The 281,700-nt window shown below is 42.5% G+C and overlaps 2 protein-coding genes and 2 long non-coding RNA genes across 14 annotated transcripts; 2 read left to right on the top strand and 2 right to left on the bottom strand.

The window, feature by feature from the left end:
* The first annotated feature begins 35,184 nt into the window (after positions 1 to 35,184).
* Positions 35,185 to 73,034, top strand: CHRNA9 (cholinergic receptor nicotinic alpha 9 subunit). Of its 5 annotated transcripts, none has more exons than XM_038399771.2 (6): positions 35,185 to 35,619; positions 42,355 to 42,438; positions 62,874 to 63,019; positions 63,842 to 63,996; positions 65,635 to 66,167; positions 68,121 to 73,034. In XM_038399771.2, the coding sequence occupies exons 3-6, from the start codon at positions 62,906 to 62,908 to the stop codon at positions 68,687 to 68,689; spliced, it is 1,371 nt and encodes a 456-aa protein (XP_038255699.1). In that variant the 5' UTR covers positions 35,185 to 35,619; positions 42,355 to 42,438; positions 62,874 to 62,905; the 3' UTR covers positions 68,690 to 73,034. The 5 variants fall into 5 exon arrangements, 4 of the variants coding, with proteins under 4 accessions (XP_038255699.1, XP_043369869.1, XP_038255697.1 ...); XR_006281121.1 differs by lacking the exons at positions 35,185 to 35,619; positions 42,355 to 42,438 and adding an exon at positions 58,646 to 60,493 and having other exon boundaries at positions 65,635 to 65,815; positions 66,060 to 66,167; positions 68,121 to 68,258; XM_043513934.1 differs by lacking the exons at positions 35,185 to 35,619; positions 42,355 to 42,438 and adding an exon at positions 58,646 to 60,493 and having other exon boundaries at positions 65,635 to 65,807; positions 66,060 to 66,167; positions 68,121 to 71,280.
* A 32,568-nt stretch (positions 73,035 to 105,602) lies between these two features.
* LOC122460062 lies at positions 105,603 to 120,265 on the bottom strand. The gene is made up of 4 exons (XR_006281120.1): positions 120,255 to 120,265; positions 119,783 to 120,169; positions 113,433 to 113,441; positions 105,603 to 105,613 (listed from the first exon to the last, which is right to left on the bottom strand). It is a non-coding gene; the product is annotated as an uncharacterized LOC122460062 (long non-coding RNA).
* A 7,978-nt stretch (positions 120,266 to 128,243) lies between these two features.
* On the bottom strand, positions 128,244 to 240,293 carry RBM47 (RNA binding motif protein 47). 7 transcript variants are annotated; one of them, XM_038401021.2, is made up of 6 exons: positions 240,242 to 240,293; positions 239,937 to 240,089; positions 137,476 to 138,641; positions 134,932 to 135,138; positions 131,585 to 131,787; positions 128,244 to 128,811 (listed from the first exon to the last, which is right to left on the bottom strand). In XM_038401021.2, exons 2-6 carry the CDS (start codon positions 239,948 to 239,950, stop codon positions 128,560 to 128,562), a joined length of 1,842 nt encoding a protein of 613 aa, XP_038256949.1. In that variant the 5' UTR covers positions 239,951 to 240,089; positions 240,242 to 240,293; the 3' UTR covers positions 128,244 to 128,559. The 7 variants fall into 7 exon arrangements, with proteins under 7 accessions (XP_038256949.1, XP_038256951.1, XP_038256950.1 ...); XM_038401023.2 differs by lacking the exon at positions 240,242 to 240,293 and adding an exon at positions 238,900 to 239,084 and having other exon boundaries at positions 239,937 to 240,073; XM_038401022.2 differs by lacking the exon at positions 240,242 to 240,293 and having other exon boundaries at positions 134,932 to 135,135; positions 239,937 to 240,085.
* Positions 240,294 to 271,866: 31,573 nt separating this feature from the next.
* Positions 271,867 to 281,007, top strand: LOC119854239. Its single transcript, XR_005292385.2, has 3 exons — positions 271,867 to 271,940; positions 277,047 to 277,148; positions 279,948 to 281,007. It is a non-coding gene; the product is annotated as an uncharacterized LOC119854239 (long non-coding RNA).
* The last annotated feature ends 693 nt before the right edge of the window (positions 281,008 to 281,700 follow it).

The raw sequence follows: 281,700 nt of genomic DNA, 5'->3' as shown, positions 1-281,700 counted from the left end.
TACCTTATGGGGATCCAGGGTAGTGTTCTTGAGATGGAATCATAGAGCCCCCCTTAAAAAAATCACAACATCAAAATTGTATGCTGCTTCTCCCTCCTCTCCTCTTCCCCCCTCCTCCCCCATACACTTGGAGCTCCAACTATGGCTCAGGTCCTCCTCTAAATTGCTTTTGCCCACTTGGGCTTGATTTCAGCTAGTGTCCTGCACCCACTGCTCCTTTGGGGAACAAATATTTTAAAAGTTATTCAGGGTAAAAGTTGGCTCTACAGTGTGGCTCAAGTCAAGATGATGAGACAGAGAAAGTAATTGGTGCATGAGCAGCAGGACTGGTGCTCAGTAGCAAACTCGTATTTACTGGCAGCCTGACACCAGAGTAACTGGACAGCTCAACATAGAATCATAGGACTGGAAGGGACCTTGAGAGGTCATCTAGTCCAGTCCCCTGCACTTTTGGCAGGACTAAGGATTATCTAGACCATCCCTGACGTGTTTGTCTAACCTGCTCTTAAAAATCTCCAGTGATGGAGATTCCACAACCTCCCTAGGCGTTTGACCTGCTGATGCTGTTGAACTGAACTGTACTATGAGTTTGAGTCTTGCACTTGGCAGCTTTCTGGTTGTTTTCCACCGGGAGTCCTTTTGAAAATTTTCCCTGAGAACAAAAATTCTGGTTTAAGAATTGATATTTCCAATTGATTTAAAAAGTCCACATGCAGGCTCAGATTTTACTTCAGAAGTCTTGTCAGAAAAACAGCATTAAATAAATAGAGGGAAGATGAAATAGTCTAGTACAGCATTTCTCAAATGTAGCCACCATGGCTGCATGTGGCCACCAGGGGTTTTTCCTGTGGCCATGACAGCCTCCTCGGCAGAGATGGGGGAGGGGGCAAAGCAGTAGCTCTGTGCTTCAGCCTCCCCTCCTCAGCTTCATCTGTGGGGCTCTGGGGATGGCTTTATTCCCCCTCCAGCTCAGCCAGAGGCTCCGGCTCTGTGCTTTAACCCAGGTTGGCACAGTTTAAGCAGTGCCAGTCTTGCCAGGTGCCATGGTCAAGAGGCAAGGAGTGGAGTGATCCTGGGGTGCGAGGCTGTGGAAGGGAGCTCAAGGCAATTGGGTGGAAGCCAGGGGGATGATGATGCTCCAGGTGCAATGGGGGGCCCAGGGGATTTATTGGGGGCTCAGGGGGAGGCAACAGGTGCCAGAGGCGATTGGTGAGAGGTTGTGGGAGGCAGTGGGGGTTAGGAGCACCAAAATACAACTGTACATTATTTGTATTATTGAGGCTTCAAAAAGTCCCTACATAAATTACAATTTGGACATATAAGTAACTGCAGCTCTCACCAATGTTAGCCTTTGCCAGCCAGCCCAACTTTGTCATACTGCTTTCCAGTAACCTGTGAGTTCATGTCTCTCTCCTGCGATTAACACACATGGTGGTCCCCCTGCTCTCCCACATCTGGTTCCATAGGAGAGAAAGCAGTGGATGGGAACTTTCTGTCTAATCATAAATTGAGTCTCAACCCAATGGATGGGATCCTGCTCATATGCTCCCTAATGTTGCTCTGATGAGTTCTGTCCCAGATACCAGCAGCACAGTGCTCATAGACCATGCTTCAAATCAGAAAGTATGGACAGAGACTGTTTTTCCTGATTTACAATCTAAAAATAAACAGGTAATGCTATTTAAAAAATCCTGGGGGAGGTGGTGACAGTTATGTAGATATAAATGAAATGATTAAAAATGATCAAAAGAGTTATTCATCCTTTATGGTCTCATCTACAGATCCTCAGACAGTAAAATGAACTAATTAATCCATCACATGCCTTGTCTACACTGGGATTTCAGCTACTAGTGTAGCTGCACCAGTGCAAACCTCTTGTGTAGACATAACTTACACGGATGCTTTGAGATGTGTACCAGCGTAAACTGTATCTGTGCTAGGGGTTTGCACTGGTGCAGCTTACATTGCATGCTGAGATCCCAGTATAGATAAGGTCTTAAAAATGAATGATCATTTACTCAGCCTAGAAGGGAGTTAACCCTCTGCTTGCAGAGTGTCTAGGAATTTCAGATTTGCAACTTCAGGTTTTGTACAGCATCAGACAGACTGTCAGTGCTCAATAATAAATATTAAGCCAGAAAACTATTCCATATTTACGTGTTCAGCCTTAATCCAAATGAAAGGCACATTCTACTAGACAAGTACAATAGCTGGATGCTACTGCTGCAACAACAAACAGGTAAATTACAGTCAATTATAACTGTTACTCAAAGTGCTGGGGGGTTTTTGTGACAAAGGGGTTCCAAAGAAATTTCAGAAACTAGAAAAAATTTAGTCACATGGCCCTTTCTAAAACAGTCATTGCAAACCTCAAAGATTTGTCCCTTGTACTGCTATATAGTAAAAAAAAAAAAAAAAAAAAAAGTGGTGCACAAACCACAATGAACATTTTAAAATGATAAGCTAACCTAAAAGACAATGTTTGTAATCCTTTTTCACCCTTGTTAAAATGTAAAATTAAATTGTGTTGTAATGCTACTGCCCATTAATATCAGGGGCAGAGTTATTGGTGCAAGCTGAGGTCATTTGGAAGAGGGTTCTCAGATACAGCCCCCACAATAAGGAGCTGATTTTAATAATTCATTCAATAATTAATAAATGCTCTAAAATTCACATAAATAGGGAGATTGTATTTAAAAGTGGTGTACCACTAAAGGAGCTGGAGTAGTGTAAATTTGTAGTGCAAATTGGGAGTCATTTGGTTAGGAGTTCCAGAGATACGGCCCTCTCCAAAATATGCTGCTTATAATTTTCAAAATGCACTAAAATCCATATGCTCGTGACAATTACTTTAAAATCTTGTATGTTGCAACAGAGTCTACAGTAGGCATTATGGTGCACATGTGGAATCATTTGGTCAAGTGTTCATGAGATGTAGCCCCTCCCACCTGCAAACTGTGCTATGCATCCGATGAAGTGGGCTGTAGCCCACGAAAGCTTATGCTCAAATAAATTTGTTAGTCTCTAAGGTGCCACAAGTACTCCTGTTCTTTTTGTGGATACAGACTAACACAGCTGCTACTCAGAAACCTAAGGACAAGGAGTTCTAGTCCTCCACTCAGGTGTTTTGTGTACTGTGCACCTTAGTACTCTCAACCTGCCTTTCTGCCCAGTGTCTGGGACCACAATGGAGCTGCTTTTGTTCACTTTTGCGGTAGTTCAGAACACCAAATACAGCCCACCCCTCCCACCCCCTATTATATCCAACAATCTGCACGAGTCCTACCCAGGGACAGTGTGGTGGATAGTACTGTGTTGGGGGTATGAAGCCTGGATGGTGGAATGGGACTGGGATGATATGGGAGGGACTAGTTGCCACATTGAAAATTGCACAAGATAGATAAGTGCAAGGGTCCCAGAATCAATGCTGGGATAGGCTCAGTGAACTCAGGCTGTGCAGCACAAGGCACAATGGCTGGGTTTAGGCATGTTTGGTGCCTGGTGCAGGCACACAGTGCTGAGATCAGGGTGTGGAACTGAGAACAGGTATGGTGAGTTCTGCTTTAGAACACCCATTGAAATGACTGGAGCAGGTCACAGATCATCAAAGATTTGAAAACCCAGTTTGTTGACCAAATCTTTGAGAAGAATTGGGTTTCCAGAAATACAGATTTCCTACAATTCTTTGAGGAATAAGGGATTGTCATCAAAGGGGCAGCTGAGAGCTCCACCTGGGAGATCTGAAGTGGGAGAGCAGAACCATAAAGGGTGAAAGTTGTGCAACTTCCCCTGCAGTGACATATTGGGCATGGGGTAGGGAGTGGAGCCATTTTTTCTCTCCCTCCCTTCAAATTCTTCTCCGAACAATTCCTCCCTATGGCTGATCCTCTAGCTCTGCTTCTTTCAATCCCCACGCTCTATTTCTTCCTACCCTTCAAAAAATGCTTCCTGACCCAGATCCACAGAGCGGCCTCTACCACAAAGGGGTTTCTAACTTCTGGAGACCTATAGTGGTGCATTTTTTTAAGGTGGTGGAGAAGCAAGTTCCCTGACCTCTAAGCTATATTTGCTGCTGCACACAACAAAGCTGATCAACACTTATGGCCTGATTCTGCTCCTATGTGGTTTTAGACTATGTAACTCCATTGACTTCAATTATACCATGCAACATATAGAGAAAGAACATAACATAAGAATGGTCATACAAGGTCGGACCAGTGATCCATCTAGGCCAGTATCCCGTTTTCTGACAGTAGCTGGTGACAGATTCATCAGAGGGAATAAACAGAACAGGGCAATTATAGAGTGTTCCATCTCCTGTCATTATCACCTCACCGTTTACCCCTTTTTCCAGTTCATTTATGAACATATTGAACAGCACTGGTCCCAGTACAGATACCTGCGGGGCCCCTGCTATTTATCTCTCTCCATTGTGAAAACTGAATATTTATTCCTATCCTTTGTTTCCTGTCTTTTAACCAGTTACTGATCCATGAGAGGACCTTCTCTCTTATCCCATGACTGTTTACTTTACTTAAAAGCTTTTGATGATGGACCTTGTCAAAGGTTTTCTGAAAGTCCAAGTACACTATATCCACTGGATCTCCCTTATCCATATGTTTGTTGATATCCTCAAAGAATTCTAATCGATTGGTGAGGCATGATTTCCCTTTACAAAAGCTGTGTTGACTATTCCCCAACATATTGTGTTCATCTATATGTCTGATAATTCTGTGATTTACTCTAATTTCAACCACTTTGCCTGAGCCTGAAGTTAGGTTTACCAGCCTGTAATTGCCCAGATTGCCTCTGGAGCCTTTTTTAAAAATCGGCATTACATTAGCAATCCTCCAGTCATCTGGTACAGAGGCTGATTTAAGCGATACTTTACCACAGTTAGTATTTCTGCAATTTCATATCTGAGTTCCTTCAGAACTCTTGGGTGAATACCATTTTGTCCTGGTGACTTATTACTGTTTAACTTATCAATTTGTTCCAAAACCTCTTCTACTGATACCTCAGTCTGGGACACTTCCTCAAACTTGTCACCTAAAAAGAATGGCTCAGTTGTGTGAATCTCTCTGACATCCTCTGTAGTGAAGACAGATGCAAAGGATTTTGACTTCAGTGGAATGACTTTAGTGTGAGTAGAAGGAGATTCAAATGGATGTTTCTGTTAGCATAATTTTAACAGCTAATATTGATAGTTATGGCTAGGATTTTCAAAGGGGCCAAATGGAGCTAGAAACACAAATCCCATTGTAAGGCAAAGGCCTCTGGGGACTTAACTTCCTTAGGCCTCTTTGAAAATATCAGCCTAAATTGTCATAAATAGGTTTTACAGTTCACACCCATTGAGATGAATGGGGCAGTTTACAGCTCACTTAGAGCCTGATCAAATATCCTTTAAAGTCAATGAAAAAAGAAAAGGAGGACTTGTGGCACCTTAGAGACTAACAAATTCATGCATCTGATGAAGTGAGCTATAGCTTACGAAAGCTTATGCTTAAATAAATTGTTAGTCTCTAAGGTGCCACAAGTACTCCTTTTCTTTTTGTAAAGTCAATGAGACTCTTTCTTTTCACCTCAGTGGGTATTGGCTCAGAGTGGTTTTCTCTTTGTAGAGGCAAGGTTCCAATCCTGCTTGAAGCAAAATTGTCATTGAATCCTACTTCAGCACGGTGTCTAGTCACTTTGGAGAACATTCCTTCCTTCCTTCCTATAAAAGCTAGGAACTGACTTTAAAATTCAGAACCTTGATCTGGTTTTGCGGCTGGATTAGTATGCCAAATTTATCATATCTCACCCACAGGCAAGGGGTTTGACACTTATGGTCATTTAGGCAGGCCAGCTCATAATATCAATGCAATAATTGGTTAATTACACCAGGCAAAGTATAGAGATATCTGAGTGGATCACTTCCCTTCCAAAAAAGATGGATTTTTAAAGTAAGGTAACTAGCGTGGGTAGACAAGTCTATTTTAGAAAACATTCTGATTTAGATACAGCTGTGTACATTTTTCTAATGAAGACTCAACCAGGGTAGAAATAGCAATGAGTTGTTTTGCTACCCAATGAAATATATAAAGAAATAAGGTAAATATGTATATATGTTACTGGGTGAAGCAAGGGGGAGTCATCAGAACCCTGAGAAATCCCTCTGTCTCTCCTCATTCCTCTTTTCCTTCAAGGAAGCACTATAGCACACAGGAAAGATGGCTGTGATTCCGTCTAATGAATACTTGTAGAGGAAACTTGTAGAGGTATTCAACTGTAGTTAAAATTATCTCCTCAAATAGTCTGCAAAAAGAAAAAAAACAGTTGACATTCTAAAAACTGCTCATTTCCTTCAAAATGCCTGATATTGGACTAAATGGTTCATTTTTGGGGATTTCAAAAATAATCTGAGAAAGGCAACAGGGAATGTGTATTTAAATGTGACTCTTTGTGTGTTTGCAAGTGTGATTGTCTAGCACATCAATGACAAACCTTTGACTGTACAGGCCTACAAAGTGTAGGTGGAACTGATTGTAAAACAAATGCAAATTATAATGTCATTTATTTTCAGTGTAGCTAATCATTGAGGCTGCACTTCAATACATTATATTGATACAGTATGTATGCAAAACAATAACTGTGCAGAAAAATTCAGCAAATGTTCAGTAGTGATACAAATTCTCAGCTTCTAACCAGACACTTCCTAAAGTAGCATGCTGTGAATCATATTTTTGGACAAGCTTCCCTGCTACTGAAAGATTATCAATAAGGTTTAGTTTTTCTGTATGTGCATTAAAAACAGCCAAACGATTCAGATGCTTAGTTCAGAGTCCTGCAGAATTTGGAGAGATTGTACTCCATTGCTCAAGCACAGCACACTTCAGAGCTTCCATTCCCACTCTCAAGGACTACTATTAGGCTTTGTCCACTAAAAGTAGATGCACTGGTGCAGCCCTCTAACACACATACACACTGCATTGGTGTAAACCATTATCTTTATCAGTGCAGCTCACCCTCGGTTCAAACCCCATCCATTCCTACTAACATGCCCATCATGCCCTATCAATGGTTCCCCTTCATTCATATTTCACCTCACAACACCCTTTGCTGGAGACACAAACCCCCTGCAGACAAGGACCACAGGAGTTCAGTTGAACTCTGAGCTTGAAGTTGTCTACACTATAGATCTTTGAGCCCTAAGGAAAACCACAAATTTGTTTATTCTGAACCCTTGGGGACTATCCAGACTAGACTCTGAAAATGTGGCATCACCTCATGTTAACTGGCAATTGATTGAATCAAGAGTAATCAAACTCTAGTATAAACATTTGTATCTTCTGAGCAGTGAGTCATCTTTTGGCAATCCTCTGAGATTGTGAAGATGCACACGATGCAAACAGTGATTTTTTTTGTTGGGCGGGGGGGAGGGGGAGAAAGGAGCTATAGCTCATCTGTTCAGAACCTCTGTTCAGTTTGTGTGTAGCTTGGTAGAAAATGTTAGCTTGACCTCAGTGGCACCTTACCAACATCCAGTCCCAGCTGAACAATTTTGGTTATTATGTAAATTGGATAGCAAGCATAACTAACTTAATACCAACTGTACAATATCAAGAGTCTCAGAGGGACCACCTAAAATTAATAATAATAATAATTAATCATTAATAAAATAATTGGACTAGTCCCTGAAGTCTTCATTCAAGGAAAACTCCTGATGAAGTAAATGAGAGTTTTGCCTCTGTAAGGACTAAGGCCATGTCTACGCTACAAACTTATTTTGATGCAAATTATGTCATAAAGCCGCCATAGTTAGTACATTGCTTGTGCACGTGGTTGCTTGGCTCCTTGTGTTGGCGTTGCACATACTCACCAGGAGTGCTTGTAGCGATGCACAGTGTGGTGCACCATAGGTAGGTATCCCAGTGTCCAACCTGCCACTGTCCAATGCCCTGTCTTTTGGGAAGTTTTGGCAATCCATGATGGGGCTGAAACAAGTTGCACAGGGTTTACTGGAAGCATGGGATCAACTTCCCAGTGTGAAACTGTCTCCATCCCTTAACGTTATCTGTATACCATAACTTTCATGCCTTTTTTCAAAATCCCACAAAACAGCATGGCCCTCCTCCCTGTCGCCATCTGTGACAGAAGCATGGAGCCTACACAGCTCTGCACGATTGTCATGAACTTTGCAAGCACAGGGGACAAGATCCTGTAATATTTGCAGAGCCGCAAGAAGAACTGAATTGGTGGAGAACATGATGATTTCTTGGAGGACAGATTGCTGTGGGACACACACAGAACCAATTCAAGGTTGTTGGTAGCATATACAGAATAGCTGCAGATGGTGGAGTGCCCTTTCTGAGCCCTAGGAATGAGCACTGATTGATGGGATTGCATCATAATGCAGACTTGGGATGAAGAGCAGTGGCTGCAGAACTTCTGGATGCACAAGGCAACATTCCTCAGCTCTGTGTGCTGAGCTCACAACAGCCCTCTAGAGCAGGGACACCAGAATGAAAGCTGTACTGACAGTGGAGAAGCAAATGGCAATTGCACTGTGGAAACTTGCAATGCCAGGTTGCTATCAGTCAGTTGGAAATCAATTTGGATTCAGGAAATCCACCATGGGAGCTATTATCATTCAAGTATGCAGAGCCATTAATTGTCTCCTGCTATGCAGGACTGTGACTCTCAGCAATGTGCAGGACATACTGGATGGATTTGAAGCAATGGGGTTCCTGAACTGTGGTGGAGTGAGAGATGGCACGCACATCCCTGTTTTGGCACCAAATCACCATGCCACAGAGTACATCAATAGAAAGGGCTGCTTTTCTATTGTTATACAAGCATTGGTGGATCACTGGTATCAGTGTGGGCTGGTCAGAGAAGGTGCATGATGCTCGCATCTTTAAGAGCACAGGACTGTTCAGAAAGCTGCAAGAAGGGACTTTATTTCCCAATCAGTGGATCATGTTGGGAATGTTGAAATGACAATGGTGATCCTGAGTGATCCAGCCTACCTGTTGCTCCCCTGGCTTATGAAGTCTTACACTGGCCATCTCAACAGCATCAAGGAACAATTCAACTACTGGCTCAGCTGGTGCAAAATGACAGTTGAATATGCTTTTAGTAGATTGAAGGGATGCTGACATTGTTTACTCACAAGATTGGACCTTAGTGTGAAAAATATCCCAATGTCTATAGCTGCCTGCTGTGTCCTGCATAATGTCTGGGAAGCAAAGGGGCTGTCTGCTGAATTTGAACATCCAAACACATAGGCTATTAGAAGAGCTCAACATGGAGCTATACAGCTAGGTGAGGCTTTGAAAGACTATTTTAACAATGAGCCATAATAATGTTTTGTTCTACTGTGCTCTGCTGGCCCTGCTCTTTTGTGGCCTGTTAGGAATTGTGTGGTGATTGTTGTACATGTAGGAAAATAACACTGCCAATACAGCTATTAATTTTATTTGTGGCTTATCCTGTGAGTTGTATCACACTGTCAATAACAAGTAATTGGTTGCTTTCAGACCTGAATATTCAGTAACAGATGTTGCAAGCTAATAAAAATGAGTTATGTTTTAAATAATAGAAATTTATTTTGTAACAGAATTCAGCAAAAAACCAAAACAAAAAACCCATGAAATTTAAAAATATATATATTTAAAACTTAATAAATTCCGAGAACATAACATGAAGGGGAAAGAACATTCATGTCCAGTTCAGCTATATCTACAACAAACCCATGGCTTTCTCAGCTCAGTGTATGTGAAGCTATGATTGTCTTCAGTGTCCCCTAGATTGCTGTGGGGGTAGTGCAGTAAGCTCCTAATGGTAGGGGGAATGTTGATTGGGGGTATAGGGAGATCCCAATATTGAGTTCTCAATGGGCTGCAGAGAGAGGTGAGCCTGAGATTGTTGAACCTGCAGGTCCCCAGAGTCAGCAGCATCTGTGTTTTACGCCTGGGGGGAATCTGTGCTAAAAAATTCAAAATTCTGCAAAATTTTGCATACTTTAGTTGTCAAAATAATGCAATATAATCACATCAATTTCAATTGTTTTGGTAATTTATTTAAAATACAATACAGAAAAAAGTCACAATTCAGCATTTCCTAATCACAAGAAAGTTAAGTTACAAACACCTGATAACTAATACCCTGCATTCCAGTTTAATCCTGTATTTTCATTTAAATTACATTACAGAGCACCAAACTGGGGTGGGGGGGGGAGTAGAATGTCATTTTAAATTGCTCAGACATTCATGAAAATCATACAGTTTTGTTAATCGTTGTCCTGGATCTGGCTGGGTTCTTTGGGAAGTACTTGGTTCTGATTGTCCTGACATTTTATTGACTGCTTGGTAAATGTTTTATTTGCCCTCTATCTTTTTTTTTTTTAAATGGATAAATAAAATAAATCCTGAGCTGTAATCTAATGCCATTGTGCCACTTTGGCACAGGAAAAGAGGGGAAAAGCACATAGATCTTCCTAGCTGAGGATTCCCTTACTGTCATTTATAATAAGGCTCCTTTACATCACTCTGGCAATGTAGGGGCCTTACAACTTTCACAGGTTTTGTGTTCCTGGCCTGGGGGAATTGACTGAGAATGGGAACAGTTATCTAACAATAGCAACATTAACAATGTTACTACATAGGCAGACTGCTATATTTCCGTGTCAGAGAATGAGATCAATTAACCATTAACAGCAACTTCAACAACCTTACTACACAGTCAGGCTGCTACATTTGTGCCTCAGAGAATGAGATCAGTTAACTCAGGCAGGCTGCTATATTTCTGCCTCCAACCTGCCTTGTGCATAATAAAAAGCCCTACCTTTCCACGTCAGCAATCTGCAGTCACAAGAGAGAGAGACAGTCTCTTTCTCTCTCTCGCTTGTTGGAATGCACATACACCCAGCCCTGCCCCCTGATGGGGGGCCATCGCTGTGTAGCTAAGGTTGAGCAGGGTTGAGCAGGATGACCTCCTGAGGTCTCTTCCAACCCTGATATTCTATGATTCTATGATGGTGATCAACCATGCAGACATGCACGCCCAGCCCCCCTCCCCCATCTCTGAAGCTACTCCAGGCACGCTGGAACACCCGCTGCTTTTCCTGCTGGGACCCCTGGGCCTTTCTTCTCTCCACTCTTTCCTTCTCCAGACTGTCCCAAGTGTTCATCCTCTGGGCCCTGTGATCATGGTCTGATGCAGCACTGCCTTGCAGGATCTCATTGAACATGCCATCCTGGGTCACCTTCTTTCTCCTCCTTATCTGGCTCAGGCGCTCCGTGGGTGTGGAGGGGGAGATCCTCAAAGCCGTAATGGCAGCAGCTATAGATAAAACACCGAGGTACCACTGTCAGTACATTCACTATCTAAATAGAAACTTAAGATGCAGAACTCACTCCCCTTGTTCCCCTAACATTTTAATGCTCATTCTCACTTCTACTTGGGATTGCTTGTGCATGGTGCCAATCACAGCACCAGCCATGCTAAGTATGCCAGGGGCTAGGGAAATGAAAAGGGAATAGTTGGGTTGCACAAAACTATTAGCATAGGGCAGTGGTGCTGAATACTTGCCCCATTTTCCATAGGCGGTGGTGAATTTAATTGATCTCTCCCTCCTGAGGGTGACAAAGGTAGAGAGATCACAGATGCTGCTGGCATCCTGAAGCTGCCCAGGCCAATATTTTGCTAGCCTGTGTACCACAATGGTGCCTGTGGAAGTGATCTTTGAGTGGCATGGGAAAGTGTCCCATTGTGATGGAAGAATGAAGGCATCTCTCCCCAGATACCTTCGTCAGAGAATTGCAGAGCAACTCCATGGAAGTTTCATAGAGATCTCTCAGGAAGATTCAAGGGACATCCCTGTGTATATAAACAAACTGCTAAGCATGCCCACCCCCTCCCTCACAGCTCTAGAGGGAACTGAAAAGCAGATTGCAACTCTACCTCTCTTGGTTGTATTGTACCACTATTCTTCTAGCATGAGTAAATTAATGAAAAGTCAAAACTTGTGTCCTGCTATTTTGGAAGGTGCCATTCTGTAATGGCAAATTTATGAATATACTTACCCGAGGTTTATATTTACCCTGCACTGGCCTCACCTCTGCTTGACTGGCGGGACTGGCTGGACTGCGGTGAAGTCAAAAACAGGTCCTGGCTCACTGAGTAGCTGGATCCCCTGGTCTCCTGTCCACCATCCTCCTCCTTTTCTTTGTCCACCTCCTCACTGTTAACAGCAGGGGCATGGGTGGTGGGTAGAGTATCCCTTTGGGGAGGCTAGCTTCTGGCTCTGCCCCTTCCACCCATGCCCTCCCCACAGCCAGAGCCCCAAGACCCCCTTCCCCCCTGTGGCCGGAGCCACTAGCCTTCCCAACCCAGAGAAGCCCTGATCACACCCCCCTCGAGCCGCAGGAGCCCTGGGCCAGCCAAAGCCCTGAGCGCCCCCCTCACCGCGACTGGGGGAGTCCCAGGCTGGCTGAAGCCCTGAGCCTCCCCCCCGAACCCAGAGGAGCCAGGCTGGCCAAAGCCCCCAACCTGGAGGAGCCCCAGGTTGGCCAAAGCCGTGCCGTGCCTCCCCTCCCCGGACTCAACCTGCGCAGGGGAAAAGCATCTGTTAGAATATGCTTTTGATGTGCCCCATGCAGGTTCCTGGATGACTGAGGAGGCAGTATGTGTTTCCTCAGACACCTTGGAACCTACATGAGGCATAATAAAGCAAAAACTTCCCTGCTAAACCCTGCAACTGGGAGTCCAGCGGCCGCAGCAGCACCAGGGAAGGCAGGCCTATTATACCGGCTGCCCATGAGTAGGGGCCTGTGACTTGTGCTTCTTGGTGGTATAGATGGTGGTTTGTGGGGTGATGGTGCGTGTCTCAGCTAAGTATGGTATGCAGTTTATTGTAAAAGCAGCAGGCCTGCAGCTTGGCACCAGATTGATTGTTGGCCTCCCTGGCCTTCTGGTATGCCTGCTGCAGTTCCTGGGCTTTCCTATGGCATGTCTGCTGGTCCTTGATAAAGCCCTTCTCCTGCATCCCCCAAATAATCTGCTTGTAGATGTCAACATTTCTATGGCTGGTTTGGAGCTGTGCCTGCACAGCCTCTGCTCTCCACAGAGCCAGGAGATCCAATATCTCTTGTCTACTTCAGGCCAGAGCATGTCTGAAGCATGCAACCAGCATGGTCAGCTGGGCCTTGCACTCAACAATGGAGTGCTGCTAGGTATGCTCATCAAGCCAGGCAATCAGAAAAAGAAACTTCAAAAATTCGTGGGTCATTAAAGGGGGATGTACCTCATTCCTGGGCAGGGGCATTGTGGAGTTCATAATGGTGACCAGAGCGGTCAGTGTGGGGCATTGTGGGACAACTACTGGAGGACTGTTAGGGTACACCTAGCTCAGTGTCTACATGTGCACTTCATTAACCTCCATACATTGACCGTGACTCAATGCCACTCGGGGAGGTGGTGCTATTGTGTTGGCGTAACAGGCCACTTACGTCAGTGGAAGACAAATTTAAGTGTGGACACATGAACAACTAGGTTGATGCAAGGCAGCTTACATTGACCAAACTTTGTAGTGTAGACCAAGCCTAAATAATTCCCTAGTAAAGTCTGAGTCCTGCAAAAAAGGAAGAAATAGTTTTCTTATGTTTGTGTGAGGTTATGCTGTCTGCTACATTGATAGCCCTGGCCACTATGGTACCATATTTACCCAAAGAACGGGTAGAGCATGGGTAGTGCATACTTTTCCATGCTGCCCTTTGGAGAAGTTCAGTAGCCATGACTATTCAATCTTTGACGCCTCCGATGAGAATGCTACACAGGGATGCCAATTAACGTCATTTGTAATGTGATGTGGGTTTTGGTTTTTTGTTGTTGTTTTTTTCCCATTTGGACATCAGTTTACTGGAAACTGACTGAGACCACTACTTCTATTTATTATTACAAGCATTTTTATAGTAACCATCACTTTCTTATCAATGGCATTTGTCATACTACAGGCCACCAAATAGCAATGGACTGGAGTTAAACCTAGAGGCAAAATGTTCCCATATCCTTTGGTCTGACCCAGTCTGGCCATTCTTATGTTCTTATCCCACTGCAATTTTATTCAGCTATCTAATCCAGTGATACTCAGATCTCATTGGTTCAAGAGACAAATTAGTGATCAGTATTACCCCAAAGAGCCACAGTAGTGTGAATTCATTGTTTCATTTATTATAGTACTATATATTCATATTTAAATAGTATGACAGGAAATATTGTATGAAATATATATATTCTCTGATCAAATAAGATAAACACTTAGTGCAAGTTGATAACTTAATTGGTTAATAACATCGTAAAAGCATTCTGATGGGTTAATAACTTAGATTGGTTAATAATTAAATCACACAGTGTTTTAATATCACACGCTGCAAAGAGCTGTAGTAGATGCATTAGAGAGCCACTTGCAGCTTCCGTGCCTCAGTCTGAGCATCACTGATGTAATCCCTCTTGTATATGAATCTCAAAGGCCAAGATAAAGTTATTTCCTTCTCTCTTAGGTGATAAGCAGATATTTCAGTGTTCTTCATTGCAATGCCTGCGAGCCAGTGGTGGTTCCCATCGACCCTAAGTGTGGCTTGCTAAGTTCCCTCTAAGCTGCGCGGCTGCACAGCAGGCTATAAATAGCCGTGCAGCAGCTCTAAAGGGCCACACAGTGGGGATCTGGAGAGGAGAGAGGTGGTGGGTGGGAACTAGGGAAGAGAGTAAGTTGGGGTTTGCAAGGCTGCTGTGGTCCTCTCCCCCAGCCCCAGAGCTCCCTGCTGCTGGAGGGGAAAGAGGGGCCCCTCCCCCGGAGCTCCGTGCTGCCTGCTGGCAGGGAAGAGAGAGGCCCCTTCCTCAGAGCTAGCTGCTGCAGGCAGGGAGAGGGCTGGGGGGAGTCCTGTGGCCCCAGCCCCAGTGCAGCCTGTCTGCACCCCAAACTCCTCATCTCCAGCCCCATCCAGAGCCCACACCCCCAGCCAGAGCCCTCACCCATTCCCCACATCCCAACCCTCTGCCCCAGCCCTGAGCCCCCTCCTGCATCCTGAACACCTCATCCCTGGCCCCACCCTGCAGGCCTCACCCCCACAGCCCAACCCTCTGCCCAGCCCTAAGCTCCCTCCCACATCCCAAACCACTCATCCCCAGCCAGAGGGGTGAAAAGAAAACAGAGGAACAAATTGACCAATGACCATATGGACTGCCTTACTAGTATTGTGATGACAGATTACAAATACTGCATGAAGAAAGTCAAAGCAGAACAGGCACACTTTCACTCATCCAGTTTTTAAAGTAAGTTTTGCATTATTCTGCTCTTAAAAAGTTTACTCACATAGGTGCCTTTTTAATTCCATATATTTTCCTGGTTATTATTTTATTAAAGAAGTATCATTTTATTGTACAAGTAGACTTTGTTTTAGTTACATGAGTGGCTCTGTAACATTACATCATTAAGGAGTAGTAAGTAATGTGTTAATTTAGTAGGTGATGTGACTCTCACATTGAAGGTTTTTTGCCAAAGTGTCTCCCCTTTCAAAAATAGTGAAGAGCACTGAGATATTTGTTTCCATCCTGTTCATGCTAAGGACTGAGTTCTTTCTTAAAGTGTGGATGCAAAAAACAATTTAGCAGTTTGGTCCTTCTACCCCTCCATAAACTGTAGTAAAATTAGAAAGCATTTAGCCAAGTGGAAGGAATATTATTTCATCATAGTAAGACAATCGCCTTCAACCTTTATAATGAAGCCACATGAAAAAGTGAAACTGCAGTCTCATGAAGTTGTTTGCAGAGTATATGAGTCAGAATGGTTCTGAATTTCCATGCAACAACTCATTAGGATTGTGTATAGATTAATAATTTCCATTCTCTGACAGAGACATTTCCATATTTACTGTATATGAAGTATACTCTGTGACCTAATAAGTAATCTCCAGCAAATTTGCTGTACATTTTAAGTTCTTAAATCATTACAATGTATTGAAATGTTTAGTTTGAATTGTTTTAATACTTAGGCTTCTTAGACCATGTCTAAACTAGGAAAAAGGTGAGTTTTTAACATTTGTTAACTAACGGATTAAAATCCCAGTCTAGATAAGGTCAAGTGTAGTTTTAACACTTCTTTGCTGGTCAAGGTGAACTCCAAACTCTGATGAGAGAGGCTTTAATTCAGCCACACAACTTGCCTTGTCTACACTAAGCCTTGGTCTACACTAGGCGTTGAGGTCGAATTTAGCAGCATTAAATTGATTTAACCCTGCACCCGTCAACATGACGAAGCAAGGTTTACCGTGAAAGAGTGTACCCATTGTTCTATAAAATGTGTCTTTTTAAATACCACTGTCCCTTTTTTTTTTCTCCACCAGCTGCATGTGTTTCAAGGATCACAGGATCTTCTCCTTCCCAGACGCTAGGGAAGATTAGAAGGTGAAAAAAACGTCCCCGCGATTAAATGTTCTCTGAGCTCATGCTGTCCTCCCACACTGACAGAGCACAGACGAATGCATGGAGGCAGACAATGTCAGAGTGCAGGAAAGCACAAAATGACTGGGAGGAGTGGTGGTGGGCTGAAGAGAGGGTTGAAGCTGAAAGGTGGAGGCAGCATGATGAGAGAAGGCAGGATTCAATGCTGAGGCTGCTGGAGGATCAAACTAATATGCTCCAGCGTATGGTTGAGCTGCAGAAAAGGCAGCAGGAGGACAGACCACCTCTATAGCCCCTGTGTAACCAACCGCCCTCCTCCTCAAGTTCCATAGCCTCCTCCCCAGATGCCCAAGAACGCGGTGGGGGGGCCTCCGGCCACCCAGCCACTCCACCCCAGAGGATTGCCCAAGTAACAGAAGGCTGGCATTCAATAAGTTTTAAACTTTTAAACTTTTAAAGTGCTGTGTGGCCTTGTCCTTCCCTCCTCCAGCACCCCTCCTGGGCTACCCTGGTAATTATCCCCCTATTTGTGTGATGAATTAATAAAGAATGCATGAATGTGAAGCAACAATGACTTTATTGCCTCTGCAAGCGGTGATCGAAGGGAAGTGGGAAGAGTGGTTAGCTTACAGGGAAGTAGAGTGAACCAAGGGGCGGGGGGTTTCATTAAGGAGAAACAAACAGAACTTTCACACCGTAGTCTGGCCAGTCATGAAACTGGTTTTCAAAGCTTCTCTAATGCGCACCGCACCCTCCTTGTGCTCTTCTAACCACCCTGGTGTCTGGCTGTGTGTAACCAGCAGCCAGGCGATTTGCCTCAACCTCCCACCCCGCCATAAACGTCTCCCCCTTACTCTCACAGATATTGTGGAGCGCACAGCAAGCAGTAATAACAGTGGGAATATTGCTTTCGCTGAGGTCTAACCGAGTCAGTAAACTGCGCCAGTGCGCTTTTAAACATCCAAATGCACATTCTACCACCATTCTGCACTTGCTCAGCCTGTAGTTGAACAGCTCCTGACTACTCTCCAGGCTGCCTATGTATGGCTTCATGAGCCATGGCATTAAGGGGTAGGCTGGGTCCCCAAGGATAATTATAGGCATTTCAACATCCCCAATGGTTATTTTCTGGTCTGGGAAGAAAGTCCCTTCCTGCAGCTTTTGAAACAGACCAGAGTTCCTGAAGATGTGAGCGTCATGTACCTTTCCCGGCCATCCCACGTTGATGTTGGTGAAATGTCCCTTGTGATCCACCAGTGCTTGCAGCACTATTGAAAAGTACCCCTTGCGGTTTATGTACTCGCTGGCTTGGTGCTCCGGTGCCAAGATAGGGATATGGGTTCCGTCTATGGCCCCACCACAGTTAGGGAATCCCATTGCAGCAAAGCCATCCACTATGACCTGCACATTTCCCAGGGTCACTACCCTTGATATCAGCAGATCTTTGATTGCGTTGGCTACTTGCATCACAGCAGCCCCCACAGTAGATTTACCCACTCCAAATTGATTCCCGACTGACTGGTAGCTGTCTGGCATTGCAAGCTTCCACAGGGCTATTGCCACTCGCTTCTCAACTGTGACGGCTGCTCTCATCTTGGTATTCTTGTGCCTCAGGACAGGGGAAAGCAAGTCACAAAGTTCCATGAAAGTACCCTTACGCATGCGAAAGTTTCGCAGCCACTGGGAATCGTTCCAGACCTGCAACACTATGCGGTCCCACCAGTCTGTGCTTGTTTCCCTGGCCCAGAATCGGCGTTCCACTGCATGAACCTGCCCCATTAGCACCATGATGCCCACAATGCGAGGGCCCATGCTTTGAAAGCAGTCTGTGTCCATGTCCTCATCATTCTTGTAACCGCGCTGACGTTGCCTACTTGCCCGGTTTCGCTTTGCCAGGTTCTGGTGCTGCATATACTGCTGGATAATGCGTATGGTGTTTAATGTGCTCCTAATTGCAAAAGTGATCTGAGTGGGCTCCATGCTTGCCGTGGTATGGTGTCTGCACAGAAAAAAGGCACGGAATGATTGTCTGCTGTTGCCCTGACGGAGAGAGGGGCGACTGACGACATGGCTTACAGGGTTGGCTCACGGGGAATTAAAATCAACAAAGGGGGTGGCTTTGCGAGAAACTGAATGGCTGCCTCAAGGATAGAACTCAAAAGTGGGTTTAGCAGGCCGTTGATTTCACAGAGGGAGGGAGATAGGAGAAAATGAATACAAAACAAATCTGGTCTATTTCTTGTTTTGAGCCACTTCATCTATCTTTATACATCTTGCTGGCAGCAGTCTGTGCAGTACGACTGCTAGCCATCGTCACCTCCTGGGTGCTTGGCAGAAGATGGTGCAGTATGACTGCTGGCCATCATCTTCTGCTGGCTGCAGATTAAAAGACAGTGCACTGCCGGTAGGACTCAATCGCCATAAGACGAAACAAGAGAAATGACCTGGCTGAATCACTCCCATGTTTGCCCAGTCGCCCGGTTAAAAGAGCACCCAGGACTACGTCGACAACGGCTATCAGTCATACTGTACTGTCTGCTGCCAAAAGGCAATAAACTGTTGCTGTGTAGCAATGCAGTACCACGTCTGCCAGCACCCAGGAGACATACGGTGATGGTTAGCTGAGCGGGCTCAATGCTTGCCGTGGTATGACATCTGCACAGGTAACTCACGAAAAAAGGCGCAAAACAATTGTCTGCCCTTGCTTTTATGGAGGGAGGGAGAGAACGGGGGCCTGACGATATGTACCCAGAACCACCCGCAACAATGTTTTAGCCCCATCAGGCACTGGGATTTCTACCCCGAATTCAAATGGGTGGCGGAGACTGTGGGATAGCTACCCACAGTGCAAAGCTCCGGAAATCGACGGTTGCCTCGGTACTGTGGACACACTCCACCGACTACATGCACTTAGAGCATTTGTGTGGGGACACACACACTCGACTGTATAAAAATGCTTTCTACAAAACTGACTTCTATAAATTCAACCTAATTTCATAGTGTAGACATACCCTAAGATTTTACCATATGTTATTTAACATGTACCACAGGTTAAAAACATACCTTGTTCCTTTTGAAGACAGGCAAAGCAACTATGAACTGTGACTTGCACTGGTTACCATAGACTTGGAGTTGCAGTTTATTCTGATTTTGAGCTGAGTTAAGCTACATAGATGCAGTAATGGTTTATAGCAATTGGGCCTATATTCCATGCTAGAGACAGCCTTTGTTGCAACTAAATTGGTTGAAATCTCCAGTCTAGAGAGTGGATTTAGGCCTTGTCTAGTAATAGACATTGCACCAGTTTAACTAAAATCAATTATTGACTTTAAACCAAAATAAGATACATTTAAATGAAATCAGCATCCATACAGGCTTTGCAGCAGTTAAGAGCTTGTCCACACATGAAAGTTAAATCAGAATAAGGTCGGGTGTGAATTTATAGAGGAATATCTATATCAGAATAACTACTTGTGTAGATAATCCCTTTCTAAATCAGTTTAAAATAACACCTTAAATTAAACTGGTACAACTTTCTAGTGTAGTCAAGCCCTTATTTTCAGGTGTCTCATGTCATTCCTTTCTTCCTCCTCTTGTTCTCCTGTGGAACAGTTTTACACTTCAGGTTACTTGATCTGTACTCCTGTAATCTCATCCACAAAAACGTTTATACAGATATACACTCTGAGAATGCTATGACAGTCTGTTATGAAATATCCATTTTTTGTGTCCCAAATCCATGCATAATTTTATTCACTGCTTTGGACAAACTGTTTGTGATTCCTGTTATTTCTTTTTATGTATGTCAACTAAAGAGTCTCTCTTTAAAAGTGCCTCACATAATAGTTGTCTCTTAGCCCATCTGATCTTATCATTATCTTATTTCTTAAATAAGCACCCTCCATTTCAAATGCCCTCTGTTTTCTTTCCCTTGCCTCATGACCATCTTTTTCATGTTAATTCACCAGAGGTATCAATCTGAATCCAGACACTGTTTGCAGAAAATGACAGGATATATAATAATATTATTTGATACTTATTTCTTTTATTGCTATATATTTGTCTTATAATTCCCTCAAGTTCATTTTACTCTATACTAAAAAAACACCTAATACATTAATTCTGATCAGTCACAGAGTTATTCATAAGAGTTAGGTTTCAAGTGTTGCATGTTGCAAAAAATACCTTTGAAGTGTAATTAGGGGTAGATTCTGACCAATTAAAACAAAAAGTCTAAGAAGTGGGAACTGCCTTGATTCATCTCAACAGGGTTGTAAGTTGAACGGCTTATAATGAAAATTTAAATTTAATTTAGTTCCCTGCTTGTAATTTCAACAGTCACAACCAGTTATTGTGCTTATCTAGTAGAATGTGCAATTCATTTGAAAAGTTGTTCCATAGGAATGTAACTAACATGTAAAACATTGAATGGGGTCCTACAGGGATCAGTTCTAGGTCCGGTTCTCTTCAATGTCTTTATAAATGATATAGATAATGGCATAGAGAGTACACTTATAAAGTCTGCGGATGATACCAAGCTGGGAGAGGTTGCACGTACTTTGGAGGATAGGATTAAAATTCCAAATGATCTGGAGAAATGGTCTGAAGTAAATAGGACGAAATTCAATAAGGACAAATGCAAAGTACTCCACTTAGGAAGGAACAATAATCTGCACACATACAAAACGGGAAATGACTACCTAGAATGGAGTTTGCAGAAAAAGATCTGCGTGTCATAGCGAATCACAAGCTAACTATGGGTCAACAGTGTAACACTAAAAAGAAAGGAGTACTTGTGGCACCTTGTTGAGGTTTTCACGCGAGCCGGACAAAGCACATCAGCCAATATGGTTGGTAGCAAAGCCGTTTATCTGTTATTTCCTCATTGCTTTTATACACTCCTCCTACATAACATTTTCAACCCCCTCCCAAGTCCATCATCCGGTCACGGAGACATCTTGTTGGTCGAGCAGCCTTAGCACGGGCTGTACACGTGCATTCTTCCTCTTGATTGGAGCACAGCTGCCTGCTATCTGTTGTCAACAAGGTCTGGTGTTGCCAGTTTGTCTGGGTCACGTTCCAGCCTGTAACTCTTTCTCAAGGTTCATTAAAGGGTCATCAAAGGTTCACCGCAACTTTAACTAGCTCATAAACATTCTTAACTAGCTCATAGACACACCACGTTCCACATCTCCCCCCTTTTTATCACATGACACACGAACCATCAGCTATTTGCGTAGTTCCATCCAATTTTCGTTCATCAGCAGGGGTGACCTATCAGGGGCAGAGCAATGCATTTTACGGAATGTATCAAACAAGGAGGGAAGACATTGTAAACAGCAACAAAAGCGAATAAGACCAATACATACAAAAACTATAATTCCAAACAACTGCCGAAGCCACCCCAAGGAAGGCAACCACCCTGTGAGCCAATCCCAAAATCCCGCAAACCCGGTATCCTGACGAATGTGCTCAGTGAGGGAAGTTAGCTCATCCAAACGCTCTTCAATGGATCGGCTATTATCCGTAAGATTAAAACAACACATATGTTTAAATGATTGACATCCCATATGATGCTTAAGCAATAAAAAATCAATCGCAGCTCGATTATCTAAAATGGCATCTCTCAATTCCTGCTGTTCCATACTTAAAAGAGCAATTGCCTGTGATGTAGCATTAAGCGCTTTAACAGCAAAACAAGCTAATGCATTCAAGGTTTGTACCGTGTAATAAGTTGAAAAGCCAGGAATGCCTGCAACGGCATTCATCAAAGCTAAATATTCCGAGTGACTATATAAGGTAACATCGGCGGAACACGTATTTTGCAAAGGGCACTGACTGCCCCGGATCCCACTGAAGTGTATCCGAAACGACAGGGTGGGGGTCATATGTAGGCATGTCTCTAACCCAAGAACGGTCGACATGCTCGGTGGCATCCATACGCACTTCATCTGGTGGGAGCGGAACAGTACTTGGGTCCAGCGCCAGATTGGGCGCGGAAAGAGCCACGGGAATTACAGTCTTGGAGGCGCCGAAGAAATCTCGGGCTCCCACAGGAAGAACCTGTGGGGGATTATCCTTAGGTTTGGGGCGGAACGTCTCAGTAATCGTCGCTTGCACCTCCGCCTCAGCAGCAAGGGCCGCTATAGCTTTCTTAACCTTGCGCCAGGTCTGGCTAAGGGACACAGCCTCCTTATTCCCATGGGCAACGGAGTCCCAAAGATCCTGTCCCAATCGCTCCCACAGTTGTCCATCAAAAGCATGGTTTGGCCTCTTCAGAAACCCTCTCCTCTGTCCCCATTTCAGCAGATGAGACAAGGATTCTGCAGTTACTTTCTCGCCGTCTCTCTATGATACGAAGTAAAAATTCATGCACGGTTTTCTCTTCAGCTGATACAGCGGTACCCATTGCTACTTAAAGCCGCTCACCTGTGTGCACTTGCGTCACTCTCGGACGCCCAGGAGCCAAAAAGCCGGTACCTCCTGCCGCGGCTAGAACCCTCGCCTTTTCAGAAGGGACCATGTCAGGGTCACCATTTGTTGGGGTTTTCACGCGAGCCGGACAAAGCACATCAGCCAATATGGTTGGTAGCAAAGCCGTTTATCTGTTATTTCCTCATTGCTTTTATACACTCCTCTTACATAACATTTTCAACCCCCTCCCAAGTCCATCATCCGGTCACGGAGACATCTTGTTGGACGAGCAGCCTTAGCACGGGCTGTACACGTGCATTCTTCCTCTTGATTGGAGCACAGCTGCCCGCTATCTGTTGTCAACAAGGTCTGGTGTTGCCAGTTTGTCTGGGTCACGTTCCAGCCTGTAACTCTTTCTCAAGGTTCATTAAAGGGTCATCAAAGGTTCACCGCGACCTTAACTAGCTCATAAACATTCTTAACTAGCTCATAGACACACCACGTTCCCACAGCACCTTAGAGACTAACAAATTTATTTGAGCATAAGCTTTCGTGAGCTACAGCTCACTTCACTGGATGCCAAAGCAAACATCATTCTGAGATGTATTAGCAGGAGTGCTGAAAGCAAGATGCAAGAAGTAATTCTTCCACTCTACTCTGCGCTGTTCAGGCCTCAACGGGAGTATTGTGTCCAGTTCTGGGTGCAACATTTCAGGAAAGATGTGAACAAACTGGAGAAAGTCCAGAGAAGAGCAACAAAAATTATTAAAGTTCTAGAAAATATGACCTATGAGGGAAGACTGAAAAAATTGGGTTTGTTTAGTCTGGAGAAGAGAGGACATGATAACCATTTTCAAGTACATAAAAGGTTGTTACAAGGTGGAGAGAGAAAAATTGTTCTCCTTAACCTCTGAGGATAGGACAAGAAGCAATGGGCTTAAATTGCAGCAAAGATGGTTTAGATGGACATTTGGAAACACTTTCAAACTGTCAGGGTAGTTAAGAACTGGGATAAATTGTCCAGGGAGGTTGTGGAAACTCCATCACTGGAGATTTTTAAGAGGAGGTTAGACAAACACCTGTCAGGAATGGTCTAGACTAGACAATACTTAGTCCTGCCATGAGTACAGGGGACTGGACTAAATTACCTCTCAAGGTCCCTTCCAGTCCTACGATTCTATGGTTCTACATAAATAAAGCTTCATTTTATTATTGATCACTCAGAGTGTGTTTGATGCTGTACAAAACCTGAAGTTGCAGATCTGAAATATCTAGGTACTCTGGAAGCAGACGTTCAAATCCTTTCTAGGCTGAGCAAGCCCTTCATTCATTTAAGGCCATGATGGTACTGGGATCTCAGCCACTAATGTAAGCTGCCCCCAGTGCAAACCCCTAGTATAGATACAGTTTACACTGGTACACATCTTGAGGCATCTGTGTAATGTGTAACTAATGTGTTAAAATCCCAGTATAGATAAGGCCAGTTGTAGTTTTAATACTTGTTTTCTGGTTATGGTGAACTCCAAACAACCACACAACTTGCCTTGTTTACACTAAGGTTTTAACATACGTTATTTAACATGTACCAACCACAGGTTAAAACATACCTTGTGAAGATGGGCAAAGCCACTATGAACTGCGACTTGCACTGGTTACTGTATACTAGGATTTGCATTTCAGTCTTATCTACATAGCTGTCACCACCTTCCCCAAATTATTTTTATAACATTATCTGTTTATATTTAGATTGTTTTTCCTGATTTGCAGTCTCTGTCCATACGTTCTGATTTGAGGCAGGGGCTATAAGCATTATGCTGATAATGTCTTGGGCAGGAATCATCAGAGCAACATTAAGTAACACTCAGCCAAGGTCAAACTGCTGGGCTGGGACTCTGTTTATGGATAGACAAAAAGTTCCTGTATTCTGCTTGCTCCCTTATGGAGCTAGACCTGGGAGAAGAGGAGGACATCCCTACATTTTCACTGCAGGAGATGAACAACGATTCACAGGGTCCTGGGAAATAGTCTCACATTCCACAACTGGCAAACACCAGTCAGGCTCCACTCACCACCACTTTGGATAGTGGTAGGAGGCTCACACTTGCTGTGCCAACCATCTAGGAAGCAAGTAGACATATATCAATTGTTAATTTTAAAATTTCCCTCATATTAAAAATAGTTTTAGAACTACTATCTATGTAGGCTAGAGAGAGGTAAGATGGGATAAGAAATCAGGAAATCTAGAGGCTTACTTTAATATCCCTACTTTGGGGTACATCAGCATATTTCCTCTAAGATCTAGAGTTACACCTAAGTAAAACTGGGTATAACTGAGATCAAAACTAGGCTCATGGGTTTTATTCCTGGCTCTGCCACAGTCTGTCTGGTAACATTTAGCAAATCATTTATTCTCAATGTGCCTCAGTTTCCCCAGCTATAAAATGGGGATAGCAATACTTCCCTATCTAACAGATGACATGAAGCTAAGTCAATGTTTCTAGTATGCATTGCATACTTAGGGCTTGTCTACACTGGCACTTTACAGCGCTGCAACTTTCTCACTCGGGTGTGAAAAAACACCCCTCTGAGCACAGCAAGTTTCAGCTCTGTAAAGCGCCGAGCCGCACTCCAAGTGCTGGGAGCTACTCCCCTTGTGGAGGTGGCTTTTTTAGACCGCTGGGAGAACTCTCTCCCAGCGTTCTGTTGCGACTACATAAGCCACATTAAAGCCCTGCCGTGGCAGGGCTTTAACGTTGCCAGTGTAGACTAGCTCTTAGATGGAAGTTATTAAAGAAGTCCAAAGTATTATTTATAGTTGGTATGGTGTTTGTTTCAAAGATTCACTGGAGCAGTGCCAATATAGTTTCTCTAGTTTAGAGTTTGTGGGTATTGCAACAGAAAAGCTGACAGTGATTTTAATCCAATAATACAAGTATCTTCTTTCAGTTACCCTGAAGTTTCAACATTTGTGTAAAATAGTTATGTTTCAGTGTTACTGTGTCCTACAAACTCTGGAGTTTTTCACAACAGGCCCCAAATAAAGTGGTTGAGCCTCTTGTGCTCTGAGCTGATTGGTGAGTCTGATGAAGTACAGTAAACTTAGCAGCCTAACCACAGAGAGATGTTTTCTTTCTGCACCGGAAACACCTGCCAAAAACTCTGGGTTCACTCAAACTGTATGTAGAACAGCTCAGAATTAAACTTCCATCTGTACAAAAGTGAGAGAGTGATATATTACATTTTGTAAATCAATTTATATTCAGTATATATATATTGTATTATATCGCCAGGTATATGACAAACATAATTGCAAGTTGAAGCAAGCTTTGTAAATTGCACTTTTCACAAGTGACCATGAACTGCCAGTTTTAGACTAGTAACTAGAGACGCGTGCATATTTTTCTCCCAAATGAAATGAAAAAACCTTGGAAAACACACCATAGCACAGCAATTAAACGTGATTTGTGTCCATGTTGATTTCATACCCATATTTTATTAGCTTAAATCCAGCTTTCAACCAAGGCTGATGCATGATTGTTGCTAAGTCCAGTTACAGAAACAGTCCCTCTGTTCAGATGGGAACACAGCCATGACTGTAGCCTGGCTAGTAGGTCTTCCCAAAGCATTGCATCACACAATAACCAGGTTTCGCCACCACATTCCCATTAGAACAGATATTCCACAAAGAAGTAATACTTGAATAAACAAGAAGTTCAATACTTTTTGCCCACTCCTTGCTGTAAATAGTCACAATGGACAGCTCAATGTCAGCGTACTTTTTTTCTTTTCTTTTAAATAACTATGCCGTTTGCTAGCTATTCCCATCTCATTTCATCAAATGGAGACCTCCAAATCTGTGCATGGTCAGATATCAAGATTAAGACTTTCCTTGCAGTCTGGGGTGAGACCATCCAACCTGATCTAGCTTTTTGACAGTGGGACCAGCAGGGGGTATACACAGATTATAGGCACAAGTGCCAAATCTGGTATCATTCTGTTAGGCACACAATGATGAGAGACAATAAAAACACCAAGGATCGGGTATCACTGAAGGGCACTAATTGTAACTCAGCAGTTTCATGGCAGTCTATAAGGTGCCACAGGACTCTTTGCTGTTTTTATTTAAAATGAGATGATCCAGCCTGACATACAACCCTCACTGTGATGTTGTACTTGCCACCTCTTGAGACCAACAGTTGCACCAGTGCTAATATTGTCACCACAGATGAGGGCGTGGTGGCAGCCAGGGGACAATGATGACTTGTCTCCGGAGTATTTTCAGGGGAATCAATCCTAGGACATATTGCGTTTAATATTGTAATCAGATCGTGCAATGGCATTAGCACTTGTGAGAACTAGAACTCAGGAAGGTATGGTGGGGCCCTTGCCCTGCACGACTGTCATCTGGGTAACTTTGGGTAGATGTAGATCTCACACTCCTTAAGGAATTACTAAAACCTAGCTGAGGAAAATCTACCTCCCCACAGCGAACCAGCCCTGCCCTGCGTTAGCACCTCGCCTTGCATGGCTCAGTCACTCCGCAATCCACGCTGGAGGGCGCTGCAGACGGCCCAGGGAAACGGCTTATGGGCGGCTGAGCAACAATCACTTGGGTGCGAGGGGCGCCTGCCCAGTCATTGGTCAAGACACCAACGAATCGCAGCGTCCTCCGGAGTGGGCGGTGCAACTTCGGCTTGTCAATCGCCAATTTCACCAATCAGGAGAGTCGGAAAAGGCGCCCTGATTGGCTCAAGAGGACTGGGTCGATACAAAAAAGGGCGGGGGGGGCCCCCCGCCGGCTGTTGTAAGTAGGACGCTCGTGGGGGGGCGGTTTCTTTGCCGCTTCACGTCGGGAGAGGCCGCTGCCATCGTGCCACCCATGCCCGGCTGGAGGAGCCGCTGCCCGCAGAGCCCGGCGCCTGCCCGTTCTGGGCGATGCTGGGGCTCCTGGCCCGGGAGCCCGGCATGGGGTGGCTGGCGGAGAGTCTCTCCGAGCGGGCGGCCGCCGCCCGCCTCGAGCCGCAGCAGACGCGGTGGCCGTTGGGCAGCCGCGGGCAGCGTTAGCACCAGCCCAGGGGCCCGTGCGGCGTCGGGCCAGGCGAGGATGCGGAGGCCCAGGGAGCAGTGGGGCTGCCTCGTAGCCGCGGGACAAGCCGGAGGGGCAGCTGCTGCCGCCGGCGTTAGGAGACGCGCCAAGCGGTGAGTGCTGGGCTGCGGCCGGTGGGGACTCCAATCCCCAGCGTGCATTGCGGCGCGGGCCGCAGCGGCCGGGCGGCTGGGCCCCGGTGCACGCCGGGGGCTGGAGTCCCGGAGGGGGGTGGGCTTGCGTTCCCCGCTCTGCGCGGCAGGGGCCCGAGGGGAAGTGGGGCACTGGGGTCGGGGGACGCGCGGGGACAACGGCCAGTGCGGCTTGCCGGGGAGGGGGGGAGGGGGAGTGCCGCGGCGGGGCCGCTGACGAGGGGGTGGGACTGTGTCACGCAGCAGCGACTCCGCGCGGAATGAGCGCGGGTGCCTCGCGCCACGTGCCGCCAGCAGGCTCGGGGGCGGGTGGAGTCGGGGTGCTGGGGAACGCCTGGGCGGCGGCGAGCTCCCGCCGAGCGGTGCGGTGGGCCCCGCGCTCCCCGGCAGTAGGGCGTGTCCCCCCGGCTCCCGCTTTCCCCGGCCGCTTCTAATGTACGTGCTCGAACCACCTGGAGGGTTAGTAAACAGCCTCTGACGATGCATCTGGAGACGCGGCTCCGCTTCCTTCTCTGGGGTTGACATCTGTGAGGCCTGGCGTTTGATGCTGCGGGCGGCGGGGAGAGGCTGCACAGGAAGGTAGAATATCTTTAAGTAAAAATCTACAAAGGATTAAAAAGCCTCAGAACAATCCTTTGATCTCTGACAAAGGTCTAAGCGTTTGAGGCTTTCTAATAGGGTTTATGGCTTATTTTCCTTAGACACGGTAAAAGCACACATCCTGGTTCTCTCGTTCCGAGCTCAAACCTCCAGTTGAAGAGGTGGGTGAATCTCTATTAAATGCTTTCTTACCCGGTACAAGAGGGCTTGGTGAAAGAGTCAGGCTTTAAACAGTGAAACTAATGAGTGATTGATTTTTGAGAGGGCTGGTAGTAACTTCCTTCCTTCCGGCATGAACCAAGGGTTGCACCCCACCCATGTATGTATTCGCTACCCCAATACTGACTTTGGCGCTAAATACATTTTACAGGTGATGTACCCGAGACCACTTACCACTGATGGTTTTTAAAAACTCGTGCACCCCAATCTAGGTCTAAAGTGGTTACGTACTATGTATGTATCCTGTGAACCTTGTAACCAATACTTGTAATCCCTCATAACTCAAGCCTGATTCCAGATATACAGTACCTTCCCTCTTAACTTGTGTAAATTTTAAACATTAGCTTTAATAAAATTTCAAATCTCATTTTAGTATAATGTAAAAGTAAATCTCTCAATTTACCCATTTGGTCTGCTTTCACATGGGAAACAAAACTTGCATCAAATGGGCTTTTGCGAATGTAGAGTGTTGCTGCAGCACCTACAATTATTTGATTTCTTGTCGCTTCGAGATGGTTGTCTCAGTGTGGTACCTGTTGTAGTTCACCTCTGTAGTATTTAAACTCATCACCACTTTACATATATTTTCTGGTGTATCCTTTTGGAAGGGCTAACTGGTAAACTATCTGTGGACTTGCAAATGTACTTTGCCCATGAGGGTGGCAGCTTGGTTTCAAGAGTCTGCTAAACTCCAGACTTTTGGGGGAGGGTAATCTGGCCCACTGACTTCAGAATTATTTCCAGGGACATCAGTTGCTGAATTTTCTCCCATTTTGGTGGCAGGTCTTGGATTGGGAGGGTGTTGAGATTCCTAGAATGTATGGTATCAGATGAACAAGTGCTGAGACTAGAATGGGGATGGCCATCTGTCCAACTTTTAACCCTTATTTTATGACTTGTGTCAGATGTAACTGATCCTGATTTTGTTTGTTGCAGGTGAATGTATTTCTGGACCTCATATAGGAGATGGACCTAGCCTTGTCTCTGAGCAGCATATGTTGGGCCCTTAGCCTTTGAAGGCCTTGGATTTGTTGGAGCATGCAGGAGATGCCGGTATTTGGGAAGCCTACCATGCAGGCCTGGTGCACTTTTTTCTCTTTAGAGAAGAGATGGGAATGCCTGCAGTTTGGCCAATTCCCGAGGATCAAATTAGAGGGTTTGTGGTGGCTATGAAATCACAAGGCTTGTCTTATCCAAAAATACTGATGTACTTGGCATCACTCTCCTATATCTCCAAAATCACAGGTCACCCTGATCCTCTTCAAGATTTTGTAACCTGTCATACAGTGGCAGGGTTGCAGTGGAGGGAAGGTAATCAAAGATATTGCAGATCTCATGTAACCATTGAGGTTTTGCGATCTCTCTTGGGCACAGTATAGTCTGTGTGTGGCTCTCCATGAATGTTTGGTGTTCCGTGCCTTGTTTACTGTGGCTTTTTTTGGGGCTCTTCATGTGGAAGAGGTGGTAGCAGAGCACCGCAACTGGGCACAGCCAGAGCTCCTGTACATGAGTGATGTCCAACTGACTGAGGAAAGAGTGAACATTTATCTGCATACATCCTACCTGGGCCAAGAAAGGTTTTTTGATCTCTCTTGGATTATCTAGAGAGATGGGTATGCCCTGTTGAGGCACTGTGCAATTACGTGGCAGCTAGGCCACAAGGAGATGGGCCTCTCTGTACACTGGGATGGCACACCATTGACAAGGAGACAGTTCTTGGTTGTCTTCCGTTCTGCTTTAGGTTACTTGACCTTTGTCCAGAGCAATATGGTGTACATCCTTTCTGGTTAGGAGCTGTTGTGACCGCTGTAAGCTATAATGTTCTGAAGAAGCTATTCTGTGCCTGGGAAGGGGGCAAGGTATCCACCCAAAGAGGAGACCAGAAGTAGTCAACCACAGAAGCCAAAAGAACAGTTAATGTTCTCTGGTCTGTTCCCCTTGCTGATGCAGTATTGTTTCCTACAGTGTATGATCTAGTGCTCTGATGCATGAACTTAAAAGTAATGGAGCAACTTCTTCAGAGAACATTCTAGATAATTGACTTTTCTGGAGTTTGCAGTGTGCTGTCATCTGCATTTGTTTGTAAGCTGTATCTGTCTAAGGATTGGACTTCCATGTCTCTTTGCAAAATTAACTTGCAAGAATTGCTTGCCTAGTAAAGTCTTCATGATCAATAAACTTGCAGTGCATTCTCCTTTTCAAACTTGTCTGGCCTTCATTGTGGCAAGTCAACAAGCTGTTTCTATGCCACAACTCAGCAGCAAATAAACTAAGTCTTGCATCCTTATTGCTGTTAGATGGTATTTTTATGTGGCACATGAGGACAAACAATCTTGTAGGTGGGGATTGCAAGCAGTATATTGCTAAACTGAAACTTTCTAAATAACTTTAGGCAAAGTGTGCAACTGTTAGGTCAATTTTATAAATCCTAGATAATGCAAGAACAAGATATGTTCAATGAAACTAAAAGGTGAGAAATTCAAAACAATAGTTTGAGTAAAAGGATGGCAGAAGAATGGAACTTGCTGTCACTGGAACTCATTGAGGGCAAGAACTTAGCTAATACCTTTCGGAATCATGTTATCTACATGGATATCCAAAGTGAGCATAATTGACTAAAACTGTTTTAGCATTCCTTCCACTAGCTAATGTCAGTCTGAGACCTAGATGGGGTAGATATAACAACTCCCCAAATTCTACCAGAAGTTTAGTTGCTAATAGTCATACTTAAGGCTGAGAGTTTAGAGAATTTAAACTTTCAGCATCAACTTCAGGTCTCTCCACTGACCCATTGCCTGTTGGCCAAAGAAGTTACTGTTAGAAGGATTGAGCTGTCTTCAGTATTGTTAAAGATTAGTTAACATGTACTGAACAGCAAACTGGGAGCATTAACTAGTCCTTCAGTAACTGTGAAGGGCCTTTTTCTGGGGCACACAGCAAACTCTTCCACCTAGATTCTAATTCCATCCCTATGAAGACTGGAATCCCTGCTCATTTAGCCAGGTGAAGAGGCAGAAGTAGCAGAGGTATTTAAAAGCCCTGGATGTGGCACTGAGGAACTTGACTATAAGGCTGCCTACTGAGGGGCAGCCCCTGTGTAGAGGAGGCTGTGACCTGCAGGGATTCCAGACACTGCTTGGCACACAGGTAGCTCGGTGTAGACTGCAATAACTTGGGCAGCTTCCCAGGGCTGTCTAAGGTCATGCTAGAGCAGCCAAGGAGTAGGACAGCACAAGAGCTCCCATCCCCATAGTTACAATTTCTGCACATCTCCTAATGATGTAGCACTGAATCTTATCCCAAACTAGGATCACACTGTAGTATGAGAGAGGCTTTAGGAAGCTTATTCTCCACTCCCAGTCAAACCCATTTTCAACCAATACAGATATCTAGATCCCAAGATGCTCTCTACTGGTTGCTTCCACTTCTACTATACTGCCATCTTAAACATTAAATATAAGATGTTACTTAACCCAGTTTCTATTTTTTGCTATTTTCACTTACCCTAAGATTGTTTTAGTAAACATACTTCCAATGACGATGCTAAAGTCTAGCTCAGTATGAGATACTGAAGTTGACTGATGGCTTATCAAGAGGGCTTGAGTTCCATGGGAGAAAATTCAGGCAATGATGTTCTTGGAAATAATTCTGAAATCAATGGGCCAGATTATCCTCTTCACGAAGTCTGGAGTTCAGCAGACTATCTCTGAAACTTAGCTGCTACTTCCATGTGCAAAGTACAATTGCAAGTCTATAGATAGTTACCAGTTAGCCCTTCTAAAAGAGACCAGAAAATACATTTAAAGTGGTGGTGAGGTTAAATGCTACACAGAGGGTGAAACTTTTTTAAATTGTCACTGCTTTATCTGTGTGACAATATTGGATTCTTGTCTTGCTTGTTTCAGCCTTTCTCCATTCCTTTTTGGTCTCACCTTAAGATCTAGAGTTTCACTCATTTCTGTATTCTAACTACCCTGATATTTTTCTTTCCATGATTTCAAATCTAATTACAATATCATTTTTCTCTTCTGTTTCCATATATCACATGACTCATTCCACTGTTTTTATCTAACCTGGTTTGATCAGGCTTTGGTAAAGACCAGGTTGAGAGAGACCTAAACAGCAAATGGGGGAGTTAGTCCAAACAGCTTTTCTAATTTCTCGCTGAATTGCTGTCCAAAGCTGCTTACTCTTCCCTAACTACCTTATACTTTTCAGTCTCTATTTAACCTGTCTGCCTCAGCTGCTGCTTTCAATCTTTTTTTTTTTTTTTGCTACCTTCCATTAATGCTATAGATTACTTCCAACTCTGCGATTGAGTGATTGGCTTCCCTCTAACTGTTTATAATGAGCTTGTTGCTGTAACCCTGATGCAGTTTTGAGCACTTGTATAGATTGTCAAATTCAGGTGGCCCATCTACTGTAGTGCTCTCACCATTGCTAATACTGAAGTTCCATTGGAAGAAACAATGGGAGATTTCAGAAAAAGTTGAGTAGAGAGGCTGTGTCCTAATCTCTGCTGCAGTGCTGAGGCTTTGCCTATGAGAATCCATAGCATTGCCTATGTAACCTCTAAACAGCTTTGCTTTCTGAAGTGAACTCTTGCACTGCTAATTCTTTGTCTTCTACCTTAGATCTGGAGATCAGATGCAAGACTGACATGGTCTGCTTTACATTAGAGTCCTCTTCATTCTAAGCAGCCTTTAGATGAGGACCTGGTTTTTAAGGAGTGGTATGACAGTTGTTCTCTGGAATTAGTTAAATCATTAACTCCTGCTGTAGGAAAAGTGGCAAGCCTTCTGGGATTCTTGTTTGGGGAATTATGCCTAAAGTATAAATTGAGGTTGGATGCAAAAGGCCCCAGCTACCAAGGAAGAAGCAGTTTTTGTCCTTACCTACTTTGAGCAAACTGTATGGTTTCAGGCTGGAGTACAATGGGACCTCTGCCTTCTGGTGGTGGGAGATGAAGAAATAAAATCCCAAAGATAAACTTTTGCATCTGGGAGTATTTCCCAAAAAGCTCCCCAGGAACAATTTTAATGGGTCTGTGACAGTTGGTCTTCTGGTACTCTGAGTTCTAGCCAGGTTGACATCTCATAGCTTCCTTGCTATATCCTGAGTAACCATTAGTTTGGTTTAGGCAGAGTTCTTTTTCCTGTGCTCTCTGGAACCAGCAATTGTGATTCCTTGTTATGTTGTCTTCTCCCTTACATGCTAAATGCTGGGTATCCTGTTCAAGTGGCTTTAACACATTGGTGTTCCCAGAGATGGAGATAAATTGTTCATGTAAGAATATGTAAGAAATTAATGTGTAATATAGATGACACATCTTGTTTGGGCATCTGGAAATTGTCAAAATTGATCCGTGATGCCATGTTTTTCTGGGAACCTGGTATCTTGCAAACATGGAAACAAACTTAGTGACTCACTATATAGTACTAACAATGGATGTTTTACTTTGCATAAACCAGTATTAGATCATGAACAAATGTTTTAGGGCTTTCTAGGCATGAGAGCTTGGACAAGAGAAAACTAAAGTGTTTTTCTGTTTACATCCTGTAGGCATGGCTGGAATCACTGATCTTGTACACACGGAGCAGGAAGTGAGTCTTGCAACCAGCTAGAGGAACATTTCAGAGTGGTAGCCCTGTTAGTCAAAAAACAAGGAGTACTTGTGACACTTCAGAGACTAAACCTCTCCAGCGCATCATCAAGGATCTACAACCTATCCTGAAGGACAATCCCTTACTCTCTCAGATCTGGGGAGACAGGCCAGTCCTTGCTTATAGACAGCCCCCCAACCTGAAGCAAATACTCACCAGCAACCACACAACAAAAATACTAACTCAGGAACCTATCCTTGCAACAAAGCCCGTTGCCAGCTTTGTCTACATCTCTTCAAGGGACACCATCATAGGATCTAATCACATGAGCCACGCTATCAGAGACTCATTCATCTGCACATCTAGCAATGTGATATGCCATCATGTGCCAGCAATGCCCCTCTGCCATGTACATTGGCCAAACTGGACAGTTTCTGTGCAAAAGAATATTGGACACAAATCAGACATCAAGAATTACAGTATTCCAAAATCAGTCAGAGAACGTTTCAACCTCCCTGGACACTCAATTATAGACCTAAAAGTTGCAATTATGCAACCAAAAAACTTCAAAAACCAACTCCAACAAGAAACTGCAGAACTGGGATTAATTTGCAAACTGGACACCATTAAATTAGGCTTGAATAAAGACTGGGAGTGGATGAGTCATTATACAAAGTAAAAACTATTTCCCCATCCTAATTTTTCCTCCTACTGTTACTCACACCCTTGCCAACTGTTTGAAATGGGCCATCCTGATTATCACTACAAAAGTTTTTTCTCCTGCTGATGATAGTCCATCTTAATCGATGAGTCTCGTTAGAGTTGATATGGCAACACCCATTTTTTTCATGTTTGTGTGTAGCTAGATAATCTTCCTGCTGTATTTTCCACTGCATGCATCTGATGAAGTTGGCTTTAGCCCATGAAAGCTTATGCTCAAATACATTTGTTAGTGTCTAAGGTGACACAAGTACTTCTCGTTCTTTCAGCTAGAGGAAGTGACTTGGGCTGAGGAATTTGTTATTGACTCCAATGACTTGTGATCCCAATAGAGCTGAGAACAAAAATATATTTTAAAGGAACACCCATGACTGAGAAGGTTAGTTCTTTCCTACTAGCAAAACTTTTTTGATGGTTTGACATTGGATAACAATATATGCATACTTTTAACACTTGAGCTATATACCTTGGTAAAACTGCAAATCAACCTTAAATATGACAAATTAAGAATCTCATTTGAGCACAAGTGAAACTGAAGTTATGATGTTGCACTCTATATTTTATAAAAATATGCTAATGAGTGAATATAATGTAACTGGGATATGCTTCATGCAAAAGTTCTTGTGTAAGGTATCATTACAAAGTTTATAATCTACTGAATGTATTCATCCTATTTATCTGAATGTATCATTCTTGTATCTGAAACTAGAAATATAAAATATAACTGAAGGCCTATTGTAATTATGCAAAGTGTGGGCCATTAATGGTGGCTTGGAATCTTGATGGCTCCCATTAACCAGGACAATTGACTGTAGATGGCTCTGTTTTACTTCTAAGTCTTCCTGTATACATGTGTGCTGGCAAGTGGGTGATGAAGTCTTACAGTGACGTCTGATCATGTCACCTGAACTGGAATCCATCTTTAACCTGGTGCTTTTCCATTGAGGAGGAGGGATGGGAACCCAGAGAGGGACAAAGGACTCCTGCCTTATGCAAAAGAGGTGTGTGTGTGTGTGTGTGTGTGTGTGTGTGTGTATGTATGTATGTGGGTGGAATAGAACAAAAGGGGCTGCAGTCATGAGAAATCTCCTAGCTACCACCTGAGCTGGAACAAGGGCTGTATTGGGGGAAAGGATTGTGCCCAGACTAGGAAGGGGTCCAGTCTGTGAAAGAAATTTATTGAAACGTCTCAAGGGTGAGAGTTTCTCTGTATTCAGTTTTATTACTGTATTAGGCATAGGCTTGTGTGTTTTATTTTATTTTGCTTGGTAATTCACTTGGTTCTGTCTTACTACTTGGAACCACTTAAATCCTACTTTCTGTATTTAATAAAATCACTTTTTACTTATTAATTAACCCAGAGTATGTATTAATACAGGGGGGAGGGGCAGAGGCAGGCACACAGCTGTGTGCATATGTCTATCAGTGTTGTAGAGGGCGAACAATTTTGAGTTTACCCTGTATAAGCTTTATGGATTTAGTTGGGGTTTAGACCCAATTGGGAGTTGGGCATCTGACTGTTAAAGACAGGAACACTTCTTAAACTGCTTTCAGTTAAGCCTACAGCTGTTAGGGGACATGGTTCAGACCTGGGTCTTGGTTTGCAGCAGGCTAGCGAGTCTGGCTCAAACCAGGCAGGGCACTGACTAAAACTTTTTTCTACTTAGCCTTCAAGAGTTTCATGTCTCATCAACCAGAATCCCAAAGTGACAGTTATAATTTAAGCTCCAGTACCAAAGTGTGTGTGTGTGTGTGACAGTCATCTTTTTTCAAGGATGATGCATCCCCTTTTATTCCAATTTAACAGCATTCATTGATTTAAGAAACAATGGGATTATCTCACTTTATGCAAGAAATTTTCAGAAATGATAAATGATTACAAATTCATTCAGTTCTCACCCTTAAAAATGTAACATGCAGAGTCTGGAAATGTAATAGCTAATGACTAAAGGAATTGTGATCACTGAGAGGAAACTTCCACATAGGTACATCCTGCTAGTATGATTATGGTAGTGGTGCCTTCTTCAATTACACACTACTTAAAGTGCCCAGTGTTTACTCTGCTTGTCAGAACCATACCAGTAATGCTACTGCATAAGCAGTTATCAAATGTCTAGGAAGTAGGCTGGTGCCCAGTCAATCAGGCAATAAAATTTCTCATAATTGAGGTTCTGTGTGCCAGAGTTGACTCAGGCTCTGGACTGCAGGAAAGTTGGAGATAGGGAGGTCTCAAGAGAGGCTGACAGTGCTCCTGGCTCTGTTCTATACCCCCTGAAGTTGAGTAGCTAGTTCAGGGGTGGGCAAACTTTTTGGCCTGAGGGCCACATCTGTGTATGGAAATTGTATGACGGGCCATGAATGCTCACTAAATTGGGGGTTGGGGTGCAGGAAGGAATGAGGGTTCTGGCTGTGGGGGGCAGGCTCTGGGGTTGGGCTTGGGATGAGGAGTTGGGGGTGCAGGAGGGTGCTCCAGGCTGGGACTGAGGGGTTTGGAGGCCAGGAGGGGGATCATGCCTGGGGCAGGGACACAGGAGGGGGTTGGGGGCAGGCTCCGGGTGGCACTTACCTCAACCAGCTCCCAGAAAAAGCAGCATGTCCCTTCTCTGGCTCCTATACAGAGGTGCAGCCAGGTGGTTCTGCATTCTGCCCTTTGTGCAGGCGCCACCCCTGCAGCTCCTATTGGCTGCAGTTCCTGGCCAATTGGAGCTATGGGGGTGGTGCTTGGGGTGGGGGGCAGCATGTGGAACCCCCTGGCTGCTCCTATGTGCAGGAGCCAGACTGGGGACATGCTGCTGCTTCCAGGAGTCATGCGGAGTGGGGCAAGACCCAGACCCTGCTTCTTGTTGACAGCTTGAGGGCCAGATTAAAACATTTGGAGGGCTGGATGTGGCCCCCGGGCCATAATTTGCTAGAACCAGTCCAGGACATTAGACAGATACACCACTTGTTGCTCTGGTGGGTGATTTTCTCCTTTATAGGCAAAGAGAACATCCATGCTGATTGCACCTGGCCCTTTCTACAATGCTTTGTATTGTCTGATCATCAAATTCCATGTCCAGGGAGTTACAGCCAAATGGAAATACCCTGATAAGGTTCAGGTCATTCCCCTGGGTGGGATTTTTAGGGGCAACTGTCCTTCCTATAGGAAGCTGTTGAGGGAGATCATACAGACAACATCCATTTCTATATCTTTACATTAAATGTAAGCAGTACCATCTCCAAGCATTTTCAGGGCCTGGCCAAAATCAATGACTAGATGAAAAGCAACTGGCTAAAGGTGCATGGAAGCAAGATTGAGGTTCTAGTTTATTAACTGTCTAGTATTATTCTGTACTCCATAATGCTTTCAGATGTATGAAAAACCTTTGTGCAGCTTGCCAGAAAGTTATCTGTCATGGACCTAGCCATGATGTTTCATGCATTTGTGACAGGCTTGTACTGCATTCCTATTATAGGAATCTGGCTATACTCTGCAAGAGCTTTAACTTGTGCACAATGCAGCAGCCTGTGTTCTTAACAGCAGGTTGCCCCAGCACTCTGCTCTGCCCTGTCTCTTTGTTAAATACAATCCATTTCAAGCTCTTTAGTCTGATACGAAGAGTACTCCTAGGGGAGATTCAGTATGACTATGTGTGTGCAGAAAAGGGCTCCCCCATGGAATTTGTGCAGAAAATGGTACAGAAGTTGGGAGGGGGAGAGGTGGGCAAGCTATGGCCCGCAGGACCCTGGCCTCAGAGGCTAGCCCCTGGCCCCTGCAACGTGGGCAGTGTGGCTGGCTCTGTCCAGGTGGTGGGGCTGAGAGCTTCTGCTGCTCTGAGGGGCATGGTAAGGATGGAGCGGTAGTGGGGAGTCCTGGTAGGCAGTCAGGGGGCAATTGGATGGGGTGAAGGTTCTTGCGGGGGGGGGGTTGGATAGGGGTCCTGGGGGTGCTTAGGTGTGGAGTTGTGGATAGGGGTTGTGGCAGTTGGGGGATAGGGAGCAGGGGGGGTTGGATAGGGCATGGGAGTCCCGGGCAGGGGGTCCTGGGAGGGGGCAGTCAGGGGACAAGGAGCAGGAGGCGTTGGATGGGTTGGGGGTTCTGAGGAGGGCAGTTAGGGGGCAGGGAGTAGGTGAATGGGAGCGGGGTCCAGCCTGTTTCGGGAGGCACAGCCTTCCCTGCCCAACCCTCCATACAGTTTTGCACCCTGATGCGGCCCTCGGGCCAAAAAGTTTGCCCACCCCGCTGTAGGGGATGACCCTGAATGCAGTTTTGGGCAGGATTGCCCCCCTCCAAACAGAGGTGAGGCATGGGGGGGGCATATGGGCATACTTGCCTGTGTCCCCTCTCTCATTTCTGCGGGCGCAGAGCTGCACAGCTGAAGGAGGCTGAGTCTGGGCTCTGCTGAATGCCGCTTCCTGGGTCCTAATGCCAGGCTTGCTTCCCTGGTGTGTGCTGGAAGCCTTCCTGTTTTCTGTGCAACAGTGAGTGTCTGTGATGGGGCTGGGTAAAATGAGGGAAGTGGAGGTAGGGGAAAGAGGCAGTGGGGAAGAAAGAGGGGGTGGAATAGGGCAGGGGGAGGGGAATGTGGGAGTGAGGGGAGGGGGATGGAGAAGAAAAGGGGATAGGGGATTCAGGAAGGGGAAGTGGGAGTCTGACAGGCGGTGTACCTTCAGTAGCAGCTGGGGCTCCCTGGTTAAGCAGGCCCCTTGAACCGTCACCCGGACAAGCCCTGCCCCCTTACACCTCAACCCCTCCGATGAGCCCCCCAGACCCCTCACCCCACTGAGCCTCAGCCAGCTGCAGCTGGACCCCCACCCCATCAAGCCCCATTCCCCCATCACTCGGATCCTCCACTGAGCCCTCCTACACCCAGACCCCCCCCTGCCAGGTTCTATTTCTCCACATCCTGAGTCCCAACCATCTTCACTGGATCCATGGCAGAATCCCATTGCCCCTGCACCTGGAACCCCCCAATGAGCCCCTGTGCATCCAGCTCTCCCACTGAGCTGCCCACACCCAGATTGCCCCACATAGAAACTCTCACCCCACACCTGGATCCTCCCACACTAAGCTTCTCCACACTTGGATCCTGCTGGGCTATGCCTGCCTGCCCACACCTGGTATGCCAGGCACCGAGGGACAGGGCTTTGGAGTGTGTCAGGGTCAGGTGCAGCCTCGCTGCTGAGTCCCTGTACCGGAGGAGGTGGGGGCTTCAGGGTGATCTCCCACCTCTATGCAGCCGGTGGTCTGTGCTCCCCACTGCCATGCCACATTTATTTATTGACAAATTTTGCAGAATTTTAAAATATTATGCACATAATTTTTAGGTGCATTATTTTAAATTTTTTGGTGCGGAATTCCCTCAGCAATAGAAGAGAGTGCTCACTGTTAAGGCTGTATGTATGGAATCTTCAAATGAGCAGTACAAGGACTTTTCAATCATGTTAAGCTAACATGACTGAAATACATTGTTTTGGGGTCTCTATAGTTTACAGGCAACTCTGACATCCAGGGGTCAACCTATCCAGAAACCACCTACCAATACAAGTGGCAGTATAGGCTGCATGAGGGTCAATTGCAAGCTATTTTCATAGCAGCTTCCAGGTACAGAGCTTTCTCTTTTAAGCAGGGCTTATTGAAATGCTGTGATGCACTGCTGCCTGGTCCCTTGAGGATGTCTGTACCTTCACCTCATTGTGGGGTGAGGAGCATGTCTGGAAACCTCCTAGAGAAATGCTAAGGTGCATCAGTATTGGCTGGTCAGCTGCTCACACTTGTCATTGACCACCCTGAAACAAAAAGCTGGGAAAGTACCAGAGACAAATTGATTAAAGAAACCAACCAAGGGCCACAGAGTAAATACCATGTTATCTGCATTATGTGTATGTTCCACCAGGAATTAAACTGTATCCTCAGCCAAACTCCATCACCCAACCTAAACTGGTAGTTGATAGCACAGGAGCTCCTGGAGGAGAGATATTTTGTGTTAAGGAGAGGAGCCATGAGGAGCTGGAAGTTCAGTTGGACTCTGCCAGCCAGGAGCAGTTAATGGAGATGGTAATGGAGTCCCCAGTGGACACCTTGGCTTTACCACAGGCAGAGGGCTAAGGGAAGGAGGGATCTTTTGCTGCTAGAAAGCAGGTTTAAGTTCTAAAATGTACTTGTTATGCCCCCTTTCTGCCTGTGTGGGGAACACCACTCCATACACCAAAAAATGGGCTGCTCTACCAGTGCGTAGGAGAAATTGTCAATGCCTCTTGTTAAGCATCTGGAAGAACCACACGAGGAAACATAGCTGGACCTAAAATGGCAGATAAGCAGGAAAAAAAGCACATAAAACTATAGCAGTTTATTGCCAGAGCACAAACCATGGGCACTGTGGCCAAATCATTTACATCACAGGGTATCTGCTGGCCCATGTGCCATTCAGCTATAGCTTTAAAAAGTATGCAGTGGCCATCAGTGTTGTACAATATTGTTTTACCTATATTATAGCGGAGCCGTCTTTGTTTGATGGTACTAAGTACACATTTAGTGTGTTACAGGTTGACCCTCATGTTGGCATCAAGCAACCCTTTGAAATGCATTGAATTTGACACAAATATTATATACCTTATTTATTTTAACCCTCGCTTTCTTCTGGTCAGAAGGAACTATATCTAAGTGATGCTTAAGACAAAAGTTACTGTTTTCTGACTACCAAGTTAAATGCAATGCATACTTCCCTTTGCCTCCTGATAGCTAGCAGTTCCATGTCTGTTACTTGGCTGGGGGGAATCATGCAAGAAATGAAACTTCAGTATGTCTTGCCAGCTAGTTGCTAGCTCTCTTGGACAATTCTTCTTTTTTGCAATCTCTATTAAGGTGATGTCATCTAAAGTTAAGGCTCTGCGCAGTGGATTATAGAGTATTACTAGATTTGCCCTTCAAAAAGTTTGGGCCAGAGCCCTACTGCACAGTCAGTCACCAGGCAGCCATTGGCAACTGCTTTGTGTCAGGGCCAGACTGTGCAAATGCTAGCAGTTTCGAATATGAAACTAAGGGATAATTGACACTTTTATTACATTTTTAGCATCCCTAGGCCTCTGCGGAGATTTCCTCTGGCTACTGACTTATGTTTTCTCTCTTTGACAGCATTTGTAGCTGCTGTGCCCAAAACGCTGGCAGTTTGCTGACGTGGGCCCAGGTTTTCAGGCGAGCACCTGAACAGCCAAAAGCGTGAGTTTGAACCAACTTATACCTAAATTGATTGTGCTTTCTTGATTTAGGCATTTTGGTTGTAAATTGAAAGGCCGGTGGAGACACCTTGTGAGGCCTGGTCTACTGCTGAGGGCTCCCAACATGTCACAATATCTAAAGATAAGCAAGAAATGACATTTGTGACTCCTCTCTGTAGTCCTCGTTTTCAAGGGACTACTCCAAGATGGTAAGGAACCTTGGGAGTAAGAATCAGGCTAGACCTTCCCTCCACACTCCCTTCAAGGATGAGACTACAGCTCCTGTGGCTGTATGTGGCTAAGGGTATGTCCACACTACGAAATTAGGTCAAATTTATAGAAGTCGGTTTTGTAGAAGGTGTTTTTATACAGTCGAGTGTGTGTCCCCCCCACACAAATGCTCTAAGTGCATGTAGTCGGCAGACTGTGTCCACAGTACCAAGGCAACAGTCGACTTCCGGAGCTTTGCACTGTGGGTAGCTATCCCACAGTTCCCGCAGTCTCCACTGCCCATTTGAATTCGGGGTAGAAATCGCAGTGCCTGATGGGGCTAAAACATTGTCGCGGGTGGTTCTGGGTATATATCGTCAGGCCCCCTCCGTAAAAGCAAGGGCAGACAATCATTTTGCATCTTTTTTCTTGAGTTACCTCTGCAGACGCCATACCACGGCAAGCATGGAGCCTGCTCATCTAACCGTCACCGTATGTCTCCTGGGTGCTGGCGGACATGGTACTGTATTGCTACACAGCAGCAGTTTATTGCCTTTTGGCAGCAGACAGTGCAGTATGACTGGTAGCCGTCGTTGACATAGTCCTGGTGCTCTTTTAACTGGGGGCCTGGGCAAACGTGGGAGTGATTCAGCCAGGTCATTTCTCTTGTTTCGTCTCATGGCGATTGAGTCCTACCGGTAGTGCATTGTCTTTTAATTTGCAGCCAGCGGAAGACGATGGCCAGTAGTCATACTGCACCATCTTCTGCCAAGCACCCAGGAGGTGAGGAAGGCTAGCGGTCGTACTGCACAGTCTGCTGCCAGCATGATGTATAAAGATAGATGAAGTGGCTCAAAACAAGAAATAGACCAGATTTGTTTTGTATTCATTTTCTCCTCCCTCCCTCCCTCTGCGAAATTGACGGCCTGCTAGACCCAGTTTTGAGTTCTGTCCTTGAGGTTTTGAGTTCTATCCTTGAGGCAGACATTCAGTTTCTTCGCAAAGCCGCCCCCTTTGTTGATTTTAATTCGCTGTAAGCCAACCCTGTAAGCCAGGTCGTCAGTCGCCCCTCCCTCCATCAGGGCAACAGCAGACAATCATTCAACGTCTTTTTTCTGTGCAGACGCCATACCATGGCAAGCATGGAGCCCGCTCAGATCACTTTGGCAATTAGGAGCACATTAAACACCACACGCATTATCCAGCAGTATATGCAGCACCAGAACCTGGCAAAGTGAAACCGGGCGAGTAGACGACATCAGCGCGATGACGAGAGTGATGAGGACATGGACACAGACTTCTCTCAAAGCACGGGCCCTGCCAGTGTGGGCACCATGGTGCTAATGGGGCAGGTTCATGCAGTGGAACGCTGATTCTGGGCCAGGGAAACAAGCACAGACTGGTGGGAAGCATAGTGTTGCAGGTCTGGGACAATTCTCAGTGGCTGCGAAACTTTCGCATGCGTAAGGGCACTTTCATGGAACTTTGTGACTTGCTTTCCCCTGTCCTGCGGTGCAAGAATACCAAGATGAGAGCAGCCCTCACAGTTGAGAAGCGAGTGGCAATAGCCCTGTGGAAGCTTGCAACGCCAGACAGCTACCGGTCAGTTGGGAATCAATTTGGAGTGGGCAAATCTACTGTGGGGGCTGCTGTGATGCAAGTAGCCAACGCAATCAAAGATCTGCTGATATCAAGGGTAGTGACCCTGGGAAATGTGCAGGTCATAGTAGATGGCTTTGCTGCAATGGGATTCCCTAACTGTGGTGGGGCCATAGACGGAACCCATATCCCTATCTTGGCACCGGAGCACCAAGCCAGCGAGTACATAAACCGCAAGGGGTACTTTTCAATAGTGCTGCAAGCACTGGTGGATCACAAGGAACGTTTCACCAACATCAACGTGGGATGGCCGGGAAAGGTACATGACGCTCGCATCTTCAGGAACTCTGGTCTGTTTCAAAAGCTGCAGGAAGGGACTTTCTTCCCAGACCAGAAAATAACCATTGGGGATGTTGAAATGCCTATAATTATCCTTGGGGACCCAGCCTGTCCCTTAATGCCATAGCTCATGAAGCCATACATAGGCAGCCTGGAGAGTAGTCAGGAGCTGTTCAACTACAGGCTGAGCAAGTGCAGAATGGTGGTAGAATGTGCATTTGGACGTTTAAAAGCACGCTGGCACAGTTTACTGACTCGGTTAGACCTCAGCAAAAGCAATATTCCCACTGTTATTACTGCTTGCTGTGAGCTCCACAATATCTGTGAGAGTAAGGGGGAGACGTTTATGGCGGGGTGGGAGGTTGAGGCAAATTGCCTGGCTACTGGTTACGCACAGCCAGACACCAGGGCGGTTAGAAGAGCACAAGGAGGGTGCGGTGCGCATCAGAGGAGCTTTGAAAACCAGTTTCATGACTGGCCAGGCTACGGTGTGAAAGTTCTGTTTGTTTCTCCTTGATGAAATCCCCCGTCCCTTGGTTCACTCTACTTCCCTGTAAGCTAACCACCCTCCTCCCGTCCCTTCGATCACCGCTTGCAGAGGCAATAAAGTCATTGTTACTTCACATTCATGCATTCTTTATTAATTCATCACACAAATAGGGGGATAATTACCAAGGTAGCCCAGGAGGGGTGCTGGAGGAAGGAAGGACAAGGCCACACAGCACTTTAAAAGTTTAAAACTTACTGAATGCCAGCCTTCTGTTACTTGGGCAATCCTCTGGGGTGGAGTGGCTGGGTGGCCGGTGGCCCCCTCGCACCGCGTTCTTGGGCATCTGGGTGAGGAGGCTATGGAACTTGGGGAGGAGGGCGGTTGGTTACACAGGGGCTGTAGCGGCAGTCTGTGCTCCTGCTGCCTTTCCTGCAGCTCAACCATACGCTGGAGCATATTAGTTTGATCCTCCAGCAGCCTCAGCATTGAATCCTGCCTTCTCTCATCACGCTGCCCCCACCTTTCAGCTTCAGCCCTCTCTTCAGCCCGCCACTTACTCTCTTCAGCCCACCACCTCTCCTCCCGGTCATTTTGTGCTTTCCTACACTCTGACATTGTCTGCCTCCATGCATTTGTCTGTGCTCTGTCAGTGTGGGAGGACAGCATGAGCTCAGAGAACATTTCATCGCAAGTGCGGTTTTTTTGCCTTCTAATCTTCACTAGCCTCTAGGAAGGAGAAGATCCTGTGATCCTTGAAACACATTCAGCTGATGGAGGAAAAAAAAAAGGGACAGTGGTATTTGAAAGGACACATTTTATAGAACAATACACTCTTTCACAGTAAACCGTGCTGTTAACATTACATACGTAGCACATGTGCTTTCGTTACAAGGTCACATTTTGCCTCGCCTCCCCCCGCCCGCGTGGCTAACAGCGGGGAACATTTCTGTTCAGCCATAGGCAAACAGCCCAGCAGGAACGGGCACCTCTGATTGTCCCCTTAAGAAAAGCACCCTATTTCAACCAGGTGACCGTGACTGATATCACTTTCCTGAGGATAACACAGAGAGATAAAGAACGGATGTTGTTTGAACACCAGCAAACATACACTGCAATGCTTTGTTCTACAATGATTCCCGAGTACGTGCTACTGGCCTGGAGTGGTAAAGTGTCCTACCATGGTGGATGGAATAAGGCTGCCCTCCCCAGAAACCTTTTGCAAAGGCTTTGGGGGTATATCCAGGAGAGCCACAAATGCCAGGGCAAATTAATCATTAAACATGCTGGCTTTTAAACCTTGTATAGTATTTTAAAAGGTACACTCACCAGAGGTCCCTTCTCCGCCTGGTGGGTCTGGGAGGCAGCCTTGGGTGGGTTCGGGGGGTACTGGCTCCAGGTCCAGGTTGAGAAACAGCTCCTGGCTGTCGGGAAAACTGGTTTCTCCACTTGTTTCCTGTGAGCTATCTACAGCCTCCTCATCATCGTCTTCCTCGTCCCCAAAACCTGCTTCCGTGTTGCCTCCATCTCCATTGAAGGAGTCAAACAACACGGCTGGGGTAGTGGTGGCTGACCCCCCTAAAATTGCATGCAGCTCATCATAGAAGCGGCATGTTTGGGGCTCTGACCCGGAGCAGCCGTTCGCCTCTCTGGTTTTCTGGTAGGCTTGCCTCAGCTCCTTAACTTTCACGCGGCACTGGTTCGGGTCCCTGTTATGGCCTCTGTCCTTCATGCCCTGGAAGATTTTCACAAATGTTTTGGCATTTCGAAAACTGGAACGGAGTTCTGATAGCACGGATTCCTCTCCCCATACAGCGATCAGATCCGGTACCTCCCGTTCGGTCCATGCTGGAACTCTTTTGCGATTCTGGGACTTCATCATGGTCACCTCTGCTGATGAGCTCAGCATGGTCACCTCTGCTGATAAGCTCTGCATGGTCACTTGCAGCTTGCCCCACTGGCCAAACAGGAAATTGAAATTCAAAAATTCGCGGGCCTTTTCCTGTCTACCTGGTCAGTGCATCTGAGTTGAGAGTGCTGTCCAGAGTGGTCACAATGGAGCACTCTGGGATAGCTCCCGGAGGCCAATACCATCTAATTGCGTCCACAGTATCCCAAATTCGACCCAGCAAAACCGATTTCAGCGCTAATCCCCTTGTCGGGGGTGGAGTAAGGAAATTGATTTTAAGAACCCTTTAAGTCGAAAAAAAGGGCTTCGTCATATGGACGGGTGCAGGGTTACATCAATTTAACGCTGCTAAATTCGACCTCAATGCCTAGTGTAGACCAGGGCCCAGAAATACAGACCCCTGTTGACAATCTCTGGAATCCTCTTCAGCAGGAGTCTCCACCTCTGCCATTTCTCTCCTACCACAAATCTTTTTAAAGGAGGCTTTCTCTATCAAAGCCTAGAGAGATCTTCAGAGACCACTTAGGGCCAGATAGTGAGTTTGGTGACATTGGTGTAAATCCAGAATAATTTCATTGACAGCAGCAGAGTTGTTCTGGACTTACACTGGTGTTACTGAGATCAAAATCTGCGGTTACCATCCACAGCCTCTCCTCCTCAAAAGTGCCGCGTACAGGGCTGATTTTTTTCCTCCCCACACTTAAGCTCAAGCTGAGGGAGAGTCTGAAGTATATCATCAGCTACTTAATAACCTAAAACTGTCCATCAGAAAAGGAATGTTTTAATAAACTCTCTGACAGGAATAAATGCTGCTTGGTATATCCTATAGTGACAGTTGTCAGACCTAAATAAGAAGGTTTTGCTCTGGGATAATTTATTTTGTACAGTCATTACTTTGTCACTCTTTTTTTAAAAAAAAATCACAGATATTTAATTGTTAACATGACGTTTATTATTTGTCAACTCTGGAAGACTCTGATTCCAGGAGTTGTTTACTAACATGGTGGTTCAAAGCCTTGGATGCAGCAGAGTAAGTTTGGTCTCCACCTCCAACTATTAGAGAGAAGGAAAAATCCACTTTGAGTAGCACTGGACATTAGTCAAATAAAATAAATGCTTGGGTAAGCACAAATTTTCCATTGGAAATATGTCTGTAAATATTTTTTAAAGGTATGTATATTAAAAGGGAAGCTTTACTCGCAAAACTCTACAGCAATTGTTAAATACAGTCAGTGAATGAGATAGACGGCTTGACTACACATGCGAGTTACAGCGCGGTAAAGCAGCCCAGTGTGCTCTAACTCATGACCCGTCCACATTGGCAAGGCACGTAGAGCGCACTGACTCTGCGGCTACAGCTCTGCTGGTACTCCACCTTGACAAGTGGAATAACGTTTGGTGCGCCCCCGCTGGAGCGCCGCGGCGCCAGTGTGGATGCCCTGGTCTATTAGTGCTCTCTGATCAGCCTCCAGAGGTGTCCTACAATGGGTATGCTAGCCACTCTGGTCATCACTTTGAACTCTACTGCCCTGCCCTCAGGTGACCAACCGTCAGACCCGCCCTTTAAATTTTCTGGGAATTTTGAAAATCCCCTTCCTGTTTGCTCAGCCAGGCATGGAGTGCTCTCAGCAAATCTTTCCAGGTGACCATGCCTCCACACGCCAGGCGATCCACAGTATGGAGCAATGGCGAGGTGCTGGACCTCATCAGTGTTTGGGGGGAGGAAGCAGTCCAGTCCCAGCTGCGCTCCAGCCATAGGAATTACGATATCTTTGGGCAGATATCAAGGGACCTGATGAAAAGGGGCCATGACCGGGACGCACTGCAGTGCAGGTTTAAAGTGAAGGAGCTGCGGAATGCCTACCACAAAGCCTGCGAGGCAAACCGCCGCTCCAGTGCTGCCCCCACGACCTGCTGTTTCTACAAAGAGCTGGACACAATACTTGGGGCTGATCCCACCTCCATTCCAAATACCACCATGGACACTTCAGAGCACAGTTTAACAAGGCGGGAGGAGGAGGAGGAGCAAACACCAGAGGAGGTTCCCGGTAAGCGTCTTTTATTTTGGGAAGGAAGTTATTCGGTGTGGGCTCTTGGAGTGAGGAGGGTGAGGGCTGCATGCATGCCTAGATGTGGAATGGGGCATTGATATGCTCCCTCACATCACGGTAATTGGCCTCAGTGATCTCTTCAAAGGTCTCATCCAGAACTTGGGCAATGCGCTTGCACAGGTTTCTCAGGAGAGCCACTGTGGTCCTTGTCCCAATCAGGCTAACTTGTCCACACCCCTGTGCTGTGAGGTGCATGCATGACATGCACACAGGCAAGCTGCATATGGGCCAGAGCGGAAGCCGCATTGCAGTAGAAGACCCTCCCTTGCTTCCCAGGTCACCCTCAGCAGCGAGATATCTTCCAGGATGAACTCCTGTTGAAAATGTGGGGACAGTGTTCAGTATAGGGGCTTCCTGCTTCTGTTGGCTCTCCCAAGGCACAGAAACGCAGAGTACAGTACAGCAATGAAACGATAAGTCATGCTTGACCCTGTCCTTACCATTTTGGAGCTTCTGTGGGTTATGTGCGCTCGCTTTGGGACTGGCAAATTATGCTATTGTGTAGACTGTGCTTGCCCTTAAGTGTGGGGGAATCATTGCTCTGTCTGGTGTGAACAATGCTGCCTCTGTTAAGTGTTGCATTTTGCCTTTACAGGTGCAACCTTGAGATCTCAGCCGTCTGTGTTATCGTCAGCCAAAAGACTCCAAGGAATCAAAAAGAGACCACTTAGAAGCAAGGAAGAGATTGCATGAAGTAATGCAGCATTCAAGTAATGAAAATTGAAAAGTGCCGGAGTGGCGGGACAGTGAAAGGAGGATCTGCCAGCAGAATGAGGAGTGCCGGCATAAAAGCCGGCAGCAAAGCACACATTGGCTGATAAGCATTATGGAGAGCCAAGCGGACTCGATCCAGGTGCTCGTAGCCATGCAGGTGGAGCACTACCGTGCCTGCAGTCCTTGTCCCAAAACTCTTTCCCTTGTGCCCCCATGTCACCTCCAACCCACTTTTCCGAACATCCAGGTTATTACCGCCACCAGCTTCTCCAACACCTGTAGCTTCACCACCCAGCCCTGAAAACTATGCCCCTTACCCACTGCACTCAACCCCCATCACCATGCAGGATAGCCATCCTGAAGTGCAGCACTCATTGCACAGCACTCCAGACAGGAAGGCTGAGTATGATAACAGGACATACGCAAATCTGTGATTGTACTGTTCCCCACCCCACCCCCTTGCCCTTTCTGTTTCCCAAGCAGTTGTGTTTCTTTTCAATAAATGGATTTTTTGGCTTTGAAAACTTTCTTTATTATTGCATAAAGTAAAAGATACCTTAGCCCAGGAAAGAAATGTGGCACTGCAAGTCAGCATAGCAAACATAGATTCCTACTAACATTGGAACCACTTCACTCCCATGCAGGGCACCAGGCATTACTGCTGGCTTTCAGCCTCAAATTGCTCCCTCAAGATATCCCTAATCCTTGCAGCCTGGCGCTGGGCCCCTCTAATAGCCCTGCTCTCTGGCTGTTCAAATTCAGCCTCCAGGTGTTGAACCTCCGAGTTCCATGCCTGAGTGATTTGTTCACCCTTCCCTTCACAAATGTTATGGAGGGTACAGCACGCGGATATAACCTTGGGGATGCTGTCATCGGCCAGGTCCAGCTTCCCATACAGAGAGCGACAGCGGCCCTTTAAATGGCCAAAAGCACACTCCACAGTCATTCTGCACCGGCTCAGCCTGTTGTTGAACCACTCCTTGCTGCTGTCAAGGCTCCCTGTGTAGGGTTTCATGAGCCACAGCATTAAAGAGTAAGCGGGGTCTACAAGGATCACAATGGACATTTCGACTTCCCCTACAGTGATCTTCTGGTCTGGGAAAAAAGTCCTGGCTTGCAGCTTCTTGAACAGGCCAGTGTTCCAAAAGATGTGAGCATCATGCACCTTTCCGGGCCAGCCTGCGTTAATGTCAATGAAATGCCTATGGTGATCCACAAGCGCCTGGAGAACCATAGAGAAATACCCCTTCCGATTAATGTACTCAGAGGCTAGGTGGGCTAGTGCCAGAATTGGAATATATGTGCCATCTATTGCCCCTCCGCAGTTCGGGAAACCCATTTGTGCAAAGCCAGCCACAATGTCATGAACGTTACCCAGAGTCACGGTTCTTCTGAGCAGGATGCGATTAATGGGTCTGCAAACTTGCATCAACACGATTCCAACGGTCGACTTTCCCACTCCAAACTGGTTAGCGACCGATCGGTAGCTGTCTGGAGTTGCCAGCTTCCAGATTGCAATAGCCACCCGCTTCTCCACCATCAGGGCAGCTCTCAATCTCGTGTCCTTTCACTGCAGGGTGGGGCGAGCTCCTCACACAGTCCCATGAAAGTGGCTTTTCTCATCTGAAAGTTCTGCAGTCACTGCTCATCATCGCAGACTTGCATGACAATGTAATCCCACCACTCAATGCTTGTTTGCCAAGCCCAAAAGCGGCGTTCCACAGTGGTGAGCATGTCCGTGAATGCCACAAGCAAACTCGTGTCATATGCTTTACTCAAGTCGATATTGTCGGAGCTCTCACTGTCACTTTGGATCATAAGGAATAACTCGACTGCCAAACACGACATGCTGGCGAGATTTGTCAGCATACTCCTCAGCAGTTCGGGCTCCATTCCCACAGACCGAAAGGGAAGACAGAGCGCGCAGTACAAAAAAACATTGAAAGATGGCGCCAAATGTGGACGGAAGCAGAGGGATTGCTGGGATGCGAACCAATGCATCACGGGGCATTGGAACAGGAACCAGAATGCCCCCCTTGCCCCTTCCCACAAGCTACAGTGCCAGAATGGGAAGAGGTGCTCTGTGGGATAGCTGCCCATAATGCACCGCTCCCAATGCCGCTGCAAGTGCTGCAAATGTGGCCACGCCAGTGCGCTTGTTCCTGTCAGTGTGGACAGACGGCAGCGCTTTCCCTACTGCGCTCTCTGAAGGCGGGTTTAACTCACAGCACTCTACATCTGCAAGTGTAGCCAGGCCCTCAAGTAATCATCTGTTTACCTACCTAATCTGGAGTTACAAGACTGTATCTGTTAAAGCCACAGTTACACTTTGGTTGATACATTGTGTCTTTTACTTTCCCAGTTATCTGCATCTTTTGGTACCTTGCCTGCATTGCTAACTGTGCTGCTTCAGCTCTGTTGTAGCTCACTTTGAATTTGCAGGGAACTCTTGCAGTCTCAGGAACTAAGACAGGAGCTCCAATTCTTAGGCAATTCTCATAAAAATTTACTTTATTCCCTGATGGTGGGTAGAAGTAAGTTTATCCATAAGGTAGATGTCAAAGTGCATTAGACCTTCAACAGATCCTCATTGGTGTGATGTTTTTAGTAACAGTGAAGACAGAGTTACTGTTTTTAAAGGGATGCTGTTTTTCCTTCCTGAGTCTTACAGAGGTAAAACTAAAATGTTGCCTTTTACTCTTACTTTATATAATATCAAGTATACTATCACTTTAATATCTGATATGCCCTCAGTTTGGGGGAACTGTATTTGAAGCAACTACTATAATCTACAGTTCCAAACTGCAGGAGGGCTGTCTCACTTGTCCCCTGCTCCCAGGTTAGATTAATTTTTATTTAGAGGTACTCTCCTTTGTCCTCCATGTCAGTATGCTAGTCAGACAGAGAAAGGCATTGAAGTTGTCCTCTTTACACCTGTGTAATAGGGAAAACATTTCTGTAGCCCAGTTCATTTTAAAACACTGGGATGTCTATCAAAGCCAGACCTATGATCTGTTATAGTGTCTAGGGCCTAGAGGTTTTTTTGTGTGTGTGTGTGTGAAGACAGAACGTTTATGATCAACAATTCAAGGACACAGTGCAAAGCTGAGCATGATATTAATTATAAAGAGCTGTATACGAAACATTTTCTGATCTCAGCAGATAGACTGTACTGCCAGGGACAAAATGTTTCTAAAAAGCAGACAAAAAACATTTGTTAGTTTGTATTCATCCTAGGGGAAGAAGCAGTAGTAAATGTGACACCTTATTTTAGATCACATAAATAATACCAAATCTTTCAGGGGAAAAGGCCACCCTCCTTCAGGTTTTGAATGAAAAGCAGACAGCAAACGTGTGTGTCTATGTATCTTTATCTAAAAAAAAAAATACACCGGGGGGGCCAATATTTCAAACAAACTCTAGCTGGACTACTTATATGTTTTCCTTGTCTGGAAAGTGTGGCCAAGATTCCATATTATCTGATATAGGCTGACATTTTTCTTAGTGTTTCCTATTGTGTGTGTATGTGAGAGAGAGAGAGAAAGAAAACAAAAGAGAGTGTGAATGAGTGTGCTGGTTTCAGGGGTAGGGGATTTTGAGAGAGAGAAGGAAGTAGGGAGGGAGGGAGGTGGGTGACCATAAATCACCTCCCCCCCACTGTATCTAAATATGAGAAGTGGGCCTAGTAGGGCCATATTACTGGTACTGATAGCTGACTTCCCAGTCCTATTAAGATTGCAATTAATTTGATGAAAAAAGATTGTGATTGTGAAAAGAACTAGCATGCTGCTTGATTCATCATAGGACAATATTCTATAGCAAAAAACTGCCCATGTGACTGCTTTTAGGGAGAAAAACTGGCATGAACTTAAATAGGACCAGACTGTGAGACAGTTCTCACAAACTGTCCTTGGAAACCAATCTGTTCTTCTCAGCTGTTCTCTGATGGAAGGTATTTGATTGTACAGACAGTCTTAAGGCCTGTGACAGTACAATACCCGGAGGGTTTCCAGTTAGGGTTTTAAACTCTCTTTAAAATCCTGATTGAAGCAAAAAGATAAGAATGGGTTTTTACAAAATTCTGTGTGGAGGAGGCTGATGAAACATATTTGCTGAGACCTCAGTCCAAGGAGCACAGAACTTTTTTGGGGAGGAAAAGAAGTATTGACTTTTAATAGAAAACACCAATTTTAAAACAGCTTTTTTAATATAAAAAAACCTCAATTTGTGGAGGATCAAACACCTAAAACTGGAAGCTCTTTAATTACATGTTCATGTAAAAAATAATTTTTCTGTTGATATTAAAATCTCTTTGAAAGTGCATGATCAGCCAGATGTCACTTAGATGGCAGCTATGTGCCAATCCAGAGATTTTTGCATGTCTTGCTGATGAACAGCATGCAGAACCGTCTGCTTGTCTGGATTCTCAAAGAAGTTATAAAATGTCACGTAAATGACATGGAAAATATGAACAGGCTTAGTGCATTGATGAATTAATGTTACATGAATCATCCCCAAAGGATACAAAAGAGGCACAATGTTCTGTCCATAAACAGAATCATCTGTATATTATTTTATTCAGATATTTGTCTTTGTGAGATGGCAGAACCAGCAATCGGAGCTTGTGCCATGCAACCTTAACAATTGTCTACAGCAGCAAAAGCTGATTGTACTTTAAGCGGTGTCTCAAGTTGTCCAATTGTCAATGCTGATTTATATTTGTGTGTACTGAAACCATTTTGCAACTACAGTGTCATATATTGAATAAACTAAAGAGCCAAGTGCAGTTATTTTTCTTCCTTTTATATCATTTCCTGTTTCAAATAACTTCTTGTTTCTGCTTTGGCATAGATGAGTGTGAGGCAAATAATCACTTGCTGGGATTAATCAAAATAGATTAAAAATAATACCATGTGATTTCAATAAGATAAACAGAAAGTCATCTTGAATGCCTTGAGAAGTAAATGGGATGGATAATAGAGACATCTAGTGGTTGATACACTGAAATGAAATAACTTAAGTTTGCCTGAAACCTTTTTGAAAAGCTTAATGGTTTGATTCCATTTTTAAAGGCCCATTTCTCTTTAGATTGTTTTTGTAAATGTCTTGATATTAATGCCTTTCTTTATAGCACCACTTGCTGTTGTGAAAATGGAGAACTGCTTTATTGCATATTTAACCTTTATTCAAACTTAAGATGTTTTTTTCTGTAATAGTACTTCCATAGATGAAGCTATACTTAAACAATCTCTCCCTCAAAAACCCTGTTTTATTGCTTGATCACTAATATAAGGCCATTATATAAGAATAAGAAAACTTATAATGTTTGTGAGAGGAGTACAAGTTTGTGTGAGGTTTTTTGGTTGGTTGGTTTGTTTTTAAACCATCTGGCTGATTTTCAGTGCTTAAATCCATCTGTGAATAAAACTTGATGCAATGGGGAATAATGCTTCCCCTTAGGTTCCTCTATATCAGACCTAAGTTCTTGCCTGTTACTTGATTCTCATTTTTCTGAAATGTATTTGAAACGTGGTTGGGGGGGACATAACTCTTCCAGACTTCTTCAGTAGTAAGTCCCAGGCTCTTTGTGGCAAAGTCTTTGTAGTTTTTGTAAGAGAATACAAGAATGATTTTATTTTCTCTCTAGGTAGGTGAGAATGCATAGGATTATCCATCCAATTTTTCTATTTCTCTATTCCACAATTAGTGAAGCAAGGACACACATGGCAATTTTCTATGCTACAGGGACATAGAATTGTCTGTAACTATTATTCTGATATTGGTGAGTATTATAAAACTGAAGTGCATATGAAAAGAATTGAAGAAACATAAGTACTATGTGTGGCTGAGTTAAATTTGTTTGTTGGAATAGTAGTGTTAATTCTTTATTATCACTTGATCACCCATTTAGGATTCCATAGTGAACATTAAATGGAATATATATACATGTATGGAATAAATTGATGTTATATCTTTATCAGGACACTTTGTTGCAAATCGGGGTGTTGGTACAAATAATGTTTGGAGCAGTACACTTTGAGGGACAGTCCTGTTCATACTCCTGTAATTACAATAAGCAACAGTTGTATACAGTGGTGTTATAGCTATGTTGATCCCAAGATATACGAGACACAAAGTAGGTTAGATAGTATTTTTTATTGGACCAGCTGCTGTTGGTGAGAGAGACAAGTTTTTGAACTTACATAGAGCTCTTCTTCATGTCTGGGAAACGTGTTCAGTGTCACAGCTAAATACAAGGTGGAACAGATGGTTTAGCATAAGTAAAGGAGTATGAACAGTGCTGTCCCTCCAGTGTACTGCTCCAAACATTATTTATACCAACTCTCAGATTTGCAACAGAGTGTCCTGATAACGATGTACTCAATTATGTCAACATTACGTATTTGAGATATACTGTAGACTGATGTGCTGTAAAATTTGCATTATAATGCATAAGATTGTCTGATAAAAATTTATACTTCTTTTGCAATGCAAGTTTTACATTGGAACAGTATAAATCATGCAGCACCTCAAATATAAGAGGAAGCAAGTGTGTTCCCATATGTATTTGTATATATAACATATATATTCAATTTATTCCATATATAACACACATTTCAAGAGACCATTCAAGGTGAAGTGGCCTGTTAATACCCCTCCATTCATAGGGAAGGAAGAAAGGTGGGTGTGGGAGGTCAGCAAAGTAGGTGAGGGTGGGGTTGTTAGTGGGTTACAGATTGTTGTGATAAGCCACAAATCCAGTGGTCCCTATTTTATTTACTCATGATTTTTAGTGTCTAGCAAAGTTATGAATTTAACCTCTCAGGTTTGTCTTTTGAAATTGTTGTGCAGGTTTCCTTTGAGGATGAGGACTGATAGGTGAGATATAGAGTGATCACTTTGTGAAAAGTGTTCACCCACAGGTGATATGGTATTTTTGTCTTTTATCATTTTTCTGTATGAGTTCATTTGAGAACATAGTGACAGGGCCGGTGCAAGGAGGTTTCATGCCCTAGAAGAAATTTCCACCTTGCACCTCCCCAGCCTCCGCGGCAGCTCTCCGCCCCTTCCCCTCCGCCCTGAGGCGCCCACCCCACGGCAGCTCCCCACCCCCATCCCCCCCGGCCAGGGCAGCCCCCCCATGGCAGCTTCCCACCGCCCTCTCCCTCCCCCTCGGCCCGGGGAGCCACGTGCAGCAGCTCCCCACCCCAGCTCACCTCTGCTCCGCCTCCTCCCTGAGCACACTGCCTCTTCTCCCACCTTCCAGGCTTGCGGTGCCAATCAGCTGTTTGGCGCGCAAGCCTGGGAGGGAGAGAAGCAGAGCAGGGTGATGCTCAGGGGAGGAGGCGGAGCAGAGGGGAGCTGGAATGGGAAGTGGTTCCCCTGTGCGCCGCCCTCCCCATTACTTGCTGCAGGTGGCCCTCCCCGTGCCACCCTGCCCCAGCTTACCTCCACTCCACCGCCACCCCCAACCACTTGGCGCCCTAGGCAACCGCCTAGTTCGCCTAGTGGTTGCACCGGCCCTGAATAGTGATTGTTTGTTTTCGCCCTATGTTTACTATTGGGGCATTTAATGCACTAGATGAGGTAAACCACATGTTGTGGTAGCCATGGGTAGGACCCATGGATCTTTAAAGGTGTGTTGTCGTGGGGTGTTGATCACTGTAGCAGTGGAGATAAGTCTGCAGGTTTTGCATCTGTTTCTGGCTGGATCTGGTGCCACTTTGAGTTGATGTGTCTTGGTATTGTCAACAGCTCTCCAACACCACCTACTATAAACAACTCAAAGACAACCTCACAACACAATTTATCAAGGAATTTAAGAATATCATCAATCCTTCCCCAAACAACTCCTAGAGAAACTCTACAAACTCCTCCTCCACGAACTCACCCCAGGGACCTTATACATGCTTCCCAAGATACACAAACAAATGAACCCAGACCCATCATATCTGGCCACAGCACTCTTACTGAAGGAATATCGGGACTCATAGAAACCATCCTCAAACCACTCACAACACGGTGCCAGCTTCCTCCAGGACATAACCAACTTCCTCCACAAACTATAACATTAACAATCTCCTTCAGAACACCATCCTCACCGCCATTGATGTCACTTCCCTCTACATCAACATCATTCACAATGAGGGCATAGCTGCCTACCTCAAATATTTACAAGACAAAGGACAACCCACAGATATCTACTACAAGCACATCTCATCCATTTCATCCTCACCCATTACAACTTTACAGTCAACAACAAACACTTTGGTCAAACCAGCCACATGGGAACAGCCATAGGTACTGGGATGGCTCCTCAATATGCCAACCTCTTCCTGGGCCACCTTGAAGAAGAATTTCTGGATATAAGTCCCACATAGATTTCCACCACAACTTCATAGCAGTCTTCAACTACCTGAAGGCGGGTTCCAAAGAGGATGGAGCTAGGTTGTTCAAAGTGGTGGCAGATGACAGAACAAGAAGAAATGGTCTCAAGTTGCAGTGTGGGAGGTCTAGGTTGGATATGAGGAAAAATGATTTCACTAAGAGGGTGGTGAAGCACTGGAATGGGTTACCTAGGGAGGTGGTGGAATCTCCATCCTTAAAGGTTTTTAAGGCCTGGCTTGACAAAGTCCTGCCTGGGATGATTTAGTTGGGGTTGGTCCTGCTTTGAGCAGGTGGGTTGGACTAAATGACCTCCTGAGGTCTCTTCCAACCCTAATCTTCTATGATTCTATGACCAAACTCTCTCTGGAACACTCCCACACCAGCACCAATTTCCTGGACACCACAATCAGCTTCAGCCACAGAACCCTACAGAAAACTATATACAAGAAACCCATGGATCATCCCATCACCCACATCTACCTTCATAGATCCAGTAACCACCCCAAACACCAATAAATCTGTAATCTACAGCCAGGCACTCAGATACCACAGAATATACTCTGAGGAAAAAGTGCAGGATATACACCTTACGCACTCAAAGCCACCTTCACCAAACAAGGACACTCCACTAGAGAAGTAAATCGCCTCCTGGAACAGGCCAAATACTCCGAGAGAACCTGCTTCAATACAGAAATCCAAACCTCCTCTGACCACACACCTCTAGTTGTCCATCATACTGGAACCTATATGATCATCAAACTGCTATAATTCATTCTCAATGGGGACCCCATCCTGAAATAAATCTTTCCTGAACCTCCTCTTCTGGCCTTCAAACAACCCCCTAATCTCTCCAATCTCATCAGAAGCAAGCTCCCCACAGACTAGGACACACCAATAGTATCTACTCCCAGACTAATGACAAATACACTACAAACTGATGTTATTCCCTGAGATCACATTGACCTGACAATATCACAGCTATCCCCTTTAACGCTGTGTGCCCCTGCTTCCTAAAGAGAAAAGCAACATGTTACATACAATCTATGGGCCACCTTGACCTCTCTTATTTCTAAACTACTTAAAACCTTTTTCCTTTTGGGAATTCAGCAGATGATGTGACACAGAGAGATTTCATTACAAGTACTCTTATTGAAATTACTGGTTTTAGCTGTTAAACTTGGCCACAAATCTCAGTGGTGTATGTAGCCAGCTAAGCACATACACTGGTCACATGGTACCAAGAATGCTACTAAAAGGAAAGCATTTTTTGTTTGGAAATATCCATTCACTTTCACCAGAAAGAACTGGTGAGTGTAAACTGGTGAGTGCAGTGTATAATCTTATTACACAAGCCAGCTGTGTCCTGACTAAATTCTGTTATTGGTAATTTCATTCTATTATCTACACTTCCTCTTGCAGTTTCAGCTAGATATATAGTCTTCACTGCCTATTCTAAAATGATGGCAAAGATGATGATCTAGGACCCCTCACTGAACCCTGGTGCTTTTCTTCAAACTGGATTATTCTATATGGAAAGGAGAGAGAGCAAGGTGGAAGTGGACAATGACCCTATCAGTTGAAAGGCACCTACAATGCCAGCAAACTACAGTTTGACCACAAAGAGAGTAGCGAATTTCTTTGGCTAACAATATGAGGAATATAAACAAATGAGTAACACTGGGCTTCCATCAAATTGGCATTGAACTGTCCTGGAAGAATTCTATACTTATGGGGCCAGATTCTGCCACTGTTCCTCATGTTGAGTAGTGACCTACTCTGCAAGAATTTTCATTGATTTCAGTGGACCTACACAGACTGAGTACTACTAACATAAGGGTGACAGAATCTGACCCAGATTGAGGGAGTGTGAATGGACTATTCTTCATATACTAACTTTCTACTGATGCATTAGCAGTAAGAAGAAAGAACCAATAACACCGTGAAAAGAATGAGCTTTACATGAAGTGTTTCCTCTTGATATCCCATCTGTCTGGCTTCTCACTGAGCATCAGAGCGGGCAGCTCTCAGGTTACCAGGGCAGAGTGGGGTGCGCACCGGGGACCCGCTCAGGACACAGGAGACTTGCTGCCGCTGAGAACAGAGCTCTTACCAGCAGCACATCCATGTCTCCACTGCTTTTGTGCTGCTGCACAACTAATTTGTCTCAGCTTTGGAAGGTGAAAACAATTTTTGTGTTCCTGGAGGAGCAGAGTTACTTCAGGATTCAAAATGAAGAGAAACAGCCTGCCCTTCTGCTGCTTCTCCCTTTGGTTGGTTTTCACAGCAGTGATACTTCAAGGTGAGAGCACTTCCCCATACCAGTGTGCAGCTTATGGCTTGCTTTATACACTTATGACTTCGTCCATCATTCCTTGTGCATCCACTGACTTCACAATGCTGAGTGCACAAAAAATGTAGTTTGGGCATCTGTGTATCCTCTTAACTGTTTCAAGCTATTTTATCTCATTGCTGAGTAAGCACTGCAGAAATATAACTATTTTCTGATTACAGACTGTTGAACCTAAATGCTGTTTAAATAGTTTCATTAGCTTTGATTGCTTTTTTTCCAGTGAAGGTGGCGTTTGAACTGTAGTTAGTCCTGAATTGCAGTACTAATAATTGAACAGCTAAATGGCTGAAGAGTGAAGTACTCTGAAATACTTACTGCATACTTGTGTGAATTTGAATTTGCGTAGGTCAGACAAATGTTAACATCCTTGTCCTTTGCTTTGTGAAGTCTATGACTCCATGTAAAGATAATGCAGTACAACACAGAGAAACTTCAGAGGACAAAGCAATCTGTAAATCTATGATTTTAAAGAAAGTATTTCAGTGGATTATCTGTAGAGCCGGATGAATAACAGAAAAAAAATCTTTTTCACATATATGCTATTCTTTGGAAAAGATTGCAAAAATTAATTGAAGGAATTATTCAATGAATGTATTCACTAATTATTCAACCAGCTTTATCCATTGTCCAAATAATGAACAAAATTCATCTAATTTTTTATTCAAACATGAATGCCATAAAAGAGGAGCAAATTTTAGAAGTAGTATTCAACTTTCTCTTGTAGAGAACAATATTTATGTGTAGGGAGACAGCACAAGTCATTGGCTAGGGTAGAGGACTGGAAGTCAGACCTGGTTTCTATTCTTAGCTCAGCAACTGAGTGACTGTTTAAGCAAATCACTTTGGGCCAGATTTTGAAAAGTATTTTGGCATTGTGCGCTCAGTGTTGCAATATCTAACTGATTTAGGAGCCTAAATCTCATTTTCAAAAAAGGATTTAGGCACTTGGGAGTCTAAGACCATTGACAGTTTCTGTGATTTAGGCACCTAAAGCCTAAATCCCTCTTGAAAATGAGATTTAGGCTCCTAAATCGGGGTGGGCAAACTACAGCCCACGGGCTGGATCTGGCCGACAAGCTGTTTTAAGCTGGCCCCCAGCTGGGGCGCAGGGTCAGGGGCCGCACCACATGGCTCCTGGAAGCCATGGCATGGCCCTGCTCTGGCTCCTACCCACTCCAATGGGAGCTGCAGGGGAGGTGCATGCGGACAGGGCAGCGTGCCGAGCTGCCTGGCCATACCTCCACATAGGAGCCACAGAATGGACATGCCACTGCTTCCAGGAGCTGCTTGAGGTAAGCGCCGCTTGGAGCCTGCACCCCCTGAGCCTCTCCCCATGCCCCTACCCCAGCCCTGATCACCCTCCTGCTCTCCATACCCATCAATCCCAGCCCAGAGCCCACTCCTGTACCCCTCATCCCCAACTTCTCATCCCCAGCCCCACCCCAGAGCCTGCAACTCCTGCTGGAACCTGCACCCCTTCCCGCACCCCTACCCCAGCCCTGATCCCCCTCCTGCCCTCTGAACCCCTCAGTTCCAGCCCAGAGCACCCTCCTTCACCCCAGACTCCTCATCACCAGCCCCAATTTTGTGAGCATTCATGGCCCGTCATACAATTTCTATTCCCCGATGTGGCCCTTGGGCCAAAAAGTTTGCCCACCCCTGTCCTAAATCAATTAGCTGTGCTCGCACTGCAATGCCTGTGCCTGAATTCCTTTAAATATCTGGGCCTTATTCTCTCTGGGCCTTATTTTCCACCATCAATAAAATAAGGATAATGGTATTTGTCCGCCTATGAAAAGGACTGTCTTATCTATGGATGAAAAGGGCTATATTATTGCAGAGTGTTATATAAAATGGGTGTAAAACATTAATTTTATAATATCCATTTAGTTACTACAACATAATGACCTGTTCTGCATGGGTCTCATCAGATTTGCTACATATGTTCTATATTAAATATAGTATAGTACAAAAAGAAAAGGAGTACTTGTGGCACCTTAGAGACTAACAAATTTATTAGAGCATAAGCTTTCGTGAGCTACAGCTCACTTCATCGGATGCATTTGGTGGAAAAAAAACAAAACAAAAAAAGTTCTAATAAATGCTCTAATAAATTTGTTAGTCTCTAAGGTGCCACAAGTACTCCTTTTCTTTTTGCGAATACAGACTAACACGGCTGCTACTCTGAAACCTGATAGTATAGCACAGTATGTGTATAATACCAGCTGGATGGCAGTATGTATTCTAACAGTAACAAATGCTATTTGGAGCCTTGGGGATAGCACGCACACTACTTCATGTGATATATTTGATATACTATTTGATGTAGGTGTGGAGTCTGCACAAGGAAAATATGCTCAAATGCTATTCAGTGAACTGTTTGGAGACTATTCAAATGCTCTGAGACCAGTGGAAGACACAGATAAAGCACTGAATGTCACCCTTCAGATCACGCTGTCCCAAATTAAAGATATGGTGAGTAACAAGACAGTTTCATGTTCTAGAAATGTGCAAACTTCCACACCTACAAATTGGAAACTCTTAGAACAGCATGGGTTTCAGAATTTAAAACTTCATGTTTCACTTAGAGATGTGCGGACAATTTGCATTTTCCTGCATAAAGTGATAAATTTAATAATGTTTCTTCATAAGTTTCTGTTCCTAATATGTACTCATCCGTTTACACCATTATGACCTAACTGGTTAAGATGTTAGAATTCTTTTGTAATAACAATTAGATACTGATTTTTTCAGCATCAAAGCGTTTGTTTTGTCCCATTGCACTGAAGCAAAAAAAAAATGATTGGATATCTTATTTTTCTCTATACCTGTTGTTTTGCAGAAGTAGTAGTTCTTCACAGTTAGTGCAGTATCCAGTTTCCAATAAAAAGTCCTAGTTTAATCCCCCCCCCCATAGCTTTTGCTTGGAAAACTGGTTTGGTTCGAAAATTGTCAGATTCACTTTGAAGGCAAAGGAGAATGTGTCTGCAAAGGCGAATGTGTCTGCAAAAAGTGAAGAAAATTCCTCACATGATTTTTTAATTACAGGTAATTTAAAATAATGTAAACATTAACATGTGTACGTACCAAACTAAGATCTGAGCCTGCACAGCTTTCAGAGAAATCAATGGGAATTGTCATAATTGGTTCCTCTGAACTGACGTTATAGACTTCTTACTGTACAGTAAGTCTTAGAAGAAACACGTTATGTCTATAAAATGAACTCCCCCTGAAACAAAGTGTGTCTTTGTTGAATCATAGATTAGAAATGTTTATGTATATAGTAACTCCTTACAGGATGAAAGAAACCAAATTTTGACTGCGTATTTATGGATTCGACAAAGTTGGTATGATGCATATCTCAAGTGGGACAAAGATGAATATGATGGTTTGGATTCTATCAGGATTCCTAGCAACTTGGTATGGAGACCAGACATTGTCCTGTATAACAAGTAAGTACAATTGAGGGGCAGTTTCTTAGCACAACCACATAATTAGATTTAATATTTTTCTTTTATAAATGAATATATATGAAGAAATTTCCCTATGGGTGAGTTAACCCATAACCATCCACTTCCAGTTTATTGCACCTTCCTTTGGAGTGACTGGATCTGGCCATAAAATATTGGACTAGACAGACCACTGGTCTCATCTGGTATGGCAATTTCTGTGTTAATATGATGCTGTGAATAGGGGTCTTGAGTCCTACTACTACAGTCTGGTCTCTGCACAAAGTATGTATGGTTTCACTTAATTTTATTTTTACTGCTTCTTAAGACACTATACTGAGCAAATGTGACTTATGTGAAATTTTGGAGCAGTGGTTTGGAGGTTACTTCAAAACCTTTCTCTGGCCATAAGAGATTGATTTTGAGCATATGTCTGTAGTCCTGTCTACACTTCAGTTACAGCTGAATTAGGAATCAAGATACAATAGGTAACAACATAGTTTGTGCCCTTTCCCCCTCTCTATGGGGCTGCGCCAATGGAGCTTCAGTGTTTAATTTGTACCAGGGCTTGCCAGGACTTAGGTTTGGCAGTTCTTAGCCCCAGTACCTCTGGGTTTGCCGCCTCACTTATGAAAGTAAAAAAATTGCTTGAGCCCCAGCACCTCTTTCATTACAAATTAAGTACTGGGGAGCTTCCAGATGATTGACTCATTACGTGGAAAAAGTACCTTTGCTGCTTCTTTAGAAAAGAAGTTGAAATGTTTTATAAGGAGAAACTATCTTTCAAAATCTGTTTAAAATTGTTTGATCAAGCATTTACATTAAAGAGCATGGGTTCACAATATCACCTACTAGAAAGGGACACCACAAGAGAAAATAAAAACTTTGGAAAAAATATCTTTACCTGTGTTGTGAATTAATCTAATTTTCAAACATTGAAGTACCATTATCTGAGCTAGTTTATTTGTTGTTATGACCAATAGTAAACTAGAACAATCAGTTTTACTAGCACAGTGGTACTGTATTTAGGCTTTTGGCTTGGCAGGGAATGTTTTAATAAGGTAAAATGTAGCCCCAAATGTTTACACTCCACGAAACCAAAAGACACATCTTTGTGTTGCACATGATGTAAAGGGCTCAGGGGTTCCTCACATGGGATAGTTCTAAGGCAGCTTTACTGGGGTAGCAGCAGAATCAGACCTAGGTCTGGGAGACCTATGGACTCTGATCTGACTCTGCCTTAACAACAAGGCCATCTTTCTTCTTAATGTTCATTTGTGACAGCCTAAATACTGTAACAAATCCATGGTCATCTAGGATTTCAAGTTTGTCGTTAGTGCTGCACACTGAACTTTATACTTGCATCAGGAATAGCACTCAAATCCCCTGCTGCAAAAAGCAGAGACCCTTACTGCTTGAGCTAAGGAGAATTTCAGTTATATGTTAGCAGTATTGGGTCTTTGACACACAGCCGAGTCTGTCCAATTATAGCCATTATAGTGGCCATTCGTAACAGCCAGTACAATATTCAGTAAACGATGTGATGATGTGATGATGTAAATGATGTCAGAGGTGGGTTTAATAACCTTATTTTCTGATTTATTTTGTGTTCTAATTTTTTTTATCATTTTGTCTTTTTAGGGCTGATGATGACTTTTCAGAACCAGTGAACACAAATGTAGTATTGAGATATGATGGAAAAATTACATGGGATGCACCAGCTATAACAAAGAGCTCATGTGTGGTGGATGTTTCTTATTTTCCCTTTGATGACCAGCAGTGTAACCTTACCTTTGGTTCCTGGACCTACAATGGTAATCAGGTGGACATAATAAATGCTTTGGACAGTGGAGATCTATCTGACTTTATAGAAGATGTGGAGTGGAAGATTCATGGGATGCCAGCTGTTAAGAATGTAATCACATATGGCTGCTGCTCTGAGCCGTATCCAGATATTACATTCACACTGATCTTGAAAAGGAGGTCTTCCTTCTATATATTTAACCTGCTGCTCCCTTGTGTTTTGATCTCTTTCCTGGCCCCACTGGGATTCTACCTTCCTGCAGATTCTGGGGAAAAAGTGTCGCTTGGTGTTACAGTTCTGCTTGCTCTAACTGTATTTCAGCTAATGGTTGCAGAAAGCATGCCTCCTTCTGAAAATGTGCCCTTGATAGGTGGGTATTTCAGATTTTTATCATGGCTTATAAATAGTGGTTGTATAATGTCAGGGAGACTATACATACAAAGATAAACATTGTGATGCAAAGTTTCTAAAACCTTGTGTAATACTTCAAATGTGTATGGAACTTGTACAAATATAGTGAAGTTCTATGACAAGATTATTTTGTTCTGCATGGGGATAAACTAATAATAAAACATGGATGTGCTAAAACCTGGGCTGCAGTGTTAATGAAGGAAAATTGAGGGTGAAGTCAGACACTTCAGGATGTCATCTTTGCAGGTTCACAAGCTGTAATGGGTCAGTAATTGGCTGAGAGATCACAGGGTGCTCCAGGTACTGGTGTAGTGATTCATTTGGTTGAAGTGTGCTGTCTTGAGACATTGGATGAGAGCATTGTGGGTTGTGTGTTGGAAGCAAAAGGGAGTTTGTGGGGGTGAGGATCACGTGACTTGTTGGATGGGAAGAGGGAGAGCTGCAGGGAATGCAGAGGTGTGATGGAGAAGGGGTGAGCACTAAGTCTTCCCTGCCTTCTGCACCTGTTAGACCTGCTGTGGCTCACCAGAGATGACCACAAGACATGGTGCGGCAAACCATAGCAGCTTCGTCAAGCAGAAAAGCTAGATAAGCATTAGTGCTCCCTATGAGTGTTTCTGCACAGCTGAGTTGTGGAACAGCACCTTTGCTATGACTAGGGGATTGGCGAGGTCAGGGCATGTTGGGTGGGTTGGCACTTTCTCTCCCCTCAGGGCCATAAAAGGAAATCTACTGGTTCAGTTCCATTCTAGACTCTGATCCTGGCTTAAATCCCACAGGCAGCCCCAACTCCAAGGAGTAGGGTCTGGCTGTCAGGGATTTGAGCTAAGGACAGAGGTTACGTGAGGATTTGGGGACAATTCACTGGAGAAGAAGTCAGATGTGGGAGCTGAGGAGCAGCTCAATTATACAGGAGGAGAAGGTGGGGGAAGCGCTAGTGTCTTCTCTGGCCCACCTGATGGATATTCTGTGGCTTGTCTAGGAGTGGGAGAACCCTTTTAATACAATCCAGAGCAGGTATGCTGCAGAAGACTTTCCTTATGGTGCAGGTTCCTAGCTTCCCATGAACCATGCAGCCCACTATCCCAGGGTATAGCTCCCATATACCGACTGGTTCCTAGGTGGCCTGGTTTGAGAACCTGTTAGGCTCTATAGAATCTGAGCACACCTACAGCACAGCTTGTTCTGCCATGCAGAACTAGGACTCCTCCTAACCCCTTCCTTTGGTGAGCCTTAGCTGATCTATTGGAGAAAAAGTAAACAAGCGTGTATATGCCTTCTTCTCCTGCATGGCTCAGCTTCCAGGCTCCCCTTTTCCCCCATTAGTTTTGCCAAGCTTCAGACATTCCCAGCCCCTCATACATCTGGAAACCCAGAGATGAAAACTGTGATCTTCACTACTTCTTTGGTGAAAATCAACAGTTATGACAATTTCATATAATCACCTACATGATAGGTGGGCTTTTTTCCAAATTAATTTATGAATTTGGAAAAAAAAAGTGGTGTAACAAATGTGAAGTGTGTAAATGTTGATACAAATTTTGTAGGGATCCTAAAAATGTGAAATTCACTTTGAACATTTTTTAAAAAGACTTTAACATGGTTGCTTTTGAAATTGGGGCATTTGAGAGTGTGAATATTTACCTTGATAATTAGGTGGTGATTCTTTTGAAATGGTATAATATGGGTCATGATCAGTGGGAGATTTTATTTATCTGAATGGACTTAAATGTTATTTTAAGTGGCAAATCCCAATGCAACTATAACTACAGAGCATAAGGATGATTCCAGAATTCTGACCATAGCTTCTCACATTTCGCTTTATGTTGAGGGATTTTTTTTTCTTTCTGCAGAGGTGATTTTAACTTGAATAATACTTTTAATATACATTTCCATATTTTTTACATTACAGGCAAATATTACATAGCAACTATGACAATGATTACAGCATCCACTGCACTGACCATCATTATAATGAATATCCATCACTGTGGAGCAGAAACCCAACCTGTTCCACAATGGGCCAGGGTAGTTATTTTGGACTACATGTCAAAGATCTTTTTTGTTTATGATGTGGGTGAAAATTGTACAAGTCCACAAAGAGTGAAAGCACAAGAACATAAATTAAGAAAGGATTTTAAGTATCAGAAAAAGCAGGAGAGACACAAGAAGGTGACCAGTCAACTTTCCAGGAACAGAAACAATGACAGTGATCTAAAGAAGAAGCTAAATGGACATTTAAATAACAGTAATGGAATTCAATGTGAAAATGCTCAGGATGCTGTTAACTGCTGCTCCTGTTATAAAGTACTGATAAAGAATATTGAGTATATTGCTAATTGTGTTAGAGACCACAAAGCAAGCCGCGCGAAAGGAATTGAGTGGAAAAAGGTAGCAAAAGTGATGGACAGATTCTTCATGTGGATTTTTTTTATTATGGTCTTTTTCTTGAGCTTCCTGATTATTGGCAAAGCAATTTAACTGAAGATATTAGAGTGTATTTATTTTTATGTATGAAGGAATGTTTAGCTAGTTTGCCTTGATGGTACTTTGTTACTGAGGGATGTACCTGAGGTTTCTGTATCTTTACTTCTGTAAAAACAAACAAAATAATTTGAGAGATTGCCATTACGTGAGTCATCTTGTCAGAATGATTCCATCAGATCAGATTCATCCAAACTTTGCTCAGCTAAGGTCATATTAGCAACTTGCCAGGAGTTAAGGGCGGAGTCTAACTTGCATTAAACTGAACAGTTGCAACTGCCATTATCTGTAACATGGAAGTGCACCCTATGAAAGAGCGCTGGACAAGTATGTTGTACTCTGTCTTGATTAAAACAGGTTATGGCATTGGGTTGACTCAGGAAGGAGCATTGTGTCCTAGAAGCAGTGATTCCAATGGGATGCACCTCCATATTAAAGATAATAGAATTCCAAGGGCTACATTTAATCTGTGGCCTGCAATGTGGCCAACTTGCTGTGTGCTAGATGGAAAAACACACTCTAAATGTGAATGTTTGACAATTCCCCTGAGACCATCCCTGCCTAGCTGCTGCTATCTCTTCCTCTTTCTCTTTCATTCCCTCATTTTGTCTCATCCTTTTCTCCCGGCTTCATCCCATGAGTGTTCAAACATGTTTATGTCCTAACACCCATCTGCCTCTAACTACTGTCCCATCTCCTTGTTCTCCTCTCAATTCTTTGAACTGGTTAAAAACAATAGCTGCTGTGATTTCCTTCCAGCTAATTTCTGCCTGGATCCCTTCCAGTATTACTTTTTTACACCATCAAAACCAGGCTCACTGTGATTTCTAGGACTTTTTTCTGGCTAAGTCTTGCACCCCCTTCCCTATCATTCTCCTTGAACTTTCTGCTGCCTTTGACACTGTTTCCCTATTTCCTCCTTGATTCAACATCTTCCCCTGTATTTGCACAGTGTAAAGATGTACTGTGTGAGGTGGGAGGGGGGCTGATCCTGTTTGGAACCTTTAGGTACTACCCTAATACTGCTAAAGCATGGAATTGTGACTTTTGCTCTTTGTTCAACACTGCTCATTCTGTTACTTCATCCTCCCACCCATCCCATCTCATTTGTCTATCTTGTCCATTTGTTGCATCCTGTTTTGATATCTAGATTGTAAACTTGCTGGGCTAGGATCTGTTTTCTTTGGCACTTGCCTATGCAACATATAGCACAATAGGTGTGATTATTGGGCGACTCCCTTTACTCTAATACAAATCATAAATTTTAAACAGTCTTATTAAACTGATGTGACAGTCAGTCAATTGACTATACAAAACTGTCTCCTTGCTCAGCACATCTACTGCTTGTGTGTTTGCTTGCTTTATGGACAAACAATTCTTTTACTGCTTTTTACTCCTTTTAGCCCTGCAGACCTTGTATGCCTAAGGAAGATGTCCCTTGCAGTGAAGCTAGAAGCTGATACATGAGGCATACCCAGGGCAAGTGAATGACCTTTACTAAGCACCTTGAGCTTTGAAACCATGATATTCTAGATGCAGTGAGAGACGCAGAATGACACTGAAATGGATCCCAGTCAAAAGTTCATGTGATAAAACTCATTTTCATAATTGTTGCAACTAATATGAGCGAACCAGTGAAGATGTAATTTAAGATGCTGAGGAGTCAAACAGCAGAGCGTTGTCATTGTTATCCAAAAACTCATAGGAAGAAAGGGATTTGTATTATCATGTAAATGATACACTGAATTCTTAATGACTGATTTTGTCTTTTGTGTGGAATAATTAAAGCTGTAAGCCTATCTGGATTCTCATACATAATGCAAGCCATAAAAGCCTAGGTTCTAGTGTAAAGATAATTTGAATAGCTATCGGAATAAACTAAGTATCTGACGAAATATTGGAAGTTCTTTGTACCATACCATGTGTTCCCTGGAAATCAGGCACTTTCTGGTACATATTCTATTCAGAAGTCAAACTGTACATTTTCACAGTGCAGACAAATTGCACCATCCATTTGCTGTGGACTTCAATGCTTAGCTTTATGGCATATGTCTGAGGAAATGAATTTGTTCTATGCCATGGAAAAAATACTGTCCAAAGGTATGAGAAGAGGAGAAATATTGAAGAAGAGGCTAAAATGTGGAGAGACTTCAAACTGCATTCAAATATGCATGCATCATTTCATACACAATATTTGCACTCATATGTGCACTAGCTGTAAAATTTACATGTGCAAATATAAGTGTGCAGATATCTGTGGAGCTTGTGCTTTTTGAAATAAAAATTGTGCCCCTAAGTGTTTTTCCCCTTCAAGGAATGTAAGGGTTAGAATATTTTGCACTTCCCTACTACCTTCTGTTAGACGATCTCAAAGCATGAGAGAATTACCTCCCTCACAGGAATGGTGTTAAGGAGTGATTTGATTACAGTCTAACAACGTACATGGGAGAAAAATTAGATAAAAGAGGGGACTCTTCACTCCAGCAGACAAATGTATAACAAGATCCAATGGTTTGTAGGTGGCTAGATTAGAAATAAGGTGCAAATTTTTAACAATGAGGGTAATTAACTATTGGAACACTTTATCCAGCATTGGGATGGATTCTCTATCACTGGAAATCTTTACATAAAGACTGGATGTTTTTTCTCACAGATATACTCCAGTTCAACTACAGCTATTGGACTTGAAGCAGGAATTAATTAAATCATAAGGCCTCTGTTATATAGGAAGTCAGACTAGATCATCACAGTGGTTCTTACTAGTCTTAAAATCTAAGCGAATCTATGATCTTGGGCAGGTGATGTTGAAACTGAGGCACAGAGAGGTTACATGACCTGCCCCATATCTCTCACAATGTCTGTAGCAGAAGATGAAACAGAAAGCATATGTCCTGACATGACTGACCTCCCCAAAACCCTTCTAGCCTTTCTAGACTCCTAAGCACTGCATACAGCCTGTGGAATCTGGGAGGTCATTTCTCTTTTAATTCTTCCACTACTCTGGTATCTTATGTCTGTTACAAGTGCTGCCCTATCATAATTTTCTATTCCCAGATGTGGTCTTCGGGCCAAAAAGTTTGCTCTCTCCTGGTTTAAAGTACTAGTAACTCTGTGGAGGAGAGCTGGGAGTCTCCTGTTTTAAGACTGACTGTTTCATGTACAATCCACTTGCAGGAGGAGGGCTGGGACCTCCTGAACTGTGGCAAGAAAACTTATTGGGGCTCTAATATGGGCCCAGAGTGGGTGTGAACCTGAGCAACCAAGAAGTGAGTTAATTGTTAAACCAGAACCACGGACAGGATATAGGTTTTTAACTAATCTGGCCTGGGTAATTGATTGAAAAAACCTGAGTGGGTGCTGTGCAAGGGGGCATGCCTGAGAGCAGTGCTGCATGACACCTGCCTTCTCTTATGTAACAGAACAGTTCTACTTATACTGCCAGGAACTCCTCCTGTGGGATCTGCCCCAAAGGAGGTAAAACCCAGGAGTAGAAATCCTGCAAGGTGGGGTTTTCAGAGAACCAGAATCAATAGCCTGTAAGTGAAAATTACATACCAACATCATACACGTTTGTAATAATAATAGCATAGTTACTAATAGTCAGCTCATACATTCCAGACCAATACACTAACTGCAAACATCTCTTGTATTGCATAGAGTAAAAATTGTCCTAGACCATGTCAACTGAGAGCGTTGGGAATCTAAATTGTATACAATATTTTTAGTGTTGAATGAAGACAGAGGAATCTAATATTCTCATTGTCTCGCTTTCCTTCTCCCCTTCTCTTTTTATGTCTTTCACACACTTCCAATAATCTTTGAAGACTAAATAATACAATGATGAATGTATGTGATTACAGTAATATAGAGAAATATGTATTAATGCACTCAGGTGAGAAGCCTTGTTGAGAATTAAGACTGTAGGATGACATTCTGGTTATATTTGCTCAGAAGGACAATGAAGGCTGTAAATATTGTTTGTGATCTGTATGCTGTGCCCTGAGTATGCTGTACTTTTAAGTATTGTGGGCCGGTAGGGAGGGGGGCTGTCCCAGCAGGATCTCTGGGCAGCTTTGCAGTGCAATGGTGCTCAGAGCTTCAGGGAATATGGCTGCTGTGCTACTTTTGTGTAAGGAACAAGGCTTGTTCCCTTCTGTTCCTGGTCAGCACTGCTAGCTGAAACAGAGGCCCACTCCCATCCTCCTTATATTAGAGAGGCTTATGCTGACAGTAGCTCTCACCTTGTATAGTCTTTTTGCTTAGGGAAATGTAACGGATACATTATGCCTGATGACTTACAGGCAGCAATGAGAGGCTCCAGGTGCCCTTTTTCTCTCTGACTCCTTCCTACACAGCCTGACAGTCTACGCTGTTGTAGGGGCAAGGTTGTGGAAGATTGGTGAGGAGCTAAGTGGTAGACTGAGTATGTGACTGGAGGTAAACGGAGGATGCAGGCAGTTTCAATGAACTTTGTCCAACAGACCCTGCCAAAAGATATTGTAGCATAGCTCAGCATATTTTTGCCTGTAAACAAGTCCGTTTATGTACTAAGCATAAATCGTACATATAAGCATGTAACCAGCTGTGACCCCATATAACCTCGAGATAAGCACGGAGAATATAGTGCCGCAGAAGACTCCCCCCCCCCCAGCGGAGTCCTGCCTGGTCAGCTGTCCCAATGGCCAGAGTCCCCGCAGCCCCTCCACACATCCTAGGGCTCCCTGCGCAGATTGGAGCGTAAGTTCTTCCTTCCTTCAATAAAGCATAGTTTACTATTCTTAGGCCTGAGTGTCCTCCTTTCGCTGGTATCTCCCCTCGCCTAGCCTTGCACAGCTGTCTACTCATTAAAAGCTTGTTAAAGAAAGACAAGCTCCAAACAGTCTGGTTTAGGGCATTTTGTAATTGAAATACTAACAATAGCAATCCAAAGAACATTATTGTTCATTATCATTTTGTAGGCAAATCCAGCCCCTGATGGGAATTGTTCAAGCATTATGACAGAATGTAGTTCTGAGGGGCTTCAACTTTCTAACAAGCTGAAGTGGACGAGAAGGAAAGGAACAAAACAGAAGAATAATATAATGCTGAATTAGCCCATGAAAAGCTTACAAATGGTGGAATATAATGTCCAGAGCTGTCAGCAAATAGTGTTATTGCCAACAAGAGTTTGCATTTTCAACCCAAGTGTTGATAATTTGTAATGTAATCTGAACTTCAATCTATGGCCCACCCAATGGGGAGCAATATCAGACTTCATTTGGTCTGTCATGATTTTGTCCCCACTAATATATTAAAAATGAGTAGTTTTTCTTTCTCATGTATTCTTCATCTGAATGGCCAGGGAATGATGTTGGTTTACTTCTTTTCCCAAGCATGACTGATAGATATTTTTTTTAACCTCACATCAGTATAAAGATTTTAACCACTTATTCAAAAGTGGGGGTTTCATGTCATAGGTTCTTTGTGTTGGAGATGTTCATTGCCCATCAGACCCTCCAAACACTTATTTTAATAAATTACTGTGTTTGTTCTTGGTTAACTCTCAGTGGTTAATTTGCATTCTGACTGGCTGTTTGACCTAGTTGTTTAGTTTCTTCTGATTCTTGGTTTTAAGACACTGAGCTGCTAAAGTTACTTCATCTCATTTATTTATATTAAAGTAGCACCTAGAGGCCCCAGCCAGGATTAGGACCTCATTCTATTAGGCACACAGACTAAGAGACATTTACTGTCCCAAAGGTTTACAATCTAAAATGGGAAAACCAGATTTAGGATGGGAGAAAAGGAATATTATCTTCCCTGTTCTACAGATGGAAAACTGAGTTGCAGAGAAACCATGGTGTGACAAGGGATATGCAAGAAATCTGTGGCAACACTGACAACTGGACTCAAACCTCCTTTCTCCTAGCCCAGGACCTTAACCACCGACCAGACCATCCTTCCCCCATCCCCCATCTTCTGCCTGGATTTTGCTATTACAAGATTTTGTCCCATGGAAGGTCTTCCATCCAATAAGCCTTTACTTTGAGATCATAATTTGATTTCCCATAGAAACTTGTAAAATTTCAATGCTATATATGTTGGTTCAGCACCATAATCTGAGCGGGGTGTGCGTCAATCTCCATGCTGCTTCTTGTGATGAAAGGTATAGAATGGACAATATTTTCCCGACACAGGAAACCTGTAATCACTGGCACATTTGTCACCTTGTTCACATACTACTGCAACTCTTCACATAAAGCCATGCAAATTTCCATCACAACAGCACCCACCATGACACCTCAATCCTCACTGGTATCCAGTTGACTGACAGCTATATGGGAAAGTCAGCTTCTACAGCATAGTTGCTTTTTTCCCCTGCAGTTAGAGGTGCTTACTAACTATAGACTAACCAGCACAACAGTGGTCTAGCACAACAGTGTTTGGGTGAGCTTCCTTCAGAGGTACAAAAATGTCTCGATTCAGAAATTCTGTAGTCACAGCTGTTCATCCCAGGTTTCAAACAACTCAATCCCAACAATCTGTAGACATGAACTAAACCCAAAAATGGCACTCTACCCAGTGAACCTCATCTTGAAGTAGAGCTTGTCTGAAAGGTATGAATCTTGTATCATGAGTTAGATTAACTACTGGTCTCAAATTTTGGTTCTCCACAGGTACCACAACCCTCTTCGCTACCTCTTCTGAGTTGTGTGAGATTAGTTTTTCAAGGACTCCAACAGAAATGTATATAGCTGAACAAGGAGCATGTTCCAGTTGTTTGGCCTACCTCACTCTTTGAGACAATACCTTGGAAACTACAATGGGTTATAGGAAGAATTCACTCCTCCCTCAATCCCCTTGGGTATCTCATTTGGCTCTTCAAAATCTCCCACAAGTCACTGCAGTGATGCAAGAAGCTGTGAAATAGGGTATCCAGAATGCAGTACAACTGCAGTAGTGGACTGAGAACTAGGATGGACATAGAGCGACATGCACCTACTAGCTGATAACTAATATGAATGCACTGCGCTTCTGATACACTGGTGGAATTCCACTGATGCAATTCAGTTTTTTAGTGTAGTAAATAGTGCAGATCTCCCTGTTCTGTTTTGATTGGTGTAGGTTAGCATTTGTGAGTCTCCAGGAAGATGACTCAGGGATATGAATGAGGAGAGGGTGGGGTCTTGGTGCACTGGGATTTGATCCATGCATAGGGGCCAGAACAGGAGACATGGAGGCTGCATGTTGAAGGTATCTCTACATTGCATTGTAGACCTGGGTTTGTGGGACTTGGGCTTGTGGACTTGGTGTTCCCATGCTTGAGCATCCACACTGCAAACCTGGGATTACAATTGCTGGACTGGGTCTCAGCCATGCTAATGCATCCATATTACAAAGGCTTTCTGACTAGGGGCTGTGGCTTGACCTGTGGCCAGACTGCAAAATGACAGGGCTTGGATCTGACTCACAGCATGGGCTTAGTGCTTGCTGACTTGAGTCAGACTGATTTATGTGGGGATGGAAGGGAGGAGCTTGGGCTCATATCTGAGTCAGAGCCCAGGCCTAGTACAGAGTGTAGTCAAACCTGGAGATAAATACCAAGCAAAGAGAAAACATACCAAGAAACAGATTAGACATTGAGTTTGGGTGCAGGGGGAGTTGGAGCTGGGCAGGACTTTGAAGGTGGAGATGAGAAGTTTAAACTTTATTACAGTGAGCAAAAAGAAGCCGGTGGAGGGATTAAGAGTGGGGACTGACATGGTCTGAACAGGTAAGGAAGATCAGTTCAGCAGCTATGTTCAAGACAGATTGGAAGTGAGTGATATTGGAGTTACATCCTATGAAGAAATAATTTGTCTGATCTCCGGATTGAACTGTGGGAATGCCTCAGGGCTCGGTCCTAGATTCTCATTAATTTTTGTGTTGACAACTTGTTAATTAACAGGACAAAACTCACAACTGCTATTGATGACAGGTTTCAGAGTAGCAGCCGTGTTAGTCTGTATTCGCAAAAAGAAAAGGAGTACTTGTGGCACCTTAGAGACTAACAAATTTATTTGAGCATAAGCTTTCGTGAGCTACAGCTCACTTCATCGGATGCATTCGGTGGAATTCCAAATGCATCCGATGAAGTGAGTTGTAGCTCACGAAAGCTTATGCTCAAATAAATTTGTTAATCTCTAGGTGCCACAAGTACTCCTTTTCTAACTGCTATTGATGATGCTCAGATTGTTTTTCTCTCTTTCCCGATAGTTCTGAGAATATTCACCTTCTCTCACAATGATTGACATATGTATTATGACGGGGCAAGGCCAGATGGCTATAGAAAAGTAGTGGGAGATACATATATTAGCTCCAGGCTAAACAAATCCCTGGTTAAGTGAAATGGAAGCTGCTCCAGGTCAATTAAGACACCTGGGGCAATTAAAAACTTTCCAGAAGGCAGAGAGAATGCTATGTTGATTGGGACACCTGAAGCCAATCAGGGGCTGGATGAAACTAGTTAAAAGCCTCCCAGTCAGTCAGATGGGTGTGCATGTCAGGAGCTGTAGGAAGAAGTTGTGCTGTTGGAGAGGCTGAGTAGTACAGACCATATCAGGCACAAGGAAGGAGGCCCTGAGGTAAGGGTGAAGTGGAGCTTGAGGAAGTGAGGGCTGCTGTGGGGGAAGTAGCCCAGGGAATTGTACATGTCATGTTTCTAAAAGGTCAGCTACCATAGCTGATACTATTAGGGTCCCTGGGCTGGGGGCTGGAGCCTGGAGTAGAGGGTGGGCCTGGGCTCCCCCCCCCACACCTTTGCCCCCTGTTTAATCACTGAGACTGGGAGACAACAGAGACTGTGCAAGGAAGGATAACTTCTCCTCACCTCCCTCGCTGGCTTATGATGAAAATGGCTCAGTAGACTGTGACCCTTGTCTCAAGAGAAAGAAGGGTTATGTGGAGTGTCACAATGAGCCTCTGAGGCTAGCGAAATCCGCCAGGAAACGCGGGACCCACGGAGGCAAGGACAGAGCTTTGTCACAGTATTAACATAGTGAATACATCAGAATTCCCCCAGGCTGAATACACATAAAAGTGAGGCTTTGTTCCTAGACTTCAATGCCATCCCCCAGTTCCTATTCCCTCAAGATGAAGTCTTCTTGCATCACGGTGAGTAGTGAGGTTTCTTGGTTTTGGATTCTGATGTACACTTTGCTTTTCATGTTAGTTCCGTTGCTAGATCCTTTAATTTGAATTTGTTTAATATTAATTAATATATATATATTAATATATCAAACAGATATAATTATTCAGCTATACCTGCTGCTAAAATGTCTGTTCTCAAGTAATATTTTGCCTTAACTATTATAATCTTGCTGGTCTTCCCTCTTCTTCTGGCCACCATCTGAAAGCTCTTCAGGTTTGGTGCTCTTACTTGTACTTTCCATTTTGGTATGGCTCGACTGTCTATTTGCTACTTCTGAAACTGAGAATCAAATTAAAATATTACTATTGACTTTTAAAATGTTGGTCCTTTCTTTGAAACTGCATGTGGCACCTTAGAGACTAACAAATCTTCTCAGAGTTTACATATATGCAATCCCTCTGAAGTCCATGAGGTTGTGTCAATGTGCCAGACTGGAATTTGGTCCTATATTTTATTAATAATGCTATAATACATATGAGACAATATGGTATTATGATGGGGGCAGGGTGCACTATTTTTTCTTTGGTGGGCAAGGAGTTAACCTCAGCACCGCTATCCCTGTCTTTTGTACAAGAGCTCAGTAAAAGAGGTTTTTTTTTTTTCTTTTCTGCTTCTTTATATTATAAACGTCTGTTTCTTAAGGACAGGGCATTGCTGGCTTTTGTTTTGTTCTGCTGAGTCATTCCACCAGCTACAAGCACATGAAATTATGAGGGGCCAAAATCTTCAAAAGTGGTCGTGTAACTTTTATACGTGTAACCCCCACTTTTGTACCTGCAGTCATGGCATTGGCACAGGCAAATCACATTGCTTGGCGCTCAACAACTAGATCAGCACAAGCAAGTGCAGTAACTGGACAAAGCAAGTGCAACTTCTGGACAAAAACAGCCCCTTCCTGTGCAGGAGTTTGCACCTCCTTTGTGGTGTGAAACTTAGCACCACAATGGCTCCCAGTGTGTAGGTATGAGTGTGCTCTGAACCACAAATGGGGTGGGAGCAAGAGTAGTTGATTCACTGTTATAGCAGATCCTCATGTTTTTCATGCACATCAGGATGGCAGGTTCGAGGGTGTGGCAGTGGCCATGGAGCTGTTCTGCAGCCTGACATGAGGACACAGGAAATTTCTTTTCTCTCTTCACCCTGAAGAGAAGGCTACACAGTGGGTGTGAGCTGGATGGTAGAATTGGAACTTTAGGGGCCATGTTGAGATCAAGACCAAATATGACTGAATAGTCAAGCAGGTTGGTGACTGCAGCATGGGTAGGTAAGTGCAGCCCTGCACTCAGCTAAAGGTGCAATTGATCTTTTGGAATCTCATAATTTGACTCATGGTCACTTCTGGCCTCAGAGTCTATCACAATCATCTAGTCTGACCTCCTGTACACTGCAAGCCACAGAACCTCACCCTCCCATTCAAGCAATAGGTCCATCACCTCTAGGTGAGTTACTGAAATCCTCTAACCTTGATTTAAAGACTTTAAGTTACAGAGAAACCACCATTTATACTAGTTCAGACCAGCAAGTGGCCCAAGCTCCATGCTGCAGAGAAAGGCAAAAGGCCACCAAGGTCTATGTCAATCTGACTTGGGGGGAGATTCCTTCCCAACCCTAAATATTGTAACAGACCCTGAATATGTCAGCATGACCCACCAGCCAGACACCTGGGAAAGAATTCTCTGTAGTAACTCAGAGACCTACCAATCTAGTGTCCCATCTTCAGCCATTGAAGATATTTACTAATAGCAGTCATGGATGGGCCATATACCGTTGTAGAAAACCTCATCATATCAACACCTCCATAAACTTATCAAGCTCAGTCTTAAACAAAGTTAGATTTTTTGTCCCCACTACTCCCCTTGGAAGTGCGTTTCAGAACTTCACTCCTCTGGAGGTTGGAAACCTTCTTCTAATTTCAAGTCTAAATTTATTGATGGCAAATTTATATCCATTTGTTCTTGTGCTAATATTGGCCCTTAATTTAAATAACTCGTCTCCCTGGCTGGTGTTTATCCTGCTGACGCATTTATAAAGAGCAGTCATATGTCATCATAGCCTTCATTTTGTTGGACTAAACAAGCCAAGCTGCTTAAGCCTCCTTTTGTAAGGTAGGTACTCCATTCCTCTGATCATCCTCATAGTCCTTCTCTGCACCTGTTCCAATCTAAATTCATTGTTCTTAAACATGGGAAACTTGAACTGCACACAGTATTCCAGATGAGGTTTCGCCAGTGCCTTGTATAATGGTAATCCCTGTCTTTGCTGGAAATACCTCGCCTGATGCATCCTCGGACTGCATTAGCCTTTTTCACGGCTACATCTTATTTCTATGATCTACTAATAGACCAAGATCTTTTTCCTCTTCTGTTGCTTCTAAGTAAGTCTCTAGCTTATAGCAAAAATTCTTGTTGTTAGTCACTACGTGCATGTTCTTAGAATCATAGAATATCAGGGTTGGAAGGGACCTCAGGAGATCATCTAGTCCAACCCCCGCTCAAAGCAGGACCAATCCCCAACTAAATCATCCCAGCCAGGGCTTTGTCAAGCCTGACCTTAAAAACTTCTAAGGAAGGAGATTCCACCACCTCCCTAGGTAACGCATTCCAGTGTTTCATCCCTCCTAGTGAAAAAGTTTTTCCTAATATCCAACCTAAACCTCCCCCACTGCAACTTGAGACCATTACTCCTTGTTCTGTCATCTGCTACTACTGAGAACAGTCTAGATCCATCCTCTTTGGAACCCCATTTCAAGTAGTTGAAAGCAGCTATCAAATCCCCCCTTATTCTTCTCTTCCGCAGACGAAACAATCCCAGTTCCCTCAGCCTCTCCTCATAAGTCATGTGTTCCAGTCCCCTAATCATTTTTGTTGCCCTCCGCTGGATGTTTTCCAATTTTTCCACATCCTTCTTGTAGTGTAGAGCCCAAAATTGGACACAGTACTCCAGATGAGGCCTCACCAATGTTGAATAGAGGGGAATGATCACGTCCCTCGATCTGCTGGCAATGCCCCTACTTATACATCCCAAAATGCCATTGGACTTCTTGGAAAAAATGGCACACTGTTGACTCATATCCAGCTTCTCGTCCACGGTAACCCCTAGGTCCTTCTCTGCAGAGCTGCTGCCTAGCCATTCGGTCCCTAGTCTGTAGCGGTGCATGGGATTCTTCCGTCCTAAATGCAGGACTCTGCTCTTGTCCTTGTTGAACCTCATCAGATTTCTTTTGGCCCAATCCTCTAATTTGTCTAGGACCCTCTGTATCCTATCCCTACCCTCCAGCGTATCTACCTCTCCTCCCAGTTTAGTGTCATCTGCAAACTTGCTGAGGGTGCAATCCACACCATCCTCAGGATCATTTATGAAGATATTGAACAAAACTGGCCCGAGGTCTGACCCTTGGGGCACTCCACTTGATACCGGCTGCCAACTAGACATGGAGCCATTGATCACTACCCGTTGAGCCCGACAATCTAGCCAGCTTTCTATCCACCTTATAGTCCATTCATCCAGCCCATACTTTTTTAACTTGCTGGCAAGAATACTGTGGGAGACCGTGTCAAAAGCTTTGCTAAAGTCAAGGAACAACACGTCCACTGCTTTCTCCTCATCCACAGAGTCAGTTATCTCGTCATAGAAGGCAATTAGATTAGTCAGGCATGACTTGTCCTTGGTGATTCCATGCTGACTGTTCCTGATCACTTTCCTTCCTCTAAGTGCTTCAGACTTGATTCCTTGAGGACCTGCTCCATGATTTTTCCAGGGACTGAGGTGAGGCTGACTGGTCTGTAGTTCCCAGGATCCTCCTTCTTCCCTTTTTTAAAGATGGGCACTACATTAGCCTTTTTCCAGTTGTCTGGTACTTCCCCCAATCGCCATGAGTTTTCAAAGATAATGGCCAATGGCTCTGCAATCATATCTGCCAACTCCTTTAGCACTCTCAGATGTGGCACATCCGTCCCCAGGGACTTGTGCTCATCTAGCTTTTCTATATAGTCCCAAACCACTTCTTTCTCCACAGAGGGCTGGTCACCTCCTCCCCATGCTGTGCTGCCCAGTGCAGTAGTCTGGGAGCTGACCTTGTTCGTGAAGACAGAGGCAAAAAAAGCATTGAGTACATTAGCTTTTTCCACATCCTCTGTCACTAGGTTGCCTCCCTCATTCAGTAAGAGTCCCACACTTTCCTTGACTTTCTTCTTGTTGCTAACATACCTGAAGAAACCCTTCTTGTTACTCTTAACATCTCTCACTAGCTGCAACTCCAGGTGTGATTTGGCCTTCCTGATTTCACTCCTGCATGCCTGAGCAATATTTTTATACTCTTCCCTGGTCATTTGTTCAATCTTCCACTTCTTGTAAGCTTCTTTTTTGTGTTTAAGATCAGCAAGGATTTCACTGTTAAGCCAAGCTGGTCGCCTGCCATATTTACCATTCTTTCTACATATCGGGATGATTTGTCCCTGTAACCTCAATAAGGATTCTTTAAAATACAGCCAGCTCTCCTGGACTCCTTTCCCCCTCATGTTATTCTCCCAGGGGATCCTACCCATCAGTTCCCTGAGGGAGTCAAAGTCTGCTTTTCTGAAATCCAGGGTCCGTATTCTGCTGCTCTCCTTTCTTCCCTGTGTCAGGATCTTGAATTTGACCATCTCATGGTCACTACTGCCCAGGTTCCCATCCACTTTTGCTTCCCCTACTAATTCTTCCCGGTTTGTGAGCAGCAGGTCAAGAAGAGCTCTGCCCCTAGTTGGTTCCTCCAGCACTTTCACCAGGAAATTGTCCCCTACACTTTCCAAAAACTTCCTAGATTGTCTGTGCACCGCTGTATTGCTCTCCCAGCAGACATCAGGGTGATTGAAGTCTCCCATGAGAACCAGGGCCTGTGATCTAGTAATTTTTGTGAGTTGCCGGAAGAAAGCCTCGTCCACCTCATCCCCCTGGTCCGGTGGTCTATAGCAGACTCCCACCACGATATCACCCTTGTTGTTCACACTTCTAAACTTAATCCAGAGACTCTCAGGTTTTTCTGCAGTTTCATACTTGAGCTCTGAGCAGTCATACAATGCAACTCTCCCACCTTTTCTGCCCTGCCTGTCCTTCCTGAACAGTTTATATCCATCTATGACAGTACTCCAGTCATGTGAGTTATCCCACCAAGTCTCTGTTATTCCAATCACATCATAATTCCTTGACTGTGCCAGGACTTCCAGTTCTCTCTGCTTGTTTCCCAGGCTCCTTTCATTTGTGTATAGGCATTTGAGATAACTCCCTGATCGTCCCTCTTTCTCAGTATGAGGCAGAAGCCCTCCCCTCTCGTGCGCTCCTGCTCGTGCTTCCTGCCGGTATCCCACTTCCACACTTACATCAGGGCTTTGGTCTCCTTCCCCCGGTGAACCTAGTTTAAAGCCCTCCTCACTAGGTTAGCCAGCCTGCTTGCAAAGATACTCTTCCCTCTCTTTGTTAGGTGGAACCCGTCTCTGCCTAGCATTCCTCCTTCTTGGAACACCATCCCATGGTCAAACAATCCAAAGCCTTCTCTCCGACACTACCTGTGTAGCCATTCATTGACTTCCACGATTCGACGGTCTTTATCCAGGCCTTTTCCTTCCATGGGGAGGATGGACAAGAAGACCACTTGCACCTCAATCTCCTTTATCCTTCTTCCCAGAGCCACGTAGTCTGCAGTGATCCGCTCAAGGTCATTCTTGGCAGTATCATTGGTGCCCACGTGGAGAAGCAGGAAGGGGTAGAGATCTGAGGGCCTGATGAGTCTCGGCAGTCTCTCCATCACATCATAAATCCTAGCTCCTGGCAAGCAGCAGACTTCTCGGTTTTCCCAGTCGGGGTGGCAGATAGATGACTCAGTCCCCCTGAGGAGAGAGTCCCCGACCACCACCACCCACCTCCTTCTCTTGGGAGCAGTGGTCGTGGAACCCCCAACCCTAGGACAGTGCATCTCATGCCTTCCAATCGGCAGAGTCTCCTTCTGTTCCCTTCCCTCAGATGTATCATCTAGTGCACTCTCCGCATTAGTACCTGTGGAGAGAACATGAAAACGGTTACTTACCTGTATCTGTGTTGCTGGTACATGGACACTCCCCTTTCTTCTTCTGGAGGTCACATGCTACCAAATTTCTTCACCGTCCTCCTTTCCTCGCAGTGCAGCCTGCTCTGAATCTTCAGAACGTTGTGTCCGTAGAAACATATCCTGATGTCTGTCCAGGAAATCTTCAGTTTCTCTTATGCAACACAGGGTCGATACCTGTTGCTCCAGACCTTGAATCTTCTCTTCCAATATGGAGCCCAGCTTGCACTTTGTACAGACAAAGTTGCTTCTGTCCTGTGGAAGAAAGACAAACATGGCATATCCAGTGCAGGTCACAACAGCTGAACGCTCCCCATCCATATTCCCTTCCTTCTATGAGCTTCCTCAGGAGTTGTAGTAACTACTCAGAGAACCCGGCAAGATGTAAGCCTCTGTGGGCTCTCCCTGGGTGAACTCCTAGGCAAACTCCCTCTGTTAGCCTCTCTGCTGTTTGCAGCTCAGCTGGTTCACAGCTGACTGGCTTTTTATAACAGTCCAGGCCCACTCAAGGCTCACCTGGAACAAACCACTCCCAATTCACACTTTTCAAACGGTTAAACTGTCAAACTGTCCCCACAGCAGACACTCAGATACTCACCAACACAGCCTCCTTAATGCAGCCCTTAGTGTACCTCCTCTCAGGCAGATCCCAGGCAAACTCCCTCTGGGAGTTTAATACTGCTGTTCGCTGCTTTGCAGTATTAAAATTCATCCCATTATCTTTAATCTCCACCCCATCTTCAGACTCACTTCTTTCCTTGTTTTCATTTTATTTATATGGCTAAAGAACCTTTTACCATTGGTTTTAATTTCCTTTGCAAGATCTAACTCTGCTTGGCTTTTGGCTTCTGGCCCCTGGAGCTGTGGGTGGCAGGAGTACCCGCAGTTCCAAGCTGCCGCTGGTGGTGGGGTACCCCGCAGATCTTGGCTGCTGCAGGCGGTGGGGAAACTCCTGAGCTCCATCCGCTGCAGGCAGTGGGGGCCCCTGGAGCTTCCAGAGGTGGGGGAACCCCTGAATCCCTGGCTGCCAGTGGTGGGGGAACTCCCCAGCTTGCGGGTAGTGGAAAAACTCCCGAGCTCCTGGCTGCTGCGGATGGCAGGGGAACCCCGGAGCTCCTGGCTACTGTGGGCCCCCGGAGCTGTGGGCAATAGGGGTACCCTGCAGCTCCTGGCTGCCACAGGCAGTGGGGAACCCCTGGAGCTCATGGGCGGCACAGGCCCCCAGAGCTGCAGGTGGTGGAGGCACCCCACGGTTCCTGGCTGCCTCAATGCATCCCACTGAGAATCTAGCAGTATCGTTTGTTCCCACATGAAGGACAATCAGTGGATTCTTTTCCGCTCCCATTAGGATCCTCTTCAGCCTCAGGTCCTGTATCTTAGCTCCAGGCAGACAAAACGCCCTTCTGTTCTCTGGGTCAGCTCTGGTGACAGGCCTGTCTGTTCTTAATAGGGAGTCCCCAGTCATGTAGACCTACCTCTTCCTCATGTTGGTGTGATTCTCCAGCCTTCCCCCTTCTGTTTTTTCTGGCTGCAAGTCCTCTTGTCTTCTGTTCTAACTTGCAAACTTCTGTTAGTCATCCTCTATTCTCCTGGGACTCCAAACTCTGGCTATCTCCACTGTCTCTTCCCCTCCTCTTGTAGACTAGCTGCTCTTCTTTTCATCCTTGCTCTCCCATCTTCTGTTACTGCCTGCCTCTCCCCTTCATTTTCTAACTCCATAAACCTGCTCCTCAGCTCTATTTCTGATGTCTTACTGTCACTGAAAATGGAAGCTATACAGTATGGAAAACAAAGAAGTAAAACACAAACCAAGAAACAGAGGGTGAAATAATTTTTAAAAAGTAAAAGAATAAAAACCAAGCAACCTACAACAACCAAAAATGTGTGCCCTATTTAAAACTATGTTCATGTTTGTATTCTGCAGGAAGCTACACTGAATTGAAAACTTATCCTTAGTGCTATTAACCTTGCTATCTGCTTCCCCTAGAGTGCTGTGCATATACACTTTGAACACCAAGTTCCCTACCTTGTGACATTTATGCAGTTACTGTAACAAATTCTTGCCACTGATGTAAAATCAAACTTTAAACAGACTTTGTGCCATTATATTTATATCTCATTGACTGTGGTGATGAGTTGGTGTGTTGTAATTGATTATAACTGCTGTAAAAGCAGTGGCATATCTGGCACATAGGCATAGTTGTGACAGGTGCTTTGTAATTGTATAGTCACTAGAGAGAGCGCATCATTTTGTAAGCACCTGGAGGATAATAAGGTTATAAGGAATAGTTAGCAGGATTTGTTGAGAACAAATCCATGCAAAACCAACTTAATTTCCTCCTTTGACAGGGTTACTGACCTAGTGGATGGGGGGAAGCAGTAGACATGATATATCTTGATTTTATTAAGGTTTTTGACACAGTTCTGCCTGACGCTTTCATAAGCAAACTAGGGAAATGTGGTATAGGTGAAATTACTATAACTGACCACACTCAGAGTAGTTATCAATGGTTTGCTGTCAAATTGAGACAGCATCTGTATCTAGTGGAGTTTCACAGGGGTGAGTCCTGGATCTGGTACTATTCAATATTTTCTTTAATGACTTGGATAATGGAGTGGAAAGAATGCTTATAAAATTTTCAGATGACACCAAGCTTTGTGTGGAGGCAAGCATTTTGAATGACAGGATTAGAATTCAAAATGACCTTGCCAAATTAAGAAATGGTCTGATATCAGCAAGATGAATTCAGTAAAGACAAGTGCAAAGTCCTACACTTCTGAAGGAAAAATTAAATGCACAACTACAAAATGGGGGATAACTGTCTGGGAGGTAGTACTGCTGAAAAGGATCTGGGGGTTATAGTGATCCACAAACTGAATATGAGTTGTCAATGTGATGCAGCTGCAAAAAAGGTTAGTATGTTTTTGGGGTGTATTAACAGGAATGTTGTATGTAAGACACAGGAGGCAATTGTCCCAACTGGAGTTCTGTGTCCAATTCTGGGCTATTTAGGAAGGATGTGGACAAATTGGAGAGAGTCCAGAGGAAAGCAACAAAAAATGATAAAAGGTTTAGAAAACCTGAACTATGAAGAAAATTTGAAAAAACTGGACATGTTTAATCTGAGGGGCAACCTGATAAGTGTCTTCCAATATGTTAAGGGTTGTTATAAACTAGACAGAGATCAGTTGTTCTCCATGTCCACTGAAGGTAGGACAAGAAACAATGGGTTTAATATGATGCAAGGGAGATCTAGGTTAGATATTTTAGGAAAATCTTTCTAACTAGAAGGATAGTTAGGCTATGGAATAAAGTTCCAAGGGACGTCGTGGAGTCCCTATAGTTAGAATCTTTTAAAAACAAGTTAGACAAACCCCTGTCAGGGATGATCTAGGTTTACTTGGTCCTGCCACAGCACAGCAGGCTGGAATTGATGACTTCTCGAGGTCCCTTCCAGCTCTACATTTTCGGAGCTTGTTGAAATCTAATCTCAATCATAAGTAAGTAAAGCTGTTTCAGTGAACAAAAATGATTACATTGAGAATTACTGGATTCTTGTTCAGTATGTGTGATTATTGGCACATAGCCCTTACTAACAATAACTTCCAAATGTAGTTTAACATTGTATTCAGTTTTTTTATATGCATTTACTAGAGATTTCTGATATGCCAACAGGAAAATATCAAACCAATTTGTGTGAATTGTAATTTGCATGTGCATATCTTAATACATATTAGCAACAGTATTTTTACAGTATTCCTGCCAGATTTAAGAATCTAGAATAAATAAAACAGATGCTTCTCAACCCACTAACCATTCATGTTCTGTCTCTATAAAATATTTCATCAGAATTAAAAATAGATTCAAACTATGATGTTATGTAAGTGTCAGTGTTGTCTGGGTCCATCCTAGCAAGTCCCTTCAAGGAGGGATTAGAAAGTCTATTAGTCTGTGGTCCAAATTCAGTAGTGATAAAAAGGGTGGAGTGAGTTACTTTAGGTAGAAGTTGGTCAGCAGAGGGATGTAGGTGGATCTATGTGGCAAGTAATTTGCACTAATTTGACATGATGGTTGTGCAAAATGAGTGTAACTTGCATGTCAAGAAAGAGGAAGAAAAAAACAATTAAAAATAAGATGTGAGATATAAAGTTGCCCACTCCTTATTTATTTTTCATCTTCCAGTTAGCTGATTTACTGGTACACTGTCTGCAATCCCACTGGCATGCAATTTAAACTCATTTTCACATAGTATAGCAGATTGGTTCAAATTGCTTCTATCCCTTACACTTATTTAAATTTTCTGTTCAATGTACACTGCCATTTATGCCATCTTTGCATTTGGCTGCAACACTTCCATGGGAATTGCACCAACTCTACACCAGGTCTGATTTTGGTTCAATACTATTTAGAGAGATTGACCTATTTGAATCATTAACCTTTAGGCTGTATCCATTCTGCCAGCCATAGGAATGGTGTAGGTGGATGACAGTAAAGTATCTATGACAACCTAAAGATTAGTTACACATGAGGTAATAAACTTTATCTACCATTTATGGTTTGATTGTTGACAATAAAAGCATAGGAGACTGTATTGCCAGTATGGAATAGAAATGATCATTGTGCTCATAAAATTTCCTTATAACTAAATGGTGGGAACTTTTCTTTTGTGCACTTATGTCACAAAATTGAGGAAGAAGTTATCAGCCCTATTCTCAAGGTAGGTTTTTAACTATGCTTTAACATTGACTATCATACAAAGATCCCGTCTGCTCTATAAAAATAACCATGTTTACGCGCAGTTACTAGGAATAGAATTGATTTAACTTTTTGTGCTTTCTTGATACAGCACAGTTTGGACATAATCATGTCTCACAACGATGCTTCAACTTGATTAGTTTTGTAGTGCAGACCAGGCTTTAAAATAGGTATGTACAAGAACAGTCCATGTTCTAAACAATGAGACCTCTAGGGGTCATGTGTGTGCCATTCTATTTTCTTGAGCATTCAGAAATGAAGGAATATCACAGACTCTATGCTTGTTTTGTTTTTTTTAAATTGTTTTATTTTTAAATGAGTGCAAAATCCACTTAGTTCTGGGTCTGGTTCCGTTCAATATCATTATCAGTGATTTAGATAATGGCATAGAGAATACACTTATAACATTTGCAGACGATACCAAGCTGGGAGGGGTTGCAAGTATTTTGGAGGATAGGCTTAAAATTCAAAATGATCTGGACAAACTGGAGAAATGGTCTGAAATAAATAGGGTGAAATTCAATAAGGACAAATGCAAAATACTCCATTTAGGAACAATCAGTGTCATGCATACAAAATGGGAAATGACTGCTTAGGAAGGAATACTGCAGAAAGAGATGTGGCCCTCATAGTGGATCACAAGCTAAATATGGGTCAACAATGTAACACTGTTGCAAAAAAAAAAAGCAGTCATCATCCTGAGATGTATTAGCAGGAATGTTGTAAGCAAGACACAAGAAGTAATTATTCCGTTCTACTCCATGCTGATTAGACCTCAACTGGAGTATTGTGTCCAGTTCTGGGTGCAACATTTCAGGAGAGATGTGGACAAATTGGAGAAAGTCCAGAGAAGAGCAACAAAAATGATTAAAGATCTAGAAAACATGACGTATGAGGGAAGATTGAAAAAATTGGCTTTGTTTAGACTGGAGAAGAGAAGACTGAGAGGGGACATGATAACAGTTTTCAAGTACATAAAAGGTTGTTACAAGGAGGAGGGAGAAAAACTGTTCTTGTTAATCTCTGATGATAGGACAATAAGCAATGGGCTTAAATTGCAGCAAGGGCAGTTTAGGTTGCACATTAGGAAAAACTTCCTAACTGTCAGGATGGTTAAGCACTAGAACAAATTGACTAGGAAGACTGTGGAATCTCCATCACTGGAGATTTTTAAGAACAGGTTAGACAAACACCTGTCACGGATGGTCTAAATAATACTTAGTCCTGCCATGAGTGCAAGGAGTGGGCTAGATGACACTCTACGTCCCTTCCAGTCCTATGATTCTACGATGTAGCTAGTGCTAAGAACATGGATGGTGAGTGAAACAAAGGCCTGGGGAGGCTAGCCCCAGCCCAACCCACCCCTTCTGCCTGAGGCCTCGCCCCTTCCACCCCCAAAAACTCAGAGCCCCCCCGCAGCTGCCATCTGCTCCCCAGCCCCAGGTCCGCAGATCCCTCCCCACCAATGGAGTGCTGGATGGGCCAGTGGAATGTGGCCTGCCCCCAACCCCAGAGCGCTGAGTGGGTGCATGGGTGGTGCACAGCTCCCCCTATGCCCTGGAGCACTGGGTGGGCAGCGCATGGCCACCCCCTCCCAGCACCAGGTGGGTGGCTGTGTGCACAATCCCGCCCCAAGAGCACTGGGCGGTGTGCTCTCCCCTCAGCTCTGGGGCCCCTGCAGTGCTGGGCGGCCCCAGCCACCCAAGTCCCAGCTGCCTTAGCCCCAGCAGGCTTCCCTTCTGGAAAGCAGAGCAGCCTGCCTGGGCTGGGGCCAACTAGCAGCAGGAGGGGCTTTGGGGTGGAGTGTGGGTGGGGCCAAGTTGGGCTGTTTCAGGAGGCACAGCCTTCCTCAGCCTATTATATGCACCACCCATGACTAAGGGGTTGCTTCCCCTCTGCTTTAGAAACAGAAAGCAATGGTGGTGTGGGTGGTCACTGACTTGGCCCTATGGTGGGAGAGAGAGAGTTGAAAAATACTTTTATGTCAGAGGGTCTTCACCATGGCATGTTGATGGCTATAGAATTTTAATCTGTCCAGTTGTAGTTTTAATAATGGTGTATTGGTATGTTCTGTTTTGTTGGTGCTAGGATGTCTCTGGTGGATCAGTGCCTTGTAAATAAAGGTTTCAGAGTAGCAGCCGTGTTAGTCTGTATTCGCAAAAAGAAAAGGAGTACTTGTGGCACCTTAGAGACTAACAAATTTATTAGAGCATAAGCTTTCGTGAGCTACAGCTCACTTCATCGGATGCATTTGGTGGAAAAAACAGAGGAGAGATTTATATACACACACACAGAGAACATGAAACAAACCATGCTCTAATAAATTTGTTAGTCTCTAAGGTGCCACAAGTACTCCTTTTCTTTTTGTAAATAAAGGTATGTTTATAACAATCCTGAACAGGATTTGAGAAATGGGGATAGTATTTATTATAGGGAATTTCCTTCTCCTACTAGGCGTGTTGACTACAACTTGTGGAACCAGTGCTTTCAGCCAAAGATTGTTCATTCCTTTCAAAATGCAATTTAGATTTTTACTCTGGTGTGAATCCCTTCCTGGAGTGAAGTCGCAGTAGGAGTCTTGTACTATAGTAGCCATAACCAATAGGTAGAAAGCCATAGTTGGTCACAGGCTAATTATATTTCCTGGAATCTTGGATATGGAAACCTTGCCACAATTAGAGCCGCAGAGAAAAAAATGCCAAAACAGAGCATTCTATGGTATAAAACATACTGCCCCTAGTGCACAGAGAAATATGCTTACGCTGATTCCTACACAATGCCCACTTGTGGAGTTGAACACCAGTGCTGTTAGTACGGAGGGGGGCCTAATAAGTGGCCAATGATAGTAGCTCAGCTCAGGGAATAGGATTTAATAGTTGTGCAGCAACAAAGCACAAATCATTGTTTGGCTCCGTTACCCAGCAGCTATTAACGTTTCATTTCTGGATTTTGTAATGGTGTATTTAAAAAAACAACAACAACAACTAAAAATCTAGGTAATTATCCTCACTCAGATTTGTATGAATAATACTTCGAATCCATTCTATTAAACTATAAAATGGTGCAAGCACTCCTTCTGAAAATACATTTGTCTGTGAAACACTTCTTTTGGAGGGTATATGTAATACCTGCGGGATTAAAAAGGCTAAAGTAATATCTTTAGATAGGGACTCCTTATGAGATTACAACAATTCTATGATTAGTCAAATTCTGCACTGAAACTGGTTACTATTAGTACTCAATGTCTGTATTTAGCATTAGAGAGGTGTATGGTGGTGCTTTATAGAAAGAGTAGAGATAGTCCTTGTCCCAATGATTTTACAATCTAATGCCCCAATTCTGCAAACACTTAAGCTGTACTTAAGTGCTTAAGTACAGGTGCTGTACTTACAGTGTGTAAAGAAGAAGCAGCACCTGTATAAATCATAGTGGGAGAATGGGAGCCTAAATTGATACACGGCAGGTAACTGAGATGAAAGTATATCTGGAAAGGACAAGGGAGCCTGGGAGAGAGAAAGGAGCTAATACGTACAATATTCCATGGGACTACTTGGATGGGACAGTATGTGTCCTATTCCTTCCTTCCTTCCTTCCTTCCTTCCTTCCTTCCACAGTTTAACTATTTTAACTTTCACTTATTTACAGGGATATCACAGGAGAGTTGATCTTGGCTAAAAGTTAATTCTGTCAAATATCTATTTTGGGTAAGACACTGGATACTTATCATTAGTCCCCCAAATCCAGACCTGGGCATCTCTCACTAAAGTCACTGGGAGTTCCAGGGTGCTCAGCACTTTTGAAAATCAGGCCATTTACTGCAATGTCTAAATATGGATTAAGGAGCTTAATTACAGTTGCTCATTTTTTAAAAATATTGACCTTTCAGCTGAAGCTCTGGGTTATCACTAGGGAAATAAACATAGAGACATAAGGGCCTATATATGTTGCAGAGATATGGATCTCTTCTTTCTTTTTAAAATGAATGAAATGTTAACTAATCTACAGATGGGAGGAAGAGAATATTCAGCCAAGGTATGATCACACACCTCTGAGAGAGTGGAAGAGAGCTCAACAAAAAACACCTTGTAAGACTTCTACAGTCACCAAAGTCTTACCACCTTTCATTAGTTTTATGGACTATGCTATCTCATCCTAAGTAATATCTTTCTAAGAGCAGTTTTATCTACAAGAAGCAATTTACTTAATTGTATGTTATTAAGAGAAAAGAATCTCATTCTGGTATCAGGCTAAAAGTTCCAAGGTTCGCTATAAAATTGGGTGAAAATCTTATTAGCAATCTGTACAGTCATATGAAGTTTGTTGTTACTCCACTAAATACTGTTCAGAAGTCTAAGCGAATTAAGTTAGTAAGTAAGTAAGTCATTAAACTTCTTCTGTTAAAGGATAAAAAGTGACACTTTTCATCTTCACTCTTATTCAACCACACTAAGCCCAGTGTAATTTGACACTGTGATAAATTTCATCTCTTGACTATCTTAAACAAAGTGCATAAGAATATATTTTCCACTTAAATTTTGCAATCTTACATGCTAAAGAATTGTTACTTTTACTTTCTGTCTAGATCAATTATTTTGGCCTCTAAATATTAGTTGCTGTTCTTAAATTTTTCTTCTGATAAAGTTTACTGAGAATTTGGCCTCGAACAAAGACTCTCAGTATCTCAGATCCTAAAAATTGATGTAGAAGACTATTGATTAAATTCATTATTCATTTCAGGTTTAATCAGGAAGAATATCTTGGTTTTGTAGTTAACTCTTAACTAGTTTTTAGTGTAACTTCTGGGAATCATGCTAGAAGGTTTTAATTTTACTGAGGCATGCTCAGATAGGAGAATGAAGCTTCTGTTGCACAAGTAATCTGAAGCTTCAGTGCAGCAATCAAGGGAAATAATCAGTCATGGTCAGGATTGTTCATTATGTAGGAGTCTTTATTCCTACCCTGAAAGGACTGAAAACTCCCTGGTGTTCCCCTTGTGGATTTTTCTATAGATTTTCGTTTGTGAGGGTGGGGTTTGCCCCTTATGTTCCTCCATGATACAAATAAAGGAATCTGTTGCCACAAAACAGCAAATCCATCTTGGGGGAAACCCATGGATTTCTGGACTTTCCCCACTGCAGTCTTGTACTGCCATGCTCCCTTCTGGCCACTCATTGTCATCCTTCAGCTCCTTGGCAGCGCAGTTTCATAGGGTCTTCCCCAAGGCTGCTATCCCTGGAAATCACATTACGCAGGAGGTCAACAGTGCAAAAGTGGTACATGCACAACTTAATACTAACTCTGTCAGAATTAATTTGAGTGGAACTCTGTGACGCTGGTGGCCGATGACAAGCAGAGACCACATGTCCTCTAGTCTCATACATGGCCTGCCCCTCTCCAGCTATGGTCCCAGATCTTTGCGAAGGGGCGTCCACTGGGTTTCATAAGTATCCATGTTGCAAAGGTGGGATTCCCTCTCTTCTATATTGTCTGGCAGGGATCTGCTGGGTCCTTGTTCCCTCTGACCATGGTTGAGTTGGAGACTTATTTCAGGGAGGACTAGGAACATAAGAGTTGTTATAATGGATCAGATCATTATTATATCCAGTTTCCAGTGGTGTCCTTTGCCTGACGCTTCGTTAAAATGTGAAAGGAAACCATACCTTACGTAGCCAACTGTGTACTTGTGTTCAAATGCTGTAAGCTATAAGTGTGGTAAAAACTATCCCTGTGGTCATATAAATCTTTCAAGGGACAAACAGACACAATCCATTACATTAAACAGGGAGTGGTCTGAGAGTTATATGATAATTAATTGAGGATAATAACATTTAGCATTTATATAGTTTTACATTTTCACATACTTTGCAAACATTTAAATGGTGAATCTTTCCAACACATCTGTGAAGTAGGTAATTATCATTATTGTACAGATGGAGAAATTGACTGAGAGATGGTAAGTGAATTACTTGAGGCCACAGGGAGTCACAGTCATCACCAGGGATTATACAATGGTTATTGCTTGGGCCAGATCTTTGGATGCCTGATTATGGTAGGGTGACCAGACATCCCGATAAAATTAGGACTGTCCTGATTTTTAGTTGTTTGTCCTGCGTCTCGACCGATGCATGGTCGCCAATTGTTCTAATATTGCAACTTTAGCCGATCCGGCTGCTTTTTTTTTTCTTTTTTGCTTCCCCCATGTGTCGTGATATTTTGTCCATTTCATCTGGTCACCCTAGATTATGGGTTATTTTGGGAGGGCAGAATATGAACGTAACTAACAAGACTAATTTAGAGCAACCCTCAGGCTGCTCAGACACCATGCAGTGGGAGGCAGCCATAGTCCAAAAACACCTTGGCAGGATCATACTGTCAAATTTATTTGTAAATATGCTATATGGTACATTCATCACAGTGAGAAGAGCTGCAATGCATGTACAAGTATATGCTAATTATTTTCCTCTTGTTTTTGGAAAAGTCTTCTCCTTGTCCCTTGGACACAAGGCTGCTCCTCACTTTCACTGGCTGTTCATATGGTCTGGATCCTGATTAACCTTTTGCCTTCTGTTTCCTATTAGGTGAGAAATTATTTTCAAGGCCTCTTTATTTTAATTATGTTATAGATTTATAAACTTTTACAAATTCTGCCACTTTAAATCTTCATCGCTATAGAAAAATGGAATGCCCATTTCCTCACTTTCCTGACAGTGCTGCCCCCTTGTGCATTCACTTCTAATGGAGCAAACACAGAATCAGTCTGCTGGTCAGTTTAAAAGCGAAATGCATTGGACAGGATTTCTTTCTGTCTCTCATGATGATGATGAAACTAGAACTACTCCTGGTATCTGAAATCAGGCGTTCTCAAGCTTCTTCAGAATGTGGGCCACATCTTAACAGAAAGAATGGGTGAAGGGAACAACCTCATTTAGACCATCTCCCCTCTCATTCACACTTGTACAATATCTCTGTGGCAACTACACCAAGTGCTTACACTGAAAGGTCATATTAGGAATGTATTCAGGTTTTTGTTTTTCTGTCATTCAATATAACTTAGCAGCTGGATATGAGGAGGAGCCAATACCAGCTGCACCTGCTCCATTGACAACAATTTGGGACACTCTCATTTAGATCAAGGCCCAGATCCTCAAAGATATTTAGGGAATTCCTTGGGAACTAGGTGCCTAAATGCCTTTTGAGGATTTGGGCCCAAGTGCTTATAATTGGTTTAAGTCCTCAAGCAAATGAGATAAAATACTGGGATTGTTTCTTACAGTAACAGATTTACTTGTGTATTCTATCAGAACTCTGCAGATAAGTCGATTAGGACCTGTGGCGGGTTTACAACGGCGCCAGGGCTCCATGGAGCCGAGCCCATGCTCAGAAGGGGCCCCGGCCTGCTCCGCTTGCACTGCGCTCTGAGACGCCGCTGGCTCCCTCCGCCCACCACTTGCTCCTCTCGGCCTGCCTGCCCGGTCTCCTCTCTGCCCCCGGCCGGACCTCAGTGCAACTCCGGCTCTGGGCAGTCTCTGCTTCCCACAACCTGTGGGGCCCTGCCTGTCTCCCCAGAGCTGAACTGCCTGGGACTGGTGCAGAAGGCTGGCCAGTGTCAGCCGGGGACGGGGGGGATGACAGTGTGGGGGGCTTGGCAGGGCCCCTCCAGGCAAGTGCATCTTGAGGGATCCTGGCCGGGGCAGGCCCTGGCCTGGCTGATTGTGCCACTCCCGAGGGGCTGGAGTGCTTCCTGGCCCTGAGCTACGCTGCTGGCTCAGCCCGGCAGACACAGTCGCCTCCCAGCAGGGCTGGTGAGTGCAGCCGGGAGGCAGGGCGTGGCGGAGTGGATCTCCAGGGGGTTGGGGCAGGGTGTTGGGCTGAGGACGCACGGAAGATCTATGTGTTGGGGCACTAGGGACTGGCGGTTCTATGTGGGGTGTTGGGCAGTTGTGGTGGGGCTGTGGCCAGGGGGGATGGGGGCAGGGGTGGTTTTGTGCAGGGTGCTGTGCATTTGTGGCAGAGGTCTGGGGGAGTACTGGGCATAGTGGGTCCAGGGAGGCTCTGGCCATACAGAGTTGGGGAGTTGTTGGGTGACCCGCTCCCAAGGGGAAGGGGCATGCTGGCAGAACATGGCCAGGTGGGCCACTGTGCATCTGGCAACTGACGGTTTGTAAATAGTGCCCTCACACTGGGCTGGGTGGAGCCAGGCTGCTCCTGCCATGCCATGCCCCATTGACTCGGGTTGGCCCCTCGCTCTGGGCACTGAGCTCCATGCGCCATGCTCCATTGCCTCCAGGGGGGCCCACAGATATGCTTGGCGCCGGACCCACAAAAGGTTAATCCGGCCCTGATTAGGGCAGAAATCTCACTGCTGAACAAGCCTCTAGCAGTAATTCTGTGGAGAGTGACAGTCCTTAAAGGGAACCAGTGTAAACACAGCAAAGCAGATTGTGACCCGAGTGAGCAGAACAGAAACCATCTGCATTTGAACAGTAACATGAGAGATAGCAACTCCATCTATCTGATTTCTGGACTGTGGATTGTGGCCTGCTTTAATAAAATATTTTGCCTTTTCACCCTGGATATCTTTTATAACTATTTATGTATAGTGACCATGCACAGAATAGATACACAACTGAAGCAAGACCTCAATTATTCTAAAAGAGAGTACGTGAGCTGCATAGAATGTATTGGATCTATGAACATTACTCTGTTTATCACCCTTATGTCTGCCACACCTGTGCTTGATTGTTGATGCTGTTGCTAATCAGTGTTTGGACCTGGTCTGAGTGAACAGTTATTGTAGCCTCTGACACAGAAGCAGTTTGGTTAGCAATAAGTACAGCTTGCTGTAAAACGCGTTCAGGTCTGTTCATTCTTTTCACCGTTTCTTACGTTTGTTTTAATGTATTAGTGTCTAGTTACTGTTGGTTTGATTCTATCACTTTATTGAAAAAATGTGACTCCTTTCATAGTTGCCAATTTTCCAAAGTTCATTTTCTTAACAGATGATTGCAATCTGCTTTCTTTATTCTCTTCTCATTCTGTTTGCTGGTTCTAATCTATATCTTCTGATCAGTAGATCTCTTAATGCTGATCAACAACTTTTGTTTTATTTGTCTTACATCGCCCATATCTAGGATTGAAATGCAGTGGATCACCTCAAATCTTATTTAGTATTCCACAGAGTCAGGAAGGAAACAGCCTTGTATGTCAAGCAACATTGTTTTTTTTCTCAGCGGTTGTACTGCTGTCATCCCAGTCACTGCTCACACTGTCTAGTTCTTCTGCATAGCTCCCACCATTAAAGTATGCAGGGTAAACCTTTATGCTGTATTACTATAGATTTTGTACATACATTTCATTTCTTATTTGCACATAGGCTATATTTTAAATAGTTAGAACCCAGAGTTCTAAGTGTGCACGCAAAAGAAGTGTCTTATATTAATGGTTTAAAATGTGCCTATTCAGTGCTGTGGGAACATACAAATAACGAAAATACGACAGTAACTTAGGACAAGTGCCCCCTGGGTCTCTCCAAATCCTAAACTCTCTTATGCTCAGTGGGAACAGGTGTGTGCAAATTGGTACTTGTACAGGTTCTACCTGTTTCATGCCCAGGTGCCCATTTTGCACATGTAGATATATATTTTACACACACTGTTACACATTTGTGTGCACTCATGGATATTCTCACACTCTGGCCCCTAATAGCTTCTCCTCACTGATTTACATATTACTCCAGTCCTCAAATTCTCATCTTAATGTAAACTTTATCTTTGTCTTTTAAGAGCCCAGTCATTATCTGCTTGATTTAAGCATAGTTCAAATGATCCCAATTACACTAAATTCCTCTTCTAAAAACACTTGGGCAGCAGTTCTATAATTGTGTTCCATGGTTCTTGGATTTCTGGAGTGAAATAATTGCTTACACAGAGATGCCTTTTGTTTCTTTTGTTTACAAAATGATCATCTTGCTGTTTTTTCCACTCTGCCTTCACCTTATTATTTCTTTCTGGTTTCATTAAAACAGAAGCTTTCATTTAGATTTTTTTCTTAGTGTCCTTTGTATTCCTTTCTCTTCAACCATTATTAAAAACCATGCAAAGGGAGAGTTTGCTGGGGACAAGACCTGTGACATCTGTGACTATCAGAATTACCCCTCTTGATGGCCCCTCCCCACTGTCAAGCTGATGAATTAAAACAAACCTGCAGACCACCTCTAACAACAGGGTCCAACTCTGTGAGAAAATGGTGCTGCTTCCCTTTTCCTTCACACTTACCTGACCTCATAGACCCAGGCCTAATGAAAATCTAAACCTAGTGCTTGACAACTCCTCTGAGAGCATTGTTCTCCAATCCCACCTCTTTCTGGTTCTCCTAAACTGCTGGAGGGCTTCATATCTGGTGGGTTAACAGGGTGTACTGGGGCAACCTGGATGTTGGTGTTTCTTACATGGAGTTGGATAGAAGATGCAACATCTTCAATGAACTTTATTTAAATAAATGTCAGGTTCATTAAGGCCAAAGACAGGCCTGGTATCTGTTAGACATTGTATTCAGCTCTATCCTAGAAACCTCTCAGTTGCCTCATTACACACCTCACCCCTGACACTAATTGTCCATGGAGAGGGCCTATAACATGTCAATGGATAATGAGGCCTGGGCAGGGGGTAAGTGAGGACTCCAAGTGTTTTTTTTCCTTTTCAACATATTCTTAGGTTTCAGAGTAGCAGCCATGTTAGTCTGTATTCGCAAAAAGAAAAGGAGTACTTGTGGCACCTTAGAGACTAACAAATTTATTTGAGCATAAGCTTTCATGAGCTACAGCTCACTTCATCGGATGCATTCCAATGTAGCTCACAAAAGCTTATGCTCAAATAAATTTGTTAGTGTCTAAGGTGCCACAAGTACTCCTTTTCTTTTAACATATTCTGTGCTTATGCAAGGTTGTTCAGATTGTAGCCTGTAGATTTTTTTTGTCTGTAGAGAAAGACCGTTTTTCTCAGGGAAATATATTCCTGATTTTTATTGTTTTTGTGGGAGTCTGAGGAGGAAACCTATCTTTCACTTTTGCTAAGCAATGAAATATTCAAGATGCACCTGTCAAATATTCTGTGTTTCCATGAAGCCACAAACTCTTGATTTTCCTCAGTTACTCAAATCCCTATTTTAAAGCAGTGAATTATTACATTCTCTGCACACACTACTTTGCTATTAAAGGCATTCTTATGAGCAGTGGTGCTGCTTGTGTCTCTTTAGAGTATTGTGCCCCAGCTTCCTAACTCATTCTGCTCTGCAGTGACAGGATGGCTCAGGTGCCCTTGGCTTGGCTCCAAACATACTGTTTTTCCCCACAACAATGAATTTCACACGTATAGGACAGAATTTTTCCCATATCACATAGACACAATATTAGTAATTTTTCAGCAAGAAACCCAACAATGCAGCTTTCTGAACTAGAGAGTAAAATATTTTGGGGGAAAAAAAACAAAAGTTGCTCTGTGTTAGCTAGAGAAGACTACAGAGAAAATAGGCCAAGAAATTCCTACCACGAGATACCTCATAGGCTCAGACTTGCCACAAATGTTTAGGGCTTTTTGTACATATCAAGAGTTACAGGATAGAAAAATTAATGAATAGACAAGTAACAAGTGTTACAAAAGAGATTGTCCTGGAAAGATTAGAATCAAGGATGGAAAACCTTTGAAGGCCAGTAAGAAAACCAGCCAAGAGTAATTTGTTAGTTACAATTGTGCCTTTTCGTTGTCATGTAATATTATTAGGTTATTTCTGAATATCTTTCCAACAGACCTGTTCGCTAGCTCTGAGCACAGCTTGTGGTGTCAGAATGTTATATTGTCCCTCACTTTAAATCTTGTCTTGAAACCTTCCTTCTCCCTTTCGTTTATGTTTAAATATTTGAAAATCATTGGTTTTATGGTGCATGAAAGGCATATATATATAAATGGCTTGTATTATACTGCATATATTCCTTAGATATGTTCCTAGGCACAGTATAAGCCTGATTTTGACACCTCCCTTTAACTTCATCAGAATAAGAAAGAAAGAAAATTCTCCAAATCATTGAGATCTGAAGAAAATATTTCTGGCATGTCCAAAATCATAGACTCATAGGACTGGAAGGAATGTTGAGAGGACTGCTAGTCCCATGCACACAAGGCAGGAAAACTGATGCACCAAGTGAGACTTGAAATCACAACCCCAGCAACACTCCACCCTATACTGCTCTATAAGTACTGTGCCCTAACCAGTTGTGTTACTGGAACATGTTATAAAGAAATAAACATTATAAATAAATTAAATAAGCCATTTCTGAGTTACAGGTAGAGGATTTAACAACAGCACAGAAGGGCTGTGGTCTTTTATGATTCCAGAATTGCTCTCCCAATTTTTTTTGTCACTAGTAAATCAAAAGCAATTAAATCTAGGAAGTTCAAAATAGCCTTATCAGTTCAGTCTTAGTGAGAGCTCGTATAAACATAGAAATGTAGGGCTGCAAGGGACCTTAAGAGGTCATCTAGGCTCTAGACCATCTTCAGAGCTGAGGCAGGCCCAAGTACACCTAGACCATCCCTGACAGGTGTTTGTCTAAGCTGGTGTGGAATCCCCATCACTGGAGGGTTTTCATAACTTCCTTTGGTAACCTATTTCAGAATTTAACTATCATAGAAAATGTTAAGTATCAGGGGGTAGCCGTATTAGTCTGTATCCACAAAAACAACAACAACAACAAGTATTAATTTGTATTAGTCTGTATCCACAAAAACAAAAACAAAAAAGCTTACTGGAAGCCTACTTTCGTCGTCTCCTACTCAAGGAATATTTTCAACACACCACTGAACAGTGCACTGGCCAAGAGGAACCCTCCTACCAACACTACAAGAAGAAGAATTCTGTGTGGACTCCTCCTGACGTTGAAATGACAGACTGGACTTCTACATAGAGTGCTTCCGCAGACGTTCGCAGGCTGAAATTGTGAACAAACAGCATCACTTCCCCCATAACCTCGGTCGTACAGAACGCAACACCAGCCACAGCCTCAGAAACAACTCTGACATTATAATCAAAGGGGCTGACAAAGGAGGTGTTGTAGTCATAAAGAACAGGTCGGCTTATGAACAGGAGGCTTCAAGGCAACTCTCCAACACCACATTCTACAGGCCACTATCCTCTGATCCCACTGAGGAGTACCATAAGAAACTACACCATCTGGTCAAGAAACTCCCTCTTACAACAGAGGAACAAATCTACACAGACACACCCCTAGAGCCCCGACCAGGGGTATTCTATCTGTTACCCAAGATTCATAAACCTGGAAACCCTGGATGCCCCATCGTCTCAGGCATCAGCACTCTTACAGCAGGATTATCTGGCTATTTGGACTCCCTCCTCAGACTCTATGCTACCAGTACTCCTAGCTATCTTCAAGACACCACCAACTTCCTGAGGAAACTACAATGCATTGGTGATCTTCCTGAAAACACTATCCTGGCCACCATGGATGCATAAACTCTTTACACCAATATTCCACATGAGGATGGACTACAAGCTGTCAAGAACAGTATCCCTGATGAGGCCACGGCATACCCGGTGGCTGAGCTTTGTGACTTTGTCCTCACCCACAACCATTTCAGATTTGGGGACAACTTATACCTTCAAGTCAGTGGCACTGCTATGGGTACACACATGGCCCCACAGTATGCCAACATTTTTATGGCTGACTTAGAACAATGCTTTCTCAGCTCTCATCCCCTAGTGCCCCTCCTCCACTTGTGCTACACTGATGACATCTTCATCATTTGGACCCACGGGAAGGAGGCCCTTGAAGAATTCCACCTGGATTTAAACAATTTCCATCCCACCATCAACCTCAGCCTGGACCACACAAAAGATCCACTTCCTGGACACTACAGTGCAAATAAGAGATGGTCACATAAACACCACCCTATACTGGAAACCTACTGACCGCTATACTTACCTACCATTCAGGACACATCACATGATCCATTGTCTACAGCCAAGCCCTAAGATAGAATTGAATTTGCTCCAATCCCTCCAACAGAGACAAACACCTACAAGATCTTTATCAAGCATTCATAGAACTACAATACCCACCTGGGGAAGTGAGGAAACAGATTGACAGAGAGAGATGGGTACCCAGAAATCACCTACTACAGGACAGGCCCAACAAGGAAAATAACAGAACACCACTGGCCAACACGTACAGCCCCGAGCTAAAACCTCTCCAGCACATTATCAATGATCTACAACCTATCCTGGAAAATGATCCCTCACTGTCCCAGACCGTGGGAGGAAGGCCAGTCCTCGCTTACAGACAGCCTCATAACCTGAAGCAAATAGTCACCAGCAACTACACACCACACCATAGAAACACTAACCCAGGAACCAATCCCTGTAGCAAACCTCGTTGCCTACTCTGTCCCCATATCTACTCTAGCGACACCATCAGAGGACCCAACCACATCAGCCACACCATCAGAGGCTCATTCACCTGCACGTCTACTATGTTATATATGCCATCATGTGCCAGCAATGCCCCTCTGCCATGTACACTGGCCAAACCGGACAGTCCCTATGTAAAAGAAAATATGGACACAAATCGGACATCAGGAATGATAACATACAAAAGCCAGTAGGAGAACACTTCAATCTTCCTGGACATTCTATAAAAGATTTAAAAGTACCTATACTTGGACAAAAAAACTTCAGAAACAGACTTCAAAGAGAAACAGCAGAATTAAAATTCATTTGCAAATTTAACACCATTAATTTGGGCTTGAATAGAGACTGGGAGTGGCTGGCTCATTACAAAAGCAGCTTTGCCTCTCCTGGAATTGACACCCCCTCATCTATTATTGGTAGTGGACTACATCCACCTTTACTGAATTGGCCCTGTCAACACTGGTTCTCCACTTGTGAGGTGTAACTCCTTTCCCTTCATGTGTCATTATATAATGCCTGCAGCTGTAATTTTCACTCCATGCATCTGAAGAAGTGGGTTTTTACCAAAAGCTTATGCCCAAATAAATCTGTTAGTCTTTAAGGTGCCACTGGACTCCTTGTTGTTTTTATAGAAAATGTTGTCTAATAGCTCACTTAAATCTCTCTTGCTGCAGATTAAGCTGATTACTTCTTGTCCCACCTTCAGCGGACATAGAGAACAGTTGGTCACCATCCTCTTTATAACAGCCCGTAACATATTTAAAGACTGTTATCAGGTCCCTGCTCAGGCGTCTTTCTCAAGACAAAACATACTCAGTTTTTTAACTTTTCTTCATAGGTCATGTTTTCTAAACATTTTATCATTTTGTCCTCTGGACTCTCAATTTGTCCACAGCTTTTCTAAGTGTGGCAACTAAAACTGAACACAGGACTCCAGCTGAGGCCTCACAGTGCTGAATACAGTGGAACATTTCTCTCCTGTGTCTTTATATGATATTTCTGCTAATGCACCACAGAATGATATTTGCCTCTTTTTGCAGCTGCATCACATTGTTGGCTCTTATTGCATTTGAGATCCACTGTAAGCCCAGATCCTCTTCGGCAGTACTACTGTGTAGCCAGTTATTCATAGAATCAATCATAGAATCATAGAATATCAGGGTTGGAAGGGACCCCAGAAGGTCATCTAGTCCAACCCCCTGCTCAAAGCAGGACCAAGTCCCAGTTAAATCATCCCAGCTAGGGCTTTGTCAAGCCTGACCTTAAAACCTCTAAGGAAGGAGATTCTACCACCTCCCTAGGTACGCATTCCAGTGTTTCACCACCCTCTTAGTGAAAAAGTTTTTCCTAATATCCAATCTAAACCTCCCCCATTGCAACTTGAGACCATTACTCCTCGTTCTGTCATCTGCTACCATTGAGAACAGTCTAGAGCCATCCTCTTTGAAACCCCCTTTCAGGTAGTTGAAGCAGCTATCAAATCCCCCCTCATTCTTCTCTTCTGCAGACTAAACAATCCCAGCTCCCTCAGCCTCTCCTCATAAGTCATGTGCTCTAGACCCCTAATCATTTTCGTTGCCCTTCGTTGTACTCTTCCAATTTATCCACATCCTTCCTGTAGTGTGGGGCCCAAAACTGGACACAGTACTCCAGATGAGGCCTCACCAGTGTCGAATAGAGGGGAACGATCACGTCCCTCGATCTGCTCGCTATGCCCCTACTTATACAACCCAAAATGCCATTGGCCTTCTTGGCAACAAGGGCACACTGCTGACTCATATCCAGCTTCTCGTCCACTGTCACCCCTAGGTCCTTTTCCGCAGAACTGCTGCCGAGCCATTCGGTCCCTAGTCTGTAGCGGTGCATTGGATTCTTCCATCCTAAGTGCAGGACCCTGCACTTATCCTTATTGAACCTCATTAGATTTCTTTTGGCCCAATCCTCCAATTTGTCTAGGTCCTTCTGTATCCTATCCCTCCCCTCCAGCGTATCTACCACTCCTCCCAGTTTAGTATCATCCGCAAATTTGCTGAGAGTGCAATCCACACCATCCTCCAGATCATTTATGAGATATTGAACAAAACGGGCCCCAGGACCGACCCCTGGGGCACTCCACTTGACACCGGCTGCCAACTAGACATGGAGCCATTGATCACTACCCCGTTGAGCCCGACAATCTAGCCAGCTTTCTACCCACCCTATAGTGCATTCATCCAGCCCATACTCCTTAACTTGCTGACAAGAATGCTGTGGGAGACCGTGTCAAAAAGCTTTGCTAAAGTCAAGAAACAATACATCCACTGCTTTCCCTTCATCCACAGAACCAGTAATCTCATCATAAAAGGCGATTAGATTAGTCAGGCATGACCTTCCCTTGGTGAATCCATGCTGACTGTTCCTGATCACTTTCCTCTCCTCTAAGTGCTTCAGGATTGAATTCTTTGAGGACCTGCTCCATGATTTTTCCAGGGACTGAGGTGAGGCTGACCGGCCTGTAGTTCCCAGGATCCTCCTTCTTCCCTTTTTTAAAGATGGGCACTACATTAGCCTTTTTCCAGTCATCCGGGACTTCCCCCGTTCGCCACGAGTTTTCAAAGATAATGGCCAAGGGGCTCTGCAATCACAGCCGCCAATTCCTTCAGCACTCTCGGATGCAATTCGTCCGGCCCCATGGACTTGTGCACGTCCAGCTTTTCTAAATAGTCCCTAACCACCTCTATCTCTACAGAGGGCTGGCCATCTCTTCCCCATTTTGTGTTGCCCAGCACAGCAGTCTGGGAGCTGACCTTGTTAGTGAAAACAGAGGCAAAAAAAGCATTGAGTACATTAGCTTTTCCACATCCTCTGTCACTAGCTTGCCTCCCTCATTCAGTAAGGGGCCCACACTTTCCTTGGCTTTCTTCTTGTTGCCAACATACCTGAAGAAACCCTTCTTGTTACTCTTGACATCTCTTGCTAGCTGCAGCTCCAGGTGCGATTTGGCCCTCCTGATATCTGCCTACATGCCCGAGCAATATTTTTATACTCTTCCCTGGTCATATGTCCAAGCTTCCACTTCTTGTAGACTTCTTTTTATGTTTAAGATCCGCTAGGATTTCACCATTAAGCCAAGCTGGTCGCCTGCCATATTTACTATTCTTTCGACTCATCGGGATGGTTTGTCCCTGTAACCTCAACAGGATTCCTTGAAATACAGCCAGCTCTCCTGGACTCCCTTCCCTTTCATGTTAGTCCCCCAGGGGATCCTGGCCATCTGTTCCCTGAGGGAGTCAAAGTCTGCTTTCCTGAAGTCCAGGGTCCGTATCCTGCTGCTTACCTTTCTTCCCTGCGTCAGGATCCTGAACTCAACCAACTCATGGTCACTGCCTCCCAGATTCCCATCCACTTTGCTTCCCCCACTAATTCTACCCGGTTTGTGAGCAGCAGGTCAAGAAAAGCGCTCCCCCTAGTTGGCTCCCCTAGCACTTGCACCAGGAAATTGTCCCCTACGCTTTCCAAAAACTTCCTGGATTGTCTATGCACCGCTGTATTGCTCTCCCAGCAGATATCAGGAAAATTAAAGTCACCCATGAGAATCAGGGCATGCGATCTAGTAGCTTCCGTGAGTTGCCGGAAGAAAGCCTCATCCACCTCATCCCCCTGGTCCGGTGGTCTATAGCAGACTCCCACCATGACATCACTCTTGTTGCACACACTTCTAAACTTAATCCAGAGACACTCAGGTTTTTCCACAGTTTCGTACCGGAGCTCTGAGCAGTCATACTGCTCCCTTACATACAGTGCTACTCCCCCACCTTTTCTGCCCTGCCTGTCCTTCCTGAACAGTTTATAACCATCCATGACTGTACTCCAGTCATGTGAGTTATCCCACCAAGTCTCTGTTATTCCAATCACGTCATAATTCCTTGACATCACCAGGACCTCCAGTTCTCCCTGCTTGTTTCCAAGGCTTTGTGCATTTGTATATAAGCACTTGAGATAACCTGTTGATCGCCCCTCATTCCCAGTATGAGGCAGGAGCCCTCCCCTCACAGACCTTCCTGCCTGTGCTTCCTCCCGGTATCCCGCTTTCCCACTTACCTCAGGGCTTTGGTCTCCTTCCCCCGGTGAACCTAGTTTAAAGCCCTCCTCACTAGGTTAGCCAGCCTGCTGGCAAAGATGTTCTTCCCTCTCTTCGTAAGATGGAGCCCGTCTCTGCCCAGCACTCCTCCTTCATGGAACACCATCCCATGGTCAAAGAATCCAAAGCCTTCTCTCCGACACCACCTGCGTAGCCATTCGTTGACCTCCACGATTCGACGGTCCCTACCCAGGCCTTTCCTTCCACGGGGAGGATGGACGAGAACACCACTTGCGCCTCCAACTCCTTTATCCTTCTTCCCAGAGCCACATAGTCCGCAGTGATCCGCTCAAGGTCATTCTTGGCAGTATCATTGGTGCCCATGTGGAGAAGCAGGAAGGGGTAGCGATCCGAGGGCTTGATGAGTCTCGGCAGTCTCTCCGTCACATCACGAATCTTAGCCCCTGGCAAGCAGCAGACTTCTCGGTTTTCCCGGTCAGGGCGGCAGATAGATGACTCAGTCCCCCGGAGGAGAGAGTCCCCGACCACCACCACCCGCCTTCTCCTCTTGGGAGTGGTGGTCGTGGAACCTCCAACCTCAGGACATCGCATCTCATGCCTCCCAACCAGCGGAGTCTCCTTCTGCTTTCTCCCCCCAGACATATCATCTGGTCCACTCTCCGCATTGGTACCTGTGGAGAGAACATGAAAGCGGTTAGTTACCTGTGTCTGTGTTACTGGAACCCCGGACATTCCGCTTACCTCTTCTGGAGGTCACATGTTGCCAAGCTTCTTCACTGGCCTCTTGGCTCCTCTGTGCAACCTGCTCTACATCTTTAGAGCTTTGTGCCCCTAGAAGGCTATCCTGAGTTTGGTCCAGAAAATCCTCAGTCTCTCGTATACAACGCAGGGTCGTTACCTGTTGCTCCAGACCTTCAATCTTCTCTTCCAATATGGAGACCAGCTTGCACTTTGTACAGACAAAGTCGCTTCTGTCCTGTGGAAGAAAGACAAACATGGCACATCCAGTGCAGGTCACAACAGCTGAATTCCCCCCTTCCATATCACCTACCTACTACGGAGCTTTCTCAGAGACGTTGGCAAGATGTAAGCCTCACTGGGCTCACTCCAGGCGAACTCCCAGGCAAACTCCTGCTGTGAGCTGCTCTGCTGTCCCCGCTGCTCCGCTGCCGCTCAGCTGGTTCGCGAGGCTCTGGCTATTTTTAAACAGCCAGGCTTCCCTGACGCAAACACACAGACACCCTAATGCCCGCCCCCTGCAGGCTAGCAGCCATCAGACACTCACTCAGGCTCTCTCCCTGCCCTCCCAGCAAACACACGCTCGGATACTTCCTCAGCAAGCAAACACACACACTCGGATACTTACCAGTCCCAGGCAAACTCCTGCTGTGAGCTGCTCTGCTGTCCCCGCTGCTCCGCTGGTTCGCTGCCGCTCAGTTCCCCATTTTGTAGTTTTGCATTTGATTTTTCCTTCAGAAGTGTAGTGCTTTGCACTTGTGTTTATTGAATTTCATCTTTTTAATTTCAGACCAACTCTCTAATTTATCAGGTCATTTTGAATTCTAATCCTCTCTGCCAAAGTTCTTGCATCTCCTCTCAGCTTGGTGTCATCTGCAAATTTTATAAGCATAGGCTTCAATCCATTATCCAATTCAGTATGAAATATTGAATAGTACCAGATGCAGGACACACCCCTGAGGAACTCCACTAGATACAACCTCCCAGTTGTGCACCCATCTTATATTACATCATCTAGACCACATTTCCTAGTTTGTCACGTGGAACTGTCATAAGCCTTACAGAAATCTAGATATACAACATCTACTGCTTCCCACCCCTCTACTAGGCCAGTAGCCCTGTCAAAGAAGGAATCTAGGTTGGTTTGGCATGATTTGTTCTTGAAAAATACATGTTAGCTACTATTATCACCCTATTATCCTCTAGGTGCTTAACAATTGATTGTTTAATAATTTGTTCCAGAAACTTTCCAGGTACAGCTCAGGCAGCCTAACTTCTGTAATTCCCTGAGTCCTCTTGTTCCCGTTATTTAAAGCTAGGTAATATGTTTAACCTTCACCAGTCCTTTGGGTCGTCACCTGACCGCCAAAATCACTAATGGTTCTGAAACTGTGTCAGTTAGTTCCTTAAATATCTGAGAATGAATTTCATCAGACCTTGCTAACCTGAATACATCTAACTTATCTAAATATTCTTTCATGTGTTCTTTCCCTATTCTGGCTTGTGTTCTTCTCCCATGTTGTTAATATTAATAGTGTTAAGTATCTGGTCACAATTAACCTTTTTAGTGATGACTGAAGCAAAATAGGCATTAAATACCTCAGCCTTATTGTTGCCATCCATTATTAGTCTCCTGGTAAGTAGTCTTCATTTTTCTCTTATTCCTAATGTATTTATAGAACCTTTTCTTGTTTTTGTTTATGTCCTTTGCTAGGTGTAACTCATTTTGTGTCTTAGCCTTCCTGATATTGTCCCTACGTGCTTGTGCAATTCTAGTGTACTCATTCTTAGCACTTTTGTCCATGCTTCCACTTTTTGTAGGATTCCTTTTTGATTTCCAGGTCATTAAAGAACTCTTGGTACAGCTATATTGACCTGTTACTATTCTTCCTATCTTTCCCTAGCATTGGGATAATTTGATATTGTGCCTTTAATATTGTCTCTTTGGGAAACTGCCAGCTCTCCTGAACTCCTTTTCCTCTTAGCTTGTCTTCCCATGGGACCTTACCTACTAGTTCTCTGAGTCTGTAAAGTCTGCTTTTTTTTTATGAAGTCCATTGTCCTTATTCTGCTGCTCTCATTCCTTTCTTTCCTTAGAATCATTAAGTCTATAATTTCATGATCACTTTCACCCATGTTGACTTCCACCTTCAGATTCTCAACCAATTCGTCAGAATCAAGTCTAAAATGGCTGTCCCCCGGTTACTTCCTCCACCTTCTGAAACAAAGAAGTTGTTCCCAATACATTACAAGAACTTACTGGACATTTTTTGTGTTTTCCATATTACTTTTCCAACAGATATCAGGGTAGTTAAAGTCTTGCATTACTACCAGTTCTTGTGTTTGGCTATTTCTGTTATTTGTTCTAGAAATGTTTCATCTATGCCTCCTCCTAACCCTGGTGGTCTAGAGTAGAGCCCCATCATAACGTTACCCCAATTATTTTTCCCTTTTATCTTCACCCAGAGACTTTTAATTGGTCTGCACCTCCAGAAGGATGTGAGAGGCAAAGAAACACTTTTTTGAATATGGATTAACATTTTTTCAAGTTACTCAGTCATAGTCCTGAATAGAGAAAATCGTCTATGTTGATTATAGATGATATGAAAACCTCTGCAAATTTTACAAAGGTAATCAAATATAATTCAAAAAGCAAAATTAAGAACACAGTCCTGTGAGGTGTTGGGTACCTGCTAAAACATGCTGTGGTCTTGCAACACAGGTAAATTAAGCAGGCAGATGAAGAGCCAGGAAGCAGACCTTTCACACACTGCTAGGAACTCACGCTGGAAAAGGAAGAATCTACCAGAACTTTCACATCCTTCCCTCGCATGAGGGAGAGGTGGCAATGACATTACTGTGACTCACCTTTGTTGAGCAGGCTTTACATAGGACACCAATGTCTTTTCTATTAATTTAGAAAATTGTGTGGTGCGATTGTGCAAATGCCTGGAAAGAATTAGAAGAAGAAGTGAATGAAGGCTGACGGATCAGGCACAGAAGGAATGCACCTGGGGTTCTGGCAGCATATGTGAGCTCTGTCTTTGCCCAGAAACTGTCTTTGGAGAGGAACTAGTAGGAGTAGAATGAATTGGCATGACAAAGCTGTAGTTAAACCAGTTAGAAGTTCTTAGGCCAAATGTATTGATTCATAGATTATAAAACCATAAAGAGCCATTGTGATCATCTAGTCTGACCTCCTGTATAACATAAGCTGTTGGACTTCCTTATTAACTGGGACAGAGAAGCAGTGCTAGTGCAGAAAGGATATGCTTGTTGCAATAAGTGACATTTTAAAATTCTAAACTTAAGATCTCCCCATCCCCCATAATTAGGTTTGATGTCACTCATCCACACCCAGCTTCCCACTCTCCTCATTCATATTTCAGTTTCATTCTTACAAAAATACTGACATCCATAATGATGATTGTGCTTTTAACAGATGGGTCCACGTTGGGGTGACTCTGGGACACAATGCCATCCAGGGCTTCTGGGGAGCATGCTCACTAGTGAGGGTGCTGCATGATTTCCAGTTTTTTGCCCGCTCTCTCCCCTTTGTGGATTAGCCAAGTGCCATCCACCATGTGGCCAGTAAAATGTTGGTAAAATATGGCTGTCAGGATATTGAGCTGAAGCGGTGGTTCTACAAGGTTAGAAAATTGGCAATGTTTTAGGGCTTGATCCAAAGCCTATTTAAGTCATTGGGAGGCTTTCTATCGATGTCAATGGGCTTCAGGTCAAGACTGCAATGTCTTTAAAAACACGCTTTTCACTGTCAGTTGTTATTTTATGGTAGCACCCTTTGATCCTTAATTGACTGGACTGTAGCAAAAGGCCATTCAGAGTCTTACTAATATAATGCATCTTACAATGATAGCATATATTAAAATATAAGAATATAGCCAAAGAGGATAGAAAGCAGAAAATCTCCCTGGAAATTCCTTGAATGTTGGCTAACCCCCATCAGACGTTTAAGGAAATTTCTGCTGATTGTCATTAAAATCCTCACAGATTTCTATTGTTCCTTTTAATTATGTGTGGTAGCATATGCTTACAAAGCATCTACAAATATAATCTTATGGGCATTAAGGGCTAATGTGAGGTAAGCTGTATGATCGTGGGACGACATTGCCAAGTTTCTTGCAAGTCTTCCCCTTTTGTTGGTACATTTTGACTTTCTTGTCTAGTGATCAGATGCTGCTAGCCTTTGCTACTATCAGAACTGTTCTCTCCCTTGTGGCAACATCTCAGATGCAGTGCCTAACCCATCACAATGCAATATACTACTTACCTGTCCATTGGCACCAAAGTTTTCTTTGAAAAATTAGGGTGTTCTTAAGATAAAGCAACAATAAAAACGTGTCATTGCTTCCAAGAGCAACATGGTATCTGATAGCCTCCTATTAGTTCCATATACGTAATGACTGTTGCTTTTACACAAGCAGTGGATCAGCAAGCTCCACTTCCAGAAAGTTGTTAATAATATCCTGCTTCCAAAAGCAAATAGTATAATCCTCATCCTAAGTGAGATTTACATTACTGACATCCTAAATGCCGAGGCTGAAATAAAATGATCAGGATTGCCAAGACAGAGTTTTTGAGCTGGAGAAATAAAATTTGGTTATCAAATGGTGGGTTTTTCTAGCCTAAACGTTTTTTTCTTTTGGACAAACTGTAATTTAATCACCACCACAATGACATAATAGTCACCTCCTTGTGTGAAAAAGGATTATATGTCTCAGTTTATCTTGCCACACAGATCACATGATCAGAATTGCTTGCAAAATGTGGAAAAACTAGTTTAAGGTGAGCGATGCACCAATGGCTGTACATTTCGTATTCTCTCTCCTGTATATACCAACTGAAAGGACAGAACAGAGTAACCAGAAAATTTGCTTTCTTATGGGGTGGATTTAAATTAATAATAATAATAATAAAGTTGAAAGCAGCACCTATCCTTGTCAAATATAACCCTTTAAAACCTCTCTGCTGTCCATGGCCCAACCTCAAATAAACAATATGCGAAAAAATATTGCTCATGTAGATGAAAGCTGAAAGAGCATATGCAGAACAAGTTTCATGTACCTGATTAATTGCAAAATAGTCTGATGGCTGTTTTCAGTCTTCTATATACACTATTTATTTATTTGGCATATGCAATCTGGTCAAACCATGCCACAGCATTCTTATCAATGATGTTCAAGGCATGAAGACCTCCAGGAAGTTGTGTGTCGTGGTTTGTGGCTGCTCACACTGACATAGTGGACTGTCTCTAAAACACCACTGAAATTCTGCTGCAGCACAAATTCCATGTCCGGTACAAAACTGGTTCAGAAGGCTCCATTGCCTTCACGGTGAATCAAACCCAGGTTGACACCGAGAGGGGTCTGAGACAAGATCATTATTTGTCACTTATTCTGTGGACCATGCATCCTCTACCACAAATCCCTCACCCAGTAAACTTATCCACAACAGGCAATGGGAGGGCGGATGACCATATGATGGATTAAACAAGTCTTTAATTAATGGTAGATGTGGCATATCATGCAATTTCATCATAAGCTTTGCTACGCTTTCCTCTCTGCGAACACTGGGTGGGCAATATTGCAAATATTCCATATATACCACATGGATTATATTCAGATCACAGTATAAATTTGTAGTGGTGCCAGGGAAGTTGATGTGAGATCATTTATGTGTGGGATCAGACCCTGATCAGAATCAGACCCTACAGTATCGCTGTCTCTGTCATACTTAATTTTTATATTGTTCTCTATAGTTCCAGGACTCAAATGGAGAGGTTATGGGCACTCACCACCCCCAATGAACCTAGCAGGTGCTCAGCATTTTAGAGAATCAAGCCCTCTGAGTGGTTACAGGCACCTCACCACACCTGGGTGAGATAGGCAGGTATTATCCCTATTACATATTATCACACCACAGATGGAGAAACTGGCACAGAAATGTGAAACTATTTGCCCAAGGTCACATAGCAAGTCAGTTGCAGAGCTGGAATTAGAGCTCAGAAATTTGGCTCCCAGTCTGTGATCCATACTCTGTTCAGATAATATGTGAAGCATAATGTTGAAAGGGCTTAGGAGTATATACAGTTACTGAGACAATTGATGGTTTAGTAAGATTAAAGTTTCTGGAGAACAGAATTATCAATTAACTTGTTTAAATACTTTTTTTTCTGATGGGGCTCTGCTGTTAGGTTATTAACAGTCTACTATTTCTCGCAAGAACTCTTCAGAGAAAACTTGCACTATTTAAAAATGTTCTCTTTATTGACAGTTCCAAAGAGTACGATTCACACAAACAATTTCAAAAGAATAGCTTGCAGCAGCTGCACAAAATCTCTCTCACATCCCAGGAAGAGGAACACACTGAAATCCATTGCACTTGAGCCAAAACCCTGAGTCTATTGCTGCTGAAAGCTTGTGTTTTGAACCTGTCTATAGTTGAACTAGTATGTGAATATGTTACTCATTTTTTTGGGAGTGGACATACATCCAAATAAAAGGGGAGGAAGCGGGGAAAGGTAGCTGTCAGGATACACTGCATGGACCTATCCTGCTCAGCCTAACTCTAAAAGTTTGAAAGACAGGAAACATTTATTCATTCAGTTCACCCCTGCATACCAGCATGAAGCCTACGTCTCACTTAAGTTTTATTTAAACCTCATATGAGTAAACAGTGAAGCACATTAGAGAATTACGATTTGTAATTAGAATTAGTAGTTTTGAGCCCATTAGTGGTGGTAGCAGCAGCCATTTTGGTAACTAGTGCTACTGCCCAGCACCCATATAGGAGCCCAATATCAGATTTTTTTTAAGACAGTCTCCATCCTGTTTTAATATTTGGCTTAGTAATAATAAAAACATGGCTGTTTACATTTTAAACATTTTCATATGTGTATTTACATCACTGCCACCCACTGAAAAGAACCAGAATCTCTGTAATGCAAGTCATATGCAATATATTCCTAACAGCTAACAGAAATTCTCTTATAGATCAGTCATGATTTTGGAGCAAGAGGACATGACTTCTATCCAGACTGAGTAGACAGAACAGCACTAAGGTAGCTCAGTTTATTTCTCTCCCACAGGATCCAGAGAATGGTGATGCATAGTAGCTCTTTCTGAAGAGATCTCATTTGTGGGATCCCACAAAAATCAGTTCTGTCTACCTTCCTCCTCAATAAATTACATGAAGCCACTTGGAGAGCTAGTGAAATACCATAGGCTCAGCTAAGGCCAATGCAGCCTGATTTCAGTCCCCTCTGAGGCTGTTACTGAGTTGGTTAGTATGTAGTCAGGCAGCTGCTAGCCTCCAGGTTGAGGGACTAGTGGGTACAAGCATAGCAGATGATACAAGGAAATCACAAACCTGCACATCTGCCACTATTCCTGCTAGGAGCATGTAGGGGATGCACCAGTTAGTCCATACCCCCACAGTACACCACACTGGTTGCTCCAGCAGCAGAGCACAAGAAAGAAGAGACAAGGAGGTGGGACCAAACTTGTGTGGTGCTAAATGGGAGTTCCCATCACAGCTGTTGTTCATCTCGCTCATCATTGGTTCCTACCCAGCTCCAGGTCCAGCGCTGTGTTTGACGAGCCAGTATTGGGAGGAAGCCTAGAACCCAGCTTGCCCTATCAGAGCCTGGGGGACCTACTCCCCACAGGAACCAGTGAGGAAAGCTCCAGTAGTGAGGGAGTTCTGCCCAAGTAGGAACAAAAGGTACCTCTTCTCTAACCAATCATCCCAACAACCACCATAGGGGATCCACTCTCCACCTGAGCAGCCACTCCACAGCCAGAGGCCTCAGGACAATATCCCTGGCACTGGCAGATTAAAGAATTTTGGGGCCCTGTGCACTATGGAAATTGGCCCCCCCACCTTCCTTAAAGCAGCCTCTGCCCCATATATATCCCACCCCACACAGGCCCCAGAATGCCCCTCGCCTTATCCATACACAGCCCATCAAATGCCACTCCTGCCCGTCATATCCCGACACCCCCACACATCCCAGTAGCCCCGACCTATATCTTGCTCACCACAGCCCCCAACACCTCAGCCCCCAACAGCCCCATTGTCATAGCCCGCAACATCTCTCACTCACCCCTAACATTCTGGCTCCCGACATCCCCCACTTGCCCCCAGCCCTTCACCCACCACCCCCAGGACCTTCCTGGCCATTCACCCACTCTCGTGCCTGATCCCAGCCACTCAACTATGTTTGTGCCCATCACCTGCTCCATACTCACATGGCCCCATGCTGCTCAGGTTTGGCCTGGCCACCTCTCTGTCATGACTGAGCGGTGGTTGGGCTAAATTTGAGTGAGTGGCTTTGCAATCTGGCACACGGGGTTGCAGCGCCTCTCACATTTCTTTTTATTTTTCTCTCAGTGGTCAAGGTTCCAAACTTCCCTGAGATGGAGACCCTATGCAAGTACCCTGAGTGCACATTGGTTAATCTGGATCTGCCTGTCACCATAGTGTCTGCAGGATACCTGTCTGCCATTGTTGTTCTCATGATCAACTGCCAGGTTAGGGGAGCTAACTAGAGACACTTCCATGAGATGCTGGGGAGGGGAAATGTGGTGGCTTGAGGGGTCGTAGGAGAGGGGTGAAGTTGATGTTTATGTGTTGGGGGGGGAGAGCATGATATCCAGGAAATGTCACATGTATTGCTGACTAGGCATTTTTATGATGGAGCCCCTTGTGAAAATGTCAGTGGCATATCACTACGTTGTGTACATTTGAAGAATTTGTCCATCACTTTGCAGTTCATAGAGGCTTCTTGATAAAGCTTTAGGATTTGACTGCTCATCTTTAAAATGTTATGCTTCTTGATTAAAGACTATGGAAGTTTTGCCTCAGTAGGAACTGCAGGATTGGTCCTTCTGTTCTACCTGTTCTAGAATAGGGGCGGGCAAACTTTTTGGCCTGATGGCCGCATGGGGTTTCGGAAATTGCATGGAGGGCCGGTTAGGGGCTGTGCCTCCCCAAACAGCCAGGCGTGGCCCAGCCCCCCCATCTGCCCCCCCCTGCTTCTCGCCCCCTGACCATCCCCCCCCGGGACTCCTGTGCCATCCAACCCCCCCGTTCCCTGATGGCCCCCCCAGGACCCCTGACTCATCCTCCCTCCCTGTCCCCTGATCGCCCCTGGAACCCCTGCACCTGACTGCCCCCTGCCACCCCATCCAACCCCCCTCCTTCCTGACTGCCCCTCCTGGGACCCCTGTCCCCATTCAACTCCCCCCCCGTTCCCCGCCCTCTGACCATCCCAACCCCATCCACATCTCTCTGCCCCCTGACCACCACCCCAAACTCCCCTGCACTTTATTTAACCCACCCTGCTCCCTGCCCCTTACTGCGCTGCCTGGAGCACCGGTGGCTGGCGGCATTACAGCCGTGCCAGCTGGCTGGAGCCAGCCACGCCACCGCGCAGCACAGAGCACTGGGTCAAGCCGGGCTCTGCAGCTCCGCTGCCCCAGGAGCTGGCAGCCCCGCTGCCCAGAGCATTGTGCCGGTGGCGCAGTGAGCTGAGGATGCGGGGAGAGGGAACAGCAGGGGAGGGGCTGGGGAGAGCCTCTTGGGCCAGGAGCTCAGGGACTGGGACCGCAGGCCGTAGTTTGCCCACCTGTGCTCTAGAATAACAAGTTACTCCAGTCCTGGCCTTTGGGTGGAAGGCATGGAATCCCATTCTAGTTCATTGGAGGGTCAGAGAAAGTATTTTGTATTAAAATAGTCTTACAATTAAAACATGAGCAAAAACTTAAACATTCAATTTTTAATATTTTCTTTATTTGTGACCTTGATCAATGATTATTACAGTTAGCCTGCATTCACATCCAAAGAGAGAAGCCAACCCTGCAATATTCCGTGAAGGGTCTTCAGATTTTTGCTATGGAAAGAGTGTAACAGCCCATCCCAGGGCTTAAACTCTGTTGGAAGGAGGGGAGTGGAGCCAATGTGATAGCATCCCCCCTCACAGCCCCAGGAAGCCCCTCCACATGAGTTGCACATGTTCAAGGTGTAGAGATTACAGAAGCCAAGCACACAGTGGTTGGGGTGAATGCAACAGTTTTCATGGATTCATAGATACTAAGGTCAGAAGGGACCATTCTGATCATCTAGTCTGATCTCCTGCACAGCGCAGGCCACAGAATCTCACCCACCCACTCCTATAAAAAACCTCACCCATGTCTGAACTATTGAAGTCCTTAAATCGTGGTTTAAAGACTTCAAGGAGCAGAGAAGCCTCCCTCAAGTCAACCATACCCCATGCTACAGAGGAAGGCGAAAAACCTCCAGGGCCTCTCCAATCTGCCCTGGAGGAAAATTCCTTCCTGACCCCAAATATGGCAATCAGCTAAACCCTGAGCATATGGGCAAGATTCACCAGCCAGATACTACAGAAAATTCTTTCCTGGGTAACTCAGATCCCATCCATCTAATATCCCATCTCAGGGGATTTGGCCTATTTAGCCTGAATATTTAAAGATCAATTACTTACCAAAATCCCATTATCCCATCATACCAAGTAGAATCTTAAAACCAGATAGATCTTTTGCCCCCACTGCTTCCCTTGGAAGGCTATTCCAAAACTTCACTCCTCTGATGGTTAAAAACCTTCATCTGATTTCAAGTCTAAACTTCCTGGTGGCCAGTTTATACCCATTTGTTCTTGTGTCCACATTGGTGCTGAGCTGAAATAATTCCTCTCCCTCTCCTGTATTTATCCCTCTGATATATTTATAGAGAGCAATCATATCTCCCCTCAACCTTCTTTTAGTTAGGCTAAACAAGCCAAGCTCCTTAAGTCTCCTTTCATAAGACGAGTTTTCCATTCCTCGGATCATCCTAGTAGCCCTTCTCTGTACCTGCTCCAGTTTGAATTCATCCTTTTTAAACATGGGAGACCAAAACTGCACACAGTATTCTAGGTGAGCTCTCACCAGTGCCTTGTATAACGGTACTAAAACCTCCTTATCCCTACTGGAAATGCCTCTCCTGATGCATCCCAAAACCGCATTAGCTTTTTTCACAGCCATATCACATTGGCAGCTCGTAGTTATCCTATGATCAACCAATACTCCAAGGTCCTTCTCCTCTTCCGTTACTTCTAATTGATGCGTCCCCAACTTATAACTAAAATTCTTGTTATTAATCCCTAAATGCATAACCTTACACTTCTCACTATTAAATTTCATCCTATTACTATTACTCCAGTTTACAAGGTCATCCAGATCCTCCTGTATAATATCCCGATCCTTCTCTGAATTGGCAATACCTCCCAGCTTTGTATCATCTGCAAACTTTATTAGCACATTCCCACTTTTTGTGCCAAGGTCAGTAATAAAAAGATTAAATAAGATCGGTCCCAAAACCGATCCCTGAGGAACTCCACTGGTAACCTCCCTCCAACCTGACCGTTCGCCTTTCAGTAGGACCCGTTGCAGTCTCCCCTTTAACCAATTCCTTATCCACCTTTTGATGTTCATATTGATCCCCATCTTCTCCAATTTAACTAATAATTCCCCATGTGGCACCGTATCAAATGCCTTACTGAAATCTAGGTAAATTAGATCCACTGCATTTCCTTTATCTAAAAAATCTGTTACTTTTTCAAAAAAGGAGATTAGGTTGGTTTGGCACGATCTACCTTTTGTAAAACCATGTTGTATTTTGTCCCATTTACCATTGACTTCAATGTCCTTAACTAATTTCTCCTTCAAAATTTTTTCCAGGACCTTGCATACCACAGATGTCAAACTAACTGGCCTGTTTCAGAGTAGCAGCCGTGTTAGTCTGTGTTCGCAAAAAGAAAAGGAGTACCTGTGGCACCCCAGAGACCAACAAATCTACCAGAGCACAAGCCCCCGCGAGCCACAGCCCACCCCACCGGACGCACCCGGCAGAAAAAACAGAGGAGAGACCTACACACACACACACACACACACACAGAGAACACGAAACAATGGGCCCATCCTGCAGTGTGTGTGATAAACCCATTGTTTCATGCTCTCTGCGTGCGTGCGTACATAAATCTCTCCTCCGCCTCCTCCACCAAACGCACCCGACGAAGCGAGCTGCAGCCCACGAAAGCCCACGCTCCAACAAACCTGCCAGTCTCCAAGGTGCCACAAGTACTCCCCCTCTTTTAACTGGCCTGTAGTTACCCGGATCACTTTTTTTTCCTTTCTTAAAAATAAGAACTATATTAGCAATTCTCCAATCATTCGGTACTACTCCTGAGTTTACAGATTCATTAAAAATTCTTGCTAATGGGCTTGCAATTTCAGGTGCCAATTCCTTTAATATTCTTGGATGAAGATTATCTGGGCCCCCCGATTTAGTCCCATTAAGCTGTTTCAGTTTCACTTCTACTTCAGATATGGTAATATGTACCTCTATATCCTCATTCCCATTTGTCATGCTACCATTATCCCTAAGATCCTCTTTAGCCTTATTAAAGACTGAGGCAAAGTATTTGTTTAGATATTGGGCCATGCCTAGATTATCTTTAACCTCCACTCCATCCTCAGTGTTAAGCGGCCCCACTTCTTCTTTCTTAGTTTTCTTCTTCTTTATATGGCTATAGAACCTTTTACTATTGGTTTTAATTCCCTTAGCAAGGTCCAACTCTACTCGACTTTTAGCCTGTCTCACTTTATCCCTACATGTTCTGACCTCAATTAGGTAGCTTTCCTTGCTGATCCCTCCCATCTTCCACTCCCTGTATGCTTTCTGCTTCTTCTTAATCACCTCTCTAAGATGCTTGCTCATCCAGCTTGGTCTACAACTCCTGCCTATGAATTTTTCCCCCTTTCTTGGGATACAGGCTTCCGATAGCTTCTGCAGCTTTGATTTAAAGTAATCCCAGGCCTCCTCTACCTTTAGATCCATAAGTTCTTCAGTCCAATCCACTTCCTAACTAATTTCCTTAATTTTTGAAAGTCAGCCCTTTTGAAATCAAAAACCCTAGTTGCAGATTTATTTTTGTTAATCCTTCCATTTAGTTTGAACTGAATTAGCTCATGATCACTTGAGCCAAGATTGTCCCCTACAACCATTTCTTCTATGAGGTCCTCACTACTCACCAAAATTAAATCTCTATTTTATTTCCCAATTACACATACTCTTATCTCTTTGCTGTGTGCCCCTTAGTGGTCACTCTAAACTTCACAATGAACACCTGATGGGCTCGAGGGTGGAAGAATTGCTGAGCAGGGAGGGACAGAGCCAAGGAACAGCAGCTTTCTGTGGTATCATCCATCTACAAAACCATAGGGGGTTTTTTCAGGTTTTTTTTTTTTATTCTGGGTAAGACATGGCCCTGTCAACCTTAATTTATGTGGATTTCTGCTCCATAATGTCATCTTCTCTCTTCCCTTCCCCAAGACCTGGCTGGTGTCAGGGGGCCAAGGAAATCAGGTGAGACACTGGGCCTCAGCCTAGATGCCTCTATCCTCCACAGATGCCCCAAGAACTGTATGGTTTCCTATGTAGAATTTGGAATGTGTGGGGCGGCACACCCTGCCCATAGGGAGTGGAACCTCTGTAGCCAAACCCATGGAGTTTTCTAACATTCAGTTTCCCATGTTACCACTTGGTCACCCTTTTTACATGTCAGGTTATGATTTATTCCTAAAATCCTCTTCATGGGAATTCAGCATATATTTGAAAAATCATTCATTAGATCATAAAACCTGACTTCTGGTTTTTAGATTCATATCAGTGAACACATTCTCTGCTATACCTTTTTGCATATGGCCTAACATATATTTTGTCAGGTTTCAGAGTAGCAGCCATGTTAGTCTGTAACCGCAAAAAGAAAAGGAGTACTTGTGGCACCTTAGAGACTAACACATTTATTTGAGCATAAGCTTTCGTGAGCTACAGCTCACTTCATTGGATGCATTTGGTGTGTATTTTTTGAGCTCTGGTAATGATACTATATAGATAATATATTGCAATGCAGAAATGGTGTTACTCCATTTGACTTTCTGATGAATCTGTATTCTTGTTAATTTTAGTATGGCTGTATTTTTGTGTATGCTGTTTGTGTCAGGAAAATAATAAGGTATATTAAAAATCAATTGAAATTTATAACTAGTAGAAAAACTTTGAAAAAATTTTATTATTCAGGATAGAAGTATTCAAAAAGAAATAAAATCAACTTGGCAGAGGCTTTAATTGGCTCAGTAACCATGAACCCAATATTGTATTTGAACCAAGCCTAGTTCAGCAAGGTCATCTTACAAACACAACTGTTTCAGTGGCACTTTTTATGTTAATATCCTCAGTATGACTCAGCCATATTTGAACGTTATGATAGGTTAATCATTAATTATGAGCTTACAAAACTGGGAAAAGAAGCCAGCAAGCTAGAGAAACAAGAAACTCTTGTAAATGTTTGTTTCAGAGTAGCAGCCATGTTAGTCTGTATTCGCAAAAAGAAAAGGAGTAAATTTGTTAGTCTCTAAGGTGCGATAAGTACTCCTTTTCCTTTTGTAAATGTTTCTATTTTAAAAGATCAGAATGCTTATGAAATGTATGGCTTGTAGTTTTATTTTAATAATTAAAAAGGATCTGATACAAAGAAATTAAGGGAATATTCCATTAGAGCCCCAATGTCTCTCTTTACAGTAAAACAACTGTTCATCTCTCTGGGAAGAGTGCTTGATTTTATAGTTAACAGAAAACTGTGTTGTAGGTATTAGCACAGCTTTTCTTTGCAAACTCAATATCCTTCAGCATAAATGTAGGTGGGACATAACTGGGGACTAATTGTGGTGGAGTCAGTGAACTAATTGGAGAAATCAAAAATGAACCTCACCTATGGAATGTGCACTCTCCAAGGTCACAATAGCTCCCAAATCTCTCAGAACAGCCAGGGCAAAATTCTGCCTGTGCCTCCCTGCTCCCTTAACATCTTAACATCCCTTAACAAGTAGTTGGTATGAGAATGATTAAAGGATTACAGAACATACTATATTGAGCTCCTTGAGTAACAGACTCAAAGAGCACAATCTGTTTGGTTTAACAAAGAGAAGAGTAAGTGATGACTTGATCACAATCTAAAAGTACTTAGATGGGAAACAGAAATTTAATAACAGAGGGCTCTTAATTTACCAGAAAAAAGTATAACAAAATCCAATGCCTGGAAGTTGAAGCTAGACAAATTCAGACCAGAAATAGCACGTTATTTTTAACAGTAAGGTTGATTATCTATTGGAACAATTGCCCAAGGGTTGGGGTAGATTTTCCATCACTGGCAATTTTAAAATCAAGATTGGATGTTTTTCCAAAAGATATGCTCTAGTTCAAACAAGAATTAATTCAGGGCAGCCCTATGACCTTCATTATGGAGGAGGTCACACTAGATCACTGGCTTTATAATTTGTTAATCTACAATGTGGATGGCTCTCTGGCTCTGAAACCTGTTTTCAACATCATATTGATTAGTCATGCTGTGAGCAGGCTTAATTGACCTGCTACAGAAAATGACTGCTGGAGCAGGTAAACCATCTAGACTTAACTTGCCAGGGTTGCTAATGCTGGTGTGCAATGGTTAGTGCCCCTGTACAGGTGCAGCTATGCTGGTTTTAGCTGTGAGAATTTTTAGAAAAAAATTCCTACCACATATATGGCTAAAGAAACCTACTGGAGGGTTCCTCTAGCAGTTTGTATTCAAGACTATTTTTGGTTCTTACGTTGCACTGATAACCAGGGTATGTGAGCAAAAGTTCCCAGCCATTATTCCATTATGCTAAGGGTCAGGTGAGTTATAAAAACATTTGCTTTCACATGATGGGTATAACTGCATGTGACATGTTTATGCAGTTGATATCCTTCTCCTTGGATGTAGGATTTCACATTTATTAGTACTGATTCTTCCCTGGGTGCCTGCAACTCTCATTGCTTTAATCACTCCAGGTCACTCTGCAGTTTAATTCTGTTCCCCCTGTATTTGCTTTTCCTCCAATTTTGGTATCTTCAGTAAATTTGGCCACAGATGAATGTGCACGCACATGCATACACACCGAGAGAGAAAAAGAAGACAGAGATTCTCTAAAAGTCTACGCAGAAACCCAAACAGATATAGGCAAAATTAGCGCATTCTGTTCAAGGGGGGACCCTGCTTGAAGACTGACATATGCAGAACTGAAATAATGTAGGATAGCAAGACTACCCTGGGTTTCAGTAGTGTATGCTTCACTGTGACAGAAAAGCCTCACAGGACCTTCTGCAAGTACAAGACTCAGAGGGATAGATCAGCGGTTCTCAACAAGGGGTCTGCGGCCCCTAGAAGGCTGCGAGCAGGTTTCAGGGGGTCTGTCAAAATAAATCAGAGAGCAGAGCTGACGTTAGACTCGCTGACTGAAAGCCAAAGCCCGAGCCCCACTTCCAGGGGCTGAAAGCCAAAGCCCGAGCAACTTAGCTTTGCAGGGCCCCCTGTGGTGTGGGGCCTTGGGCAATTGCCCTGCTTGTTATCCCCTAATCCTGGCCCCAGCTTTTAATCTTCTGGATATGCAGAAAAATAATTGTGGCACAGGTGGGCCATGGAATTTTTATAGCATGTTTCGGGGGCCTCAGAAAGAAAAATGTTGAGAACCATTGGGATAAATAAGGGGCCATGGAGTGATTCATTTGTAGATCTGATTCAAATGTGATTCAGGTTGGTTCTGACAAAAAGTTGTTGCCATGGTTGTTTCATAGTTTATGTGAAATGAGTTGTTGGCTTCAGTCCAGTTCCTACACAGGTGTCTAGGTTACAAAGGCAGTCATGGGAGTAAGGCAAAGACTGAATTGGCACAGTCTTAACTATCACCTGACACTTAAAAGTATTTGGGGGTTCTGAGACCATGAGAAGAACATGGTATTGCTACTGCCTGTTTTGAGGAAGGCTTTAGCCTGCAGGGCTGCCAGACAGCCTTTTATAGCCATTAAAATTAACTTTTAAAAAGGAAACTATATATATTGAGAAGACATGCAGAGAAGGAACAAATATATGAAAGATCTGTATCTCTTTTTCTTTAAATGTCTGTGCACAAATTTAGTGCAAATGAGAAAAACAAATGAAGGACTGATAGCCCTGACCTGCACCAGCCGTAGTAAATGCAGCCAATATGTAAGTTTCCCTATGCCAGTCTGCCAATATGTTTCACTTTTAGTTCTGCCCTAACACCGCTGCTATAGCAAAGACTGCCAGTCAGCGCACCAAACTGTGTGGTAGTTGTGTGTTGTGGATAAATGGAAATTAAGGACACCAAACTCATCTCCGTCTGTGTCCAGAGAAAGAATTTAACCAAGAGGTGAAAAATTATATGGCCTGATCCAAGTCCCATTGAAATCAGTGGAAAGACTCCCATTACCTTCAGTGGAAGTTGGATTGGGGCCCATAGTTGGTATGTTCTGTTCGGGGATTAATGTAAGGGAGAGCAGTGGAGCAACACATCTCCCCTTTCTCTACTAAAAACTGTGTGTGCTCTGTTTCTCCTTGTCTGGTGCTGCTAAAAATATAGAGAGCGCTCCCCCAACTCTGGCTGTGTGGCAAGAGCCTCCTCTTTCAATTTACTTTAGCCACAAATTCTACTCAGTTCACGCATTTGCCCCACTTCTTTTGCAAATAATTGGAGAGAATGTATCACATGCAACAGCTTTTTCTCTGTGACTAAACCTGGCAAGCAGCGTTTTAAAATGAAGTAACAATATCTGTTTTTAAGGAATGCTTTATTTATTACATCCTAGGAATGTACCATAAATGGAGCAAGAACTAAATAAACTCAGAAGTTTTAAACAATACAAAGAACAGAGATATAGTAAAACACCCAAAATACTAGCACTTCTGAAAATGAGGCACGCTAATATGTATATATTTTTATATACATATATATTTCTTTATATAGTTTGTTCTTAACCTAAAAATGTTCACATTTCAAGTCATAAACTTACCTCAGTAGTGTATATGAAATGGTGGAGAAACAGGTATAAAGACAGACCACAGGTGAGAGGCTCAGAGATACCTAACTGACTGTACTACCAACTTTTGGCCCCAATCTTGCCATTGGAACTGCTAGCACAGACCCCGGAGCCCATGAAGAACCCCAGTCATCAAGGCTATTTGTTTTTAAAGTATATTGGTGTCTGCTACTTTAGGATATCATCTCCATCTTTATTTTTGTTGCACATAATATACAGGCATATGTAAAATACAGTAAGAACTCTAGTTGCTGTTTAAACTAAAGACCTTGGAATGGATCATGTCCTCTGCTTCTACAAGCAGAGGAGACTTGGATCTGGGTGGATCCCTCTTGGTGGGCACAGAAATTTGGGCAGGGGAGTGATGGTTTCAACATTGTCCCTCCCACCATCTCTCCACTGCTGGAGTTTGCCAAGGTTTTGGTGGAGGGGCTGGGATGTGGTGAAACAGGGTATCAACCCACATTTCATTGTATCATGCTCTGCTGACCCAATGGGTTTCTATGCAGCAATCCAGTCAGGTGTTGAAGCTGCATGAAGTGGCATTACTCATGCTGGGCCTTATCTATGGCCACTGCTCGGCATGAGATGACTTAACCAAAGGCAGGAGACGTGGGAACCATTTCCCACCTCCGCTGGGCTGGGGTTTCTATTTCCCACTGATTCCAGGGAGAGAGAGGTTTTGAAGGCTGCCCATTCCATGCAATCAAGCCGTTGGATAACACTCCAGTTAGGTTGGGCCTAAGGTGTAGGTGCGTTGTTGGAAAGGTTGGAACATGTGATAAAATTGTCCTGGGAAGGAGCATTGGGGGCAGAGTCTGATTTAATGGGTAACTTCCTCACCGTACTTTTGATAATAGTTAAATAGAATTAAATATAACAGAGTGTTGCTGAGTGAAAAACAGTGGCCCAACTTAAGTTGAGAAAGTACATGTTAGGTGGTCACTTAATTTAGTTAGATATGATCTGAAATTGTTGTCAGTGGGCAAAACATACCTTTATTGTATGGACCTATAGTTGGTTCTGAAATTAAAAAAGAAAGCAAAATTGTTTATTCACTACCCTATTGCACACCACACTTCATTAGAGTTGTCTTGGCAAAGCTGATGCACTTCATAAAGTGAGTGAGCTATTCTTTTGACATTTTACTGTATTTTACATTCACTGCATTACTAAATAAAAGCCTTTAAACAGGCCACAAAACACTGCAATAATATATTTACTTCTTAATAAAACAAACTTTTTAATAACATTGAAATAAAATGTTTTTTGTTTTGTTTTGTGGCAAACCACATACCATGTAAATTAGCAACATAACATGACTCTAAAAATGTATATTAGAAGATATTTACAAACTCTATTTCTTAAATTCATAGGGCTTTAGTCTCTGTCTTCCCTGATGTGAATGCATAACTCCATTTAACGCTAATGAGAATTAGGTGTGAAAGGAGACTGGGAAGGAGGCTAGCCCCATTTTATTAAGTTCAATATCACTAACACCCCTAGTACCTTAGAAATTTTGCATGAAACATGATGAAGCTACAGGTAAATAATGCAGTACTTCCTGCTGACAAAAGCACATTTGGCCCTGTCTAAAATATCATACATTCTCTGTCACTACAACTTACACTTCAAAAGAATAAAATAAAGAGCATTTAAAAAGAAACTAGGTTTTATACTGGAAGAAGATCTAAGTCAAGATACCTCTCATGAAATATTGGATACTCTGAGCATGTGCTCAGAGACTGAACTAGAAGTGACTTCAATAAATATAAAAGCCAGATGTTATGGAAAACACAGCAGCCTCTTCTTTAGCTAAAACAATTCACTTAATCATGCTTTAAAGAGGTTTGTTTTATGAGGTTGTTTTTTTTAAATAGATGTTTGTTGCCTGTGATTTTTGATAGTGATAAACAAACTACTAATGCCAGCACAAAATGCAGAGGTCTCGCTCATTTTCAAATTGCACTTTCCAGTATAACTTTTTAAATAAGATACTTGTTGTTTTAAACAAAAACAAACAACAATCTAATGTATGTATTCTTTAAATATTGAAAACATTCTTCAAAATATATTGTTTATACATTTCCTAGCTGCTCAGATGTGCTTTTCTTAATATATATATATAGTTGATATATTATTAAAGGCACTACAAAATAGAATTCTCTGGAGTGCAGCAGTTACTAAAAAATAACCTTCATACCACAAATATATTGAAAATATAATTGCTTAAAAAAACCCACCCAAAAAACCCCCTATGCAATCCCACTACTGTGTATAAATTTGTATGGGCAATGGGCTTAATGCATATAGGTCACTTAGAAATGTATGAATACAGGTATGTTAAATTTTAAAAATATCCTAAAAAATTAGTGAAAATGTCACATATATAAAATATTTCAAAACATAATATTTGATAACATTCTTCACTTTCAGTTTTGTTTTGTTTTTTTTTCTTTCAGTTTACTGAGTCCAAACATATTCTTTTGCAGTAGGTTCTTTCTTCATAAATAGTAAAGTGTTCCTTCAGTGTTTGTCCCCTCCCCCCACCCCCCACTGTTTGATAGTCTCAGTATGTCTGGTAGACATCATGTATTGGAACCTGGATTGTTGCGGTAGGAAATGCCTGAGGTATATAGCCGGCATAGCCTCCATAAGCTGCTGCTGCTGCAGCTGCTGCTGCGTTCTTCTGTAGTGTGGCTATAGTTGCTGTTGTTGCAGCAGGAGCTGCAAAGGGCACATAACTTGCACCATAAATCCCTGCAGCAGGAATTCTCTGAATATTTGGAGCCATGGTGTACACTGGAGTGATGGGGCGACCCTGGGGACAAAAAATTGGCATTTAACCTTCCAACTCACAGACTTTATCCAGTCACTTGCAATCTAATCTACTAGGCTGAGTATAATTATTTCACACATTAAAGGATTCACTTCAGTATTTTAAAGTTGAGGAAGGAAAATCTTGTGGTGAAGGCATAGGATTGAGAGTTAGGAGATTGTAGATTTGATTCTGCTGGCACAAATGGCCCTGTAAGGGTAGAGACAGCATGTCAGGGGTGATGCGGGGAAGGCAGGCCAGTGAAGCCAGGCCAGTGAAGCCATGTGCATCACCTGCTCTTCCAGGGGACCTGGAACCAACAAGCACAGGCCAGAAAGTAGGCAGGGCCAACTGTGGAGGGAGGGAGCTAGAGCACAAGGGTGATGTCACTTTTGTCTTTGACTCTGTCTGGCTCCTCAGCTACTATTACGTTACACTTTAACTTCTTGTCTCTGCCTTCAGAAATCTGTATTACTACCCCTTCCCATTTATCCTCTCTTGTTAAACTTTGTGTTGCCCCTCACCTCCTCCGCTCCACCAGTGTTCCCAGCCTTGTCTGCTCATTTTCAGCTGCCCCCACAGTCACTTTCGTGCCTTCTTCCACATGGCCCTTATGCATAGTTCAACCTCCCCATCCATATATACGTCCCTCTTAAAGATGCATTTCTGCCACGTGGCCCATAGTGAATCTAGCTGACTTTGTATACAAAAAGACAGAACTCCCTAAACTCTGTCTACATTTCTGTCTTTTCTTGAGCACTTCAGGGCAGGGACTGTCCCTTCTCCAATGTCTGTAAAGTACTAGTGCATCCTACATGAACAGATATCTCCCAGGTAGTTTTCGCCAGTAGCGCTTCTGTGGAATTCCAAAGGTAACTTGAAGCTGCTTTCCTCCGCTGGAGGCAGCAGTGATACCACTGCCTGCCTTCACCTAAGGTGTACCTAAGGGTACATTCCCCTCTCTGGTGCCACTGCCCTAGCTGGTGCAGGAAGTGTCAGTTCTCTCAACACCCATAGGGGCAAATCAAGTTCCTGGGCTCTATTCCTCATTGTGACACAGGACAAGTCACTGGGCCTCAATTCTGTAAGATGGGTGTAATAATACTTTTCCTAACTCATTGCTTGTTGCAGGGCTAAATTCATTCATGCTTATGAAACTGAGATTCTTGTATAGAAGATGCTACTGAAGTGCAAAGTATTAGTAATACCTCCCCTTGCCCCTGTTCACCTTCTGAAGTCTCATGACTTGTTTCAAAAGAGCTTTGCAAATCAGTGATATGGCAACAAGTTTACTTAGGTTGTAAGCTCTTTTGGGGCAGGGGCAGTCTTTTTGTTTTGTGGTTGTACAGTGCCTGGCCCAGTGGTGTCTTGGCCCGGGACTGCAGCTGCAAGACAAATAAGGAATAATAAAAAGGAAGGAATTTGTTTTGCAAATGTTACTGTGCCCAAAGAGTCTGTCACAATTTAATTACACAGAGTGACTCTGGAGCTGTAGTAGTTTGTGTCATTTTTTTTTCACTATTAACATAATAAATGGAAATGGAACTACAAAAAAAAGTCACTGTCATATCAAAATAAACCCTTACAGATCCAGCCAATGCCATAGCATGATGGTGGCCTTCCCATGAGAGGGTTTCAGGATGGATTCCCAGCCTGGTTTCTTGCTCCCTGACTGGACTGGCACTGCTACAGAGGCAAGACCAACAGCCTTTTAGGGAAGCACTTCAGCACTGTCAATAGAGAATATCCAGTCCGTTATAGGAATGATGCTAGCAGGCTTCAAGGGTGAGCTATATATTTCTTCTTAGTAGTGACTATGATAATGGCATGTGAAGGTTGGTGTGGCTACAGCAGTAAAAAACAAAACAAAACAAAACACCTCAAGCTGAGAAGGGATCTGGGGTTGTGTCTAGTCCCACAAGCACAAAAGTGGGAAAACAGGTTTTTTTTTTTAATGTTATGTATGTCCAGTTTCCACTTGCTGAACTAAAGACTCCTCAAAATAAGTGCTGAAAGTGCCGTAACTGTATTTTGTTCTGTTGAACATGAATTCTCTCATCCTATGTCAGACTTAAGAGCTTTTTAGTATTTGCAAAGATCTTCTTAATTGTTGCAATTACACATTGCACTGCTATAGCACCTTCCATTAGAGGATCCCAAAGTGCTTTAGAAACATTACTGAATTTATTCTCGCAATACTCTGGGGAGATAGGGAAGGGTAATTATCACTGTTTGAAAGACTGGTAAGAGAAGTACAGAGTAATTAATGTTGCACAACAACTCTGTAGTAAAGCCAAGGTATGACTGCTAAAGTAGCAGTGCTTTAACCACTTTCCTTTTTCTCCGTGGCCAGTATGCTTTCCTGCCCTGTGCTAGATGGAAAGGAAAAAATAAATTAAAATGAGATGGAAAAAGACCCCAAACTGAAGAGGGAGCCAGTGTTGCAAGTATCTCAACTCTTCCCCCCCAAGCCCAAGGAGACCCTAGCATAGCATCAGAGCACACAGTTCTGGCAGAGGCATGTTGAGGCAGTAGCATTCCAGCTCTACACAGAACACCCCTTTTGAGATTCAGCTGATCTGTGCAATAGTTAATGTGACTCCTACTTTACCCGTGTGAGGCTAAGTGATTTAGTGCCGTGTGAGACAACTGTCAAGGTAGGGCTGTTTTTTTAGTCTAATAATTAAACAAATCTCCCTTTAAACTGCGGCATGGCAAGAGGCCAGGGTTTCAATGTGCCAAGATAAGCTTAGCAAGGACTACGTGCTGAATTTACCTGGAAAGGTGGAGGGGTTGAAACTGCAGGTATAACAGCTGCTGCCGCTGCTGCTGCTGCCGCTGCCGCGCTGGCTGGATCCGGCTGGACAGCAATGGGATTGATCATATGTTCCACTGTGTGGATTTTGCCATCTTCCATCATCTTGGCTGCTGGAGCTGCCTGAAACATGGAGTACTGGGCCCCAATAGCAGGGATTGCCACTAGAACAGACCACATACACAAAAACATATTGGAGGTGCATCTACAGTGCTTTCTTTCCAAGGTAAAGGAAACCTCTCTCGCTAGGTAATTTACACCAGTGGTTCTCAAAGCCGATCCACTGCTTGTTCAGGGAAAGCCCCTGGTGGGCCGGACCGGCTTGTTTACCTGCCGCGTCCACAGGTTCGGCCGATCGCAGCTCCCACTGGTCACAGTTCACCGCTACAGGCCAATGGGGGCTGCGGGAAGCGGCACCTGCGGATGCGGCAGGTAAACGAACTGGTCCAGCGTGCCAGGGGCTTTCCCTGAACAAGCGGAGAACCGGCTTTGAGAACCATTTACACCGTGCTCATCACTGTGATATACAACATACAAGGTCTTAGGGGTGCTTCTCAATTCATTTGTAAAATTACTATAAATACTTCAAGATGTGCTCATGGACTCAGTACTACAATTTTGTATGTACTGCATACTTTTCAAACACTTTTATCTCAATGGGCTTTAAAGCAGGACCCTCCCCCCGCATGAAGGTCACACTGAAAACTTGCCAGGAAACTTGAAGGCTACATCAAATTTCCAGAAATCTGTTTAGATTACAGTTGTCCTCATCTAGTGGCCTAAGGAGATAAGTTTGAGCATGCATTGCTCCATCTTGATCTTAGTTACTGCCTCTGAGATCAAGGTGGGAGTATGGCATGCTGGGACCTGAAGTTTCCATAGGCAGAATTGCTGTATGAAAAGAAGAGTGTGATTTGTATTGTGTAACTTTGTGAGTAGCAGTTGGCCTATAGGCTTCACTTTGGCCAACTTATAGTTACTTACTGTTGTATATTTTTCTGGCTTAATTTAGCTGCACATATTTCATCACATCTTTCTGCTTGACTCTGGTCTCAGCTTATTTATTTAATCAAAAAAAAAACTCTTACACCTTTCTTCTCATGTCAAAAAGCAGGTAACTTGCAATAAATAGAAGAACAAGGGGAAAGAGCTATGAACAGTGAGAGTTATACATGTAAGGGCTGTGAGTCTGTTCCCCTGGAAGTTTGGCTGCATTGCTTAGGAAGCAAATTTGTCCTGCAGAAAATCTCCAGCAATCACATGTGCGATTCTGTGCGTTCCTCAAAATTTACAGTCAGCTTTTGATTAATTAACCTTTCAACAATGAATTTATAGATAACTGAGTGACTACTTATAATTACAGATAACTGGAGGAGGTGATGTTTGGATTAGGATCTGAATTAGCTTTAGGCAACAGATCAGGTCTGAAGCCAAATCAAGGTTTGGTTTCAGTGGTGTTGAAATCTTGCAAGAGTTTATTCCAAACTGGCAGAAATCATGAGAGATCAACTGTTCTGTTTTCCACCATTTTGGTTTAAAAAAACCCAACAACCTAACTTCACAAGAACACCTCTTTTTATAAGATTTTGACCACACGTTAACAGGGACCAGAAATTAGCCCTTTCCATTTAGAACTGGATCTGGAACCACTACCACAGGGGCAGGTTTGGATCTAGGGATTTGAATCCAAACCTTCCTAAAATCTGGAAATATGTGAACTCAAGAGTCTGCTTTTGGCCTATCTTTGGAATTCTAATAAATTAGACAGATACCATCAATAAATATTTACTAGGCAAGAATATAGTGTGTATATCAAAAATCATTTTTCAAATAATCTTTAGAAATACCTGAAACTCCTAAGATGTATTCAATTATGAAGGGTGGGAAAGCTCTCTCTGAGAACTGACATTTTGCCCAGAGAGTCTGAGGATATAGGTTAAATTATCTCAAATCTTTCTTTGAAAACAGACCTCATCTTTGAAAATCATCTACTTTTGTCATGCAAGTACTAAACTGAATGCCTCTTTTCTCAAACTACATCATCAAACAGTCAAGATGTCATCTTCCTTTAGGAGTGTTCAAGTTTTTTTAGTTTATTTAAGATAAGTGCATATCTTAAAAGTGATTTCCACTTATTTGTAATTGATTATTAGAGAATTTCATAATGTTACAACTACAATCAAGTGCATTTTTACTGTAACATCAGTGGTGTTTTATTATGTATGTCTGTTACAATTCTGATTATACTGTAGGGAGAGTGCATGATTACTTTTTTCAGTTGCTCACCCTGGTTACTTCAATGTAGATTCTACCTCATAATAGCCCAAACAGAAGTCTATTCAAATAAGGTCTTGCGGACTTCTACAACTTCATTCTAGCCATTACCATTTTCTCCTATAAACACCAAGGGCTAGGTTCTCAGCTGCACCCAGCTTCCACAGGCTGTTGCGAAGGGGGTGGTGGAACGGAACTTGTTGCTGTTCCCTGGTCCTGAGGCTGGTTCTCCACTAGCCCCTGTGTAACTTAGAACAGCCTAGAGGCTGTCCTAAAGTTTGTCGGCTAGTAATAGCACCTAAGGGGCTATCTGCCAGCCAGGAATTGCTGGAGCACTGTGTGATTTAGCCATCCCATTCCTGCTCTACCATAATCCTAAACTGGAGGCTCCAGGAGAGTGGCATAGAAACCAGTGCTGCCAGCTCTGTGCCAGCTGGGGACTCTCCCACGCCAAGGAAATCCTCACATAGGGAGATCTGCCTGCTCTCCAACCCCTTTGTCTTCTAGATGTCTATATTCCTGGGGCCAAAGTCACCCTGATGTAATCACTAACATCAAAGGAGATAAACAGGGAGGAATGTGACCCCTAGTCTTCATTCTCTAGCAAACAGAACAGCAGCCTCTGAAACCAGCAGCTGTGTTGCTATATGGTTAGACCCAGAGAGGAAACCTAGGTGTGGGACTATCTTGTCCCTTTGGCCTGTGGAGCCCACACAAGTGATCATAGCTAGTAACCCTCAGTGAGTGGTGCCGGAGAATGCATTTGCTGCCTCACATTTGTAGAGAGGATAGCGATTGTCAGATTTGAATAGAACGATTGGTCAAACTCAGCAGGAAGAATGCAGACCCACTGGTCCCAGCCACAAAAATATCCTAATTATCACCACAGCTGGTTGGGTGGGGAGTTAATTTACCCAAACCAATCTGAATCTAAAAAGTTCAAGCTCAGTTCAAAGAACGGGCTGAATTTCAAGCCTCTTTATTCTCCCCACCCACCTCCCAACAGGTTTGCCCAACCTAGTAATTATACTAACCTGCACCAGGTTTAATGGCAACTGGATTGACAGCAGACAACTCCAAATTGGGTACAAGCTCATATCCTTTTTCTTGCTGCTTTCCTTTCCCTTCGTGGTATCTGCTATATATGCCACGGCCTGCAGAATATCCCCCCAGATAAGAGCCTCTGGGGCCAGGGGCTCTGTTGCCAGCTGCACCTCGCCCTCTGCCTCTTATGCTGCCTGCTTATAATAACAACATAACAAAATAAGGATGAATAACACAGTAACAGCAATGGGGGAAATGTTTAATACCCCCACATACAGGCATTCGGATAGTAATAAGATAGCTGTAGTTGGAATAGCTGAATTTGAATGACTCTGTTTTTGAAAACAAAGGGAATCTTGCTTGAAACAGGAATGCACAAGCAGACAATGCATTTTCTGGTGTTCATAGTACTACTCCTTGCACGACTAGCTTTTAGTGGTATAGTTCAGACTTCGGTATTCTCTGGAATTTATTAATAATGTTGAATTTATAACAACAATTTTGCAAATGTTACTATGGTGCTTTTGGTCCTGTGATGTAGTGATAGTTTTATGGCAGGTTGTTTGGGTATTCAGACCAGGGGTGATGGAATTTTCCTAAAAGGAGAGGGGGTGGGAGCCTGGAGCCCTGACTCTGGCCCCAACCCTGTCCCTCCTCTTCCCCTCAAAACCCTGGCCAAGCTGGAAGCCAGAGGCAGGCTGGGGAACTTTGGCCTCTCCATCTGCCCAGGGTGGGGAGCCCTAGAGCAGCCCCCATGTCTCTGCCTCCTGGGCTCCCCTCCGAGGACAGATGGAGGGTCTGCAGCTCCCTACAGCTGCATGCATGGCTCTTACCCTGACTTGGCTCTGGCTTCTGGCCTGGCCTGGGGGCAGGGCCTGGGGGGCCAATGAGCCACAGGCAAGCCATGGTAAGAGCCACCCGGGCAGCTGCATACCCTCCATCTGCCCTGGGCAGGGGACCTGAGGGGCAGGAACATGGGCTGGGGACTGCTTTCGGGGCCTTCCACCTCGGGCAGGTGGAGGGTCTGTAGCTCCCTACAGCTGCCCAGCTACCCGGGCCAGGCTCAGGCTTCCGGCCTGGCCAATGCTGAGGCCTTGGGGAGTGGGGGTGGGGGAAGAGGAGAGGCAGGGGGCTGGGTCCATGGCAAAAAGTGGGAGGGACAGGCCCATCCACTTTCAAAAGTGGGAGGGCCATAGCCCCTTGCCCACCCTCTGTTCTGGTGCCTCTGATTCAGACATCCAATTAACTGACTCCTAGTGCATAAATAGTTGCAGATATAAATCGGGAGATTGAGTTGAGGCTGGAACTTTTGACCAGTTAGGGTTTACAAATATTTCTATATTTATATATGTGGTAAAAGAATAAGATCATGCTTATTGTTAAACTGAACTTGGCTGGGAAATACATTTTCAGAATTTCAGTAAATTATATTCTCTGTATTGGCAGTACAAAACCACTTGCAATTACAAAATGTCAGTTATAATTGTTGGAATTTAAGCCTGAATGATTAATTTTTTGGCTAATTTTTAATATATAGAATTCAACAACAATTAAATTCCAATAGTAAGAGCAATACTTGTAACTTATATAGCACCTTTCATCAACAGACTCAAAGCTTTTCATAAAGGAGGGTACAGTATGATCAGTTTTTTACAGATGCAGTAACTGAGGCATAGAGAGTTTATGGCTAAGGTTTTCAAAGGCATCCTGTAATTTTGGATGCCTATTTTGAGACACCTAGGATCTGATTTTTTCAGAGCACCCAGTGCTGTAGCTGAAGTCAAAGGGAAGTGCAGATGTACAACACCTTGGATAATTAGACTCAAGAAGTCTGGTACTTAAACTATAGGAAACTTCTGTTACTTGCCCAGGGTAATACAACAGTAATAGAAGTTAGATCTCCTGATTCCCAATCCTGTGTTCTGTCCACTAGTGCACCCCTACCTTACACCTGTCTGCATATTAGAAAAGGATTGTCAAAAGAAAAATATCTTCAATATACTAGCATTAATAAAGTAAGACAGAGTATAATTATGACTAACTGTGCTGCAAAGATAAGTGAAGAAAAATATAAAACATCTCAGCTGTTACCTATTTAAGACAGGTTTCAGAGTAGCAGCCGTGTTAGTCTGTATTCGCAAAAAGAAAAGGAGTACTTGTGGCACCTTAGAGACTAACAAATTTATTAGAGCATAAGCTTTCGTGAGCTACAGCTCACTTCATCGGATGCATTTGGTGGAAAAAACAGAGGAGAGATTTATATACACACACACAGAGAACATGAAACAATGGGAAACCCATTGTTTCATGTTCTCTGTGTGTGTGTATATAAATCTCTCCTCTGTTTTTTCCACCAAATGCATCCGATGAAGTGAGCTGTAGCTCACGAAAGCTTATGCTCTAATAAATTTGTTAGTCTCTAAGGTGCCACAAGTACTCCTTTTCTATTTAAGACAGATTCATGCCCCCCCCCCCAAAAGCAAAGCTGGCAATAATGCCCCCTAATTAGATTATGTTCAACTGTGCTTACTAACCTTTCACAAAGTAATCTCGGTTGGGACCGATCAGAGCATTGTATGGATATCCATAATATGCTAGTGTATATGGATCGCAAGAGTAAACATAGTTGGGTTGCTGAGTTACTTCTGTTGTTGTTGTTGCTGCTGCTCCTCCTTTAGCTGCTTTCTGATAACGAGTGTACTGCTCTTTGTCTACTGGTTTGGCCAAGGTAACTTCCAGGCATGAGCCTTCAAGTTCAGTGCCATTGAGGTTGTTCATGGCATGAACTGCATCTTCCCTGCTTGTAAAGTGCACAAAGGCATAATCGCGTATTTTTTTAACCCGTTCTACACAGCCAGGGTTAAACTGGCCAAAGATCTTTTTAATTGTATCCTCTGTGGTTTCAATCATTAAATTTCTCACATACAGGATTTTAACAGTCTCCATTACATCTTCATCAACATCTATCTCTGGTTCTGCCCAATCAACAGCAATTTGGTGGCCCCACAGTTGGATTCTCCCAGGCATCAGCTTTCTCCTTGCCATGGCGGCCGCTCGATGGCTTTCATACTCCACAAAGGCGAAGCCTCGATTTTTCATCTTGTCTGCTGCACTTGCATACACAATGACGTCTAGCACACCCTCTGTCACCTTGGAGATCTCTTCTAGAATTTCCTCTCTCTTCTTCATCTTGGGTATACCTCCGATGAACAGCCTACAGTTATCCACACTGCAGCAAACACCTAGAAGCCTACCAGGACGGATTTCGTAGTTGTTCAGTTCTCTGACGGCACGTTTGGCTTCATGCTTGTGTGTGTACATAACAAAAGCGTAGCCACGGTTTTTCCCATCAAAGTCCATCATCAGGCGCATTTCATAGATACGTCCTACGGACTCAAAAACAGGCACAAGCTCGTCTTCGTACACATCACGAGGAATTTTACCAACAAAGACTTCACAGCCACGAGGAGGGTGCAACCCCTCCCAGCCAGGTGGAGGCCCACCATACTTGCGCTGCCCGTTCTCTTGAATCATAGTATATCCAGTACGCTCCATGAGTGCCAACAGGGCAGCCTCATTAGGTGCACCAGCTACACCTTCAGGAACTTTGGTTGTAGACATGTTGGAGGAGTCGTTACTCATCCTAGCAGTGGAATCCTCAGCTGTCATTATGTCAAAATCATTCAAAGTGTGATGAAACCTAAACAAAGAGAGGGGAAAGGAGGACATTAATTAGCTGCTGTTAACATGACAGGAATCTGACTTTTTTCTGCAGTTTATGTTCAAGTTCATTTTTCAAGAACGAGGTGACTATTAAATACAAAACATAAAAATTAAATAGCAAAATTTACGCTCCTGCATGTGGTGGATACCTGGCCCAGAAAACTCCCTGAGATGAATTTCCTTCAAATCTTCCCTTCGTATGAGAAAATCTAAAAGGGGCTATGGAGGAAGGTGGCGGTCCAACTTCCCATGAACTATGCAGCTCTTGTTCTTGCACCCTAAATCTGTGAAAAACTCCACTCTGAGGTGAGTATAGGCATGTAACCCGGGTAAATGCTTCTTCATGTAGTGTTACTTGGGCTATGTCTACATGAGAGCTTACAGCAGCTCAGCTGTACCAATGCAGCTGTGCTGCTGAAAGATCTCTCATGTAGCTGCTCTATGCCGGCGGGAAAGAGCTTTCCCATCAACATAATTAACTCACCCCCAATGAGCGGCAGTTGCTATGTCAGTAGGAGAAGCTGGTGTAACTTATATCGCTCAGGTGTTTTTTTCCCACACTCCTAATACTGCATGCAGTATTCTAGTATCTGTCTCACCAATGCCATCTACAGAGGTAAAAACACCTCACAACTCCCGTTTATACATCCAACCATCACATTAGCTTTTCTTGCCACAGCACTTCAAAGGGAGCTCATATGAGCTGTTTGTCCACTATGACCCTTAAATCCTTTTCAGTCACTATATTCTAGGATATTGTCCCCCATTATGTAGGTATGGCTTGCATTCTTTGCTCTTGGATATACCCCTTGTATCTGGCTCCATTAAAACACATTTTGTTTGAATTGGACCAGCTTATGAAGTGATCCAGATCACTCTGTATGACTGCTCTGTCCTCATCATTATTTATCTTTCTGCCAAACTTTGTCATCAGCCAGTTTGTATTCCAGATCATTGATGAAAATACCGAGTAGCATTAGGTGTAGTACTGATCTCTGCAGAACATCACTAGAAACACCCCCATTCAGTGATGACTGTTTAACAAGATCTATTTTCCGTAAAATTGGTTGAAGTCCAAGCATGGACAGATTGGCAGTTAGTAGATTTTAGTCACTCTGATGTAGTTCTCCTGGGACAATATGTATGCCAGGTCTTTATGCTTGTGCGTTCAGAGCTGAGTGCGTCTGTAAAACGGAGGAAGCATGTGAAGATCTCATTTTATAGGACAGGAGTTCTGAAAAGAGGCTGTAAGTGTTGCTACCATTGAAAGTTAGTGGAGATTCTCTTGCATGTAGGGCAAATGTTGCACTCCATGGGTACATACTGCCCAAGAGGCAGTGGAACTAATGGGTTTTAGATGTGCCGAGAGAGGGTGTGAAGTAGAAGTCTGGGTCACAGTGCCACAGAGCAACTCCTTGGGAGTCTGTGTATCCTGGGGGGGATGAAAGGGAGGGTTCTGTCTCTGAACAGGTCTGATGCAATGGAAAGGATGTAACTCATGACCAATAACAGTTTCATCTATAAAGGGGAATCTTCAGTAGCTTTCAATAGTAGTAGCATATAAATAATCTTTGAGCAACTCTAGTCACTAGAGCCAGAGACCATTATGTGCTCTATAATTGATGTTGCTTTTAAAAACAAGTTTCAAAACCTGCCTGTGTGACCTTTCCTATCTTTTGTTGTTCTTGTTTGAAGCAGAAATATTCCTTATCTAAACATCAGCACTCTTCACAAGAAAAAAGTGGAAGGTAGAGCAGTGGGTGCATGTTAGAGGGTTAGAGAGAGGGAAATTTGTAGGTATTTCCTTTCTTTTAATGAGATCTCATTAAGAAATTTGATTTTTTTCCCCCCCTCAAGAATTCTAAAATCAGTTATTTCACTCTTTGGACAGGGAATTTTCCTTAAGTTTGCAATAAGGCCTCAGGATATGTGCACAAATTCAGTGTCACAGTGATATGGCCATACTTACTATAGCTGTTCCTGGAATCACTTATGCACTGCTAGTAATACATAATGTTTAGTCAGAGTATCTCAGGACACTGTGAGAAGTAACTTCTTAGAACAGTACTTACAAATAAAATAAGGCTCATGACATTGACTGTAAACTTTAGACTGTTGGTACCTAACCCACTTGATGTATGGATACGGGGAATGTAATATACCAACATGTACACATATTTGTTCAAGTTAGAGTGGGTTGAAAATTTTCAGATGGAATATTTTCCTGTTGGAAAATGCTGTTTCATCAAACTTGATGCATTCTTTGGGAGTGTGTCAATTTTGATAAAATTTCATGTAGAAATTTAAAAAAAAATATTTTTAACAAGGTTGGAGCATTCCATTATGACAATATAGGAAGGGATCATTTTGATACTTTTTTTTGTTTCAAAACAACTGTTTCAAAATTTATTTTATAAAACCAATTTTAAAAAATGAAAATAAAACTTCTCAATGTTATCAAAACACAATGTTTTGATCTGAAATGCTGACAGAAGCACACTTCTGATGGCATAGCTACTTCTACACTGGGGTTTTGTTGGCATAGCTACGTTGGTCAAGACAGAGTACAGTTTTTTCACACTCCTGATTGACATAGCAATGCCAGTACAAGCTTTAAGTGTATACCAAGCCTCAGTGTTCTGACTTTTTCTGTCTCTGTTCCCTTTATTTTTTCATGTCTCTTTTCTCTATCCTGAGTATTTTTTCAAATTCTCTTCCTGTCTGTTCCACTCCACTTCTTTCACCAGTCTCTCTCTCCCTTTGTTTCCCCAAGTTCTCCTGCTATTTCCCTCCAAGATCTTTCCCTGCTCTGCTTCTTCCATTTCCATGTGTTCTCTCTCATCCATAGCTAGCCACCAGTGCTGTAGCTAGAACATGACTCCTTGTGGGCACCCAGTTGTTACTGCAGTGCCACAGAGTGCAGAGACCAGAACTGTTTAGAGACCTCAATTTGGCCCACATAATCTATTTTACTCACTTAGTTAAACATACATTTTAGCTTTGCCTGCTGCATGACACAACAGAAATCTTCACAAAGTTCAGGTAAAATTTCTCTTGGACAAAAAAATACAGTGCATGTTTTCAGGGCATTCTTATTTTTATTGTTACTGCCTTTTTATACATTAGATTGGTTTTTTCAAAGGTGAGTGGGCAAGACTTTATAGCATCCAATCTCATACACAATATTAATTTTAAAATGTCTTTCTGAACAGTACAGAACCATGTGTGCATTTTGTTAGTATATAATAAACTAGCAATTGAAACTTAAATCTGTTACCATGCAAACTGTTTCTCTGCCGTGTGAGAGCTAATAGTATACATATTTAGTAGGCTTGATTGAGTCAAAGATGATTTCCTTATTTCCATTAAGAATGACTAATATGGGGAAAACCAGAAAATATATATTTACACTTTGAAGCACATGGTCTTATGAAACAGAAGAGCTCAATTCCTCATCTAGGATATCCAAAGAGGAGGTTGCACTAGCTTCACAATGACACAGGATCATATGAAGAAAAGACCATTCCTAATCTAAACTGTTGGGAAAATGAGACTGTAGGAATTAATAAGTGTTATGTGACTAATTATCTGGGAATGGATTAAAATTGTGGTTGCTATAGTTACTGTTGTAGTGCATGCACAAAGTCTGAAATACTCAGGAATTTTAAAAAAACAATACAAAGCATGCACATGCACTGATTAAAAATTGGATAATATTTAAGGAATAATATCCATCCATCTATCTACCTACTTATATTACTCCCATCATCATAGTATACAAGCACCTCACAAATATTAATGAATGACTTTCTTCTCACAGCATTCCTGTGTAGTAGGGAAGTATTTATTCCATTGTGGAAGATGGGGAACTGAAGCACGGAAATATCATGCAACTTGCCCAAGGCCACACAAGAAGTCTGTGGCAGAGTCAGGAGCTGAAGCCAGATCTCAAGAGTCTTACTGCAGTGCCTTAACCTCAAGACCATCTTTGAAAATCATTTGTTTAATATCTGCGGTATATGGTATTTATGATATACAGTGTGACTGTATTTTCCTTTTTATGCCTCCTCCCCATCCTCTTTCCTATTAAAAGTTTAACAATTTATGTTCCAAAAATCAAACCTAGTTTGGGCTACCTTTAAGGGCTGCTGATTGAGCTCCTCAAGGGTTTGCAGGAATCTCAGTTTAAATCCCCTATCCAGGCCTCTCACTGCCCAGGTGAGCAGGAACTAGGGGTTCAGAAGAAACAGAACACTTGGCCCTTGGGATACAAGATAGTTTTCCTTTGCTCATCAGCAACCCCTCTGGTTGATTATCTGTCTAATCTGCATATAAATTTGTACCTCAGCCATTACTGTGGATTCTGAATGTCTAAAGCTTAAGGCTATGTCTACACTGCACACCTTAGAACAGCGCTGTTGTAAGGTGTGCAGTGTAGCCGCTCTTTGTTGCCAGGAGAGCTCTCTCCCAGCAACAAAATAAAACCATCCCCAATGAGGGGTGGTAACTTCATCACCAGGAGAGTGTCTCCCGCTGACCAAGTGCTGTCCACACCAGTGCTTTTAGTCATTAAAATTTTTGTCGTTCAGGGGTGTGTGTTTTTTTTTCCACATCCCTGAGCAACAAAAGTTTTGATGACGAAAGTGTCAGTGTAGACAAAGCCTAAGAAATATCCTGGGACCAACATGGCTACAACACCACTCAAGACAACAATTAAAGAGTAAGAAGCATTGTTGTAGGGCTCTGAAAGGATTCTCGTGTGATCCTCTTTGGACAAAAGGATGTAGGGCTGCCAACCCTTCAGGATTCTTCAGGAGTCTCCAGGAACTGAAGATGAATCTTTAAATAAAGATTGTCATGTGATGAAACCTCCAGCGATATGTGTAAGCAGAGTTGCCTGACTCAAGGGTAGGATGGATATAAAACTGGGTAAAGTGGGTCCTCAGTGATCTGACAGAGTGGAGGGGAAAGAAAGTGATTGTGCCTAGAAGACAGGAAAACTTTTGAGATATCTTGGAGTATGTGTGTATGTGAATCAACACACTGATAATTATCTTTTCTGACACTATTTTGCTGCTACTGGGGAAACGCAACAAAATGGCTCAAATGTTCAGCTGGTCCAAATGATGAATCCTCACAAATGTGTATGTCAGCTTTCTGCCTTCCGTATGGCCACCAACCAGCCTGTGAGCCTGAGTCAGGTCTTTTTTCTGTGTTGGAATAAATATGCCTAGATTTTAATTATCCATTCTAATGCTTTTCAGCAGCTTCTTTTAAAAAATTGAGGTAAAAACTATTAGTTTGGCAAAGAGATTTAAACCTGAAAAACTCAATGCTTCAGACATTTTCCTGCAACTTAGGCTTTGTCACTTGCACCCTCTGCCCCTAAAAATTTTCTATTCATGCAACCTTCCATGTCCTTCTATGGCACCCATCACTGTAGTATCTCAGGCCCAGATTCACAATGGGACTTAAGTCCGGTCTACACTTCAGAGTTAGGTCGATGCAAGGCAGCCTATGTCCACCTCACTATGGAAATGTCTACACTTAAATTTCGCTCCCGCCGACATAACTGTTCCACTCCGCCGATTTAATAACTCCACCTCCACAAGTGATGTAGAGTCAAGAATAATGTAGTTAGTTTGACAAAGTGTCAGTGTAGACGCTGCATTGCTCATGTTGACTGTTACTGGCTTCCAGGAGCCTTCCCACAATGCTCCACGCTGACACTAGAGTTGATACGAGCGCTCCTGGTGAGGACGCACACTGTCGACACAAGGAGCAAAGTGTAGATGCACATATGTGATGTAATTACAGTAGTTACTAGGCACCTAGAAAATCACAGGAACAACACTGCAATCCACAAAGCCTGAGTCAGGCACCAAGGCTCCATATCCAATGAATGGGGAAAGATGGGCACCTAGGAATACAATTCATAAAAGCCAGCATGCTAAGCAGGAAGCCACATAAGTTAGCCAGTGGGAGATGCCAACATGAGTAGGTGTTCTTAAATCCTACTCCTCTCATGGAGATAGGTGCTTTCCTGCAGCCCTGACATAGGCACCTATCTCTGCTTGTAATCCACAACCAGGAATCCTCTTCTGCATTCAGGTGGCTTAGGTGCCTAAATTGTTTTTTGTGAGAATGAACTAAGCATGTGTTTCTTTCTAAACAAACTGACTGGAGAAGGAGCCCACCTTATAACTTTTGGCCAAGTGGTTAGAACACTCACATGGGATGTGGGAGACCTATGTTCAATTCCACCTCCGCCTGAGGGGATTTGAACAGGGGGTCTCCCGCACCTCATGGGCTTAAAGAGTCATTAAGGGCCACAGGAGAGAGAGAGAGAGAGAGATTCTCTAGCCTGGTGTTAGAGTACCCACCTGGCAGGTGGGAGATGTTGGGTCCAGTCCCCCACTCCAACCACGTTTTAATTAGTTACCCAAAATGCAATAGCTTCAGGAGGAGAACTTGAAGGATCCCCACATCAGAATATTCCCATATTAGGGCACTTTCCTAAGACACGTGGGAGACTCCTGTTCAAATCCTGTCTTCCCCTCAGGCAGAGAGGGGTGTTGAACTTGGGTCTCCCCCATACCAGGCAAGTGTTCTAACTCCTGGGCTAAAAGCTATAAAGTAGGCATCACCAGCTGCCTCCTCCTCTAAGCAGATTTTGAATAGGACCTGATCTGGTAGGCATGCTCAGAGGCTGCTTACCAGATCAGGCAGAGGAACACCTATCTTCCTCGGGGTTGTGGATTACTCTGGGGCTTAAGTGGGAGATTGGCATCCTGACACCTAGAGTGAGGCAGCAGTGTGCATGCCCTGAGACAGAAACACAGCTGCCTAGGGAGCTATTTACTGCAAATACATAGGTGCTGAGTGTATTTCGGAACAGGCAACCAAGGAGGAGCTTTGTGGGTTACAGTGGCTCCTAAAATTGGGATTTAGTACCATTGTGGATGTGGGCCTAAGTAATTTGTGGGGTTACACAATGATTTGCATCACTGCTGAACTTAGCCCTTCAGCTATGGTATTACAGAGTATGGAAACATAATGTGGATGTTTGAGAGATGCTGTTGAACTGCAAATGTACATTCTATCTGGCTCACATGTTTTATTAAGGAATCTTACTTATATATGCATTCAACCATGTACCTGTGTTCTGAGACTTGATCTACAGTAGGTTTCGTTAGTGACATCATGTAAGTGTGTATCAAGGTCAGTGAATGGCACCAGAAATAAGTGAAGCGATTGGAAAACACCTGAAAACAAATAACTGAAAAACATGTTTGGGAAACTGAGTGAAAGAAGACACAGTGCTGAGGAAACATCCACAGACTTCAGTGATCAAATCGTGTGGTGACAGGTGCCTTACAGAAACTAAGATAGACTGAGATCCTGGTGAGCTGTGCAAGCGCCCATTGACCATAGATACTGACTCCACAGCTTAACTAGTCAACAAAGGGTCAGCCCACCAGGAAAGTCCACCACATAGCTCAGCTCTGTGGCCAAGAATTCCAAAGCAAGCTGGCAGGAAGAAGCTCATGCAGATTCTACTGGAGCATTTTAAAAAGGAGCAGAGTGGTGAATGGGCTCCTATAAAAACTCTGTACTGAGACAGATGGGCTTCACCTGAAGAGGACTGTGCCAGCAACTCCAGGAGACGCTGATCCACCCAGGATCAGCACTTATGGCAGGGGTGCTAGGTGACAAGCAATTGACTATGGTGTTGCAAGGGGTGGGTATATTCTTGTTCTTTCAGGGGAGTAAAAGGACAAAGTTATCTTTGTGCACTGGGGAGATGGATGCTTGAAGTTCTCGGGAAAATATGTACTAGTGGGAAACTATTTGGAGAAGAGATTTTATACTAGGGAAGAGAATGTGATGGGGTGGTCTTGGCCAGTGCAGCGGGACTCTGTATTAGAGAGGAGGAGCATTCATTGTAGGTTTGTGTTTGCAGCATTGCATCTTGGATTATAACCCAGCCAATCTGCACTTTATCTCCCCCTTCAAAATTGGGGTAGGTTCCATGGCCGTGGAGCCCAGGAGTCTGCAGAGCTTCCATTAAACATCAGCAGGACATGGTAATTTAATTTGGGATCAAACCTATATAGTGCAACTCTGGTTGATTTTTGGAGCCTGCTAAAATAGGAAATTTAAAAATAAAATTACCTGATTATCGGATGAGGTTCTCTAAAATATCACCACCAGTGAGTTATTTTAAGCTCTAGGACAAATCCTATTAGTCAGTCTGGTTTTCAAAAGGTCATTTAAGATTACTGAGTGACTTTAATGTAAAAGTTTAAAATAAATTTCCTATGATAGACTGCATAAAAATTCATAAAAAGATCATGCAACATTCATTAGTGAAAACATGTCAGTCAGATTCGCTGCTAGAAAAGTCTTAATTTTGCACTATACATCCCTGCTAGCTGATTTCATCAGGTATTATAGAAAGTCACACTATAAACAAAAAGTGTCAATAAAGGGCATCTTAACAAAAGATCCTGTGTAATGTTGACGCAGTAAAATATTAGTTTCACTTTTAGGTGTGACCCTTTTATTTAGATAAAATTCCTTGTATACAGTAGCCCTGCCTCTGTAGTTCACTTGTGGCTACAAAGCACCATTACAGTTGTAGAGAAATAAAATAATCTTTTAAAACATCCTTGTTGTTTTTAAAAAAAGCGCTGAAGTTAATTTTTTTTTGCAATGCCTGATTAAAATAATATTTAAAATGTTATAAAAATATAAATTAAATCAGCATCCAGTTTTAGAAACTGGTATGAGTTTTTTCAATGCTTGGCAATATTTTCGGCAATACTTTTGAATACCTGTTTGAAGATCCCTTCTGAGGAAATAAAAATGAAGTTAAAAACTTTAATAAAAATAGTGTATTGGCTCTAGAATTGTGTTTCAAATATAACATTTAAAATTGTCTTTGATTTGCATATAGCAATTGTATCTGTTATAATTTATGTTCCCTTTCTTGGCAAGATTGTCATGTGACCTGCTTTGACAGCCACTTAGGTATAATACAGGCTTTCACTTAGGTTTGATTTAATAAATATTTTTCTTTCGTCTGCTAAGCTGTACATGGCTGCAGAAGGCTGAGGCTTCTGGCTCCAAATCTAGTTGTAACCCCGGCTATATTTAGATACAACCATAGCAGGGAGCCTGGTTACAATATGGTGGTCCGAACCATGCTGTAGCCCAATCTTGTAAACTCTTACTACGTGGTACAATACTTTCTGCTGCAAGAGAATACAGGATCAGGCCTTGTGTGTGTAACCAGATTAGGGAACAACCTGTTGTAACCAGCCTACCTGATTTAGTTGCATTTGTAGTGTAGACAGTGTATTCATCACAGGTGGGCTAGTAGGAGCCAGTTGGCAGAGGAGTCAGCTGAGAGTTAGCAAGGCCACACAGATAAGGTTACTTCTTGTAGGTTATGATGCCAAATTTTTATTTTAAGGGCCATATCCAGGCCCTCAAGTTCATGAACAAAAATATCCCCAAATGCATACAGCCACATTTACATGTGGAAGTTACATTATAGATACAAGCACTTTTTCTAGACATTACAATATTTATTGCTTACTGCATGTGTTGTGGGCATATGTGAGGTGATGGTTGCTAACACAGGATTATTAAAAGGAGAACAAATCACTGGGTCGTTTAAGCACACTAGAAGAAATTCACTCAGTGTTTTCAGTTTCATTTTTGGTACTGTCTCGTTGGTAACAAGGTTTTTTGTTGTTTGATTTATAACATTTCTGAAGAGGGAGAAAAGCAAAGAAATTTAAATTAGGGTGGGATTTTCAAAAGTGCTCAGCGTTAGCCTAACTTGGCTCCCACTGAAGTCCATTGTAAAATTCCCAATGGCTTCAGTGGGAGCACTGTTAGGCCAATGATAAGTGCTTTTGAAAATCCCAACCTAAAGGTCTTCCCTATGTCCTTTTAGTTTTGTCCCCTTTCTTATCCCCAAACTTTCCCTCCAAAACGTTATACCACAGTACAAGCTCTTTAGTGTCAGCCAACAATTCATTGACTAAATGAGCAGCAACAAAATTCTTCTAAATTCTTCTTGTACTTCTTGATCCTTATAGTAATAAGCTACCTGGGGCTGCATTGTCCAGATTAGAAATTCAGTGCTATGTGTAGACTGGGTAAGGGGATAGTGGCGTTTCTGACCTTCACTTTGGACTTGAAATGAATGCAATTTTGTTCTGTAAAGTGCCTGTTCAAATGGAATCACAGGTTTCCATATTTAGGGATTTCAATATGGAATGTGTTCAGTTTATGAAGTAAAATATTTTTTTTTCTAATTGGCACCCCTGCAAATTCAACCCATGATCTAAAGGTTAAGATCAGTTCTTTCTACCTCAGTCATCATCACCATAACTAAGGGTATAAAGTTTCTGCAGGCCAAATTATGCCCCTAGTTATACCTCTGAAATCCATCTAATACTACACAAGCTTAACACAAATCGATTAAATAAAAATGTTAGGGGAACTAACATTATGCTTCCCATACAAAAATTAAGGCACCTTGTACTGTGCAAACTTCCCTCCTTCCTTGTTGTCCACATCATGTTAGGTCATATGCTGTTTAGAACCTGATCTTGTAAAATACTACCTGATATATTGCTTACTAATGGGTGACAGTGATCAGCATGCTCAGTAGCAAAAATTTGCAGGATTGGGTCCTCTAGATTGCCAGCTACTCTGGGCTGGTGTCACAGGTGAAATCCTGGTTCCATTGAAGTAAATGGAAAAACTCCCAATGATTTCAATGAGGCTTGGATTTCACCCCATCTTTATTCTGTAATGCAAACCAATAATAGTAGTAATGCTAACACTACTATAAAAATCCTGAATTCCTGTACTTGGACCTATTTTATAAGCATGAATAGTCTTACCAATTTCAATAGAAATGAAAATGAATGACACATTAAGAATAGGTTTCAGAGTAGCAGCCGTGTTAGTCTGTATTCGCAAAAAGAAAAGGAGTACTTGTGGCACCTTAGAGACTAACAAATTTATTAGAGCATAAGCTTTCGTGAGCTACAGCATCCGATGCATCCGATGAAGTGAGCTGTAGCTCACGAAAGCTTATGCTCTAATACATTAAGAATAAAGTGCAATGTAATAATTCAATATGCTGCAAATATTTGTGATGATAGATGTCCAGGTTTTAATGAGAAATGTTTTTACAGAGTATGCTTACCATGAAAATTAAAAACCAGAGTTCTAGCACAGATAAGCAAAAAGAAAAGGCTCCTTAGAGACTAACACATTTACTTATGTGTACTTATGGCACCTTAGAGACTAACACATTTATTTGAGCATAAGCTTTCGTGAGCTACAGCTCACTTCATTGGATGCTCACGAAAGCTTATGCTCAGATAAATGTGTTAGTCTCTAAGGTGCCACAAGTACTCCTTTTCTTTTTGTGAATACAGACTAACATGGCTGCTACTCTGAAACCAGCACAGATAAGAGTGCTCTCTTTACAAATATTCTGGTAAAGAAAAACACTTCTTTCTAGGAAAAGAGGGAGTGTTTTACTTTGGACTATGTACCTGTATCATCTTGATAACAAATGACAAGAAATAGCAAGGCTCATCATTTGCAATTTAAAGGATTATTCTATTTTTGTGCCTTTTTTAAAAATCAGTACACAGACAATAGGGAAAAGAAAGCTTAGGATGGAAAGAGCCAAAAGTTCATCCAGTCCACTCCTTGCCTTTTCTCATGTATAAACACGCTGACCTATTCTGCCCTGGAATATGGCTGTGTAACTTCTACTGAGATCAGTGGGAGCAGTATGTGGATGTAACTCTGAATAGAATTTAGGCCACTGTTAATATTTTGTAATTATCATCCTATAATGTTACACACCACAGAGAGATCAAAGTGGGGTTGAGAGTGTCTGAAACAGATCTATATATTATAATTTCATTTTTTCAGCGTTTGTGATCTGGCTTTTCAGCTAGTTGCAAGGGAGGTCCCTCAATTAAAAAACATCTACTGACTCTTAATACAAAACTTATTTGCTTAGTTAATTTTGAACAGATAAAAGCATGGATTAATTGTTTTAAATTCTCTCTAATCTTCAGCAGCATGTTTCTTGTCTGATTTAGTTTTGATCTTTCTCAGAGTTTCATATTACCACGTGAACATTGTAACAATGACGGGGCTAAGCCTGCAACTTTGATGGTAATGGTGTTGAATGGTGTAAATGAAAGGTGAATATGGTCCAACTTATTTCCCCCAGGTCAAATGAATGAACATTCAGCATAAAATATACTCGGTTATGAAGATGGGAACATTTATTGTTAAAACAACATTAAACATAAAGTATTTGGTTTAGTTAGTGACTAAATGCAGCATTTTTTGTCTTTGTGCATTGACATTTGACCCCTTTTATAATATGCACCTTGCACCAGGGAAACCTAAGGCACCAGCTGGTTACTCATTAAACTCAGGTACCAATGGCTGACTTGTACATATCATGCTTTAACTGCCCGGTATTGCCTGTGTGCAGAAGGGGTGGGGGGAGAAGCAATCATCGTAGCTGTGAAATTCTGTCATATCGGCAGAGCTGAGCTGCAAAGTGCAGCAATTTGTGCCTGACCCCTGAACTGTGAAGTTTGTACAAACCTTTGAACCTCTGATTGAAATTGAGCAACTCAGTTTACTAGTAGTAGGATGAGATTGCCAGTAATCGTTACTCTGTCCAGGTTTAATATTATAAATTAGAAAAAATGTTTAACCAGGGCAGGAACTGTCTAAGGAGGCACAGACCCTATTTTTAATCAATTCAAGACAATTTAAGTCAGTACAATTTGGTCAAAAACGTGTATGATTTTGAAAGTAACATTTATTTGGCCTAAGAAAAAAATGGAATGAGAGGCAGATGTCATTTGAAATTCACTTTTTCATTGATCCTTATTTTTGTTATTAAAAGCTGAAGGAGGAAAAAAATTGATTCAAAACAATTCATGTAACAAGATTACTTACAGACTGCAATATAGAATTGAAAATCATCATGTTAGAAGATTAGCAAAACTATGCCACCTTCTGCTAATGTTCTATATTTTTATCCAACACTTTATCTAATCTCTGTTATAAAAGTGCAAAACCATATAAGAAACCCATAGAAAAATAATTTAAATCAATTGCATTATAAAAGTCACTCTGTTATCGATAGACATTCTGAAGGTCTTGTCTTGACAAGCAAAAGAATATCAGGTTTCAGTGTAGCAGCCGTGTTAGTCTGTATTCACAAAAAAGAAAAGGAGTACTTGTGGCACCTTAGAGACTAACAAATTTATTTGAGCATAAGCTTTCGTGAACTACAGCTCACTTCATCAGATGCATCTGATGGTGCCCCAAGTACTCCTTTTCTTTTTTGCAAAAAGAATGTTTTTCAACTGTGTTAGCTCAAATGAGTAAGCTTAACATGACTGAAAAGCTCTGTTAAAGCTTTAAACACTAGGTGGGACCTTGGCTATATCACAGCCAGTTAGCATACAGTCATTACCCTGTGACTTAACAAGTGCAGAGGGCTTTTAATGCTTGATTGAGATAACAAGATTGAAAAATGCACCCTTTTTGCTGATCAAGACAAGGCCTAACTCAGCATGAAGCACTACAAAGGACTATAGCTTTGCTGGGGTTTCCCCCACACCTACATTCCTTGTGCACCCTGTTGACTTCCGGGGGAGATTTGAGTGTGCAAAGAGTGAAGGACTGGGTCCCAAGTGTGCATTTCAGAGCACATCTTCTATCATGTTTAATTTAAAATAAAACTCCATTATATAGAAAATAACAGGTCTGATCCTCTTCTCACTTAAATTTATAGTTTTGCCTTTGATTTAAATGGGAGCAGGACTGGACTTTAGTAATAAAGTCAGTTCTCCTTTCTTCAAACTGATTTTTTTCCATACTTGAGTTCAAACTACCCACCCGCCCCTGCTTCTCTGTTAATATTAGTAAAACAACATGTGAAGATAACTTGTTCACTTTACAAAAAGGATTTTTGTTAACATCATCATTCCTCCTTGTACAATATACAGGCATTAAACATCCACATTTCATCAACAGAATATGAATGGCAGTGTTAAAATTCCATCCTCTTAACATAATAATACCAAACATGTCCGTATGTAGAGGGACTACTGTAGATTCATTATATTAATAATAATGATATACAATTCTGTTTACTCATATTTCCTAGCCACCATCAATCTAGAAACCTAAAGACATCTGACTAAAGCTGTGAGTGCACTTTTAGAGCTAGATTCTGGTTTCAATTCATTGAATTAGATAGGAATGCAGTACTGCTGAACATGCTAAACCCAGGGTTGTGAGTTCAATCCCTGAGGGGGCCATTTGGGGCAAAAATTGGGGATTGGTCCTGCTTTGAGCAGGGGGTTGGACTAGATGATCTCCTGAGGTCCCTTCCAACCCTGATATTCTATGATTCTATGAGTATGGGTAGCAGAATCAGGCCCATAAAAATAAAATGCAAACAGGTGGTAAATGAATGCCTTTCACTTGATTAATTTAAAATAATGGCAAGTAAGTCCTTGAAATCTGATTCTATTTTTTTTTACACAAACAATATTTAATTAATTATAAATAGATTTCAATTGTTTATGCATATTAATCTTTTAGTTTTAACAGTTCCAAAATTTGTTTTGTTATCTGACACACAATCCTTTTTTCAGAGTAGCAGCCGTGTTAGTCTGTATTCGCAAAAAGAAAAGGAGTACTTGTGGCACCTTAGAGACTAACAAATTTATTTGAGCATAAGCTTTCGTGAAGTGAGCTGTAGCTCACAAAAGCTTATGCTCAAATAAATTTGTTAGTCTCTAAGGTGCCACAAGTACTCCTTTTCTTTTTACAATCCTTTTTTGCATTAATTTGTTCAAGCTGTAGCTCAAGATTAGAAGTAATTGCTTCTTCCTCATACAATTTTTCAATACCCTTTGAATTACATACTTTTAGTCTCAATTACTTTGCAAACACAAACCAAACCAAAAAACCTACATAAATGTTTTCCTTACCTCTCCAATCCTGAAATCTAAGTGCGACAGGTTAATACTACTAGCACTTTTTGCTTGAGCAACCTTTCTCCTAATCACAAGAACTGTGCAACTCTGTTATACAGTACATGCATCTCTTTATTGGTCAATGAGCTTTGGCCATTTAAATTCCTTGGAAGTCATTTGCTAAGGGCAGCTGGAATGAGTCTGAGTGGGTGGGACAGAAAGGAAAGCAATGTTAAAACAGCCAGATCTAGAAAGAAAGCTCCCAACAGCAGTTTGAAAATTAATACAAACCTATCTGTAACTAATGGATTTTTTGGAGGGCTTGTTTGAACCTTAAGAGGAGAACAGAAGAGAGACTCTTTGACATTTTCACAGGGAGGAGGAATTTAAACAGAAAGATTTCATTCAAACTTTGAAACTTGCAAAAAGGGAGTGAATCATGTACAAACAACTTCCTAGCACAAGGCGTTGTGCAAATAGCTTGTGTTAATCAAAAGAGATAAGATAAGAAAAGCACAAATTTTAGTTGACGATGTGATGTTTTCAGTAAAGTCTTTTTCTTTATGCTAGTTTAGCAACATTATTTTAGGCTACTTTTAGTTAGATTACTTTTAGTTGTACTAAAAAGCAACTGTAGTTCAAATACTGAAAGGTACTTTTACTGATCTCGGAGGCCCCAAGAATGAAAGAATTATAACAGCTGAATACCTGGTGTGTACTATTTCGGCTTGCAAACACGGAACTCAGAATGTGTTTGCTTGGAAAGGGGGAAAAAAAACAACCCAAAACTGAAACCTAGTACAGAAGGAAGAGCAAAGGGGTGGTAAAACATGATTCATGACAGTAAAAATGGTTTGTACATAACAACGGAACACTAGGCCCCAGAAGCACTTATGCAAAGTAAACAACACACCTTTTTAAGCAGTTAAGAGAAGAAACCAAACTGAAACACTCTTTGGATGTTGGATTTGTCAGTTCAGCAGGTAATATAACCAACCAGTGGGGAAAAAAGGGAGAAGGGTGTGATCCAGAATATGATTAATTGTCTGGGATTGGAGCCCACCTATACAAAGTTAAAAACAAAAAACTATAGTGCATGAACTGAACAAACTACAGGTTACAATCCTTCCTAAAGCTAGATTCAGAGTTTTGGGCTGCCACTTTGGCTTAAAAACTATTTTCAAAATGCTGACTTTTAACAGCATTCCTGAATATGTTTCAAGGGACAAAGTGAGTTGTTTCTATAGAGGTTTCAAGGGAATATTAATTGACAGACTTCTCAAGAGTCTCAACAGTAGACTCCTTGAGGATAAAGTTTTATCTAGATGTTAGGACTTGATCTGAATCCCCACTTCCCCCTTTTTGTTAAATCTCATGCAGTGAAATATATTGGCAGTCAGGGCCAGTCCACAACATTTTGGCACCCGAGGCAGGGAGCTCAAATGACGCCCCCATGCCCCTTCGCTTGGGCCAAAACTTTGAAACTCTGGGTCCTAGTGGTGCCCCCTCCCCACAGTCTGGCACCTGAGGCGGCCACCTCAGTTCGCCTCATGGTAAGGTCAGCCCTGAAGCAGTGTGTATATTCCATTTAAAATAGACATGGCTATAGTGCATCCACACATTTAATTATTTTTGGTTGTAGCAAACTAAAAAATAAGATCTGCCCGGCCATAAAATTCAAGTACATGCACTTTTCATTAGTTATACCAATAGGTTTGGAATCGGGTTGTATTTTAACTGGCACATCCATTCCTGTTCCTCAGAGATTAAAGTTCAAACCAGCACGTGTAATACCCTGTTTGGGTTTGGTTTTTAAGTCAGTTTGGTCAGAATATTGGACTTGGGACATCCTGGGCTTTATGCATATAGACCAGTTGTCCCCTACTGGCCACGGCAGTGAACATGTCTTCCTACTGCACCTCGTAGGCCATATTTCCATAAGGAACAGGAGAGGCCATAGAAAAACATGTTCACTTCAGGGAGTGGGTTGAACTGTGCACACAACTCTTAAAGAGATAATCGCATGTGCTTATCATATGGATTCTTTGGATAGTCTATAGAAAAAAGGGATGGAGGAGATAAAGCAGAGACTGGAGTTAGGAAAGTGAAGAGATCAGGTAGCTGAAGAGACTGGGAGGAGGAGCGGAGAGAAAACAGCAAAGGATTTTGACTAAGAAAATGTCTTCTGTCAGTGTTTTTGAGGACTAGCAGGACAGGTGGCTACTTTAATTATAATTAATGTGTTATGGGCATTTAGATTTCTTGTCAGTAGAGTGGTAGTGCCCAGAGGTTCCAGTCATTATCATGGTCCCATTGTGCTAGGCACTGTACAAACACACTGGCAGATATCATCCCTGCCTCAAAGAGGTTGCATTCAAATAGTACTTGTATAATATTTTTCATCTTCAGAGTTCCTCTCTACCAACATGAACTAATTAATCATTATAACACCACCGTGAGGTGAGTAAGTATTAGCTCCATTCTGCTGATTGGGCAACTGAAGAATAGAAATTAAATTACTTGCCCAAAGCCATGGAGGGAGCCAGTGTCAGAGCTAGGATTAGAATTTAGGAGATGGAGGTCTGTGATCAAACCATACTTCTCTCCAAGTAGCCCTAAATGGAGAAGTGGAGTTAAGAGTTGGCAAGTATTTGATGTAAGAGCTGAAGAGTGAGTGTTAGCGGTGTAAATGGTATAGCACCATTGAAGTCAAATGTTTTTAATAGTATTTCACTTTCTTCTTTAATTAAATCAGTATTAGATTTTTTCTGTGGGATGATAAATTACAGAAAAGGCCTGTACTTTTACTGCCCAGAATTTTCAGCAATGTACATTAAACTTCCAGGTGACTAACCAAACACCCATATGCCTCTGACTGCATAGGGAAGATTATTATAATGAAATGGAATAGAAAAGCAATTACACCAGTCATCTGACATCTAATATGCAGTGCATTAATCTAATATGCAGTGCATTAATTCTGTAGAAATGTTCTCTACATAATAATTGAAAATTGTATCGTCGATGAAATCAAACCAAATCCATATTCCTTTGTTGTTTCTCTTTTCCCTTTTAGCGCCAGTTGATCATTAATCTCCAGGAGATGCCCTGATCCTCGATCATTTATTACTTAAATAATAAACATGAAGAGACAAAGTTGCTAGGGAGCATTTTGAGGTATCATAATCATAGCCATTCGAGAACCACTGAGTTATTGATTCATCTAGGCTGGCATTTTTAAAGAAGCCTGAGGGAATTAGGTAGAATTGGTTAAAGGGGAGACTGCAACGGGTCCTACTGAAAGGTGAACTGTCAGGTTGGAGGGAGGTTACCAGTGGAGTTCCTCAGGGATCGGTTTTGGGACCAATCTTATTTAATCTTTTTATTACTGACCTTGGCACAAAAAGTGGGAGTGTCCTAATAAAGTTTGCAGATGATACAAAGCTGGGAGGTATTGCCAATTCAGAGAAGGATCGGGATATTATACAGGAGGATCTGGATGACCTTGTAAACTGGAGTAATAGTAAGAGGATGAAATTTAATAGTGAGAAGTGTAAGGTTATGCATTTAGGGATTAATAAGAATTTTAGTTATAAGTTGGGGACGCATCAATTAGAAGTAACGGAAGAGGAGAATGACCTTGGAGTATTGGTTGATCATAGGATGACTATGAGCTGCCAATGTGATATGGCTGTGAAAAAAGCTAATGCAGTTTTGGGATGCATCAGGAGAGGCATTTCCAGTAGGGATAAGGAGGTTTTAGTACCATTATACAAGGCACTGGTGAGAGCTCACCTAGAATACTGTGTGCAGTTCTGGTCTCCCATGTTTAAAAAGGATGAATTCAAACTGGAGCAGGTGCAGAGAAGGGCTACTAGGATGATCCGAGGAATGGAAAACTTGTCTTATGAAAGGAGATTTAAGGAGCTTGGCTTGTTTAGCCTAACTAAAAGAAGGTTATGGGGAGATAAGATTGCTCTCTTTAAATATATCAGAGGGATAAATACAGGAGTGGGAGAGGAATTATTTCAGCTCAGCACCAATGTGGACACAAGAACAAATGGGTATAAACTGGCCACCAGGAAGTTTAGATTTGAAATTAGACGAAGGTTTCTAACCATCAGAGGAGTGAAGTTTTGGAATAGCCTTCCAAGGGAAGCAGTGGGGGCAAAAGATCTATCTGGTTTTAAGATTCTACTTGGTATGATGGGATAATGGGATTTTGGTAAGTAATTGATCTTTAAATATTCAGGCTAAATAGGCCAAATCCCCTGAGATGGGATATTAGATGGATGGGATCTGAGTTATCCAGGAAAGAATTTTCTGTAGTATCTGGCTGGTGAATCTTGCCCATATGCTCAGGGTTTAGCTGATTGCCATATTTGGGGTCAGGAAGGAATTTTCCTCCAGGGCAGATTGGAAGAGACCCTGGAGGTTTTTCACCTTCCTCTGTAGCATGGGGCATGGGTGACTTGAGGGAGGTTTCTCTGCTCCTTGAAGTCTTTAAACCATGATTTGAGGACTTCAATAGCTCAGACATAGGTGAGGTTTTTCGTAGGAGTGGGTGGGTGAGATTCTGTGGCCTGCGCTGTGCAGGAGCTCGGACTAGATGATCAGAATGGTCCCTTCTGACCTTAGTATCTATGAATTCTACATCTGTAGAATTAATGCGCCCATTGACTTTCATTGAGAATTGGGCATCTTATCTCCATAGGCTCCCTGGAATATCCCAGTCGTAGTCTCTTTCACTACTAGTGTGGGATGGTTCTTGACAATGCATTCATTTAAAATCTCTCCTTATAATGGCACTTAAATATCATGCTGAGCAGTACAATAAAAAGGGTGCTTAGATACAGTGGAGAAACTTTGATACTAGATGATACAAGTATGATAAATAGATTCTCTATATGAATTTTCTCACACTTGCTTTCTATCCCCATGCTTTGAAGTGTCCCCCATTCAGCGAGATGTGAAGCACAAACTGGTTCCTTATAGTTTGTGATCCTTTCCCGCATCTACAGTTTGGAAGCAGTTACAGAGTGTCACACTCCATTAAACTACCGATGTAAACATTGTCATTTCCTCTTTTTTTAAAAAAATGTTCTTTTCTTGATGAATTCCAGCTATGTGAGGGCCAAATCTGGAGAGATACATATAAGAACATAGCAATTACAATAATGGATCAGACCCAAGATCTGTCCTGTCCAGTCTAGACCTGACTCTCTCATATTAGCATCTTCCACTTTCCCTCCATTCTTTTCCACAGCAGAATTACAGTGGACCCTTACATGGTTGCTATTCATCAGCTCCAGTTGGTGGAGAATTAAAGATTTTTTTCCCCTAAAGAGTTTATTTACATTGCTGTTGCTGTTGGAGCTGCACTGGTAGTAGAGATGGTTGAAAATGTTAAAGAAAAAAGTGTGACTTCCATGGAGTTATGACAGTTCACACCAGATAGTGATCTGCCCCCAATGTAGAAAAGGCCTTATAGAGGGGTAGTACGTTTCCCCCATCTGCTGTTGCTCCTCCTTTAAGAAGCAGCATGTGTTCTTTTTATTTGCTAATAGCCAATAGTATGTTCAACTCTAAAAGGCACTGATGCAGAAATGGCTCTGGTCCCAAGAAACTTATAAATATCAACCACCACCACACTGGAAGATCCAGACGGTGGTGACTAGATATTTTAAGAAGAGAATAAAGTTGAGTCATTATCTTGATGTGGGTTAGCACTTTTGGCTGTCATGTTAGTGGGTTTTCCAGAGGTATTTGAATGAAGATAGGTTAGCAGCCTGGCATACTGGGATAGAGAGGTCATTCTAGACATAGGGGATTCTGTGAAGATGAAAGTAGGAGGGGAAAAAATGAAGTGAATAAGCTGAGTGTATTGGCTGAGTCTGATCTTCAGAAGTCTACTGAGAGATTCTAGTGGAGCAAGCAGAAAATACTTTTCCAGTTGAAGAAATTCACCTTAAAAACACAGATTTAATGCTATTCTGCAAAGTCCCCAGCCTTCAAGTCCCTGAGGTGGCTACATTTCACTAACTTGCATCCATCTAAAACAATCCTTAGCAGCAGTACTGTAGCCTGCTCTCTGATAATTTTGCTCCACCACTTAACTTTTTTTAACAAAGCCAGTTTGAGTTTCTGCAGAACAGGTTTCTACATGTCCTTAGAACTATTTTCTTGCCAATTTACATGTTTAAAGAGACAATATCGCTTTATTTGAAAGCCTAACATGTTCTCTCATTTGTTTTTACGAAATACAATTTATCATAGCACAATCTTTTCTTTCAAAGCTTTATAAAAATTTTTGCCGTATACTGATAAGCCTCTTTGCAGAGCACACAGTATCTCAGAGGTAGCATAGGTATCATGTGTTGCTAGAGATGTTATGATAACTGCTCATTTTTATTACATGGGAGGATAAATTAGTTGTTTCTAGAAAAATTAATTTATAAGCCATAGATTCTTAAGGCTGCATATGCAATTTTTTAACGGTGTGTTCAAATGTAATGTATACAGTCGTGTTAAGGATGCACCCTTTGCTTGACCTGATCTCTCCTGAAATGGCAGACACTTAGGTGTGTGGGAAGAGGGCACAAGAATAAAAAATTATTACATAAAATTCAAGATCCACAATTGTTTATGAAGTGCTGTTTCTTGTAGATATGAACTTCTCTCTTGTACAGGGGCATTTCAAAATATCCTAAGTGACTTAGAAGCCTAACATTCATGAGACAGGTTTCAGAGTAGCAGCCATGTTAGTCTGTATTCGCAAAAAGAAAAGAGTACTTGTGGCACCTTAGAGACTAACAAATTTATTTGAGCATAAGCTTTCGTGAGCTACAGCTCACGTAGCTCACGAAAGCTTATGCTCAAATAAATTTGTTCGTCTTTAAGGTGCCACAAGTTCTCCTATTCATGAGACAGATTTTCAAAGGTATTTAGGTGCCTTAACATGCAAATAAGCACCTAATGGGATTTTCAAAGTTCCTAAGCAGTTTAGATGCCTAACTCCAACTGGTTTCAGCAGGAGTTAGGTGCATTTTTTGGTACCACATGAAAGCTTCTTTTGAATATTTGTCATTAGGACTAAAAGTTATATAATTTTTGTTGGGGGAATGCATTTTGGCTTTTTGTACCTGCAAGTAGGTTTGAGTTTCCAAAATGCAAATTGAGACATATTGAATAATCCACATATGGCCTAATATTTTATACTCTTTTTGGAAGAAATATTAAATGGATGAGATATTAAAACTTCCAAAAGTAGCTTCTATATAGGTGCAGTAATTAGTTTTTGCTCTACATTTGAAATATATGTAGTGTAGGCTCTCCAGTTCCCTGGGTAGATCATCTACCTTTTGGGAAGCTTGTGTTTAACTGACTAATCTGTTTTGGCTGATAAAAGTGAATATTTTAATATTGAGCAAATTCATATTTACCTGTGAGACCAAGTAAAATAGAACAAAACAAATATAATGCTAAAAATGGCATTATGAGATGGTTCTAGCTGCCACTGAAGTCAATGGGACTTCAAAAGAAGCCAGAACAGGCTTTCTCTCTCTCTGTGATACTCATGAGCTCATTGAACCATCCCAAGGGTATAACAACAATTTTTAAAAGTTTGGATATAGCTAATAAATGTGAGTGCTCAAGAAAGTCAGAGACTAAAAGCACTGGTTAGAGTCAGGCAAAGCAGTGAAATTCACCCCTGTTCAAAGAGCCAGCACAAGCTCTACACAACACTTAAAGCCCTACTTCAGGCCAGACTGAAGTGGGATTAAGTGCAGCCCAGGTCTTATGCTGGTGCTCTGCACAGGGTGAGCTTCACCCAGTTGTGAAGGTTTCAGAGTAGCAGCCGTGTTAGTCTGTATTCGCAAAAAGAAAAGGAGTACTTGTGGCACCTAACACATTTATTAGACTAACACATTTATTAGAGCATAAGCTTTCGTGAGCTACAGCTCACTTCATCGGATGCAGTTGTGAAGGTTTCACTACACAGCTCCATTAATTAAATTTAATCCCGACATGTCACATCCATGCTATTCCCCTGTTGAACTTTTGCACAGGAAACAAAGTGTGTTTGTGATGCAGTCAAGTGTCCACTAGGATGACACCACCGGAATTTGAAACTAGGTCTCTAGACTCCACATGTGAAAAACTAGTATTTAACTTGCTGCACTGCCTTGTTCTTCCACCTATTCCCCGTCCCTTAAAAGTGATGACACTAGAACATGAATATTTAGACAAAAGGTTTCCCTTCAGCTACTAAAATTATTTCTGGGTAGGTGGCTAAATTTAATCCTTTGTTTTAGTTATATTTTATAAAAAATAAACAATTGTACAAAATATACATTATTTCCTTATTTTAATATTAAGAGGGGACAACAGCTATTAAAGCTAAAAGAAATGGCTGTTTGTCTTCAATTCTTCTTTTTCTTAAGTAAGGTAAATAAACTTGAATTATATGAGAAAAACAATTACCAATAAATACGACTGAATGTGTTGCAAGGGTGTGTTTACTAGACCAATTAATTCTCATCAGTCTTTTAGCTTATGCTCAATTACAAACTGACATGTCACAGAATGGTGACTCATTATCAAGATTACAAAACATGGTGGATTAGCTACTTGTAAATTAAGGAGTTTATAAACTGCCAGTATTCATTCCATACATAACAAAATTTTATATGAGATTGCTATAAGGATTATTACATGGGACTATGTTTTATACCATTATTACGTTATCAACACCTGACACAATATTTATATAGCAAGTATGGCAAAAAGGTGGTGGCTGAAGATAGTCACCCAGCAAAAGATGCATCTGTGATCAGAAGAATCCTGCCATCACAGGTAAAAATATCTCATATGTGGCTGACTCACTGAGTTACAGGCTAGTGTCTAGAGCTCTTCATAGAAGGAGAAGTATGCTTTGCCACGGAGACCAGCTAGTGCATGGTGCTGAGGGTAGCTTACATTCACATCAGATTGTGAAGCAGTTGTACCCCTTTTGCTAGTAACTACACACCCTCAGTCTGTGGTATGCACCTCGTTCCTTCAGCTGAATGCAGATTGCTGTCTATGTCATTGTGCCATGATAGGACGCCATATGCCCCAGCCTCACCTCACCACACCCTGCTGAGCTGCAAGTATGTCAACCTTTGTACTATAAACTCTTTCCTCACTTGTAGCCCTGCATATCTTTGGGCAAGTTTTAGGTTAAAAACCTACACCAAACAGAGCTTTTATAACCCCTCCCAGCCCCCCCTCCCAAAAGTGCTATAGACTCCAGGAGGGCATCCTCTCTTGCCAATCTACTGCGGAAGGAGAGCAGGTACTATGGTGATAGGCAGACCCTAAGGTAAGATACTCTCTTCAGTCTTATGCTTCACTTTTGCCATAAAATATTTCTCTCTCTCAAAGAAAAATTTGAGGCCATTCTTTGCATGACCAAGTTTCATAGGCCTTTGACAAGGTGGGAGGGTATAGAGTGAATGGCTGTTAGGAACATTGTAGCTGAATTGAAAGAAAGGTGTGAATGGGTATACATTCTAAAAATAATAAAGCTGCTCTCTACCTTTTCTGCTCCTCAAAATGTGGCTACAATGATTTAGAATTCTCTTCAATTCCTAGCTTTTTTGTGGATAACAAACTGTGAGCTAATTCAGGATGTGTCTGGTTTCCAAGCTTCCTATTTCTAGGATGTCATATTTTCAAGTGGATGTTTCCGAATCACAAAGGACCAAATCCTTGAGCCTATGCAAAGTCTGAATCTATGACAGTGGTTCTCAAACTTTTGTACTGGTGACCCCTTTCACAAAGCAAGCCTCTGAGTGTGATCTCCCCCCCCCGCTTATAAATTAAAACCACTTTTTAAAAATATATTTAACACTATTATAAATGCTGGAGGCAAAGTGGGGTTTGGAGTGGAGGCTGATAGCTTGCACCCCCCCCGTGTAATAACCTCATTATTCCCTGAGGGGTCCTGACCCCCAGTTTGAGAACCCCTGGTCTATGAGCTCAGGGCCTGAGCAGAAAGGAATAATTTCCAGAGGCTGTGGAGTGATTGCAGAATCACTTCCAAGTAATTTCAGCATCTTCAGAGCTGTGCTACTTTAGTTCTTATGCTTCTCCGCAGGTATTTTTAGCTGATGGATCAATGTAGCCATACACCCACTACTTCAGAAAATCTCCTGAGTTCTGGGGCACCCTCCCACTGTGTAGTGAAACAGCACCAGTTCTGCTGCAGCCAGCAAGGGTGGAGGAGGACACAAGGGAAACAGGAATTGACCTCAATTATTGAACGTAGTCAGAAATATTAGATTTTTACAAGACCATGTTCTCAATTATACAGGGAATTGAAGCTTGTCAGCTGAACAATCATCTGACAAATCACTACTAAACCTTCACTGATACTCCTCTTTGATAACTCTGTGTTAAACTCTTTTTTCCTGAGATGATTTTAACATAGTAATGTACAGTCAATCATACACGTAGATACTTCTATGGCCCCATCACCCTAGTATCCCAAATGTATTAAAAAAGAAACAACTTTTCTCTTTCTCTCTTCTTTCCCAGCAGGTAGGAGAAATAGCTCGCTTAATTTATAATTATATGTGTGTACGTGAAGAACCTATGGAGGAAATGTGACTTTGAATGAATAGATACCCATAAAACTACAGAGTAAGCCAAATTCATTCTTGGTGTAACAACTCCAAACCTGAAAACAGTAGTTTTACTCCAGACTTGAATTTGTCCCATTATATATACATTTTAAGGCACTAAATTGGTGCATAATTAATCGGTTCAGGAAACGTGAATAAAATAATCAGGCAACGATGATTCCGTGCTTTTGTTATAGTCTGCGCTGTGGGTTTTTGCCACTTCCAGAAGCCATCTGAGAGGGTGTGAGACAAAAATAATGTGAAGTAGTAAGGTTAAACTTAGGCCCTACAACACTTTTTTGTACTATTAAAATGGAAAAACTATTAATTCTTTCGGGATCAATTATGGTCAAAATTGAAATCTATGTGAAATGAAAGGTGTTTTGTATGTTACTTTCTAATAAGTTCAAAGAAGATGCCGACATAGAGAAGGTCATGTCCCCATGTAATTAGTCAAATATGCTAGTTCAGAGAGGAAAAAATTATTACATTTACATTTGAAAGGGTATTTTATACATGTTATATAGTAGAAAAGGCTACTTTTGCCTGGTGGAAAATGAAATGAAACTTTCAAAAAGCAATTATTAATCAGTTCTGAATTGCAATGCTATTAATGCTACTGTACCTACTCTACAAGTATTAGAGTATTGCTGCCTACAGTAGAAGAGAATTCTAATATACAGTTGATGCTTACTAACCCGTCCTGAAAAAAACAGTGATCTTATCATTTATTGCTGTGAATCACCCCCCCTTCTCCCCCCCCGAATTCAGTAATGGTAGGCCTAGAGTCTACTGCTATAAGACATTCAATGAAATTCAAAGGTGGCAAATTTAAAATGAGTAACAGAAAATACTCTTTCACCCAATGCAAAATTAGCCCATAGAACTCATTGCTACAAGATGTCATCAAGGCCAAGAGCTTGGCAGGATTTAAAGACAGACCAGACATTTATATGGATAGTAAAAATATTCATAGTTATAGCAGTAAATATTTTTTTAAAGAAGATAAACAGTCAGAAGGTGTATAAACCCTCTAGCTCCAAGGCATAAGTCAATCTTTAACTATTGAGACTAGGAGGAAAGATTTTCTTAGAGCAAGTTGTTCCATTACTGATTACTGCATAGTTTCTTGCATGTTTCTCTTAAGCCCCTGGACTACATGAACTATTGGGGTCTGATTCCATACGGCATTTCCTGTATACCTATTTGAGTAGTCCTCTGAAAGCCAGTGGGCCCATTCACAGTAGTAAGCATTAAGCGTGGTAGTAAATATTTACAGGATAAGGTTCCTAACATACCATTCACCCCGTGCAGAAGTCCAGTACAAGGTTTATGTCCCACTTAAGCTCTCTGCATAGTGGTTGAGTTCACCCCAGTGAGGCAGAGAACAATGAAGAAGTTAGTTCCTTGTGCATGTACAAGTGCCTTTTAATTTGTGCTGAGCAGCCCAGCCTATCAGTAAGTTTGGAACATTTTTAATTGGAGTAGAGATTTCTGAAAGCAACAAAAAAATCATCTACAGCTTTGTGCTTTTAGCTTTTGTTGTGGCTGAATTATAAAGGAACCTGGTCTTGAATTACTACAATCTCAAGGGAGAGATAATGTAGTAATTCAAGACCAGGTTTCCTTATATATAGTAACAAAAGCTCAGATTACAAGAGGTTCCTCCCTGAGTACACTATGATCATGCTCTGCTAAGAGTAACTAACCTCCCCCTTCTACCTCTGATGCTCAAAGATCACCATGTCAGAATGAACAAAGTTCAACAGTAACTAACAATTTAATCCTAACCACCACTGAACCAAAGCTATTGTAAAAATTTACTTAGCTGTAACTACTAAAAGGACTTAAACTTGGGGGTAAATTTCATTCCTGAACAGCAGGACGGCAAAGGCTTATGCACCACTACTCCCATTAAATGAGACTTAAATGGTGCATATGCCTCATGCTGGCTCTTTATATGGGGTGAACTTCACCCCTGGACACCACACTTCATGCTCATATACCCTCCTTATTTTTGAAGGGTAATGAATGCTCAATATTTTTGTAACTATGAGGTCAAGTCACTCAGTCGTAAGTCACGTTGATTTCAATGGGAGCTGTGGGTACTCAGCACCTTTGAAAATCAGATCTTTTACTTAGGTGCCTAAGTATAGACTTAGGTGCCTGATTTTAGATATCCACACTTGAAAATTCTGGGTTAGGTAAACTGCCACAGGCCACATAATAAGTCAATGACAGAACCAAGAATAAACCTCAAGAAATTGTGTCTCCCAGGCACTCACTTTAAAAACTAAAATGCACTGTCTCCAGAAATAGTGACAAGAAAATTGTCAAAATCTGAAAATGCATGTAATTATATTCTAGGCAAAAGCTGAACTTCCAGGACCACATTAGCCTATAGTTTAACTTAACAGTTTACCTTAAATTTTAACTGACATGTGCCCTAAAAAAAGAAGTTGTTCAGACAGACTTAATTCAGACCTTGTTAAAATTTTTGTAGGTACAAATAAGAAGGTACTGTAATTTGTAACAGAACAGGATAATTAGGCCATCTACGAAAACTGGTGTCGGAGCACAAAGTTATGAGATAAGAAAACAAACTAGTCACATTTTCAGTCTGCTGGAATCTTAAGCTGAGCACATATGCAGAAAAATCATGATTTTTAGTTTCTGGAGCGTGGAAATATTGGTTGCATTTCTTGCACCTATTTTATAGTGCTTTAACTACAAAGCAGCACTATCGTTGACTCCAGAGGGAGCTGCTTGCTTTCGTCTCTTTGATGAGATGGGAAAGATACAAAGAAGCCATTATCATTGATGAGAGAAGGAATATGATCTCAGGGATATTTTATTTAAAAAACTAGCTCTTGGAAAAAAATTTAGCAAGCAGTATTTGATAAGAATACTGCCAAGACATTTTGCAGAGCTTCTAAAACCTTTTTGTTTTACTAACTGTGATTTGACATCATCAGAAATGTGAAACTGGATATTGGTTTATCAAAATGGTTTTTGTGTTGCTTAGTAATGTTTTCTGTTTAGCAAACTGTTTTGGATGCAGGGATTCTCATACTTTTCAGAGCGTGAACTAGATTTTAATAGAGACTGTGTCTTGTCAGGGCCCTCCCTTCTCATTTACAATTATATAACATGTCTGTAGAAACCACAACCGTCTGTTCCCGTCACCCTGGACATACTGACCACCTCCATTGTTCTAGTCTCCCCTGTTCTCCTAGACATATTTCTCCTGCTAGTGGCTGACAGCTCTAATCCACACTGATGGCTCCAGTACCTAAAAAAAGAAGTGTCTCCCATTGACTTTCTTCTTTTAATATAGCCATGGTCCCTAACAGAGGCAGCTTATCAGTTTGGGGAATCTCTGGTTTAGTGTGATCCCTACTAGACCTGTGGGAATAAACAATTTTTTGGGTCAGTGGCCAAACAGAAAAATTGGAGAGGAAAATTTTTTCATGTCACCCTAAAGGAAAATTATTCAAATTTTTCAGCAAACCCAAAAAGATGAAAATATTTTGTTTTGGGTCAAATGAAACAAAAATTTAGTTTTATTTTCAAGGTTTTTTACCTTTAAAAATAAAATTGAAGTAAAATTTTAAATGAAAACTTTTTTCAAATTAGAATGTCAAAAATAAATATTTTGACTTTTTTTCAGAATTTTTTTTGGTTTGGTTTTTTTCATAGCATTTAAGGCCAGAAAGGACCCACCAGCACATGTAGTCTGACCTCCTCCACATCAGAGGCCACTAAATCTCATCAAGTTATCCTGTATTAAACCTGAATTAGACTAAAGTATCAGCCCTCAAAAGATTAAACTATCGTGTAACACAGGCAGAAACTAGGAGGGACCAAAGTGCACCAATGCCCGAGATTCCTGCAATAGTAAAGAACTGATCTTGTGAGAAATACCCAGATGATCCTAGCAAGCCACCAGCATCCAAGGCTGCAGGGGAAGGCAAAACACCCAAAGGTCCCTGCCAATTGAACTTTGGGGAAAATTCCTTCCCAGCCCCCAAAATGGTGATCAGGTTGACACTGAACATGTCAGCAAGACATATCTGCAATTGTTTTAAACCAAAACCATTCCATGCAAATTTGTCAAATGTTTTGTTCAAGCCAAATCTGCATTTTTCAATTTAAAAAAAAAAAAAGTATTGTCCAAAAAATGTAACCTCGTTCTATGCCCTACTACAACCTCCACCTTTCTGGCCTTTTTAATGTTCACCATGTAACCTTCAGTCTGTCCAAAGCTCTGCTGTAAAAGTAAGCTACCTCCCCTGACAGTCGACCATATTCAGCCTCTCTAAGGCCATGTCTGGTAGATCAGTGCTGCTGCAATTGTCGCAGTGGGTGTTGATTTAGTGGGTCTAGTGAAGTTCCGCTAAATTGATGGCAGAGTGCTCTTCAGTCAACTCCGGTACTTCACCGGAACAAGAAGATGAAGGTATGTCGGTGGGAAAGCATCTCCCATCAATGCAGCGTGGTGTAAACACCACGGTAAGTCAACCTAAGCTATGTCGACTCCAGTTATGTTATTCATATGTAATTTAGGTCAACTTACTGCGGTAGTGTAGCCAAGGCCTTAAAATCCCTTCACTGTCTCCCTATTGCCTCAAATTACGCTTTCTTTCTTGCTTTCTTGGGCCTCCTGAATTTATCTCCTTCCTACATCTCTGTTCTTATCATTTTTGCTTCCCAGTGCCTTCTGCACTTAGCCCAGGCTTCACGTCTGACTACCTGACTACCATCTCTGTGTCCTTCTCCAATACTTTCCTGAGTGTCTTCTTTCATGTGGTCTTCTCTGTCTAAAAACACCTTTTAAATTTTGCTTGTCGTGCCTCATCTTCCTCCATTAAGCCCCTTCTCAAAACCTATTTTTTCAAGCAAATTTATAAACTACACAGTGTTATATTCATATTAACAACAATCACCAAAACAAGCAACAGCGGTGTAACTCTTAAGATAATAGACTCCTCTCCCAAAAATCACATGATCTTACTGTCTTCACTCTCATTCTCTTTCTTCCATCAACTACCTCTTTGTGTCTATTATCTCCTGTTGTTCTAGAGCTAACTTGTATTAAAAATTTTGGGGGCAGGGACTCTGTCTTTATTTGGTTTGTGAAGTGCCATGCATGCCAATGGCACTGTATAATCACTACTAAGAAAGGGATATAATCATTTTGAAATTTAGTCCATTTAAAAACAAAAGAATTTCGGTAATTTCAGCTGCTATATTTATGCCAGTCCCGAGATTTCCCCTGCTAATTTATTTGGTGTTACAATAATGTTTCCTTATTTTAAAAAGTGTTTTTCTCCCTTCTGCTATATGAAAGACCCACACAAACAGGGAAAACTGACCAAGTGACTACTTAGGGGGAAATAGCAAACCTGAATATATGCATAGCACCAGATATTCATATGCTCAGCACCCAGCTGCGACTGTTGTGACATTTGAATCTCAATATGCTGAGCTCTTGTGAAACGCTGGCCTATATTGCTGTCAAATGCACATAGTAAACATAATGGGGAAAAACCAGAAAAATATTTTTCTCTCTAATCTCTTTCATTTATAGTAATCTCTGGTGTTCCTCGGTACAGTATACAGCAGTTAATTTTAACATAATAGTAACAAGGAAAATATTTTCAGACAAAAAAAAAAAGGAGTATGTGTGGCACCTTAGAAACTAAAATTTATTTGAGCATAAGCTTTCGTGAGCTACAGCTCACTTCATCGGTCCCTCTAATAAAACCAGAAGCAACCACAAAAAACAGCAGATATATGGCAACCTAGAGAATCGACTGTACTCATGAATGAGAATGGCAAAAGGCAACATTTATCTCCTGATGTCGGCTTGAAGGTTTGGGTTTCCATGAAGGTTTGTGTAGTGGCTTTGGGCATCCTCCTCTTTTCAGCTTTCTGCAGACAGCTGAAATCAGTTTGCTTATTATCTTTTTAAAGGTTTTGTTTCCTGTGTTTTCATGGTCGAAGCTGAAGCACCAAAAACTAGTGTTTAATATTGAACAATGTTCTTGTTTCTCATCTGAATAAGGAAGCTATAGCTTGTGGATCTGTCCAAGTAGAGTAGATTTCAGAATGGTTTTCAGCTTGTTAATAAATTATGACTATAGCTGTGGTAAGTTTAGACCAGAATTATCAAAGAAATCAGGGAACTGAATGAAGGCAGGGATAATTTACAACAGTGCAAACAGAATCCATCAGTACCTGCCATAGTTTCTAAAAATGTCCTACCAAGTTACGTGTGCATCGTTTTACAACCTCCAATATATGTTCTCATAAAAAAATAAGAGAAAAATTGTGATCTGACATTCCTTGTTGTGGGAATACAAATATGTTGCATTCATGCATAAACATACTCAAATACAATAAAATTGCTTTTCTTCTCAGCGGGCCAAATGCTGTCCCCCATCCCCAGAGGTACAAGGCACAAAATGCAGCTGAGCCAGTTATGTGGTACCAGTGGCACAGGGGCACTCCGGACCCCCTGCATGCTCTAGAACACTGCTCCATTGTCTCTTTCTATAGGTCTGTGGAGGGAGATATTGGGAGTTTGTAAAACATATATAGAGTGTGGAGCCATTTCTACAGCCCATGGACTGCACTACAGGCTGCAGAATGAGTGTGTGAATGTCCTTTGCTCTGTCACTAGTTAGAGAGAGGATTTTCTTCATTCAACACTTTGGTAAGTTGCCTGTTTGTTCAGCGCTTATCTTTACTCATAAGCTTTCCACAAATGATGATGAGAGGTCCTGTTATTTTTTACCCTGTGGGTATAGAGTGGGGGTAAGGTGTCAAAAACATTCAAAATACAGTACCCTCATGATTTATGTTTCCAATGAATGCTAGCTATAAAAGCAGACACTTTGGCTCCTTATGCTCCCAGTTTTAACAATGGTTATCTCTGTAAGTAAATAGACTACCTAGACCATGCTTACCTACAGTATGGCACTTTATTCCCATGTTAAATAACAGTAGCTTACTCTCCCTAAACAAACTCAATTAATTGCTAGCAATAATACGATCCATTGTGGCGATTTTAACAATCCTGTTTTTCCAGCAAAGGGGACATGCTGCCTTATTTGCCTTTCTGGTAGAACTTTTCTGCAAACTAGTTAGCTTTTCCTCCTTTAACTCACAAACTTATTTGTGTAGCCAGCACAGGATTAGAAATTGAAACTACTTCAAATAGTGCAATAGCTTCCCGATAAAACATATGTGAATGGAGGCCCTTCACAGTGGATCAGGAAATATAGGTTTTGAACTCTCAGCTGACTGTTTTATAACTTAGAGTGTGAACTCCTTTTTATAAATGCCAGTTTCCTTATGTTGCAATTAATTTGAGCAAAATGTCAATTGATTTTATTTCCTACTGGATAATCACCTTACTTAAAACTGGGAACTTCTTAAAATTGCTAACATTAATGCTACAAAGAAATGGAAGGAAGGAGATAATTATCATAGACCATGAAAGTTTTCCAAAATTCCTTGTGTACACCGATTCAGGTAACCAAAAATACCCTTCCTAATGTCCACTCATCTGCTCACACGGGGTGAGAATGCTCTCGAGAGCAAGAATATCCTTACCATTCTTATCATCATGGGAAAGGGTGGTTGAGCAAATTTTGTGCCTAGATTTGGGCTAGTAGTTCCAAAATGATTTTGGGAAGCTGATTTGAAAACCAAAACCTCTTGGGCAAATGCATTTAAGTGCTGCTGATTAATCCTGAAGGTGCCTTTAACATTATTGTTATTGCACTTGTCATACACTAAGGGATGGTCAGGTAATCAACAAGCTAGACTGGGAGCACATTCTTTACCTTCTAATCTTGATTAGTTCAAAAATAAGATATGCATCAGCTGATTCTGTGTCCCCAAAGGAAGAATCTCTCATATGTAAGCAAGATGGTAGAGAGGATTTACGCTACTCTCTTTCTGTTCACACTTCTTTGTGCAGCCAGCACAAGTCAGGCAGATTAGAACTCTAAGAAATGGCAGCAAGAGTGTGCATAACTTCAGATAGCCTTAGAACACCTGGAACCCTAATGAAGGAGCTGTACTCTATGGCAAGTTGCATATAAATTCTGCAGCAAGGCCCCAGGAGCCCAGTGCCTGCCATTTCCCCCAATCATAGCTATTTACATCTGGACTATGTGAAAGGTATGAAGTCTGTCAGGTCATATGGATTTTCTAGAGTCTGCATCAGATCATGCAGAATTCAGTCAAGCCATGTGGACCATATACCGTTTATACTAAGCCACATAAACTTGCAGACTTCATAAAGTCCAAACAGTGTGTAATATATGTGGCTCATATGTTAAGGATATGACCCAAATACAACATTTGTGCTGTAGTACTTAAATGGAAGCTGCCACTCTTACTGTCTAACTGCTTGCCTTATATGCCCTTTCAAAAATAGTCAATGGTACTTCTAGTAAAGCCAAGCAGGTTAAATCAACTTAGGAGTTTGCAGCTCAAACAGTTTAGAAGTTATGGTGATCCATGCAAAACAAACAAACAATCTCTGAAAGTAAACAGCCACAAATTTTTGGTTTCCATAGCTCCAAAATGCATATGATTTGCCTGAAACTTTCCAGAAAAAAAATCTACCCTGAGCTGAAATCTTACATGAGAAACTTCACTTTGATTTTGATAATACTAAGGAGCAAATATTTGAAAATCAGGCTAATAGCAAGAAACTGGTTTCAACTCTAACTATAGAAAAATTAACATCCTCTTACAATTAAGATCAGGAGGGCCTTACAATGGGAAATGTTGGGCAACCTTAATAAAAAGTGGCACTATCAGCCCCTCCTTTAATGTTGCCGCCATTGAAATATTGTGATTAGAAGTGGTAGAATATTTTTCCGATGAAATAAAATTTCACTGGAAAATGTGGATTCATCAAGCTCAAAATGTTTTGCCCAAAACATCTGGGTTCAACAAACTTTGGGTAAATCCAAAGGGAACCCTGGATTCCTGGCAGGCTGCTGGGAACCCTAGTGCTTCCTGAGTCCATGACTCATAGGCTGACTTTCCAGCAAGTGCCAGTCCTGGGGAGCAAATTTATTTTCAGAACACCATGTAGGTGTTCCCTAGCTATTCTGGGGCCCTATGCAGTCCCCCCACCGGAGGGAGGGGGCAGGCCTCTGCTGGGGGGGAACAGAGGGGCTGGCCCCAGGCCTCCGCGGCGGAGCAGGGAGGAACTCCCCTGAGGAGTGCAGCAGGGCTGGGCCTGCACTTCCTGCCATTGGTGAGTGCAGGCCCAGCCTGCTGCACTCCTCAGGGGAGGGGGGCGAGGCAGGGGCAGAGCAGGGGCGGGAAGAGGCAGAGCTGGGGCGGGGAAGGGACAGGGTGGGAAGAGTCAGAGCAGGGGTTGAAGCAGCATGCAACTGCACAGGGCACCAGGAAATTTGGTGTGTACTTTGTGTATGGGTAAGGATGGCCCTGCCACGTAGTGATGTTTCCAAAACAATATCTAGATCTATATCTATCTCTCTATTTATTTTGCGAGAAACATATAAAAATTCAGTTCTGGTTTTTAACTGAATTTTTTTTTCATTATTTTTGCCTCAGCTCCTCAATCAAAAAAATCAGTTATTCAGTTAGTTAATTGTGATGCGATATATTTAACTAATATAGCAAAAATTTTGGTGTTAACTAGGAAACTAGAAAATCATACTTCATAGCCATATTTGAATGAGGGAGTTATATTTTACATCCGAAAGGCTGTAGAACTGACGTGATGTGTCTTTAAAAGGTAAGCTCCATGCTGTATTTTATCTAGAAGAGCACCATCTGAGATATGGATGGCATCCAAGCTGTGTTTATGGGATCCTCTTCACAGTGTGTTTGAGACAGAGATTTGTAGTGAAAGAACTGATCTAGCAGTTTGACTCAATAAGAAACTGGCGGTCATCAAGAAAGGATTCTGGCAGTGCTATATTTAATAATTCAATGTGTCCTGTCATCTGATTGCATATATTTTAGGCTTTGGATATTTATTGTCATTAACATTATTATAATCTTAGAAATTACAAAGGTCTGACATTATTTACACTTTTCACATGTAGCCAAATATACTCTAGTACATTTGGTAAATAATCATTTAAGCCCTACTCCTGCAAACTCTTACACATGAGTTTAACTTTAAGCACTGAGTAGGCCCATTGAAGTTTGACTTCAAGTGCCTAAAATTACCAATATTCAAAAGTGTTTGCAGGATTGGCACCTCAGTCAATGCTAAGATAATTTGGGAGTACTTGGATAACATTTCTTAATGTTTCTGCAACATGTGAAAATTTGTATGTGCTTGATTTTTGCAAATCTTTGTTCACATGGATAATTCTTACTCATATAAAGGTTTGCACAGTCAGGCCCAGTACTACTAATAAAAAAACTTGATTATTGTTTATTAAAAATTAGCAATAAAGATATTTTAAAAATTAAACAGAACGTACCTGAGGCTCTAGACCAGACCAGTACTGAAGCATGTGTTTAAGATATATGTAATCCTATTGGCTTCAGTGGTGCTGCATAATGCAGGTGTAGGGATCCAGCTGCATGGAAATAATTGACAAATCAGGGCCTTAGGGCCAAATCTAATTTGCCTTCCCCACAAGGGTAATAACATTGACGTGAATGGGATTACTCACATGAAGAAGAAGTGTCCCTTAAAGGTGGGGCTAAATTCAATTTTACTTGATGTTTTTTTTTCATAGAAGAGCTAATCTTGACCTTTTTTGGGAGAGGGAGAGGGAAGAGGAAGAGTTACAGATGCTCTTAGCCCTGGTCTACACTATGAGTTTAGGTCGAATTTAGCAGCGTTAGATCGATTTAACCCTGCACCCGTCCACACGACAAAGCCATTTTTGTCGACTTAAAGGGCTCTTGAAACCGATTTCTGTACTGCTCCCCGACGAGGGCATTAGCACTGAAATCGACATCGCCGGGTCGAATTTGGGGTAGTGTGGATGCAATTCAACGGTATTGGCCTCCAAGAGCTATCCCAGAGTGCTCCATTGTGACCATTCTGGACAGCACTTTCAACTCAGATGCATTAGCCAGGTACACAGGAAAAGCACCGGGAAGTTAATGAAAAATGATGTCATTTTAAATTAATGTGCAAGGATCGCTTCACCTGCTACTGAAACGGTAGCAATCTTTGGGATGAAACACAACTGTTTAACACTGTACAGAAACACCAGGCCCTGATTCTGCAACTGGATCCATGAAGACGGATTCCTGTGCCCATTCTGTGCACCACTGATTTCTGTGGGGCTTCACACAGGTGCAGGGAATGAGAGTTCATTGCAGGATTGGGGCTTAAATTTGTAACTCACTTTGGGATGAGACACAGTTCGTGATTGTTCTTTAACATGTTACCTTTCTCTGTATTGCATTTGTGATGCACTGATGGTAAATTTTAAGCACAGAAAGCAGCAAACTTCAGCTCTGAAAACCTCAGGGTGTTTTCCATCCTGATGTGTTGCTCTCAGAAAGGTGGGAATTCAGACCCTTCCATTGGCTATTCTCTCTGTGATTGAATAGTTACCACTGAACTGTCTGATGTGAGTTCACCCTCCCATAGAAGTGTTTCCCTGAATGTCCCTCTGATAGCTAATCCTTTATACCAGGGGAAAACCAAGCAGCTGCAGTGTTCTTTTGGCCATTTTGCATCTCATTGCTGTAGGCTGCCCCTTTCTCCTTGAAGCTGGTAAAATGTTTTGTTTTACCCCATCCTCTCATGTTTTCCTCTCATTTTCCTTTTCTCATTCCCAAGGAGGGGGCATATCTCCCTATAGTTTGGGGGTTTTCGGGTTTTTGGGTTTTTTTGTGTGTGTGTGTGTGTGTGTGTGTGTCTTTTCTTCTTGTGACCAGACAGGAGCTAATGGATTATGAGAAATAAAACAAGAAATCAAGTCTGTTTAGACTTAATATTCTCAATGAATTAGGTTTTTGAAGGCTAACTTGAACTGCATGATCCAGGCTGGTACAGCCCCAAACAGTTTCCCATGACAGCTTTTCTTAAAGGGCCTTCAGCTTCCTCATTCTACCACAAATTTATATATTGGAATATTTGGCCCTATGTAATTCCCATTGAAGTCAATGGGAAGCCATCCACTGAGAGCTGAATCAGTGAGCATTAATGGTTGTGCATCTGTATTGGTAAAACTATTAAGATCAAAAGGGATGAAAGAAAAACTAGTGCAAATACAAAATAATGTCATTCTATAAAAACACTTTCTATAAGCAAAGAGGAAAACATAATTGTTTACAAATAATATACTGCTAGTGTAATACATGTAGCCAAGATGTACTTAGAAAGGTTCACATTATTCATCCCGAAAAGTTCTAGCTATTAAATTATTTAGTGATGTAAAATTTGACAGAAATAAAATGAATGTTAGATCAGTGATGGCCAATGACATTCATGAAGTTCTATAAAGTGGCTCCCTCTGCCATCATCTCTAATACAAAGGATCCTTCTGCATAGACCACAGCTCTCTGAATGCAGACCATCATCTTAAATAGTCCTGGTGGGTCACATCTTTGTTCCTTTATATAAAAGATGAGAAGTGGGAGGCTACAGTCTCATCCATTTTATGCAAGGTACGTCTGGACCTCTGTCAAATTACCATTGAAACCCTCTGTGAAACAAACTTTGGGTGTCTCTAAGTTAAAGCAGGCACAGATATGTGCCCCAGAACTGGAGATTAGAATAGACATTTTCACATCTTATTCTTTTTACAATCTTTCATTTTTCTTCTCATCTCAAAATGAACTGGCTGTAGCTTTATCACTGGGTTACTCTATATGCTGAAGGAACCCATGACTTAGATTTGACACAAAATTCAAATAAATATAACACTAACTGAGCCACATAACTAAAATTTATAAACTACATTCTGGAAGAACATGAATTTTAACAAAATACTAAATGTACTGTCTCAAACTTCCCAGAAGTCCACTGGACAAACAATGTATAGAAGACAATGATCTTATCTTCTCTAGTCTGGCTTGTTAATAAAATTTTACATTTACTTAAAGGAACAGTACCAAAATTTGAATCCTCCAAAACTTTTATAATTACACTTTTTGTATGCCAACAGATTGTAGAACAAAGCTATCAGGCCTCAACAACTAGAGCTTTTACCATCTTAAATCCCAATTAATTAATTTGGCAAGCAGAACAACAACAAACTCAGGATGCTATGTTTGGCAGCGTTGCTGAAGTGTCTCTGCAAGTACGCACACACACACCCCTCCTGGAAAAATGCAATCCTAATAAATGCTACACTAGGAATTCATCACATTGTCCACTCAACTCATCATCTGTGATTTTTAGAGTACTCCATGCCTTATTTTTGAGACTAGGATTTTATCTTTATTAAGAAAGAATGTAGATAAATAGGCAAGATTTGCGGGCTGGAATATAAAATATGGGTTTGCCCGCCTTGATAGTGTCCTTGTAAAATTCTAGGCTTGTACATAAGATTTGTTTGAGAGCAGTAATCCTTGGTACTACTTATGATAGAATTTCTACATAATTTTTTTAACCAAAGAATTCTACAGTTTTCCACTAAATGTTGTCTCTGTTTAAACACACAGGATCCTAATGAACATCAAGATAAGCATGTGAGTAGTCACATTGACTTCATGGTACAGCTCATGGGTTTAAAGTTACTCAAGTGCATCGATACCTTGCTGGATCAAAGTCTAACTGCTTATTACACCCCAGAAGACTGACATCACAATAACCTCCATGCAACACCAATTAAAAATATCAGAAAGAGCTCAACTAATGTACACAGCTAGTTCTCTTTGGCTGCCCTGAAGATCATCCTTGGTAATTCAGGGGTTTGTTTATTTAAATTTCTTTGCATTAAATGCAAATATCAGAGAATTTGAGCCTACAGCGGTTCATCACCACAACCTAACTTGTGAAGAGGATTCCATGTTTTCTTGCTTAACCTAATTTCACCACCTCCAGTTTGTACCTCCGCAGTGCAACTGGGTCCTTGTTAGTTTAAAGAGAGTTTCGCTAGGCATATGAATCCCTCTGCTTCTGCTTATATAAGAAAGCTGCTGACATTAGAAGTTATTCTATTTACCTTAAATGATTTAAAAAAAAAAACCCTAAAAAGAAACAATTCTGGCTCCAGAAAAACTGACATCTAGACAGAATATAGTTGCTTTGAAAGGTGTCCAAAAAATTGTATACATTACTTCACTTAGTAGATGCAGTATTATTTGCATTTAACAGAGTACTTTAAGTATCCACTACCAGCTGTTTGAGTCAAAACATTTCTCAGCATAAAATATACTACTATTTAAGGCTAATGATCTTATTAAACAGGGATGAGAATTCTACACAGTACCAATGACTATAATTATAGCATGGATAATATGTAATTAGTACACGAATGCATCTCTTGCTGTTTTGAAGCCCTATCTGAGCAGAAACGATGAGTCCCTCTATTCAACCTTATGGGATTATACATGTATTCCTTACACTAGAAAGGAGGAGAGTCCTTTTTCAATTAGGAATATCTTTTATTTTATTATTCTCTAATTAAACTCTGTCAAAACTCTTAGCAGAGAGTCAGTTGTACACTGATTTTTTTCCTCCTCCTGCAATTCAGGAGTGAAATATAGGCTCCCCTTACTGTGTAACTGGTGCTTTTTCCTCATTGATATGCAACCAATTTATTTTTCTTTAAATTAGGACCCAAGTCTGTCATTTTGATCAAACAAAACATTATGCTTCTTTAAAATAACGTCTAGTTCAGTTTTGAAATTTCACAGTCAGAGTCATATGTCTGAATGCTGTGTCGAATATTCAGAACAGAAAAGAGTGATGTCTGTGACTTCTGTGGTTGACCTTCCAGTTATTGCCTCTTGTATGGCCTCCATCACCATAATACCTGAGCACCAATCCAAGACACTGTACCTACATTTTGATATATTTTTAAAACATGTATGGAACCATACACATGTTCCATAATCTGTCACTATTATAATCCTGGTTTTCTCCACAGTACTCTGTTTGTTGTGTTTCTTTGCTGTGTTATGCCTAACTACCAAGCACAGTGCTTATTACTATGTGTAATCCCATTGAACTTCATAGTAGTAAGCACTCATGATACCAAGTAGTCACATTGAGGAGTACTTGCAGCAATAAGTTCTATGTCCAGAAAAACGTGCACACATGCTTTACACTCTGAGTAGTCCCAGTGAAGTCAATGTAAAGATGAACATGTGTGTAAGTCCTTGCAAAATTAGCTCCTTGTATTTAAATTTCTTTGGGGCAGCACCTTCCATTTTTGGGGTACATATGGCTAAGTATATGGGTGGTGTGAGCACTGTCTGAGGGCTGTAGAAAGGGGAGAGCTGCGCTGTACAGGAGCTGCCAGGGAGTGATTCTAGGAGAAAGCTTTTACAAATATGTCAATAATCAGGTTAAAAAGAATACAGTCTCGATGTATCACAGAATATTTATATGACAATTTAAAGCTGAGAATTTGGATATAATTTAAACTAAATCAGTTCAGAAAAGCTTAATATGATCCCAGTCCAGGTAAAGCTTCTGGGGCTGTTCATCATTTTCTTATGCACACAGAAAATTCTTTGAGGGAAGGGGATCCAAGCATGATACATGCTTTCACCAATGACAATAAAAAAAAGACCTCACTGCTAAGATGCCGCTGTTATTGTCTTATTGCCTTGCATACTCTTTGTAGGTGGGAAAGGAAGGGCTGGGATAATGAATGTTTTCTAAAGCCCTTTGAAAAGGATGAAAAACCACTTAATACTTTGCATCTGCAGAATGTGTCTTCCTCCATTAAGCAACAGAAAAGGTTTGGTTTGAGTTATGTAGTTTCATTTCTAAGACATGCCTTCCTCAGATGACCTCTCTCATATCTGTTCTTACAAAGTATCAGACTTTATTTATTCCAATCATGGAACATAGATGGAAGCTTTCTAACAGTGTCTTTTTTTTCCCCCCTCCCTCACAAATTAATGACTGGGAGATTCATTCCAACTCACTGAATTTTACAATTGAGTGAGAAAACAAATTATATATATATATATATATATATATATATATATATATATATATATATAAAATATAAAAGCCAGGATGGTTTATCCTAAAATGTTTTAATTTACTTGGTCAGTTTCAGGTTAGTTTTAATTATGACTGATATTATATACTATGGTATGTGAGCAAATTTCTGGTGTTTATTTTGTAAGTCTTATTAATAAGAGACATCACTATGGTCTATTGGCTGAAAAGTGGGGAGAAACCAGACATTTTATGTATGTGTGTGTAAATTAGAACATGTGGTGGTTGAGTAATGTGAGGTTTTGCAAGGCTCTGCATTATTTAAGCTGGAGAAGGTCCTGAGCCATCAAATTCAGATAAGAACTCCCCAGAGTTCAGAGGTATTCAGATATTGGCTTTCAGTTGGGTCCATTTGTAATTTAAATGTAATATTTAATCATATTTTTATTTCTTGAGTAGGTGGCCAATTATATCCATCCAGTTTATACGGTGTCCTCTGCTCATTGCAGCATTTGACTTTCAGTCAAATCTATAGAATATCAAAGCGCACAGAAAATATTCCTATTCAAAGAACACAAAGGAAGAAAAATAAGAGGAATATCTTACCTCCCTCTACGCAAGCAATTCTCATTGATATAATTGGGAACTGCACATAATATTGTAGGCAATTAATATTGTAGGTAATTAAAAGTGCTTCATTTAATAGAAACTGCATTTCATTTTGAGCAGTGATTTAAGAGTTCCTTTAGTTTGTTCAGATTATTTTAGCAAAAGTGAAATTGGAGGACAGAACGTAAGTATTTGTTCACATTCAGAAATGTGCAGGTATTAAATTATGTAGTTTATTTAAATCATCACTTTCTTAGATTTGCTCTTTTATAGCTCCATTAGCCTCAATGTAGAGAGCAAATCCCAATGTAGTACAGCCTGTTGTGACACAAATATACTTACAGTTCTAGAGGAGAAAGGGAAAAAATTCCCTTCAGTAATGTATTGTTGCCATAAGAGGAAAAAACAGTTCCCCTCCCCCAAGTAAACTTTTTGTGTGTTAAGTCTAAAGAAGTGAACTAATTAAAATATTGTCAACAATTGAGCCATGGGCAGTCTAGCCTAGCAGTTAGAGCAAGAATCAGGCCTACCAGTTCGAGCTGAATCCAGATAGGGCGGGTTCCAGGAGCGAAGCCAAGGGTCATAGCCAGGAATGAGAGGCCATAGCCTAAGCTGATATTTGTTCAATATCTATTTTGATTTAGTTGGGGATTAGGTCCTGCTTTGAGCAGAGGGTTGAACTAGATGACCTCCTGAGGTCCCTTCCAGCCCTGATATTCTAGGATTCTATAAGCTGAAGGGCTAGCTGGAGTTGTAGGCAGAAGGTGGAGCTGAGAGTCTGAGCCAGAAGTCAGAGATCAGGAAGGAGTTGGGGGCTAGAGGTGGGAGCTGGTATAGCCTGGGGCTGAAGCAAGAGCAAGACTGGAGATAGGGGAGGCCAGGCCAGGAATAAGCACAGCGTCAGGCTAGAATGCATTGAGCAGCCGCTGGACAGCTGCTGAGCTTATGTATCAGCCTGCATACCCCTGTGATCAATCAGACAACTTCTATCAGGGCTCACTGGTTGCCCAGAGACTGGCTCTACTGCTGGCTGGCCCCTGACAAATATAGACACATTTTACATTGTTCATCATGAATTAACAGAGTGACCCCGTAACCTTGTTCATGTCTGAGCACAACCCAGACCCATGTTCGTCACACTCATTGTGTCCTGTCTGACTTCCAGACTGTAAGCTTCTTGGAGCAGGGACCTTTTCTACTGACTGTCTGGCATGGTGTCCGACCTTTCAGTGTGATATAAATGGAAATATCTGTTTTGATTCACTAAGAAGTGTGGGAATATACTAAAATCAACATTTCAATAGAATATGCAGGAGTACTTTCAAAAGCTGCAGTGAAACTCCTCTTTTAGTCCTAGGATCAGTGTTTGCAGTTCCCATTTCAAGATACATGAAAAAATTAATAAATATTAAAACAGCAGTGTTAAGTTTTACCATCCCTGAGTATGTTCTTAAATAAAAAGATTGTATGGAGAGACAGACGGACAGACACACAGGAGTGGGGAGCGAGCAGTTGTGTCATATCAAATAGATTTACTACTAAATATCTTAGTGTACATTACATTTTGTATATATTCTTCCTGATCCTACATAATAACTATCTTCTTGATTGCATAGCAACTGCAATACTAGAATGAGTTACAGGCACTGGAATGAACAGTAGAATGGGAATAGAATGTTGGAAGACGCAATCTTTGCCCAGCAGAGAGCAGATTGACAATTTGCCACAATCTTAAAGGACACACACAATTTACAAAGATTGTGACTGACAGAAGTGCAAGGGGCAGAGACAATTGCAGTTCCTGAGCCAGTTAGGAGGTCTGGTTATTTGCGGGCCATCGGGGCAAAAATATTCAGTCTGACTCATTAAAATGCACCTTCCAGAGATCTCTGGGAGAGCAAGCCATATTGCAAATGGGGTGGGAGACACAGGGCTGGATTATTTTCTAGGGCCTGATACAAAATGGCTGCAACAGGGTTTAGGATCTGAGCCAAGAGTCTACATTGCAGTTTATGATTTATACTATACTGTGACCTGTCTCTCATTAGGAACTTTGTAACTCACTCTGGGATACAGTTTGTATGAAAGATGTTTGTATACTAATGTAGCTTCTTGGTGGTTTATTCAAACTCAACACACTTCCAAATAACTACTGTTCTTTCTTGTACCTTTGAAAACTTCCCCTTTCCCTCTAAAGAAGCTGTAATGCCCTATGCCAGTAAAACAGATACACACAGTAAATTAGCAAAACCAACCAAAGAAAAAGAATAAATGTTAATTCCACAGCAAACGCTAAAGGGTCCATTTCTGCTCCAGTTGAAATCAATAGCAGTTCTGGTAATCACTTCAGTAGGTGCAAGATCATGCCCAGTATATTTTTTTAAGAGGGAGAGAGGGCGAGATTTGTCATTGCTGCTGTTTTTTGGATTTGGCAACTGTGATTAGAATTTGGACTTTGTCCATTATCATCCAGTCCCTAAGAAGTGTGTTCTAAGGGAATATCACCATTTTCCAAAATAATCAAGAGACTGGGTCCAGTTTGAATGTGACCATTGATTACAAGTACGTCCTATTCAATTATGAGTAGAAATCTTCCCCTTTCAATATCAATTTCCATGGAAACTTAAAGTGCAATACTTACTGCTCAGAAAAGTGACGCTGTAAAAATGGCATGGTGGGCTCCATTTAATTTTAAGTTTTTTGGTCTATCAATGATTTCTGTATCACATGAGTTCAGTTTAAATTTTTTTTTTCTAATTGCCAGTCCTGCAAACAACCTAAGCTCTGAGAATAAAGCTGGATTGTTTCCAATTCATACACTATCACGCACAGTAAAGGTTTTGCAGGCCAAATTATGATCTCAATAATACCTGTGCAATTCCACTGCTTGCAGTGGTATTTGACTGGTGTTACCTCTGATACAGCAATCAAAATTATTTTTTTTTCAAATGCCTGAGTTAAAAAGTGTCTCAGCCAATTTGCAGTAATCCCGAAAACAGGATAAGAAACTACAGGGAAAAGTTAAAAATAATTTGATATTTTTGTATAGGGAATACTGCATATCCTGAAGTAACATTCTCTATTTATCCAAGGAAAAATTAGAAAAGGTTTAAGAGCAACCACTGTATGACAACAAACTATGGACAGCAGCTTTTGCTCATGGACCTTTTAACTATTATGGCCCCTTTCAATTGAAATTTGTATCTATTTGATGGTGTTTCTTTGTATTCCTGCACAGATATTTGGGAATAAGATTCATAGGTATACAGTGTTTGGAAACCCACCAAAGTAGGTCTTTCGAAGTGTAAACAGGACTGAAAGACTGAACAAATTTTGTCAACAGTCTTATCCCTTCTATTTAATCCATTAATTCTTCCTTATGGTGACCTGCTAGAACTCTATCATCACATGACAATAGGCAAGATAACGTTGCTCTCTTTTGTTTCAGATTTTTACATTTTTTAATCCAGTCCCTGAGTGGGGAGATAAAATCTGTAATCTTTAAAGACTGTAACCAAAAGTTCTTAAACTTTATCAGACCAATTTATAGTCTGGCATTGACAGAAAATTATTTGGATGCAAATACAAGACTCATATTTACTATGAGATCTAGAAATGAAAGTCACTGGTGGCCCCCTGGATTGTTCTTAATACAAGGGTTGCTTTTCTATGCAATAGCTGAAGGACTAGGGTGCTGGTTTTACCTAGACTTTACAATTCTGAAAGCCTATTTCATTTATTTACACCTCAAGGTTGTGGGATTTCAGATCCCGTTTTTTCCAGTAATTGTCTCACTATTTTGCAGGAGCTGTGACCACTGCACTCTGTACTAGGTTTTTAGTGGCCCCATGCAGCATGATACATCAACATCACATTTGGTTTAAGCAACTTTTAATATACTGCAAGGGCTGTTAGCCATTGGTGCTGGATGCTATTAAAGTTTATCTACTAAATCTGGCTACTCTAGCATGTGAGTACAGTAAGCAACACCCAGATTTATAGAGTGTTCCCTCACATCAGAGAGGTATTAAAGCAAAACTGCATAGGATGTTGCATTGAGTTTGACTTAGGAGGAGGAAATCTGAAACAACAGATGCTGTAGCATTTTTTTCCTCTAAAGAAGTAACAGATTTTCCCTTTCTAGTGATATATTTTCCCTATTTTACCTCCCCTCTTTGGATTCAGAACATATTGTACATAATCACAGAATTTTACCTATCACACATTTAATATTTATTACACATCAAGCTATTATTGAAAACTGACCTCGTGATTACCTGAGAACAAACTGGGAAATCATGGGGGTAGGGTGGTTCGATCATTATTAAGGCTTATATCAAATTATAACATTACAGAAGGAGAACATATTACCATTTGGTTGAATCAGCTTATATCATTGTGATATATTTTTTCTATCTATAATATTCTTAGAGCAGTTCTTTGAAACTACTCAGCTTCACTTCTGTCTTTTCTATATGTGGATTATATTAGAAAAAAGTTATAAATCTGATTTCTGATTTGTCTATGTCTCATAACTTGGACAGCACAGGAAAAAAATCCTGAAAAAGTTTGTCATTTTGCCTCTTTTAGCAAAACTAGATTCAACATTTAGCATGTCTTTACAGAGTGAGTCACTAACCACATCCCTGTTTCAATCATTGGATTACACATTTTATTTTAGAAGCCTTGACTCTTGTTCTAACCCTTTGGTTACAGAACAAACTGAGTCCAGTTGGTTTTAATTCATTAGAAAACCTCAACCATATGAAGAACAATAATTACATAATTCTTGTGAATTATACTTCTGCAGTTAAAAAAAAAACCCAAAAGCAAATAGACATTGATCAATCGATGCCTTAGATCACAATTTGTAACTGAATTATATTTGACAAAAACAAACTATAAGGAGAAATGCTAGTTACTGTTTTTATTTTCGAGTTCTGCCATGTAAACCTTTAGCAACCTTTACAGTCAAACACCATTGCTCTTCTTGAATTTCTAACTCAAGAAAAATTAAAATATGAAACAGTACCTGGCAAGTACCTGGTGTGCTCTTGTGCTCTCTCACTCTCTCCCCTCCCACAGGCAGCTTGGCAATGGAATGCCCTTCAAATCCATGGCTGACTGCTTTTGGTAAATGTTTTACGAGACACTAAGCAACCTTCTGTCCCACCCTCCATGCAAACACCATTGCGAGAACACGGTATCATGGTCACAAAGGCACATATATGCAGTATAGAGCAGTGTAAATGCAGCAAAGAAACCCTGTTTTGACTCCCCCTTCCCCTGAAATAAAAAATCCCTAATATGAAAGGGGGATATGAGAGAAGGGTGCCGAGGGGAAAACTACATCAGCAGGACTATTAATAAATATTTTTCAAGGAGTAAATCATGATAACCTTTTTCTTCATTGTTCTAATCTGCAAGCAAACCTAGGTGTGTCTAACAGGAAAACTGACAAACAGTTAATAAAGTGGAGCCATTATCTTTTCTAAATAAATCCTCAGCATAGGAACAGTCATCCCAATGACAGTTACAACTTTAAAAGAAACCAAAAAAAAACCCCATAACCAGCCCTACTGTATTCTGAAATCACACAGTAAAATTATGTGAACAGAACCAAATCACAGTGACAAGCAAAATGAATGTAAAAGGAACTTCTCAACAAGGTGCTTTCCTAATAAGAAAACCTGCCCACTTTTCAGCTTCCCTGAAGTTACCCAAAGTTAAAATTCTACTAGTCCCAAACCAGAGTTTTTGCATTCCATTCAAGTTAACAATTACAAATGGAGGACAGCAGAAACCAGCTGGCATTAAAACAGTGAAACTATCTGACTTGACAAAGTAACACCACTGGTCCCAAAAGAGGAGAGGTCAGTGAACTAACTTGAAAATGACAGCGAGGGTTGAAACAAGTGACTGAATCATACACAACAGTGCAATAGCCTAGACGAACCCTCACTAACTCCTGATACAGAGACACATGCACACAAGCCAACAAAAAAATCTTTTTTTCCCCCATCAGTAAGTGTTGTATTTTTGAGACAGTATATTGTCTGCTGTGTTCTATCTTGTTTTGGGTAAGTTTGATTTATTTTGTCTATTTTGATTTCTTTATGGTCCCTAAATTGTACACATATATATATAAATAAATAATTTTGTGATGGGGCAAGGCCAGATGGCTATAGATAAGTAATGGGAGATAGATATATTGGCTCCAGGCTAAACAAATCCCTGGTACCAGGATAAGTGAAATGGAAGTTGCTCCAGGTCAATTAAGACATCTGGGGCCAGTTAAGAACTTTCCAGAAGGCAGGGAGAACGCTAGGTTGATTGGGCCACCTGAAGCCAATCAGGGGTTGGCTGAAACTAGTTAAAAGCCTCCCAGTTAGTCAGGTGGGTGTGCATGTCAGGAGTTGTGGGAGAAAGTTGTGCTGTTGGAGAGACAGAGTAGTACACACCATATCAGGTACAAGGAAGGAGGCCCTGAGGTAAGGGTGAAGTGGAGCTTGAGGAAGTGAGGGCTGCTGTGGGGGAAGTAGCCCAGGGAATTGTACATGTCATGTTTCTAAAAGGTCAGCTACCATAGCTGATACTATTAGGGTCCCTGGGCTGGAGCCTGGAGTAGAGGGTGGGCCCGGGCTTCCCCACTGCCTTTGCCCCCTGATTAATCACTGAGACTGGCAGACAACAGAGACTGTGCAAGGAAGGATAACTTCTCCTCACCTCCCTCGCTGGCTTATGATGAAAATGGCTCAGTAGACTGTGACCCTTGTCTCTAGAGAGAGAAGGGTTAAGTGGAGGGTCACAGTGACCCTCTGAGACTAGCGAAATCTGCCAGGAAACGTGGGACCAATGGAGACAAGGACAGAGCTTTGTCACAATATATATATATTAAATCTAATCAATCACTTGATACATACATCCAAGCTATCTGTTTGGTGGCTTGTTTTTCATAATGTATACATGACGGTAATGAGTATTCCAATGTTTTGGATTTTATGTATAGTGTGGATTTTGCACTAAGTCAGATCCTTGGCTGAAGTGATTCAGAGAAGGTCCATTACCTTCAATGGAGCTATGCTAATTTAGACCAGCTAAGGATCTGGTTAGGTTGGAGGTTAATTCTAATGAAAAATTAATCCCAAGTCTACTTTTGATTTTTCTCTGTCTACTAGGTCCTCCTACAGTTACTTTAATTCAATCCACTGGCATTTGGAAAGTTCTGCCAATGGATCAGTAGGAGTATGACTAATGTACAGAATAGTATCTGACACACATGATCGCATATGAATTTGTTAGCATTCCAATCAGCAATCAGACTTTGAGTAGACTCATCCTGATGTGTCACAGAAAGGGAAAATAGTTTCCTGGTCCTTCTCAGTTGTAAATTAGAGGGGCAAATATACAACCTAGGAAGCTTTCTATATACATATATTAAGAATAAGACACTGAGTTGTGTAAGTGGTAGCAATATCATCAGCAGCAATGAAGAGGTTCACTGAGCGTGTTGCAGATGGTAAATCACAGGCAACCCCTTAGTTCTCAATACATCAAAGGGGTTTCCTGACACAGAGTACGGATAATTTTTCATCAGGATGCTATTCTTATGCTAATATAAAAGCAAATTGCTATTTTTTGGATAATCCAGTCCCAGTTCAGGGTGGAGAAATGAGGAAAGGGCCATGGGCATGAACAGTTTACATACCTGGGCTGATGCTGAAGTTTGCACATGCAACTGCCTTCAACCCCAGAAAACACATGTAAAGCCTGGAGGTCACTGACATTTCGATGTTAAATTACATTTTATTTTTACATGTTTTAAGCAAAGACTTTTGTAAAGACAGTTTATAATTTGAGTATCCTCTTCAGTTTCCAGGCCATATGTGTTTAAAAATACGACATCCAGGGAATTTTGTTGTTGTCTTCAATCAAAGTCTACCCTCATGCTTTGTTTTATACTCGAAAGAATTTTAGGCAGCCCCTGAAGACAAGGAGAAGGACTGAGAGGCCAGCTGGGAGGAGAGAGGATTGGTCAGTTGCTCGCTAGAGCTGGGTGAAGTTTTTCAACCAATTTTTTTTTTTTTTTTTGAGAAAATGCAGATTTGGCATCAGTGAAACAATTTAGCAAATTTGTGTCAATTTTGCCAAATTGTTTTAATCAAAAAAACAAACAATAACAAATTTTGAAAAAATAGAAACATTTAACTGTTTTTATTCAAAATGACTTTTCATTTAGAAATGTCCTTTAATTTTATTTTAAACATTAAAAACATGCTCAAAATCAAAACACAAGATATTTTGTTTGACCTAAAATGTTTTTGACTTCTTGATTTGCCAGAAATGGGGAAAATTTTCATTTATTAGTTGACCCAAAATGAATTTTTTTAAAAAATGACCAGTGAACTGAAAAATCACTTGCCCAGCCCTATTGCTGGCATTCCTGTGTGCCACAAAGATAGAACATGGGTTGACCTGGGAATAAATGAGAGTTGGGGCTCCCGTTTGCCTTTTGTGGTCACAGAACTTAAGTCTGCATGTGACCTTACAGGGGCTGGTTCACTGGCAATCCCTGAATGCAAACTGAGCTTGGTTTGTAACTGAACTCTGCACTATTTGCACAGCCCTGCTCCCATATGTAAATGAGCCTAGATAGTTCTCAGAAACAGTCATTGTGGTAGCAGTTGCTAGAATTAATGTAGAAATTATATTTTATTAGTTTCACTCACTCCTGATGTTCCCAAAAGACTTCCCATTACATAACCTGACCTTTGCCTGGAAGTTGGAGAAAGAGGGAGGATTCTGATGAGCTTCTCTCAGCATTTTGTATTTAAGAATGTCATTCCAGCAGCCCATATCCATACAGGATGGAAGTCTGGTATTAATGTTGTCTTTGACATCTGCAGACAATTTATATTTAATTCAGTTCATATCAACTGGTCATTGTGGTGACGCCATAGGATACTCTACAAAAATGTGCAGTGCTTAGTGTGTGGGTGCTGTTAAATCCCAATCATTATCTTGGATTCTCTCCTGAGACCAAGGGACTCCACAGCTGCTTTAAAACATTTGCTTTCCTTTCTGTCAGGAAGCATGGTCTTTTGACTAAAGCACAGGATTGGGAGTCAGGAGACCTGGGGTCTATTGCCAGCTCTGCAACAAGCTTCCTGTGTAATGGTGGACAAATCACATTAACCTCTCTGTGTCTCATTTTTGCCATCTGTAACTCATACAAGTGTTGTGAATTTTAATTCATTATAGATAAGGGAGAAGCTATGTACATGCAAATTATTATTCTACAGAAAAGCTTATTTGATCTTGGGCAATGACCAAAGTAGTTTTAGCCATGTGGAGTCTGTACATGGACTTGTGGCAAGTTCAGGTAGGACACACAAGTTTGCCAGAGTTTGTCACAATTCTACATTTTTCCTTTTAAAACATGCTACTGACTCTGGAGTCTGTGGCCTATTAATAGAGCTGGGCAGGAAACAGTTTTTAAGATGTCTTCCCACCTTGTTCCCGCAATTCCACATGGGGATGAATCATAGAATTGTAGAACTGACCTTGAGCGGTCATCTAGTCCAGTCCCCTGCACTCATGGCAGGACTAAATATTATCTAGACCATTTCTGACAGGTGTTTGTCTAACCTGCTCTTAAAAATCTCCAATGACTGAGATTCCACAACCTCCCTAAGCAATTTATTCCAGTGCTTAACCACCCTGACAGTTAGCAAGTTTTTCCTGAAGTCCAACCTGAACTGCCCTTGCTGCAATTTAAGCCCATTGCTTCCTGTCCTATCCTCAAAGGTTAAAGAGAATAATTTTTCTCACTCCACCTTGTAACAACCTTTCATGTACTTGAAAACTATTATCGTGTCCCCGTGCAGTCTTCTCTTCTCCAGACTAAACAAAACCCAATTTTTTCAATCTTTCCTCCCAGCTTGGTATTGTCTATAAATTTTATAAGTGTACTGTCTATGCCATTATCTAAATCATTGATGAAGATATTTAACAGAACCAGACCCAGAACTGATCCCTGCCGGACCCCACTCATTATGCCCTTCCAGCTTTACTGTGAACCACTGATAACTATTCTCTGAGAAAAGTTTTCCAACCAGTTTTGCACCCACCTTTAGGTAGTTCCATCTAGGTTGTATTTCCCTAGTTTGTTTATGAGGGTCATGTGAGACAGTATCAAAAGCCTTACTAAAGTCAAGATGTACCACATCTACCACTCCCCCCCCCATCTACAAGGCTTGTTATCCTGTCAAAAAAAACTATTAGGTTGGTTTGACATGATTTATTCTTGACAAATTTATGTTATTTATCACCTTATTATCTTCTAGGTGTCTTCAAACTGATTGCTTAATTATTTGCTCCATTATCTTTCTGGGTACTGAAATTAAGCTGAGTGGTATGTAATTCCCTGGGTTGTTCTTTTCCCCCTTTTTAAAGATTGGCACTATATTTGACCTTTTCCAATCCTCTGGAATCTCACCCATCTTCCATGACTTTTAGAACATAATCACTAATGGCTCAGACATCTCCTCAGTCAGCACCTTAAGTATTCTAGGATGGATTTCATCAGGCCCTGATGACTTGAAGGCATATAACTTGTCTAAGTAATTTTTAACTTGTTCTTTGAAATTATGAGGGAGAATCACCCCAGACTAGCCAACAGCCAAGTGTAGAATTAACCACGAGGCTGTTGGCTATTCTGGGATGTGTTTCTCAGTCTCTCCTGTTGGAGCTGTTTCACTTGCTATAAATTAAATATTCATTGGGCCAGAGAGAAAGAAACTGATTTTATAGCCCAATGGTTAGGGCATTCACCTAGGATGTGAGAGATGCATGGACTTTGTCTTCTGTTTTGACCAGGAAATCTATTCTGGACCTGAGACACAGTCTCAAGAAAAGTTGTGTCAAAACTGATAATATTTCTGTGAATAGTTCAGTTTTGATGAATCAGCATTTCCCAACCCCCCCAAAAAAGTTTTTTTTAAATTTCTGACCAGTTCTCTTTATCAATTAAATCTAAAATTTTCTACTCCTTTAGACCATCTCAGTATCTCTTATGTAAAAACACCCCTGGCTGGGTCAGAATCAGCAATTGCTCTTGAGGTAAAAAGTATGAGACTCTGTTGCTTGAGCTAAAGGACCAGGTTAACCTTAGTTTGTGTGCTACTGTAGACCAGGCCAGTATTCAGCAGCTCTTATAGAAAGAATGGCCAAAACCTCACGTTCCCCAGTGGGTCATCCACACTCTATGAAATAACATTGAGCCTATCAAGTGGCCAAATTTGTGTTCAGTCATCATGATTGGTAGAGGCACTGGGTGATACACTACATCATATAGTCATATCACTATAATGCCACACAACACAAACCACTTTTTCACACTTGATTTGGGGAGATATAGTGTGAACTAAATAACTTATTGTTAATTAATAAGTTAAGTTGATACACAAGTGATAAAGTATCTCTCCTATTTGTGTGGAGCCACAGCTTTGTGAAACTCAGTGTTTTTCATTCATATGGGTTTGTGCAAATTTTTTCTCTAATTTCCAAGGAATTAGCGCCAAACCTCACAGCAAAACTCAACCAAAACAATTGAGTTTCACCTGCTTTTGGAATGAAGCAGTAAGAGTACTTAGCACTTACACATTTCAAAGCTTGGTACAACCATAAACTTATGAGGTAAGTAACCCTGCAAAGCACTGTCAGAAGATGCATTCATTTTGAAGATGATGAAAACATTGGGTAAAGTGATTTGACGTGATAAGACAGTGCCTGAGATGAACATTGTTTCTCACAGTTTTGGCACAAATCTATAAACAGGGTCACATGCTCTCCACACAGTTTATAAGGATTGATAAACCTGGACTGAGTTTCATTTCTCCTCTTTTTCTGTTTCCAAACAGAAGTTTTTCACAGCTCTGCAAAAATCAGAGTGACCCAAACACTTCTCAGTAAATTCATCTAATCTCTGCATCATCTATTCCAAAATTCCTCATATCATGCTTACACAGATAACCAAGGGAAAGTTTTTGATTAACATATCAGTGACAGAAGAAACTGTGACCCACAGAAACTTGGCATTTCATTCTCTTTTCTCGGAGTCCAACCTTTGTCACAGAGCATAGCTTTCAAGGGCAATTATAACGCTCGAATATTTGCTTACTGGAAATGGAAGAGATGTTGTGTCATACAGTATTCTGGCTGTAAAGTCAATGTTAACTTAGGACAGACAATTTATATCCTCAGATTGGTTTGGAGGCAAGAGAAAGGTATACATTTCAGAAATGGAAAAAGCACCTAAAAATCCATAGTCTTTTGGAAGAAGCATTATCAGTTAAATGTCAGTTACTCAGGAAATATTAATAGCCTCAACAACAACAAAATTAAAGTGTTTCAGATAAAATACCTGATTGGGTGCATTTCTATTTGCCATGAGTTTCTGCACTAGTTAGTAAATGATAAATAATTCTCGCTTCATTCAAGGTATGTTTGTGTTTCATCCTTTATGGCAATATTCAGATTGATAAACAATGCAGCCAAGCGCAGATAAATCTAGCATGGCAGCCAGGAGCAAATCCCTATGGCTGCTGTAGAAGCTTTAAAAAAGTTTTATGTTCATAATGAAGAGCTTACTGTATTAGAACAGCGAGCCCTGCAGAGATAATGTGCTCAGACTCATCCCCCTCCCGTAGGAGAAAAGAGTGTTTTGTACTTCTCTGTAGTGGCCCCTCCAATAAATATCAGAGCAGAGTTGACAAATGCCAAAGGGAACTGCATGCCACTCTCTTGAACAGAAGGACTGGCAACCCTTCGAAGCTATAAGGAACTGGTATAAAGGAGAAAGACTAATGGGCATCTATCCTTGAGGCTCCATGTGGGACCCTAAGCATCTCTATCACAGGGGGAAATAATAATAAAAACAACCATCAAGAGCATTCATTGGCAACTTGCTCCTTAGCAATGATCTGAAGATGGTGCTTACCAGCGTAGCATGTGTTCTGCTTGTAACATAGTACTTGTGCTTATTGAGATTTTACAGGCAAATCTACACTGCAGCTGGGAGTGAGTCTCCCAGCTCAGGTAGACCGAGTTGTGCTAGTGAGACTCGTGTTAGCACACTAAAAATAGCTGTGTAGATGTCGCAGCCTATCTGACCCCTTAAGCTTGAGACCCTGGGCTGCAATGTCCAAGCAATGTCTATGCAACTATTTTAAGTGAGAGTCCTGCTGGCAAAGTCTGTCTACCCAGGCTGGCAGGCTCACTCCCAGTTACAGTATAGACATACCCTACATTGCCACCATAGCAGTTCAGCCACTGCAACTTCTGTGCCTATTCTTTACTTTGGTTATAGCTTCAATGCCTTTCTCTAAGGGTTTAGAACAAAGAACTCTAGGTCCAGAGCTAGTGCAAAATTAGTCCTCCCCAGAACAGAGAATGAGTGCTCCTACAAGCAATGTAAGTGCTTTTGGAGATGGAGGTAATAGCATTGCTGTTCATGTAACTCCTCTAGTGGCCGATTCACAGGCTGGCATCATTAGTATTTTCACCAGGCAGGGTTTCTGTCATCTGTGGCTGGAAGAGCCTGCAACTTGGAAAAAAATTGTCCACGATCGATAGAAAAACTGAATGCTGATGGAAGAAAATACTTGCTATTTGCAATTCTGTTTCCAGGAAGATTTTCTGTCTTTAAAGAGCTGACTAGCAAAAGATGGGTAAAAGAAGAACAAAATCCTGCAATAACAGCTTAGAGAACATCCCACACAAGAAGGAATTTTAAAAAACAGATAAAATATTTGTCTGCTCACTTCTTTACTTGTTGCTTTTTACAAAAAAGTTTAGAAAGAAGATACACACATTTCAGTTAGAAGATCCAAAGATTTCTTGAAATGTCTAGATTTTATCTGCATTTTGTGGGAAAGTGCTACGATAGTGATTCAGCAAGCTCTGATTGTAGACAAGTATTTCAAAATACTTCCTTGTAGCTGTTCAGCTTGCTTCTACACGTGTTGCTGTATTGCACCATACCACATGGGGTCATATTTATAACAGTAAGGAATTAGAAAAGTTCAACCAGGAAGCAAGCTACTTTAAAAAACAAACAAACCACAAAAATACCCACACCTCGCAAATCTATGCAGAGTTTAAACTAGGCACCTAATTCCAAAATGTAGATCCTCAAAACCACCACTCAGTTGCTACCTAACTCTGTAGGCACCTCTGGACATATACAAGGCCACCTGAGTTCGGATGCCTGGGCACCTACCTCACACTTATGCCCCAGTGTGATCTTCAAACTAAGTGTTCCTTGCAGGGTCTGATCCGGTAGGTATGATCAGAGTGCTCCTACTGGATCAGAGTAGGCAGTGGTCCCTTATAGAGTTTAACCCACTGCTTAGGTAGGCACTCACCCAGGATGTGGGACACCCATATTTAAATCCACTCTGCCTGATATGGAGCAGTACCTCTCAGGTGAGTGTCCTAACCATTGGGCTATAGGGTATTCTGGGGTAGGTGTCTCTCAGTCTCTTCTGTTGAAGCTGTTTCACTTGTATCCCTGCTCCACATCAGGCAGAGGGGGAATTTGAATCTCCCACATCCTCTGAGTGCTCTAAACACTGGGCTAAAGGTTATAAGATAACCACCAACTACTCCTCCCGTTTTATGCTGAGATGGGTGTCATACTTTAAAATTCAGTATTTGTGCTCTATACTATGACTATAAAATTAGTCATAGGACCAAGCACTTTTTCATGGTGGGGGAGGGGGGAAACAGTGTTGCTTCATTGATTTCCATGAAGCTATGCTTATTTACACCAGCTCAGCTTCTGGCCCATAGGATTTATATGTAGTTGATTTTAGTCTAAATTTCCCACAGTTGCTTTTAGTTTTATACTTTTATACAGTAACTATGGAATATGGAGGAACACTCAATTATTAAGGGCCAGATTTCACAAATAGTGCCATTGATTTTAGAGGAACCAACCACAAAGTATACATGGGAAGAAACGGTGATAGATTCTTGTGGCATGTAGCTATGGTAATAGAGTTCAGAACCCATGCATCCATAATAATTCAATTCCTTTGCAGGCTGCACCAAAATGGGCAATCTCTATAGCAATGTTTAGGGCCCTTTATGTCAGAGGTAATGATAGCAACATACACTAGATAAGAATTTTCCCAACAAGAAGATTGTGGATGAGTCCAATTCTACCAGAAAATAGCCTTACAGTGGAATAAAAGAGGATATTGGGCCAGATTTTCACAAGAACTTGGCTCCCATTTTCAGCACCAAAATAAGTAACCAGATTTTCAAAAGAATCAAGCACACTGTTATGCTGAAATTTTTGCAAAATTTTGCCATAAGCATCTCAAATGGGAGTTGCTGGGTGCTGAGCAATGCTGAAAATCTGAGTGATGCTAATACAGGACCAGAATATGACTGGATTCTATGCCTGCTCCTGGATGGCCCATATTAGGAGGACTTGAAGGACCACATGCCTCTGATTTTGCACTCACGGAGCAACTAGGGGTTGATATTGCTCCATTGGGAGCTGGGGGCAACAGCTATAAATTACACTGGCTCAAACCAGGCCAAATTTTAGAAACACAAAAGTATATAGACCCCTTTGTTCCCATCCATTGGCTAATACTCCAGAACTGCATTGCTCATGAGGTGTAGCTCAAAATCAGGACCTGAGGTTTTTATTGTAAGTACCACATACACTGTCCTGAGCAATAAAGAATCTCATAACCATATTCCCTCATCAGCGGATGCAGATGACAGGGAAAATACCACAAAAATAAGGGATTGATTAATTTGTGTGTTCTAAGGCAAAAGCATGTTTGTAATTGCTTAATATGCATAGATAACTGTCTGTTGCTTAGAAAAGTAAAAATTTGAAAAAAATACTTTCCCAAAATGTCATAGTGGTTTTCATAGTTTTTCTTCTTTAAAAAGTAATACTAGGAAGATAGATATCTTCCATTTCATCTTTTTCAGTTTAGACATTTTCCAATTACAATGTAAAATGTGTGTATTATTCCTATGAGTTATAATATGCCACTGTTTAGTGCAGAAGGTTTTGATTACAATTTTGATAAATTACTGTAGTTCTCTGAAACAGTAAAAAAACTGTTTATTCTATACAATGATGTATTTGAATTACAATCTGAGTTATAGGTACACAGGGAAGATACGTTAGGTTTTAAAAGTGCTTTGGGAGATACCACTGAATATAAGGGGCTGTAAAATGTAAGCGCTTCTAAGAAATTATAAAGAGACTTCTTTATAATGCATTAATCCTGCTGTTCCAGGCTGTAGAATATGGACTCTGATTAGGTTGCAGCCATTTGATCATGTTAGCAGCAAACTACAAAAACGCCTTAGCATCCTAAGGGTTAAACATTGACAAATATTTTCTATACAACTTTAATATTCTGTCCTAAACACTTGATTATATACAGCCGCTTTCTCTGGCTCAGGAAGTGCACTGGCTGCTGTAAGTGAATCCCAAAAGGTGAACATAATTTCTGTTTAAAGAATAAAGCGTAAGAAGATAGTGTATATGGAGATTTTACAGCTGAGTGGAAAAGCTCAGACTGAATCAGTCTTGCCAGCAAAATGGTGAACTTGGACCATATTATTTGTAAAATATTTGGATGAAATCCTTTCTGTTATCATGTGTTTTACCAGATAGTCACTGATTTTGTTAAAGGAGAAGTGTTTGTTAAAGGTTCACCATTACACTGGGGTGAGGGGCTGCCGAGCTGGCCACAAACACTGTGGATCCTTTATTCTGTGTTCCTTGTGACACCCTCTCTCCCTACTCCAGAGGAATCATGCTCCTTCCAGGACCTCTCTCAAAGGGAACCCCAGTATGAAGTGAGGCTTCAAAAAGGTAATACAGCCTCAGGAGAAGACAGTGTTGTGGCAGCCAAGTGTGGGCCAAATACAAGCTGGACACTGAGCAGCAGCAATGGTAGAGATTACAGAGGATTAGGATAGTGTGTAGAGGTCCCGAGATATGGCTGGGAAAAGGTCAATAGAAAACTTGGTTATGAGCATTTTCAGTGAAGAGAAGAGAGTAAAATCTGATCTGGAGGAGATCCAGGGTAAAGTTGGAAGAGAGGGAGTTGAGGCAGTGGTTGGTAAACTGCCCCTTGGATGAGATTTGTTGATGAAGGGGAAAAGGCAAGTGGGGTGATATCTGTGAAGCAGTCAGGTGGAGGGTCCCCATTTTGAGAATAGGAGAAATCCGATCATGCTTTTATTGTGATATAAAGGAGACAGAGGAGAGGACTCAGAAGATGGTGAGGGTGAGAGTGAGAGCAAGTGAGATGCTGCAGGAGGAAATGTGGGACAGATGGAGGTGTTTTGGAGGAGAACAGGTTAGAAACCTTGATGTCTGATCGAGGAGGAGGGAAAAGCAAAGGGCAGGAAGGAAATGAGAGTGAAAAAAAGGGAGAGAGGAGGGAAATCAGGACTGATCTTATTGATATTCTGTTTGAAGAAGTTAGCAAGATCCTAGGCAGAGAGGAAGGAGGATGCAGGGGAGGGGAGGGGAGGATTTAGGAGAGAATCAAAAGTTGTAAATAAGTGATATGGGGGTGGCTGGTATTAAGAGCCAGTGAGGTTGGAAAAATAGTGCTGTTTGCTAAAAAATATGCAGAACTAAAGAAGGAAAGAACTAATTTTCAGTAGGGAAAATCTGCACAGTCATAGGATTTCACCAAAGACATTCAGCAGCACTTAATTGGCTGTTGAAAGTGACCCAGGCTCAAGGGCTGGCAGAATGGACTTTGCCCTGGGGAAGACAGGGAAGGGAATTGAGGACATAGTGGAGCGGAGGGATCTTACAGTTCTCACCAGAGGAGGAGGAGAGAGCAGGGAGAAGACTGAGAGGTAGGGAAGTCATAAACACAGATATATTGGAGGTCACAGAAGGGCTGGGAGGAGAGGTGATATCAGGCAGCTGGGGCATGCTGAAGGAGATGAGTTGATCGTGAGAGTGGAAATGCAAATATCCAAAGATCAGAGAAGGGGCAGTGTTTAGTGAAGACCAGGTCATTGTTCCATGAGTGGGATAAATGATTCAGAGTTGAAGATCAAATACAGAAACGAGGGTAAGGAGCTGGAAAACTAGTGGGTGGGGTGGGACATCAAATGAAGTTGATTTCACTGAGAATGAAGGTTGTGGATTGTGAGGAAAGGAATAGGGTGAGCTGGGGGTTCTAGTCAGAGCGGAAGGTGGCTGAGGATGGTTAATGGTAGCTTTGGGGAATGGGAAAGAGTAAAGTCAGATGAGAAGTGTTTGAAGAAGGAGAATATGTAGGGTGGAAGTGGCTGCAAGTGAGAGGAGCAGGAGAGGGAAAGCCTGACAATCGTGTGGGGACAATTTGAAATGAGGGGTTTGAGAGAGTGAGCAGCAACAGAGGCAGTGTTGGGAGGTGGGGGCAGGATCCAGGATTCTGCTAGTGCTGGAGATGGAGAGAGTGGGAGATGAAGGGGCTTTGGATAGTAGTGATTTTTCTGAGAACAATGCATCTTTTTCATTGTTCTTGATTAAAGTAGCGCTAGATGGATTTTTTTTTTTACTTATTAAGAATCTTCATATAAAAGAAGCCAAGGAGAATCAATAATACCCTCTTACAGCAGCTGTATTACATGTGAATATCAACTATGTTGCAAAACGTATTCCTCTTCTATGCAAGAACTAAAACTAGATATCACTTACTCTTATGCACACATAGCCAGTAATACTTCATGCTTGTAGTGTTCTATTCTATTGTATGAGAGCTCAAGGGATGAACATCACAATGTTCTGTACCAGAAAACTGCTGCATTTATTCAGTATATAAATTTCCTCACAGTAATTTTGTGGTATTGCTATCCTCTAGATCCCCCATTACAGCTCAAGTTGTCTCACTATATTTTTCCATGCAAAGAGAGGTTTAAATAAAAAAAATTTTAAAAACCACAAAAAAAAAAACCCACACCACACCACAGGAATACATTCTCTGGCAGGGCACTTTGAAATGAATTTTGAAACATCTAACTGTGAACTGCAACAACCACACTGAATTTCTTTTCATTATGGCTCTCCCAAGGATCATGCTGCTGTTAGTGGAAATGGGTTGATTAAAACTTCCATTTATAGGGTACATCTTGTTGTCATACACATTTCTAGAATCTTTTCCTTCTCCGATTATCTGAAGGAAGAAATTGTAGTATTTTGGTGTATGCAAGATACTTGACATGTGGACCCAGTTCTGCCCACATGTAAACCAATACATCTTCCCTTGAAATTGATAGGTGCTGTGTATGTATACCTGAGGGTAGATTTGGGCTTGTATTTATAAGTAGAGATGGGCCAGGTTGTTGGTGTTTAGATCTCAGTTATGATTAAGTTTAGACTAGTGTTCAGGTTTCAGGCTTGGATTTGTTTTACATGAGCGACACTGGAATCTCATGTGCTGTTCTCACTAACTTTTGGCACTAAAGGGCAGAAATCTCAGGAGAGTAGCATGTTCCTGCAAGACTTCTGCCACTTTAGGCAAAATCTCATGAAAAATAGCTGTTTGTGTTAAACTTGGGCAGCATCTGAACAAGAACCAAAGCTCTAGGGGCCACTTTGAATCTTAAGTGCTAAATGATCTAAGTCCCTAAAATGGATGGATGGATCAGGTAATTTGGGGTTCTAAATGCTCCCATTTGTTCCATGTGAAGAAGAGAAAACTTTAAGGGGAACTGAATTTTTGTCTCCATTATGCATATATAGAATATCAGGGTTGGAAGGGACCTCAGGAGGCCATCTAGTCCAACCCCCTGCTCAAAGCACAACCAATCCCCAATTTTTGCCCCAGATCCCTAAATGGCCCCCTCAAGGACTGAGCTCACAACTCTGGGTTTAGCAGGCCAATGCTCAAACCACTAAGCTATCCCTCCCCCCTTGCTTTATTATTGGAAGTGGCAGGCTACTTGAATTTGTTTTGGGGGGGGGGGGGAGGCCACTGAAGCAAGTTTTGAAATAAAGCACATTAAAAAATTGTATGGACACTGCAAATAGTTACTGGAGGAGGGGAGAAGTAGATCAAATTTGGGGGGGGTCCCTAGAGGGTCATTTTAACATTGGATTCTCATAAAGATGTTAAAGCAGGAAGTTCAGATTGCAGGACAGCTGTTTGAGTCATTAAATACAAGATCAAGTTCTGAACCCAAACAAAATGTTATCATACTAGTAATATCAACATATGTGATGAGTTTGCAAAGTGGAAAACAGGATGCTCTGTAATTATTTCTGCTTGCCTTTATCGTTTGAAACCTACTGTATGACTCTAAATATAAACCTTATTGGTGTTCTGAAATAACCTTGAAGTATTGTGAAGTGATGGTTAGTATTTGATATCATATCTATGCACTGTTGTATTATTTATATTGATGACTTACATTTACACAGTGTCTTTCATCTAGAAGGATCCCAACACACTTGATAAACTGCAGCATACATGCATTAATTACTTCACCCACTCTTGAAATGCAGCCATCTCTGGAGAGGAACACAGTGCTACACATTTAAGGTTGGAAATTAATAATACCATATCCCATTGAAACAACAGTGCGTTTCTGGGTAAGCGGAATGTATCTACTGAATTAGACAAGTGTTTACACGAATTTTCAGATGAAAAGTACTGGTGGCATAGGGATTGCTTTGGTGCCTGAAGAGCTGAGCATCCTGATAAGTTTTAAAAGGTAATTTTCCTTCTTATAAGGCCACACTGCTCTTTATAAAAGAGCACACCATTTTCCCAAGGTAAAGTCTAAAAAGTTTGACAGATAATCACAAACAAAATGACACAATAAAAAAAAAAAGAGAGTAATTTGCTATAGTTATTGCTAAGAGTCCTTGGAAGTGATCATTGGCTGCCTCTTTCCTTTAATAAAGCAATGAAAAGCAAAATACAACATAGCTCTTTCACTCCACAAGCCAGAATGTCTTTATACAGAGATGAGATGTGCTCTGTTTTTTGTCATCTTTAGGCAAATGTAGAGTTTTGGATAAGTGTTCCACTACCATCATAAAAAGATTATGAAAATTAATTTCTGGACATTTAAATAAAAAAGTTGCATTCTAAAAAATTCCAGATGGAGTAAATTAGATTTTTTTTCTGATTACTTAAAAATTTCCTTGCACTTTAAATTAGACACACTATTTTTTATCACTTCCTAGTCCTGAATTGATTAATATTTGTGTACGCTGACATTCTACTCCAGAGATCTAAGCACAGGTACTTAAATACAAAGCAACTGATACTCGAGATGGCTCTATGTCAGTAGGGTCTAAAATTATTCCTATATATCTAATGATTTCTGGTTTCAGTGGGACTACTCATATGAATAAGGGTTTACATGGATTTGTAAATTTAGTTAAAGCACTTTGAAAAGGTCATTTTCTTTCTTAAAAGGCCATGCCACTCTTAAAAAAAAACAACAACAAAAAACACAAAAAACTTTTCTAGATCACTTATGTATTTGTCATGGGTAGGTTATTTCTACCCATAAGTGACATATTTAAGAGATCCAAAATCAGCTCCAGTTCCCAATAAGGATGAGACAACAGTAAAACAAATATTTTCCTAAGGAGCCCTCTGAAGAAATGTTAATGAAATGTTTCCACTTAAGAAAATTTATCCTCCCCTATTTTTACTATGCCTCTCTCCAAAGTGCTTCATACAGCCTATTTCTCTCCATTAGAGAAGGGCTGAATTTGTCTGTCATTGGAGTCAGTTAACACCACTCCATGCAGTGACCTAAAAGAGCACTAAAGAGTGATGCAAGACTTTTCCCTTCTTCCCTCAGGGGCATAGTGTCCTGCCTGTTTTTGCAGCATCATTTCCTGCGCTCTTGGAAGCATGGTATCCAAACTCAGGGTATGTCTATACTACCCGCCAGATCGGTGAGCAGCAATCAATCCAGCGGGGGAGGTCAATTTATCACGTCTAGTCTAGATGCGATAAATTGACCCCTGACTGCTCTCCCATTGACTCCTGAGCTCCAGCACCGTGAGAGGCACAACTCTAGAAATACTTAATAATTTGTATTTTTCATACTCAAAGTACGTCACAAACAATTTGCACAACAGCCCTGTGAGTTGGAGTGGTGTTATGTGGAAACAATAGGCAAAGAGAGTAAGTGACTTATCCAAGACCATAAATGGGGATCCATTTGCTAGAACTGGGATTAAAACTCAGGAATTTCTGTTTACCAGTCCTGCTTGCTGTATTTACCACTGTGTGTAAGTGGGGAGGGGAAGGGGGGAAAACATTGGCTAAAGTTAAGAGAAGAATATTAATTCAAGATTCATAAGTCCAATACAACAAAAGCAGCAGGGATGAATACATTGTTATCAAGTTTGTGTGTGTTTTTTCATAGTGCTGCTACAGTGCATGGTCTTGCATGTTTCCATTTTTAAACTCCTATTTTCCCAGTTTTTTGTTTCAACTAAAAATGTAAATTTTCTCCAGCTAGCTATCTGGCATATTCAGGGCCTGTTTTAGCCCAGGAGAGAACTGGAATTGCAATGTCTTTTCTAGAGCAGTTGCACATAGTTACCATGCAGTGCCCTGACAGTAACTAAGTGCCTTCCAGTAGTGCATTAAGCAACGTGACTCGCATCTGTCACGTGTTTGTTCTTTCATCCTCTCTCCAGGAGAAGCATGTGCAATAGAGTGCCTTGTTTTAGTTGGGTGTTTTAATATACATGTTGATATGTATGTTAGAGAAGGCAGGGTCAAAGACATATGCCTTGCACTTGGAGCCGAAGGTGGTGAGGTTTGATGGTTCTTAGTTTCTTCAGGAGTTAATTCCACAGTCTTGGACAGCCCCCTGAGAAAGTTCTGTCTCCTCCATATACTAGACTTACCATTACAGTAGAAAGTTTTATTGTGCCAGAGGAGCAGAGTTATTGGCTATGGTCTCCATTCTGGAGCTTTAGGCTTTTAGATTCTATGGGGCCCAGGCCATGAAGGGACTTGAAAATAAGGACTGAGACCATGAACTCAATTCATAATTCTGTGAGAAGCCAGTGTAGAGAGTGGAGGACAGATTTGATGTGCAAGTGGTAGTCTGTGTTGCTGAGAAGATGCGCTGCACGGTTCTGTGCTAGTTGGGGTTTCCTTAGTGCAGAAGGCCTCATGCCCAGTATATTGCATTGCTGTAGACCAGCTGAGAGGAGAGGTGACAAAGATAAGGATAACTGAGGCCCAGTCATCATCCGCCAAGATGGAGTCTTCTAGTGAACCAGAGATGAAAGAAAGCGTAACTTGTGGATGATTCCCTATCCAATTCCAAATTTACCCACGGTTCTGGTATTAATTATTAAAGCCCTCAAAGTCTTGGGCTTAGCTACGTTAGAGATCACCACTCTCTCTGTAACCTACTGCAATCTTGGGGATATTATGTCTGACAGACTCCAGGATGAAAATCTCAGGAACTGTGGACTGGACATTCCCACTGGCAGGCACTCATCTGTGGAGCTACTACCAGAAATAAGCATGAGCTTTGGTCTTCCCACAGTTAGGGCACAACATAAGACCTCCTTCATATAAGACTGCCATCCAGGAAGCCAATGGAATGTGTTGTGCAACATCATTCAGGTGATCTGAACAAGTGAGAATACCACACTCAAAAAGTGTAGAGAATTTGGTCCATTAGTCTTGTTGCTATTTTTTGCTTATGCAATTGGTGCTTGGATACTGAATTGATAGATGCATTAAAAATTCACAGGCATAGATTAGATAGATTCCCCTGCTTATTTCCAGTTGTCAATCTTTGATGCCAAGTATAATTTTCTTGTGGGTTTGTATTCTGTATGTGTACTTTTAGATAAAATATGTGCATGCTAGTCATTTATTTATGAATACAAACCTTGTAGAATGGTGTATTAGTGTGAAATTGCAGGATATGAGTCAGCCTATGGACCAGGGGTCGGCTGGAAATATGCCATAGGTTGCCTACCCCTGCTATGGACTTTTTTGCATAGTCTGTAGTGATCTTTTGCCAAAAAAACCAACCAAACAAAAAATATAAATAGCACATTGACTAATGCTTGTTGAAACTTTATTAGTCAAAGTTGTGGATATCTTCAGATTGCTGATTATATTCTTCTATCATATAATGAGAAAGGAAAAAAGGAACAAGTTAAGGCTCCTTGCTCACAACTGCTTTAATGTACTGATCTTTCACATGTGATATACTGTACCTCTGAGTTGTCAATGAGGAGGTTTTTTATGCATCTCTTACATTGAGGGGGAAGAATGAGGGAGAGCCAGTTTTAAAATTCCAGGACTGTACCAAAAAATGGGCACTTATTAAGTTGCAACCCTGTCCATCTCTAAATTTTGATGCTGCTGGTCCTCAAACTCGGCATGTTTCCAAGATTCTGCACCCTGAGGTTGCAACCAATTTTGATGGTATTTATTGCTAACCAACAGCTGCAGAATGCCTCTACACCTATCCTAGACTGACTTATTCCCTGGGGTGGAATAATTTTCCACCCCACTCTATTGCTATTCCTATATTATTATTCAGACCTGATAAGCAGACACAGGAGACTTGTGCTCAGTGAGTTCTCAGAGTCTGCCCAGGTTTTTACTAACAGATTGTAATTCATCCATAGAAGAAATGTAAAGTACTGTCACCTCTTCTTAGTGGATTTCTGAAATGGAGCTGTCAGCTATGTAAATGGAGGGGAACCATGCAACACTTGCTTTCCCAGCACAGGTTTCAGAGTGGTAGCCGTGTTAGTCTGTATCAGCAGAAACAACAAGGAGTCCTTTTGGCACCTTAGAGACTAACAAATTTATTTGGGCTTAAGCTTCTGTGGGCTGGAATCTATTAAATCTTATGCCCAAATAAATGTGTTAGTCTCTAAGGCGCCACAAGGACTCCTCGTTGTTTTTCCTAGCACAATTGGTGATCAGGTAGTGTAGGAGACCTCTGACTAAGGAGAGTCTCTCAAACTGCACTGACCAGTAGATGTAGCTCACCTGCCAGAGCACAACATGCTTTATCATGTCAGGACTGAACACATATATAGCATCCCTGATTTGCCCTGATTTGTTCCAAATATAGGCTATGTGGGCAAATCACCACAGCCCAAGAACTGCAGAAACTCCTATGATCTATGTGGCCTCAACAGGGTGGAAGGAGACTAGGTGTAGTATAAGGAGCTGTTAAGCACAGGACTCGTGGATCTGATTATATAAACTTCTCCTGGATCTCTTGTGCATGGAATTCCTTTTTATTATTTTGTGATGCAGTATTGCTTGGAAGCCCCAGTCAGGGATCAGTACTGGACACTGTACATGCTTATAATAAAAGGATGGTTCTCTGCCCCATAGAGATTACAATCTAAGTAAGTGACTTTGATAAACAACTAAATCCTGCACTATAAGATCTGCTTCCAGTTAACTGATGATAGAGTCCAGTTATTTATTTCATACTGAAGTAGCATCGGGGTATCGGAATGAATGAGGTGAGAACAGTATCAACAAATCCAACAAGCTTTAATGCAGCCAGAGCCTTCACACAGCAGTGACTGCCTCCCCTGGAGCTGGCAACAAGTGAATCAATCCTGACTGTCTCAGTTTTCATTCTCTCAAACCATGTCTATCTCTTGCCCAGCTATCCGGGGAAAGGAAGTCCATAATAATGTATTCTAAGATACTATAAACATCAGTGTTAGCAGACTGTGTATATTTACCCCTTTGAGGGAAATGGGCCCTAAGGGGATGAAAGGACAGAGAGAAAGCACTAGGTACACATCAGTAGAAAGAGAAGTCTCCACAGAAGTTGTCACCAAAGTCAGGGCTGTTGTACCACCTGCCATTAAACAATAAACTGTAGATGAAGGTTGGGATTTTCTATGTTGACCTAACTGCTCCCAATGAAACCACTAAAACTCCCTTCATCTGAAGTAGAGTTAGGCAGTTGCTGATTGCTCTTGAAAATCCCACCCATAAGTGAAAGAGTTTAACCTAGGAAGGACACCAAGAATAATACAAATCCTAGGGAAGGTGAGTGAAAAAGCTGCATTTCCATACAGGAATCCTCCTTTCTAGAGACAGGAGAACCTAAAACTTGTATCCTTTTTAAATTTTCATGTCTAGAATCCAAAACTTTGGAAGATTTTATTCCAGTTGGGAAGAGACAGGGGGAGATAAAAACAACCTCTTTGAAAGAGTGGTGAAAACTGTTCTAAAATATTTCACAAAACATGTATTCCTCTTTCATAAAGTTACAGATTTTATGAAGAATCCTAAATGTCTCCAAACCTGATTCCTTGCTAAGTAGTATTAGGGGCAGTATACAAGTCAAATGCCGTGCAGTCTAAAGAAAAAACTAGACATGTTTAGAGGCATACAAAAGTTTATTAAGTAAAGTTCACTGGGATGCGTCAAATCATTGCCTGATAATTCTCTTGAGACTAGATAGGCCAGATTCTCAGCTGCAGGCCAGGATTAACTAATGTGTATTCAGTACACTTGCACAGGGCACCCTGACCATCGGGTGCACACACATAAAAACCCCATAACGCCAGGCCAGGCAGCAGTCAGGGTGGAGCAGGGCTGCACCTGCACTCTGTGGTGAGAACCAATGGGTCTTGTAGACCACCCTACCAAGATTTTTAAACTCTTGAGTTGCCACCTCTCATGATTTTATTGCCAGTCTTACAATATTTGGTGTTTTTCTTAAAGTCCTATCTCCTGGAATCATGTGGTTACGTGAGAATCTTAGCCTTTATTTAAAAAAAAGTAAGTTTCTAGCACTTCTGGTTGTAGAGGAAAAGTTGAAATTGTGAACCCCCATGGCTCAAAAACAAGAAGGCAAATAAAAAGAACTCCAAATTTACTTTAAATAAAAAAAAACCACTCCTGATCTTTTTAAGCTAACCCCATGATTTTTGGGGGTCTGACTTATGACTTTTGAATGTTGCAGGTTGGCAATATTGAAACCATTCTTGGTGTTGGGTTTTACATCCCCAAGTGGAAAGCTCTATTCAGTCAACAGAGTAATACAAGACTTCTGCTATTCCATTTTTTCTTAGCTTTCCTGAAACACTGAATGTTTCATAAAATTAGGTCATCGCAAGCTGTGCTGATGAACTATTTCATTTTTCGTTCAGGTTCATTTCTCATCATAATAAAGTGAGCAAGACAGACACAATTTTAATCTCACTAGTTCTATACCAATGAAATTCCACTGGCTTCAGTGGAGTTATTTCTGATTGACACCAGTGTGAGGTCAACATTAGGTCATCTATATATCTTCACCAGCATGATTTGTAGAGGCCTTATTGATGGTTCAACATAAGCATCTCAACACAAGGCTATGTATATTACACACACTTTTTGGGAGTCTTTGTAGAATCAGGACCACATATAATTCAAACTAAGATGCATACTTGTGAAGCAGCCGTGGCTTCTGTCCTTTTGTATGGTTCTGAAACCTGGGTCACCACAGAGGCACACATTCGGCTGTTGGATGTTTTCTATGTGAAACAGCAATGACCTATTGAAGACATATAGTGGTTTTATCATGTTACGAACGTGGATGTCAGGCATCAGACTAACCCCAGCCTCCAAGGTCTTCCCCAGGTGATTCAACACTGGCTCAGGTGGCTTGGCTTTCTGCTCTGCATGCAGGAGTCTGTACCAGCCCACCAACAGAAGGTGGACGGAAAGACTTTGCTGATAGCCTCACACACATTGGAGGGATGTTGTGGCTTCTGACCTTGCCTGACTCAGCCTTAATATAGAACACTACACTGGCAGGAGACCAGGCTCTCTGGAAACGGATTATCCAAAGTTTGCACTCTACTCTCCATAAGCAGGAGAATGAATGAATGAACACAAGTCTCAGTGCTATATATGGGGGCAAGGATCAGTGTTTATGTCGCAATCCCCGTCAGTACCTGGCCTGAGCCAGGGAAGCTAATGATCCAACTAGCAGACCAAATTCAGTGATGAATCCTGGTCATGGGCCACCTGCGGCAGGTTGTGTATATGCTAAGAAGAAGTGCTACATATATTTTCTAAGTAGAAATGGCTGAACTTCTGCAAACAAATGGAGAGTATTACTGATTTATTTCTGTTGCATCAACACTGAGATGCTTACCTTCTAGGCAGAGCATTTGCCACCTTTTTTGATTCTGTAAAACAGTGCTAATTGGTGGATTTTGTGAGGTAAAGCCCGACCATCAATCCACGAAGGCCATCTAATCATCATCAGATTGTAACAGCCAATGTGGGCTGGCTTTGAACTGGCAGCCTGAAGGTGAAGGGTTCCCAATCCTAAAAATCTCCAGATCCAACCTCTAGCTCAGCTTCAGTTTGTTTTTTATCCGTCTTCACTTTCTTTCCCTCTTGTTTCTCTTTCTCCATTCCTTCACATACTACTTTTCTATGTCCCCTACCTCTTTCCTTTCCTCACTACACTGCTGTCCCATCATTTTCAGATATCTTGCCTTCCTTATCCTGTGACTAATATGCTATCCCTTCCCTTCTTTCTCCCATCAGTTTAAAAAAAATAAAATAAAATAAAACTTTCCATCTTTCTTTCCCTTCCAGTTTCTTTACCTACTTGTTTTAAAAAGATTCCTCTTTTTCTTGTCACATTCTTTTTCTCTCTCTTACTCTCTTCGTTATTTAGCATTTAAAAACCTTCCCTTTACTTCTAAATTTTTTTTTAAATCCTACAGGTGATAGATTTGGAAATTTTTTTTTTTTAATCTTGTCCCTGAGTCCTAGGACAATATTCCCCCTTAAAATATCCATTTCTGCTGACTATGATCTTTTAGCATTATCCTGGTCAAATTATTTTCTATCCACCAAGTGTTCCCACCTCTCCCCTACATGGTTGAATTTGTTAGTACTTTTCTGTTCATAATTGATTGCTATACCATATAACACATTTATGCCTAAAGAACAGTTACAGTTATGCTATAGTGTACTGAGGGATATTAAATGTGGATTTACAAAGAATATGGAAAAATATTTTCCTGTATGGATTGATCATGTACAGTTCACTGCAACTATTTATTATTGAAATCTGAAGTGTATTGGTTAGGTGTGATTGCTTGCATAAGTTGCATGGTATTATTTCAGTGCCCTGATTGGATGAGTATAAATATTAAATCAGAAGGAGGGTTTAATGAAGCCACTTGGGCTTTAAATGTCCCAAAGTGAAATTCATCCCTGTGCAGAGGGCCAGCACAAAGCTTATTCACATTTAAGAAGTGCGTAAATTTTGTGTTGGCCTTCTGCACAGGGAAGGGTTTCAGCCACCGGAAGAAGACTAGGGGACATTGAGAAAATATTAAATGTCCTTTTGGGGCTGTACTATCTAAAGCAGAGGTGGGCAAACTATGGCCCATGGGACCATCCTGCCTGGCCTTTGAGCTCCCAGCTGGGGAGGCTAGTCCTTGGTCCCTCCCCCGCTATCCTCCCTCCCCGGCTGCCTCAGCTTGCTGCGCCGCGCTGCAAGTGCTCTGGCCCCGCTGCTCCTGCCAGGCAGCATGTGGCTGGCTCCAGCGGGGCTGTGAGCTCCTGCCGCTCTGAGCGACATGGTAACGGGGCGGGGAGCAGGGGCGTTGGATAAGGAGCAGGGGGTCCTGGGGGATGGTCAGGGGATGAGGAACAGGGGATGGTTGGATGGGTCAGGGATTGATTCTGGGGGGGGGGGGGACGGGGAGGATAGGGGTCAGGATAGTCAGGGGACAGGGAGCAGAGGGGGTTGGATAGGGGCTGGGATGCCAGGGGCGGGGGGGGGGTCCCTGGAGGGGGCAGTCAGGGAACAAGTACTTGGGGGGTTGAGGGGGGCAGTCAGGGGGCAGGAAGTGGAAGGGGGCGGATAGGGTGCGGGGGCCAGGCTGTTTGGGGAGGCACAGCCTTCCCTACCCTCCATACAGTTTCACAACCCCAATGTGGCCCTCGGCCCAAAAAGTCTGCCCACCCCTGATCTAAAGCATCACTGCTATAAAAATTAGGTTACTGTAGGGATTCATAGATTCCAAGTCCAGAAGGGACCATTGTGATCATATAGTCTGATCTCCTGCATAACAAACTGTAAACTATCCCCAAAATAATTCCTAAAAAATATGTTTTAGAAAAACATCCAATCTTGATTTTAAAATTGCCAGTGCTGTTTGGGTTCAGAATATAAATGTAACTTTATTTGGTCACATTCACACAGAGTAGTTAAGTGTATGTGCATGATCTAATTGCAAAGGGAAAGGTTTAGATCTTTCTTTGGCTTGTTTGACTGCCTTTCTCTCTGGACCCTGGCAAAGAATTCTAGGGAACCTGGATCAAGCAGTGTCTCATCCCACACAGAGCATAGTGCTTCTGGTTCAATTATTTAAGTGTGAAGACCTACCATTTGCTGTCCAGGGGAGTTAGTGTAAGCAGAACTATGTTGCATGAATATTCACAGAAGGCAAATGGGGGAAGAGGGATAGCACAGTGGTTTGAGCATTAACCTGCTTAAACCCAGGGTTGTGAGTTCAATCCTTGAGGGGGCCATTTAGGGATCTGGGGCAAAAATTGAGGATTGGTCCTGCTTTGAGCAGGGGGTTGGATTAGATTATCTCCTGAGATCCCTTCCAACCCTGATATTCTATGACTTTAAGAGCAGTCACTTGAATGAAAATAACTTCTTTTTAAAATTTGAGTGAACGTTTCTCCCCCAAATGTGTTGGTCTTGATCCAAGTCTAGTCCATACATTAGCTACTCAATAGATGTTGAATTTACCTCCATTGTGGCTTTAAGGCTTTGCTCTCTGGTCTGAGATTGCTTTTGGTATCAGTCCTACCATCATGAATCCTCACTGTCCCCATTTGTTCAACCTAGTCTTCCCTGTGATACCTATTAAATTGACTTTGTATTCACCGATTTAATAGATAAGCAAGAAGAGAACAATTATGGAAATTTCATGATGAGATTCTTTATATAGTAGCAAGTTTCTAGTCCATTTTTTTTGATTAGTTACAATGTCTGAACCATGTTCCATTGAAGAAATTTAGATGCATTATTTAGCTTTTCAGTTATGCTCCCTATCATAATTTCTCTTTCTCCTGTCAAGTTATTCTGCCTGATTTTCATTTTACTCCTGTTCACTTTCAACTCAACAAAGAAAGCCAGCCAGAAAGTGGATTTATTTTTTGCAGCTCACCTTTATTGTTTGTGATCAGGTGCATATTATCTGCAAATGAGAAAGTGTGGTGTTTAGATGTTGCTTGTAATTATTAGAATTGGGACCACTGGTTAGTGGGAGTCTGAAAGGACAAGAAACAGGAAGGAGTGGGGAGGAGTTGAAGAGGCTGAGAGAGAGCTACTGAGGGTGCAGCAGCAGCTTGGAAAAGAGGTTTCCACTCTAAAAAATAAAGTCCTGTTGAAGTTTGTTAGTACCTTGCCTGGCTACTACAACATTTTGGCAATGAGGATGAATCTTCTGCCTCTGAACCCATCTGCACCCTTTCTACAAAGCCCAGGTGAGCCTCCACTTGCTTTTACTGCCTGGATCCATATGTTTGAGACTCACCTGCTTGCAATCAGTGCTACAGAGATTTCTGAAGTAAGAAAGCATGCTCTGCTAATCCACTGCTTTGGAGCAGAAGGGCAGCGTATATTTACACTTTTCCCCTTGCAGATGATAAATATGAGACTGCACTCACTGCATTAAAGAACTTTTTTGTACCAAAAGTGAATGTAGTAGCTAATTGCTACAGATTTCACCAGCATGAGCAGAAACCAGGGGAGACTATAATGCAGTATATTGCTTCCCTGAGGAGTCTATTGTAACTTGTGACTTTGGGAATATGGCAGAAGAGATTATTATAGACAAGCTCGTTGAGAAAACGTTTACTTCTAGAACCACAACTTACACTAGAAAAGCAATAACCATTGCTACCCAGATTGAGTCAGCTACAGCTGAAGCCAAAATAATGAGCATGGATACAGGAGGCACAGTCCAGGCTGTGACTCCCTTGCAGAAAAGTTCACTATAGCTGCTGACAAACAAACAATTACAAGAGGAAAACTAATGGAAAACCACCAAATCTGCTAAAGTATGTCGCAGCAGCCAGTTCAATCAACAGGTGCATGCAGTTACAATACCAGATGTTACTGTGCTGAGCGTAGACAAAAATCACTACTGCACATATTCCAGAACAAATAAAGTGCACAGTAAACGTTTCTGCCATACCCTCAGGCAAATCACACGCTATTTAGCTAATGTTGGACACCTGCTCAGCAGTATCCATACTACCTGATTCCATCTATTTGCATTACTTTAAAGATATGCCTCTTACTGAACGCAAGCTTCACTTGCTGTGCTATTTGAAAAACCATATTCCAGTACGTGGCTGCCTGCCGGCGATAGTTACTTTTGGTGATTGCTTTGTAACTGCAGAGTTCTACATTGTCCACAAAGGCACGCGCATCCTTGGCAGAGATTTATTGGCTGCTTTAAATCTCAGGGTAGTTAAATGGACAAATTGATCTTCCCCAGCAAAGCACTCTTGCGGTACATACACCAGGTTGAGGAGAAACTCTGCTGTGCTTATGGGTTTCTGCATAAAGTTAAATTGCGTAATAATGTGGTGCCTGTATGACAGAAGTTACAGCACTTACCATTTTCAGTCAGGGAAGCTGTTTCAGAGGAACTTAGAAAACTTGTTCAAGAGGACATTATTGAAGAGATTAACTCCTTAGAATGGGTTTCACCTGTAGTAGTGACGTAGAAGAAGGGTGGAGGCATTCGCCTTTGTGTGGACTTAAGGGAGCCAAATAAAGCTATTGTGACTGGCAGTCATCCTCTTCCTCACATAGAAGTATTTGCAGAACTCCGTGGAGCAAAGATGTTTTTTAGTCTTGATTTGCAGACCGCATACCACCAGGTTATGTTGCATGAAGATAGCAGAAACCTCACAGCATTTATTACATGAGGGACTATTGCGTTTTAAACGTGTTCCATGTGGTCTCACATCAGCCCCAAGTGCCTTCCAAAAAATGATGTCATTGATTTTGAAGAATCAACATAGAGTTCAGTGCTATTTGGATAATATTATCATGTTTGGAAATACTTCAGAGGAGCATGACAATAACCTGCAGTCTGTACTAAACTGCATCAGCAAAACAGGCCTCAAGCTCAATAGGTCCAAATGCAAATTTAGACAAACTGAATTCTCCTTTCTGGGACATACAATTTCACAGGCTGGACTAAAACCTGATCCGGCTCATATCCTGGCAATTTCAAATGCTCCTCCTCCAACAGATTTGCAAACCTTACGTTCCTTCTTGGGTCTTACCTCCTGGTATACAAAATTCATTCCCAATTATGCTTCTGTCATTGAACCATTACAAGAATTACTACAGGGAAGTTCAACCTTAGTGTGGACAACAGATGCACAAGCTAGTTTCAAAACGGTGAAAGACTTGATTGTACATAGTCCAGTACTTGCACTATTCAGTCCTGCATTGCCCACAATTGTAACTACTGATGCTTTGGATTATGGACTTGGGGCTGTCCTCACACAACTTCATGAGAACAAACACAGAGGACTGTTGCATTTGCTTCAAGGACACTAAGTAATGCTGAGAGAAAATATTCTACAGTCAAAAAAGAAGCACTTGCTTGTGTCTGGGCTACTGAAAAATGGAGAACTTACCTGTGGGGCCGCACGTTCAAGTTGCGCACAGACCACAGCCCTTTGATGACATTGCTCACCACAAAAGGACTGGGAAGAGCAGGATATCTTATTGCTAGATGGTCTGCAAGACGACTCTTTCAATTATGAACTGGAATAGAAGCCTGGAAACCAAAATGTGGTCGCTGATTGCCTTTCTCACCTGCCTTTGCCTTCACCAGATGGTCCACCGGAGGATGTGGATGTAGTATTTGCACTTATTACAGGCACTCTCACTGCAGTTACAAGAAAACCATTTCAAGTTGCTTGTTCAGAGTTTCCAATTCAACAAAAACTACGGGAATTTCTGACAAAGATGGCCCAGTAACTCTAAAAACCTTGACCCAGTTTTGCTGCCTTATTTTAGAGTTCGGGATGAACTTTCTTTGCTTGATGGCTATGTGCTACGATGTATACACCGGCTACTTGTGCCGGAAGAATTATAGTCAGAACTCATACACCTGGCACACGATACTCATCAAGGAATTGTCAGAAGCAAACTACTATGGGATCTGTATTGGTGGCCAGGGATGGACTCTCAAACTGAAGCACTCATAAAATCCTGTGTCACTTGCCAAATGCATGATAAGACAGCAGTGACATGTACCCCTCCATTACAGCCTGTTCCTCTTCCTGAATCTGCATGGGATAAAGTGGCGATTGACATTGTAGGACCGTTTGATACTGCTCCAATTGACTGTCGTTATGCCATCACCTTAATAGACTATTTCAGTAAATGGCCTGAGGTAGCGTTTACATCGCAAATCTCTTCTGCTACAATAATTAAGTTCCCCTCTGTTTAGTTTTTAGCAGGGAAGGTAACCCCAAAGAACTGGTTTCAAATAATGGTAGTCAATTTACTTCCCTGGAGTCTGAAACTTTTTTAGCAGAGAGGAACATTTTACACAGAAGGTCATCCCTGTACTACCCTCAAGCCAATGGGGAAAGTGAACAGTTTAACAGAAGTTTGAAAGAGAGTTTGAAAGAGAGTTTGCAAACGGCTAAACTGGAAGGGTGATTGTGGATAACCTTCACTACTGATTTCTTGTGAGCATACCGGGCTACACGACATGCCACAACGCAAAGATCACCCGCAGAGTTACTGCATGGGAAACAGATTAATATTAAACTGAACATTGCTGAATTGTTAAAGGCATGACCTGAGGCCCCAACCGAGGATGATGTGAGAAAAACAGTTGAACAGAACCAAGCAAAATATAAGGCTTTCACAGACAAGCGGCGGAGTGCTAAGGAACCAAAGTTTCAGTGTGGTTCCTTCGTTAGAATACGAAAACCTGGAATTTTACGGAAAGGGGACCGTAAATTCACAGCTCCTCTTAAAATCATAGAGAAGAAGGGACCTTACACCTATTGACTTTCTGATGGGCAGGTATGGAATGCTTCTTATCTTGCACCTGCTTATCCACCAAGAGGAGATTATGCCAACACCCAGTCTGCATTGGATGACTTCATCGTAGTATCAACACAATAAGACATTACACTGGAACCAGGGCTTGAGAGACAGCCTGTCAGACCCAGATGACCACCTGTCTGGACTAGAGACCTTGTTATGTAGTATCTTTAGTGTTTTTAGTATAATAATCCTGTCAACAGTATAGTGCCTTGTTTCTTATTTGTTCCTGTGGTTAGAACAACAATGTTTATTGTAATTGGGAGAGAATTTCTTGAGAGAAGTGTAATAGAGCCAGACTCACCTGGCAGCACCTCCTGCTGGTTGTCCTTGGGAATTAGCTCATCAGCCTCTGGAGCACCCTCAACCATCTGGTGATCTGCCTTACTGCTGGCCCCAGTCCCTTCCAGGACACAGTGCCTCTTCCCACAGGTGTGCTGCCCCCTGGCAGTAAACCCCAACAATCCTTGAGGGTCTCCCCTCCCCAGGGAACCCCCACCCACTACCCCCAACTCGCCTCAGTCTTGGCTACTGCCAGTCATCACTTAGCCCCATTCCCTGGGCAGACTGCAGTGTATCAGCCACTCATCACAGGAAAGGGGGTTTGGACCTGCTGCCTCTGTCTATCCGTGGGCTGCCCCTTTGCAACCCCAGTATCTAATAGGCCCTAATCTAGGCCTTGCAGCCTGGAGGTTTCCAGGCCGGAGCTCCTCTGCTCCCCTGGCCTTTCCCCCTCAGCCCTGCTCCAGTCTAGGTATTCTCTTGGGTCCCTGCAGCCAGGCCCTTCCCTCTCTGAACGCAGAGAGAGACTCAGGCTAACCTTCAGCCTAGCAGCCCCTTTATAGGCCCAGCTGCGGCCATTTCCCCAATCAGCCTAGCTTTTCTTGCCCTCAGTCCTGGCTCTCTCTCCGGCTGACTTTTAAGCCCCACAGAGCAGAAGCAGGTAACCACCCCGCTACAGGAGGGAATGTGGTGTTTAGATGTTGCTTGTAATTATTAGAATTGGGAGCACTGGCTGTTGGGAGTCTGAAAGGACAGGAAACACGAAGGATGGGGAAGGAGTTGAAGAGGCTGAGGGAGAGCTATTGAGGGTGCAGCAGCAGCAACTTGGAAAAGAGGTTTCCACTTTAAAAAATAAAGTCCTGTTGCAGTTTGTTTGTACCTTGCCTGGCTACTACAACAGAAAGGTCTTACTACAGTGGTTTGTAACTGAATGTAACTCTGCCTCAAGACCTTTCCAATGCCTACTGTGCAGATATCACGCAGCAATTTTATAGTAATATTTTACCAGCATTTACTTGTCTTGTAGGTGATCGGTAAAGGAAATTCAGGTTAAAAGTCCGATCTCTCAAGCTCTCTCCATACTATGACTTTTTAACTGAATTTATAACTAGTTATTAGAATGGTTGGTTCTAAATGTGGTTTTGTGTCACATAAAAAACATGACTGAAAATCTGTCTTACTGGCCATGATCCGCTATCAGTGTTTCATCCCTGCCTGAAGCCTCTGGCATATGGCTGTCTCCATGTAAAGGGGATCAGTACACTGATGGGCCTTCTGTTTTACACTGTGGACAGGATACCAGACTATATTTGTGTAACCAGTTTGGCCAGTCATTCTTCCCAGCTCTCTGTGTGATAGGTTATCACAGAATGCATGCTAATGTTGCTACTCTATGTACATGTCTTCCATAAGCTTCATCACCTGTGGAGGCAGTATGTTATAGCTTTTCAGATTTGTCCAGATTTTCCCAGAATGCACAGAGAGAATGCATCCTAAAGAACAGGCATTTGTAGCTAGGAACAAATATGTGGGCAGTGTCCCCATGAGCCTCTACAAACATGTCAAATGCCTCAAATTAACTGGCAATCAATTAACTCAAAGTTAAGTCTAGTGTAAATCCAACCCTAGCAAGTTACAAAATCATGGGTAAAAGTTGCTGATGGACTGGGCTGCAGTGAGTTTAATACTCTTCACCTCTACGACATGTTAAAAATAGAGAAAGGAAGTTGCTATTATTTATTATTACTGTTACCACCGATACAGTATTTTCACTAATTTTTCAGCATCTCGAAGCGCATTAAACACTGGGCAAGATGAATTATATCAGTGTATGTCCAAAACAGCTCCAGAGTAATACCAGCGACATCAGTGAATATATGCTGGGGTAAATAAATTCAGAATCTGGCTTATTTAATTATAAGGTATCTAGTCTTTCTAGTGATTTGTCAGATTCCATTTTTAATGGCAGTTCCAGTTGAGAAGAAATGCATGCTAATAAGAAGTCACATCCTTACACAAAAACGGTCAGATTCACTCCTGTAGGCACAGGAGTGCACTGCTAATTGTCTATGCAGAGGAGGATTCACTCTGGGAAAGGACACAAACTGATTCCATTGCCACCCTCCCTTTGGGATTCTGCCTGAGGAAGGGGCAGTTTTAAATTCTAGCTAGGGCTCCCTAAGGTCCCTGCTAATAGAGACTGTCTGAGAAATGCATCACCTAGACCTGCCAATGTGTGGGGTGCACTAGCTTGGTTCTGATGCCTTGGCAGAGAGGGGTTGCAGGCAGATTTCTCCACGGCACCTCTGCCTCTGATACACTTTCCACTGCCAGGGCATAGCACACTAAGTTACACTGGCCCCCTAAGCATACAGGACCAAATTTTCTGCTGGTGTAAAAGGGTGCAGCTATACTGGCATCAGTGGTATTTTGCCTATTTACATCAGGCAAGAGTCTAGCCCACATTTTTTCTTTTACAGGTTCATAAGCACATGAAATACTTAGGAAACATGGGCCTCTCTGTAGTGACTCCTTTCCCCTGATTGTCTCCCTCAGGGAAGCTTGAGGAAGCTTTTATTACAAGCCTTCAAAATATCTAGGTCCCTGTTCTCCATTTTCCTTGTAAAAATGTTTAAGAAAATGTACCTGAGAAGACCTATGGCCTAAGTTCCCTCTAAGACATGCGGCCGCGCAGCAGGCTATCAAGGGCCGCACAGGCAGGGATAGGCACCTCTCCCCCAGCCCCAAAGCTGTCACCATCAGGGAGAGGCCCTCTCCCATGGCCCTGGGCTGCTGCTGCAAGAGAGGGCTGGGAAGAGTCCTCTCTCCCCACCACAGCACTGAGGCAGCCTCTCATCCCATCCCTCTCATCCCCAGCCCCACCCCAGAGCCTGCGCCCCCAGCTGGAGCCCTCCCCCTAAACCCCAACTCTCTGCCCCAGCCCTGAGCCCCCTCCCACATCCCAAACCCCTCATCCCAGGCTCCACCCCAGAGCTCGTACCCCCAGCCAGAGGGGGGTACAAAATTCATTCCACACATGGATGTAAAAAATTAGAGAGAACGCTGCAGGCTATGGCCTTTGCATACTTCACGTTCTATTGCATCCACCCTTGCTGATGGGTGGGCTAGTAGCAGAGAGGAATATTCAAGGAGCATGGCTGCCACTTCTCACAGAAATCCATAGGAATACCAATCCTATTTATCACCCCGGAATTACTGGCTGCACAGCTATATTTGCTATTGTACTGCCACTGGCTGGCCCCCACCTCCCATACATGCAGATCCCCTATATGTCAGCCCAGAACTCCTCTGTGTCATGGCAGCTTTACAGCTTGTTTTTGCCCTTTGAGAATCAGGCCTTTTAAATTTCTGGGAGATGGATCCCTAGAGTGAGGGCTGAAGTGCATGTGCTGAAGTCATACCTTAGCACCATTATTATTGCTGACTGCTAATGATGTTCTTTGCACTGTACTAGACACAAATCTATGTTCACTGTGTGTATGATTTCTACAGATTCAGGTTTGCAGACTTTCTAATTTACTTGCATTTGAATTATACCCCATTTTCACATCTTTGATTTCCAGAGCAAGTGAAAATCCTATAAAAGCAATACAAAAGTGAATCAGTCTGTTGATTTGACTGGCACCTCTGAAATTTAATTGGGACACAAATAAATGTACTCATTTAGCCCATTAAGCAAACATTTGCAGGGCCTTTTTACTGTAACTAATTTTTTCTTTTTATATCAACCATTCCTTTCTTATCTGCTTTCACTCACTACAAAATCGATAGCCATTTGCTGGTTAGCATTCCTTTTCCAGCCTCACCTTCTTTTCTGTAAGGGTGACCCCACACTTTCTGTGTTAAGACCTGTATACTCACTGTGGAGTCTTGATTCTGCGTTTACCCTACTGTGCTCAAAAGTTCAGTAGGTTCAGCACCCCAGTATTTTAATGTGATCAGCTGCCTCAGTAACCTCACTAAGCTCTTCTACAATCCCATAAAACCTGTGACAAGATTATTACTTTCTTTATTGTGTTTTTTAATACACAAAGTGAGATATTACCTTAGTTAAAGAGCACATAATGGAGGCTAGCAAAAGATGCCAATTTTATCTCTGGAGGTGCTGGGAGGGGGGGGAGACTACCTCTGAGGAATGTTACCTACTTATCCAGCAAAACTGGGTTAGCATTCACCTTCCCTGCTATGCAAGTTCTGCAGCCTAGGGTTAAAGAGTCCTAGAATTAAGCTCTAGAAACTGGATGTGAGAGGCACCTCTGATGTCTGTAATAGGTTTGCCTTGGAGTTTGTTAAATACTTACTCCATGTGATTGGACTAATTCAAAGTTTTTAATCAAACAAATCCCTGTTTGTGAAAGTATAAAAACTAAGAGGATTAGATGTTTCCATGTTAGTTAAACTAGATATAACTAGAAAATAAAGTTGTTGCTTTTAATTTTAAAATTTGTTACCCGTAGCAGGTTTCAGTGAAGTTGGTGGATGATGGCATTAATCTGGCAAATAAAAAAAATCTTGATATTGAACCCAGAAGAAGACAGTAAATCAACTGATATATTTCTTAGGAAAAAATGCCTTCCTCAGATAAACCTTTGACAATGTTTTCAACGTTTAACACTTCCATCTTAGAAGTGAATAACTCATTTTGCATATTGAGATCTTTGTTTTGAATATTTCAGCAACCTTGATTAAAGTTGTTTGATCTTTAATATCAAATCTATTATTATTTATGTATTACCAGAGCATCTAGGAGCACTAATCAAAATGGTAGGACAGTGTAATTCCAACCCTTTCTTAGCATCCTTACTTTCCAGTAACATTTGAAGCAAAGAATATTTAACCATCACAAAGCTCAGCAGGCATTTCAGTATGTGATCACATATAATACCTGAAATATCAGGCCATTATGGTTTACATAATATTTATCTATTGTTAACTGATGGAAAAATACCATAAAGCCTCGTTAATATTATGTTTACCAGCTATGAAGTCTGTGATTTTTAACCACATTGTGTTTTTACTTCCAGTTAGATCCCTGTTGTAAAAAAAACAGTTTATTTTAGGGGTGTGTGGGATTCAGAACCAAACTAACCTTTTGGTTCCATTGCAAGTGGATTGCTTCAAGCTAACTGGAATGTAATTCCACCAACGTATTGTACCCACTTAGCATTCCCACCCGGCAAAAAACTATAACTAAAATAGAACTTCATGGTCTCCCAACACACCAGTGTCCTATTCCCACTCATAAATTCATGAGCCAATTCCCAAGTGAGGCAGTCCAGCTCAGCAGGCATCCTGCAACACTCAGCATTGTCCTCTGCTGTCACTTATTACTCAGCCTTGCTCCTTCAGGGCTCCAGATGACTTATGGAGCAGAGATCCCAAAACTCCCAAGGTTTCTCTCTTGTTCTGCCCAAGCCCCAGTTTAGAAAGATTTATTTCTGCTGTCTAGGTAATAATAGGGTGACCAGGTGTCCTGATTTTATAGGGACAGTCCCAATTTTTGGGTCTTTTTCTTATATGGGCTCCTATTACCCCCCCACCACACCCCCATACCAATTTTTCACACTTGCTGTCTGGTCACCTTATGTAATAATTCCTGAAATGATGAGTCACACTCTTATCTGAATCAGGTTGTATTAAGCATGCATATCTGACACTGGCGCCCTTGAAGGAGGAATAGTGAACTGAAGTGCATTTCTAGTGCTAGTAAGGAATAAACAGAGATAACAGAGAACAAAAATAGATAACTAAACCCTTCTCCCACCACCCAAAATAAAACTTTAGTGGACAAGGCTCACTGACCCTTTCCATTACCTGTGGAAATTTAGAGGAGAATGATCAGATATGTGGGAATATTGTAACAAATTTCTATTCTACTTCATTCAGCAATACTGCTTCCCATGGAAACAGGATTATATTTAAGCCCTAGTATCATGGTGTGAGTTCTATAGCTAGCGTTTTTGGGTGGTCTGGGCATGTTATATATGGCTAGTGTTCTACTGCTTTAGGGAGGATGAGAACATTTGGAATTGCTGAGTATTTTTTAAAATCTGGCCACTTTTTTGGTGCCTAAAATGGGAAATGTTGGATATGGACTTCATTTAAAAATCTGTCCATAAACAGTTTGCTGCTTCTAATATTTTGCAGTTTTAGGAGTCTGCCAATTCTGTCTATATATGATATAGCTGGCTCTGAAATAAATTATAGTCCCATGGAAACTCAAGTCACCAGTAAAAATATGTTCAGAAAAACTGATTCTTTTGAAGAATTTATGCAGGTTCACTTTTACTATGACATTTCATTTGCCAGAGTTACCCAGGGAAACTTACGTTGAAAGAGTGTGTTGTACTATATTCAGTGATATTGCTCTGGATTTAAATAGGATCATCAGGGAGGTGAAGCAGAAGAAGGGAAGCTGAGAGATACTGATTTTTATGTAGTGTTAGGAAAAACACATATTTCTCTGTTGATACAATTCATCACATCAGTGTGGGCTGGTGCTGGCTCTAGGTATGAAATATAAATTCAGTATTCAAGGACCTTGCTAATATGATATAAGCATTAACCCACATAGTTTTTGGTCTGTTGACAAAAGGATGATTCAAGTAATCTGTAGATTTCTAGCTTGTTGCATAATAGAAGAGAGAGATTTATGATGATACAAATGCATTGAATAGTAGCAGTCACATTTTCACCTCCCCCCACATTTTAGGGTTTTATATGTTTGTTTTTAATCAGAATACCACATACACATGCAACTTCGGTAAGATTGCTAACTACTGTGTGCCAAGAAAATCAATATGCATTTTGTCTTGAATATCTCAAAGTTAAGTAATAGCTGGGCCCCTATGTAAAAAAAAAAAAGGGGGGGGGGGGGAGGCAGGTTGCAAATACCATCAATTGCTATGGGATTTCAGTAGTGGTGTGTGTGGATGGGTGAGTGGGCGTGGGGAGGGAGGAGGCTGGGGCGAGCAGGGAAGAATTGGACTCAGAGTGGAAGAAGGATGACATTCTAGAAAATTGCTGTCCAGCTTTTAGCAGGCTATGGTAGAATCCATTGTGGAAAAAGAGCCAGGTCCTGTTGAAGTCCATTGGAATACTGCCCTGGATTTGAATGGGAGCAGGATCTTGTCCAATAACAAAAGGGCCGTTCAAATGCTGTGTGTCCTTATGGGTATGCTGATAGTATGCAATATGGTAGAAAAGTGAAAACCTGTCTAGCACATAATTCTAGTGCACTCAAGGACATACTACTATTTGTTTTGCAGGCTTACCTCTCTACTGGGATTAGCAATGTGCCATTGATATCTTCCATTATAAAGTCCTATAAAATGCCTTATTTTTCAGCATTTCAAAACTTGATCTAACTTTCAGAGGGGAACAGTTTGGTTGGATTCACTTTTAATAAAAAGGAGAATGAGTTCCATTTTTCGGCTCCAAGCTCCTTCGCATTTAAGTTTCCTTTACCCACAAGCATAGCAAACTTTCAGCACTGAATAGAAAAGAACATGAATTTACACAATGAATATTTTTTTTAGCCAGGGAGGGAGCTACTTTAAGTCGTCAACCTTGGCTTTCTGGAAATTCTTTGGTGTATTACTGCATAGCAGAGTGGTGTGACAAGGATAAAGAGATTAGAAGTAGTTTCATTTAACTCCTTCTGTTAAAAAAACTACAAAGGGCACTAATTTATAGCTCTGAGTATTCCCACAATTCTTTATAAAAATTAATATAAATACAGGAAAGTTATAGGGACTAAGAAATAAACTAACAACAACAAAAGTTGTTAGAATACTAAAAATAAAAAAATTCCAAAAAGAGAGAAATAATATAAAGGTACTGAGATCACCTAACTGTAAAAATATAAGATGACTTGCAGAATACATGTACACTGGGGTTTAGCCCTGATTTCAGCCATCAGAGGCCAGTAATCAGTATAGTGTGTAAGTTTCAAACCAGTGTAGATTGTGGTTTTCCTTGTCTACATTAGAGAGTTATGCTCATGCAACTGTGGTGATTGTTGCAATCTGCTGGTTGAAATCAGGGCTAACCCCTCTATTTAGACAAAGTCTCAGATACCAAGGGAGCTATCCCATGTTCTTTGTAAACTTCCATTCATAAGTGAATGGGAATTTGGGTATGCCTGGAATGCAGGATCAAGCCTCAAAACTTGGAAAAATTATGATAATTTGTTATAAAGGCCCTCTGATACTATGGTTCACAAAAATCACTCTGTGTCTTTTTATCAAGGTCACTAACTCAGTGCTTTACCATGAGAAGAATTTAATAATTGTTCCCCGACTAGAGCTGGGTAAACTGTTCCGAGTGAATAATTTACATTCACTTTGCCCATTTTTCTGTTTGTGAATTATTCGCACAATAGTTTTTAGGAAGGTGTTTACTATTCAGAATTATTAAATGAACACTTTTGGGGTGTATGTGGCATTTCATCTTATTTATGAAGTAATTGCATGGATTCTATCTTCAGCTGTTTGGTATGAATAATGTTTGAATGGTTACCTAAGTGACTTGTTTCTGATTCTTGGTTTCAAGTTAGTTGAGGCAGGGACTCATTTCATTGTGCACATAGTGCCTAGAACAATGGGGATCTTTGATTGGTGTGCTACTACAACAAAACACAAATAACAATGGAGCTATGCCCATTTATATAGCTGGGGATTTTGTCCAGTATGTTTAGCATACTATGGGGTTGAACCTTTAAAATCATTGAGAGTTTTGGCACTGACTTCAACAGGAACAGACTTTTTTCAGAAACAAACATCCATTCAGAAATTTTGTACCTCATCAGTGGGTCTGATTATAAACAAAATGCCAGCTGCGATATCCATTCGTTAAAGCAGAGAGAGAGTATTAAACAACACACACACATCTGAGCCTGCAATCACATAATCTCTAACAGCTAATGATTGAGGTCCAATTCCTACTCAGTATTCTTAACTTGTCTGTAAAAGAATATTAAAAATGTCTTTTCCTTCACTATTCAGAATTAAACAAGTTGAGACTCACATTTCCCCCCTTCTGTTAAGTTGGCTTGTTCATGCCAAGCAAATATGCAAATCCTTCACTGTAGGAGCAATTTGAACATTGCTGATTCTGATTTAATCACTTCACCGCCAAAGCACTCAATACTGTAAGGCTGGTTATGTTTTAAAAAAATTAAGGTCCAAATCAATCTGTACCATATTTATAGTATTTTAGAGAATAAATGAGTAGAGATCAAATTTCCAAAATCCCATTCATTACCTTCTAATATGAAAACACAGGTTCATTTCAGGCAAACTGTGTGGAACGTCAACTTAATTTATGAATAATTGTCTATTGGGGGGAAGAAAAAACCCTCAGTGGAACAAAGGTGGATTTCTACACTACTATTTCTACAGTGGATTTCTACACTACTATTTCCTATGTTTAAAAAAGCAGTCATATTGTTTGTGTGTGTGTAATATACAATATGAGCGGTAATGTGAAAGTCTGATCTTGAAAGATGCTGTGTCCTGGCTGAGACTCTTCAATTCCTATCGACTTTATTGGGATTTACAACGTCTCTGCAGGTGCTCAGCACCTCTCTAGATTAGGGTTCAAATTTCCAGTCCTACCATAGGTCCATGTTCACGGACACCTATGCCCATGCAGAACCCATAGTCTAAAATTATCATTTGATACAGGGCAAAATTTCTAAAAGCACCTAAAGGAGTTTGGCATCCAATTCCCACTGACTTGCAATGGGAGCTGGCTGCTCAACTCCCTCAGGTGCTTTTCAAAATCCCACATATAGTGTTTAAGGCCCTAATCCTGAGCAGGGCAACTACGTCTGGAATCTCAGCCTTGGTGTCACTTATGGGAAGATCAGGCCCTTTGTGTGACCCTAGGATTTCCAAAAGAGTGCTTTAGTGTAAGTAGTCACAGGTTAGCACAAATCCTGGCTAAAATATTGTTTTTATTTTCCTCAAACAAAAGAGGATAAAGCATCAGCCTTCAAATTACTGACATCCCCCTAGCCCAGACTCTGTTAATGTAAATATATCCCTAACATTATAACTTAACCATACTGACAACAGAGTGTTGCCGGGGTGCAGATGGCATTTACCTATGTCTCCAGAGTGCTTAGCACAGTGGGGACCCAATCCTGATCTGAATCCCTCCACTGGAAAAAAGAATTTTATATAACATCTCTCTCACAGAGAGAGAGAGAGAGAGAGAGAGAGAGAGAGAGAGAGAGAGAGAGAGAGCGCACATTATTAAGATTGCAAAGTCAAGCACTTAAAAGTTAGGAAATGTCACAATTAAGGTTGCCTGTGTAACATTAATTCAGCCCCCTTAGATGTATGTACTATGATACACTCTGTAACTGCATGATCACATACTTTTTTTTCCACAGGACCCTTGCCTCATTCAGTGCATAGGATGGACAGTGCTCACTTAAGGAGAATCTATGCAACATTGTGTTTTCTCACTGTTCAGTGTGTGACCCTAGGCCTTATTTACTGTTGAAACTGTGCTCTGAAGATAATAATTCTATCTTCCTCAGGGTTTTTTTTTTTTTCTGTGCTGCTCATCAGTAAAGTATCTGGGTGCTTTACAAATATTAATGAATTTATTTTCACACCACTTCTCTGAGATGAGCAGGGTGGTGTTAACTCTTTTTACAGTTGAGGAAGGGAGGCACAGAGAGATTAAGGTCTAAACTGTCCACTCATTTTGTGTGCCCTATCTGAGGTGTGGAGGACCTGGTTTTTCTGAGTACTCAGCATTATGCAGCACTATGTATGTTCAAAGCACAGCTACTAGTGACTTCAGTTTCAGCTGAGAATGCTCAGGTCTTTGGCAAATCAGATTTAGGGTATCAAGTTGGGCATCCAGAAATTGAGGAACACAGTGACCACCTGTGAAAAGTTTGGTTTAAGTGACTTAACTAGCATCACACATGAACTGTGTGGCAGAGGCAGGGATAAAACCCACTTCTCATGGGCAGAATTCAACTGCCTTAACCATGAGGCCATCCTTTCTCTTTTTTGGAGTCCCCTGTCTCAGTCACTACAGGGGTCCTTCACTTGCTCCTGCACTACACAACCCCAGTTAATCCGAAGAGCAAGTCCAACCTATGCACTGAATGAGGCAGGGATCCCGTGGGAAAAGTAGTATGTAATCATGTAATTGAAGACTGTATCACAATGCCTACGCACATGGGGGTTGAATTAAGGGAACCTTAATTCTGACAGGTTTCAGAGTACAGGCCGTGTTAGTCTGTATTCACAAAAAGAAAAGGAGTACTTGTGGCACCTTAGAGACTAACAAATTTATTTGAGCATAAGTTTTCGTGAGCTACTGAATGCATGCGATGGAGTGGGCTGTAGCTCACGAAAGCTTATGCTCAAATAAATTTGTTAGTCTCTAAGGTGCCCACAAGTCCTCCTTTTCTTAATTCTGACATTTCCTAACTTTTGAGTGTTTGATTTTATACACAAACAACTACAGTAAGGTTATAATTTCCTAGGTTTTTAAAAAAGCAAACTGAAACAAATAGAAATTCCCTCATGTGGCATAACATTGACACTCATAAGGGTCTGAACCATTAGATCCACCACACAGATCTCTGCCACTTGAGCTAAGTAACTGATAGCACTAGTTATAGGTTGCAATCTGCTATGTGAACCAGCTCTAGAGGAGGATGGTATGCTTTCCCAGAAGGTTTACCAGATATTTGTTGAGAGCAGAGGAATGGTAAGACTCAGGAACCCTGGGTTCCATTCCAGGCTCTGAAGGAGTTTTTTCTTCTAAGGGACACAGACTCTTCTGCCCATTCCCCACAAGGGTGACCCTATCTGCCCTGTTTCCTCCAACCTGTTCCAGTCCTGTCATTCCCCCACCCTTGGTTCTTTTTCCTAGTCCCATTCTCCCTGCCTACCCAATCCCAGTCTCCATTCCTCCATTCACCCCTTCATTGCCACCAATTCCCAGTCCCAATCACCACTCTCCGCACCCCTGACAAGTTCTTCAACCCATATCAGTGTCCTCCTTCTTGCTTCTGGTCCCGTTCACTTTGCCCAGCTAGTCTTAGTTCTCCACAGTACCTCAGCTCCTCATCAGAACTGTCTCCCCAGTCCCAGTCTCCTTTCCCAGTCCGTCCTAGTTCCCCTGCTCCTCATCAGATCTCAATCTTCCTCCCCACCATCCCCCAACCTTCTGGTTTCTGGCTCCCACTCCCAGTCTCCTTTTCCAACCAATTGCAGTCCTCTCCCCTGCACTCTCCAGGTGCTAGCCCAGTCTCCTTGTCCGGTCAGTCAGTCTTCTCCCAACCCAGTCCCTATGTTCCTTTCTCTATGTCACCCTCAACTCCAAAGTTTTGCCTTCCCCTTCTCCCTGCATGTCCAACTGTTCTCTCCTCTGCATTTTAATCAGGCAACTCCCACCTCTACACTGTTCTCCTTTCTCTCAGTTAAGATGCCTGGACCCTAACCCTAGATCTGCAACACGGTTGGGGAAGGTCTTGCTCAGACTTGAGCTGGAGCATGTTCCTTGTGGCTAGAATCTTCAGGGACTTGAGCTGTTACGGTCAAAGAAGTCTCTACTGAGCATGTGTGAATTGTGACTTTCAAAGGCTTATTACTGGGCCAGATGTGGACAGCTTTTGGTAGAGATGGCAAAAGTCACAAAAGCACCCCTCACATCCTCCTCCCAATTTCAAGTCCCTGCTCTAAGGCATGGGAGCACTGGAGCTTTTCAAAGAAAAAAAATCAAACATTTTTTTAACGTGAGCAAAAGAATGTATTCTTTAGCCTCATTTTCAGAAGTGGCTGAGATATTTTGTCTGAAGTTAAAAATTCAGTCTGAGGCAGACACTCAGGATGGAAAATTTCCATCCCAAGGAGTTAAAAAGTTTGGCAATGTTCTAAGCAACTGAGAACAAGGTTTTATAATAGGAAGTGTCAGGCAACCTTAATAATAGGTGAAGCTATCAGCTCCACCTATAATATCATCTAGATTTTCTCCCTCTGTTTTAAATATACACCTGATTTTGCATTTGGCTTGACTGTATTGCTCACAGCTATAATTATTTTGCACACAAGTTATTTTAGAAGTGGATTGTGGATTTTCATGCATTTATTGGTATCACTTTTTATATCCAGCTGTCTTTAGAGACAGATGCCTTAGGCTATGTCTACCCTTAAAATGCTACAGTAGCATAACTGCAGCTGCTCCGCTGTAGTGCTTCAGTATAGACCAGAGGTGGGCAAACTATGGCCCGTGGGCCACATTTGGCCTGCGGGACCATCCTGCCTGGCCCTTGAGCTCCCAACCACAGAGGCTAGCCCTGGCCCCTCCCCCGCTGTCTCACCTCCCCCATAGCCACGCCAGCGCTCTGGGCAGCAGGGCTGCACGCTCCTGCAGGGCAGCGCAGCAGCGTGTCTGGCTCTGACTGGGCAGCATGGCTGCCAGACATGTTGCTCTGAGCAGCATGGTAAAGGGGCCAGGTCTGGAGGGTTCCGGGGAACAGGAGGGGTTGGAAAGGCGTGGGAGTCCCAGGGGGCCTGTCAGGGGGCAGGGGTGTGGATAGGGGTTGGGACAGCTAGGGGACAGGGAGCAGGGGGGGTTGGATAGGGGCTGGGGGTCCCGGGAGGGGGCGGTCAGGGGACAAGGAGCAGGAGGTTGGATGGGTCGGGGGTTCTGAGGGGGATGGGAAGTGGGAGGGGTCGGATAGGGGGCAGGGCCAGGCTGTTTGGGGAGGCACAGCCTTCCCTACCTGTACACTTTTGCAACCCCAAGGTGGCCCCTCAGCCAAAAATTTGCCCACCCCTGGTGTAGACAGACACTTACTATGGTAATGGTAGGGGTTCTCCCGTCATTGTAGTAAATCCACCTCCCCGAGAGGCAGTAGCTAGGTCTATGGAAGAATTCTTCCGTCAACCTAGAGCTCTCTACTTTGGGGGTTAGATCAGCTTAACTACATCACTCAGTGATGTGGATGTAGCTGGGTTGATCTAAGTTTCTAGTGTAGACCAACCCTCCGTTATAGGGGCCCAACTATACGGCTCTCAGAAAAAAGCTGGAAATGATATATTTCAAAATGGCTTTTCTAAAAATCATGAGGACACAATTTTGAAGTCCCATGATTTGTCAGGTCTAGAAACAAGTAAAGTAAAATGGGGATTCCCAGATCCTCTCCAAAGGTAGGCATCAGGTTTTACAAAAACAACGAGGAGTCCTTGTGGTACCTTAGAGACTAACAAATGTATTTGGGCATAAGATTTCGTGGGCCAAAACCCATTTCATCAGATGCATGGAGCGAAAAATACAGTAAGCAGTATATATATTACAGCACATGAAAAGATGGGAGTTGCCTTACCAAGTGGGGGGTCAATGCTAACGAGGCCTGATTAAGATACTGTAGATGTTTGTTTCTGTCTGAGGGACTGGAGCAAATGCGGTTGTATCTTAGAGCTTGGCTGTAGACAATGGATCATGTGATGTGGTCTGGATGAAAGCCGGAGTAACGTAGGTAAGTATAGTGGTCAGTAGGTTTCTGGTATAGAGTGGTGTTTATATGACCATCACTTATTTGCACTGTAGTGTCCAGGAAGTGGATCTCTTGTGTGGAGCATTTGCTCCAATCCGTCAGACAGAGACAAACACCAACAGGATCTCTATCAAGCCCCGTTAGCACTGAGCCCCCACTTGGTAAGGCAACTCCCATCTTTTCATGTGCTGTAATATATGTACGGCTTACTGTATTTTTAACTCCGTGCATTTGATGAAGTGGGTTTTAGCCCACCAAAGCTTATGGCCAAATACATTTTGTTAGTCTCTAAGGTTCCATAAGGACTCCTCGTTGTTTTTGCTGATACAGACTAACACGGCTACCACTCTGAAACCTGTCACCATGCAAGGTTTTTCAAAATTACCAAATCAGAATTCTCCACTCTCCCACCCAGGTGGTAGTGTTTAACACTCACTTTAGGCAGGTGTAACTGTAGAGGAGATTCAAGACCATTGCCTCCTGGAGGACCACCCAACCCATTCTCAACTGTTTATACCATTTACCCTCAAGTTTGTAATGACATAACATGCATTTGGCAATAGCAACAAGTGCTTGTATGGCAAAGTAATATTGGGAAATTATTTAATGTCTTTTAGTTCTCTTTTAATGGAACTGAGAAGGTTGGAACAAGGAGGAGACTAGCTGGCAAATGTTCAGGTGACCACTAGTCATCCAAACACCACACTTTGAGAACCACTAGTATAAAACACCCATTTGTCACTTCACAGTGCAGGAGACATTGGACCTTTTATCAGTCACTGGTCTAGGACTTAACATTGCCCATCCTAAATCTCAGAGCAGTGTAATTTGGGGGGAAAGGAGGGATCCCATGTTTTGGGGAAAGAAGGAAACCATCTTTAAATATTAACATTTTAAAATTAACATTTTTAAAGGTGTCTGAAAGTTGCTCAGAGATTTGGACTGTTAGAAGTAGTCTTGGCAGAGAGAGATGAGGGGGCATATAGTGCTGAAGAGCCACAGAAAGATACAAGATAAATGCAGTTTATCACATGGGTATCGTCACCACCTGTGGTATAAATGTTTATGTGGAGCTTTTTATCTATCTTAGATGCTTATATGGCCCTCATTACCATCATTTCTGAGCACCTCACAATCTTTAATGTATTTATCATCACAACATGCTTGTGAAGTATGGAAGTTCTATGATCCCCACTTTACAAATGGGGAACTGAGGCACAGAGACAATAAGGGTATGTCTCCACGTCAAGTAGACACCCATGTCTGGGCCATGCCACCTGACTCAGGCTCATGGGGCTCAGGTTGCGAGACTGTTTAATTGCAGTGTAGACATTCTGGCTCAGGCTGCAGCCCAAGCTCTGGGACCCAGCCCAAGCTCGAACATCTACATTGCAATTTAACAGCCCCTTAGCAAGTTGCAGATCTTTAAATTCCAGTGTAGGCGTACCCTAAGTGATTTGCCTAAGATCACAGTGGAAGTCTGTTGTGGAGCAGAGACTTGAGCCCAGGTTTCCCAGGTCTAAAGCATGTGCTCCAACTACTGGACCATCCATTCCTCTCTTCTCTTTTATTCAGTTACTGATTTAAAACCTATTGTGTATACATAACATACAGAAAAGTTAGAGTGTCACTTCAGAGGGAATTCTTTCAGCTGTGGTTGGAGTTGGGAAAAACTTCAAAAATACCAAGATTGAAAATACAACAATTGTGTGCTGGCAGTTACCTTCTAGACAATTGTTAATTCTAAATAAATATTAATAAATTGATGTGCTTTGTGTATTGTTAATGCATAACACAGGACAGGTTTAAAAATGAAGTGTTGGTAGAATTAGCTTCCAGATTTTTGCAAAAGATCATACTTTGATCTGGAAATAGGGAAGTGTAACATCATCATAAGTAGTTTGTCTCATTACACACTCAACTACAACATGGCAAACGGATAAGACATGGGAGGGAAATATGCACTAAAAGCAGAGAGATGAATTAGAGTATTTGGAAGGAACAAAAAAATGGTTCCTGTTTTCAGATTCTTTATGGATGCATATTGCATATGGAGACCTGAAGCCCAGGCCCACAGGACTGGAGAGAGGCCAAAAATCAGAACCTTTTATCAGACTTCCCCCTTCCATCCAAATCTTGGCATTTTGGATAAAATAGAACCCAGATCTGAACCATCTCTAATAAAAATAAAAATTAAAATGGCTCTTTAGCCCATCTCATTTATTAAAACCCAGCCCATTATTACTTGTGTTGAGATAGTAGTGCCTGGGACCCCCAGTCATAGACTAAGACCCTAATGTACTAAGAACTGTCCAAACACAGACGGTCCCTGTCCAAGGAGCTTACAAACTAAGTATAAGAAAAGAGGCAACAGGTGGATACATACAGAAAGATGGGGGAGCAAACAAAGGGACAAGAGCAGCCAGCAATTCTGTACTATATGCTGTACTCTACATAGTGCAGATTCACCTCTAACAAAGACCTTAAATCCCAGGGTTTTGGCTGAGTTTTGCTTTGAATCTGGAACTCAAAGTGATACTCACAGGATACGAACAACAAAATACGTCTAATCCTCTCTGAATTAAAATTTCAGTGTTTTACACAGTGCTAATAAGTAATCACAAGATTGTTGGTCTACTCTGCAGTCTTTAACTAAACATACTCGTCCAGGCATGTATAAAGGTTTACTGCAGGCCTAAATGGAAATGGCTTTTTCAAGGTTTCAGAAAATGCTAGTTGGGGGGAAATCTTGTGGTCATTAAAGATGCCTTGGCATTTTTCACAAGAGTGGATGTATTAACCCTGGCATCTGGGCCTAGTCTGAGCTTGGGTAACTGGAGTCTGTCTACAGTTTCATTTACCCTCTTTAAAAAAAAAAGTAATTGATGGTGTAAAATGGGTGATATTTTCCATTCCAGAGGTAGCTGTATTCTATTATCCCTTTGTATCTCAGTAAATTTCTATGAAGTGCCTTGTGATTGACCCTGATAATTTGATATTTATACAGTGATTTATCCAAGCTGGCTGTTACTTTTTACACACAGACAAACCTAAACCTGTCTTGGATGAAGCAAGTCATTCTACTTCCTACTTAGTGCTTATACTCCTCCTCATTTACACAGGTTTTGCACCAGTACAGTAGACTGACTTCAGTGGAGTTATTACTAATTTACACCAGTGTAAACGAGAGAGTGATCAGGCCCACATTGTTTGCATAAGATGGGAAAAAGCTAAACTTGATCCTTAACTTTTTTAGTTCTATGGTCTGTACATGGAGTTCTTCTCATTCATTCTGTAAGATGCATTACAATAGGGATGGTGCTTCAACAAAGTAAATCCTGTTGAGGGACTAGATGACTCCAGGGCTTGGTAAATAGGATACAGAGCTTTCTGCCTCTGGGTTGTTAGTTAAATCCAGCCCAGTTTGTTAGTGATAGGGTTGCCAGGTGTCCGGTTTTCGACTGGAACGCCTGGGCGAAAAGGGACCCTGGAGGCTCCGGTAGGCACTGCCAGCTGGGCCGTTAAAAGTCCAGTCCGCAGCACAGTCCTGGCTCCACACAGCTCCTGAAAGTGGCCACCGGGACTCTGTGACCCCTAAGTGCAGGGGCGGCCAGGAAGGCTCTGTGCGCTGCCCGTGCCCCGAGTGCTGGCTAAGCAGCTCCCAATGGTCAGGAACCGCGACCAATGGGAGCTGCGGGCAAAAGGGCACTGTGCAGACCCTCACTGGCTGCCCTTGCACCTAGGGGCCGAAGGGACCTGGCAGCCACTTCCAGGGAGCCACGATAAGGGCTACTGGGACCCCTGCCCCAGCCCGGAGTCTTCTCCTGCACCCCAAACCCCTCATCCCCAGGTCCACCCAGAGCCCACTCCCCCAGCCAGAGCCCTCACCGCCCCACACCCCAATCCCCTGCCCCAGCCCAGAGCCCTCTCCCGTACCCTGAACCCCTCATTTCTGTTCCCACCCAGAACCCACACTCCCAGCCCAGAACCCCCCACACCTCAACCCCCTTCCCTCTCAGTACTCTCTCCTGAATCTCAAACTCCTCATCCCCAGCCTCAGCCCAGAGCCCGCACCTCCTGCAAGAATCTCAGCCTCTCCCGCACCCTAACCATGCCCCAGCCCGGTGAAAGTGAGTGAGGGTGGGGGAGAGCGAGTGATGGAGGGAGGGGGGATGGAGCGAACAGGGGGCAGAGTCTCAGAGAAGGGGCAGGGTGGGGCGGGACCTTGGGGAAGGGGCTGGGCAGGACTGGGGTGTTCAGTTTTGTGTGATTAGAAAGTTGGCAACCTTAGTTAGTGATTGAAAATTATTACTATCTGAATGGCTCTTTAATATTCTATTTGAAATATGTCTGATGCATTTGTAGTTTATCTTGCTCCTTCATTCTCCAAAATATCCCACCTTTGCCTGTACCACCTCTCAAATCTTCTGCAACTTAACTAGGTTAAAAAAAATTACAGTCTTAATGTTATCTTGTGAAAAGTATATCCTAAAAAAAGTCCTCTCTGCTGAGAGAGTTCCTCTATGATTTTCAGCAGATAAAATGTAAAAAGAAAAACAAAAAATCCCCCAAACATGAGGCTGTCTGTTGACTTTGCAGTTAATAAGAAGTTGTTGTGCTCTATTGAGTTTACTGTGTCACCAAAACCCTTGCAAGTCTTAACTATACAAAGCCTACATTGTCTTGACAAGGATACTGAGAAGATGTGCCTGATCTTGGCAGGAGCTAGGTGTACTCAGAACCATGTTATTTAAAAAAACAACAACAAAAAAGAAATATTCTCTTACTGGGAAAGATAAAGAGCAGTGTCCTTACTACAAGTAAAGGTGTACTTGTGGCACCTTAGAGACTAACAAATTTATTTGAGCATAAGCTTTCATGAGCTACAGCTCACTTCATCGGATGCATTCGGTATTCCGAATGCATCTGATGAAGTGAGCTGTAGCTCACGAAAGCTTATGCTCAAATAAATTTGTTAGTCTCTAAGGTGCCACAAAGTACTCCTTTTCTTTTTGCGAATACAGACTAACACGACTGCTACTCTGAAACCTTACTACAAGTGTGTAGAGTGCACTGGTCAGTTTTAGAAGCATGAAAATTGAAAAATGATAGATGGGAACACAGTTTCAAGTGACCCGAGTATAATTTAGGTCGCGGGGTATTCAGATTAGGGCTTTTGCTTTATACTCATCTCTAATATTGAGATGTAAATGTCCTTAAAGAGAGAAAGACAATCTTCATGCATAACTATCGGTATACAAAATTAACTATTAAAGCCTGGCAGATGTATTTCCTCACTAAGGGCCAAATCCTTCTCCTTGGTCCCATAGAAATCAATAGAAATACTCCCACTGTGTTCAGTAGGAACAGGATTTGGCCCTTAAGTCTTTACTATTGTTTGTCAGTAGTAACACAGATACTTTTAGTATACTTCTTAGTAATTTGGATCATTCTTAATTTGATAACTCATCATGCATACTCAGAGAAACAGTTTGAATTTTATAAAAGTGGGAGATGAAATTATACATTCAGAGGAGTGTAATATAACAATTGCCAGAGTCCAGGAAAATACATACATAACTCATTATTCTAAACTAATATGAGCACGTGTATGTTTGCTCAGAATAGCCTTAATAGTGTTCAACTCTAAATAGTGTGCTATCTAAATTTTGTTATTAGATATTTACATTGACAACCAGCTCAAACTAGATCTGAGCACCTGCTTTGAGTTAACAGAGAGAGAAAGTACAGCAGACATTTAAAAAATCCTAATGAACGCAGTCGTATGAATTTCCCTGATATCAGACACTTATACACCTTTCACAGACAGGCTTCTACCATATGATGGTGATGACTAAATCAGTATAATACAACTTCTGTACAATGTGTAGAACAGCAAATTATAACACCAAACATTAGAGATATGGATGGCTATTGGCCACAGACTTAAACCCTGATCCTGCAGTAATCTCCATGCGGGTGGACTCCTGCACTTATGAAAAGTCTTGCAGTAATCAACGGGGCTCCATACATGGACCTCCTGGCAGGCTCAGGCCCTTAGATAAAATTTCTCTTGAAACAATATTCCCGTAACCATTTGCCATCTTAGCTGCTTAAAATAAGTACTCTTATCCAAAAGTGTTTAGCTTTTTTTTTTGAATACTTTGCTGATGTACAACACATTCCTTTAATTTTTTTAATCAAACATTGATTTTTCAGACTGGACTGGAACATTAAAGTACAGATATTATTAGGAGTCATATTTATATCCCAAAGCTAGCCTGCCTTGTTGTGAGTGTCTGAAATCCCAAGATATATGAGGAAGAGAGAGGGCCCAATTCTCATCTCAGACAGATTGTAAATCAGGAATAGCTACATTGAAGTCAATGAAGTTACTTCATTGCGGTAAAACATGAATGAAAGAAGAACTTGGGCCAGTGACGGAATATAAGAGTGGGAGAGAAACTGAGAATACAAGCAAAATGGTTTCCCCTAATTTATTTTTCAGACTCTAATGTTATTTTGACTGTATAGTTTGATTTTTAGCCTTGTTAGTAATTTAAACAGGAATCTTTGTTAGATAAACTCCAAATAGCAGTATATTTCTGGTGTTATCTTATTTTCCTTTCTCAAGAGTGCATATTGACTTCAGTTTTCCAATTTTATACCAGGCTCTGCTTAATACCACAAGTGATCTTTTACCTTTATGATCTGGCACCTGCAGTACTTGGAGATGTTTAATATATAATGTTGCACATCTCTCGGGCAATAGTTGTTGCAACAGCCTGATGTATGTTTTTTTCTTTTCTCCCCCTTACCATCATGTGAACTCAGCATTAGACTTGTTAAGAAATATTGCAAGATTGTCCAAATTATTATTACATAAATCTGGAAGGCTCATAAAGACACCACTATTAGATTCAAACTAGCCCCTGGGGCCAAGTTTTGCACTGTGACCTCAGCTGGGTGGAACTTAAGGCAGATTTCAAACTCTAATATTTTGTTTTGCTATATCCAACTTTTAAAATTCTGTGACTTTAGCTCCAATCTTTATTTTAAAGCCTCAATGGGAAATGAACTGTATAATTTTAATTTATAAAACAAACTGTTTCTTTTTACATGCATAGAAAGAGAGAGACATACCCCAACAATCTTCATCTAAGCGCACAAAAATCTAACTGAAGGCATATAAAGGTGAGATCTACCATAATATATTTTATTTTAAATAGCCATTAGAAAAGTCTTGTTCTCTTCATTTTAATGTCTCTAATCAGAGATCCCAACCAGCTGCCCTGTTAATTTGTAATTAGTCATCCATCAGAATTATGTCACCACTATATGTTCTGCACAGGCTATGATTTTAACTAAAAAAAAAAAACACAAACATATTTACTTCAACACTATTTAACACATCAGATAAGAAGATACTGGTGTGTTATAATTTGTTTGATATGAAGATGTACATAATCTTTTAAACTTAACTTCTGAAATAGTGTATGTACCAGAAATCACTTTTCAGTCTTCTCTTAGTTGATATTTCTCCTTTCCTCTCTAATTTTAGAAGTTTTTAAAGAAAGAATCCAGTCCATTGCTCAATCACTTGAAAGGATTTATCAAAACTTAGTTCAACTTGTGGTTTTGTTTCTGTTTTTTACAGAAATTATTTAAAACACTTTTTCAAAAATAACTTACGTCCCACCATGTTCTTAAAACAATCACAACAGAATAAACCCTGCAGTAAGGACACAGGGATAGCACAGTGATCACAAAAATTCACCTACCTGTATTGTGTTTCTGAAGACAGTCTCTACATTTAAGCACCATTCACAGAGAAGAAAGAGTTTCTCAGCAGCAATGCATCTTCTTACTTTTTCTAATGTTCTGCTAAAAGAGGAGTGTTGAGCAACTCCCTCCAATGCTGTTTAACCCCTCCTTTCACTCTCTGCCTGTTTAGACTTTCTGAACACTGAAATGCATACGGAGAAACTTGTAATTAGTAATACCAGCTAAGCTAAAACCCTTGATTCTCACTAACCTAAGCTGCACATTCCAAAGTACTAAACAGGAGTGCTAATCAGAAAGCACTCTTTTAGACTAAATTCCTGAGTAGACATAAAGCATGAAAGTTAAGCTAAGATATTGCCCTACCAGAGCCTAGTTTCTGCCTACTGGCTTGGAAAAGCCTGTGATATCTCAGGACTCAGGAGCACACACTGTGACTGTGAGAGGAAAATGTTAAGTGTCTCATCTCTGTTCTTTTTTTCTTCCCTCTCTCTTGTTCTCACTGCTCACAGTAGCAAGGTTGTCTCTTGTATACTCCCTGCCCTTAAACTCACCAAACCAGATTTTTACTCCCAACACCAGCAACTTCCCGTAAATCTGAACTGAAATTTTATCCTGTTCACTGAGCTTTTGCTGGCTCAAGGCCAGCGCAGCATTCCTGTTGTTTTAGGAGTGCAGATACCTTTGCTTTTTAAAAAAAATAAAATCGGGGCTTGGAGGGGGAAAGGATAACCTAAAGAGATGTAAAGGTTGGCATGAGAGAGACACTTGGAAACAGTTGTAAGTATTGTTTGACACCCCATGTTTGTATTTTTTTTTAAAAGGTAGAGTTCCAATGTGAATATCAGAGAGGGAGACTATATCCTCCACACTAAAATGGAACCATCTATTTGCTGAGCCACCTGCTTTATCTCTGCACAAAGTGTTTAAGGAACAAGATGTTAAATCATGGGTTTCCTTCCCCCTGCTATTAAACAATGTAGGCTTTCAATATATAGATGTAGATTTAAAGGGAAAACAAATCAATAAAACTCACCTGAGGCATAGCATGGCTTGAATTAGTACAGGAAGGTATTGCACTAGGAGAAACCCACAAGCTTTTCTGATCCAGTTTCATCAATACAGGGGTTGTGCTTGTTAAAGAAGTGACGCATTTCAACCCCTTCTGACCTGAAGTTACATCTAGTTTCTAGAAAAGGAACAAAAGAGAAACTAGCTTTAGAAACAACAGCCAAGCCCTCCTTTAACCTCTCTGTGATCTCTCTGACAATTGTTGTTTAACCTCAAAAGAAACAGCGATGCCAGAGAGTAAACTTTCCCTTCCCAGCCCCTTTACCTTACCTGCCTATGCAAGGATTAAGTAGCCTGATGTATTTAAACAAAGCACAAAACCTGTTTATAGTAAATGCAATCAGCCAACAGAAATCTAATTCAGTACTTGTGACTAAACAAACTGGAACAGGAAGCACACATCAGAATTTATAAAAAGTACTAATTCCTGCTTGCATTGTCATGCAACTGAAAAATGTTTCTACTTCTCTTTAGAGTCTTTTGTTCAATGGCAGTTCACGTTTTTGTGTGAAAAGTTTAATACTCTGATGTTTAATCATTTGCATGCAAACACTTAGAACAATATTTGCTTTTTGTACAGAATACTATGGAATCTTTTCATTATTTTTCTTGCTTTGGGGAAGGCATGTTTCTGTAGCTAGGTTTTATTTTCAAATTATTTTTTGTAATTTATGAGAGTTGTACATGGTACCTTTAATACTTGCACACAATAAAAACTCATACAGGAGAATATAGAAGAGTCATAAAAATTAAAATGTTTAAGGTAGATAGTATTGAGGGTTAAAGCTACTGTTGACAATATTCTGCAACCATATTTGTAAATAATTATAAAATGCTGCCAGCTTTATCACCTGGGAAGATACTAAACCTACAATGTTTTGCAGAATTCTGTCCTTTAAGACTAAGTTTCTCTGTTAAATTTTTATATAAGCAAAAGTTACATTGACTCTTACTGAGTTTTGCTTGAATAAGAACTTCAGGATTGGGCCCATATTACTATAATAAAACCATACAGCCACATACTGAGGCTATGCCTACACTAGCACTTAGGTTGGCAAAACTTTTGTCACTCAGGGGTGTGGAAAAAACACCCCATAGCGACATAAGTTTTGCGGGCATAAGCGCTCGTGTGCACAGCAGTGTCAGTGGGAGAATCTCTCCTGCAGACACAGCTACCACCTCTCGTTGAGCTGTTTTTATTATGTCAATGGGAGAGTTCTCTCCCATCGGCATAACGCGGCTACATGAGCACTTTTACAGCAGCACAGCTATATTGATACAGGTGTAGGTGTAGACATGGCTTAAAATTTGAAGTCTTGGAATGAGTGCCTAATGAATGAATCTCATGCACTTGCTCAGTGCATAGTTTCAATGTTCTTAATTTTTATGTAATCAAAACCATCCCCCCCCACAACCAATCAAATACTATTCCTCAAAGAAGTCTATAGTTATGCCAAATGTTAGGTTGAAACTTCAGCTGTTTCTTACTGTAGCTCTGCTCAAATAGACAAGTGTTAGAATTTTTAAGTGACAAGTATATTTTTTCCACTGCACCATAACTCAAAAATGGATAAAGGGATTAGCTCAAATTTTCCTAAAATGCATTTTGAGGAAGAATGCAAATATAGGAAATTTTGACCTCAAAGGTGGTGAATGTTTTTGAAAGTCACAAGAATTATTGAGCAAATAATGAGAGAAAATAATTGTCCACAAGCATTTATTTTAATTAAAATGTGAATGTTACTGAACTGTATTTACAATCATTTCACATGAACATTTTGGCAGCTGAGCGCTGCTAGAATAAATATTCTTGCAAAGCAAATTTTGAGACTTTTGTAAAGCAAATTTTGAGGGTTTTGCAAGTGTATATTCACAAATTTGACACTAGGTGGGTGAAGGACACACCCTGAGGTCCTCGCTCTCTATTCAGCATACTGTAGAAGACTCAGATGATAATAATGACTTGAGAAAAACCTCTTACGGACCTTATTAACTTAAGGCTCGACTCTAAGTAATTAAAATTGGATGAAAGTATCCCTGGAGATTTATGATCAAATATATATATGTTATTGGATTTCTAAATATATAACACAAAACAATTTATCCAAGACACTAATGCCCAACCTGGAATCAGAGTCTCTTTTTCTCTCCCTATATGTTTAGTAAATTCAACTGTGAGTAAATTCAACTCTTTAAGTGTAAAGCAAAAAGTGATTCAGCATAGGAATGTAAAGGAGATGTGCTGTAATTTGCTGCAATACCCATCACTCTGTCAGGTTAAATGAGCCAAGTGCATTCAGAACTCTGTAGTAGTGAGCACAGGTTTCCTGTTCCCTTGCCAAGCCATGGTAGGGTTTCTATCTAAAAGAAAAGAATTTAATGAGTTCACAGCAAAGTGAATTAAATTAAGTGTAGCATGATTAGACTATGAACGCTAATCTTAAAAGCAAAAGCACTTGATTCAGGAAGGTGCCCTTCAAAGCTGATTCTGCCAATTTTAACTGAAAATTCTGGACAGATACTTACATGCTTTATCTCACCAGTTATGGGACTTCCTGCTGAAATGTCATAGAATCAGAAATATAAGGCTGGAAGGGACCTTGAAGCCATTAAGTCCAGCCCCCTGTGCTGAGACAGGACCAAGGAAACCTAGAGACCATCCCTGACAGTTGTTTGTCCAACCTGTTCGTAAAAGCATCCAGTGACCGCAATTCCATAGCCTCCCTTGGAAACCTATTCCTGTGCTTAATGAGCCTTAAAGTTAGATAGTTTTTCCTAATAGCTAACCTAAATCTCCCTTGCTGCAGATTAAGACCATTATTTCTTGTCCCATCTTCAGGGGACCTGGAGAACAATTGATCACAGTCCTCTTTATAACAGCCCTGAACATATTTGAAGACTGTACTTACGTCCCCCCTGAGTTTTTTCTCAAGACTAAACATGGCCAGTTTTTTTAACCTTTCCTCGTAGTTTAGGTTTTCTAAACCTCTTATCATGTTTTTTGCTCTCCTCTGAACTCTATCCAGTTTGTCCACCTCTTTCCTAAAGTGTGCAACCACAATTGCACGCATGACTCCAGCTGGGGCCTCACTAGTGCTGCGTTCAGTGGCACAGTTATCACCCTTGTCCAACAAACACCACTCCTGTTAATACACCCCAGAATTATTTTAGCCTCTTTCGTTACTACATCACACTGATTCATATTCAATTTGTGATTAATTATAACTTCCAGATCTTTTTAGCAGTGCTACCACCTACCCAGTTATTCCCCATTTTGTGGTTTTGCATTTGATTTTTCCTTCCTAAGTGAAGTACTTTGCACTTGTCTTCATTGAATTTCATCTTGTTAATTTCAAACCAATTCTCCAGTTCGTCAAGGTCACTTTCAATTCTAATTCTGTCTTTCAAAGTGCTTGCATCCCCTCCCAGCTTGGTGTCATCTGCAAATTTTATAAGTATACTCTCAACTTTGTTATCCAAGTAATTAATGAAAACATTGAATAGTACTGGACCCAGGACTGACTGCTGCAGAACCCCACTAGATGCACCCTCCCAGTTTGACAGTGAACCATTGATAACTACTTTTTGAATATGGTCTTTCAAGCAGTTATGTGCCCACCATATAGTAATTGCACTGAGACAACATTTCCCTAGGTTGCTTATGAGAATGTCATTGGGGACCAAGTCAAAAGCTTTACTTACACATCTACTGCTTCCCCTTACCAACTAGGCTAGCAATCCTGTCAAAGAAGGAAATTAGGTTGGATTGGCCTGATTTGTTCTTAACAAATCCATGCTGGCTATTCTTTATAATCCTATTATCCTCAAGGTTCTTACAGATTGATTATTTAATCATTTGTTGTAGTATCTTTCCACATATCAAATTTAGGGTGATTGGTCTATAATTACCTGGGTCCTCTCTGTTCCCCCCTTAAAGATAGGTACTAGGCTTGCCCTTTTCCAGTGCTCACCTGTTCTCCAAGTGTTCTCAAAGATAATTGTTATTGGTTCCAAGATTGGTGCAGCTAGTTCCTTAGGTACCCTAGGATGAATTTCATCAGGCCCTGCCAACTTGAATACATTCAGTTTATCAGAATATTCTTTAACCTGCTCTTTCCTTATTTTGGCTTGCATTCCTTTCCCTTTGCAGTTAATATAAGTAATATAAGTTGTGTTTTAGTATCTGGTCACACATTAACCTTTTTAGTGAAGAGGGAAGCAAAGTAGGCATTAAATATCTCAGCCTTCTTGATATCATCAGTTATTAGCTCTCCTTCCCTGCTAAGCAGAGGACCTACACTTTCTTTCGTCTTTCTCTTGCTCCTAATGATTTAAAGACACTCTTCTAATTGCCTTTTCTGTCCCTTGTTAGGTTTAACTGATTTTGTGCCTTAGCCTTTCTGATTTTATCCCTACATGCTTGTGCTATTCTTTTGTCCTCCTCCTTAATAATTCATCCATTTTTGCACTTTTTGTAGGATTCTTTTTTTTTTATTTTTCAGGCCTTTCTTCTTCTTAGCATATGTGAAACATGCCTCAGGTGGCATGTGACCAGGATTCATCACCTAATTTGGTCCACTGGTTGGTTCATTAGCTTCCTCGGCCTGGGCTGGCTACTGATGGGGAATGTGACATGAATGCTGATCCAATCATTAAAGAGCTCCTGGTGGAGTCATATTAGCCTCTTACTATTCTTCCTGTCTTTCTTTGGCATCAGGATAGTTTGCATTTGTGCCTTTAATATAGTCTCCTTGAAAGATTGCCAGCTCTCCTGAACTCCTTTTTTCCTTAGAGGTTCTTCCCATGGGACCTTACCTACCAGTTCTCTGAGTTTGTAAAGTCTGCTTTTTTCAATTTTCCTTATTCTGCTGTTCCCACGCCTTCCTTTCCTTAGAATCAGAAAACTTTTTCACTAGGAGGGTGGTGAAACACTGGAATGCATTACCTAGGGAGGTGGTGGAATCTCCTTCCTTAGAAGTTTTTAAGGTCAAGCTTGACAAAGCCCTGGCTGGGATGATTTAGTTGGGGATTGGTCCTGCTTTGAGCAGGGGGTTGGACTAGATGACCTCCTGAGGTCCCTTCCAACCCTGATATTCTATGATTCTATGAAATCATTCATTTCATGATCAATTTTATCCTAATTGCTGTCCACCTTGAGATTCAGATTAATTTCTCCCTTTTGGACCTAAGGGATTCAGATAGCTTAGTGATGCGTGTGATGTAAAAATGTAGAAAGAGACAAGTGATGTACGTTGCTGGCAAAACCAGGGAAATGAACATATTCAGCAAAGCCTAACTTGTCACAAACTTACAATAATGAGTCATAAGGAACTGGACATTTTCTGATTGGAAGCCTATAGACAAAATCATAATGTGTTTCTAGGGATTGTACCATATAGAGAAGAAATATCTTTACCTATAATATCAGGGCAAAGCATCAGTTATTGTAAATTCGTAATTAGCCATCTTCTCCCCATAGTCCACTTTAGTCAGACATGGAAAGTGATCAAAACTTGGGCGTAGTCTACACTAGGAAATTAGGTCTGTATAACTATTTCCTCAGGGGTGTGAAAAATCCACCTCCCTGAGTGACTCAGTTAAACTGACCTAACTCCCAGTGTAGACAGTGCTATGGGAGAATTCTCCTGTAGACCTAGCTACCGCCTCTTGGGGAGGTGGATTGCCTATGCCAATGGACAAACCCCTCCCATTGGAGTTGATAGCATTTTCACTGAAGTGCTACAGTGGCGCCGCTGCAGCATTTTAAATGTAGACCAGCCCTTAGCTTAGGACATAGTGCCTCCTGCCAGCAGCAGAATTGACTTAGAAATATACCAGATCAATGAAATATTATAGCCAGGACCATGATATCATAATAATTATAAGAAAAACCTCCTTCCAAATAATAAAATGCGACAATATAACCTAGTGGATGGTATCACAGCACAAAAATATTTTACAGGCAGGGGAAAAATCATGTCTCTTTTCACCATGTTCATACGAGAACACATCTCATTGCATAAGCTAGGAGAAGTCTCATGTAATAGCCATGGTTGTAGGGGGAAAGATGAGACGATCATAAAATCTGACACTTCTCTCTCCCTTCTCCTGTGTCACTGACACTGAGAGTCACTTACCAGTTTTCTGTGTTCACACCACTAAAACTTGCATCCAGGCCCTTCTTATTTCCCAGCTTGAGTATTTGCAACATCCTCCTCTATGGTCTTCCTGATACTCCCCTCACCTCCCTTAGGCCCATTCAAAATGTTGATGCTAAGATCATCTTCCTGGCCTGTTCTGACGATGTCACTTCCCTCTGTGAGACTCTCCACAGGACCTCCTTTCTCCACTGGATTAAGTCCAGGCTTCCCAAGGCCTTTCACCTCTTAGCCTCTGCGTATTTATCCACTCTTGCATCTTATTACATTGCCTCTGCTCCCTTGGTTCCATTCACAATGCCAACCCCAATCACTCCTTTGTCCACTTCTTTCACAAGTGCCTTCATGCTTTCTTCCATGCTGTTCTTTATATATACAACACCCTCCCTAAACTGGATGTAAGTAAATCTGCTACTGTGTCCTCCTTAAATCACTCCTTAAGATCAGTTTCTACCATGGTGCACATGGGAAACTGCCAACATAATCTTAGCCCCAATAGCCATCTACCTGATATCTATTTTGTTTTTTCAATCTGATCACTTACTTAAAATATTAAATGACTTCATCCCATCTAGCTATAACTAATCTATACAGCCACCTGTGTTCTATTGTCAGTAACCTAATCCTCCTTCCCTCAATCCTTCCAATTGTTTGTTCTCCCAGATGGTTCCTTAGCTGTAATACTTTACAGTAGCTGACAGACTAAGCAATATCAGAATGGTATAGCTTATTAATGCTTAAACATCCTATTCCCCTCCCTTCTTCTTGCGGTGACTCTCTCCTCAGTCTTTATGGCCTGATTCTCTATTGCTTTGCATCTTGTGTGGTCAGTTACTCCTGTGCAAAGTGGGCATAAAATACTACTCTTCTTATTTGGTAGGTTTTACATCCACTTTGTACAGGAATAACTTCCTACAGAAGATGCATGCACTTAGATTTCATAGACAGTATGTGCTTTGGGGTAAGGACTGTGGACTGAAAGAGGTTGACTTAGCCTTGCTAAAGATTCTCCAGTATAGGGGCTTTCTCTGGGTTGTGTACATTTGATGTAGCCAGTTGGAGTATTCTGTGCTTCTGCAACCTCAGCTAGCACACAGTGCCTTTGGAGCTTGTAGTGAGGCGGTGTAGTGCCCTACCACCTCACTGAGGGAAGAAACCTCCCCAGACACCAAAGTGGGCGGAGCCAATGGATCCTGCACCCGCCTCCCAGAGGTCAAGGCACAGGACAGGAAGTAGAAAAGCCCAACCCCGGAGCTCAGTTGGGCAACAGCAGCCGGAGAGGCCAGATGCCCGTGGCCTGGCTCTGGCTTGGGAGACCTTGGCAAGCTGACCCAAGGACTGGCTGGACCGGCCGATGCCTGTCGCTGACCGACGCCCAGAGGAGTGGCCGAGCCTACCCCTCGCCAGCTACCCAGAGGAACAGCCAAGCCTACCCCTCACCAGCTACCCAGAGGTGCCCATGGTGCTGGAACCCTCTGAGGACACCACCCTGACCCAGATACCCTACGAGGGGGAGGTAGGAAGTAGCCCAGGGGCAGCTGACCCCAGTCTGGCTGCAGCAGTGCCCGAGCCAATGTCAGTGTGTTGTGGCCAGGATCCCCACTGACACAGCAGCGGGTCTTCAACCGCTGCTACGGCCCCGGGCTGGGATGCAATGGAGTGGGTGGGCCTGCATCCCCCCTGCCACCCACCTTGCGGGTGGCAGTCTTCCCCCTCCCCCTGGTTGCTAAAACCAGGGCCTGGGCCTATACTGAACTATTTTCTCAGCCCCTACCTGAGAGCCTGAGCATCTGACTGTTTGTTTGCTGTCCCGCCCTGACCCAGGGCCTGTGCTTATCCTGAACTGCTTGTGGGACCCAGCCTGAAGGTCTGGGTCATAGCCTGGGTATTCCCCAACCCAGCTGAGAGTGTAGTGAGGCGGTGTGGTGCCCCACCACCCCGCCGAGGGACTAGCCTCAGCTGAGTTCCCTTACACATGGTGGAGAATGTGGGCACAAGACCTTGACCCCTGTGAGAAGGGGCCTGGGGCGGGGATGGTCCCCTGAAGAAGTCATGGATATGTCCAGACTTTTTAAGCTCCTGACGGAGAGCCAGGAGCGACAGCAAGCGGCCCAGCTCCAGCAGCAGCAGCAGGCCGCCCACAAGCAGCTCATCCAGCAACTGAGGACCCAGCATCTGCAGCTGGTTCGGGACCGGGGGGTGCAGAACCAAGCGTTCCAGCAACAATGCATACAGCAGCTGATAGTGGCACTGCCACGGCTCCCAGAGCCCCAGCCGGGAGATGCGGCCGGGACACCACAGCCCACTGCGCCGGTGCGATTAACCAAAATGGGACTGGGGGATGACCCCGAAGCCTTTTTGATGACTTTTGAAAGGGTGGTGAGGTCGCAGGGTAGGCACCCAACCAGTGGGCCACCCTCCTGGCATGTATCTGACCGGAACTGCCCAAGCTGTATACCGGGAGCTAGCTATGGAGGACGCACAGGATTACACCCAGGTAAAGGTGGCGATTCTAGATGCCTTAGATGTCAGCCTGAAAACCTTGCGGCAGTGGTTCCGGAATCTGACCTACACCACGGGCGCTCGACCCCGGTTGGTGGCCCAGGAGCTGAGGGAGGCATGCAAGCAATGGCTACAGCCCGAGAGGCGAACCCCAGATGAGCTCACTGAGAAAGTCATCCTGGAACAGTTTGTCCACATCCTCTCACCATGAGGAAGGGCCTGGGTCCTCCACCATCGGCCTGCGACGCTAGCCGCCACCATAGCCCTAATGGAAGATTTCCTTGCAGCTGAAGCCCCAGTGGGACCGGCTATTTGAGCCCACCCATGAGGGTCTGACCACCCCAACCTAGAGAGAAAGGGGAGTGCCTGGATTGAGCTACGAAACCCTTTGCAGGGCCAGGAGCCCCGGTATCGATGTCCAGAGGGGCAGGTTCGACAAGCCCCTCTGGCCCCTGAGACAGTGGTCGGAAGGACCAATCAAAGCCCCCAAGGTGCCCCAGGGGAGCATCCGCTCGGCCCGGACTACCAGAGCTTGGGCCCTGTTTCTCCTGTGGGAAATATGGACACTTACAATGGGACTGCACCGAGATGGACTGTAGTTTCGGGCACATTTGTGCGGAGGAAAACCATGCCGGAGGGCCACAGGCCACCAAGATTACAGTGCCAGTAGTTGTCGAGGATTGCCCAACCCTGGCCCTGATTGACTTAGGCTGCGGCCAGACCTTCATCCACCAAAGCTTAGGCCTCTCAGTGGACCCCCACTTGGGGACCATCCGGTTGCAGTGTATCCATGGCAATGTATGGCCCTACGCCGAGTCCAGCTAACAGTGGATGGGAGCATTCGGCTGATGATGGTTGGCCTGGCCCCACGACTAGCCTACTCTGTGATCCTAGGATGTGATTGGCCAGAGTTCCCAGGGGTCCTTCGTTTGAACGCCGTGGAAGGCCCGGAAATCACTCCAGCACTGGAAGGAGGCTGCCTTGAGACCCACGCAAAGGAGAGGGTGGAAAGGGACTCCAATGGACAGAGAGGAGAGCCCGAGGACCCCCCACCAATGTCTGCCGATGAATTTCGGGTTAGCATTGATTTCTGCCAGGACCAAAGGGAAGACCCTACCCTTAGTCGAGCATATGAGCAGCTAGTGGTCGTTGATGGGACCCTGATTGATCCATGCTGAGCAAAGGTGTGGCCCCATTTTGAGTTATGCCATGACCATCTCTATCAGGTGGACTGAGATCCCCATACCGGAGAGGTCCAGACCCAGCTGCTAGTGCCGCAATGTCACCAACGAGCGGTAATGAAACTTGCCCACAAAATCCCAGCTGCAGGGCACTTGGACAGGAAAAGACCCTTGCCCTAATTTTGACATGGTTCTTTTGGCCCAGGGTGCACCAGGAGGTGAGGAACTATTGTAATTCCTGTACAGAATGTCAGCTGGCTGCTCCCTCACAGACGTCTAAGGCCCCACTGATTCCCATGCCCATTGTAGAAACACCATTTGAGCGAGTGGCCATGGACTTGGTGGGCCCCCTCCTGAAGAGTATGGCTGGGTTCCAGTACATGCTGGTCACGTGGATTACGCCACCCGTTTCCCCGAAGCCATCCCTCTACAGAGCATCACCGCCAGACCATCGCTGATGAGCTCATGAAGGTCTTTGCCCGCTTGGGCTTACCCCGGGAACTACTTACTGACCAAGGCACCAACTTCACCTCCAAGCTGCTATGGCAGGTGTGCAATCTCCTGGGGATCAAGCAGCTACGCATCTCCATCTACTGCTCGCAAACCGACGGCTTGGTGGAATGGTTCAACCATACCCTCAAAGACATGCTACGCAAATTTTCCCCCAGAGGACCTATGCCACTGGGACCAGCTGCTCCCACCTTTGCTTCTGCCCATCCATGAAGTACCCCAATCCTCCACAAAATTTTCCCCTTTCGAGCTATTGTATGGACATCGCCCGAGGAGGCTACTGGATCTCATGAAGGAGACATGGGAGCAAGCTTCAAGAACGCCTCGCTCAGACGGGAGCTCTAGCTCAGGAGAACTTGAAGGCGGCTCAAGAAGCTCAGGTCCAAACATACAACCGGGAGACCCGGGTCTGCGATTTCAAACCTGGTGATCGGGTCCTGCTCCTCCTGCCCTCCAGTGAATCAAAACTACTAGCCCATTGGCAGGGGCCGTATGAGGTGGTCCAAAAGGTTGGACCGGTCAACTATGAGATTAACCAGCTTAACTGTCATAAAAAATCTCAGCAGTACCATGTTAATCTCCTGAAGCCCTGGCAAGAGTGAAAGGGCCTTCTAATTAACCCCTACCCCCCCGGAGCCCGAGTTGGGCCCCTGAGTACCCCTGATCGAGGACTCCGCAGCCCCCCATCTTGGAGAAACCTTGACCGAGGAGCAACGTAAGCAGACCCAGTGCCTCATGCAGGCATTTCCCAGAACTTTCATTGCCCAGCCAGGCCACACGATCCTCATTCACCACGCCATTCAGACAGAGCCTGGAGTGGTGATCCGGGAATCGAATAGGCCCTTGCCACACCGCATGCAGCAAGTTGTTGAGGAGGAAGTCCAAGCTATGCTAGACTTGGGGGTCATTGAACCATCGCAAAGCGAGTGGTGCAGCCCGGTAGTGCTGGTACCCAAACCCAATGGCACACAGCGGTTCTGTATTGACTTCCGATGTGTCAATGCCATTTCAAAATTCGATGCATACCCAATGCTTCGGGGCGACGAACTGCTGGGCCGCTTAGGAGAGGCTCACTTTCTCACCACCCTCAATCTGAGCAAAGGATACTGGCAGATCCCACTCGACCCTGCATCCCGGGAAAAGACCGCATTTGCCACCTCCATGGGCCTGTAACAGTTCACTCGAGTGACCTTCAGTCTCCATGGGGCCCCAGCAACGTTTCAATGGCTGATGGACCGCATCCTTCAATCCCACCGAAAGTACGCTGCTGCGTACCTGGACGATGTCGTTATTTACAGCTGCCATTGGGAGAACCACCTGGAATGGGTAGCTGTGGTCCTGAGGTCCCTGCGGGCAGCAGGATTAACTGCCAATCCAAAAAATGCCACATTCGATGGCAAGAGACCATCTATCTAGGATACACTATTGGGAGGGGACAGGTGAGACCCGTCATGGGAAAAGTTCAGGCCCTGGCAGCCTGCCTACTATCCACCACAAAGCGCCAAGTGTGCCAGTTCCTGGGTCTTTTGGGCTACTACCAGCGGTTTATTCCCAGTTTCATGTCGATCGCAGCCCCTTTAACCGGGCTTTTGACCAAACACAGCCCCCAACGTATAGTGTGGACCTCAGAGTGTACAGACGCCTTCCAGGCACTCAAAGACAGTCTCTGCCGCAAGCCCGTCCTATATAGCCCCGACTTTAACCAAGAGTTCATCCTCTAGACGGACGCCTCGGAGGTAGGACTTGGGGCTGTTCTGTCCCAGGACGTGGATGGAGAAGAACACCCGACCTTATACCTCAGTCAGAAGTTGTTTCCACAAGAGAGGAACTACGCGATGATAGAGAAGGAGGTCTGGCAGTAAAATGGGCCTGTGATGCATTGCGATACTACCTCCTTGAGGCCCTGTTCATGCTGGTCACCACCCACGCCGCGCTTCAGTGGTTGGCCAAAATGAAAAATAATAATATGAGACTAGCATGTTGGTACCTAGCACTGCAGCCCTATGCATTTACTGTCCGCCATAGGACAGGTAAGGACCACACAAATGCAGATTTCTTGTCCCGCCTGGGAGAGTTGGAAGGGTCTGGCCCCGATGAACGGGAGCCAGACTTGGGGGGGGGGGGGGTGTAGTGAGGCGGTGTGGTAGAAAAGCCCAACCCCGGATCTCAGTTGGGCAACAGCCTATACTGAACTATTTGCTCCGCCCCTGCCTAAGAGCCTGAGCACCTGACTGTTTGCAGCCCCGCCCTGACCCAGGGCCTGGGCTTATATCAAACTGCTTGCGGGACCCAACCTGAAGGTCTGGGCCATAGCCTGGGTATTCCCCAACCCAGCTGAGGGTGTAGTGAGGCAGTATTTGTGCCCCACTACCCTGCCGAGGGACGAGCCCCGGTTGAGTTCCCTTACAGAGCTACTTTAGCCAGAGGGGGAAAATATCCCAGTGCTGCTCTACACTAAGCCCCCATACTAGGTTATGCAACAAGCTTCTTTGTGGCTTTTCCACTTCTGCTGGTCTCAGGAGAGTACTGAGCCTCTGTTTTCATATGGGCCTGGAGATCAACTAGCACATTTGGGTTAAAATATTAACTATAAATAATAGTTGCTAAACTCCAATGCACACTGCTGGATTCTCCTTGCGTAGAAGATATGGCTTTCTTGTTCCTGAAACTGATAGTCCCGTAGTAAAATGAGAATCTGAAAATGATAGAATAAGAGGCTCTGAATCTAGAACTGGACATATCCCTGTTACATTTCCCAGAAGAAAACAGAGTGGTTACTTCATATTTGAGACATTATAGATTCAACAAGGCCCTTCTAAAGACCAGGTTGCACATATTGCTAAAGTCTGATCACTCTTGCAGAGAGTAGAAACTGCAGCGGATGAAACCAGGAGCTGGGTGAAATCATAAGACAGTGTGGTTAGACTTAACCATGGCTGGGTGACTGAGTACTCGTCTGATGATTACTCCAAAGTCATTCTGCTTGAAGGGAAGTGAAACATTGAAAAAGTGCAGCAGAAGCATTTTCAGAAGGAAATTGTCAGCGTTCATGCTGAAGCAGTCTCCAAGACCATGGGAAACTAGCTCTAGTGGAATTTAGTTTCCAATCATCTATCTGTTCTTAATTAATCCATTTAAATATGAGACAGATCAGGGGAGAATCTGCCCTAAAAATTCATGTAAAAATTCCAATCTCTTAAGTACAAAAAATGTGAAAGACTCTGAGCCTATGAGGCCTCATAGTCACAGACTCTGAGACCTCACGTGTGTGTGTGTGTGTGCGTGAGAGAGAGAAAGACATGGACTCTGAGATCTCGTGTGTGTGTGTGTGTGTGTGTGTGTGTATGTGATGAATATAGTCTACCACAGCAGCAGAATTCCCCTGGCAGTGTAAAGCATGGAGCATGAGAGTACACAAAATAAAGGAAAGAAGAACAGAAAGTGGGCCATTTGCTGTTGTGTGGCTGCGTCAGGGAGACTATCTGGGACTGGTATCCCTGCCCTTTTATACTCTTTCTTGTTATTAAAAGTAAACCTATGGCCCAAGGAGGAGTCCTAATCCCAGATAATAGCACATCCCTATTTTAACAGAGGTTGTGTGTGGATAAACACCTCAAGATTGTGAGGCACTCAGATATGGTAATGGGGGCATCAAGTATAAGTACATCAAATAGTGGGACGATGTACAGGGAGAAAGAGGTAAATTTGACCACCTCAGATGGATCTGGCCTCTCGCTTCTGAAGTCACATCCCACAGTATTCCAGGGACCAATCAGTATCCCCATCAGTGAGAAGATCCTACAATCCAGGTTACATGACTTGACTAAGTAGTAGCCGAAGCCTGACCATATAAGGACCTCTATCTCTGATCATAATGAAGATGTGCCAAAATCTAACAGTGCTAGTGATGTGAAGTAGGAAAGGACTAGATGGCACCTGCTAATAGAAGTTGAAATTACAGGAGGTCACAATGGGGATTGAAGAAGTAACTGAATGTAATAAAATGCTCACCCAAATTGCTGATAAATAAGTACAGTAGGCTGCCTCATAGGACAGCTTGCAGACTTGCACCTTTCCTATTTTCTTTTAAATGAAAATGAATATTCATAATGATTCAGGGCAGGTATTTCTTTCATCCCCTACTTTACAGATAGTGCATTAGAAGCCACCAGGAGAACTGGAATTGTGATGTCTCAAATCAGACACGGTATAGTTAAAAACATGTTGACTATATGTCCGGCCAACCTGAGCCCCTAGACAGCATAGTCAGCTCTGGTAGGAAACAGTGCAAAAATGTTTTAAGTCCAGTTTTGATTTGTCTCCACCTGCTGGTAGGAAGGCTTAATCAACTTGTCCAAGACTGGAATAGAAAGCTGAAATGATTGGTTTTTATAATTCCAGAAAAAGGACTAGAAGAGCAAATCTTTTACAATTACACACAAAGACATAATGCTGGTGATAAAAATACATAAACAGGATACTCTGTGTCCCATGACCTTGTATTGTAAGATGAAAACAAATTAATCCTCTGTAGAAGTGTACACTAACTCCAGAATTCCTTAAAGAGGCTGTGAATATTCACAACAGCTGATTGCACGATACAAACAGAATTTTGTGCATATCAAAGACAAGTTCAGTTCCATATTATTTGTGGGGTCCTATTACTTAATTATGAGCATTTTGATGACTGCTTTGTTTTTTGTCCCTTCCAAGTAGATTCAGAAATTTGGACTAGATTATTCAAGAGATTAATTCAATCTTTATTTTCTATGAATTTATTAAAAATATGCAATACTAAAATCATATCAGCAAACTTGAAAGCTACAGGTTACTGTGCATGTATATATAAAAGTAAAATACAGTGTGTATGTGCACATTATTTATACCCACAAACTTTCACATAAGCATATAGGTTTAAGCTTCTTTATTCCTATATTCTATTTCTTTGTTTCATTAGGAAATTATAAATAGGGGTAATTAGGGGTAGGTGAATTGATTCAGACAGAATAAGAACCAGGCCAAAACATGGCTATGACTCAGATCACAGAAAAAGCAAGCTGTATATAAGGGTTGGAAAAGCTTGTTTAGTTTTTTGTAAATTTTTATATTGGTTTAACTTTCATACTTCCAGGTTTTGATCAGGAAATGTGATATTGAAATGGTGTGAAAAAGGCAATTCTTGTGTTGTATTTCTACCAGAGTCCAAGACAGTCTTTTTTTTAATTCTGTGTTTGTACAGCACCTAGCACAGTGGGGTCCTGGCCCATAATGAGATGTTATTGCAATACAAATAATAATAATAAAGCATCAAACCTGTAGAAAAACCTGAAGAAAAAGCTGTCACAAGATTTTTAGTCGAAAGAAGTTGGGATATTGTAAACTCAGATAATCAGCTCTAAGTTGACAAGGTGCAATGGGTGAAATGAGACAAACAAATGGGGAGTGGGTGGATAAGACAACAGAAAGTGATTGTTACGATACATTAAGGAGATGTCTCAGCTCCCCGCCTAGCCAGCCAGGTCTACAGATTCCACAGAGTATGTTTCCATTAAGGAGGGACTTGAAGAAGGAGATGTTAGAGGCCTGGTGGACTTGTCAAAGAGAGGGTTCCAGTTGTACGGGGCCACATGGAGAGAGACAGAGATGAGAAGGACACAAAAACAACAGTTAGGTTTGCAGCTTAGGTGGATTGAGAGGGTGTGGAAGGATGCAAAAGTAAAGAGTAAGGGGCAAAGTTATGAGGGTTTTGAAAGTGAGGACAAGGAACTTACATTTGACAAGGGAAGCTAAGGGATACCTGTACTAACTCACCTGCACTTGTATTCACTGAGCTTTCTGGATTAGTGCTTTTATCTTACAAATTTAGTCCTTCTATAGGAAAGAAATATAGACTGGAAGCAACCACACCAGTTTAGATATTGCAGGAATAGCTCTGGTCAGAATAACCACTAGATATGCGCTTCATTTATTTAGCATTTCAGATACAAATTCAAGAGTATGAATTATTATTCTGTAATGACCAGCTTTGCCAACTTTTTTTCTGAGACATTCTGTCACAAAACTCTAAAACATTTGATGCATCTCAGATTAATGACAGGTTTCAGAGTAGGAGCCGTGTTAGTCTGTATTCGCAAAAAGAAAAGGTGTACTTGTGGCACCTTAGAGACTAACAAATTTATTAGCGCATAAGCTTGAAGTGAGCTGTAGCTCACGAAAGCTTATGCTCTAATAAATTTGTTAGTCTCTAAGGTGCCACAAGTAGTCCTTTTCTTTTTATCTCAGATTAAGTTATGCTATTGCATGGCAGCACCCAGTGAATTAAGGAAAATTAGACACTGATGATGCAGGCTTGAGGACTCCACAATCCTGTGCCATCCTGTTTCCACAAAGACAAAGTTTATGTGAATTTTGTAGGCCTTAATTTTTTTTATTACTGTTAACATAGTAATTAGTGGGTTATTAATAACAACTTTAAAGCCAAGACTTCCACCTGCATTTAAATTATTTTAAACAATAGAGATTCTGAAAGGAATACCTTAAGTTGTGACACAAAATTACTTTCCTTCTTGCCAATACCTGAACTGGCTTTCTTGTAAGTGGTTCTTCCTGTCTGAATGGCAAGGGTGCTGTTTCTGCAGGGATGGATTTTCTTTTTCTCCAAACTCCATTTCCATTTTCCCATTTTTTTTATCTGTATCCTCTCTTTCACCCTCCTTTTCCTAACTCATGTTGTCTCTCTTCTCTTCTTGACCACTCTCTCTCCTTTGTTTACCCCAAGTCTCTACACGTTCTGGGAGGTTTAGAAAAGAAAATGTCTAAAATTTAAAGGTAGCAAGATGGAAACGGACTTATGGCTGATGTTGGGCTCTCATTCTGTATATGTCACAAATAATTCCATTTTTAGCAGAGAGGTTGCTATTAGTAGAAAGCCTCATAATCATAATTTCAATGTAAAGCGTGTTTTCTAACTGAAAAGTGACTTAGGGTAATATTTTTAAGAGTTCTTAAATCACTTCTGAAATTCTACCCTAAGTGAAAATGGCATGGTGGGGCTCTGTCTACAGTCTTACATTAAGCCTTAATGTATAGACTCACTGTCTGTGTTAGACCCAAAGCTTGGATCCCATGTGCTTTTAAGCTTAATGAGTCTGAGCCCTGGCTAGAGATTGACTCTATGTCTTTGGATGGTAGTCTCCCCCTGGATTTGGACAAAAAAGCTCAGTTGTGCCCCGCTTGGACTTGGGCAAAATGACAAGTGGTCTTGACCTCTCTTATTTAAGTGTCGGTGACTGGGCTATCAGTACCCCATTGTCTGCTTTCCTGAAGATGTGCAAGCTCCACTGGACTAAATTAATCTTTCGCATTGATGTAGCAGACATCATGACAGTAATCAAATAGAGATACATATGATATTCATTAATATAAATATTGCTCAGGTTCTTCACATCTTTTTTATAATCTCTATTTACAGACTAAAGGATTTATTGTTTCTAACTTTCAGCCCTGAAAACTCAACCTGGGATCTGGAAGTCAAGCTGGGCTTTTTTTTTCTTATGTAATAAAGGTTTGGCCAAATGATATCCTTCGTGCTTTCATTGGGGGTTGCACAGGAGTAACTAATACATGCTTAATAAGTTCTTAAACAACCGTTGATGTACAGGAAGGAATAAAGTCCAGTTCACTGCCCCTTACCTATGTTTGCTCTACAGAGCTCATAGGAGTAAAGCAATTAACACTTATTTTAATTACTGAAGTCAGGAGATATGACTCTAAATACAAAGGCAGCCATTTTTAGTTTAGTCACTTTTTATATTAGGACCATACTTGTTGGCAGCTGGACTGGAAGCAACGCAAAACATCTCCATGCAGAAGTCAGCCAGAATTCTTGCGGAGTTTCCACTGTGTGCGGTTCTTCCAAACATAACTTCTGCCTCAGAGCCACAAACTGACTACTCACAAATAGTCAACCAAATCAGACAAGATCCAAGAGCATCAGCCATTTTAGAGCTTCTCCCAGAGAAGAGGATTATCTGGCTACCAATTTAACTACACAATATGTTCTGGCACAGAGTGTGCAACATCATCAGAAAAATTATAGGAACTGCGTTTGTGCAAAAGCCAAATGAAACCATTAGAATGTGAGCACCATATTAGGTGCTGCTAAGGAACATCGCTTCCATAGGCCCAGAAAATGCTGAATCACCTACAAGTGGGGTTTAAATTTCCACACTCATAAGAGTCACAGACAGTGGAAGCTAAGAACAGCAACAGCTAAGTTATGAGTTGTCCAGTGCAGGCAGTAAAAGCACCTTTTGAATGGTCCCTGGGGCTGAATATATAAGAGAGTAAAGTCTGATTAGGGAAATGCTAGGGAGGATGCCAAATGACTGAAGGAGCGTCCTTATAAATGTAAGAGTCTTAGTGAGTGAAAAGGAGAAAGGAAGGAAAATGAAGTGGCTTATTCAGCTTGTTCTCTTGTTTTGGATAAAAAAAAATGTTTTTTTCACCTTGTCAGCAAAAGGGCTTCCTGGTTATCCTGCTCTCTTCACAGCTTTTTTCAGCTATGGCTGCTTTTTAAAAAAGAAATACAAGCTTGCAAGAGAAATATTTAAGCATCTGTCTCTCCAGGTTTGTATGCTGACCCCGTCGCCATAGTACCAGAGTGCCTTGAAGAACAGCTGCTCTTTCTGTGCCAGGAGTGAATTCCACCTACAGAAAGCCTGAATATTCTATGTAGATGCTGTGTACCAAGGGAAGGGAATTGAAATCCATCCTCCAACCAGAGGCCAGAGTGTGGGGTTGCTACACAGCTGCTCCATGTTGGTTGCATAGTACTAGGGACACTAGAGTTACATAACACTAATCTTGTGGCTCCTCTTCCTGCCTGCTCCCATTGTGACCTTCTGTGTTGGTCTGTGGAGTTGGTACAAAGGCCTTTTGTGCAGTACATAGGAGATGGACAGTCACAGCTACTCTGCTTGCTGCTCGCCTCCCCCCTCCTGCGAAGATATGCTCTTCCCCTCTATGGTTGAATTGGTGCAGAGGGGCCTTGCACTGGTACTCTGCACCACAGATGAATTTCAACAAGCCATTCTTCCCAAGGGATGTTCTGTTATTTATGAATCAGACTTTGTGTGTAGTTGCCTGACTTTCTTCCTATGTTTGTTCTCATTTCAGGTGTTGGTAGATGGCCTGGAATGTTTTACTTTTTCACCTGAGTTGGCTGACAAATGGTCTTGTGAAATTGGTAACTTTTATAGCTAGTTCAAATTGTGATTTACTGCTTTACAGAGTTAACCATCCCAACAGCTTGAATGCCAGCCATTTTCAGAGACATTAGCCTATAACTTGCAAGTTTCAGAAACAGTAAAAATCCAAAGGACTGGACAGCACCAGAGTGTCTTTCTTTTCAGGGCTGCTGATTCACTGGAAGTCATTGCCATCTTCTGGCTGTAATGCGTTGGTCAGATCAGTCCAGTTCCAAATGTAGATGTGACCCCATCACATGTAGCTAGGTCCCTTAGCAGCAGCATCAACAGTTGGACCCAGGATTGCATTCACAGGGAGCCTGAACTAAACTCTTGCACTTGGGCTGCATCTACACTGACAATTTTCAGAAACTGGAGCAACTGCAAACAGCATGCAGAGTGAGCAACCTAGATGACAATAGTAAAAACTCTGGCGGTGGAACTAGACTGGCGTTTCCACCTTTGCGAATGGAATTGTAGTAGTGCCAGACTGATGGGAGAAAACTGTCAGTGCAGAAAACCCTTTAGAGGTGGTTCCTCCAGGTTAAGCTGAAGGCTCAATAGTAAGAACACTGTGGTGTGCTGTCCTGTGGATAACTTTGGCCTCTAGCACTGCACTGAACTTCTCAGAAGCACTGAATATTAATAACTAGGAAGAGGGCAAAGCAAGGGTGCCCTAGAGGAGGGCAGAAATTAAGGACAGTGGGAGGGAAGAGTTAAGGGTGATGGTAGGTGGATAGTGAGAGCAGAGAGTTTGGTTAGGGTCATGGTTTAAACTGAATGATCAGTATCTTTCAATGATATATCATTTTAATGTTAACTTCTCCAGGTGTAAGGGACCTTGTTGTGTGAAGCCATCACTAAGTGACATTATTGGGTTACACAGCAAGTAGAGGAAGCTACACAGTTTTAACTTGTTTTGGCTTTTTTGGTAGATACGTATCATTTGAGTGCTGTCATGGGAATTTGTCCTGTAAAATCACCCTCAGCTATTTCTATTTTGAAAACCATGAGCAGTGTAATAACGACTCTTGAGCTTCACCCACAACAGAAATAGGCAATCTGACTACTGAAAAAAAATTACTTCCTCCCGTTCTGTTTCTCTTCTCTAGTCCAGTCTGTACATTTGGTACAGCTGAGCATTATGTTCTCACATCACATAGCTGGTGTGAACCAACTGGGTTTTAAACTCATTATCTCTGCATGAAACAGAGAAAATATTTCTGCAAGTAAACCAATCAGCATGGGAGAACTGAGGAAGAATATGACTTTTTCAGGGTCTGCCTTTATTGTTTCTGAAATACAAAGCAAAAAATAATACACCTAAAGCACTTCACAAGTAGGTGATACATTGAATAGGGAATGTATTCAAATTAAATACTTCGTTTCATAAGACAAACTGTTTTTTTAAAATGTACAAAACCATGTAAAAACATTTTCCTGATAATGCTATTACCTACATTTATCATATATCAGCTTTTATTTGAAATTTAGTTGCCTAAATTGAGTTTCACAACTTTACTTAACTGCATGAAAAATGATTCTAAGAAACTACAGTAAAAATAAGTGCAAACAAAGTACAGTTTGGTCACTTCTGGCCCATACTCTGCACTGGGATACATTTATTTGCACTGTTAGACAGAGCAAAGTGAAAAGATCCCACACAAATGGATAGCAGAGAAGTCCACTTGCAGGTCCACACTCCTGACAATGCCCCCTCTTCTGAGAGTGAATCACAGGGACCTTAGGGCCAGGCTTGTCAGGATACATTTCATGCACCTCCTATTGCAGGTCTGGGATCTGAATATTGTCTACTGGTTCCCAGGATCGTTCATCATGATGTAAACCCCCCAGTCCACTATATACACATACAAGATGGGGGGTTCTATACTCAGAAGCCTTAGAAACTCCTGCTACAAACAGGAGACAAACAGAGCCCTGGTCTGACACAATACACATTGGAAATCTGTGAAAACAAAAACATTCTCTAAGACAAGGTGAGCCATTTCCGTGGTAGTAGGGACAGTGCAGCACAGGACAAGGTGTGCTATCTTGGTGAAAAGATTGACTTAGATTGCTGTGCCCATGAGATGGTGGCAGCTACACGATGAAGTCCCTGGTCACAGTGACCGATAGCTGAGATGGGACAGGCAGGGGCTGGAGAAGCCAAGTGATTTCAAGCATGGGTTCTTGATTTGGGCACAAAGATTGAGGAATCTCATATAGTTCTTGACAGACATGCATAGGCCAAGCCACCAGAAAGTCCTTGACACCAAAATCCAGTCCTTCAAGTGGCTGAAGTGACCAGCTAGTGGTGTATCATGGCATAACTTGAGGATATGAAGCCTGAAATGGCACTCCAGAACATAAATAATCTGAATTTGGCCACAGACTGGGTACTGGCACCATCCAAGGCCTAGCATATCCAAATGGTGCACAGGTCATTGAGCAATAAGGAATGGATGAATGACATCAGATTGCTGTCTATTGTCCAGTTTAAAAAATTGGATGCATTAAGAATCATGGATGGAGATTCCCTGCCAGAATCAATGTACTCATCTTTATGGGACTGGGTATTGGCCTTTCCATTTCATGCCCCTGTGTGATAGGTGACTATCAAATCGAACTGGGCAAAGAAGAGGGACCAGAAGATCTTGCACTGATTAAGATGCCTGGCTGTCTGGAGGTATTTCCGGTTCTCGTGAACGGTAAGGATCTGGACTGGGAACCTGGCCCTTTCTAGGAGATGGTGCCATTCCTCAAAGGCTACATTGATGGTTAACAGCTCCTTGTCCTACATATTATATTTCCTCTCCACTTGAGTTAGCTTGTGTAAGTAGAAGTCACAGGGGTGCAGTCAGCCATGGGAGCCTGGCTGGCTGGGACAACACCATGCCCAGAGCTAAGTGTGACATGTCAGCTTCTACTGTAAATGGCTTTGTGGGGTTCAGTGGGTCAGGATGTGCACTCTGATGAATCTCTCTTTTAGTTGCTCCAAGGCAGATTTGGCTTCTGGTGACCAGGTGAACCAGGCTCCCTTAGGCAGAAGGGCAGTCATAGGGGTAACTAAACTAGAAAACCCCTTGATAAATCACCTAGAAAAAATGATGAAATCCAGGAATTGCTATACCGTATGGATGTTCCTTTAGTGCGGCCCAGTAAGATATGGCTGTCATCTTGCCTGGGGCTATGGTTTGGGATAGATGATATACTTGGGATCTTTGGGATAGATGATATACTCAAGGAATTCAATTATATCTCTGTTGAACTTGCACTATTCAGATTTAGCATACAGATTATCTGACAGTCTGTCTAGGATGTTGATGATCATGAAGAGCTTGGTCTTCTGAAAGATGAGAATATCACCAAGGTAGATAATTAGAAAATAGTCTAGCATGTCCCTGAAGATGCCATTGATGAAGTGCTGGAAAGTCGTGGGGCATAACTAGGTATTTAAAATGTCCGTAATGGGTACAGAAGGTCTCCCTTCCTAATCTGCACCAGGTTATAAACTGTGCAGAAGTCTAACTTTGTGAAGATCTTGGCGGAGTGTAGTTATTCACAAAGCTTGTTGATAAAGGGCAGGGGATACTGGTTCCAAATGGTATCCTTGTTTAGCACCTCTTGTCTACACAGGGCCACAGAGATCTGTCCTCCTTTACAAAGTAGATTGGTGCCCCAGAGAGCCTGTAGCTCCGGTTCTGAGAGGGAGTAGACGTGACTGAAAGGAATCCCTACTCCCGGGTGAAGGTGAATGCATCCGATGAAGTGAGCTGTAGCTCACGAAAGCTTATGCTCTAATAAATTTGTTAGTCTCTAAGGTGCCACAAGTACTCCTTTTCTTTTTTTTTAATGAGGCAGTCGTAACTGTGATGAGGTGGCAAAGTGCCTATATTCTTCTTATTGAGCATGTTGATGTCCTGGTATTTGCAGGTGTCGCAGAAGATGTAGGAGAAAATGCAGAGATTCCCTGCGAAATAACAGCCTCGATCTTGGATTCTCCAAAGAGGCAAACTGAGCTGCAGAGGGCTTATGATGTAGCTAGGCTGGAGAGGCAAGGCTACCGACAGTGCAAAGAGATGATATGTATTGCACTGGCCCGCTAACAGATATGCAAAAAGAGGATGACAAACCAGGTCAAGCCAAGGATAACTGGAAAGTGTGGCATCTTAGAGACTAACAAATTTATTTGAGCATAAGCTTTCATGAGCTACAGCTTACTTCATTGGATTGTAGCTCACGAAAGCTTATGCTCAAATAAAATTGTTAGTCGCTAAGGTGCCACAAGTTCCCCTTTTCTTTTTGTGAATACAGACTAACACGGCTGCTACTGTGAAACCTGGAAAGTGTGGGTTTTGGATGAGCCTGAAATGGAGGATTTCTTGATGACCCTGGAGGGTGGTGACCTCCAAAGGGGAGTCTGGTGGGTAACTGGACCCAATGAGAGGAGCAACCCATCAGTAGACTCCACCAACTCTGGAGAGCTTTTATGCTGGACAAGGATCATATGTGCTTGCACAAATCCAAGTCCATGAAATTACCAGAAGCATCTGAATCCACCAGTGCTTCCAGGTGGTAAGAGAGAGCTCTCCCATCACTGTAATAAAACTACCGCCGTGAGGGGAATAGCTTCCAGAGCTGTAGCACTGTCTACACTGCCACTTTATAGTGCTGAAACTTGCAGCGCTCGGGTGGGGGAGGGTGTTTTTTCACACCCCTGAGCGAAGAAAGTTTCAGTGCTGTAAGTGGCAGTGTAGACAAGGCCTAAGTGTGTAACAGACTTTGTAACACAGGATAAACACAACAGCTGCTGTTTACCTTCCTAACATTGAAGTATCATAGTTCTGTTTTCTTGTATAGTGCAATATGAACTTTACCTGGCTGCATCTGAATTTGAATTGAACCTGAATATTGATTAATTTTAGCTTCATACATAAAGTTATATACAAAAAATGTTAGCCTGCAGTAGCCACATTACCTGTTGTTTTAAGGAATAGAATGAAAGTCTGATTCAGTAAAGAAAGCAGCTGCCCCAAAGATCCGTCCTTTATGTGGCAATTTTTTATATGTTTTCATTCTAAAATAGGGGGTTTTTTGGGCTTGCTAATGAGCACTTGAGGATTTGATTTAGCTTCTTGGAATGGCTGCCACTTGCTGTTAGAATGTTAATCTGTCTAAACCCCCATTCAGCTCCACTTGTTTGGAAGTCAATCACCAGGAGTCTGCATTTCAAAGAGATGCCAGTTAATGCAGTCACAACAGAAGAGATGTTTTGGGACAACTCCCACAGCTCAGGCTAATCAGAAACCCAGGCCATTAGTCAGTAAACAGGTTTGTGTTGGTTTCTAAGAATGAACAAAAACTGAAGTAATCAAGACTGGGAGCAAATGCTGGGAAGGCAGGGGACTATTTAACTGCAAACTTATTATAAATCATGAAAGGGGTTCTACATTTGCATACTGCACTCACTTGGCATAGCCTCCTCCAAGGACTAGTCCTGAGAGTAATGACACATTGGCAAAGTCAGTGGAGATGTGCTACGGTGCTGGAGACAGATGGGGCTTTAGGATGTCAGAGGCAACTGATGGATATTATTTGGCTTTTCAGAATTAGACAGCTGATTTCTTTTGCAGTCTGCTGGCAGTTTCCTAGCCCTTGCTTAGAGGGGTAGACAACGCGGTGTGTTATTGCACAAAACCCCTTGCTAATGACATTCTCAGAAGTCCTCTGTGATACCCAAGGCAGTTTACATGGACGGTGAACTGTACCTATATAACCTTTTGGTCATCCCATAACGCTGTTTGTAATGTCTATTTTTTAGCTTCCTTAGCATGTTCAAAAACCCCAGAGCCAGCAGATAAGCTTTCTACAGCCCCAAGCAGCAGCCACTGTTTGAAAAGGCCAGAAAGGAGTAATGTGCTCCACTATGGTTGGCCCTGTGAGAGGGAACAGAGGGAATAGTTACAGAGGGACCCTTTAACTATTAGTTACTCCTAGGCATGGTTATACAACCCTTACGTGAGCTTTCTGTGTTTAGCCAAGGGCATACCCTTGTTTATACTTATGTCACATTTCTGCCAGCAACCCTGCCACACCTCCAGCAATTAGGTGGATATCAAATGCACCTACTCCAGTGATTAATGGCAAACTGCGAATTACTACCTCCAGGATTATTGAGGGTGAGGGGAAAGGGATACAAACATACAACTTTCCTATCTGAAGGTACATTTTCTTTTAGAAAAAATGTGTCCTTCTCAATTCAATGGTAATCAAGGGCATGTCAAGCAAAGGAGGGGGAGTTGAGAGAGAGATTCCTGAGGAAACTACAAGGAGCTACCCATAGCGGTTCTCAAATTGTGGGTTGGGACCCCAAAGTGAGTTGTGAAATGGGGTCGCCAGGGCTGGTGTTAGACTTCTTGGGGCTCGGGGCCAAAGCCTGAGCCCCGCCGCCCAGGACTAAAGCCAAAGACCAAGCCCCACTGCCCGGGGCAGCAGGGATCAGGTTGCAGACTCCCCTACCCAGGGCTGAAGCCCTTGGGCTTTGACCACTCCCTCCCACCCAAGGTGATGAGGCTCAAGCTTTGGTGCCCCCCCTCCTAGGGTCGTGCACTAATTTTTGTTTTCAGCAGGGGGTTGTGGTGCAATGAAGTTTGAAAACAGCTGCAGTGCTAAAGCAATTCAATAGGAGAATTGTTCTCCTACATCTGATGTAGAAAGGCAGATTATCTGTGACCTCAGAGTGGAAGCTGGGAACTTTTTGAGTTCTGATCCTGGCTTTGCCTCTGACAAACTATGTGACACTGGGCCAGGGGCAGCTAGTTGTATGGGCCCATGGTGCTCGGGCTCCAGCAATATTCAGGGCCCAGGGACCCGGCTCCACCAATATTTGGGGCCGGGTCTTTTCCCCGGCCCCACCTGCCACCCCCCCACACCTTCCCCGAGTGTCCCCGGCCCCCACTTGCTGCCCCCGCACACCTCCCCTGGGTCCTGGAGCGCCCCTGCCTTTCCCCTGCAGCTCCACGCTGACTCCGCTCTCCTGGCTTCCGGCACCCCAGCCCTCTGCACTTCCTCCCAGAGCCTGCACCCAAACACCCTCCCAGAGCCTGCACCCCTCACCCCCTCCTACACCCCCACCCCTTGCCCTAGCCCAGAGCCTGCACCCAGCACCCAAACTCCATCCCAGAGCCTGCACCCATTCCCATCCCCACCCAAACTTCCTCCCAGAGCCCAACCTCTCACCCCTTTTGCACCCAAACTCCCTCCCTGAGCCTGCACCCCTCCTGCACCCCAATCCCCTGCCCCAGCCCAGGGCCTGCACCCCAGACCTCATCCCCCAACCCAAACTCCCTCCTAGAGCCTTAGGCAGGTAGGGGGAAGAGTTGGTGGGGCAGAGTTGGGGGGCGGATTCTGGGCACCACCAAAATTTCTACAAACCTGCCACCCCTGCACTGGGCAAATCACTAAACCTATCATAGATTCTCAATCTGTAAAATGAGCATAATAGAATTTACATGAAGTTAATCTGGCAATGCTGTAGAAAGTTTATTGTGCAGAATGGCATCTTTACAACATTCAAGAATGCAGGTTCGTAAGTAATCTTTTGGTTTGGATTCTGAACTGGTAAAGCCAGCATGGGGCTAAAATCTGCCTTTGGTGGAGGGTGCTGCCCAAGCTCCGAAAGTTTAAGCACAGGAGCCACTTCAAGAAGATGTGAGTGTTCAGGTCCATTTTAAGGATTGAACCTGAATCTAATATTGGAATACCCATTTGTCCTAACACTAAGAGATAAGAGCCAAAGGCTCTTGCAGGGGACTGAAGAGACGCTCCTGAAGAGACTATGGTAAGAATTTCATTTAGCGTATTATTTATTATTGCAATATCACCTCCAAGTCTCAAACAGGATGGGAAACCATTGTGCTAGGTGCTTGTGAAGGAGGAGGGACTCACTGCTAGATCACCTCCTTGTGGATAGAAATGCATAGCTGCTTTCTCCCTGTCTGACACCCTTGCCAACAGCTGCTTTGGTCCTCTGGTGGTCCACCTTGTCCAATGTCTGTCTGGCCAGGTCACAATTTAAGTCTACCTCATCCAGAGTAACCAGGCTTGGGAGAAGGGGTGGGGTGGGGCCTTGGACGGAGTAGGGGCAGGAAGGAGTGGGGGCGGGGCCTGGGGTGCAGCATCCCCTGGGCCCAGAGGAAGCCGGCACCTGTGAAGTTTATAACAGCCCCTTCTGCTCTCAACTTCCTCTGTTTATAGTCCTCTCTCTGCCCCTCCTCAGCTGGGCTTCATCCTCAGTCAAATCATTCTCATGCTTTCCCTCTAGGTGCAACATGGTTTGTGAAATGGCCTCTAAGGCCCACATTAACCCTTTTGGAGCCTGTGTGGGGTACACACCCCATCACAGTGCTATAGAGACACAAAGAGTTTACAATCTAAAAAACAAGACACACCTGGTGGGCGAAAGTAAAAATGGGTATGAGGGAGATTGGGCTGGGGTAACAATGATAAAAGCATAGTAGTGCCCAAAGGACATGTGAGACCTGGGGCCTCTTTGTGCCAGGTAATTCCTAAGTACAACACATAGAATGACATGTTTCCTGCCCCAAACTACAATATAATTTCAAGCATGATGCACAAATGTGTGTAACACACAATAGGAGAGAAGTGAGCAGGGAGGATGAGAAGTGACGGTAATATCATTGCACAGTTACATAGCCTAACATTGTGCAACTGGTGGTTCCTAAATAGTGGTTCCAAATCATTTACAAAGCACAATATAAATAAATATCAGCAATCTCCACTGGTCCTACACCTATGTTTGTACTACTGTAGCACCTAGAGCATCATCTGAGCCATGTTGTACATACACTTAGCCCTGGTCTACACTGCAGAGGTAGGTCGACCTAAGATATGCAACTTCAGCTACGTGAATAGCATAGCTGAAGTCAGCGTATCTTAGGTCGACTTACCTGGCCATGAGGATGGCGGCAAGTCAACTGCTGCTGCTCCCGTCGACTCCGCTTCCACCTCTCTTGAGCTGGAGTTCCGGAGTTGACGGGGAGCGCGTTCGGGGATCGATTTATCATGTCTAAATGAGACGCGATAAATCGATCCCCGATAGATCAATCACTACTCGATTGTGCGGGTAGTGAAGACCTGCCCATAGTGAGAGAGTCCCAGCCCTGAAGAATTTACAATCTAAACTGACAAGACAGACACAAGAATTAAGAGATGAGGAACTGAGGCTATGTCTACACTGGCAACTGAACGACAAAACTTTTGTCTTTCAGAGATGTTATAAAAATACCACTCCAAAAGATGAATGTTTTGCCAACGACTAGCACCAGTGTTACCAGCTCTTTGCAGGAGTGCTCTCCTGCCAACAACGCTAACACCACTCACTCTGGGTGGAAGTTTTTGTCAGCAGACAAACAGCGGCTACACTGTGTGCCTTTTAGTGACATGGCTGTAGCAACACAGCCCCATCATCAAAAGCGGCGTACTGTAGACATAGCCTGAGTCAGGCCGTGTCTACACTACAGACCTTACAGTGGCACAGCTGTGCCACTTTAAGGTCTCCAATTTAACCGCTCTATGCCGACAGAAGAGAGCTCTACCATCAACATAATTAAACCACCTCAATGATTGGCGGTAGCTATGCTGGCAGGAGAGCATCTCCCACCGGTGCTTCTGTCTGTGTAACGTATGTCGCTCAGAGGGGTGGGTTTTTTTCACATCCCTGAGTGACATAAGTTATACTGACAAAAGTGTGAGTGTAGACAAAGCCTAAATGACTTTCTCAAGGTTGCATAGGGAATCTTTGGGAGAACTGAACCTAGATTTCCCAAATCCAGTACCTTAAGCACAAAACTACTCGTCCTCTTGAGTCTTTTTCAGCCATTCTGTCCCAAAGCAAATACGCCACTGAAGCAGAGCATTTGGAAGATGAAAAGTGCCACATGTTAATATTACATTCAATTTCTAGAGTAAAAAGTGTGTGTTTAGAGCCAAACAGTTGTTCCAGCAGAAAGGAACTGTTACCAAATGTACATGAAATGCCAAGTCCCTTTGAAGTCCCTATAACCAGCAGAGGCTTGATCGGATTGAGATTGTCATGGAAAGCAGCCAACAAATGTCCTTCTTGTCCAGGGTGTTGCCAGGATTGTTCCAGGAGCAAGATATTTCCAGGAATGGGGTTTTGTTGGAAAAGGAAAGAGCGTAGACTGCAGCCACTAAGCTTAGCAAATGTGGTTTGCTTGCTTTGCTTTGTGATGCTGAAAATCTGTGCTTTGTAATGTTACGCTCACATTCATATGCTATGGCAAAGAACATGGTCTTGACATGCGAGACAAATGAGTGCCGAGTCTATTTGTTATACTGATGTTTTGTGAAAGGAGAGAGAGAGATAGTAGTCATATAAACAAATATACATGAAACCCCTCTTCATTCAAGGTAATGTGATTTGAATTATAGAGTCATGCAAGGATAAAGCCAGAGACTTAAGGAAGCACTGTGATTCTAAGCTGCTGTAGTCAGGCACACATTTATGTCTGGAGAAATTACTCTTTGGACTGACATTTCTCATCATGCTTATTGTCAGCTAACAGGCAGTTTTAAAAGAGTTTATCAATTTTCTGAGTTTTCTGAAGATGGAAATGTTTTTTGCCAGTTAAAAAATATTCAGATGGCACAGCAGCCAACAAATCTGTGGCTATACAGTTCCACCCAAAGCCTCTCTGTGCAGTGAGCCCCTGACTGGCCTCTGAGGTGTGCAGAAGACATGGACCCTCTGTGCAACATTTTAAAATCATCTCCCCAGCCAATGAAATAGAACCACATTAGTTCTACTGCAGGCAGGCCCTCCACAGCTGGGGAAGGATAATTAAAAAATAGATATATTTCAGATTGCTTCAAACTTGACACGAATTTAGTATGCAATGAAAGTGCTTGAAAGTATCATCCTGTCTGTTGTAGCCTGGTTCTTTTAGCAAAGGAATTTAATGTTTACAAAAATTGATAAATGTGATTGCCTCCAAATTTCACCATTGGCTCCATCATATATAACGGGCAAAACGAAACAAACAGATCCATACACCCCTACTCTTCAGTGGTGCAAAATATAGACAGATCATAACAGGTCAGGTCTATCAAAAATAACTTCTGTTAGCCAAAGTAAAAATGAGTCCTACATTCCTACATCTACAAGAATTCTTACCTTCAGCCTCTTTAAAGAGCCTGATTCAAAGCACATCAATGGAAAGACCCAATTCGCGTTGGATAAGGCCCAGAGACTCCTGGATCATTTAGTGTCTTTTCAATCTCTCTCGGGAATTAACAGTGGGGCACCCTTTAATCTTTCAAGTTGTCTCAAAAAGGAGAAATGTAAACTCCAGCTCTCTTAGGCTATCCAGGATGTACCCGATTTTTAGGAGTTCAGTCTGTCACAAATTTGGTCTTTCAGTATTTTTGCATTACAGCAAAACCTTGTTTAACTGAACTCCAATTAACTGAGAAATAATAGTTTCCTGTGAATGATAGCTGTCAATGACTTGATTTAAGCTGTAAGCTGATCTGGAATTTATTTAATAAAATTTCTATTTGCAGAAAACTGCTGGGTAAGCCTACTTATTTGTTTAATACCACCCTATAGCTAAAATCACAATAATAATTCAGGTTTCAAAGTAGCAGCCATGTTAGTCTGTGTCCGCAAAAAGAAAAGGAGTACTTGTGGCACCTTAGAGACTAACACATTTATTTGAGCATAAGCTTTCGTGAGCTACCAGCTCACTTCATCGGATGCATCACGAAAGCTTATGCTCAAATAAATGTGTTAGTCTCTAAGGTGCCACAAGTACTCCTTTTCTTTTTGCGAATAATAATGCAGAGTTGTTCATATATGCAACTGTGAAGATTTACAAAAAGAATTGTACCAGTATGAATCTGGGGTAAACAGCATTGGTACAAGTCTCACTTTACACAAATGCACTACATCCACACTAGCGGTTTGTACTAGCTTAGCAGCACCAGGGCTAAAACCCCAGTGCAGACAAGCCCTGACATTCATCAGGTTCTGTAATCTGCTCCTTGCACTCCTTGTACCCTCCCTATCTCAATTGCCTGGGAAAACAGGCAGGTTTGCAATGTGCCTGAGAGTCAAGATGCTGGGACTCTATTGATCAATGGGGAAAGAGTGTTCCAAAGCTCCAGTTTACTGAAGATGTCCCACTTCCAGCCCCCTCCTGCTTAAACTTATGTCTGTTAGCTCAAACTCATCTTGTTATCTTCTCTCTTTCTGTAGCACCAGCATTGTAGTACTGGAAGCTGATCTCATCTACAATGGCATTGCACGAGGAGAGAGGCAATCTCAAAGGTAAATACTTCTATAACCTTTCCCCATGCATTCTAGTTTATTTTCCTGAAATTTTGGGCCAAATCCTGGCCTTTACTCTAGTGGGAAACAAAAATAGAGTGGTGTCACACCAGCTGCAAGTAAATTTCCAGAGATTTACAAGACATACCCCATGCTTCTTTTCTCCCAATGTTTACTGATTCTTTACTATCAACTAACAAGTCATGTTGGCAGGGAGCTTTATTACTACAGTACTTCTGACTCTCAAAACTGTAAACTAAGTAAAAACAACAATAGATATATGAAAAACAGGAAAAAGCATAGTTATTCCAGAAGGACACTTAATAGAAAGGAAAAATGATAAATGGTCTTCTTCGAAATAAACCCTTGCTTGTAGAGTATGCAGTACTGTGTACAGCAGCAAGTCTAGACTCTTGCACAATCTGAGATCACAACAGTGTGTCTATGTGGATGATAGAGCCAGCCCAGCAATTGCTCTTCCTTCCCAGGAATGGTACAAGCAAAGATTCCAGTCTTCTCTTTCCTCAGGGCCAAAAAGGCAATCAATGTTCTCCTCACCATCCTTGTGAATAGGTGCACACTTCCTCTGCTTGAAGTCAAACTTGCAACTACATTTGAGCACCTCTGAGCTCACAGCCATACTACCAACTGATGTTGTCAATTACCCAAGTTAGAAAACAGGCCTCCTCTGAAACTGGCATTCCTGGTTTGAAGAGTGGCTTTCTGCTGAGCACAGGACCGCAGCACTTGCCTAGAAATCAAAATGCGAGCACAAGGAAAAATAGAAGTTTTACGCACTTAAATTCTTTTCAGTGCATCTATTTAATATCTTTACATTAATATGCTGTGTAGATGAGGATATAGGCTGATACAAAATTGAGAGCAGGACTCCCCCTGAATTTTCAAAACAGGTATTACAGCTACTCTTTTATTTTCTCTATGGCCTGGTCTACACAGGGGCAGGGAAGGAGGGAGTGTCTATCTAAGTTACAGGTTTCAGAGTACTTGTGGCACCTTAGAGACTAACAAATTTATTAGTTAGTATCTAAGTTACGCAACTTCAACTACATGAATAACATAGCTGAAGTCGACGTACTGAGATCTACTCACCGTGGTGTCTTCACTGCAGTGAGTCAACAGCTTACGCTCCCCCGTTGACTCTGCCTGTGCCTCTTGCCCTGGTGGAGCACAGGAGTCGATGGGAGAGCGCTTGGGGGTAGATTTATCGCGTCTCTAGATGTGATAAATTGACCCCTGCTGGATCGATTGCTGCCCACCGATCCGGCAGGTAGTATAGAATCATAGAGTCATAGAATATCAGGATTGGAAGGGACCTCAGGAGGTCATCTAGTCCAACCCCCTGCTCAAAGCAGGACCAATCCCCGATATACTCTATAACAACAAATGGTCTCTCAGTATAAGGTGCCAACATACTTCTCAACAGAAGCTCAACTCTGATAGTGTAGAGTGGGACTTGGAGAACACCAGGTCCCTTTTTCAAATATATTAGAAAGCAATTTGAAAATTACTGTACAGCTGTTTTAAGGCAAGCTCTATAATTTTTAAACTGAGGATTAATTTAATAGTGATCTGCAGAAGAAATATACTCAGAAACCTCAGGTTACAAGTGATTAACTTCGCCTTCCAAATAATAAATCACAGTGTATATTATTGATAGAACTCTTCTAGATGACACTGTAATCAAAACCGAGGCTTTGACTACTATACAAAATTAAGTTGACTGAAGTTAAGTCGATAAACAGCCAGTGGAGTAATTAAAGCAGTGGTTCATGTCCACATTGTGTTCCTTCTGTTGGTGTTGCATGTCCTCACCAGGAGCACTTCCACTGACTGAAGTGGGACCTTGTGGGGCACTGACTCCTGAAGCCCCACTGCCCTGGGCCTCACAGGGCACCCCACCCCACCCCACCTACTCTGGGGCTGACAGCCAACGGGCAATGTAAATCAGTGCTACTCAAAGTGGTGGTGCGCGGACCGGTGCCAGTCCGCAAGCCATCAGCTGCCAGTCTGTGCACACATTGGAAAAATAAATTGCCGGTCCCCCACATCAGATAGCTTGAGAAGCACTGATGTAAGTAACGCATTGTCTACACAGACACTGCGTCGCCCTAACTACGTTGACCTAAGCACTATGCCTCTTGCAGAGGTGGAGTTATTAAGTCAATGTAGTGGGTGACTTACATGGGGGGGAAGGGGCGGGGAGCACCAATGTAGTGTAGCCACTGACAGAGTTAAGTTGGCTAAGCTGCCTTACATCCACCTAACTCTGTAGTGTAGACCAGTCCCAACAATGCTGTGTTCCTTTTCCCATCACAAATGCATCATGTGTACATTGCACTGTACTCTGTTTGGCTTTCCTGCAAGACTTCAGGGGGAGGAAAAAAACAACAATTCCAGACCAGTTATGAGCCTGATTCTGCAGCCCCTCTGCATGTTAAATGCCCATTGAGCTCCATGGGAGTTCAGCTTGTGCAGGAATTATAGAATGCATCTGTAAATGTACAACATAAAAAGTATATGGTAATTATTGAAAATTATTATAAAACTGAAAGGAGAAGGAGGTGTAGCTTCGTGGCCTGATCACAGAGGTGGAAGCCAGAAACCCCTGATTTCTAATCCTAGCTGAGTCAGTTCTGACACTGTTTTCCTCTGAGACTTTGCAACATCTTACCTCTTGGTCTCAGTTTTTCCATCTGAGAATGGGTATAGTAATACCCATCTGCCTCGGGATACTGTGAAAGTTAGTTAGGGAGAGATTGTGGCTAGGACAACACACATCCACAGTGGAGTAAAAAGCCCTCTACCCGGGCTACCCAGATGTTGGGTGCAGGTGCACAGGAGTAAGCAGAGCTGCATGCTTGCTTTATACTCTCCCTGGAGCAAGAGGGCAAGGAAAATGATGTATTATGGGTAAATGTTTTAGTTCTCTAAATGTGGGTGGGCACCATTATTAAATGAGGAAGAAGGGCAGGATAGAGAGAGGGAAGGAGAGGGGGCTTCGGGCAACAAAAAGGTAAGAAATGCTTACAAGGAATAACGCATGCATACACCTACCTGAGCTTCCTTCCCTTTTATCACTGGACTCATATGAGCTCCCCTGGTCCTTAGCTGGGCTTGCACAGTCTCTTTTCCCAACAGGTCGAGGTTGTCCAGGACTTCTTTCCTGTTCCAGGCAGGAGCACGTCTAGTAGCTCTGTGAATGTGCAAGTGGCATGGATGGATGCTCACAAAGGTGGGCTAGTCGGTGTAGTGTAGACCAGGCCTTACATCCTCTCTGGAGCAGGAAGCCAGGAATCTGCAGGGTACTGGCCTCCAAGAGTCAGCATGATTTGGAGAAATAAGGTGGAGCTGGAGGGGAACGGGCTCTTTTCTTCCCTGTGTTGCTGCTAGTGCAGCACAGCTACATACTGTACCTTACTATGGGCTGCATCCCTGAGATACAATTTAATCCTTAATGTTTCTAAAGTACTTCCGAAGGACCTGCTGCCACTCCCATTGAAGTCAAAGGAATGGGATAAATCCGCAAGTTCAGAAGATTGCTATTCACAGGGACTAAAATGAAAATGGAGAAGCTTAGGCTCAGATCCACAAAGGGACTCAGGTGACCAACTTCCAGATTTAGGCACCTAAATCCCAATCTTAGGCTCCACTGCAATCCACAAAACTCCCATTTGGCTGCTGACTAACTCTGTATGTGCCTAATTTCACTCAGAGCCTAAATTTTCAGGGTCAAAGTTCCCTGGGCACCTATGTTGTGGCCTCAGTCTAGGCATCTGAAAAACCTATCTCATGCCTAAGCCCCAGGGGAAGATACAAATCAGGGGAAGATAAGCAGATCCATTAGGTATGCTCAGAGCATGTCTACTGGATCAGGCCTCATTAAAAATCCAGCTAAGGGAGGTGGTGATGTCACCCAATTTATAAATTTTAATCCAGTGGTTAGCACACTCACTTAGGATGTGGGAGACCTAGGGTTCAATTTTCCCTTCTGCCTGAGGGGGAGAAAGGAAACCCCAGGTCAAATCCTCTCTCTGAGGGGACCACACCTGCTATGGGATACTTTCATGTGGGGCTCCCTCTGTCTCGCTCCTGTTGAAGCTGTTCCACCATGTATAAATAATTAAATAGTCCCTAGAGCAGGAAGACTGGACCCTGGGTCTCCCACAGCCCAGGAGAATACCCTAAGTAATTCTCACTCTCTTTCTTTGGCCCAATAGCTACTTAAGTATTTATACATAGTGGAACAGCTTCAATAGACAAGATTAAGAGAAATCTATATCAAAATGTTCCATAGCTCAGTGGTTAGACCACACTCCTGAGAGGTGGGAGACCCTTCCTTAAATCCTTTCTCACCTGCAAACAGAGGGGGGGAAGCCTATATCCTGGGTGAGTGCTCTGACCACTGGGCTAAAAGTCATCAAGTGAGTGACAGCATTTTCTCCTCCAGCTGTTTTGCATGGAGTGAGGCAGGCACCTCACCCATTTGCACAAGAAAAGACTTAGTTGCCTAAGGCTCCTGACTCCAGGAGAAGGGATCCTGGCTGTGGATTGCAAGCAGAGACAGGCAGCACAGGCTTAGGTGCATAACTCTGTGAGATAGGTAGGGCTTAGGACCTCACACTCTCATTGGTATCTCCCATTGGCTAGTTTAGGAGGATCCCCACCTACCATGCTGACTTTTGTGGATCCCACTCTAAGGTGCCTGTCTCTTTTTGTGCATTGAATAAGGGAGCTAAGGCATCTAACTCAGGCTTTGTGGATCCCAGGGTTGCGCTGACGTTTTTCTAGGCACCTATAAGTTAGGCATTGCAACACCCAGAGGTGCCAGAATAGGGGAGGTCAGGAGGGCCATGGCCCCATCACTTTGGGGGGAGGGGGCTGAGAGGAGCGACTGGAGTGGGGGCAGGGCCTCAGAGGAAGCGTTGGCGTGCAGGGGGCTGGGGCCACAGTTCGGGTGCCAATGTCCCCCCTTTTAGGGACTTTCTGTCACCCCTGGCAACATCTAAGCCCCTTTATGGATTAGGGCCTGAATTTTTTTTAATTTATAGAAAGATTTACTGTGAACAACTTTTTTATTCTTTGCAGGTGCAGAGTACATTTATAGCCAACATGCCACTCCCATAAAACACACCAACTACATAGTGCTGAAATATGGCTGCCATTAACAGGTGTGATCTGACAGAACAGGTAAATAAAAGTTCAGTAAAACCTTTTTGTCTCAGTGAGCCTGGTTAGCAATGAGCTTTTGGGTAAGTTCCTGGTCTTTGGTAGAAAAGTTGAAGGAGACCTAGAGATGTAAGAAATCTGGAGGGTGTTTTTGATTTTATTTACTTTCATATTTTTAAAATGTTTCAAAGCACTTACCGGATATCTGTCACCTAACCTCTCCAAATATTAAAATTATTACAGCCACACAAACAAAACACACCTATAATACCAATAAATGTTACTTTTCTTTTCCAGTGCTCTGAACTTCTTGGGGCTATTCCATGAGCTAAATAATGTGTTTACATTTGTAAAGAAGGGAATTATACTAAATTAAAAACTCTCTCTATATGTAAGTTATAGATTCAAGGGTAATATTATAGGGTAGGGCTAGACAAAACTTTCTCTGTCAACTTTTTTCAAATGGAAAATTGGGGTTTCAAACAAATGAAAACTTTTTCAGAAAGTATCTGCTGTCCTCAAATTTTAAATTTTTCATTGGAAAACCGAAAACCTGAAAACCAAAACCAAAATTTTTTGGGGTTGCCTGAAAATGTTTTGGTTTTTCAGCAAAAAATTAAAAATATATATTTTCTAGAAAATATTTCATAGTGCATTACAGTGAGTGATTTTAAAAAAAATGAGACAATGCTTTCCAGGGGTAGGTATAATTCTTATCCTGACATGAAAGGAAACAAGGACAGGGACTGTCTTGTGGTTAAAAATCTGGACAAGGAGTCTGGCACTCTACGGTCTGTACCCCTCTCTATCACAGTGTTCTTTTGTGACCTTGAGTAAGTCAGTTGACCTCTCTGTGCCTTGGTTTTCCCATCTTGAAAATGGGGGTAAATATAGGGCTGTTGTGAGGTTCAACATGTTGAGATTCTTGGATAGAAATCTGCTATATAATGCAGAATTCTGAAATTTTTTGATGAAAATAATTGCATATATTTTTTGCAAAAAAATTATCCCATTTTTGATCAGCCCTACTCTGAGTCCAAAGCATTAAACAAAATACAACTAGAAAGCTCAGTCCTCAGTTGTGAATTCTGTTTTTGTGCTGCTGAGGCAGTGCAGAGCAGCCAGAAAGCTGACCTAAAAATGGTAGCCAAGGATTCCCCCCATCACAAGGGGATCCTTGCATGGCACAAAGCTGACATAGCTGGCTCTATACCACATCCTTTCCTGGTACAGAAGTGTTTTGGGGAAGGGGTAGAGGTATGACAAGATTCTTTATGCTCCAGATCAATTGCCACAGCTGCTGACTTTAGATAGTGTAACTTAGAGCATCCCTGAAGCTGCTCTAAATTATGCTGAGAGTCTTTTCAGCCCCCCATTTGGTCTAGAATCATGAGCAGAAAGGTGGCAGGGAGCCCCCTTTTCCCCCTCTCCTTCATATTATTGAACCCAGAAAGAGCAGATTTAAGAACTGTACTTTAAAAGCAATAAAACAGAAATTCACATACCCAATTGTACGTAGAAGACATGTCTAAGGAATGAAGAGAAAATTAAATCAGATTGGGTCAAATTCTGCTATCAGAATTTCATTATCTTTATTTCATTTTTGAATGAAGCACATCACATTTACACCAGCATAACTGCAATCAGACTTCGGCCTTCTGTATTCAGGATGCACTCTGCCTGATACTTTAAACTCTGTTAGAAATCTGGTTCTTTTCCAAGCTTTTGCAATACTAGAATATAGTAATAATATTGATCACTCTCTCTCTTTCTTCTTTCTCTGAATCATGGACAATGGCTTTTTCATGTGATCTTAGGACATTTAAGGAAGTTGTTCACAAATGTTAGGGAGGAATCTGTTGAGCTTTGATTATGGCAATTTATGTAATGCAGATCTTCCATTTCATTAACATCCTGACTCAGATGATTAACAAACACATGAGAGTCAGCCCTGAGATCTTCTGGTGACTCTATGCGCTTCCCAGCAGTGAAACATTTGAATTTGATTCCCCAGCCACACACCCTCACCTTAGAGGCAGTGTGCTTGGCCTCTTGGGCAAGGAATGTGTCTCATTGCTCACATGATACACACAGTGGAAACATGGGAGGGGCCCTTCCTTAGTCAGCCCTCCTCACCCACCCCATTGCATGAGATGTTTGCAGATGCAATTGGGTGCCTTTAGCAGCCCAGTCTTGCATCTCAACAGCAGCTGTAAATTGGTAAATTCCCAGTTCTATTATAAGGCTTCAAATCAGGGCACTGGAGAAATGAGGAGAACATTAACAAAGGTAAATGGTTAAGGATTAACATAAGAATGAGTCTGACTTTGTAATACTTCACAGCAGTGTTGTACAGGAACAGGAACAGGCAGAAACACTTAGTAACGTATCGGGATCAACTCCTTTAGGGATCCCTAGGTCCCCATTAGAAATAGTTGCAAAATTTCTTGTTACAAACATAGGAGAAAAGCAGAGAGATGCTTCATGTAACTTAGGTTTATTTGTCAGAGAGCAAGTCTCTGTGAGTACAACAGCAAACCGGTGATTGTCCTAACACTTCTAACAAGCTAGAGGCCAGATTTGCTAAAGCTGGCAGAGGGCAGTGCAAATTTCACCACCTTACACCAACAGTACTCCCTTTACACCATGAGACATTTAACCCTTCAACAGGCCGTTGGTGTTTCTACTGTCATCCTCCCGCACGCTCTCTGCAGAAAGTTAAGTATAGCTTTAAGTTCCACTAAAGGCTCTTTAGATGCTCTGCCAGTAGCCACTGAAGAGATGAATTGATTCTTCCTTTTTTGCCTCTTTTCCTTCCAGCTCTAGCCACTTTTGGATGTTACTGGTCTTCTGAATCTCCCACCTCCACAGGAAGAAGGTTGCAGCTTTTTGTGTCATCACAACGTTTTCCTTTGGAGTTTCCACCAGCAAGATCTATGCTGGAGTGTACATCTGCAGAAGTCATCATGTGGTGCTGAAACCATCATCTTGGCCAACACAATGGGGATTGAACTGGAGACTTCTAAAGGAAAAAAGCAGCTACTGCTAGTGCCAGGACTGTAATAGACTTATTTAGCCTCTTCAGATCTGGTACAGCTGTAAAACACACTTACCAGTGGGTTACACTGCCTCTGTGGCTCGAACTGGTTTCTGCCACAGCTTGTATGAAAAACTGCTGCAAAGACTGTTCAAAAATAGTAGTGCATAATATTGTGCCTCTTACATGGCATAGACAGTGTAGTTGTGCAGGCAGACAAGGGAGGGGGCCCATGGGAGTACAGCATTGCCATAAAGAGAGGTTGAGGATTAAGGAAGGCACAAGCTGCCTGGGAACACCAAGCAAATGCAACCTCCTATAAACAAAAGCACTTAGTGGCATATGCAGGCAGATAGAAGGGATGTGATGGGGATAGGAATGAGGGAGAACAGGAACAATAACAGGAAACCAGGACACTCACCCAAGCACAGAACAAACCAGCGAGCACCTACCTCTGTGTTTGCTTTAGGACTGTATGAGGTAAAGGGAAGTGCTTTATGCTTGGTCTCATATCTTGCTAAAAGTATCACAAAATTACTCTCAAACATATTTTAATTGTTGTTGCCACTCCTGCAATTCACATCCTAGCTTTTCCAACATTAGAAAGGTGTGGTAGACCAGTTTCATATTAGAGAAGGAAGAAAGGTACTTATTAATACAAAATAGTCACAAAAAGTCTGAAAGTTCAGTACAAAGTACTGCCATTGGGTGTGTTTTGTGATTTTTTTATTTAATAATCAGTACAGTTACAATGACTAGTGCTAAGCCAGAAGGCCTTTAAACACATGAATGTGCACAAGTGTGTGTGTCTGTGTGTGTAATGCTTTAAGGAATGTATAAATGACTTGAATCGCTTTCAAGGACACGACTACCTTTTTTGGACAAAGCCATCATTGTACATCTCATTATGACAAAGCAAAGTGCAAGTGCCAGATCACAAGACTAACTTTCTCTATAAGTAATTTGAGTACAGGTATACATAAATTTTAAAACAAAAAACAAAAAACTGGCAGACATTTAAATTGTGCAGTTTACATTGAAAACATTAATGTTTGACTTATCTTGAGAAGTCTTAAGAAATAATAACTTTGATCTTAAGAACAACTTGTAATATGAGATCTGTTGCAATCCAGGTCAGTTATGGTGCCATAAGTGTAATGTCAGAAGTAAAACAAATAAACATATCACTAATTTACCTAGAAGGCACCTAATAAGCAAGGTTCGTGGAAAATTGCAATAAAGATATGGTACAGTAGTTGTATATCATTTTCTGCAAAAATTGATAGGGAACTGCTACATTGGTCCCATCTCATTGATTTTTTTCCAGTAAGATGTTCTGCGCCTTCTTAAAAAGAAAAGGAGTACATGTGGCACCTTAGAGACTAACAAATTTATTAGAGCATAAGCTTCCGTGAGCTACAGCTCACTTCATCGGATGCATACAGTGGAAAATACAGTGGGGAGATTTTATATACACAGAGAACATGAAACAATGGATGTTACCTTACAGACTGTAACAAGAGTGATCAGGAAAGG

This window comes from Dermochelys coriacea, chromosome 4 (genome assembly GCF_009764565.3).
Source record: "Dermochelys coriacea isolate rDerCor1 chromosome 4, rDerCor1.pri.v4, whole genome shotgun sequence".
Classification (NCBI taxonomy): Eukaryota; Metazoa; Chordata; order Testudines; family Dermochelyidae; genus Dermochelys; species Dermochelys coriacea.
This window is presented reverse-complemented; position numbering and strand designations above follow the sequence as displayed.

Coding starts and splice junctions, on each gene's coding strand:
- RBM47 (XM_038401021.2), bottom strand. Junction 135,139..137,475: donor CCGAGATTACTTTGTGAAAG/GTTAGTAAGCAC, acceptor TGTTATTATAAG/CAGGCAGCATAAGAGGCAGA. Junction 128,812..131,584: donor CAACCCCTCCACCTTTCCAG/GTAAATTCAGCA, acceptor TTTTGTCCCCAG/GGTCGCCCCATCACTCCAGT.
- CHRNA9 (XM_038399769.2), top strand. CDS start 60,424: ATGAAGAGAAACAGCCTGCCCTTCTGCTGCTTCTCCCTTTGGTTGGTT. Junction 63,997..65,634: donor GACATTGTCCTGTATAACAA/GTAAGTACAATT, acceptor TTGTCTTTTTAG/GGCTGATGATGACTTTTCAG. Junction 66,168..68,120: donor TGAAAATGTGCCCTTGATAG/GTGGGTATTTCA, acceptor TTTACATTACAG/GCAAATATTACATAGCAACT.